The sequence below is a fragment of the Dasypus novemcinctus genome, chromosome 10 (assembly GCF_030445035.2).
Source record: "Dasypus novemcinctus isolate mDasNov1 chromosome 10, mDasNov1.1.hap2, whole genome shotgun sequence".
Lineage (NCBI taxonomy): Eukaryota > Metazoa > Chordata > Mammalia > Cingulata > Dasypodidae > Dasypus > Dasypus novemcinctus.
In genome coordinates this window covers 14,346,348-14,611,932 of record NC_080682.1, presented here as the reverse complement: position 1 = coordinate 14,611,932, position 265,585 = coordinate 14,346,348, and the positions used below count along the sequence as shown (strand labels likewise).

Below are 265,585 nucleotides of genomic sequence, written 5' to 3'. Positions count from 1 at the left end.
AACAGTGAACAAGAAAGACAAAGTTCATGCTCCCATAGAGCTTACATTCTATTGGAGGGCACACAGCCAGCCAGCCGAGTATCCAGAGAGTGGCAAGTGTTATAAATAAAACAAAATACAGAATTAGGGGATGCGAGGGAGGGCTCCCCTAGGCAGGATATTTGGGGAAGGAGGCACCTCTGAGGAGGTGATGTTTTGGCTAAGACCTGAATGAGGGAAAGGAATGAATCCTGAAACCAGGAATGAAGAAAAGGAATCTTCCCCAAAGACCTGCACCATCCAGCCCATGCCCAGCATCTGGCCCATGCCTATCTCACCTTCTCTCCAGCCTTTCAGTTTCTCAGTCTGACCCACTCTGGCCTATTCCAGCACTTTCTTCAATTTACTCCCTTCTTTCGCACCATACCTTCCAACATAAACTTCATCTCACCTTAAAATGTCACTTCATAGGTGGTACTTGAGTCCTGACTGAAGTTCATCTCCATAGCACCCTGTAAATTCCCCTCCAAGCCACACTGGATAATTACAATCATTTAATTATTTATAATTATCTGATGTCTGAATTTTCCTCTAGACTGTAAACTCAGCAGGAATCATAGTTGTCCTGGTTGTAGTTTCCAGAGTCTAACATGGTGCCTGACACATAATAGGAGCTTCATAAATGTTGATGGTTGAGTGTGTACCTCAAGTACTTGGATGTGGCAGGTAATAGAGTAGAACAGTTTAGGTGGGGCTTTGAACCAGAGATGGTTACACTTAACTGGGTTGGCAGTAGAACAGCATTTGATTACATTTGAACTACTGAGTGACCTGGAACCTTCAGAAGTTTCCTCTAGAAGACACTTAGTGGATGTTGGAAGGTGCAGTCTGGAGGGAGACCCAATCAGTCATTCACTTTTTGGACAGTAGACAGTACACTCTGCACTAAGCCTTGGGGTGCAACAGTGAACAAAATCTGAGATAACACTCCACTGCAGGGCTTTTGGCTGTGACAGCAGAACACAGGGAAACAGGAGTCCCTCCGAGGTTCTGAGTTTCAAAAGCCAGCACTTGGGATGAATTTATGCTTTAATAAATATGTATCAATAAAAATGATTTGTTAAGTAAATAGCAGTGGGAGGGGGGAAGCCAGCCTTTTGGGGAAGAGAGGATTCAGGGATTAAATTATTGATTTTGGTGTAAATGTGATTTGTAAGAGTTTGAGCTCTGCTCACTCCCCCCACCCAGCCCCACCTCACCCTCCCCACAAAGGAGACAGATTCTCTAGGCTGGGAAGGGAGATATTTAGAGAGGAAGAGAGAGCTGTGTAGCTGTTAGGGAGTGCCTGAGAAAGAACCCTGTCTCCTGCTCCCTCAGGCCAAGGCTGCTGTTGCTTGAGAAGCAAGGGAACACATTGGCCAATAACACAGAAGCACCCTGGGCTTCACTTCCCAGGTGGATTCAGAGGCAACCTGTGTGGACAAATGACAGAGGATTAGGCAGGACAATGGGATTCTCAGGAGTTGCCAAGTCAAACAACTGACATGGAAGATGAGATGAGCTTTCCTTCCTCCAGGTTGGCCCCTTTGTTAATTTTCCCTAAAGGGCACACAACCTGAAAATCAGGGGTGGGAAGAACTCTGAATTATCTGAGATTATTTCTACCACCCCAAGATAAAGACGAGTCGAAAAGAAATCAAGTTGTCACAGGAGGAAAATTACCTTTCTTACACAGGAAAGTCTGTGCAGGATCTGAGATTAATAGTCCTACAAATCAGAAATAATCTCAACAGCAAATGTAAAATCATCACTGTTACATAACTAAAGATGCTATCACAGCCTGTTCCAGAAGAGAGATTCCTGGCTGAGGCAGTAAGTGATAAGGACCTAAATGTAGATGGGTGAGTCTGAGAAAGAAACAACTGGACTAGGCGACAGATTGGAAGCCACACGTACGTGTAATCTGGCAAGAAGGCAGAATCAGAAGGCTGATTCAAGTAGGGAAAAAGCGAGTTTCGTTTTAGAACATTGAGTTTGAGGAACTGATTTTAACATCAGAGGATAGCTGTCTACAGCAGTAGGTGATGGCGGTAAAGGCATCTGGACAGCAACTTGGATGTTTTCAAAAGAAAATTCATTCTCTTCACTTCACTGAATCTTCACTGTGAAGTGGCACTTTGAGTACCTTATAGTAAGGTACTTCATAGTGAAATTGGAGAATCTGAGGCCTAAGGAAATCAAGCGATGCGCCCAGGCAATGAATTCCCTCACCCCACGTTTCCCTACACAATGTTGAAGGGGCCTGAATGTTGCTTGCCTTTCTACTTTAAAATTCTGAGCGAACAACAGCAGGGTTCAAGTGTGGACGTACTTTCTGATAGAGTGGATGTATTTTCTCTGTGTGTCTGTGCCTCTAATTGCCCCGCTCACACCTTTTTCCCTATGTGTCTTTAGAACGCGAAAAGTTTCTCTGAACATCAGGTGCCCGTGGGCGCCTCCTTGTTAGAACTACATTTCCCACGATGCCCCAGGAGACACTACGTATCCCGAGAACTACATTTCCCAAAACTCCGAGGGGCTGGGGAGGCAAATTGGCTTCGATCCCGATTTCAAAGATTCAGTTGACTTACTCTACAGCCCAGACATAGTCACTTCTTTCGCCTTTCCTGCCAGAGATTTCCGTTCCCAGCTCGAACTTCCGATCCCATTCTTCTCTTGCTGTGAACGCTTGGGGCGGGAAAAAAAAAAAAGTAATCAAGAAGGTAGGGCGCATGCGCTCAGGGCACGAGGCTTGGGAAGCGAAGGAGGCTGGCCTGGCTCTGGGGTCCTCCCGCCTTGCGCACGCGTAGGCTGTAAACCTACGCCCGGAGTTGAGGCGCGGATTTGGTGGCGCGTTTTAGCGAAGTCGCACGTGAAGGGCAGCGGTGGCCGGAGTCCGGTGAGTGCGAGCCGAGACCGCGGCCGGGGGGCATCACTTTGGGCGGGGAGGCAGCCAGCAATGCGAGTAAGACCAGGCCGGACCTTTTGAGGCCTGGTGAGGCCGAGTGGGGTGGGGTCCGACCTCGTGCGACCGGGGAAACAAACTCGGGACCCGGATCCTCGTTGCTGTGCAACCCGGGGCGTCGTTGCTATGCAACCCGGGGCGCGCGCGTTTCCGGGGAGAAGAGGATTCCGAGCGCTGCTCCCAGGTCCCGCGGTGGCGGGGCGGCTGCCATTAGACGAGGCGAGGCTAGCGCCCTGCTCCTCGCCGCCGACTGCCCGGCGGTCCGGCCTCCCGCGGCCTCGATCCGAGCCCCTCGGGGTCGGTACCCGGAGCCCCTGAGCTGCGCCGCTTCCCATGCCAAGGACGCCACCCCGCGAGGCTTGCCAGGGGACGCGCAGTTCGAAATAGCACATGCCACTGACACCCTGCCGCGGGAGGCTGCGCCCTGGGGAGGGCACGGCGCGGCTGGGAAGCTGCCTCTTTGCCTTTTGCCCTGCCCCCAAACAGTTGCTGGGCAGCAGCTGTCAGGGTGCGTAGCCCAAGTCGCGCCCGACCTGTCAGGGCGCTGGCTTAGTTCTCTGCAGTGGAAGCTTTTCCCCTTCAAGAAGTTTCCTTTCAGCGTAGCTGTGCTTTTTGGGTGGCCGCTGTAAATTTGGGTCATATTTGGGGGACCTGCCATGCCTTTAATATTAATTTAGTAAGCATTTGTTTGCCCTTCTGTGCCAGACGTGGGGGATTCCACGAGGTTAGATGTGAAGTCTGACGGGAGATGCTGAAAGTCTAAAGTGGGAGACAGGCATATATAAAACAGCTACAATGTGATGAGTGGTATATTGACAATTGGGGGTGGGTGTGGGAAAGTGGGCCACAACTCTTATTGGATGTTTATAAAGTTCTTGCAGAAACATCTTAACTCTTTGCAACAACCCTTTAACTGTGATGGAGGCCATTTTACATTTGAGGAGCCTGAAGCCCAAACAGGTTAAATAGCTGGCATAAAGGTGATGGCTTCCAGTGTGTGTCAGACCTCAGTCTGCAACAAACTAGAGTCCTTTGTACACTTTTTTTCCTGCACTGCTGATTATTTCTGGCATCAGTCTGGCCATGCACCGGTCCCTGGGGAGATTTCAAAACAAAAGGCTGACCCCTTCTCTGGGAGAGTCTGAGGCCTTGGGTGGGGCAGCCATCCTTTCACAGGCTCCACAGGCGGGTTCTGATGAGCCAACCGTAGAGAACTCCTGCTCTGGACGTAGAGGCAGCTATGAGCAGTGGATGGAAAATCAGGGCCGGCAGAGGGCAGTAAGGCAGCTGCCCCTCCTGCTCTGTAGTGATTCATAGCCTGAAAGGAAACTCACCCAAGGGAAGAGGGGGAAGGAACCTCGGCAGGGAGTGTGTGGACTGCCCCACCCTGCCCTCTTAGCAAACCACAGCTAAACATATAGTGTGTACTCACTACCATAGTAAGTCAAGTATTTCCCCCTGCCTAGCTGGGTTCTCTCGGCCCTGTCCAAGCCATAATGCTGCTGCCTGAGCAGAAGTGGCAGGTCCTACCCCCATCTTTTGCTGTCCTCTCATACCTGTTGGTACAAAAGCCTGACCTGAAGGCGCAGCATCTCCTGGTGTGTGGTCTCCTCTTGGGAGTCTGGATGTCCTCCCACTTTGACCTTGTTGATATTTGGCAGAACTTAAAGCTCCTTCTGGGCTGGGGCCATGTCTTATGAGGCTTGTCTTGTGCCTCGCCATCATAATACATGACTTTCAGGAAGGCTGCATGGGGTTATGGAACGAGCAAAAGGGCCAGATTTAGATCTTGTTCTGGAGTCAAGTCCCAGTTCTGCTGTGTGATCTTGGGCAAATCACTTGCCTTCTCCGAACCTCAGTTTTCTGAGTAAGGGGAAAGTAATAATCCTTTTTAAGAGTGTTGTTAAGAGTTAAATGAAATGGCATCTATCAAGCGCTTTGTGGAGGATAAAGCACCACACAAAAAAGATGATAATGCTTAGTTTTGTTGTGGTTGATCGCCTACTCTTTGTCTGAGGCCAGGCATTACAGAAGGTGAATAAGTTGAAGGCACGCTGCATCTTCTGAGAATTTGTGACTGCTTCAGCTCTTGACTGCCATGGCTTCTTTGGCTTTTACAAGTATTCAGGCCAAAACGGGGAGGTATCATGGTGGCAGGATAGATGTTTGTTGCCTGGAATTATCCTGGAAGAAATGAAAAGAATTTTGTTAGAGAAAACAATTTGAAGAAATAAACTAGCCAGTCAGCCGCTCAGGGTATCTCTAGAGGGGACATTGCAGGATTCTGTTCAGTGTGGATTTCAGATACACTTCAGGGGGCCAGCTGGCAGGGCGATGCCTACCTCACTGCAGAGGGTTTTTTTCAGGGTTTCTGGGCTAGGGGGCCAGCTGGCAGGGCAATGCCTACCTCACTGCAGAGGGTTTTTTTCAGGGTTTCTGGGCTCCCCTAAGCTGGGGCAGATGGCCGCTGGAAAGTTGAGGCTGGTACAGAACACAGCTGACTGCCCTGGGGCAGCAGCTCACAGTCACCCTGACCTTCTAGAGTAGAGGAGATGACATCTGATCCTGCCTGGTGGAGGTCCTTGGTATGGGATCCAACCAAGATAGCAACCCTGCTCTTTAAGTCCCTGACTGGTTCTGACCCAGATAGCTCAGGAACTGACCTGTGCTTTCCTCATCTCCGACCACTGGCAGGCAGGAGCGAGCCTTCTAGCTCTTGATTTGTGCCAAGAAGACTGGAAGGCTCCCCCAGCCGGAGGCCCTTCCACATGAATTGCGTGTTTTGCAGCCCTGTGTGATCCCACAGGCCTCAGGAATTGCTTAGAGTGGCTATTTCTGGGCCAGAGAGTGCCCCCGAATGTAGTATTTTTAGAACCCCCATTCTTGGACCCTCCTCCTTCCCACTAAGCAAGAGTAGGAAGGTGCTTCTCTTCCCTCTCCCTCCTAATAGCTCTGGATTTCTGGCCAGCTCCCTGGGTGCCATGGTAACTGCTGAAACTTCAAAAGCCTGGCTGCTCTTGCCTCAGGGGCATGGTTTATCCTGCAGTCTTCAGGCCTTAATCCTGGAAACTCCCTGGAGCTACAGGTTCATTTCTGAGCCGGGGAGAGAACCGGGGGTTTGCTGGTGCTGTTTGACATTTCTCAAGTCTGGCGGCAAATAGAAATAGGAAAATGCAAACATTTTTCCTGGCTGATCCTCTCCTGGGGGCTTAATGAGTTGGTGCTTGTTGGGTCTTAACTTGCCTGTAGCATCATGTTACAGACAGATCAGAGCAAAAGTGGTTAGGTGAATGTTTTCTCTAGTCATTCACCGAGACAACTGGTAGATGCCAAGTTTCTTTTAGTTCATGAATAATCTATTGTATAGCTTTCTAAATCACTCCTGAGACTTAAGATGGGGAGAATACAATGGAGTGGCTGTGTGCGAGGGTTTCCATGAGATGCACCTGGACTCAAATCCTGGTTTCCCCATCTACTACTTACTTATCTGACCTCGCTCTCCTCATCCATAAAAATAGGAGAGCATAGTATCTATCTGATAGGTTGTTGTGAGAATTAAATGAGATAAGTGGCACATAGCAAGACCTAGCTATTAATAAATGTTAGCCTTTTTTAAAATAATAACACTACCTTTCCTTAAAGGTTGTTCTCTACCCCTTTGTCTACATTGAGGGTGCGGGGTGGGCAGGGGGACCAAGAGTTACAGTCATTGTGTATCAGGGATTCTCAACGTTGCTGCTTTCCACATCTGTATATCTAGGCTACACCCTGACAGTGACATCAGAACCTCTTCTGGGCCTGGGCCACGGGCACCAGTGCTCTGAGCCACCACGGTGTGAAGCTCTGTATTACCTGGACTCCAGCAAGTTGGACGAAGAAGGCCTGGGTTCCAGTCCTGTCTGGCCACGTCTTTACCCCGTGACCTTGGGCAAATTGCTCAGCTTCTAGCTTCAGAGTGTTTCTTCTCCTTGGTTCAAGTGGGGATGATAAAGAAAGCCATGTGACAGTCCTTCTGAGCCACGGGCATGTGTATAGTTATTATTCTTGTTAGACCCCAGAATCAAGCACTTTTCTGTGCATCATTATATGGTGGTGATACTATTTTGTATACTATTTTTTTAGTTTTTTGGGGGGTTTTTGGTATCAACTTTATCTTAAGTAGAATATAAACTCCTTGGGGACAAATTCTTATAGTCTTAGAATTCTTCCATGCCCAGAGCACCTAATATGTAGAGATAGGCCTTCAGAGTTTTAGAACTGGCATAAACTTTCTCCTCCACCCCTAAGGCATTGAAAAATAATTGCTGGTTATTTAATACACACAGGTAAAGAATGTGAAAGAGGAACTCGTGAATCAGATGGTTGTGCCCAGCTTAAGATGGAACCCCAGTTCTTCCTTTCTCACCTAATAGCACTCTCTTTTGGCTTCAGCTTGGGTGCTTGCTAGGGAGGTACAGGAGGAGGAGGGTCTTGGGACAAACCACAGCTGGGAGAGTGGTTTTTATACCAGTCCCAGCTCTGCTCACCCTGTGTTTCTCTCCTGGTAGAATCAGCCATGGCAGGCTCAGGCAGCAGTTCGCCATGGGGCAAGCATCTGTTCAAAGCCATCCTCGTGGTTTTGGTGACTCTCGTCCTCATCCACTCGGCTTCGTCCCAGTCCCCTCGAGACTTTGCCCCACCTGGGCAGCAGAAGAGGGAACCCCCCACAGTCGATCTCCTGGCTCAGATAGGTCGATCTCTGCGAGAGACCCTGGATGCCTGGATCGGACCAGAGACCATGCACCTGGTTTCAGAGGTAAGGGAGGTAGTCACACTGTGATCACATGCACTAAGTCGAGATAAGGGAAGAGACGCGGTTAATGGCCACCCTGTCTGGGCTTCATGTCCTCTTTGGGTCACAATGCCTAATGCATAAAAGCCCACATTCCACCAAAAAAGCCAGACAGTTTCAGCCTTTTGCTCTCATTGATTCCTACCCTAGGACCTTTTTGCTCCACCCTCATCTTTCCCTGGCTCCTCCTGCCTCTTTTTTTTTTGCCAGAAAGGATGGGAAATGAGCCATGTTTATAAACTTCATGTCACTGGGTGACCATGAGCCTGTCTTTGGTCTAAATCTGACTTAAAGACTTAAATTGGCAAAATATCAAGACCTGCATTCATTCCTTCACCTGGAGAGGTGGGGTTGGCGCTGACCTAGGGGCTGTCTCTTCTACTCTATTCCAAGGATGGTGTTGCACACTTTGACAGGTTGTACTGAAGGGCTGAGACTCTCATTTGTAAAATCCATGATAGAGGACAGCTGATTGGCTCCTTTTTCATCACAGGTCCTAGTCCTGTACAGAGGTGATTCCCCATGCCTTCATGATTCCTGTGGGGGCGAGAAGGACTCCCATTTCATGTGGGGTCTGCTAAAGGGATTTCGTGACCCCCTGCTTCATTCCTACTTCCCGCATCTGTACACATACTACAACTACCAAAGTCTCCCAGCAAATTGGGCCCCAGATGCCCTGGTTTCCAGCTCAGGAAAGAGAAACGGCCTGCTCTGCATCCATGGGCATTGTCAAGTGGATGTGCAAGCCAGACCTAGGGCCCACAAACCTCCGACCTAGGCCCATCACCACTGGCTGCAAAGCACAGGCCTTCCCACTTCCTGGGCAGTGGTGATTGCACTTGAAGGAGAGGAGCCTTGTTAATTATGGACTCATCTCACCCATGCTCTCTCCACAGACCTTGTCTCAGGTGATGTGGGCCATCTCGTCAGCCATCTCAGTGGCTTGCTTTGCTCTGTCTGGAATCGCTGCACAACTTCTGAATGCCTTGGGACTCGATGGTAAGTGGCCAAGAACTGGTGAGGTCAGCGGAGCTCAGCCCATGACTTCCTGCTTATGGGGGTTTATCTTTGTCAGGGTCTGGACTTTTCCCAGGCTGCACGGCACTTCCCAGGTTTCCCCAGAGGAATGGCATGAGAACAGCGAATAACTACCGCCACGCAGCACGTGTCTACTTTGTGGCCGGCACTGGCTAAGCTAGAGGATCTCAGTTAGTTGTGAACCACAGCAAGACAACCCAGCAAGGCAGGTAGAATTATTCCCATTTAATAGATGAAATTGAGTAAAGGGATGTTATCTGCCCAAGGTCCCACAGCCAGCCAGAAACACAGCCAAGATTCAGACCCATGACTCGTGGACTCTGTGGGAAAGGATTATTCCTTTGCAAGGGGGTCTCTTCCTCCCTGCAGTTTTGGTTTTTGCCCCTCTCTGCCCTTACCACTTCTCCATGCTGGCTGACCCGTGACTCTCCCTTCTTCCAGGTGATCACCTCACCCAGGGCCTGAAGCTCAGCCCAAGCCAGGTCCAGACCTTCCTGCTGTGGGGAGCAGGGGCCCTGGTTGTCTACTGGCTGTTGTCACTGCTCCTCGGCTTGGTCTTGTCCTTGCTGGGGCGGATCCTGTGGGGCCTGAAGCTTGTCATCATCCTGGTGGGCTTTGTGGCCCTGGTGAGGTCGGTGCCCGACCCCTCCACCCGGGCCCTGCTACTCCTGGCCCTGCTGACCCTCTACGCTTTGCTGAGCCGGCTCACCGGCACCCGGGCCTCAGGGGCCCAGCTGGAGGCCAAGGTGCGGGGACTGGAGCGCCAGGTAGAGGAGCTGCGCTGGCGGCAGAAGCGGGCGGCCAAGGGGCCCCGGAGCGTGGAGGAGGAGTGAGAAGGATGCTTGGCTACGCCGCCTTCATCATACCAAAGAGCTGAGCTGCTTCTGGCTCACAGAGCCCTCCTTCTGGGCCCCTGCCTTTTTCTTGCCCTGTTTCTGAACCTTCAAAACCTTTGCCTCTGCACTTGACCCCTTTGGCTGAGAGAGAGGAAGGCTCTTCCCCTGATGCTCCCCAGGGGTTCTGTCTCCGGACGTTCTCTGTCTGGGCTTCGTTCTCACAGCCCTCTCTCTGCTCTCAGCCTGCCTTAGCCAGGGCAAGCTGGAGGGACCTCACCTCCAGCCTCTGCGTCTGCCCTCAGTGAACATTCTGCCATTGGTCTCCGGCGACACAACCAGCTCCCGCTGTGGCAGCCTTGCCTCCCCTCTTGATGCTCTTCTTTCCTGTCCTTCTGTAGCTCCCCTTTTGCCAAGGCCCCAGCTTGCTTCCTGTTTTTTTTCTTCCTGTCAACCCTGTACTCCAACCAAACCACGGTCCCTCAAGGCCTGCTCCTGTGCTTCATTGCCCAGCAGGGGGAGGGAGTGGCAGGACAAATGATGCCAGAGGAGAGGGGAGGGGGGGTGGGCGGAACAGGATCCCCTGTGGGGAAGTTCTAGTGTGGAGCTGGGGGTGAGGATGTTCTTTGAGTCTGCTACAAGTGCCTTAATCCGTGCCAGCAGGGGCCCCCCTGCCTGCCCACTCTTCTGCTGTGTGCAGGAAAGTGTACTGGGGCCTCTTTGTGTCAGGGAGAGACCAGTCCTTCTCAGAAGCTTGATTCACCTTTAACAAAAGCAAAAGAGGGCTGCTGCTTCATAGGACCCTGCAGTGACCAGCAGATCCCCTATGGGAATCTCAGAGACCCCGAAGGAGAAAGGGGGGCCGTCTCCCTGTCTGCACGGCTCCAGGCAGGTCCTCTACACCTCTCCTTCCTCTCACTACCACCGAGGAGCTGCTGATCAGTGCCCACCCCAGTGGACTAGAAGGAGCGCCAGCAGGCAGGCACCATAGTCCCTGTCCCCTCGCACACTGCCCGCCCGCCCAGGGCTGGGTGAGCCTACGCGCTGACCCCTTTACACCAGGACCCTGGCTCTTGGCGGTCAGGGTCCACTTCTTCCCTCAAGGCTCTGGAGTGGGTGTCCTCTGCCAAGCCTGGCACATGATATGAAGAATAAATGCCCAATTTTTACTTTTCAAGTTTGATGTAGAATCACAGCTGGAGCAATAGATATTTTTATCAGTGCTTGGTTGGTTTTAAATAAAGTGCACGCTATTTTATTATCTTGTTCCATATAAAATATATTTACTCAAAGTCTGGATTGCTTTGATTTCTCCCTGGACTGCTAAGCCCATTTCTGCAGTGCCTCCGGCCCTCTTGACTTCTCCCTGTAGGGGCAGTGTGAAGCTGGAAGAAGGGGAGGGAGGGACAGTACAGAAAAGCAAGGCTGGTACCAGTTACCCTGCCCTCCAGGAGCGTGGGAGTGAGGGAGGCACAAGCTTCCTGGAACTCACCAGCACTGTTGGAATAGGGGGTGCGGAAGGGGTGGGGGTGGGGAGGGAGCCCCAGTGTGCTGGAGTGTGACTCCTGCCTGCCATCCCTGCATCCCCACCACACTGAGGAGTTGGTGATTCAGTGCCCTCCAGGTCACACCAACGCTGCGCCCTGGTTCTCAGCCAGGCCGGTGGGTCTGATGGGTTGTTCTGTGGAGGGATGTGTTTTTTTTTTTTCCCTTTGTTCAGCTCCCAGGGGATACTAATGTGCTACCAGATTCCCTGCTCTGGGCATCTAACGCGCCTGACCTGCAAGTCCCGACCAGCAGGCCAGGACCTTGAGCCAGTTCTTACAGGCACAGAGACTGGCCCTCGCCCGGTGAGCCCCCACAGGCTTCTCTCTGGATGGGGCTGGGCATGGAACTCAGCCACCTGCCCCTGGAGCCCTTCCCCCACCAGGGTAGCCTAGGACTCTGTCAGGGCAGGCCCCGGGCGTTGTCACCTGGCCCTGTGGGGCCCTCCTCCGGCCCTTTTCCTCTTTCTGCCCTTTCAGCTCTGTACCCTTCTGTCCCTGCTCTCAGATTCAAGTGTGGGATGCCTTTACAGGTGAGCTGCTGGCCGAGTGGGGGTGAGGAGGAGGAATGGCTTTTCCGTCCTTGGCCTGGAGCTTCCAGAGAGGGAGCTGAATGCCCCGTGTACCTCTCGGCCGGAGCGGGACGGTCCTGTCGGTCAGTCCCCAGGGAAGTGGCCTCCTTTCCGACCTCAGGCCTGGGGGCGCGCTGGAGTTCAGGAGCGGCCGGGCACTAGGACCCGGCGGGGCGGAGGGGCTGCCCGTGTGCGGCGCGGCCTCCCTCCCTCCCTCCGCTCCCGCTCCATTGTCTGGGAACGGCGGCCGCGGGGACCCAGCCGGGCCGGGCCGGCGCGCAGCGGGCGCGGGAGATGCGGGGCCGGGCCGCGGCCACCTGAGCCGCCCGCCTCGTCCGCGCCCTGCGTCGGGAGGTTGTGCGTGCGGATGGCGGGACGCGCGGCGGCGGCCCCCGGGGGTCCCCGCGGCCCCTGGCTCTTGCTCCTGCTGGCTCTCGCCCTGGACGTCGGGAGAGGTCAGTGGCAGGGAGGGGCGGCGTGGGCCGGGGCCGGGAGGGAGTGATGTCCCGGAGACCGCAGCCGTCGGGTTCTCGGACTAAACCCCGAGCGGGTCGCCCCCAGCGTGGCCCGAGAGCTCGAGAGGTCCCACCGCCGGAATCCCGCCCGCCGCCGCGTGCGGCTCAGGCTGCGCTCCCCTCGCACCACCCGGCTACTCCTTCCTGACCCAGGACCAGCCCAGCCCGGGGGCTCTCTCCCCTCTCCCCCACCTTCCCCAGCTCCCCCTCCCGCCCTGCCGCCCCGGCCCTAGGCGGCCCCTGATGCGGGTGCCTCTTACTCTGCCCTCCTAGAGATACACTCGGGAGCCTTCTAGCCTCCTCTTTCCCCACCGTCCCGGGCCCCCTTGCCTGGGACCTGAGAGATACCTAGCCTCTTACTTCCTGCCCCCAGGAGCTCTCTGACCTTGGGGTCTCAGAGGATTGCCCATCTCTGCCTTCCTCAGCGCCCCACCCCCCCGGAGGTTTCCCCTACATTGAAGGAAGGGGCAGCCTCCCGAGGTGGGGGTCGGACTCCCCTGAGCCTGGACTGGGGAGGTGAGCTGTGGCTGCATGGATGATATCACAGCACAGGAGTGGAACTAAGAGAGGCAGCCACCCCCCACACACTCCCTCCCAGGAGAGCTGGGCCCAGTGTGATGGAAATCCCTGGGGACAGGACCACAGAGCATCTAATTAGGGAGGGAATGGAGTGGGAGGAGGGCCAGAGGCCAGGGGCCACTGCCCGCGGGCCGGAGTCACTCACCTGTTACTCTTGGGGCCTGGCTGGGGGCGGGGAGCGTCTCAGACGCGGGCTCCTCGGCTGGCCCGAGAAGAAGGTGAACCCATCAAGTCCTCGCCCCCCAGCCCAGCAGGGGGCCTGAGACTGGCTCTAGGGCTGCTTTCAGCCACCTGCTCCCCTCCCCGAGGGGCCCAGCGGGCGCCCTACTAACCCCTTACACCGAAGAGCAAAGCCTTGTCACATCCATTATGCGGCAGCAGTAACCCCTCCCTCAGACGGTACTCCAGCCTGCCCAGCCCTGCCCCGCCCTGCCCTGTCCACAGTGTCACCAAATGCTCCTCACCCTTTTCCCCGGGAGGGAACTGAGGTTCTGAGCTGTGAAATGACTGGCCTAAGCATCACCGAGGCAGAGCTAGGACTTCAACGCAGGTCTCTGAACTCCTAGGGTGTCCTCTCCAGGGAGGGCTGCCCCGGTTGGGGGATTACAGGAGGAGTAAGACAAGGACCCCCGGGGGAGAGACAGGAAGATAACTCAGAGGGAGCTCATGGAGAGGTGGACAAGCCATCAAGGAGGGCTTCCTTGAGAAGGAGGCAACATTCTTGGCCCAGGAGGAGGTGGGAGGTACTGCAGGGTAGAGAGAGAAGCAGCGGATGGAGAGGCAGGGGAGGCCAGTGGGTAGTGCCTCTTCCCGGCTCCACCCTTCTCCAGCTGTGGGACCCATCGGCCTCACTTTCCAGTTCCATACAATGTGGATAATATTAATAGCCAAGTTCACAGGGTTCTTAGGAAAACTACAAGAGTTCATGCATGCAAAGTGTTTACAATAGGAATCTGCATATAGTTCATGTTCAAAAAAGGTTGAGTATTATCATCAGGGCTAACTGATAGTGGGTATGAGCCAAATATGGCCTTGGCGCTCCTTGATCTTCCTGGTTGTTGAATATTTTGACGGTCTTCCCAGGTTCATAGTCTTCACCCCACCGCCAGGGCACCCACAGGCTTCACAGCGCCCTTCAGCATCCCCCCTCCACTCTTGAACTCCAAGACCCGGTGGGAGCGGGAGCAAACTTCAGAGGGAGGCTGATGAGAGGGGAGCCCAGCCAAGTCGGGCCCAGGCCCCGGGGGCAGAGGGAGGGTCTCTACTTCCACAGAGCTCATCTCGCCTTCTGGAGAGAGCCTTACTCCACAAATGCCAGCCTGGTATCAGAGACAAGTAGGTAGGGGGTCTGAGTTGGGGAGGAGGGACCCTGAGAAGGTTCTGTGGGAGGGGGGAAGGCTGGGGTGGAGGAAGGGGGAAGAAGGAACTGCTCAGAAGCTGTCATCGAGGTATCAAGGAGGAGGTCCTGGGCTCAGATTCAAATCCAGCCCTGTTACGTACTACATGCATGAGTACGTAATGCATGTACTCGGAGCCTCGGTTTCCTAATCTGTGAAATGGGGAGATTCCTCCACGCAGGCCAGGAGATGGGCATTTACAGCTCCTTTCTTCCTTCCCTGCTCACTTCTACTGTGCCCCGGGACAGAGCTCAGCTCAGCCCCTCCCAACTCTGGAGCTGTCCCCATCCCGACTCCTTCTCCCTCTTCAGTGGCCTGTGACCAGGACCCCCTGGACGCAGCCTACCTGCCGGCAGCCCTGGAGCTTCTGGATGCCCCTGAACATTTCCGTGTGCAGCAGGTGGGCCGCTACCCACCCGCCAACTCTTCTCTGGGCTCCCGATCGGAGACCTTTCTGCTCCTGCAGCCCTGGCCCAGGGCCCAGCCGCTGCTCCGTGCCTCCTTCCCACCCTTTGCCACTGAGCAGGTAAGGAGGGCCCACGGGCACATCTGAGGTCTGCTGCGTGTGGCTCAGGGGCCGGCCCTGCACTAGCCACACTCCCGTGGCCAGGGGGACCTGAGGCCCATCAAGGCTCTTGCCTGCCAGCACCCCCTCTTCCCAGATCCCACTTCTCCCCACCCCCTGCTTTGGTGAGCTTCTCCATTCTCCCCGCAGGTGGTCCCTCCCCGGGTCACTGAACTCCACCAACAGCCAGTGCCATGGGATGTGCGGGCCGTGTTGGTGGAAGCGGCCGTGACCCTGGCGGAGCCCCACGCCCGCGTCCTCTTCCACCTCAAGGGGCAAGATTGGCCACCAGGGCCCGGCAACCTGCCCTGTGCCCGGCTCTATGCCACGCACCCTGTGGGCACCGCTCACCAAGCCTGCCGCTTCCAGGTGAGTGGTGGGTCCCACCTAGGCCGACCCTGCTGCTGCTGCTGTGCCAGCCACAGGGTGGTCCTGGGGTGGAAAGGAGAGGGCTCGCCCTTCCCAGGAAGTTCGGGAGCAGGGACCCCCTGGCTCTAATCCTGCTCCAAGAGCTTTATTTAGGGCCCTCTAGGGAGTGTAGTCCATTTTATGTAATTTGGCCTGGGACAGTCTCTCCAAGCCTCCGTTTCTTCGTCTGTAAAATGGGTAGTAATTCCTGTGTCGTACAGGGTTGGAGTAAAGACTACATGGGATGATGCAAGAATAGCCCTTGGCACAGAGTAATCCCTCAGCAAATGCTGGCATTTTGTACTATTGCTTTAATCCCGGCCCTCTCGCTGTTCTGAGTTTGGCACAGGAGTCCACTGGAGAGAGTATTTGTGGACTTTGGGATTCTGAGAAGCCTGACGATTAGCAGGGCAGCCCAGGCCTGGCTAGGAGGAGGCATGGAGATTGGATCACTTTGGAATGAGACCATTCCCAGAGGTGGAATAGTGGCCTCTGCCATGCCCTGAGGCCTAGACCTGGTTTCAAGTCCAGCCACTTGGCAGGGTCACCCGGGACACGCCTCTGGCCTGTGCTGGGCCTGCACCTCATGGATCCCTCCAGCTTAGGGTGTCCAATCCTGGGCGCCAGGAGTCCCACCCTCCTGACTCCTCGTGCCGACCAAGGCCCTTGTGTCTTCGCAGCCGCCCTTGGGTGCCTGCGTGGTGGAGCTGGAGTTACCCTCGCACTGGTTCTCCCAGGGCTCCATGACGCGGGTGGAGCTGGCCTACACGCTGGAGCCCATGCCCGAGGGCCCTGGGGGCTGCGGCCCCAGTGGGGAGGAGGCCCCAGAGACTCAGGCCATCCCAGTGGGTGGTGTGGAGCTGCGGCCGGTGGCGCCCCCCCGGTACCAGGAGGTGCCCCTGGACGAGGCCGTGACTCTGCGGGTGCCCGATGGGCCTGTGCGACCCGGCCAGCTCTTCAGCGCTGCCCTCCTGCTCCGGCACAACTTCACAGCCGGCCTGCTGACGCTGCGGTGAGCCCCGGGCCCTGGGGCTGGGCGAGTGCGGCAGGCCCCCTGCTCCTCTCGGGGTCCTTGCTGGTTGTCTGGACCTCTGGCAAGCATGGGGCCACCAAACCTCTCCAGGCAAAGGGCTCTGGTTGCCCTGGCAGCAGCCAGGGCCTGGTGGGGGGCACAGCTCTGAATTTGGAGTTAGGAGGAGGGGGTCTCCACTCTCCCTGGCACCTGAGACTCCTTTGGCCAGTGGCTGGCATTGCCTACATTACAGGGTAGGTGCAAGGGCCCTGGGAAGGGAAGCTGGAACGTGCAGTGCCCAGAGAGGGCCTTGGTGCCAGTAGCATGCATGTGCATGGTCTCCCCCTGCCCGCTTGCCACCCTCGCCCTGGCCTTTGGACACAGCCCACCCCACCCCACCAGAAGGCTCTGGTCTTTGTGGCCCTCCGCAGGAGTTGCCCGGAGCAGCTCCCCACCCCAGCCCATTGACAAGGATTGGCAGGGTGTGACTTGCCTTTCCCACACGAGGGTTTGTGGGTGTCCCTTCCCCACGGGTCTTGCAGTTGCCCATCCCATCTCCCCATCTCTCACTCCCATTCACACTCACACACATACTCATTGAACTGGCCCCTTCTGGACACTTTTACAGTACACCAAGCCCTGGGTCTCCACTCTGGAGTGGGGAGGAGGGAGCTGGGTGGAAAGGGATTGGATTAGAGGGCCCCCCCCGCCCCCGGGCACACAGGCTGCCACAGAGGCCCCAAGTGCTGTGGGGTGGGGGAAACGCATCCTGCTGCAGAAAACCTGGACCATTTTCTAAAGAAAGTGAGATCTGGGTTGCTGGAGGCTCGGGAGAGGAGGGCAGAGGCCGAGCAAAGGTCCAGAGGCGTGAGCGGGCACTTTCGGGGCTGGGGGAAGAACTTTGGGTGGAGCCAAAGCTAAGAGGACACGGAGAAATGCCACAATGTCACAGCTGAAGATGGGGCTCGACCCAACCCTGGAAGTCGAGTGCCAGGCTAAGACTCAGTCTCGTGGGCAATGGGGGGGGGGTCTGTCAAAAGCAAACGAGCATCGAGTGGGAGGGCCGCGTGGCGTTGCCTGGGTTGAGGTGGGCGTCTTCTGGGAGCAGGTCAGAGGCTGGTGAGGAGTCTGTGGGCTCCGGCCCCTCCTCTGCCCCCTCGGACCCAGTTCCCAGTTCAGCACCCTCCTTGACAAACCTGGCCTGGGTCCTCTCCCCCAGGATCAAGGTGAAGAAGGGGCTGCATGTGACGGCCGCCCGCCCGGCCCAGCCCGCCCTCTGGACCGCCAAGCTGGACCGCTTCAAGGGCTCCAAGCACCACACCACCCTCATCACCTGCCACCGTGCTGGGCCCGGGGGGCTGGACAACAGGTGGGCCGTTCTCCCAGGGACAGGGGCCGGAGTGCTGGCCCCAGGGTGCTGGTGGACAGACTTCGGGGGTCTAAGGGAAGGGGGCTGCCATGCTGCCTCCATTTCCTCGTGGGAGCAGGCACAAGGCCAACTCAAGGAAGCAGCCCATGGCAGGGATATCATTCATTCATTCATTCATTCAGCCACCATTTCTATCCAGCTGCTGCCACATGGCAGGTACACAAGTGTCTGTGAGTCTTATCCCAGGTGATGCCAACCTATCCTGGCCACCCAGGTTCAGCCCTCACTCTCCTCCCCTCCTCCCACTGCCACTGCCTGGGCGACGCAAAAGGCCAGATTGCCCTGCAGATCTTAATGTTTATTCCTGTCTAGAGCAAGGCCCCTGGGTCAAGGTCATGAGCTTTGTCACCCTTGTTTAAATCCTGGTTCTGATGCTCTTGGGAATAATAATTCTGGGCAAGCCAGCCTACCCCCTGGAGCCTCTGTCTTCTCACTTGTGAGATGGACTTAATAATGCTTTCCTTAGGGTTTGTGAAGAGAAAACGAGGTGCTGTATATCAAGCGCCCAGGACACTTCCTACAGTGTAGGAGCCAAGGAAATGATGCGAGTTATTATTTAGGGGAGCCAGCAACTATTCTGGAAAGTGGGTAGGTGGTCACATGGATCTGGTAGAGGTCAAGAGTGGATAAGAGCTTCGGTTCTGAAGTCAGGAAGCTTGGCTTTAGAGCCCAGCTCTTTTACTCACTCACTGCGTGTCTGACCTTGGGCTATATAACCTCTGCGCCTTGGTTTCCTCATCTGTAAAATGGGGACAATCATAGTCCCTACCTCAGGACAGTGCCCGGCAGCTAGCAAGCACTCCGTTCTTCTCTTCTTGCCAGCAGCCCCCTTGAACTGTCTGAATTCCTATGGGTGGACTTTGCCGTGGAGAATGGCACTGGTGGGGCCACGGCGGTCACTCGCCCTGTCACCTGGCAGCTGGAGTACCCAGGCCAGGCCCCCGAGGCAGAGAAGGACAAAATGGTGTGGGAGATCCTGGTGTCGGAGCGAGACATAAGAGCCCTTGTGCCACTGGCCAAGGTAAGGGGGCTTCCCCCTGGGCTGGGGTCCCACTCCCAGCGATCTCATGAGCTCCGAGGCCAGGGGCTGAGCTCCTCCCGCACCCCCAGGCCGAGGAGCTAGTGAATACGGCGCCGCTGACTGGAGTGCCCCGGCATGTGCCCGTGCGCCTTGTCACCGTGGACAGCGGGGGGGCCCTGGTGGAGGTGACAGAGCACATCGGCTGCGAGTCGGCCAACCCACAGGTCCTGCAGGTGAGTGACCTGTGCTGACCCCGCGGGTGTCCACATTTGCATGTGCACGTGATACACACACAGCATCCTTCCCCGTTCAGCTGCTTCTCAAGACCAGAAGCCTCATGCGGGGATCCACAAGAGGAACTTCTTTTATTCCCACCACCTCTCTCCAGAATCCTGGGAGCTAAGTAACCCCAAGGGCCTTGAATTTAGTCACTCACATTTGCTATTACATTGGCAAATGAGCTGCCATGGGAGCATTCAGAGCACATACTTTGGGATCAGAAGGGTTTAGTTTGAAACCCAATTTCATCATTTACTGGCTGTGTGATTTAGGGCAAGTTTCGTAACCTCTCTGAGCCTCAGTTTCCTAAACTATAAAAGGAGGGGAGCTGGTGTAACTCAGTAGTTCAGCACCTGCTTCCCATGTACAAGGTCCCAGGTTCAATACCCGGTACCAGCTCAAAAAAAATATAAAAATAAAAATAAATAAGAGTTTGTCTTAGGGTTCTTTTAAGAATCAAAAGAGTCTAAGACAGTCTCAGATTTCAGGAGCTGAAACAATGGCCCTGGTTGCTGTTACATAATAGGGTATATAATCATAATTATTATTATGGAGACTTCTATTGATCGTGAGGTAAAAAAGGTCAGGGTACCTTTCTCATTTTGAAGTTCTGAGAGAGGAAGCGTGGCGCCTGCACTTACATAAACCCTGGCCACCTCAGTGGAGAAGGAGTCTTCCCGTACTTGCGGTGGCCCACTTGTGGTGGCCCTTTGCCCACCTGTGGTTCCCACCTGAGGGCTCTGGGGGCAGGGGACAAAGGGGGACAGTCCCTCTGCACCGCCCCTCAGTCTTTGCACGTGTCAGAGGCCAGCGCTGGGGAGCTGGATGTGTGGGTTCAGAGCACTCCACTGCCAGGGAGCAAGAGGGTTGCGTGAGCGTAGCCAGTTCCCCATCCCAGCCCCAGGTGAGCTCCAGGAATGGCCCGTTCCTCCAGAGGGGGGAGTGGATCCTGGGCACACGGTGAAATGGTCAACTCAGGACAGTGGCTAAGCCAACGAGGCCGGCAGGACATACCTCGCAGAGAAATACAGGACTGAGCTTCGGCCGGCCGGGCGCCTCCTCCTGCGCCTTGAGTCAGGACTGCCCTCTCTGCCCGCCCCCTGCCCTCTGCCTACCCCCAGGTGTCGGACACCTGCGATGCTGTGCTGGTGACCGGCAGGGAGAGCCGGGGCGCCCGGGGGGTGCGGGTGGACTTCTGGTGGCGCCGGCTGCGGGCCTCGCTGAGGCTGACAGTGTGGGTGCCGCTGCTGCCCCTGCGCATCGAGCTGACGGACGCCACGCTCGAGCAGATCCGCGGCTGGAGGGTCCCCGGTCCAACGGAAGGGTGAGTGCAGGCCTGGGGCAGCCGGCCGGCTTCCGCGACCTCGCTCTGGACTGCCTGGGGGCACGCGAGCTGGGTTCTGAAAAATTGCCTGAGTTGCTCGAGGTTCCTTCCTGCCCAGCCCCGCCCCGCCCCACCCAGCCTCTGGCCACTTTATTAGAAATTGCCAACCTCCCTGTCCCCCTTCCCTGCCTCAGTTCAACCTAGCACTTACCACCTCCCCATATTCAGTACGATGTATTGATTTGCCTGGAGTCTTGTCCGCTTCTCCCCTCCACACTTCTCTAAGAATCTTAGCCGCCTGAAGGCAGGGTTTTGTTTTTTTGTCTATTCTGTTCACAACGCCTGAGATAGGACCTGGCTCAATAAATACTGAAGAAACCCTGAGGGGATCGCCCCAGAATCCAGGCAGGGGTGGGGGGGGTGCGGAGGGGCCTGGAATCTAATCCCGAGGTCCCTCCCATGAGGGTTCCAACTAGGAGCCAGAGGAGGGCGAGAGCGTCTTGCTGGGTGGGCACGAGGCAGGGGGGTCCGCGTCTCCAGGTGGAGGGGCCTGACGCCCAGGTGTCCAGGTGCGTGGCTTCCGCCCAGGGCTTAGCGGAGGGGCGGGGTCTTCGCTGACGCCCCGCCCCCGGCGCCCCGCCCCGCCCCGCAGGGCGGCGGAGCCGGAGCCCGCGGGGGAGGAGGCCGAGCGGCGCGCCCGCGCCTGCCGCCTGCAGTACCAGCGCGCCGGCGTGCGCTTCCTCGCGCCCTTCGCGGCCCACCCGCTGGACGGCGGCCGGCGCCTCAGCCACCTGCTCGGCCCCGACTGGCTGCTGGACGTGTCGCACCTGGTGGCACCGCACGCCCGCGTGCAGGACCCGCGCGTGGCCTCGCTGGAGGGTGGCCGCGTCCTGGTGGGTCGGGAGCCCGGCGTCACCTCCATTGAGGTGAGCGAGTGGGAGCGGTGAGGGGACAACCCCGGAGCAGGAATGCCCCTAGCGCAGGGTACACCCCGGGAGGCGTGCAGTCCAGCTGCCGGCGGGAGGGGCATTGAGAACTGGGGGTGACCTCTAGGTGTGTGGGGCTGGGGCTTGGGGGTGGAGGGAACTGTCCCCCAACGTGTGGGATTGGGGTCCCAGTCCATATAGAGCATGTTGAGTGCAAAGGGCGGGCGCAGGAGAGTAGTCTGTGAGGTTGCTGGGAGCAGAAACCAGATTCTTTTTGCGGGGATTGGGGGGGGTAGGCCTGGGGTCTCACAGAGAAGGGCCATCTGTAAAGGGCCCCCCACCTCTAGCTCCCTCCCGCCCTCAGGTGCGTTCCCCGCTGTCTGACTCCATCCTGGGGGAGCAGGCGCTGGCCGTGACGGATGACAAGGTCTCAGTGACGGAGCTGCGGGTTCAGCCGGTCACGGGCATCTCCCTGGCCCTGAGCCGGGGCACTGCCCACCCCGGGGAGGTCACTGCCACGTGCTGGGCCCAGCCAGCCCTCCCCGCTCCAAAGCAGGTGACAGCTGAGGACCCCGGGGGATGAGGTCGCCATCTCTAAGGGGGGGCTGATGGTAGAGGAGCTCGGGAGGAAGAGGGCCCTGGTACCTCGGCCCCTCCCCCTAGGGTTTTCAGATTGAGGACTCACTTCCCTGGGAGGTAGTGAGCTCTCTGCAGCTGGAGGGGATCAAGCAGTGGCCGGCTGGAGTGTGGCAGTGGGAGGTGGACCTGCTGGCTCTGAGGACCTCCCAATGCCTCAGACCCCGGGGCTGAGTGGCAGCAGGTGATTGACGCCCGTCCCCTCTCTCCCTGTGTCTTGTCCATCGCCTGTGTCTCTGTTTCTCTCCCTGGTCTCTCCGTCTCTGTGGGAGTGGTCTCTGTGTGCATGCGTGCGTGCCCTCGCGTCTCTGCCTGTGTCCGTGTGCCCCGCAGGAGGTGGCCCTCTCCCTGTGGCTGTCCTTCTCTGACCACACGCTGGCCCCCACCGAGCTCTACGACCGCCGTGACCTGGGACTGTCCGTCTCGGCCGAGGAGCCTGGTGCGGTCCTGCCAGCCGAGGAGAGGGGTGCCCGGCTTGGGGTGGTGGTGAGTGGTGCGGGAGCCGAGGGGCTGCCCCTGTATGTGGCTCTGCACCCACCCGAGCCCTGCCGCCGGAGCCGCCACCGCGTGCCCCTGGCCTCTGGCGCTGCCTGGCTGGGGCTGCCCCCTGTCCCCACCCCAGTCCCTGCCCTCCCATCCAGCCCCGCCCGGAGCCCCCCAGCCACGGAGGCCAGCCTGGGTGGTGAACGGCGGGCGGTGGGCAGCGGGGGTGCGAGCGGCAAGTTTGAGCGGGCAGAGGAGACCGGGAAGGAGGAAGCCGAGGCCAGGCAGGAAGAGGAGGAGGAGGAGGAGGAAGAGGAGATGGTCCCTGCCCCTCGGCGGGTCACCAACCTCGAGCTGGGCATGTACGCCCTGCTGGGCATCTTCTGTCTGGCCATCCTCATCTTCCTGGTGAACGGCATGGTCTTCGTGCTGCGCTACCAGCGCAAGGAGCCCCCCGACAGCGCCGCCGACCCCGCCTCCCCCCAGCCTCACAACTGGGTCTGGCTGGGCACTGACCAGGAGGAACTGAGCCGCCAGCTGGACCGGCGGTCCCCTGGCCCGGCCCAGGGGGTGGGGGGCTGCCCCTGCGAGAGCGGGGGGAGGAGGAGGGGAGACCCCGGCCCCCGACCCGGCTGGGGGCACCTCCAGCAACTCGAGCACCCTAGCCCGTAAGGAAGCCGGGGGGGCGGCGGAAGCGCGTGGAGTTTGTGACCTTTGCGCCAGCGCCCCCCGCCCAGCTGCCTGAGGAGCCCGCCGGGGCCCCGGCCGTGCAGTCCATCCTGGTGGCGGGCGAGGAGGACATCCGCTGGGTGTGTGAGGACATGGGGCTGAAGGACCCCGAGGAGCTGCGCAACTACATGGAGAGGATCCGGGGCAGCTCCTGACCCCGCCCCAGCCTGCCTGGCGGGGGTCCTGGGCCAGCGGCCCAGGCAGCGGGGTCGAGGGTCCCGCCGAGCCTCCTGCCTGTGCCTCCAGCTCAGGCACAGGTGCTCATTGGCCCCAAGCCCCCTGTCCGGTCCCCTTACGAGGACACCCGCCCAGGCCCCCGCTTCCTGCCCTGTGTCCTGGACCATGGTCGTGAAGAGGGGCTTGCGCCCCCTATTTATGGGAATCTTTTCCTTCTGATGTTGGGTACAGAATAAAGTGCAAAGGAAGCCACTGCGGGGACTGCTGCTGTCTGTGTTAGGTGGAGGGAGGTGGGAGGTGAGGGGGCGACGGTCAGCCCCTGTCCCTGGTGGCAGAGCCCTGGGAGGCTGGACCCTGAGCCGCCCGCTCGTAGCGGCCAGCGATCCAGGCAAACAGGAGACCTGTGACCGCCTGAATGCCGGCCAGCAGGAAGAAGTAGAGGTCCATCCGGCAGTTGTTAATGTTCCCTGGGGAAAGGAGGGGTTGGCATCTGGGTCAGGCCAGGGCTCCCTGCCCCCTCGACCCACCTATCCTGCCCTGGGGCCAGTGGCTGAGGCAGTGTGGGAAGCGGGCGAGAGCTGCCCTGGTGTCTCGCAAGGTGCCTGCCTTTAGCTGGCTGTTCATTCAGGGTCTCCTGGATACACCGATCCTGGGGGAAAGGTGACCTCTCAGCCAGAAGGGCAGTTTCAGAGGCAGGAAGGAGCTTGGGAGGCCCACTGAGTCCAATGCTTCCGTTTAGACAGTTGGGGAAACTGAGGCCCAGGTTGTGGAGGCCCTGCCTAGCCCAGCAGCTCCTTCACTCTGCCGGGGGTCAGAGCACTTAAGGTCGCGCCTGATTTCCAAGCCTCCTTCCACCGTGCCCCCTCCAGGGAGGCCCCGCACTCACCGAAGTCCTCGGGGCAGTGCAGCCAGCCCCCAGGCAGGGACAGAAGGGCCACCAGGCTGGAGCCCAACAGCGAGCCCACCCCTGACAAGCCGAAGAAGATGCCCATGATGGCGCCCTGCATGGAGCGCGGAGCCTCTGAGTAGGCAAACTCCAGGCCTGCAGAGAGGGAGGGGGGACCCAGGGCTGGCGGAGGGGAGAGGCCGGTCCCACCCGCTGGCCCCCAGGTCCCTCCCCAGGTCCTCCATCCTGGCTCCTGCATGGCTCTTCCAGTGTACCAGTGACGCCCCTGTGTCTGTCCTGGCCGGGCACCTCCATTGGGGCACTGTGCCCTCCTGCCCTGCCTCCTGGTCTCCCAATAGTGACTACACCCCCAATCTGGGCCCATCGTCACCCTCTCGCTCTCCCTGACCCTCTCTGCCCGCTGTCAATGTCAGCACCAAATCAACCCAGGAACCTCTTCTAAATGTATGCCCTCTTCTCTGTCCCTCTGTCCCCACTGCCCCAGGCCGAACCCCCAGCCTGGTCATTTCCTGCCTGGCTCTTGCAAATGCCTCCTAAACTGCCCCATCTCCCATCCTCCTCCTCACAGCCAGGTGGACCCCTCTCCACATCTCTGATGGGCTCAGCCCACCCCAGCGTGGCCTCCGTGACTGCCCCCTCCCCACCAGGCCCCTCCTCCGGGTCTCTGTTTCTGCCTCCCTCCCTCCCTCCCCCCCCCCCACTGCTGGATTCCTCCTCCCCTGAAGCCCAGCTCACAAACCCCCACTTTACCCACGGGCTCCCACTGCATTCCTGTCGCAGGACTAGCTGGCCCACTAGGCCCAGTGACTTCCCGGGGTCAGTACTATCTTTAAGAGCCCCCGGAGCCTAGCCTGGGCTACTTTGTTGATCCAGAAGCCTGTCTCAGAGCTGGTGCCTGCAGCTCCAGCTCAAGGCTCTGGGGTGTGTGTGTGGGGGGGAGAGGCATAAACATGTCAGTGGCGGGTTCTGGGTGCTGAGCTAGAGAGATGAGCAGAGGGCAGGGAAGGGAGTGCCTCCTCCGTCCAGGGGCCTTGGACAGGGTCTCATGGAGAAGATGGCATTTGACGCATATTGAATGGGAGACAGGAATTGTCCTTCCATCTGGGCAGAGGGAACAGCAAGTGCAAAGACACCGAGGGCGGGGACCATGGCCTTGGGGGGAATAGGAGGAAAGTGGGGGTAGGAGCATCTTATTTTATGCCTCCAACTCTCTAGTGCCTATCGCATAGCTGGGCACATCCGGGAGCTAATAAATCCCTGCTGGACACAAGCAGCCCACTCAGGAAGCAGTGCCTTCCTCTATGTGAGGCCGTGGAGGCGGGGCCCCTGGGACTCCTGACTTTGAGACACCACTGGGCATGGCCCATGGCTGGTGTGAGAGCAGGGGAGGGGATCCAGAGTACCTGGAATGCTGGCAAATATCTCACTGATCCCGATAAGCAGGTACTGAGGGATCTGCCACGCGATGGACAGCGATGCCGCATAGTACTGGTCCAATCCAATTTGCTGGGTCACCGTCTCGTTTTGGTGTATGTAGTGTAAACGCTCCATCTCCAGGACACCTGGGAAAGGACCAGGGAGGGGCTACCCCAGGTCCTCCCTAGACATCTTAGCCCCCAGTAGAGCTTGGCACTTGGCGGGTGCTCATAAGTATTCAATAATTGACTGAACATCAGATAAGGAAAAGAACACTAGCCTGGGAGGATCAAGATTTGATTCCCAAATCTTCCCTTTTTGCCTTGGCTGCCAGGAATCTCAGAGCTAGGCTTCGTGCTCAACCATTGCAGTAGTGTTCCTAACCTGGCTTTCAAATCTGACTATTTTATCTCCCATCCTCTTGGGATATGGCTGTGTTTAAAGGAACAGGCTCTGGATGTCGAGTTAGGGGACTTGGGTTCCAATCCTGGCTCTACCACTAGCCAGCTGTGTGACCCTAGGCAAATGGCTGACCCTCTCTGAGATCCAGCACCCTTATCTGAGAAGCTGGAATAAAAATGCAGGTGGTATTATAAGGATGCAATAGGACAAAAGGCATTCAAACTCATAGCTGAAAAAAAATCTAGTTTGGTTTTCATCCTTTCAACACAATCTGAATTATGGGCCCCATTTTAAAGAGGACGCTCAAAGACGTGAAGTCACCTCAGAGTCATGAAGTCACCAGGCGAAAAGCGCCAGGTATGTGCAACAAAGTTAGAGCCTTCTTAACCCCAGCCCTTTTTAATAAGTGCCTTCAAATCCTTTTGAAATGGAAGAAGGAAGGGAATAGATAATAGTTTCTAAAAAGTCTTCTTTGCCATTGAGTGGCTGCATATCTTTGGAAAATGCATTCATTCGGCACATTTATTTAATGCCTGCAGGCTCTGGGGATAGAGCAGTAAATAAAAAAGATAAAAATCCTGCCTTCAAAGAGCTTACCTCCCAGTGGGGAAAGGCTTTTGTCCTCTCTGGGCATGGGCCTCCCTCCTCTGCCCACAGGAGGGGAGGCTGGGCTGGCGTAGGTTTCTTCAGCACTCCCCTCTGGAAGGCCAAGCCTGACCCCCACCGGCCTCAGCCTCAGCCCACAGGAGAGCTGGTCTCCCCCAACCCCACACCCAGACCAGACCACACCCCCACGCCCCTCCACGCCGGCCCACCCACCTGCCACAATGACGGAGGTAAAGCCAAAGAACATTCCCAGCGCCATCTTCTGCAGAGCCGAGGGCAGCAGCTTGCGCCGCACCAGGAAAGGGTCGATCAGGTGGTCTTTCAGGGGCACCAGGAGCAGCACCACCACCACGTTGGCCAGGAGCAGCCAGGCTTCCGGGATCTGGACAGGAGGGAGCCAAGAGAGGCAGGCTAGCAGGGCGCAGGGGGCTCTGGACTGAAGTCGGGAGACCTGGGCTCCGGTCTGTCCTTGGGTGACCCTGGCTCAGCCCCTTCCCCTCTCCAGGACCCAGACTCCTCAGCTGTGTCATTGAGGGGTGGGAGAGCCGGATGGCAAATAGGTTCCTCTTATATTCTCACGGCTACGGGCTGGTAATGGCTGTCTGGAACACTCATGGGCTCAGCAAGAAAGAACATCTTGATTGATTAGTGATGTCTGCCAGGGGCAAGGAAGCGGGGTATCAATGACATATGCCATTTATCTGTCAATTCTGAGGATCTTTGATTTCATGAGTCTCTAAAATGCCAAGGAACTGTTTGGAAAGGCCTGGTGAAAGGCAAAGATTTGGGAACCTGGGGATCCCAGGGAGGGGTAGAACGGGATAGATTGGAAGAGGGAATTGACTAGGCCGGATTTGAGGGCTGGGTGCAAATTGGGCAGTGAGGCCTGTTTCAGAGCAGTGGTGGAAGGGAAGGAAACTGGCCTGTGTTCTTTTGAACAGTGGGCCTCTTGGCCGATGCCTGGGCCCAGGGTCGGCCCCACTCCTGAATCCCGAGGATCCTGCAGCTGGAATCCAGCCTCCAGCGCGGCCTGAACTGGGGGCTGAACACACGCGTTGTCTCTCACCTTGTAGCTGCTGCCCTGGGTTCTGAGATCCACAGAGCTGTTGATAGGGCTGCCCGGGAAAATGTTCGGGATATGGAGGTGAAGACCCTGCAGGACGTATGTGGACTGCATCTGCCAGGAGAGACGGAGGTGAGGCTGGAACAGAGCTGGCACCTCACCTCCAGGGCCCAAAGGCTCCCGGCTCCAGGCTGTCATTCCACAGCAACAGCCAGGGGTGCTGGGCAGCTGGCCCCGCTCCCCAGCCTCAGCGGGGAAGCAACCACCCCCTCCCTGCTCCCCAGGAGCCAGGCTGGGCAAAGGAGCCTCCTCCCTTCTGCCCCCAGGCTGAATGCAGCTGCTGGGTCTGATTCATTTGGTGCCTCCAGGGCCTGGCACAGAGCAGACAGGGACAAGTGCTTGTTGCAATGAGGAAGCTAATGACTGTCCCCACGGGCAGTTCTCATCCGGCACTGAGGCCAAGCCGAGTCCCCCAGGCTGACAAGGGCAGAACCGCGCAGACTCTGGCTGTGGGCGCAGCTGGGGGAGCAGGCGCCATGAGGCCCCTGCTGGGCAGGCATTACCCCTTTCCTTGCTGGATCATGGGGGTGGAGAGGGGGGATCCAGGGGATCCACAGGAGGGGGCCGGGGCAGGGGAGGACGCATGCCCACTCCGAGTAGCAGCTCTTTGCCACCTGGCACGGCAGCTTGTCGACATCCCGATGACCCGCGTGGCTGAGGATCCACCACGGACACCTCACCGGCCCACCCCGGCCCATCAGTGGCGCGCTCGGCCACTGAGCCGCCGCCAAGGAGCAGGCTGGCCCTGTGTGACCCCTGTCTCTTGCAGTTCTGACAAGTGTTCCTATGAGACACAAGGACCTATGGCCTGGGGCCGGGGTGAGATCGGTCCTCAACCTCCTGAGACACACACAGACATACACACAAGCACACAAACATACACAGACATAAACATACAAATGCACATAAAGACACAGGAATACATGCATACACACAACACATATATACAAACACACAACCGTACAAAAAACATGCAAACACAAACACACACCAATACACTCCCATACACAAACACGAGGCAAGCACACACAAACACACACACCTCTAACCTTCCCCTTGGGAAGCGGTATGGGTCCAAACCGAGCAGGGCATCAGTATTGTCCAAGAGGTTGATTAAACCTGAGACCCCTGGGTCCTACCCCAGCAGTTTGGATTCGGTAGTCTGGGGTGGGTCTTGGGGATCTGTGTTTATTTCAAGCTCCACAGGTGTCTGCAAGGCACAGACACTCGGGGAGCCACTGTTGCAAAGTCCTCAACGCACTGAGCTTGCCCTTTCCCTCCGGGTGGGGCCTTTGGGCATTGGACCACCTACTCTGGGCTTCAGTTGCCAAGGAGAAGCTGAGTGCTGCAGCACCGGAGGAGCCCCTGGTCCAAGCCACCTGTTTGACCCAGCGAGACGGAGTGATTTACTCAAGGAGTCGAGGCTCAGGCCCATCTCCCGGGGTCCTTCAGCTATACCTCCCGCCTCTCCCTGCCAAGGGAGTTTAATTATCGGGCCCGGCTCCGCGCCAGGCCCCGCGCCAGCTGGTACTCAGCAGCGGGTCGCTTTGCTCCTCCCCTCTCTCGCTTCCCTGTGCCCCAGGCTTCCACGATGAGAGCTGAGACCAGTGAGGAGCATGGAGAGCCAGGTTCCCCCCGCCCCAGCAGGGCAGAGACGCTCACCTGGAAGTACACCATCCAGTAGGGGACCAGGGTCACCATGACGGGCAAGACCTTCACCAGCACCTGGAAGTTGGCGACGTCCTCTCGGGGGGAAGCCCCAGCCTGGGGAGACCTCTGGTCAGGCAGCAGGCGGGCGCCCTGAGGGTCCCTGCGGGGCCATGGAGGCTCTCGTCACCACCATTCTCACCTTCGCCGTGATCCCGATGCCACAGCCATCACCTCTGCAATCACCACCCTCATCTCCTCCGCGCCACTGTCCGCATCACCTTTGCCATCGGCACCACTGTCATCCATGCCAGCATTACAGCTGCCCCACTATCACAGTCACCCAGAGCCATCCAGGACGGTCATTGTCATTTTTTTTTCAATGTTGGCACCACCACGGCCAATATTATCACTTCGCTATCATCTTTGAAACAAGGGTGTCCAATTAAGACCCATTCCACCCTAGAGCTGTGGCTGTGGCAAGCACAACCTTGGGGCATTTTGTAGGCTCATGGCATCAAACTGCCATGGGAATCAGGAAGTCCCAGTACAAGCCTGCCTTGGAGAGAGGGACTGTCACAGATTCCATAGGCCAAACTTCCCCTGCCTGCTGCCACCAGGTCCATCCTGCTCAGAAGTCAACATTCTAACATCCCCCTACGTGGCCGCGAGCTGGGGAGTGGAGGTGGGGGTGGAGGGAACATTATCAGCCTGGCTGCTGCAGCCTTCACCCTTTGCCCTGAGAGGCTTCTGCTCCTTCTTTGCCTGAGGCCTTGCCTCATCCTCCGAGATGCCCGAAGGGCCGATCCCACTGTGCTCATCTCAAAGACGGCTGGCACCGTCTGCTCCCCATCCAGTGTGTGCTGCCCCTCCTCCACCAACAGGTTGGAGTTTAGCCCCTCCCCTTGATGGGCTGGCCTGGCGGCTGCTTTGAACCCACAAAACATGGCAGAAGTGATGCTCTGGGATGTCTGAAGCCAACCCCAAAGAGGACTGACAGCTTCCACTTTCTTCCCTTTGGAATATTCACTCTCGCAACCCAGACGCCAAGCTGTGAGAAGCTCAAGCGGCGTGGCAAAGCCACGTGAAGGAGAACCGAGATGCTCTAGTGGGCAGCCCCAGGCAAGCTCTCAGCCAACAGCCAATGTCAATGCCAGCCAGCTAGGTGAGCCATCTTGGATATCCCAGCCATTCAAGCCCCCAAACGACGGCAGCTCCAGGTGGCATCCCAGGGGGCAGAAGAATTGCCTGGATGAGCCCAGTCACCCACTGAATTGTGAGAGGGAATACAAAGTTTGTTTAAACTACAAAGTTCTGGGGCGGTCTGTTAGGTAGCACGCAATCATTAAAGCAACCAGCTCCCTGGAACCCGAGAGCTATCCTCACAAACCCTATGGCAATATCCGAGATTAGGGGCAAGATGTGTTCTTCACCTTTTCCATCTAGGTCCTGTTGACAGAGCTGTAGCTGCCTCCAAGGTGGAGCTGGCTCCATTGCTTAGCATACGGAGTCAATTAACTAGGAAGGAGAGGGGCAAAAGGAAGTCACCTTCCTGCCTTGGATGTCAGCTAATGCGGGAGGGAGCAAGTTTGCCTGATTTCTTAGACATTCTCATACTTAATATCAGGATAGTGTAGCTCTCTTCATGTTATATCCCAACAACCTTCACTGGTACCATCGTCTCCACCAGATCACCTCTCCTAACACTGTCATCACCATTACCAGTTTTATCTTCATTGTAGCCACCAACACCATCACCCCTGCCTTTATCTCCATCGGCAATGTCAAGATCATCACCATCCTACAGATGGGCCAGAGCCAATACCACCACCTCCACCTTGACCTTCCTCACCATCCTCAGTCACTGTGGGCAATGCCTGCCTGCTGGAGAGAGGGAAGGACAAAAGACCGTGGCTGGCTGCACCAGAGCCTCCCCCCAGCCTGGACCGTGCCTTACCTGGCAGAGCGTGGACACCAAAGCCGGGGGCAGTAGTTTCGGAATGCAAGCTTTAGCATGGAGGACACTTGGCTGCCCGTGGGGGGCTTGGTAATGAAAATGGGGGTGGCAAAGAGGAAGATGAAGAACGCCAGGCCCACACAGCCCACGGGGATGCTGTAGCCCACCAGGAAGCTGATGTTCTGTTGAATGAAGGCCACCACCAGCAGTGACAGCACGGCCCCCAGGTTGATGCTCCAGTAAAACCAGTTGAAGAAGCGGCGGGTGGCATCGCGGCCAAGAACCATCACCTGCCAGGCATGGGACAGAGTGAGGGCTAAGGAGGTCCAGGGCATCCTGTGGGTGATGGACTCTCTGTACCTGCACCCCCCCCTCTCCCAATGAGATGCTTCTTGATGTGTGGGCAGTCAGGCACTTTTCTGGTCTCTGATCACTAAATAGATGCTCAATAAATATTTGTGGAATGAATGAGTAAACCTTTCTCTTGGGAGACGCTTGTTAATGATCAGGACATTCTGGCACAGCTGTCTTTTCATCCCCATAATGCACACTGATTGCTTTTTCCTAGTCACCAAGTACTGTACCCAACAGATGTTTCTGATGTCACTTTGTTCATTTCTGGTTGATTTCTTCCTTTGTCTCTGTGCAACTTAGAGTGTGCATTACTTTTTAAGCAGAAACAAACCAAGGAAGATCTCAGTTCTGTTCTACATTATTTCGTATGATCTATGCCTGTTACCAAAAGCAGTTAGAAACTGGATTGTGAATTTCCTCTACAGGTTGGAGCTGTAAGCCAAATGTTCTAATATGGCCTCTCACTTCCCCCAACTTGCCCCCTCAGATCCATATGTCCAATTAAACAAGGTTGGCATCATCAGGGGAAGCAGAGGCTGTTCCAGACACAGCCCGAAGGGCAGGCTCTGGCCTGGTGAAAAAAAAAGCCATCCGCCCAACCCTCCCCCACCCACCCCCACCCCTCAGCAAGGGCAGACGGGTTGAAAATCTTTACCCCAGATTTGGATTGATCTGCAACAGCCGGGCCTCAGGGCCCAGGCCGCCTTCCCGTCTGCTGGCTCAGGTCAGCCCCACTGGCTGCTCTGACCTCTGCCACAGCCCCAGCCCCAGATTCCAACTCAGCAGGTCCGGGGCAGGGCCCAGGCATCTGCATTTTTACAAAGCATTGAAGACTGGGAGCTACTTCTCTAGATAAATGACTCTTTACATTGTGAAATCTTTCACCCTTTTAATAAACTCCACGATTTCAGAATCCATTGCTCTCCTTCTACCTAGAGATCCCTATTTTCACTAGCTAAGAAGATTCAGTCAAGCTTTACTTTCTGGAGCTGCACTGTGGAAAAGATAAGTATTCTGTTCCTTTTCCAAGCTTAAAATTATGACCCAAATAGATGCTTTTAAATCTGCATTCCCTTGAAGATTCTGAGATCTCCTCTTGGTTATGGGGAGGGAGGGACACATCCACCCTTGCTCTAGATAGTCAAGCAGAAAATTGCGTAAGTTCCATTATGAACAGCCAGGCACTTCCATTTATTAATTGGAAATAAATAAGTATGACAATTGTAACTCTAGGGGGAAATCAGGCAGCCCATTCAGGATATAAATGAGTTCTCCCAGAGTGAGCAGACACTTCGTCTAGAATGATGGATGGCCCTTTCTGAAATCAGCAAGTGTGTGAAGCACGCGGCATCTGGGTCTGTATGTCTGCCAGACAGTGCCACCCCTCCCACCCCACATCCCCCATCTGACGTCCCCTCTGAAGGTCTGCAGTGGCCCCTTCACTGCTCTGGTGTGCCCATTCTTGTTCCCTCCATCCACTCTCTACACTGTCACCATTTTACAGAACTCAAACCCAGGGATGTCCATTCCCACGCCAAACCATTTCAGTGTCTGCACTGTCCTGGGGATCAGGTCCAGACTCAAGGCAGCCTGCAAGCCTGGCTTCACCCCACTGCTGACCTTCACCCCAGGGTCCATGCTCAGTCAATGGGAGGACGCCCAGGAGCTTGTGTCCCAGTTGATGCTACTGGACACTGGTCCTGCCACCAGGAGGAGGGAGAGGCAGGGGCCACAGGGTGGCCAGGGCTCTCTGGAGGTCAATGGAGTCAAGAGCAAGTGCACCTGGGGTGGAGTGGGATGTCAACGCATTTAGCCAAGAAGAGAGATACCAATGGGCACAGGTGTTGGGGGGCTCCTGATCCGCATCTAGCCAGAAGCGGGCCAGGAATGGTCCAGGGGCAGCCAGTCCCCATCATCCAAGAAATCTCAAACGGCCTGGATGAGTGCCTCCTTGGCAAGGACACTGCCGGCTGTGCGGCTGTGCCATGTGCAGGATCCCGGAGGCCAGCTGGATGAACCAATTCTTTAAAAAAGGTCCACTTTATGATCGTAATCCAGGCGATTAATGAACATTGAAAAACAGAGATGATCGGGGGGGGGGGGGGCGGGGAGGAGCTCTGTTAGTCCAGTGGCCTGCTTATAGACCCATTAAAAAGTTTTCTTTTGTTTTTCTTTCAAAACTTTCCAGACAGTTTTAATTGTCCTTTGCCTGCCGTTCTGCGTCCTGATTTTGCTCATTAACACCATCCTTGGTTGTTTCAATATTGCTTAGCCCTTGCAGCAGGCTATAAGCTATTGTCCCAAATACAGCCCCGTCGTTCCCTCATTCAGCAACTATTTTATCAGGTTCTGTCCTAGGGTACACAGAGAAAGGCTCCCAGATGAAGATATTTGCCCACAGCCCCTCGCTAATGAGTGGCAGAGCTGGGAGGAGGTGGGGTTCTCCTTCCCCAGACCCCCCCAGATTCCTATCAGAGAGAAATGGGGCTCATGGTGGGGCTTGGAGCTGGGCCGCAGGTTACCCCACTTCTTGATTTGCTTCCTTCCTGATGTGGGACTAGTCGATCTCTGCCAGCCAAACCCCAGTTTCCTCGTCTGTAGGCTAGACGCCCTCATACTGCCTCCCTCAAGGGTAATTTAGGGGGTTACCCGAGTTCAGCCATTGAAAGCAGCAGAGCTCGAACGAGACCAACGAGGGCCCTGGGTGGGCTGCCGTCCCAGTTGTTCCCAGGGTCGGCACCCCCCGGCCTTCCAAATCAGGAAACTGGGCGCAGAGAGAGGAAGTGGCATGTCCGAGGCCTCCCAGGTCTCCTCCCCGCCGCCCTGGAGCGCCCTCCTCCGTCTGCCCGCGTGGGGCGGGCCCCCGTGCCACCCACCTGGTCGGCGCCGAAGGAGGTGAGGTTGGTCCTGATGGAGCTGGCGGCCAGGCCGAGCAGCAGCAGCGCGGCGTAGAGGGTGGGCGCGCAGTAGGGGCTGGGCGAGGCCAGCGGGCAGGGCGGCCGCGGGCAGGCGGGCGTCAGCGGCACCGTGGGCACCTCGCCGCAGAAGGAGCGGCGGCCGTCGGGGAAGGCGGTGGCGGGCAGCAGGCCCGAGGCGGCCAGGTAGAGCAGCAGGCTGAGCGCCACGGCGCGGTAGCGGCCCAGGTAGACGTCGGCCAGCCAGCCGCCCACGGGCGCCAGCAGGTAGGAGGCGCCCAGGAAGACGAGCGCGGCGCGCGACGCCTGCTGGCCGGCCCAGTGGAAATTGGCGCCGTTCAGGTAGAGCACGAGGTTGGCGGCCACGCCGAAGTAGGCCGCGCGCTCCAGCGCCTGCACCAGCAGCACCGCGGCGCCCGCCGCCCGCCGCCGCCGCCGCCGCCGCCCCGGGCCCGGCGGCCCGCGCGCCAGCAGCGGCCTGAGCTCCCCGCCCGGCATCCCGCCCGGCATCCCGGGCGCCCGCGCACGGGTCTCCCTTTCTCACCCTCCCCCCTTTTGCTCCCTCTTCTGGCCCCTCTTCGCCCCTCTCCCTTCCTTTCTCTCCCCCTCGGGGCCTCTGCTCACTCCCCAGATTCTGACTCCCCCTCCCTGATTCTCAATTCTCTCTCTGCTCCCCTAACCCCCCACGCTTTTTCTCTCCCTCTTCTCCCCTCTCCTTCCTCCACCCCACTCTCCCCTCCCCTCTTTCTCACTGTTGAGAAAGTCTCTCTCCACTCTCTGTGCCCCCCCCCCCTTTGGCTGATCTTTTGGCTCGTTCCCCTTTCTTAATTGATGTCCTGTGACACCTGGCTGGTCCTCTTGACCCTCTGCCCACCGCAGGGGCTCCCTCTACCACCCCCCCTTCTGTCTCCTCCCTGCCCCCCGGACTGTCTCCCTCCCAGTTCAGCCTCCGCCCCTCTCCCTGCTTCCTGAGAAACTTTGATGGCTGGTCGTTTCCCCTTTCACTGGCTCCTGTGGCCCGGCCAGACCACGGCAGGCACAGAGGAGTGTTTTGGAGAAATGAAAGTCTGGGTCACAAGACTCCTGCCCGCCCATCTTTCTAAAAACTCCCTTCCTCCTCTGGCAACGAACCCTGCCCCCACCAATGCATGCCTTCCCGGAGCCTGGAGGGATGGTTTCCATCTTTCACTTTCATTTCTCTCCCACATCCCACTTCTGCTGCGTGCTCTTCCAGTCAGAATGCCGCACTTTGGGCGCAGGAACAGAGGCCACCTGCATCCTTTGGTCCCACTTGCCCATTTCATAGATTCAGAGACTGAAGCAGGGAGAGAGGGTGGGGCACGGTGGTGACTGGACTCCAGAGTGACGGGGGTGGGGGGGGGATTTTTAAAATTGCAGTTCATGTTGTGCAAATGCAAATCCTGCTTTGAGGAAGGAAGTGGGGGCACCTAAGAGAAGCGTGTGGCGCCACAGAGGACCCACAAATGAGAAATGAGTTGAGATTGAGAGGGACACTGAGATTAAATCCCCACTGGGCCTCAGCACATCCCTCCTGGGAACTCTCTAAAGCGGGTGAAGAGCCAGCCCTCACCCTGCCCTCAAACTTCCCCAACCTTATCTAGGCCACGTCCACTCAAATCCAGTCACACAGGCCGTCTTTCTGTTCCCCTGACGTGCGTGCGAAGCGCCTTCCTGCCGCAGGACCTTTGTCTGTGCTGTTCTCTCTTGCTCCAAGTATTTGCATCTCGGTGTCTCTCCATTTAGTCTCAGCTCAAATTTCGCTCCTCATCGTCCTGAGTAGCTGCCTACCAGACTCTCAGCGTCATCTCTCAGTATATCATTTTAATCTCTTCAGAGCACCAAATACCTGTTCAGTTATGGATTTGTGGTCTCCCTCAGTTGAATAGGAGCTCCATCACGTCAAGGACTGTCTAGCTTTTCCCCGTTTTATCCCCCAGAACTGAATGAATGGAAGGGGGTGACCCATGGCAAGATTTGTAAGGATAACAGAGAGCTAAAGCGAAAAGAAACTGAGTCTTGCCAAAGTTGTAGATACCACCAAAACGAGCCTCTTGAATTTTCTCTTGAGGAAGAAGCCAAGCATTGGTGGGTAGGACAAGCACATGCAGGCGTAGGGCTGGGGCGTGGGGGTGTGATGAGAAAGCAGAGCTCCCCGCCACGGTTCTCTTTTCAGTGGCCTTAGCCAGGGGTGATGCGCTTTGGATGAGGCGGGCAGAGGAGCCAGAGCCCAGCGGGCAGAGCTGGAGGAGACACCCAGATCGCCACCAGAGTTGCCTCTCCCTGGAGGAAGCGCGGGAGCAGCAGCCGCCAGGATGGGTTGACAAAGGGCAGGTCATTTCAAAGTCAGCTCCTTCCTTTCCTGGTAGGGTCTTTAGGCTGGCAGATGTGACAACCCATCCCAGAGGGTTGAGCCTTGCAAATGAGAGGGCTAACCTGCCATCAGTTGTCTTTGGGGGGGTCATGGGTGATGGGACAGGCCCCTGAAAATGGTACAGGGCAAAAGTGTCATCAAAAGGGAAAGGAAAGCATCAAACGAAAAGAAGTGTAGCTTCTTCTATCTAGTGTCTGTTTTGGAGATGGGAGGTGGGGGCAGGAATTGTGTGGGTTGGCTGGGAAGTGCCAGGAACCTGCTTAGCTGGGGAGGGGGGAGGGCGACTTGTTTCTTGCAGATCAAGGAAGTGGCCTGAGATCCCAGGATAAGGGGCTGGAGAACAGAGCATTCCATCTGGAGTGGCCCAGTGTTGGACCCCAGGGTGTTAAGTTTGGTTTTTACTTTCGTTGTTTAATTATTTAGTTATCTTCCTTAAAAATCGGAAGTGTTCACAGGAAAATCCAGACCTCTGGTTTCTTGTGAAATTGCAGAGGGTCTGGCATCTCTGGGCCCACGTGGAGCCAAGTGGCCACCACCCCATGTGTGACGATGCCCTAGAGCGGCTCTTCGGATGTCTCAGTGGAAAGCAGGTGAAAATGAGCCTTTTAACTCACACATCCAGCTGCAGCCCCAGCTTACCATGAGAAACGTGAAGGGTGCATGGCCAGAAAGCGTTCCCAGAAGGATCAGCGGGGCGGGGGGCGGGGGTGGGGGGAGGAGGGCGGGGGGGGGGTGTTTGGGGATGTGGCTTCCTGAGTTTCCCAGTTCCTCCAGGCAGTTCCTTGCCAGTCCAGGGTGAGAGATGCCAAGTTGCAAGAAGCCCTATGGTAGGGCTTGCCCGGCCTCTTAGGCTCCCAACCCCACCTTCTGAAAACCCAGCAGGACTCCTTCATGTGGCTGAAATAAATGTCCTAGATCTAACCCCCAGGTATGATTTCTTAGTTATGTCCAGGGCCATCTTGCTGCATTGCTCACAGATATAGAGTCACAAGTAAGCCTCAGGTATGCACAGCCTCATTGCAGCCCTGCAAGGATGGCCAGGATGTGTTTTTGCAGTGGGCAAGGTGATCTCATCTCCCAGGCCTGCCCAAGGCCTGCTGAAATCTCTTCTTTCAGGACTTGACCCAGAAATCAACTTCTTCCAGGAAGTTCCCCGTGATTGTCCAAGGTTGGGTGACCCCTCGTAGTTCCCTACAATGACTCACTCACTTGCTTGCCTGTTTCTCCCAGTGGACCAGACCCTTTTTGAGGAGGGGGGTTGTGCCTTCATCCCTGTGTCCCAGACCTGGGGCTGCATCTGGTACAGAGTGGACACATCTCTCTGCAGGAATAAACTCTGGGGTTGGACCACCTGAGAAAAGGTCCTGTCTTGACCTCTTTGGTGCTGGTGATCTGGAACAGGTTCCTTAGCCCCAGTTTCCTTACTTCAAAAGTGGAAAATAGGAATGGTACCCACTGCCTTCGTTCTTTGGGCAGCTGTCACAAAGGCCCCCCAACTTGGTGGCCTGAAATAGCAGAAGTTCATTGTCTCAGTTCTGAAAACTACAAGTCTGGAGTCAAGTTGTTGGCAGGACCAGATACCCTCTGAAACTCATGGGGGAGAAACTTCCCTGCCTTTTCCAGCTTCCGGGGGGTTCCTGGGCCTGCAGCTGCAGCACTTCCTCCTCTGCCTCTGCGTTCGCATGGCCCACTTCTCTCTCTGTCTTGTCCCTTTCATCTCTTCTATAAAGACACGAGTCCTATGGGGGATAGGGCCATCCTACTCTAGTAGGACCTCATCTAAGCTAATTCCATCCAAAACAATCCTATTTCCAAGTTAAGGTCACATTCAGAGGTACCGGAGATTAGGGCATCAGCAAATCTTTTTTGGGGGACAGAATAAAACCCATAACACCTGCCTTATAGGCTTTTTTTAATTTTAAAGATTTATTTATTTATTTATCCTGCCCCACTGCTTTCACTCACTGTCTGCTCTCTGTGTCCATTCATACTGCACGTTCTTCTGTGTTTGCTTGTCTTCTCTTCTCATCTTCTCTTTAGGAGGCACTGGGAACTGATCCCAGGAACCTCTGACATGGGAGAGAAATAATCAATCGCCCGAGCCACCTCAGCTCCCTGGTTTGTAGTGTCTCTCACTGTCTCGCCTCTGCGTCCCTTTTTGGTGCATCATCCTATTGCACCAGCTCTCCATGCTGCGTGGGCCAGATTGCTTTTCACCAAGAGGCCCCGGGAATCAAACTCAGTACCTTCCATATGGTAGATGGGAGCCCAATCACTTAAGCCCCATCAGCTTCCCTATAGGCTTTGTGAGTATCAAGCTGAGATAACCCAGCACTGTGGCTGGCATATAGTAAGGGCTCAAGAAATGCCAGGGCCTTGATTAATGAATAAATAGACAAAATAAATACTTGTGGATTGCTTGTTATGTGCCAGGCACTATTCTAGGCGCTGAGGATACAACAGTGAATAAAAACACACAGACTGACTACAGTTGAGCTGACATTCTAGTGTTTGGGAAGGCCAGTAAATAAATAAACTAATATAATATAATATACCATATAATATGATGTATTACAACAGGATAGAACAGAATATGATGGAATGGAATATAATAATGTATTATAATACAATATAATGTAATGGACTATGACGTACTTTATGTTACATATAATAAAGGCTGTAAAGAAAGAGAAAGTTAAAGAGATGGAGAGAAGTGGATGTTTTTTAGATAGGATATAATGTAGTAATAATTTGTTACTATAAATCAGAATTTCTCAAGCTCAGCATTGTGGACATTTTGGGCTGGCTAGTTCGTGGCTGCGGATGGCTCTCTAGTGCATTGGAGGGTGTCTCCCACAAGGAGACTTACACCAATCAGGTAGAGAGAATGCCTTTTCCTGCAGATGTTTGCAGGAAACATCTGCTTGGTCACACAGGTGCTGGTGCCATGGGCAGCAGAAGGAGTGGACGCTTCTGAGAACCATTTCCTAAGGCCAAGCCCTAGGAGCCCGTCTTTTGGCCAACTCAGGGATGTGTCCTTGTATTGACTTTCTGCTTTTCTCATTTCACTCCTTCTTTTCCTCACTTCTGTTGCCTGGGATCACGTTTCCAACCAACCTCCCTGCAATGATTGTTAGTTCAGATTTGGTATTTGGCAGATTCCCCCACTCCCCTACCTGTCCAATGAACAAAGCAAGGCAATCACTTCAAGGGAACACCTGACAGTAATTGTTGCCAATGTCAGAATTTGAATTTTTAAGTGCAGTTTCAAATGTTAAAAGCTCATATCGATCGGTGCCTGTGAGCTTGACTACTTCCCAATTCTCAAGTTTTCTGATGAGGGCAGAGATGTTATCAATGGATATTATTTTTTTTTATATTGTATAATGAAATATGTCAACACTTGGAAGAACTGTACAAATCTTTGAACCAGTATTTTCCAAAATGACAGTGCATGTTGTTACAAAATCATGCATGGATAAAAGATCCGTTCAGGCGGCAGACTTGACCCAGTGGTTAGGGCGTCCATCTACCACATGGGAGGTCCACGGTTCAAACCCTGGGCCTCCTTGACCTGTGTGGAGCTGGCCCATGCTCAGTGCTGATGCGCGCAAGGAGTGCCGTGCCACACAAGGGTGTCCCCCATGTAGGGAAGCCCCACCCGCAAGGAGTGCGCCCCCTAAGGAGAGCTGCCCAGCGTGAAAGAAAGTGCAGCCTGCCCAGGAATGGTGCCGCACAGAGAGCTAACACAACAAGATGACGCAACAAAAGAAAGAGATTCCCGTGCCACTGACAACAACAGAAACGGACAAAGAAGACGCAGCAGATAGACACAGAGAGCAGACAACCAGGGTGGGGGGGGGGGATGGGGAGAGAAATAAATAAATCTTTAAAAAAAAAAAGATCCGTTCAAAATCCAAGATAGACCAATGGATTTTAGTTTAACTGAGTTTAAATGTTCATTGATAGGATTTCAATTCCACAGTGCAACTAACCTTTAGAAACTACCACATGTCAAGTTTGTCATATCAGAGAAGAATAGCCGTGATTATCTTAAAAGGCTGCTAATATACTCCTTCCTTTTCCAACCACAGATCTCTGTGAGGCCAGATGTAACTCATAAACTTCAACCAAAACAACATATGGCAGCAGACTGAAGAAGCAAATATGAAAATCTAGGTGCCTTCTATAAAGCCAGACATTAAAGAGATTTGCAAAAATATAAAAAAATGCACTCTTCTCACTAATTTTTTTTGGCTTGAAATGTATTTTCATAAAAAGTGTTATTTATGTTGACATGTAATGATTTATTATTATTATTTGTAAGTCAAACATATTTTCTAATTTTCCGTTTTAATTTCTGATATGGTAAATATCAATAGATATAACCCACACAAGTGAAAGTTCTTTAGGGTTCTCGATAATTTCTAAGGATATAAAAGGGTCCTTGAGACCAAATTTTGAGAACTGTTGCCCATTGTACCAAAAGAAGGGAGATAAATCCCACAATTTAGGTGGTTGCCATTTTGTGGGGAATTTTAGGGGTCCAAAGGTCATGGGCATACTGGGATACTGCCTCTAGGGTAAAGAACAAGCTTTCACAACTTGCCTCCCTGACCACTGAGAACAAGGGACAGTACTTGGTGGTCCTCTTTGGATTGTGGAGCATCTAGCAGCAGCGGGAATTCTGCTCTGACCCTTGTGACTTGGAGGCCCCAGCTCTGAGTGGGGCCCAGAGCAAGAGAGGCTCTGTAGCAAGTCCAGGTAATGGTGCAAGTTGCTGTGCCACCCTGGCTGTAAGATCTAGAAGGTCCAGTCATGCCAGAGTAACCAAAAAATGGAGAAGTCTCTGGAAAGCGCCAATGGAAGAGAAAGAATTGCAGCACAAACCTCTAGAGTTCTGAAGCAAAACCCTACCACCTGCAGCAGAGAACCACTTGCCATTTAAGTCTTCTCCTAGTCCGCTGCTGGTCCTGATAGGTCAGACTCATGCATGATGATGGTGCACGAGGTGACTAGGTGACCCAAAGTGTCCATTATGAACTGGGTGTTATCAGCTAGACTAGAAGATTCAGGGAGAAGGGCAGTCGCAATCCATTGTTCAAGAGCTTCAGGCTCAAGCAGACCTGAAGTCACAAGTAAGTTACCTGAACAGATGGCCCAGGCTCCCGGGACACCTACCTCTATTGCATCTGTGGTTCTCTTTTAGCTCATACCTCTAACCTTAAGCCTCATCCCCTATAGCTCCCTTTGATGAAGGAAAAACTTGGTTTGAGTCACAATAGGACAGGACAATATGTTGTAATAAATAGAAATGTGCAGATGCTGCATGACAGCCTAACTCAGAGGTGGCCCTAAGGGAAAATGATGATGGGAAGTCCTCCCAGGGGATATGTGATGATATTTAGTCATACACTCTAAATAGAAGGAAAAGTGGCTTAAGGAATGGATATACATGGACTCTTGGGCAGGGGCCTGGAAAAGGGCAAGATAGGAAACTCAGAGACAAGACTATTTGGGGTAGAGACATGTGGATGTGTCTAAGGGAGAGCACACAAAGCTTGCAGTTATTTATATCTTATGCTAAGGCCAGCAAGCAAGCCCTTGTCCCAGACTTTGATTTCAGGGGAGGCCAGGACTAAGACACTAACCTATTTAAATTTGTAACCCCTTCCTGGCAGTCCTAATCCCCCAACTCTGCTCTATTTTGACTCTCTGTATGATTTACTTCTTTCTTTTTTTTTAGCATTTATTTTTTATAGTATTTTTTGAAGATACACAGATCACAAAAAATGTTACAATAAAAAATATAAGAGGCTCCCACATACTCCACTCCCTACCCCACCCCCCACTCCTCCCACATCAACCTCTTTCATCATTGTGACACATTCATTGCATTTGGTAAATATGTTTTGGAGCACTGCTGCTCCACATGGATTAGAGTTTACATTGTAGTTTACACTCTCCCCCAGTCCATTCAGTTGGTTGTGGCAGGAGATATAATGTCCAGCATCTCCCTGCAATATCATTTAGTACAAACTCCAAATCCTGAAAATGCCCCCACATCACATCTCTTCTTCCCTCTCCCCTGCCCTCAGCAACTACCGTGGCCACTTTCTCCAGATCTATGCTACAATTTCTTCCATTACTAGTCACATAGTTCTATAGTAGAGTACTGGGAAGTCTACTCTAATCCATATTTTAGTCCTCTATCCTGTGGACCCTGGGATAGTGATGTACACTCCACCTCTATATCGAGAGGGGGCTTAGATTCCACATGGATGATGGATGCAATTCTCCTGCTTGCAATTGTAGGCACTCTCGATTCCCTGGTGTGGTGGTTGACTATCTTCACCTCCATGCTGACCTGGGTAAGTCCAACGACCTGGAGAGTAGGTGTTGCAACTCTGCTGAGGCTCAGGGCCCAGCTGGCATATGGCCAGTCCAGAGATAAGTCTCCTGGGGATTTACTTATTTCTTTTGTTTGTTCTGTGATTCTCCCACTAAAATATAAGCTCTATGAGAAAAGAAATATTTGCCTGCTCTAGTCAGTGCTATGTCCCCAGCACCTAGAACACATGAGAAAATTGGGTTAAATTGATGAATAAATGATCAGAAGTAATGTATGCACATTTAGGTGCTAAGTACCTAGACCCTGGTAGAAAATTCTGGGCCCCAGGAAAGACAAGGGCTGACTGTGGCTGGTTTGAGGACTGTGGTCATGACTGAGGAGATTCAGGACTCCGGAGATTGAGGAGTGAGCTGGGTTTGGGCTGGCAGCAGGGCTGGTACAACACTTAGTGTCCCATAGAGCCAGAGGCTTTCCTAGCAGAGATGCCAGGTTTCAGCCAAAACCTGTACGTTTAGATCCCTACTAAAGGCTGACTTGCCTGTGGTTAAGAGCTCAGGGCCTTCGGTCAGACAGACCTGGGTTCAGAACCTACCCCTACTTCTTAGGTGTGTGATCCTGAGCAAAGTACTTCACCTCTCCGACTTCAGTTTCCTTACTTGCAAAGCTGTGTGAATGACAGCACCTATTAAATTGGATTGTGCAAATTGATGGGGGCAAGTGTCCTGTAAACTGTTTGGCATAATAGGAAGCACTTACTAAATATCAGCCGGCATTGACTTTTCCCTCTGCCACATGGTAGGGGGTCAAGTTCTAGGTCCTCCCTTCTTTCTTATCAGAGTCAGTCTTCTCTTAATAACGGTGCTTGTTCCATTTTGCCAGACCAAAGTCAAGACAGAGAGATAGAGTCCAGATGAAAAATGCCTGGGATCGCCACAGGATGGAGAGCCGCTAGGTGTCCCAGGCAAAAGGAATACCAAAGGCCCTGGCTCCAAGAGCTACACATAAAAACAAGCTCATTGATTTGGGCACCCAGCTGGGTACATCTTCCAGCTTCCTGTTTTGGAACTCATGTCCGTGAAACATGCGCTGCTTGGGGTATATCCTGGTGATCCACGCCTTGGGCCTCTCACATTGTGCTGCCCTGCCTTTTCTTACCCTGTGCCCTCTGCCAGGAGCACCCCTTCCTGCCACTTTATACCCACCTCTACCTGCTGAAACCTACTCATCCTTCTGTGTGTCCTGTTTCTCCTATTTCCTTTCTTTTCTTTTCCTTTCCTGCCCTCTTTTTGCAGCACCCCCCTCCATTTTATTGCTCTCCTGGTTTAACGTGCATGTTTAACCTAACAGGGTCAAATGTTAGTCAATATTTTTCTCTTCTTGCACATAATAGACCCTTCTACCTCTGACCCCACCTTCCCAACTCATTTGTTATTGTTGTCTGGTTCTTTAGTTTTATCTTGTTGGGGTTTTTTTTTTTTTTTTTTTTTTCTTTCTTAACCCCATGTCTTAGTTTGCCATGGGTACTGTGACAAATATCACAGACCGGCTTAATTGTCTCATAGGTTTAGAGGCTAGGAGTCCCAAATCAAGGTGTCAGCAGGGTCATGCTTTCTCTGAAGACTCTAGTGGTCTGCTGGTGGCTTGCTGGCAATCCATTACTCAGGCTCTGCCTCTGTCACATGGCCATCTCTTTCCTCTTCTGTTCCTCCTACTGTGTCCAAATTTCCTCTGCCCACTGTGATTCAGTTTGGCCTCATCTTAACTAATAGGAACTTACAAATGAGTTCATTCACAGGCCTAGAGTTGAAGACTTGAACATGTCTTTGTACAATAATGTCTTTTTTCAATCCATAACATTATAATCCTTGTTTAATACAATTAATGTTGAATTTACCTCCATGTTTACATACTTATTTACTTACCATTCCTATTTGAATCTTAGACCTCTCTTCTGGGATCATTTTCCTTGTTCCTGAAGAACATCCTTTAACATTTCCTTAGATGAATGTTTGTTCATTGCAAATTCTCTTAATTTTTGTCTGTAACTGTACCTATTTCTACCCCATTACAGAAAGATATTCAAGGTTGAAAGTTTCAGCACCTTGAAGATGGTATTCCACTATCATCCAGCTTTAATTGTTGATACTGAGAAATTAGCTGTCTATCTACTTTGCAGTTCATCCATCTTCTCTCTAGGGATCAGCAGTTTTGCTACCCTGGATGCTTAGTACAGATAATCTTTTTATTTATCATGTTTGGGTTGGTGGAGCTTCCAGGTCCTGGAGGATTTTTCTCTTTTATCAATTCTGCAAAATTCTCAGCCATATCTCTTAGAACCTCCAACTTTCCCATTTCCTTCTAGAACTCTAATTAGACATATGCTAATCCTTCTTGTTCCATCCTCTATGTCTTTTTTTTTAAGATTTATTTCTTATTTATTTCTCTCCACCCCGCCCCCCCCAGTTGCCTCCTCTCTGTGTCCATTCGCTTGTGTTCTTCTGTGACCACTTCTATTCTTATCAGCAGCACCGGGAATTTCTGTTTCTATTTGTTGCATCATCTTGTTGTTGTGTCAGCTCTCTGTGTGTGGCACCATTCTTGGGCAGGCTGCACTTTCTTTCATGCTGTGCAGCTTTCCTTACAGGGAGCACTCCTTGCGCATGGGGCTCCCCTATGCAGGGGACACCCCTACGTGGCAGGGCACTCCTTGCACACATCAGCACTGCACATGGGCCAACTCCACATGGGTCAAGGAGGCCCAGGGTTTGAACTGCGGACCTCCCATGTGGTAGACGGACGCCCTAACCACTGGGCCAAGTCCGTTCTCCCTCTATGTCTCTTAACGTCTGTTTCATATTTCCCATCTCATTGTCACTCTGTGCCACATTCTGGCTAAGTTCTTCAGATCCATTGGCCAGCTCACTAATTCTCTCTTCATCTCTGCTAATATGCTGCTTAATATGTCCATTGATTCTTTAATTTTGAAGATTATGGTCTTCATTTATAGGAAAATATTTCTATATCATTTTAATAGTCCCTTGTGCCTTATCTATATTTTCAATTATCAACTTTTATTTTTTTAAAGATATGAAATATCCTTATTTTTTTTATCATGTATACCAAAATTCCAACATCTGCAGTTTTCAAAAATCAAAAACTGTCTACTGTTTTGTGCAATGCTCACTTGTATTGTCTTGTGACTTGTATTTCACAATTTTTTTTTTTTTTTTTGGGTTTGTGAGCTTGTATTCCTTGGAACTTTTCTGTGGAAATTCATTGAGGTCTGAGTTTAAATGAAGTTACTCCTATTGTATTATTTTTTGTTTCTGGTTGTATTGTTTTTGCCACACAGGTACTGTCAATTCCACCCCCAAACCCATGGGGTTTGAGGGTTGACTTGTGGTTAGGAGCATTCAAGGCTAACCTTTTTTTTTTTTACATTTTCACCCAGAGTCTATGCTGAACCCTGCAAATTCCATGTTAGAGGTTTTTTTTTGTTTTTTTTTAAAGATTTATTTATTAATTTTATTTCTCTCCCCTTCTCCTCTCCCCCGCAGTTGTCTGTTCTCTGTGTCTATCTGCTGCGTGTTCTTCGTCTGCTTCTGTTGTCAGTGGCACTGGAATCTGTGTTTCTTTTTGTTGCGTCATCTTGCTGTGTCAGCTCTCTGTGTGTGCAGAACCATTTCTGGGCAGGCTAAACTTCTTTCACACTGGGCGGCTCTCCTTACGGGGCACACTCCTTGCGCGTGGGGCTCCCCCACGCGGGGGACACCCCTGCGTGGCAGGGCACTGCTTGCGCGCATCAGCACTGTGCATGGGCCAGCTCCACACGGGTCAAGGAGGCCCAGGGTTTGAACCGCGGACCTCCCATGTGGTAGGCGGACGCCCTAACCGCTGGGCCAAGTCCGCTTCCCCACGTCAGAGGTTTTGATCTCTTATTTCACCTACTATAGTTTATATTGTATTTCAGTGGTCTTGATTTTAGGTAGAGGGTTTCTGATTTTGTTTCCAACTTTGTTCAGGCTCCACATTTTTTCTAGGCCCATTAAAATAAGTTCTTGGTGGCCAGAGATCATCAGATATTCAGGGAAACCTCTGGCTTCTGGTCTCAAGGATCTCTTTGGATTGGTGCTTTTTTGTCATTTTGACCTGATGATTTCCCTTAATTTCTTGCTTCCTCAACTATACATCTTCCTTCCTTCCTTCTTCCCTCTCTCCCTCTGCCCCCCCTCTTTCTTTCTTTCCTAGGAGGTACTGGAGTTTGAACACCGGACCTCATACATGAGAAGAAGACACTCAACCACTGAGCTACATCTGCTTTCCTCAACTATACATTTTTAAAGATGTTTTATAACATTTTATCCAGATTATTTTGTATTTTTTCAGGATATGCTGACTCTCATATTGCCAGAAGCAGAAATCTAGTCATCCTTCCCAACCTGGTTCAAATGTGCAGGAGAACTTCCGTTGTGTTTGCTTTCCCCTGGCCTGTGATTTTCCCTGGCCTGCTTGAGAACCACGGGAACCTCAGAGCAGAAATGTGTTTCCTCTCTTCGCCCTCTGCACACCAAAGACTCTGAATGGCAATTGAAAGGATTTGAATCCAGGAGCTGGGCCCGTCCACCAGCCTGTGCTGTCACGACCTTCCACAAGGGGGCAGCCTCCGCTGGTGCCAGCGCCGGGTTCCATTTCCTCCCGGTGGGCCGGGCAGGGTCCCCATGGTGGGGGGCCTGGCTTGCTGTGGCACCAAAACCTGCAACATAAAATGCCCCCTCGGGGCTGTCTCCTGGGCCACAGATGGGGAAATGAAGAAGACAGGCGAGGATGAGGTAAGGGACTCTCAGGGCAGGGCCAGGCTCCGTGACCCTGGGGTGAGGTCACAGCGGCCAGGAGGAGCCGGTCTCCTGCTTCTGGACTCAAACTCTTTAAGGGTTCTACTTGGACAACCAAGTTATCTGTTCATTCGTTCATTCTACAGACATTTATTAAGCACTCCCTGTATGCCCTACACTGGGGATAAAGTGGTGAATTACTCATACTTGGTCCCTGCCTCTTTTCCTCAGCGTCTACTTCAGCCAAACTGGACACCTCAGCCTCTCCCAGGCAGCCCTCACCTCGGTGGCGTGGCTCCTGCCCTTCCCCGTCCCGGGCTCCCCCCCACCCTCTCCGCCTGTTGAAATCCGGCCCAGCCTTCTGGGCCCAGCTGCCGTGCCTGACCTCCTGAACCTTCCCCTCTGACCTCCCGTGAAGAATGTCCAGCTTGGTACGCGGGGGTGGGAGGTGCTGGTCCCTTCTGTCCTCCTCAGGGGCGGCTCCTGCCTGGACCTTAGCTGCCTTCCCGTAGAAGGAGGTGGGGGACCCACCTTCTCCCAGGCCCTTCTGGTTTACTGTTGCGACCCCCGCAGTGTATTCGCAATTGAACAGGGTCTGTGCAGTCCCGAAGAGGGTGAGGTGAGGGGATGGAGAACGAAAGACACAGAAAAGCGGGGATCAGGTGGGCTGTGAGTAGCTGCAGGCGTGCAACAGCTACCACGTGCCCCCATCCTGATCACACAGGTTATTTTATACCCCAAGTACAAACAGTACATTCAGCAGGTCTCCCAGGAAGCCTTTGTTTCTACGTCACTACGAGTACACACATTCCTCTTTGTTTTTATCAGCCTTCTGATAACACAGTTTTCCTAGACTTCATTATCCGTAATCAACATAGCTTTGATCAAGACATAACTTTGCCCAGGGATGCCTCCTTCTTTATCTCCAGTCTCTCCAGGTGCCCTTTTTCTTTATCCACATTCTTTCTGTGCACCTTGGAGCCGGCTTTGCAGGGGAGTCTTGCTTTGCAGGGCTCCCCACAGTTTACTTTCTCTGAGGGAAGCCTGAGGCTCCCCGCTCTCCAAAGACTAGTAAAGCCCACAGCTGCCTTCCCAGCCACCATCGCGCCCAGCGTGGGACTTAATCTCAAGAGACCCGGATTCTGTGGAATGGGACAGACGGAGGGTGGCTCATTCATTCTCGCCACCGATATTTATCGAGCATCTTCTGTGTGCCAGGCCTTCCTCTTTGCACAGAAGCGAGGCGTGTCCTTGAGTTTCCCTTTCCTTTTGTTGTACCGTCACTCCTTGGGGAAGTCGCTCTGTCTTTCTCCCTTGGATTCAGCTCAGCTGGGGGTGCTCAATGCAGAGACGGGGTCTCTCCTCCCCCAGCCCCTACAACGCCAGCCTGGCTTCCTGGAGACCGAAACCACAAGCCGAGCACGGAGGCGTGAGAGACACTTGCAGGCTGGGGTGGGTGGCCCTCGTGCAAACAGAGAGGGGCGGAGAGAAAGAGGCGGGCAGGAACAGAGCAGGGCAGAGCCGCCGAGAGGGGCAGAAGGCGGCTGTGCCCACCGCCCGGCCCCGGGATGGCCTGCGCCGGCGGGCTCGCCTAGCGGTGGGGGATGGCACCAGACATGCGGCTGTCCTTGGCGCTTGTGGGCTTGCTGATGGCAGCCCTCCCAGGTAGTCCCCTTCCGTCCCCTCCTGCCACCCCCCACCGGCCCCTCATGCTTGAGGACCTGGGTCTTGCCTTCCTTGCTTTTCTTGTTTCCCGCCCTCTTCTTTCTGGAAACTTCTAGCTGTGCCTCGGTACCAGGGGCTCCCGCTGTGCCACCAGTGTCAGGGCTCTGAGCCGGGCTGGAGCTGTGGCCACCCTACAAGGCCCTACAAGGCCGCCTGGGCTGAGAGGTTTGGGCACTTGTGTTGTGCCTCACTGATGGGCCCCCAGGTCTGGAGAGGGTGGCGCCTCCCTCCAAATAGGCTCAGAAACTCCCCCACGCCCTGTTTCCCAGGAGCGAACGGTTCACCCTCCAGGCAGGTGGAACCCCTGGCAATCCTACTTTCACCCCCAAACCTGCGGCTCTGGGTCCACCGGGCTCGCATCCCTCATGGGAGAGCAGCCCCAGACTGAGGGAAGCCAGGGGCCGAGCAGGACAGCCCGTTGCTGGGGACTTCCGCCCAGCCTGTGAGGGAGTTTAGGGCACAAGTGAGCAGGAAGGCTCTTGAAGCACCACCACCCCCATCCTAAGGTGCTCCCGGGAGCCAAGGCACCCTTGTCGTCTGGGCAGGAGCTTCAGGAGGCCAGAGGTCAGGGGCCCTGGTGCTGAGCTCACCAGACCCTCCGTGGCCCCTCCTGAGGGCGAGGCCCACGCTGACCCCAGCCGGGCAGGGGCCCAGAGGCGCAAGGGAGCCTGTTGCAGTTGCTCTCACATTTGGGAGGTGGCGAGGCTGGTGTGGAAATAGGATTCTGGGCCAAGGTGGTCTGGGTCCACCCTGCAGTGGAGACTCGGAGCGCCTTCGGTTTGATGTGAAGGACAGCAGCCGGCCCCGACGAGGCAGGCGTGTGGCGAGGGTGGGGTGGGGGGTGGGGATGGGCATCCCAGCGGGCTGGGGGAACCTGGAGGACTAGGGGGCTATGGGGGGGCTGCTTCTCTCTGCAGGCATTTGCAGGCGCCTGCTACGAGCTTCCCAACCTCAAACCGTTTCAGGAAAAGTGATTTAGTTCCGGGAGCAAGAGAGTGTGCCCGGCGGGCCCTGGATGGGTCAGGGCCTCGCTTCACCTCTCTTGAGGTGTTGCCGGAGCAAGCATGCCTGCCTGGGGCTCAGCTTCCCTGAGCTGGGCTGTCAGGGCGGCTCCCTCCATCCCTATCCCCATCGCTGTCGCGCGCTCTCTTCTCCAGGAGCTGAGCTCAAGGTGAAGGCTGAGCCTGCCAGGCCTGCTGGCGGGCTGTTGGCACTGCCGGGCGGCCCCTCTGCCTGGCCCCGTCCAGGGCGTCCGGCCCAGCTCCTTCCACACCTCCACGCAGGAACGAGGGCCAAGGGCTGTGCCGGCCACAGGGCACGGGGCACCCTCTGTGCTAGGGCCGAGCGGCAGGCTGGCCCAGGAGGCTCGGAGCTGGTCTTGGTGTTGTCTGGGCGACAGGGCCCTGGGCAGAGCCCATGAAGGGTGAAATGAAGGGGCCTAGAGCAGTTTCTTAGCCCTGACAACCTTCACCCAAAGTTCCCAGCGTTATCTACCTAATGTTTGTTAAACTGCATTTGTATCTGACTCATTGTCTGTTACTAATACAAATTTAGTTTTGAAAGGAAACTTGATGTCACTGTTGTAAACCGGAAAACCCATATCATTTGCCATAAATCAGGTGTTAAAGGTGACCATAAAAATAAGTGGCAGTAGAAACAAATTTCTATTGTGGAAATGTCGAAGAAAGTAAAGGCGGTTGAGTCTGAAGGTTATGGGCTGGCCTTTCTGTTCAAAGGCGAGGAGGAAGGAGGTCCTCCAATATCCTGGCTCTCGACTGCCATTTTCATCTCGACTTTTTCAGAAGGATTGAAAGGTCTTTGACGAGGGAATAGTTTCCTCGCTATGCAATTTAATGGTATCAAATGCTGCTTCCCTGAACTGTCTCTAAATCAGGGGACCTTCATGTGTTCCACGAACCCCTTTGCCAGTCAGGTCAAATGAATACTAGTGTACTTTATTTATTGCACGCATTCATAAGTGGAGGAAATGCTAGATTCCAGTTAGAGGTCAGAGAAAGATAAGTTGGTTTTTTTTCAATTCCAGCTCATGGTCCCTGGCAATCTTTCCACGGAGGTTAAGAACCCCTGCTCTTGAGGTTCTTCTGCTGAGAATATGGCCTGGCAGGACGGGCAATCCAGGCGGAAGGAGATTGCGAGCTGGGGCTCATGGGGGAGGCAGGTGGAGCCTCCCGGTGCAGCTGGAGCCGCCGGAGCAGCCAGAGCTTCCAGGCTTGGCCTGTGGGCTGATGTGAGGGGCCCGAGCCGCCGTCCCCAGGCCAGCCTGAGCATGTCCTCCTCCATCCTGGTCCAACACACCCAAATCCCAGCACGACCTTTCCCTTGGAGGACCAGATCGACCCGGATCTGTTTGCAGGGCCTCTCCTTGGTGCCATCAGTGTGTTGGGCAGACCAGGTTGGGGAAAGGGCATTAGGGGCTCCCAGGAGAAAAAGAAAAGGAGCTGGGAGAATGCGGCCCATGAGGAAGATCAGGGTCCTCTCTTGGGCGCTGTGTGGGAAGCCTGGGTGGGGACACCTGGCGACGCCCTGGGGACCACGGACCCTCCTGGGTCCTAGCAGACCTGGAGTCGTAGCCCTGGGCTCCTGGGCAGGCCCCTTTTCTCGCGCTTCCCTTCCCAGTCCCAGCTCGGGGCTCTATCCTGGGCATCATGTCGCTATTTCTCTGCCCAGCCCAGGTCGTGGGCCAGCCTCTCGCAAGCCCTGCTTTGTGCTACTGAATGGCCAGGGCAGAGAGCAGGCCTTGGAGATCCAGGTGCTCCAATTCTCTGCTGGTGCTGCCCTGGAGGCCTGGGCCAGGACCGGTTTCTCTATCCACCCTCCAATTCTGTGCTTCAGTTTCCCCATCAGACAACTGGGGATGAAGGGGCAGAGAGACTGAACTAGAAGCCCTCAGTTAGGGAGTGTGGAGTAGGGTAGGGTCAAGAGACCCAGGATATGGCTCGGGGCCTGCCTCATTTGCTGTGGGGCTCTTTTTCCTCTCTGGACCTCAGCTTGCCCATCAGTAGAATGGGGCACTTTGGGCAGATAGTCCCCGAGGGCTCACCCAGGTCTGATACCCAACCTTTCTGGCCAGGGCAGTGCCAAGGTCAGTGACTTTAATTCCCTATGCGCGGGGATTAGTGACGTCCTCAAGGGCTGCTCTTGTGCACCAAAAAGGCTGATTGTGGTTGTTTAAAAATACATTATTCAGTTTCTTAAATTAGCAAATTAAAATATCTGGGTTTTCCTTCAGTTTATAAATACAATAAACAACCTCATTTTATTCATATGCCTAGTCATTTTGACAATGACTTTCAAGGGGACTTTAATTAATATTTGAGTGAATCAACTTAAACAGAGTAGGTTTCCTTAGATAATAAATACCACTTAGAAATGTAGCTAATTGAATGCCCTTAGATCTGGGTTGTCCCAGACAGTAGCCACTAGGAATGTGCATTTGAAATGGGTTAGTCCAATTGAGATGTGTCAGAAATGGAAATATACAATGGATTTTGAAAATTAGTACCAGGAAAATAATTTAAAATATTAATACATTTTTAAATGGATGGCATGTTGAAATGGTATTATTTTAAATATGTTGGGTTAGATCCATTTTATTATTGTAATTAATTTTACCTATTCCTTTTTACTTTTTAAAAAATGCTACTAGAAAATTTAACATGATACATGTAGTTCACCTTTTATTTATATTGGGTAGCACTGTCTTAGACCATCTAAAGTGTGTTTACCAATTTAATGAATTTGATTTTCTTTTAAATGTTTCAAAGATCTCTGAGAAACAAAACCTTCCTAAGGACTTCAAAGACAGTTTCTAGGTCCGAAAAACAAATTTGTAAACAAAGTGAATACTAAGTTTTCTTAAATATTCTAATAGTGTTTAGGGACATTGTCACATTCTCTTACAATTTCAACTTGAACTTTCAACTGAAGTCCATCATTTGATCACAGTCGGGTGAGACTCGCAGGTCAGATGTTTGTTAACTGCCTCAGTTACAGGACTTCCTACACCAGCGCAGGACTTGACGTGCCTGGCACCTCTCACAATATAGGAATGCTGTGAGTTTTTGTTTTATTTAATCACCTTCACCTTTAAGTTCTCATTTAACAGCCACGGACATGGAGAAAACAGTTGTAGCATCACAGGCGACACGGTGTTATCCCTGGCCTGTTGGAGTTTCATGTCTGTGGATTGAGTGATAGGTCAGTGAAGGTTTTGCACAACTCGTACTCTCCAATTGGGGTGGTCCCTCAGCCCACAACCTCTGGATCCAACTTATATAAACCCGAGGCTCTAGGTCTGCCCCTTCACCCAGGGGGTGACCACTTGATTGGATTAAATTCAACAACTGTGTTTTACTAGTCTATTCTGGTTTCTATTCACCCTCTTCCCGCTTGGCAAGGCTACAACTCTAGATCTGTAAGTAATGTATGGCAGGCTTCTGCATCTTTCTTCTGGCTTCGTCGGGCTCTCTGGTCACTGGCCAATAACAGGTGAGGACAGTTGAGTGTGGCCATTATAGGAATGGTGGTGTGGGCTATTGGAGCTGGGACATTTGGCCAAATGCAGACGATTCCAAAGGAATCTCTGTTCTAAAGAACGTGAGAAAGTGCTACCCAAGGCCTTGCTCGTTCGGTCAACATCTGTTGAGTTCCAACTCCTGGTCAGCTCGGCTGTGTGGTAGGAAAGCTCAGGAGTTAAACTGGGCCCCAGTTGTGGGGTTCCAAGGCTGAAGAATCAGCCTCCTCCTTGGTCAAGGGGAAATGAATGGGTTGCCCAAATGAGGTTTTGGGACAGGGGGTTGGAGGGTTTTGGGAGCAGCCTTGGAGGTAAAGGACAGGTACCAGGCATGCTGCCCGAACCACAGATGTGAAACCACCACCTTGAATGCCCATGCCAGGTGCTCAGCCCGTACCCAGCAAACCTGGTGAGGCCAGAATTCCTGGCCCATCTCCATCCCCAGTCAGCCCTCCTCCAAGCCCTTCATCCCATCCTCAGCAGTGAGCTAACCATTTTACTTAATATCCTTTCTTAATGGGTGCTTTCAGACTGCAAATACATTTATTTTTAGAAGAAACTTTATATGCCCCCCTGAAATGGAAAACCCTTGTAAATCGCCTTCACAATAATGGTGAAAATAAACATAATGGAAATGAAACAATGTTACTAAATTCTAGCCAGGCTCTGTTTTCCCTTTGCTCAAAAGGGAGGTTTGTAGGTGTCAGAGAGGCAATAACAACCAACCCCATGGGAGACTTTCTCCTCTAAATAATAAAAAAAAACGCTGAAAGGGAAATAAAGGAGCACAGCTTCCTCACCACATAATCTGGTGGTATTTAGTGCCCCCCTAAATCACTTTGCTTACCTTTGGGTCTGTGCCCCACACCTTGGGAAACATTGATTCAGAGGAAGGATGATGGGGGCAGGCAATCCGCCCCCATTACCAGGCAAAGCCTGGGGAAGCCACCCACTTGGCCACCCGGTCACCCTGGACAGGAGGCTCCCCCATCAGGCCATCCCTGGGTTCCCCAGGCAGCCCCTGGATTTCTCTGGTGAGCCTTGAAATTTGGGATGGCGCCACTTGTGTCCCCCAATGCAGCTCCAGGAACCTGAGCTCCTGCAACCTGGGGAGGGAAAAAGAGATTTATTGAGGGAATCTGGAGACCCGAGAGGGGGAGGTGGGGCTGGAATTCTGGAACCAGCTCTGGCTCTAACTTGCTGGATAATCTCGGGCACAGTCCTCTATTTTCCTGGCCCTAGTTTCCTCAGAGGAAAACGGGTCAAACTGAGGACCCAGCCCGAACACTCTTGTAGTCTATGTTCTTTGAAACTTTCCAGCTTGTCCCGTAGGCATCTGGGGGGGGAGGGGAAGGGAGGGGGATCCATCTGTGTAGAAACTAGCCCAGGATGAGCGTAACAGCGCAACCTGGTGTTTGGAAGGATGGGTCCTGGAGCCAGGCCGACTAGGGTTTGAATCCCGGCTCTGCAGGACCCCACGGGATACTTCTTAGCCTCTCTGTGCCTGCATCCTAGAGAGAACACCCTGTTCACCAAGGTGAGAAAATTAATTTAGATAATGCATCTGCAAATGCCTGTGCTTGGCAGTGCTCAAAAATGTGAGCTGATCAATGCTACACAGCAAAGTCAGATAATCGCTTGTGTGTGAACACAGGACTTAGCGGTTAATGTGGCGCTGTTTGCACGACGAGCTCGTTTACCCAGGCGACACCACCATTTTATAGATGAGGGAACTGAGGTTTAGCAAGATTGAGAGACTCGTCCAATGTCGGTAACTAGTAAGTGCCTGGCCCATCTCCTGTCTGCCCTTCTGGGTTCCATTGAAGTGCAAGGCCTCTCCCCACAATGCCACTTCCCTGGGCTTGCAGCCTCGTGATGCCATCCCTGGGGTCCTGGCTTCTTAGAACAGACGAGGTCAAGCAGGGCTGCCTCCCTCACCGCCAGCCGGCTTCCTGGGGTTTGCCCACAGTCGCCTTGCTTGCCAGGACCAGGCACCACTGTGACATTAGGGGTAGCATGAGCCCCGGCACAAGGTTCCATCACTTCACCTTTCTTCAGCCCCTGCCACGTGCCGGGCCCTGGGCTGACGCTGAGACAGGAGGTGTGAAGGTTTGCCCTTAAAAGCCTTCGCGTGCCGCGGCAAAGTGCACCAGACTGAGCCTGGGCTATGCCGGCCACACTAGAGCCCGCTTCCGTCGTGGGGGCTCACCATTGTCTCAGCAGCCGGTATGCTTGTCCCATCTCAGGCTGGTAACAACCTCGGGGCAATTACCCCTATTTTACAGTTGGGAAAATGAGACTCCAAAAAATGATGGTTTTTGTCCCTGGCTGGTGGCTGCTGAGGCTGAATGCAAACCTGCCGGTCTACAAAGCCCACCCAGGTGCACTGCCTCCAGAGAGCTGGGAGTCACAGGCAGGAGAGCCCCCGGGGAGAAAGGGTCAGCTTCCTAGAAAGAGGCACATCACTGTCTCCGAAGGGCTGGGCATTGAGGGAAAAAAAGGACAGCAGAAGCATTTCAGGCACAAAGTGAGTGTGTGCAAAAATGGGTGAACCCTGGCTCAGGCCTGCAGCCAGTTATCTATGCTGCACCAAGATTAATTTCCTGGTTTTGATTACGTACCGTCCTTATGTAATAGGACATTCCCTGGGGAGGCTAGATGATGGGGACAGGGGACTTCTCTGTAGTCTTTTTGCAACTTCTTGTGAGTCTATGGGTTCAGAATAAAGAGGTGGGGGGAAAACGGCCTTTCTGGCAGAAGCCTGGAGGTGGGACAGGCAAGGAGAGACCCCCGCGAGGGGGTATGAGTTGCTGCTGGCTGTCCAGCCCTGGGGGGTGGCCAGAGGCCACGTCAGGTGTGTAGGGCCATGATTCCCAAAGGAGCTAAGGTCCAGGCCCTTTCCTTTTTCCTGACTCTTCCAGACGTGTATGTTGTGAGGGTTTGTGAAAATGCCAAGCACAGCCCCTGGCCCGTAGATGACGCACCTGCAGAGAGTTCATTTACAGATGCTAGCTGGGCAATACCAAGGACAATGGCCTCCCACGGGGTGCTCTGTAAGTACAGACGCCCTTTTCCTCCTCCTCTCAGCACTATGACATATGACTCATTACCCCGTTTCACCAACAAAGCCACTAGGTCACCCAGAAAGTAGATACCACATCTTTAACTGAGCCTTTTTGCTCTACGTCCAGTGCTCTTTCCCAGCCCAGGAAAATGAGCTAAGGTTGGGCAGGCGACCCCGTACACCTCCAAGTTTCTGCAGGAAACATCTCCCATTCTCTGAGACTTTCTGCCTCACCCCTCGTCAGCTGGGCTGTCATGGAAACGGGGTGAAAAGAAACTTGATGGTGCTGGAAGGGTCAGAAGCATGGTGTGGAGTCTGAGCTGAGCCCCTTCCCGGCTGAGTGTTCACCCTGTGCCTCAGTTTCCCCACCCATCAAGCAGGGTCAAATGCCATCTTTAGAGCCTAGGATAGGGTGAGGCTCTGTGAGAAGTTGACTGTAAAGTACTTGGGGAAAGCAAAGGCTCTTTGGGAGGCTGGAAGAGCCCCATGGCCACACCTGCGGCTGGAGCCGAGGCATCAGCTCATGGGAACAGAAGAGGGAGAGCCTGGGTTTCCGCCCACCATTTTGCAGGCTCCCGCGCGGGGCTGCCTTCCGCTTGAAAATGGCGGCCGAGTGCGCTTGGGAGAGGCCAGGCTGGGCAGGAGGCCGGGCCGATGGGCAGCGGAGGAGGCTGCGGGCCGAGCCTCTGGTCGCTGGGAGGTGCCGGATGGGGGCCCCCTGATGGGAAAGCACTCCTCCTGCCTTCCCCTGTCTCTACCAGGAGCGAGCAGGGAGGGCAGCCACAGCATCGCCCAGAGTCCCATCCCTCTAGCTGCTTTTTTTTAAGTGGGGTGAGGGAAGGCTTTACCTGCACTTCAGGGTTTTGTTTTGTTTTTTCCATTAGGGTGTTCACCTCTTCCGGGAGGGGTGCCTGGGCTTGGGCAGGGGCCGGGGGTGGGGAAGCAGGGCTAGAAGCCTGCCCTGGGCTGGGAGAGGGCCCTGCACCTCTGTCCTCAGTGAGGCTTTTCCCTTCTTCCTTGGCTCCACTAAAGTAAAGGCCCTTACCAAATGAGCTCCTCAGAGAGAGGCGTTTGCACGGCCCACATGGGAGTCCAGTTAATTATCAGGGCTGAGCTGGGAGAAACCCCAGAGAGCAGCCATTCGCCAGCTCTCACGTTTCAGAGAGGGAAACGCAGGCACAGAGTGGGGCACGGTTTGCTCCTGGCCACAGAGCTCCAGGGAGAAGCCCAGTCTGTGGGCCCTGACGCTGGCTCTCCTACCCACGGGCATTGCCGAGCAGGGCGCGGCATGGACCCTGTGCGAGCTGCTGGCCAGGGGCATCCCCAGCTCCCCATCGCCAAGGCAGGATGGCAGGTGGGGGCTGTGGGGCCAGGTCCAAGGCTCTGGGAATGCAGGGGTCCCCAGGTCTCGGAGACGCTGGGCCGGCTGGGTGAGGGGAGCCACTGGCTTCCTGCTGCCTATTTCTGCCAGCCCCTTCTCAGCAGCATTCCTAGTCCTCAGGCTCAGCTTTCTTTCACTCTCAGTTTTGTTTCTTTTAACTTTTGATTTCAGCATAATTTTAGACTTACTGAGAAGTTGTAAGAATAGTACAAAGAGTTTCTAGATGCTCTTCATTCCGAGTCCCCAAATGTTAACATTTTACCAATTTGCTTTATCATTTCTACTCTCTATCTTTCTATCTCTCCATGACTTTTTTCTGAATCACTAAATATCGCAGACACAATGTTCCTTTCCTCCTAAATACTCGAGTCTGCTTTTTAAAAAAATAAGGACATTCTCTTGCATAACCACAGCATACTTATCAATATCAAGCAATTAATATTGATACAATGCTATTATGTCCTCTACAGACCTTATGCAGATTTTTCCAATTGTCCCAGTGATGTTCTTTAAAGCAAAAGAAAATTCAATTTCATGCACTGCATTTAGTTCTCGTGTTTCTTTAGTCTCCTTGAATCTGCGATACTTTCTCAGATTTTCTTTGTCTTCCACAACATGGACATTTTTGAAGAGTGCAGGCCAGTTATTCTGTCACATCTCTGAGCCTGGGCTTTTGTGATGGTTCCTTATGATTAGATTTAAGTCGTGCCATGTTCTTTTCAGCCTATCACCTCAGATGTTTGTCCCATCACTGGTAATGTTAACTTTGATCCCTTAGTAAGGTGATGTCTTCCATGTTCTCCACTCCTGCCCTTTACTCCTTTATCATTAATAAGCATCTTTTGGGGAGATTCTTTGAGAAAAATACTTGAGATTATGTACATATTTTGGTCCTCCTCAAACTTTTTCCTACTGGCTCTAACATCCTCTAATGATTCTTCCTGAATCAGTTATTGGGGAGATGGTGGCCTGGTGGTGATTTTCTAACGGCGTCGTTCCATCTATGTTTATGGCTGGTGACTCGGCTTTCTTTGCTGGTTTGGTGGGCGGGAGCCAGGCGACTCAGTGCGTTGAGGGCCGGGGCTGAGGAGAGGAGCCCAAGGTCCCTCTCAGGTTGAGCGTCTGATGGCAGCCATCTTGCCTCACCTCAGATTTGGAAGGTGGGCTCAGGAACACTCCACTACCAGGGCCAGTGGAATTTTTCCCCTTCATTTGTTGACACTTACTGTGTGTTGGGTTCTGATTTCAGGAGCTAATGCTGTAATGGGGGAAAATAGATAAACAAGTAAATCCATTTAAAAAATAGTGTTATTTCAGAGAGGAAAATGTGCAATGAGGGAAGTAAAGTGAAGTCAAGGGAGGGAGAGCTGCTGGGCTGGGGATCTCGATAAGGCCTCTGAGGGCATCTGAGCTGAGAATTCAATGACGAGATGAGTTGGGAATGCCGAGATCTAGGAGGAGGACAGTCCAGGCAGAGGGAATGGCAGGAGCAGAGGCCCTGAAGTACGAGGAGGTTCTCCTACTGGAGGAGCTCACAGAGGAGGGGAGCGTGGGGGAGGTGGAGCTGGAGAGTGTGGGGGAGCAGATCACAGCGGCACTTGGATTTCAACCAAGGGCCACCGGAAATCATCGGAGGGTGTTAAGCACAGATGAATGTGACCTGATTTGCCATTTAGACAATTATTTAACGAACATTTTAAAAAATCTGCTCCTCTTTTATACTTGAGTTTGCTTAAACTAGAAATCTTCTATCCTATCATATATGTATAAAACCATTATCATTTGCAGTAAATAGAGCACAGTCATATAAGTAAATAAACCACTGAAACCAAAAGGACCATTCAACAGCCCACCATCCCAGCTTAAGTTGGCTCTCCCTGTGTTAAAAGGGAGATTAGCAAATGTGAGGTGTTAAAAGCCAAGTAGCACCTCATGAGACTCTCTCCTTAAACGTAATTAGGGGGACTGGAGCATTGGAAAAAGAATAATTCACTGACTGAGTGCTTTAATGCTATTTAGTCTTGTATCTTAAATCTTTTCTGATCCTACGCCTGGTTTGGTGAAACAATTAGGTGGGTGGAGGCTGTGGGGACAGTGGTGGGGTGGTGGCTGGGTGCTGTAAGGGAAGGGAGAGCATGACCTACGATCAAAGGCAGTCAGAGGCGCCGGCAGTCAGACCCCCCACTGGCTCAACCCACCCATTTCACAATGGAGAAACTGAGGTCCTGAAAAGGGGCAGGGACTTACCCAAGGTCCAAATAAGAGGTGGTCTCAATTCTGTCAACTCTGGTTGTCACGCCTACCTGATTTCAGCTGAAAATTCAGATACAATGAAAACATTAGTCACCCTTATTGTAAAAATGTTGTAACAACCACATTAAAAGAAATGAAAAGAAAGAAAGAAATCTCACCCTGAATCCACACACAACACAGCCTTTCGTTCTAGAAGGAGGGAATTTTTAAGTCTCTGGAGTCTCCCAGGCATTTGGTTTCCTCAGCATGAAGGTGGGTGTACTGGCGGGTTTCATGTTGGTTTTGATCAATCTTTTTATTGGTCATGGTTGCTGTGAGAACGCGTACTCTGGAGTCTGAGAGACCGAGTTCAATTCCAGGCTCCATGACTTTGTCCGTGACCTTGGGTAAGTTCCTAAACCTCTCTGAGGTGTCAGTGCCTCAGCTCTTGAGCTCAAGGTAGACTCAAAATCTCTCCCTGAAGATATCTGTGGATAAGGTTCAGTCACCTTGTTCTGTGAGGGCTGTCTCAGTTCCAGCCACACCAACATGCTGTGAAACTCAGCCCCTTCCTGGTTTCCACACACAGGCACAAGAACCCACTCTATTAATAGACTACAGAGATCTGGAAGTGAAAGAAGAGCCCAGTCCACTGGGGTGGCCCTCCCTTTCCTTCTTCCTCTCAGAATGCCACAGAAGCCCTGAGTTACTTTCCCTCCACATGCAGGGAGCAGTTCAGCTCTTCCCAGCTCCTGCTCCTTGGAGGAGTCAGAGGTCAGAGGTCAAGTCCTCCCTAAAAGACCCCCAGGCATGGGAGGTGGAAGCCTGTCTGGGGAGACAGCTGTAGGCCACCTGGGGAGATGGAACAAACCTGTGAGTGAGTGAACATCTGGGCCCTGTTGTGAGGAGTCAGAATCTGGGTTACTCAAGTTCTCAAAGAGTTCAAGACCTGTCCAAAAGTCATAAAACCTTTCCTCTAGTCCCACACTCTCGTTGGAAGGCTGGGGAAACTAAGGGAGAGCCTGAGAAGGAGAGAGACAGAGACAGACAGACCAAGAGACTTAGCCGAGGCAGCAAATGCAGTTGCTTTGCCCATATTTGGTCCGGTGCACCAAGGGCTTGGGGGGTTCTGGGTTGTGAACCTCTGGGCCCAAGTGATTCTGGGTAATTTGAGGAGCCATCTCTGCTGCGGCAGCTAGAACAGGTTACACCGCTCGCGCACCAGGCCAACTGCTTAATTCAGGGGTGTTCTCAGCCTAAGGCGTCACCTAAGGGTTGATAATTTTGGGGGAGAATCCCCCCAAACCGTTCCCCATTAATAGAGACTGCCCTTGATTCCTGTCTTTACACACGGGGATCTCCATTTAGCGAATGAATGAGTGAATGAACAAATGAATAGGATTTCAAATGCCAGCCTTCCCCGATAGAGGAAAAACCATGCTTTTTAGGCCTTGTCTTCATACCACCTGACAGTGTGGTCTCTGCAAGTCCCTGCCCTTTGCTGAGGCTCAGTTTCCATCTCTGTAAAATAAGGATGTCGTATTGCCTTACTGTGAGTCCCATGCAAAGATAGCCTTAAGAGAAGACTTACGTAGTACATGATCCATTCCCAAGAATGCATACAACCTTTATATAGATTACAATGCACCACAAAATGAACCCCCATGAACCTACCACCCCACTAAAGAAGGAGAACTTTTTGGAACCTGTGGGTTCCATCTCTCTCCTCCCCCTGCCTTCCTCTCTCTCCACAGAGATAGCACCCATCCTGAATTTTGTATTTATCACAGCCTTTTTTTTTTTTAATCACACACATACAAACCTATTTACGAAAGACTATATCCAATTCATTGTTTTGTTTCAGTCATTTTTGGAACCTTACAAAAATGGTATTCCCTAATGTGAATGCTTCTGTGGTTTGCTTTTTTTTTCATGCAATATTAGGTTTCTAAGTATATCCTAGTTATCCTTGTAGCTGTGGCCCATTCATTTTCACTGCTGGGTAAAAATTCACTGTGTGATTATGCCATTCATTTAGCTTCTCGTTGAGGGTCATTTGGACCATTCCCAGGCTTTGCTATTGTCAACCCTGCTGTTCTGAACATTTCCATATCTGCTTCTTGGTGTCATGTGCAATAATTTCTCCAGGGCAATGCTTTCCAAATTCTGGGCCACAATCACTAGTGGGTCATGGAATCAGTTTACTGGTAGGCAACGAGCAATTACATAAAACTGAAACAGAACAGTCTAGAACAAAACTGAAAATATCAGAGTGCATCTTAAGTAGTGAATATAAGTATTGGATACATTTTTGTTGCAGCTGTGTGTGTGGACTAGGTCATTTGTTGCTGTGGGTTCAGACAAAACGTTAGAAAGCCCCAACACTGCCCAGGAGTGGGATTGCTGGGCCATGAGCTGGCTGTGTTTCCTTGAGTGACTGTGCCCACCTCATTCCCCCAGCGGTGTGTAGGGTTCCTGCTGCTCCCCATTCTCAGCAATTCACAGAGCACTTCTTAAGTGTGGCCGCGCTAACGGGTGTGAACGACACTCACTGCTGTCCCCCCCGCATTTCCCTGCTCAGCTGGGGGCTGGCCGCCTCTCCCTGTGTTTATCGTGGGTTTCCTCTTCTGTGAAGTGCCTGTTCCTGCCTTTTGCCCATTTTTCTATTGTTTGCCTTTTCCTTACTGATTTGTAAAAAGGCGCATTTCTGAAGAGGGTTTCCATTGGGGAAAGTATGAGACAGGAAGAGGAAGTTCGGGCAACATTTCTGGTCTCACATTTTGACTGAGAACGGATCCTCACAGCTACTCCTTCGGGAGAGAAGACTGGAAAGTACTTCAGGTCCACTTCTTACCAGGAGTGTCTGTGGATGGGTACATTCAGAATTTAGAACGTTTGGGATTTTAATGTGGTGTGTGTATTGCGTGCTATTGTCACGTCTCAGGAGGGGCCTGTTGGCACACTAATCGGCAAAAGAAGTATATACTTTCTCCCCTTAGAGAATAAGTGAAGACTGTGAATAGCCTCCTGTCAGTTCAGGTCAGGCGTTGCCACCAGGAGAGTTCAGGAAATTTGGGACCTCAGGGCCTTTAGGGTTGTTGTTAGGAATTGTGCACAAGGGTTAAAAGAATACTAACAGTCAGGCTCTGTGCTGCCCATTTTCTCTTTCAATCTCCCGACAGTCCCGGGAGGTTGGCATTAACTCCACTATTTATATCGACAAAATCAGAGGCTCAAGAGGCTAAGAAACCCAGGCACTGGAATTAGGAGGAAGAGATGAGTTTTAAACCCCCTTCAGTTGACGCCAAAGCCCGTGTGCTTTCACCTCCGCCGTGTTGCCCCCAACCTATGGGGAGCCAGCTTCTCTGTGCTCTAGGCCTCTGGAGCTGGAAAACAAAGTCAGCAGCCAAGAAACGTGACCAGGAGGGTGGGATGGAGCTGGGGCTGGAAAGGTTGTTGGTCAAAGGCGTGGGTATCTTCTTTCTGTCACTTTCTTACCCTGGAGAACTCCTGCCGGTTCTCTAAGACCCTTCCCAATTGTCCCCTGCTCTGGGGAGTCAAAGTTATCCCCTCCCATTTCTACTTTTCCCCAGAACACTTTGTCCTGACCCTGGGATATCCCTTATACCTCATCATAATCAACTACAAGCACTTCCAGGGCTTGGGACACAGAGCCTGGCCAAGAGGAAGGAAGGAAGGGAGGGACCTTCCTGGCCGAGGGGTTCAGGCCGGCAGGGATGGACTTTGGGCTGCCCCGGAAGCCTCCTAGACAGTAGGCATGATGGCCAGGCCTGTAGACTCCAGCTGAGTCCCGAAGTAGAACCCCGACTCTACCCATTCATGACTGCGGCCTTGGGCAAGTCATTTCCAGGTTTCATGGGGAAAATGGACTTTCTGGGGCCTTCTGGAGATTAATGCGAGAGCTGTGTATAGGAGGCAGGCAGCCCGTGGTAGGCATTATGATATCACCCACCTTCTGGGAAACCCAAGTCTATTTCCCTGAGTTTGAGCCCGTGGGTCCAGTTGGACCCCTGAGCCACACGGGTCTGTGTGCCGCAGCCCCCAGCTGTCAATGACACAAGGTGGTCCCTGAAGGTCAGCCTGAACATCCCCAACGCTTTCAGCTTTTGGGCCTGAATTAAAGAGAGGAGGTGGGTGGGGGTGGGAAGGGGGCCACCGGAGCACGGAGACGCACCTGGGTAGGCACTGGTCTCCACTGTCCCCAAGCAGCCGCTCTGGTCCTGGCCCCGCCTAAACTCTCGCCCGCTGGGGAAGGGCTGTGTTCCCCAGGAAGGACCCTGGTGAATTCCCGTGGCCCCTGGTTGTCTGACATCCCCTGGTATGTACCCCCTGGTACTTCTCAAGGAAGCAGGGGCCTTCAGACCACCGCAGAGAGGTCTCAGCGTCACCCTGGGGGGTGGGGACAGGGACGTGTTTCATTCCTTGCCCACACTCAAGCTTCATTCATCCAGAAACTGCTGCTCCAGCAGCTCTCAGAGCCTTCACGTCAGGGCCCGTCCCGAGAGCCAGTGGGTGGGGGCAGGCCCGGGTGGGGGCAGGCCCCGGGAGAATCCTGCCTCCGCCCCTGCTCCCACCTGACCCAAACCGGCCCCGGCATTGGGGCGGCGCTCTGGGAGCCGTGTTCTGGAATTCCACACACCGGCCTCCGTGCCCGTCCCCACCCCACCCCCCGCCCTCAATGCCCCTCTGTTTCTTCTCACTTGCCGAGGCTGCCTGATAAAGTGGAAAGAGTGAATCCGGGAACCAAACTTGGGTTTGAATTCTGGCGCTGTCAGCTCCTAGCTGTGTGTTCTTGGGCTCACAACTGAATTTCACCGAGCCTCGATTTCTTTGTCAGTAAAATGGGTTTCATAGCAGCACTTCCTGGTAGAGTCGTCAAGAGGCTTGGGTATGGCAACGCCCACAAAGCGCTCCTCACAGAGGACGCCCTCGGCAAATGTGGGCCTGCTCCAGTGAAAGGCTCCTCGACGTGCCAGGCGCCCCCTGAAGTTTGCCTCCCTGCAGGAACTTTCTGGACTCTCTCGCCACTCCACCCCCCTCGGAGGCCTCTCTCTCCTCTGGGTTCCGCCAGCACATCAGTGCTGCCTCTGGCTGCCTCTGTCTCGAGGGCTGGAGGCAGGTCCCTTGAGGCCCAGGCTTGAGTCCCCCCCTCGGCCATTCTCCTCAGAGCCCCGTCCAGCCCAGAAACGCTCATGGAGGTGAGGAGATTTCTAGAGGCCTCCCTTATTCAGGAAGCAACTAGGATTTCTTGAGCCTTTGCTGTGTGCCCCGAGGTGTTGATCAGGGGGACATGAAGGGGGCTCAGGAGTCCCCGTGTCTTGGTTCAAATCCCTGCTCCTTCTCTTATAAACTCTGTTGTCCTGGAAAGGCCTTTGGCCTCTGCCTCTTCCTCAGCCATCCCTAAAGTGGGAATAAAAACAGTACCTACCTCAGAGCACTGCCAAGAAGACACAGGATTTAAAACTACACCACCACCTCACCCCGCCCCCCAGCTTTCTTACCTGTGGAATCATTGGCAGGTGGCATCGATATGACACAGGCTATTTACAAAAGTTTTTCACTTAAGTTTTACTTTTAAAAAAGCCTTTGCTCTTATTTTTTTAATCACTAAAATGATCCACAGTCAAAATGTTATGTAATTTAGAAATCTATAGAAATCTATAGAAAATCAAAGCAAAGAAGAAAAAATTCACGATAAGCCTACCTCCAAAGATAACTCTTGCCACTACCCTGTTATAGAGTCTCCCAGGCATCATTTCAGAGAGAAATACTGCAAACACTCAGAAATATACTGAGTGTTTTAACAACCTCCCAGGTGCCTCCCCCAGATTTAAGAAATGTTAACGTTTTTGCCGTATTTGCTCAGACCTATTTTAATAAGAAAGAAACCCATGCGGATACTATTGGGGTATTTCCTTATCCTTCCCTCCCCAGAGACACTCACTCTTCAGAGTGTGGCATGTGATCCTTCTCTTCCATGTTTTTATACTTTTAGAGCATAAAAAGGTATCCATAAGCAATAGATGGCAGTGGTACATGTGCTCTGCATTTTAGATATGGTATCATACTGAACATATTCTACAACTTACTTTTCTCACTCAATACTTTGTGTTTTTGAGATAAAGTATATGTTTATAGAATGAATAATCCATTCTCTAAATATAATAGTCTTTTTAATTACTCCCTATTGGTGGACAATTAGATTATTTCTAATTTGCTTCTAATACAAACAGTGAGCACCCCTGTACATGTCTTTTTTTTTTTAAACACGAAACACAAGTTTTTATTGACAAAACTTAAAACCTAATAACAATAGCTGAGTATAATCTTTTGTAATACAGGTCTTATAATGAGAAGAATGGATACCCCATTTCACTTAAGCGAGCTTCTGAGTCAGTATTCTTTATCTTCATATACATGTCTTGATGGACACATACCAGAGAATTTTTTCTGGAATTTCTTTGTGGGGTTAAGGTATGAGCCTCTTCAACTTTGAGGTTATCACTGGCCGTGTTCTGTGTATTTACAAGGATGTGATCATCTTGTATATTTTGGTTAGCCATCTGCTTTCCCTGCCTGGTATACATATGTGCACACACACAACCACATGCCTCATTTGTGCTCACCGATTCAACAAGAACTTCTCAGGCAGTTACTGTGCGTCAGACCCTGGGTTTTTCCTGTGGTCTTACCTCAGTCCTGTGAGGTCTTCACACCCCTGAGGTGAGGGAGGCAAGTCAGCACACGAGGTGATTTGTCCAAGGTTACACCGTCGTAAGGGAGCTGGGCTTCAAACTCCGGCACGTTTGGTTCTAACCCAGCGCTCTTCCTGCCGCCCAAACCGTGGTAGCAGGTCTGCTCTCCCTCTCCCTGATTCAAAGGCCCTACCGAGTGGGAATTCTAGTGGAGGGGCTGGCAATTCCTTCTCCTCCACCCACTGGTGGGAATTCTCACAGGTGATCAGAAGAGGGAACCTGTGGAGGTCAGTGTCTCTGGCCTGCTGGGTTCTCTTGGAGCCAAACCCTTCCTGTCATCCTTGGGTTTTTTCACTGAGCTGCTCATGACTCCCCCACTCCCCCCACACACACAGTTGGTTGTGTCTCATCTTACCCTTTGGGAGGTGCAAAGAAGGTAGAATCTGGCAAGGGAGTTTGAGTAAGTTTTGGGGCCAGGACCACTCGAGCCTCCTCTCTCAGAGGCACTCCTGTTACCATGGCAACTGCATCCACTCTAACCTTTAGGATCACTTGGCGACCCTGTTTGTAGAGCCAGGGCAAGGGAGCAACCCAGTGGAGGTGTGAGGCAGCTCTGACAAGGTTCTTAAGAAAGATAGGGAGAGAGGAGGAAAGGATGGAGCTTTTGGGGAACTGGAATTGTTCCTTTGCAGCAAAGAGGGCCGAGGGGCTCATTTTATGCCTGGGATGGAATGTTATAGCCAGTGGGCAGCTGTCCTCCCATATCCACTCAGGACTGGCCATCAGAATTGGACAAGAGAAAGGAGGCCAAAGCCTTAGGATGGAGATACAATAGCAATACCTGCCACTTACCAAAGCTTAAGCATTCTGCAGACATTATTCATTCACCCCTCAAAGCCGTCTTATGTGGCCCGCGTTTTATGCCCAGGGCCAGGTTATATCCCAAGCCTAGCAGGACTTTGTGACTTTCCCAAGGTCACACAGCTAGTGACCACAGAGACAGGTCTGTCCTCAAAGTCCCTGCTTTAAAACAGCAGAAAGGAATTTCCTGAGTGTGAAAGTTGTTAAGCAGATGAACTGTACCTCTGCTCCCTACATCATCCACTGTACACTCATCTCCCTGATAAGTGTTGCAGTTTCCAGCACAAGGGGTGAGTTCCGCAAATGTTAAGGGAATTGAGTTCAGGCTGGCAATAGACTCATTTCATGATAATGTCACTCACATACCCTCACTTTCTTGAGCAAGAGAGAGATGGAGTTCCTGAAATTGAACATTTTCCAAAGCCTGCTGTGTTTCGTTGATCATATCTTTAAACTTCTTTACAATTGAGATTATAAATTGTTGTCCTCTACTTCCTCTTGAATTTGGCTGGGGGAGAAGGGATTAAAATCCGGACATGCATGGAGGATTGCCATGTTGGTGAAAATCCTCTGTTGTGTGACCTGATGACCGAAAATTGTACAAACAGTTGAACTTCTCTGACCTGAGTGACTGAAGACAGTTTACTTTGTGTCCCTGAGCCACCTTTAGGTTAAATGGGAAGGAGAGAGTTTCTTTTCTTTTCTTTTCAGTTGTTTTATTGATTGCTCATCATTGACGACATGATGGGAAGTTTTTAAAGAAAAACTCACCGTAGAACCAGCCCCTTCCTGCCTAGAGGCTGGGAGACGGTGGAATGAGCCTTCAAGGGCTCCTCCCCCTAAATTCAATGTTTCTAGCAAACATTGGTCCCTGCTTCCCCCCTGGCCTGTCTCTCCTTTGGCCTCAGAATGGAAAGGAGGGGGTTTTAGATGGTGCAGGAGCCAGTGTGCGGGGGAGATCGTGGCTGCACTGTGGGACCTCCACTCTCCCCCGTTGGGTGGGCTGTGGGACCAATGCCAGCCGGGGGCTCCTGTCCTGGGGAAAGACCTCATTTCTGCTCTTCCTGGGATGATCCTGGGACTTCGGTGTTGAGGAGGGTTATCATGTCTAAGCACAGGGCTGGACGAGCTTGTCAGAGTTGGAAGGAGCTGGGCCCGCCAAAGCAGGCTCAGACCAAGCATCGCGGGCTTTGGAACAAGGCAGGCTGGGTTCAAACCTTAGCTCTGCCGTTTTCTGGCTCAGTAATTTTAGACAAATTAATCAATGTCTCTGTGCCTCAGTTTCCCTGCTTGTGGGTTTGCTGTGGGGATGAGATGGGTTGGTTCATCTAAAGCATTAAAAAGGGGCCTGGTGGAGCACTGGACAGATGTCAGCTGTCATCACGGAGCTGTGCCAGGCAGCTGGTGGTGCTGCTTGGGGGCCTGCGGGTCTCCCCACCTTAGCTCCCAGCATTTCAGAATGGGCTTCCCCAGAGAGGTAACCGTTTGCGTCGCCACGGGGCTGGAAGTGAACACTAGGCACCCATCTGGTCACCCCCAAATGTCCACCTGCTGGCTGGGAATACCCCCGGGTGTTTCTGGACAGTTCCCTGAATAAGCACTGCTCCCTTTGAAGATCTGGGGCCTAAGCCAGAGCCTGGGGGGACACCAGCCAGGATTTACCCTTCCTCATCTTGCTCAGGACTCTGGGTGGTCTCCAGGCCAGCAGTGCCCATGCGTCTCCCAGGAGTGTCCCCCTGCTCAGCAGTGTACCACAGTGGCAGCCAGGCTGACTGGAGAGAGCACTGCACTGGGAGCCTGACTGTGTGTCTTGGGCCCCACTTCCTGGGACCTCAGATTTGGCATTGATTCAATAAGATCGTCGGCCTGGCCAGTAACAACCACTGCCTCTGTGTGGTTTCAACGCTGCACAAAACGCTCGCTCACAACAGACCTTCTGAGAGTTTAAGGATGAGAGACGGAAGCTCAGCCTGATCAAGTGACTGGTCCAAGGTCACGCAGTTAATAAGCGGCAGAGCCCGGCCTGGAGCTCAAGCCTGTAGATGCAAGACCAAGCTTCTTTCCCTCCACAGTGCTGTCTGCCAGAAGTACAACGGCAGCCACGTTTGTAGTATCACATTTTCTAGTGGCCGCATTTTAAAAAGTAAAATTAGACAGGTTAAGTTGATATAGCAATCTATTTTATTTGGCCCAATATATAAAAAGATGTTATCATTTCAACATGCTATCAATATAAAAGTTGTTAGTGATGTTACATTGTTTTCTTCTTACTAAGTCTTTGAAATGCGGCATGTACTGTACCCCTAAAGCCTATCTCTTAATTTAGAAACAAGCGTTTCATCAGAAATTCTTGAACTGTTTTTTGATTTCACAAAATGTAAAATTGAAAAAGTAGATTCGCATATCTAAGTTGTTCCAACATTCTTAAAAGTTTTCCAATAGTTGAACTGAGGATCGGTAACAGTGGTCGTGGCTGAGCTGTAGAACACCAACTATTCCCAGTTGAGGGTATAGGACAGATTTCCCATCACTATTGGCAGGATGTGGGAAACAGCGCACTGATGTGGCTAAAAGGGTGGCTTCTAGAGGTGGGGTAGCAGGTTCAAATCTCACCTCTAATACTGACCAGCTGGGTGACCTTGGATGCATTACCTAACCTCTCTGTGCCACAGTTTTCTCAATGACGGCATGGGGGTGATGATAGCGCTTACCTCACAGGGTTGCTATGAGGGTTCGAACAGCCAGCACATGTAGAGCACATTGATAACAGCTATCATCTCCAGGGCTGTTCACATACAGTAAGTGCTCAATATGTAATAGATGTTGTCATTCATTATGTATCTTATATATTTATACTGTACGAATATAGGACTACAGGGGTCCAGAAAGTCCATCAATTCCAACCTGTTGTTTTGCAAATGAAAAAACAAGTCCAGGGAGAGCAAAGGACTCACCCAAGGTCATTCAGCAACTTAACGAAGGCTGTTAAGTGGGACCCCCACCTCCTTATGCTCAGAGCGGCAACCCCTCCGCTGTGCCCCCCCAGCAGTGCCGGCATGTTCAGGAGAAGAAGCACCCTTGACCCACCAGCCCCCAGAACTCTTCATTTCTTCCCCAGGAGCAGGTATGACTTTGGGCTGAAATGGCCGCACCGTCTGCACAGCCCCTTCCACTGACTCCCATGAGCAGAGGCACTGGGTAGTCAAGGCTAAAACTGACCGTGCTGGCACCGCAAGCTAGCCACATGCCCTGCAGGAAAAGCCCTGCTGATTTATTTGGAGACCTCTGATTTTAATTTTTTTTTGGTAGAAAATTTGGAAGAAGACCAAGCAGAAAGAAAACAACAGAACTCGCCATCTGGGCATGTTTCCTTCTAGCGTTTTCATTTTTCCTACAAATGGTTTTCTGTAGTAGAGATTGGATTTCTTTTATTTATGTATTTTTAGCATCTCTTCTGGGCCCGGCACTGGGCCAGGTGCCAGGTTTATGAGGGTGAACAAAAGAGATACAGTCCTTGCCCAGCCATGCTGAGAGTCTTTTGAGAGTGGTTGTTTTTTAAAAGGCTCTTGACATCACTAAACAAGTCAAGCCCCACACAACTAGATAATTACACTGAGGCCGGTGCCATGAAGAGAAAGCCCAAGGTGTAACAAGAGGATATAATGGTGGTGGGGAGGGTCCCCGAAGATGTTCAAAACTAGGCAGCAGAGAGTGCGACGAGCATAAAATGTATTTATAATTTTGCATCCTGTATCTGTCTCTTAACTTCATATCATAAGTGTTTCCCCACATCATCAAACACTCTTTGTAAATATCTTTAATGGGCTGTACAGGAGAACCTCGCTTTATGCCACCAGTACACTCCAAGGCACTTCGCGTAAATTGAAAATCGTGCATAATGGCGAACCCCGTTATTTAATAACTATTTTTTAAATGAACATGCCTATCGTACTTTAAGAAATACATCTATTTTTTTTAAATTAGAGAACTTGTGAGCTTACAAAACAATCAAACATAATGGGCAGAATTCCCATACATCACCCCTCTAACACCACCTTGCCCTGTTGTGGAATATTTGTTACAGATGATGAAAGAACATCATCAAAATATTACTGCTAACTGTGGTTAGTAGCTTACACTTGATATATTTTTCCATGCGCCCCCTACTATTAACACCATATATTAGTACTGTACATTTGTTATCGCTCACGAGAGAATGCGCTCGTGTTTGTACTGTTAACCACAGCCCATTTTCCACCACGTGCTTCACTGTGTTACACAGTCCCATGCCTTGTACGCTCCATCCAAAGTGGACACAGTGGCTCTCAGCTTCATCACAGAGTTGTGCAGGCATTGCCTCAGTCAGTTTTTGAACGTTTTCCTTCTATCATACTTTTAAAAAACTAAATAAGGCAAATAAACACTCTAGTAACAAGTAAACAAAATTAATCATAGAAATACTTTCTAAAAATTTAAAATATTTTTGAACATTAAAAAAAAAAAGCTCTCTCTGCCTTTTATTTTTTCAGGTTGCCAGTCGCATGTACCTGAATTCACGTGTGTTGAATTCATGTACAATGAAGCCCTCCTGTACTTTCCTCACCATCACCCCAGTCCTTTTTGGACATTTCAGCTCTTTCCAGTTTTTTGCTTTTTTTATTTTTTCGCTGTTAGACGTGATGTGGCTGGAGGGTTGTTTTCTCCTGTAAGAGTGCCGCCCCTGGACATCGTGTGGTATTATGGATCATTTTTCTAGGAGAGGCTCCCAGAAGTGGCATTACTGGATCAAAAAGGCTTTAGTTTTTCAAGGCTGTTGACATTCGGACTTGCAAACTCTTTCCGTTGGTATATTTAAAACGTGCCCCTGGCCCCCTGATGTGCGAGACGCTCCCGCACCGGTTCTTTCCATACGCAGCTCCTGTTTCTAATGTCGTACTTCCTCCCCTCTGGACTCAGCTCTTCATCCATCATCTGCTCAGTAAGCATTTATTCTGCACCTGAGGTTTTCTCATCTCGTCTGACGGAGCGGAGGGGCAGCAGGTACCCTCCAGGGTTGCAGGGCTTTATTTTGATGCTTGCACAGGGTGTGCCCCTCCCCCGGCGGAAGGGCCTGAACACTTTTTCATGGCGCTTGCTCTGACACTAGACTGGCCAGCTGGGACCTCACCTGGGAAAGCACCTCCTCTGCCTTCAGTGTGTCTGCCTCTTTCCTCCCCCCATCCCTTCCAGAAACCTGGGGAGACAAAAGGAGAGGACCAGGTCCCATTTTCTCAGGGTCTGTGCAAGCAGCCCTTCAGTGCTATCTTTTGTTATTATTATTATTATGTTATCAACTATAGTTTGTGGTTTACATTAGGGTCCCTGTTTGTGTTGCACAGTCTTATAGTTTATTTTATTTTTAAAAGATACTTAGGTTACACAAATGTCACATAAAAAATATAGGGGGTTCCCATATGCCCTGCTCCCCACACCTCCCACATTTTCCCACATTAACGGCATCCGTCATCAGTGTGGTACATTCATTCATTGTAATTGATGAACACATTTTGGAACACTGCCACTAAACATGGATTATAGTTTACATTGTAATTTATACTCTCTCCCGCATAGTTCTGTAGGTTATGGCATGATATATAATGGCTTACATCTGTCGTTGCAATGTCATTCAGGACAATTCCCAAGTCCTGAAGATGCCCCCATATTACATCTGTTTTCCCTCTCCCTGCCCTCAGAACCTCCAGTGGTCACTGCCTCCACATCATTGATATAATTTCTTCCATTGCTAGAATCACAAGAACTCTATAGTAGAATACCAGTAAGTCTACTTTAGTCCACAGTTCATTCCCCAATCCCCTTCAAGACTTTCATTCTTTCAGTCCTCCCAAAGTCTCCTTCACTTCATCTTCCTTGGGAATCTTCCAGATACACTGTCAGAGGTCCTGTCCCCTCCTGGCAGGGCAGGGGGTCTGCTTGGGAATGGCCTGAAAAGACTGGCTCCTGCCTGGGCTGGAGAAAGCTCTCCCACCCGCACCCCGCCCACCGCTGCTTCCTCCCCATCTCCCCACCTCGGAAACCATTCCCCTCCTTTCCTTCCCCCTCTTGGTCCATAACTTTCCAGAATGTGGAGCCCACCGTGAGATGATTTTTAGATGCACGCCATTGAATTTCAGGTGGTAAATGGACTTAGTGTTAAATAGCACTGAGTCCCATGATGAGAAAAGAAACTTATTTTATTTTAATCATCAGTCCTTCTCATCCTGTCAAGGAGGTGGTGTGTCTTCTAACATCTCTAACAGGGCTTAATCTTTAGTATACGTATTTTTATAATTATCTTCTATTTTAGGCAAACTACAAAAAGGTCTTCTATGTTTTAGTATTTTCTTATTTTTCGCACTTTTATGTGTGTACTCTATTGTACATAAATGGAATTCTGCCACACATGACTTTTTTTAAGTGCAGCCTTTTAATCTTTGCCTTTGATTGCTCGCTGCCTCTCTCTCTTCTGCTCAAGTTGCACCCCGTGAAGCTGGCCCCGCTCTGCCCTTCCCCTTCCCCTGAAGCCCACCCCTTAATTGACCCGTTTTAATAACCCAGTTGTGTTGTTCCTTATCTTTTTCCATCTTCATATAAATATACTAACAGTTCACAGGAGGCAGTTTGTGGGATTTTTGGTGCTATTGTTTTACAAAAGTTGTGTCATATTGTATACTCTTCTCAGCATTTAGCTTTCCTCACTTGACACAGCATGGAAATCCCTCCAGCTGGCGCGGGCCCGTTTTGTTCTTTATAAAAGTTGCATGGGATGCCGCACTGTAGTTGGATCACAATTGATTCTGCCGGTCCCCACAGCTGGACATTCAATATTTTGCCTTCAAACAAGTCAGGATTGAACACCGTTCTGCTCCGGCATCTGAAGGCTGTGAAGCAAGTTCTCAGGGAAGGGCGAAGGTTCCTTTTTAAATAAATTTATTGCAGCAAAAAAGCGATCAGTTTAAAGACAAGTGTGGAGCCCAGGTGCTGCGGTGGCCGGGGCAAAGGTGGCTGTGATGTCTGGGGAGACCCATTCCGTGCCCCCTCCCGCTCCCAGGACCTCGGGTGGGAGGGTACTTCTGTTTTGTCCCCCCAGCACCTACCGCTGGGCTACAGGAGGAGTAAGTGCCCGTGGCAGAGAAAACGAAGCCCTGGAGGACATCTGCCATCAGTAAACTGCCTTGGGGAGAGCTGTCCTTGGGCACGGCAGCTCCCGCTCCCGGTCCCGTTCATTCAATCCGTCACAGACAGGGTGTGGGCCATCCTGGGGGACACAGGGCTAAGCCGGCCCCGGGCCCCTCCCTTCAGGGATTTCAGCCTAAGAGGAAGCAGGTGTGTCTATGCATAAGGAAGCGGATTCCCAGCCCCAGAGGGAATGCAGCCAGGCAGAGCGGAGGCAGACCCCGAGATGCAGGGTTCAGCTAGAGCCGCCCCCACAGACAGTCGCCCCCCACCACAATCACACACAGAAACACACTTACACACACAGCACACACATGTCCAACCACACTCACAACCATGCTCACACACATATAATCACACAGCCACACATATACAATCACACACCCCCACGTTCACATCACACACGTAAACACCATCACACCCACACACATACACACAGCCACACTCACACAATCATACAAACACAAAATCACACCCAGACACAGTCCCACACACAATCACATTCACTCACACACACTGCCATACTCCCGCAGAGTCACACGCAGGTATGCTCTCACTCAAACACAACCACACACAAATCACACTCAAACACAGTCCCACATGCACAAAATTGCACTCTCTCTCTCACACACACACACACACACAGGCGGCAGCCAGCATCCTGGACTCTCCCCCAGTGCACAAAGAAATATTGAAAGCCGCAGCAGCGCTCTGGGGCGGTTGCTGTGGGAACCAGGATTTTGAAATCCTAACTCGCAGGTGTCTGAAGTCTTGCTCTGAATATTACATTAGCCGCGGAGTTTGTGCTCTGAATTCTGTTGTTTCCACCTCGGGGGTCAGGCTGTGTAGCTGAGGGGGGTTAGTGAGGCTGGGCTCTGAGGGCCCCTGTGCTTCCTGCCTGGGTGATGGAGTACCCCAGACAGATGCTTGTAGGACGACTGTGCCTGCAGTGGTGTGTGTGTGTGTGCGTGCGCTCACATGCTCACACTCATCTGGGTGTGAGTCCAGGGGAGGCTATGAGGATGTGTCGCAGCCTGGCTGAATTCTTCAGCCTCTGTATCAGTCAGGCCAGGCTTGGCTAGGGTAACGAGCACGCCCCACACACTTCATGTTTGACCCAGTAAAGGCTTCTTGCTCACACAAAATCTGAGCTGGGCCAACATGCCCCTGCATCTTGCAGCTGTTGCATCCAGAGCACATGGCCTCTAACGCCTCAACGATAGGAAAGAAGGAGATGGAGGAGGCTCCCAGCCCCTCCTGGCCTGGCTCAGAAGCGGCGTGTGTCCTTCTGCCTAGATCTCAGTGGCCCCACGTAACGGCACGAGAGGCCAGGAATGTAGGGAAGCTCGTCTGTGAGCACACTGGTCCCTGCCACAGCCTTCCTTTGTGTTTCTGCAACCCAGAGCCTTCTGGCCAAGAGCAAAGCCAATCCCTTGAAGACAGTTTGTATCCTGGTTCTGCCACTTGCTAGCTGGGTGGTCAGGGTCCCAAGAAGAAAACAGGGGACACACTCAGTAGAGGAGCTTATTTAGGAAGGGGCTGTTTACAAAGGATAGCACAGCAATCGGGGGCTGGGAGCAGCTCATGCCACCCTGGACCCATGAAGACTAGGCCCGGGAGAATGCAGTCATGGAGAGGCAATCACCTTGAGAGGCCTGGCGACCTTCAGATGAGGAATACAGCTCACAGGGAGAGACCCAGGGGAGTAAACACCTCCACTTCACTCTCTTCCCTCCCTCCGACATCTGCTGGGGCTCCCCATTGTCTGAACCCAACAGATGCCAAAGAGCCCAGGAAGATATTTAGTCCAAACCGGTCAGCCTCCTGGGGCAGAGCAGACAGCGGCTTTGGAGTAACAGATGGATGCTACCTGGCGTGGGCAATCGATTCAATTCTTAGGGCCTCTGATTCCTAATCTGTAAAACAGGAATGCCAGCACCTACCTCATTTTGTTGTTAAAGACAAATGGAATAATTCACGCAAGACCTGGCATATCATAAGCTCTCGGCAAATGATCGTGTCTCAGTGTTGGAAAGCCCTTGGCAATCCGATGGTTCCCAACCCGCAGTGTGTCGATCATTCTAAAGTCCAATAGGAAATGCTCAAACAAATATCCAGACAAAATTGTTTATACTAATAACCATTTTTTAAAGCTTCTTCTGCATGTCAGGTATTTTACAGATATACTCTCCTTTTAGCCTTGTAATACCCTCCCAAGTATTATGGCCAAGACATTGGGAGTCTGGCTGAGGGAGGTAAAGTGGATTTGACTCCCAAATCCACAATCATTCCTCCCTGCTCCACTAGAAGGTTTGTAGGACGCTGCAACTCCAGAGTTTGAGGATTTTCCTTACCTTCAAGGGAGGCAAATGCATGAAAGGTCCAGGACCATGTCCTTCCAAAGGCCCCTTAGAGCCGTGCAGGCTCCAGAAAGCACCCCCTGCCCACACCGCCCAGGCCTGAGCTCACTTGTGCTCATGGTGACTGCTGGTTGATTGCAGGTCACTCATCTCCAGCCCCATCCGGCCAGCTCAATGCCAGCAGTGCAGCCAGCCAGCTCCCGGAGCCAGGTGAGGAGACAGTCCTTCTGGGGTCGCCTGGGTGATGGGAAAGGGACATTACTTCTGGGGTAGCAGGGAGCCTCCCTGACTTCAGACAAAGCTTCTTTTCTCTGGCATCAGTGTCTGAACTTCCACTGTTAGATGCCCTTTGAGGTCCTAGAATTACCATTTTCCTCGGCCACTGATAAAATGTCATACACGGGGGCAAGGTATACAGCAAGCACTTTAAAAGGGGATTTATTGAGAACAAGCTAGAGAACCCTGGGTGGGGTAGTAAGGTCTCCCCCAGGTGGGCTTTCCACGGACTAAATACCTACTTAAGGACCTATTCTGTACAAGGCTGTGCTAGGCAATGGGGTGTGATCCTGGGCAAAAATGGACAAGTGTCCCCAAAGACAGGGCTGCCGTCAGCAGAAGCAGCCTGTCTTCATCCCCAGTCACCAACCCCAGCTGTCTCCCCATGTCCGTCCTCCAGGGTTCCCCCTCACCTTGCCAGCTCCCACCATAGCACCCTCTCAGAGAAGCAGAGGGGTCTGGGAGGGGAAGCGTGGCACCCACTGTGCCAGCGCCTTTGAACTCAGAACTCTGCTCTTCTTTCATGCCAGGGTATCCCTGAAGGCAGAGGCAAGAGAGAGGGGTTTGTGAGGACTCCTGATTCTGTCACCCCCAACTTGACCGCTAGCGTCACCCCTGTGTCCCACCCTTTCTTGACTGTAAGGAGAACCAGAAGGGGCAGTTATTACAGGGGGGCTGGCAGATGAGTCAGCCCAGCCCCATTTTGCAGACGGGAAGGTTGAGAATCAGAGAGGGGGAGGGCACTGTCCGAGGTCAGGCAGCAGATCAGCAGGAGAGCCCCGGGCAGCTGCCCAGCCCCCTGGCCCCAGGGATGGGCAGAGAGTCCACTCCTCCAAGGCCTCAGTAGGCGTCTGGCATTCCAGGGCAGCGGCTGGGGGTCCGCCTGGTGAACGGGAGCAGCCGCTGCAGCGGGACGGTGGAGGTCCGGCTTCAGGCATCCTGGGAGCCCGCGTGCGGGGCGCTCTGGGGCAGCCGCGCCGCCGAGGCCGTGTGCCGCGCGCTGGGCTGCGGCGGGGTGGAGGCGGCCGCGCAGCCGTCCTCGCCGACCCCCGAGTGGCCCTGGCCCGCCGCGGGGAACGCCAGCAGGGAACCGAACGCCACGCGGCTCCCGGCGCCCGCCGTCTGGTGCAGCGGCCCGGAGTGGCGGTTCTGCGAGGTGCTGGACCACGCCTGCGGCGGCGACGGGAAGCCCGCGCAGGTCACCTGTGCAGGTAGGAGCCGGGCCCGTCTGTCCCGCCCCTCAGGCCTTCAGTCACTGCTCTGCGCTCTGGTCCCCAGCCCTGGCCAAAGCCTAGCTCTCAGGACCTCCAACCCAGCTCCCACTCCCAGGCACAAAGCCCGTGGCACTGCATCTTCCATTCGCTCAGATCTGGCCTCCAGCTCTGCCCACTTCGTGCCCAGTCCAAACTGGGTCCCTAGCGCCACTGACTGGTGCGGCCCACCACCCCTTCCCCACCTACTGCAATCTGCTGGGTCGCTCCCCTGCCCCAGCCCTGCTCTCGCAGCCCCGCCCACCAGGTCTCTAGTCCCTCTCACCAGCCTACTGGGTGCTCAGCTTCACTCCCCGGGGCCCTACTCCTGACCGGCTCCCCGCAGTCCTGCCCCCTGGCCTTAGCCCCGCCCACCGGACTAGTCCCTCCCACAGGTTAACGCCCACCAGGTCTCCAGCCCCGCCCCTGGATCCCCAGTCTTCCCCTGTCCCCCAGCTCTGCCCTCAGGTTCCACTCCTCCCCGGTCCACAGCCTCGCCTACAACTATCTTGCACAGTCCCCACCCCTACTCCCCCTTTTTCCTGCGTCCTCTGCCCCGCCACCCACAAACTCCTCCCCTGCGGTCCCCCACGCCCACCCCCAGAGAACCGCGCCCTGCGCTTGGTGGATGGTGGAAGCCGCTGCGCCGGCCGCGTGGAGATGCTGGAGCGCGGCGAGTGGGGCTCAGTGTGCGACGACGCGTGGGACCTGCAGGACGCCCACGTGGTGTGCAGGCAGCTGCGCTGCGGCTGGGCCGTGCAAGCCCTGCCCGGCTTGCACTTCGCCCCGGGTGGGGGGCCCATCCACCGGGACGCCGTGAACTGCTCCGGGGACGAGGCCTACCTGTGGGACTGCCCGGGGCGCCCCGGAGAGCACTACTGCGGCCACAAGGAGGACGCGGGCGTGGTGTGCTCAGGTCAGTGGGCTGCGTCGTCCAACCTGGGGTGGCCCGCAGGTGCCTACGGAGGACCTCCGGGGTGCAGCCTGGAGTTAAGGCTGGAGGGATGGTCCCGGGGCCTGGGAAGGTCACAGTGGCCGAGGGGAGATGAGACCCAGATAAAAATAATTCAAATACCCTAAGAAAGGCAGTCAGGTCCAGTTTAGAAGAGCAAGCTGTCCAGAGGGGAGGGATAAGCCCACCCACCTCCCGGAGGTGGTGACACCACGGGGGGGGCACTCTTCCTAGCGGGAGGTGGTCATGTGGTCAGAGCAGTACACTTGGTGGGGGTGGGGGGTGCGTGGGGGGCTAGAGGCAGGGCTGAGAGTCCATGGGGTTTCCAGCTCAGGAATCACTTGGGGTCTCATGAAAACATGGATTCTGATTCAGTAGATCTGGAATGGGACTCCAGAGTCTGCGTATCTAACAAGGCCCCAAGTGATGCTGACACTGCAGGCCCCTGGGCCACACTTGGCGTCGCAGGGATGGCAGGTGCCGCAGCAGGGTCAGAGCAGATGGGGCAGAGGAGAGGGAGGGGCAGGAAGGAGGATGCACGGGCTCTAGAGACCCACGACGTGTGTATCTGCATCCATGGGTCTGGGATGACGGGGGTTTTGGACCAAAGGATCCCCAGCTGACTCGGATCCCCCCCCTCTGTCCCTCCCCTGCAGAGCACCAGTCCTGGCGTCTGACGGGGGGCACTGACTCTTGCGAGGGGCAGGTGGAGGTCCACTACCAGGGAGTCTGGAACACGGTGTGTGACAGCGTGTGGTACGACCCCGAGGCCAAGGTGCTCTGCCGGGCCTTGGGCTGCGGGACCCCAACCGAAAAGCCCAAGGGGCTGCCTCACTCCCTGTCGGGCAGGATGTACTACTCATGCACGGGAGAGGAGCCTGCCCTCTCCCACTGCTCCTGGAGGTTCAACAATTCCAATCTCTGCAGCCAGTCGCTGGCGGCCAGAGTCCTCTGCTCAGGTATCTCCCCCATCCTCCCCTCCAGGGTTAGATTGGGATTTCCACTGGGGACCCTCTCCAAAGAAGCTGAACCCCAGTGACCATGGCTTGGATTCCAGTGGGAATGGCATATACTGGGTTAAGGGTCGCCATTGCCTTCACCATGCCCAGGCACCCCAGATGCTCAACTCAACCCTAGAATCATGAATCAACTATGTACTAAGGTTTTATGAAATGTGAAACAGTGGTCCCTGGTGACAGGACTGGCTTGGGAGATGAAACCAACTTGCCGCCCCAGGGCTGGCATTCATAGTGAAATAATACTAGGAGACTAATTCACTATCAGCTACCCCTGCCTGGAGCCCTCATCCTTGCCAGGTGTCGCCAAGCATCTGATTTATCTTATTTCAGCTAAGGCTCAGCCCCACTTGGAGATGGGTCCTACTCTATGTCACCGAATCTAAAATGGCATTGATTATAACTCACATCATTATTATTATTATTTTTAAATATTTATTTATTATTATTATTTTTAATTACATTAAAAAATATATATGAGGTCCCATTCAACCCCACCGCCCCCGCCCCCCACTCCCCCCACAGCAACACTCTCTCCCATCATCGTGATACATCCATTGCACCTGGTAAGTTCATCTCTGAGCATCACTGTACCCCATAGTCAATGGTCCACATCATAGCCCAGACTCTCTCACGTTCCATCCAGTGGGCCCTGGGGGGATCTACAGTGTCCCGTAATTGTCCGTGAAGCACTATCCAGGACAACTCCACGTCCCGAAAACGCCTCCACATCTCATCTCTTCCTCCCGTTCCCCACACCCAGCAGCCCCCATGGCTACCGTTCCAACACCCATTCCACATTTTCTCTGTGGACATTGGATTGGTTGTGTCCATTGCACACCTATGTCAAGTGAGGGCTTAGATTGCACATGGGTACTGGATGCACTCTTCCCGCTTCTAGTTGTAGACACTCTAGGCTCCATGTTGTGGTGGTTGACCTTCTTCAACTCCATGTTAGCTGAGTGGAGTAAGTCCAATAAGTCAAAGTGTAGGAGCTGAAGTCTGTTGAGGCTCTGGGCCTGGGTGTCATATTATCAGTCCAGAGATTCAAATCCCCTACATATATCTTAAACCCAGCACCAACTACAATTCCAATAAAGTAGCATGCAAGTCTTGTGAAAAGAGATCCCCTCTGAGTCCATTTCCATCACGCAGAAACACCAGCTCCAAAGAAGGGCCATCTGTCATGGCAGTGAACCCCTTCTGCCATGACCATAGAACCCGTGGGTCTCTTTATCCCTCAAAAGAACCAATACCTGGGGTTGTATCTACCTTATCTGTCTCTTAGACTCTTAGACTCTGTTCAGTTGTACATAGGGGTATTCCTTCTGACAACCTCCAGACTCTTTTTTAGAGACTCACAGCCTTATAATCTCATTTCTCCTTTCCATTTCCCCCTTACATTAGGTCAAACCGCTTCCTGAAGTCATGTTATTATATGTAGACAGGTATATTCTGCTGTTCCGCATTGAATCTTTAATTCAAGGTCATTCACATCATTATTTTGTGTGCCATGAAGAAAGAAAAAAAAAGTAACCTCTGGGCATGCCATCAGTTACAACCTTCATCCCGATTTCAGAGGGGTTTGAATGTGAAAAGAGTCAGAGTGTCAGACCTGGAGAAGCATGATATTAGGTCTCCATGCAGTTCAGGTGTTTGGCGATGAATTCCAGCCCTGCCATTTTCCAGCTGGGTGGCTTTGGGCAGTCCCCTTGACCTTCAGGGCTTCTGTGCCCTCAGCCCTCAATATGTGGATGCTGATACCAGGCACCTTGCAGAGTTGCTGGGAAATCAGATGAAAAACAAACAAACAAACAAGAGATTTGGTAAACTCCAGCCCTTAACCTAACAAATGGCAATTCTGATCGTGATAATGACGATAATGTCAGCTCCCCACCTCTTGAGGCTGAAGAACAAACAGGTGCCTGAAGGGGAGATGGATTTGTGGCCCACAGCAGGTGATGCAGAGGGGAGGGATAATTCTTCTATTAGCCCCTTCCTCTAGGCAGAGATCCTTCCCAGCATTTAATCCATGAGCTCTTCCTCATGGTGTGGGGGCGGGGTGGGGGCAAATTTCCTTGGCCATGTGTTCCAGATGGAAACTCTGCGCTCAGTTCCAGGTCACTTTTCAGTTTCTAACACAAAGCTTGGCACACAGAAGGTGTTCAGTAAATAGTTAAATGAACACGTGGTGTTCTCTGACAGGTTCCCGGCGTCTACACAACCTGTCCACTCCTGTAGTTCCCACAGATCTCCAGCCAGTCACTGTAGGTGAGTATTGTGGGGTGCACAGCCTCTCGGAGGAGAGGGCGTGGGCACATGCATGCATGCATATGTGCGTGCATACATGTATGTGTGCCTGTGTGTGCATGTGGGTGTGTGCCTATGTGCATACAAGTGGGTGTGCATGTGTGCGCGTACATGTGTGTGCATGCATGCCTGTGGGCCTGCACGTGTGTGTATGCATGTGTCTGATTGGGAGGGGCCTGCTGGTGTGTCCTCCCACCCCCCGCCTCCAGCTGTGGGCTTGTCTCCTTGGGGCTCTCCCGGTGCCCGGCATTCCTCCCACTCCCCTCCAGCACAGCAGCCCCCCAGCTCACTGCCTCCTGATCTGTGGACAGGGGTCCTCTCCACACTCTCCTGTAGGGGAGGAGGGGAGCTGAGCTGGAGAGAGAGCTGGAGCTGTTCCCACTTCTGGTGAATACCTCCTCAGGCTGGGAGTGATCCTGGCCCAGCCAGGTGATGGGGGCCTGGGATAGCAGCCATTGTGTTTAGACTGTTCCCGGCACTGTGCCCAGCCCTTTAGAGCCATTTCCCCCAACCCTTTAGTCCTCCCAGCAGCCCGATGGGGGAGGGTCACGATATCCCTTATACTGAAGCCGAGGCTCAGAGCAGGAATGGCAGCCAGCGAGTGCCAGGCTGGTCTGTGCAGCCAAGGCTCTGGACTGCAGATTCTGGATGACCGGCCAGCTTGATGGGCATTGGGGCAGCCTCCTGAGGTCCACACCTCAGCTCTGCCGCTTGCTAGCTGTAAGCTCTGCCCTCACCCCTGCCCTCCCCAAGCCCGTGACGGCCAGGAAGGAAGGCCCTGGCTACCGAAAGGAGGTCCAGCTCTCCTGGTTGCTCACTCGCCAGGGGTGGCTCCGAGTCACCTGCTCTGGAAAGCAGGTGGGACTCCTCTGCTGGGACCCCTCCTGCAGAGAATTAGGTGGTCCTGGCTGGGACCTGACCATATCTCGGTCACAGCAGGCATCTGCCCATACTGGAAGGGGCCTGTGGTCAGCCGCCCCACTAGACGGAGCCCCTCAAGGCCTGCAATGGTGCCGTCATATTCATAGCTTCAGGGCCTGGTACCTGCACACAATGGACACTCAATAATTGTCCGATAAATCAAGACTAAATATGGTTGAAAAGGGAGAGAGATCCCTGTGGGCTCGTGGCCAGGGGAAAGTTTCAGGCAGTAAATTCATTCCATCAATAATTCATTCATTCAATATGCATTTATTGAGTACCTACTATATACCAAGTGTCTAAAACCAGACGGGAAATTTTGAAAAAAGAAGGGGAGGAAGGTCAAAAGGGAGAGTGGATTAGCTCCAGAGGGGATGGAGAGACAAGTAGAGCAAGGAGAAGCCTAAGCCCATTCCTCTTCATCATTTTTTTTTTTCCAGAATCTTCTTTGACGGTGAAAACGGTGGACAAAGGATCTCAGGAACTGATGCTTTTCATCTTCTGTATCATTCTGGGAATTCTTCTCCTTGCCTCACTCATTTCCATGACCTGCCTCCTCTTGAAAGCTAAAGGAAAATACGGTAGGTGCTGAGTTCTGGGATGCAGGGGGCAGGCCTGGGCCAGGAAGGGCTGGAGGCAGGACCTCCCAGGCACCTGTGAACCCCGGCAGGAGTCCACCCACTCTGCGCCCTGGGGTGCCTCCTGATGGGGAGGATTTTCTCAGCAGGTCCAGCAGACAAGGCCTCACCCAATTGGGCCCCAAGGCAGGGTTTGGGGTGAGGAGGGAGGTCTTAGTGAAAACAGAACCAGGTAGACTGGGAGAGGGCAAAAATGACTTGTAGACTCTCTGCCTCCCCTCCTTCAGCCCCTGTTATGGTGAATCACCAGCACCAACCCACCACCACCCCAGCAGGGATCAATAGCTACCAAGAGGTCCCCATCACCATCCCCAAAGAAGAAGGTAGGATGGCACCCATCCTGGGGGTGGGGCGGGCAGGGAGGACAGGAAGGCTGCACCCCCTGCAGGCTCAGTACTGCTGAGGTCACAGCAGTACCCCAGCTGGAGATCAGACCTGCCCCTGGAGCAGGTCACCCCTCTCTCTGGGCAGGCAGATGACCTACCAGTTCAGTTGTCCTTGCACTTGAGCTTCTGGGTCAGTACCAGCCAGCAGGTTTTTGGATCTTGGTTCTCAGGGGACAGCTCCCCTCTGCTAATGCGCTCGCAGGTTCGTGATGTCATCGCCTCTTTCAATCGTCTACCTAGTCAGCCTCCCTGGCTCAGTCAGTTCCTGCCTCCCCCATCAAGATTTTTCCTGGAACATAATTTTATTCATATTTTCTGAGTGAAAAAATTAGTATCATGCTTTTTTAAAAAAAGGATATATGACTACGCACCTCTTGAAATCTTGCAAAAGGGTTTGAATATAGTCACATTTTACTATGCGTATGTGAAACCACTTTATTTGAAGAAGTTCAGGGACATAAAAACTAGTGCAAAACTCAGCCAAATACTATAAACGCTCTTTGCACACAGCGTCTGTATTTTTGAGAAGATAGTAAGAGCACAGCATCCGGCACAAGCCTGTGCACAGAGCAGCTGCTGGTTAAATAGCCTGGCAAAGGGGTCAAGGCTGCCTGCTTCCCTGAGCAGGGTAAATCCCTCTCTGTGCCTCAGTTGCCCGCCTGTCACGGGGGCTACTGAGGCACCTACCTCACAGAGTTATGAGGATTCAATGAAATAATATTTGCAAACCTCGCAACAGCACCTGGCATGTGGTGAATGCCATGCACGTCTTGGTTAAATGAATAAACACTGTTTAGTTCCTTATATTTGAATGGCGAATGGCCCGGAAGGCCCAGACTGGACAGTCCTGGCTGGACAGGGTGGGCCGCCTGGCGCTCTCCTGCCACCCTGCCTCCCTTCCCCGCCATCCACGGCCCCGGCCGCCTCTCCCAGTGCCTTGTCGCCCGCCGTTTTGCCATGCCCCCTCCCCGTTCTGTTCTCTCCCCAGTTCCAAAGCTGCCCGTCCAGGTCCCAGCCCTGGCCCCCGAGGCCTTGGACTCCAGCTCAGACTCGGACTATGAGCACTATGACTTTGGCGCCCAGCCCCCCGTGGCCTTGACCACCTTCTACAGTGAGTGCCTGGGCCCGGGCCCAGCTGCCCGGGGGGCCCTTCGGTAGGCCCCACCTGGTGACCCCACCATGACCTGGGCAGGGCACCCCCTTGTTACCTGCCAGATGGACAGGACGTTTCCAAGGCTGTGAGAACCAGCTCCGTGGCCTGAAGCCCCCTTCCGGGGTCCTCCCTGGCGCCTTCCCTCCATGCTTGCCTCCGGCTGGTCAGTAAGGCCCCGTGGTTGACCTGACCGCCGGGAGGGAGCGGCGAGCGGCGCAGTTCTGATGGCGTCTCACCCGCCTACACCCCTTCTGGGCCCTCGTGCCCTGCTTGACCCCCCACCCCACCCCGCCACTGTTACCACCCCTGCTCTCACACTGCACCCAGCTTTCCTGCTCTCCTCTGCCTGCTGCAGGCGAGGCAGGCCCAGGCAAGGCCGGGGGGGCTGGCCAGACCCGAGAACCCCGCACCTGTTGTGGAGTCACTCACCCGCTGGCCTGAAGTTCCAGCTCTGGAGCCCCACCCTTTGGAAGGTCAAGGGGAGCGTTTGGCCACGAGCGACAGAGACCCCTGCGTGACGGCGGCTGAGAAGGTGGCAGGGGCCCAGACGCCTGCTCCTTGCTGCCCTCCCTAACTTGTCACTTTTGCCCTCTTGGCCCAGAACGACCCGCCCTGGGTCCACAGGCTACCCACACGGAGGGAGAGGGAAGGCGGGTCCCAGGTACCAGGGCTTTCCACTCCTCTTCCCTCTGCCAGAACGTAAACACTGGCTGCAGAGGCGGCGACAGAAGGAGGGAGAGTGGACACTGGGGAGCAGCTGTTTGTCTCTGCCCCCTCTGCTGCCTCGGGGCCCCTGGGGGTGCGTTGCAGCTGATCCACGGCCCAGCATTTGGGAAGCACGGGGTGAGGTGCTCTTAGCACCTGAGAGCCTGAGGCCAGGACTGTAAGAGTCAAAAGACTCTGGGAGTCCAAAATTCTGTGCTATCAAGACTATCGGTGATACTGGAGGTTCAAAAGAACTGACTCCAAGGCCCCAGCAGCTCGCATTCTTAAGATCCTATGAACCCAGGCCTCTCTGACTCCCAAACTGAAGGTGCTGTGGAGCTTGTGGTGCACAGATCCCAGATCACCTGTCTTCCCATCTGGGGGCGCTCCTTGAAGGGGACCCCCTTCTGGCTCTGCCTGCCCAGGCCTGCCAAGATGTGAGGCGAGAACCCGGGACTCTTGATATTTGCCCACAGAGCAGGAGGGGCAGGTGCCCGCATGCTGGCTTCCGAGGAAGCACGAGTCCGGCTCAGTGTGAAAAGGCCAGGCCCCCCATGGTACCTCTGGGGTTGTCCTATCCCCACCCCCCATTCTGCCCCAGATACATCCTTCCAATGTCCGAGGAGACCCCGAGGAGCCCCCGAGGAGCCCCCAGGGACAAGGAGGTTGAGCCTTCAGCCCTGCCCACTGCCCTCTCTGCTTGCAGATTCCCAGAGGCACCGGGTCACAGAGCAGGAGGCCCAGCAGAGCAGGTTCCAGATGCCCCCCTTGGAGGAAGGTAAGTCAGGGTAGGGAGGGCATGGAGGGAGGTGATTAAATGCCACCACAGTATATGGATTTAGTAGCTCGGCCCACTTAGAGAAGCACCAGCAGCAACCTCCTTTGACAGGTACTTTAACAATTCCTATTGGTGGTAAGTTCTTTCTCAAGTCTAACTGAAAGTCCTCTTGCTGCATTGCTTTTCTGTCCTTGCCATTCTCTCTTTCCTAGCCCAGGACTTAAAGAGGTCCATGCCTCCGGGTCCCTCCCTCCTGCCAACCCCTTGACATTGCATTGCAGACCCTCCATCCCCGGGCCCTCAGCACCACCCAAGGAGCAACAGTGGATCCAGCACATCTTCTGGTGAGGACAACTGCAACAACCCCAGCAGCAGGCCTCCTCCATGGACCTCCCAGGAGTTTTCCTTGGAGAGCAGCACCTTCCCGGAGCCGCCTAACTTGGAGCTGGCTGGCCTCCAGGCAGCTGTTTCAGGTAAGCTGGGCCGATGAGGATTCTTGTACTTGTCCCAACCCCACCCTGCAGCCAACCTGGCTGGAGGAAACAGAAGGCTGGACGCCCCAGGAGTCCTTTGAGCAGGCCTAGTTCTGGATTTAGTCCCAGCTCTGCACCCACTTGCTTGGACGAGTCTCCTGCCTTCCCTGGGCCTGCACTTCCTTATTTGCCCAGCCAGGGACCTGGGTTCCCTGAGCCATGGGAGCCTCCACTCTGGCAGTCGAGCTGGCTGTCTCCGGCCAGAGGGTGAGTGGCTCTGGGGTTCCCAGCAGGGCCCTCGGCCGATGACAGCTCCAGCACTTCGTCCGGGGAGTGGTACCAGAACTTCCAGCCACCTCCCCCGCCCCCTTTGGAGGAGCAGTTCGAGTGTCCAGGTACCTGTGGCTGCGGAGGGTTCTGGGAGTGGATGGGTGGGCGGGGGCTCTGGATCGGTTGGATATATTAGTTCTAGGGATGGATGGGGAAAGGAAGAGAGGGAAAGGGATACATGTTTTTGTTTTGTTCTGTTTTAACAAAAAGAGAATATGAGTAGGTAGGGAAAGTGGATGTGGATAAGATGGGAACGGGCTGACTTGGAAGGAAGTGAGCTCCCCATTAATGGAGGCATTCAAGCAGAAACAGCCAGATATCCCCCTGGGAGAGTTTGTTATAGCAGAAGAGCTCCAGGATTCCATCGTCATCACATCCATTGTCATAGCATGGGGGTTTCAGCTGCGAACTAGACAGACAAGGCTCTGCCCCCGTGGCTGGCCTCCTAGAGAGAGGGATGGCAGCGAACGGGGTAATGAAATGGTTTCAGTCAGCATCATGGGGGGATGCAGGGGGAGACCAGACCCCGCTCGGCTCTGCCCCAGGAGACGGGTAAGTCACCGAGGCAACGGCTGTGCTTCCAGCTCACCTGAGCCTCCTGGCCCCACAGGGTCCCCAAGCCCCCAGGCCGACTTCAGCGACAGCGATGACTATGACGACATCGGAGCAGCCTAGACTGAGCCCCGTTGGCCCTGGTGACCCCTTTGGCCTTCTGCTCGACCCACTTCCCCTGCCCACCCCGTCCCCCCTACACTCTTCTCCCTGGGGCCAAGAGGCCTCCCCTGGGGAGAAGAAAGGAAACTTCACACCCTGGACCATTCATTCCCCACCCAACATGCCCTCTCCCTGCACCCAGCAGAGCCTGCTGGCACAGCCCTCCCCCAACTGCAACCAGCAGCCCCGCCCCCCCCGAGGCAGGGGACTGCCTCTGAGAGGTAGTGAGCTCTCCGTCTCAGAGATGAACAAGCAGAGGGTACTCCATCTCTCGGTGGGCTGCATAGAGGAGTTGGACTGGATGACTCCTGAGGCCCCTTCTGATGATCCTCCAGTGTCTGGAGCTCAGAGAGCTCAGGGCCCCGTCCTGTCCCAGGTCTGCCCAGGTGGCCCGTGTGCTAGGGACAGAGGTGGAACGCTGGCTGCTGCAGATCTTCCCTCAAGGCTAGCAGCTGCCCCTGGGCTGGGAGTCCAGCCCGGCCTGGGCCCCGCTGGCTGCCAGCGAGCAGGTGGTCAGCCCTGCTTCTAGAGACTCTCTGAGCCCACCGGGCGCAGCCCCGTTCTGCAGTGACTGTCCCTGGACAGCTGGCCCTTCTTCTGAATTTCCTGAGGTTTATAGGGATGGCCAGGCTTGGCCCCGGCTGGGCCCCAGGAGCCAGGATCTGGAGACCGTGTGGAGACAGGCGCGCGCAGGTGTCCGCACGGGGAGGGCCCAGAGGCTGCCCGGAGCCCCGAGTCCCATCATCTGCGGAGCTCGGCGGGAGGCTCATGATGAACACTGCGTCTGTGCGGTGGCGACCCAGAGCCGGCCGCCCTGGTGGGCGTCTCCAGGGAGAAGCCTGGGCGCTCGGACCAGGCTCTGGTGGCCTCTTCCCAGGGTCCTGAGATGAAAGCGAGTTGCTGAATGACACCGGAGTGTAGAGTGACGAGTCATTGAAATGTTGTAGTACCCAGGCTGCTGCACTCGTGTGCATGCGGGGTGTGGGGTGAGGCGACAATCGGCACCTCCATCTGCTGAGCTGAAAATTTAGGGTGGACTGGAAAACCTCCTGTGGTTCAGGGAGGGGCTACAGGGACCAGGAGAGCCGGGGCCTGGCCCCCTGGAGGTGATGGCCACGTGGACACGGGAGCCCTCTGCGGCCCCCTGCTCTGCTCCACGTGCAGCCCTGGCTCCAGGGGCGTGGCGCTGCGACCCTGAATGCGCTCCAACCTGCACCCCCGAACATTTCCAGAGCGGCGGGGCAGGAGGCTGCGGTGGGGTTCACCTCAGCTCCCTGGTGAAGGGACGGCTGCCCGCAGGGCAGTGAGGAGGAGTGGTGAGGAAGCTGGCAGCTCTGGGGGTTGGGGGACTCCTGCCGAGGAATTCCTTCCACGGCTGAGCTGCAGGGCAGGGCAGGTGGGAGGCTGAGCTGTGGGCTCCCCTCCCCGGAGGGCTGGGCGGGGCCTGTTTTCTGTTCACCTGTCCCAGAGGTGGAGAGAAAGCAGACGCTCTCCAGGGCAACTGCCACAGGATGTGGTTGCCGCTCTGCCAGGCACCCCCCTCCTCGGGTTCTCTGAGCCTGCCCTGGGGCAGGCGGGGGATTCCTAGGGGAGGAGCCACTGCTGGAGGACAGAGCCCCAGGGAGGTTTTTTTGGTCAGAAAGCCTTGGCTTCCAAATCCCTGCTCCCACCTGGCCCTGCTGTGTGGCCTTGGGCAAGCCACCTTCTGTCTCTGAGCCTCTGTAAAGTACTTAGGACAGAAGCAGATGCGTCGTAGGTGGTGCGAGGGTTAGAGGCTTGGCAGTGAGCGCCCCCTCTCCTTGGTCGAGTACTCAACAGAGATATGAGCTCGTGAAAGGAGAAAAGATTTCATGGTTCATGGGGTCTTATAGCATCGGCGCTGGAGGTGGCACAGAAAGGGCAGCTCTCATTTTACAGATGAGGACGCGGGACCAAGGACTTGTCCAAGGTCACCCAGAGCAGCTGAGTCACAATCTAGGCCCTGGGCTCAGACAGGGAGGCCGTGATACCCCCTGCCCTCTGAGTCCTCGGTCACTTCTCCAGCCTCCCCACTGCCCCTCTCCCCCAACCACACACACCAGTCCAGGAGAAATCGGGAAGCTCTGAGAGGTTCCCTCTGCCTGCTCCCAACCCCTGGTCAGCCTGGGGCCCCAGGGTCACTCATGGCAGGGGGCCTTCCTGAAGGCTTGTGTCCAGAAGGACAACCACAAGAACGCCTGCCAGGGCTGGCCTCTGGGGAGGGTGGTGGGGGCTGCTCCCTTGCAGGGCCCTTCCCCATTTCTCCGCCTCTAGGAGACTCAGCCCCGTTTCTTCCTGAGCCGACATGTGCCAGGACCGCCCCCCCAGTGAATGACACCCAGGCTTTGACTGGAAGGCAAGCTGAGCCTGGCAGGGAAGTCACAAACAAACCTCTAACAAGGTTTGAGTCACAAACCTCTAACAAGAGGTTTGCAAAGATTACCAGGTCATAAGACTGTGGCTCCATTCCGATCGACTGAGCAAGCTGACTACATGTGGAAGACAACGTATCTCCCTCCAAGAATGAGCCATATCACCATGAATATGGAGCAGATAAGGACCCTCATCCCTTCCTGGCCATCAAACCCTCCTGCCTTCCAAGAAAACCCTACCTCCTAGCCCACTGCCCCCAAGCTGTGCACAGGAAGAATTCACATTTACAGCCCTTTATTGACCCAAGGCTGTACTCGGGACCCTAACCCCCTCCCCATGAACTAACATTTCCCCGCCTATTGATGTACTGTATAAATGCACATCAGCACCTTCCACCAGTGGGCTGAAGTCTCTCTTCAGAGCCCCTCTGTTGGGAGAGCTTCTCAATAAATTTTCTGCCTGTGGTCATATCAGTTTGCACGTCCCAGTGAGCGCTGTTTTTCTCCAACACAAGCACAAGCCTACCCTTGACTCCCAGGAGACCCTGAGTTACCACCTGCCTCAAAGATCCGGGGAAGAAAAAGAAACGGACATAGCCACTGAAGCCCAATTTCAGAAATTCATTTGGAGGGGGGTCAGGGTACATCTGAGAATGGAGCACCACCACAGATCTGCAAGCAAAGCGTGAGAAAAATGCACAAGGTGCTTAGGGGGGCCCGAGAGCCCCTGACCCAGCCGGGGAGGTGATGTCTGAGCTGAGTCGTAAAGGATGAATAGGAGTTGGCCAAGGAAGCAGAGAGGCCGGGACACTCCAGGGTGATGGGATGTCTTGAGCAAAGGCAGCCAGACACTGCGTGACTTGTGAGGGCCTTTGGTCCTGCCGCTGGGGGGGAGGTGAGGCTGATGGCAGCCGATAATTGCACCAATGCTATTTCATTGGTGAGGGATCTGAGGCCCAGAGAGGATAAGCACAATGCCCAAAGCCAAACAGCTAAATAACAACTGCGCTGGGATTTAAGGCAGGCCATTCAACTGCAGAGTCTGCACGCTTAACCATGGCTCTTCCAGTGGAGATTTGTTCCTGGGCCGAGGAGCCACCCTGCTGGGCATAGCCAGAGTCCCAGCCTAGTTCTGGGATCTGGAGACACCAGGCTGCCTGTCCATCCGTCGGCCTGGGTACCTGAGGCACGCTGAGATGCTGGGCTCGGGAATATAAGGTCCCTCACTGAGGGCTCTCATGTGGGACAAAGCTCTGTGCTGGGCACGGGAGATGCAGAGAGGAAGGAAATGTGGCCCTGGCCCCTGGGGAAGTGGACACGGACTAGGAATTTGCACTTCATCGTCATGGGTGCAACAGCGCGGGTGGCGGTGACGACGGGCAGTAAACAGAGAACACCCAGTGGGAAGCAGCAAAGGCTGCTTGCGCAGAGCCTGCTACACAAGGGAGTCGGCCACCATTCTCTGTGCTTGGCAGAGCCTCAAAGGCAGGCAGAAGAGTGGGAAAGCGTAAGCGTGGACCAAAGGGAAGACTTCAGGTGAGCCCGATTGGAGGCTGCTGGCCTGGGCCGCTGGAGGGGGCAACCAGAAGTGGGGGAGCCTGTGGATTGGTTAAGAGTGCATCTTCAGCTTTCTCTGGTTGATGAAAAGTTGGAAGTGGGGGCAAAAGTTAGGGAAACTGCCAGTAGCCTAGCAAGTCCTAAGGTCTTTGGGGTTGATTGTTATAGAAATTATAGTTGGATTTCCTGGGGCATTCACTCTGGATCATGGCTGGCTTCCTGGACCAGTTATTGCAGGTCAAGGGTCAGAATTTCCTGGTCTATAACAGCTGACAGAGGGTCAGAGTGGTCCATTCATCTATTCAGTTTCTCATGATAATCACGATGCTGCTGCTGGCAATAGCATTTACTGAGCCAGGCCATGTGCCAAGTAGATGTGACTTCATCTAATCCTCACAAGAGTGCTCCAAGGAGGCATTAGCATTCCTAATTTATAAATAAGGAAATCCAGGCCCAGAGAGGTTAAGCGACCAGCCAGAGGTCACACAGCTTGGCAGGCAGCATTCAAATCCACCCAATGTGGAACCCTCATCCTGCAGGTGGGGCGCAGCGTGGGCCCACGTAACTCACGTGCTCCTCGGTGCATCACCTCAGCAGCAAAGAAAGAAAGAAAAAGAGCAACTGAAGCCACTGTTCCTGTCAGCGAGCAAAGGCCAGGAAGGGAGGAACTGGGGGCTGGTCCTCAGACGCTGAGAACACCCGCCTTCTGGTCACCTGCCTGCCCTGGACGTGATTTTAGTTATTTTTTGTATGTGGTGGGCCTGACTTCATCTGGTTGATCTAATGCTGGATAGACTCAAATCAGGAGTCTTCCTAAGGGAGCTTTCGTTTTCCTTCCTTCCCACCTCCCTCTCCTTCCTTCTTTCCTTCTTTCCCCCTTCCCTCCTTTCCTCCTTCCCTCCTTCCTTCCTTCTTTCCTTCCTTTCTGTCTTCTAAAATAGCAAATGCATCCACACTGTTCAAAACTCCAAACAATATACCAGTGCACAGACTGAAAACCTAGTTTCCCTCCACCCCACCCCTCCCTCTGACCAATAAACACTATTGTTTCTCTAATGCAAATATGAATACCTCTTGCTCCCGGCTCCCTTTCTCGTACTAAAAAAGGCATTTTATCCGCACTCCTTGGAACCTGGCTCCTTTTCCTTTCTCAAGGTATCCCAGAGAACTTTCCCAAGCCACTTTGAGAAATGACCACAGGCCAGTTCTGCCCCATGTAACTTCCACCTCGTGTCCCACTCCACCATATTGCTTCAGAGGGCTGTGAGGGCAGAGGGGAAGAAGCCACCGACATCGCCAGGGTCTGTTGGGGCAAGAGTGACAAAAGAGGGGACAACTGAGCTAGCCATTGAAGGGCGTGTAGGAGTTTGCTGGGCAGAGGGGAGCGTGAAGGCTGTTCCCAGTAGCAGCGTGTGCACATGTGTTGCACCTTGGCTGAACACTGGGTGGGGGTTATCGAGGTGACGTTTCAAGGGTCTGGTGACTTTCCCAGCATTTTTCGTTGTTCCAGAGGTCCTGAGGCAGGGATGTGACCCGATGAGTCAGATGCCGTAGAAAGATCCCTGCTGTGAGGCAGAAGCTGGCTGGAGCCTGGAGGGCCGTAGGCCAGTTGGGGAGCTGCAATAGAACTCTGGTGACTGGGAAGAGAAGAGGAGGGAATTGGAGAGGGGCTCGAGGACCTGGAGAGCGAGCACGTACAGGGGAGGTGATTCTCCAGCACAGCAGCCTCCAGTCACCATGATGAGACGATGTGACCTGAGTAACAATTCCCTGATGGGGGTGTGGTAACTGGTGATAATTCATTGATGCTCCCAACAGCCTGTCCGTCCAGGTACTCTTATTATCCTCTTCTTCCGACTGAAGAAACTGAGGCTCGGCAAGCTCTGGAGTTTTTCCCAGCTCATCGTGGTGTGTCTGGGATTTGCACCCAGAGCCTGGTCCCTTGCCTGGCGCTCCACATGGCGCCCTCAGGGCAGTCCACACCAAAGGCTGCCTTCTGGGCTGATTGAGATGGAAAGCCCGGCTGGAGTGACATTCTGTTCTTTGGGCCCTGGGGTATCTGTAGAGCCAGGAGGAAGCGAGGGCAGGACTAGCCCATGAGCTCCCCAGGGTTCCAAGGTCAGCCCCGGGGGCACAGGCTCCAGCCTCCCTTCCAGCAAGGCATCACCTCCGGGGTGCCTGGCCTTTTCCACTGGAAACCTCACCTCCGAGGCACCCCTGCCAAGCCCCACTCAGCTCCCCATCCCTTGCCAGCTCCCTGTCTGCGGGCTCCACTTCTGGCCCCCGCTAAGCCGCCCTCGACGGTTCTGGAGATGTGCAGAGGCGGCTGCAGCCCCGGTGGCCTCTCTTGGCCGTGGCCCCAGGACCAGGTCCTGGCTTCGAGCCTCCAAAGCGGGGAGGGGCAGGGAAGACCGTCAAGGTCGGGATGGGTTCAAAGGCGCCTCAGTGGAAAGTTCGTCTCCTACCACATCCTTCAGCTGTTTACCAGTTTCTCGGGCTTCTGGCATCCTGACATGAAAAGAGGCTCACCCCTCACCACCACCATCATCCTCACCGAGGAAGGACCGAAATAGCAACCGAGGAAGACAAAGAAGAGAGAGACAAAGGGGCAGGGTGGGGGGGTGGAGAATAATGACACACAGAGGAAAGAATGAGGCTGAGGGGGAGGGGACAGTGTCCCTGAGCAGACAGGGAGGGGCACGAGGCCACAGGCAGCCACCTTTGTCTGTCTGTCCTTCACTGCAGGCCAGGCTCTGCCAACCGCCCGGGGCAGTGAGGCAGTCCCAGTGGCCGCATGGAGAAGTCATGGCCTAGTTCAAGGTCACCCAGCCGGGACCGAGGACACCTGTGTCCCAGCCAGACAGGACACTCTGGGGCAGAGAGGAAAAAGGAAAGCCCCCGGGGCAGAGAGTGGCTGGGAAGTGAGGGGGCGTAGGCTGGAAGCTGGGGGAGGATGGGGTCTCGTCCCTTCTTGGGGGAGACTGCCCCACCCCATCCCCAGAGGCTAAAGGGGGGTCCCCTTCCCGCCACAACCCGGCGCCTCTTTCCCAGCCTCTCCCCAAATGCCACGGCTGTCTGAGGTGGGTTTCCCTTCTGAGCGACTTGTTCTCAAGCTCTGCCTCCCCCTGCCGGGGCCAGACCCCCACTTGCCTCCCCCTGCCCGCCCCCCGTGGCAGGGACAGATGATTCATGCCTGCGTGTTCACAAGCACGTGCTCCCATGCACCTTCTGGGTGCACCTCCTCTCCCTCCAGAAGGGACCGGCGTTCAGCCACTGGGTACGCCAGCGCCCTGTGCTACGGGCCTCGCCCGTCTCTCCACCTGGCATTGGGCCCACTGGAAGCTGCTCCCGTGAGGACGAGAAACTCAAATAACTGGGACCCATCACCCCCGTCTTTTCTGCATGGCAGGGACCCAGGGGCACTTTTTGTCCTATGACCACAAGGCTCACCCCCTTCTCTCACAAACCTGTGGCCTCTTTCGTGGCCGGTGCCCTGACTTCCCACGGTTTGTTCTGTGTTTCCTGCTCTTGCCCGCAGTTTTCCCACTTTCTTGGCGACCTGAAGAACCGGCGGGATGTCCCCACAAGAGATTTAGCCCCTGTCAGAGACACAGCACAGCCCAGACGACACAGGCCAGACGGGGCCCAGAGGGGAGGGGTCTGTGCCCCTCCGGGACCCCCTCCCGTTCTGCCCACTCTCACCCTCCAGCAAGAACACAACCTCCAGAGGGCCCCTCGGGGACTAGGGTCAGGCAAGGCCACCGGGCCGTCTGTCCCCCAGGCCACCCATCCAGGCCAGGTGAGAACTGGCACTGGGACAAAAGTATCGGGGACACTCCCCTAATGCAGGGGCTCCTCTAGCTGCGGGAGCCTCCAGAGGGTGGGGGTGAGGGCCGTCGTTATCTCAGGGCCCCCCTCTTCCTTCCAGTTCCAGGAAACTCTGCTCCTAGCCTGTCCACGGTCAAGGCTTCCTGCTGCTTTGGTCAGGCCTCTCCTCCATCCCTGCTTCACAGCCCGTTCTTTGGGTGGCTCAGAGGTCACCTTGGCACGTACCAGGCCCCCCACACAAAATCACACCTTCCTCCCAGCTCTCGCCAGCGCCCAGGAGAGGGTCCAGCGCCCCAACTCCCTCCCCCCTGAGGGCGAGATCCCTACCTGTAGACCGAGACAGCCTTTGCCTCAACTCGTTATCAATGACCCTTAACCCAGAGTCAGGGGCCTCACTCCCCGCCCCGGGACAGAACTGAGTTGATTTAAATCAGCACATCTGAAACCTCAGTCACCCATGGGCTGTCCTCATGGCTTTTGGTATATCTGTGGACCACTCGTTCTCTTACTTTATTTTTATTTGTTTATAAATTATTTTTAAAGAAGCTTTAGATTACATAAATACTACATGGTAAAAATAGGGGATTGCCATATACCACCCCCGCTCCCTTTCCCACACTTTTCCTCATTAACAACATCTTTCATTAAAGTGGAATATTTATTACAATGATGAATGCATATTGAAGCATTTCTACCAGCCATGGTCTATAATTTGCATTATGGTTTACACTTTGTACCACACAATTTTATAGGTTTTGACAAAATGTATATTGGCCTGTATCCATCATTGCAATGTCATGCAGAGCAAGTCCAATATCTGCAAAATGCCCAATATTACATCCATTCTTCCCTCTCCCTCCTCTCAGAAACTATGGTGACCACTGCCTTTATATCAATTTATAAGTTCTTCCACTACTATAATAATAATAAATCTACTTTAAGCCATAGTTGCATTCCCCCTTATGTTTGCTCATTCTACAGTCTTGAGGATTTTGGGGTGGTGATGCCTACTCTGCTTCCTATTAAGAGGGGGTTTAGTTCCATGGGGCAGATGTCTTGTTTGCAGTTGTAGATACCCTCTTTTTTTTGCAGGGGATGGGCTTTGTCCATCACCAATCTTTTGTTAGTTGTCCTTGGTGAGTCTGATGAATTGGAGGGTAGTTGTTGGCTGCAACTCTGTTGAGATTCAGGGCTCAACTGGCATATGAACAGCCAGAAGATTTAAGTCTCTGGACACATATTTAATGGATATAGTGCTAATTATAGGTTTAAAAAAAGGTGCGTAAGAGTCATGTATAGGAAAATTACAAATGAGTCTAACTCTGATACGTAGGGGAGATAGGTTATCATATATTCCAAGGTAGAGTCCACTGACAGGGCAGGTTGTCTGCCCTGCCTATAGTGTCTGCATGTCTCTAGAGCCCTCATGAGGCCCCCACCCGGGCTTGAGTCTCTGTGGCAGTCAGTGAGTTCCTCCTAAGATGCGCATAATAGTAACCTCTGGAATGACCTCCCAAATCACTTTTAAATCTCTTAACCATAAAACTCATTTGTATTTAATAGTTGCCCCTTTTGGTCAAGGTTTATTTCCAAATGCATCGCTTGTTGGTGTTTGATAATAATTCCTTGGTGCCAGGGAGGATCATCCTTGGGAGTCATGTCCCATATAGAGAGGAAGGTAGTGAGTTTATATGCTGTGTTTGTGACATAAAGAGGCTACATTAGAGCAAAAAGGAGGTTTTCAGGAGGTAGCAGTATATAATACTAGACTAAGTTTCAATTTCACAAGGACAAATTTCAGAACTACAAGCATCCATATCACTGGCCTGGCATATTGGTCTGTCTTCTTTCACTAGGTACTGCCCATGTACTCTAGAGTACACTATTAAGTATACCTATTAGCCACTCTATTAGAGAATGTAGCAGGACTCCCCAGGATGGTAAGTTAATATTGTGTTGGTCTCTACCACTGAGACAACACCTTGTGACCACTTGAATACATTCATATTCCACACAGGCATGCTCCAGATGCACCCCTGACCACAGATCCCCCCCACCGATACCCTGCACCAGTGATCCTCCCCTGACACAGTTGCAACTCTTCTGCAACCCAAAACCTCCCCCCCAAAAAAGCTAAAAACTAATTAAATAAAAATAATTTAAAAACAAAATAAAAATTTTAAAAGATATATATATAATTAAAATTTTTTTGCATTGTGTCTTTCATTCCCATAAGATGTATTATCTTTTATGTACAGTGATAATATCTTCTGTATATTCCCCCAGTGTCTTAGATTTTTTCACTTTGTTTTCAAAGAAGCTTTAGGTAACCAAAAAGTAACAAAGAAAATGTAGGGGATTCCCATATACCTCACCCTCTCCCCTTCTCATATTTCCCCTATTAATAATATCTTACATTAGTATGGTACATTTGTTATAATTGCCACAAACCATGGAAATGGTTTATATTATGGCTCACATTCTGTGTCATACACTTCGATAAACTCTAGCAAAATGCATAATGGCCTATATCTGCCATTGCAAGATCATGCAGAACAGTTCCAATGCCCTAAAAACGCTCCAAGCTCCATCCATTCTTCCCTGCCCCTCCCCTTGGAACTCATGGTAACCCTTAGGTTGCAATTTTTTTGAAGAATAAATTTTATACTTGCTTGCATTAATATTGAGGGCTTGACAAATTAGTCCATCTTCTTTTATTAGGTACTGCCTATGTTCTTGAGAGACACTTGCCCCTCTATTTGAGAACCTAGCAGCGCTCCCCAGGATGGGAGATGACACCCTATGACAAGATGAACACAGTCGATGCCACAGAAGCACGCGTGAGGTGCACCCCTTATCTCCTCACCCCGACGACCTGCATCAATAACCATCCCCTGCCGTATTTGCTGAAAGAGCATTCCCACTGCAGTTCTAACTACAGATTAACAGGTTCTCTTTAAAAGGACTTGCTTTTAAAATTAAATTTATTTTTAAGTTTTTATATTTAAATGGTTTACGAAATATCTGGCATGTACTTTTCAAACATGCCAGTGCCCCCAAATACCAAGAAAGACTCAAGAAAAGTTCCTGATCAAAGCTGCTAAGGAGACATGACAACTGAATGCAGGGCTGGATCTGGGGTTTTCTTTTGCCATAAAGGATGTTACTGGGACACTGTTAAATGAATGAGTCCTGCTGATTAGATAATAGTATCACTGGAATGTTCATTCCCCGATTTTGGTAAGGGTGCTGTGCTGATGTAAGGAAATGTCCTTGCTTTTAGGAAATACAGGCTGAAGTATTAAAGTATTTAGAGGTAATGGGGCAACCAACTTTCAAATGGTTCAGAACAAAGCATCCTTCTGTGTCTGTGTGTGTATAGAGTGAAGGGGGGGGGGGTGAGGGGCTGAAGGAGCAGGGAATAAAGCAAAGCAAGGAGAGTAAAATGTTAGCACTAGGGGAATCTAGACAAAACATATTCCAGAACTCAGCATTTTTGTTGTGGCTTTCATGTGAGTCTGAAATTATATTAAAATTTAAAACAAATATAAAGGAAACTTATTGCTGTGACAAATGGAAAACCTGTCTCACTTGTTGTCACCTGAAGGTGATTCTAAAATAAAGTCATGCTCTTACTCTCGCTATGGACATCTGTTGGCTAAGTCTGGGCCTGCCCCCGCCTGTTCTTGGGGGATATTTGGGAATGGGCAGGGCTGAGGGGGTGTTACAGACGCCAGGCACCAGCCCGAGACAGTCTCCTTTTTTTTTTTTTAAGATTTATTTATTTTTGTTTCCCTCCTCTTCCCCCCTGTTGTCTGCTCTGTGTCCATTTGCTGTGTGTTCTTCTGCGTCTGCTTGCATTGTCAGGCAGCACTGGGAAACTGTCTCTTTTTGTTGCGTCACCTTGCTGCATCAGCTCTCCGTGTGTGCGGTCCCACTCCCGGGTAGGCTGCACTTTTTTCCACGCGGGGCGGCTCTCCTTACGGGGCACACTCCTTGTGCGTGGGGCTCCCCTATGTGAGGGACACCCCTGCATGGCACGGCACTCCTTGCACATGGCAGCACTGCGCATGGGCCAGCTCATCACATGGGCCAGGAGGCCCCGGGTTTAGAACCCTGGACCCTCCATATGGTAGACGGGCGCTCTATCAGTTGAGCCACGTCCGCTTCCTGAGAGGTTCTCCTTGATGTCCTGAGGTCTGGCAGAGGCTGGGAAAGGATGTCCTCACGTGTGTCAGTGGGATTCAGAGCCCCGACCTGGAACCCCCGGGCATCTCCTGGGCAAAGGCAGGAAAGAAACAAATAAAAGTAGAGATATGCAGGGGGAAGCCGAGGCTGTGGTTTGAAATTCCTGGTGTCTAAACACAGAAGGCTGAGACTGGGCCCTAGAGAGCTACCCGCATCCCCCAGGTGACTGTCAGCTCGGGGTTGCTCAGTTCCTGAGAGCCTATCGGGCCCCCTCGGAGCCCTGGCACAGAGAGGACCGGGCACCTGACCTCGGGACACTGAGAGTCACGGGTGAGGCTGGGAGGAAAGCGTCCAGGGCAGAGTGGGCTCCTCGGAAACTCAGCATTCCCGGGTGGCTGGAGTTCAGAGGCCGAGGCCTTGGCTGGCAGGGGCGCCAGGAGCAGGTGCTCAGCTGGGGGAGAAAGGAGTCTACTGTCAGGGTGCAGGGGCTGAGGTGGCAGCGCCCACCCCAAAGCCTGCCACACCCAGGAAAGCCAGGCAGCCCGAGCCAGCGGCTCCCGCGCAGCCACCAGCTCTCCGTCCTCTGGTGGCAAAACAGGGTTTCTCCCCTTCTTTCTTAGGGGCTATCTCGTTTTTAAAATTAACTTCTCATTTTAGAATAGCTTAAGGAAAAAAATTATGAAGATAGTGCAGAGAGTGCCCCTGTGCCCGAGGTTCCCAAGACTAGCATCTCCTATTAGGGGGTACATTTACCACAATTAATGAACTGGCGGTGATACATCAGTATGAACTCAAATCCAACTTCATTCAGCTGGCCTTGGCTTTTCCCAAACATCCTTTTTCTGTTTCAGGACCCCATGTGACACTTCCTTGTCATGTCTGTTTCCTTAGGTTCCTCTTTGCCGGGACAAATTCTCAGACGTGTTCTGTTTTGATGATAATGCCACTTTGGAGGAGAGCTGGTCAGGTGTTTTTGTGAAATGTCCCCCAGTGGCAACATGCCTGATGCTTTTCTCCTGATTACACTGGTGTCAGGGATTTGGGGGAGGAAAGTGCCCTTCTCATCACATCCTGTGCGTCCACCTGATTGAAAGGACTCGTCACTGCGATGGACCCGATCACCTGGCCGTTCCTCAGGTCTGTCCACTGTCAGGTTCTTCTGCTCACCCTTTCTGTGCAGCACTCTTTGCAAGTCGAGGGGATTTATGTTCCGACTCCCCAAATGCCAAGGATCTACATAATTTATCTGGAATTCTGCTGCCTGGGAGATGTGTCTCTTCCTCTTTTAATGATTGTTCGTATCAGTATGGACTCAATGGGTATGTATTTGATATTGTGGGTTATAATCCAATGCTACTTATTTTGTTGCTCAAATTGTTCCATCATTTGGCCACCAAGAGCTCTTTCCATGGGTACCTGTGTCTCTGTCCCTTTGTCATAGCCTCATCAATGTGTTTTTGTTTTGTTTTATTTTAATACTTTCTTCCTTTCTGGCCCTACATCTTACGTATTTCCACCCTGGTCCTAGAATCAGCCATTTCTCCCAGGAGTCCTGGTTCCTTTTATTGGAGAATAATTCTAGAACCCAAGATTGGGGCACCAGGTGTGCCTGTCACTCCCAGGGTGGTTTTTCTAGGCCTTCTTGGCTGACGGAGCAAGGAAAGATATGTGTCTATCCTAATGCATGAATATAAAAAAAGTCTATAAATACCCCTACATGTAACCATCTGTATCTACATGAAACTAAACAGGAGTCCACACTGATGTCTGCAGTCCACTCCCACATGGTTCGTTCTAACCGTCTCCTCTTGTTTAACTGTCCCCTCCCACTCCAACAGAGAGAAACCTGGCTCCCAAACCTCCCCTCCATTCACTTAATTGTCCAGTTCCACATACCATTTTACCATTTTCTATTTTTCATATTTTCTCTGTCAAGAATCTAAGTTTCTCGAGGGCAGGGCCTGAGCCTTTCCTTCCTTTCTGTGAAATGTTTAGCAGAATGTCTTTACAAGGCGATATAAGTAATATTTTTCAGTGTCCACCGTGGTCATTTTCTTTGCTCATCTGTAGGGATACAAAGATGAGAAAGGCCTGGTGCAGACTCCCCAGGTGCCAATAAATATTTTTGGAGCGCTAAAGGGAGGATCTTGGCACCCCCTTGGGATGGCAGACTTGATGGACAGACCGGCAGGCTGTGGGCGCTGGGAGCCTTACCTGCTTTCTTCACTGCTGGAGCATGGTAGGTGCTCAGCAAAGGAAGCGAGAGGGAGGGACAGGAAGGAAAGAAGGAAGAAAGGAGGGGGGAAAAGAGGGAGGTGAGGAGGGATGGAGAAAGCAGCGGTCCCCCACTTTTTTTTCCTTTCTTTTTCTTTTTTCTTTTTTGGTCCTCCACTTTTGTCTTAGTGCCTTTCAAACCCCTTGCACTTTTGTTCCTCATACACAGACACCCCTAAAAGTTCCTTTTTGGCCAAATGTGAGTGAGCCCCATGAGCAGACAAATGAACACCGGAGCTACAATGGCCTGCCACCCATCTTTCTCGCAGTGTTGGCTTGTGCACTTAGGTTCATACTTTACAAAGTCGTACTCTTTAGAGAAGAATGGAAAATGAAAACATGAAAGGGGAAATTCCAGTGCAAGAAAGAGCAGGTCTCATTGATCCAAAATGGTTAAGGCAAAGTGGAAAGCCCCTGCCCTCTCATTTTGGGAGGCTCTCCGGAAAATCCGCGGAAGATCCTGAGGCTCCCTAGTCACCGTGGCACGCTTTCTCCCTACTGTAGGGAAGGCATGGAGTGAAGAGGCCCTGGCTGTTTTTTTTTTTTTAAGGAAGTACTGGAGTTTGAACCCGGGACCTCGTACATGGGAAGCAGGTGCTCAACCACCTAAACTATACCCGCTCCCCCTGACTGGTTTTTGAGTCAGGTATACCAGGTGTATGGGCCCTTCCAGAAATAGATTGCACAGCTCTTAGGCCATTCGAAAGGTCTTTGGCTAACTGTCCTCCTTGTTGGAGGAGGCCTGCTTGCTTCTTTCAGGTTTATGTTTCTATAACTAGGTTATGCAGCAACCTGAACATCCATGGTCCCAAAAGGTTTTGTTTTTTTTTTTTGTTTGTTTGTTTTAAAGATTTATTTTTTATTTATTTCTCTTCCCCCCCCAGTTGTCTGCTCTCTGTGTTCATTCGTTGTGTGTTCTGTGACCACTTCTACCCTTATCAGGAGCTTGGGAATCTGTGTTTCTTTTGGTTGCGTCATCTTGTTGTGTCAGCTCTTTGTGTGTGTGGCGCCATTCCTGGGCAGGCTGCACTTTCTTTCGCACTGGGCGGCTCTCCTTACGGGGCACACATCTTGCGCGTGGGGCTCCCCTATGCGGGGGACACCCTGTGTGGCATGGGCTCCTTGTGCACATCAGCACTGCGCATGGGCCAGCTCCACGCGGGTCAAGGAGACCCGGGGTTTGAACTGCGAACCTCCCATGTGGTAGACGGACGCCCTAACCACTGGGCCAAGTCTGCTTCCCCCAAAAGTTTTTTTTTTTTTAAAGTTCTAAATAGATGTCACCATCATGCCTCATTTCTGCCCCAATTTAAAACAGTATAAAGCTCAAGTCTGCCCTCCCAACCCCAACCCCTCCTAACCCCAACCAGACCTGCCCAGGTTTCCTGACAGTCCCAGACAGCCCTTCTTTGTTCTGAGCTTGTAGGAGCCCAGACCTGCCCAAGGAGGCTGGGAGACCCCCACCTGCAGGTGCAGAGACTCTGGGTAGAACAGGTTGTAATTAAACAAGGTAAAAGGTGAAACATAATTAGAAAGCAAGGGGCAGGGATCGTAATATATTCCAAAGGCAGAGATAAATGATTTTTTAAATTACCCAGCGTTTAGGATGAGTGCCGTTCCTCATTCCCTCATTTTTGGTTTTATTAGATTTGCAAATATTTATCGCACACCTCCTCGCTGGCTCCCCTCCTGCTAACTTGCTCTGCGTGTGTTGGGAATCCCCATGACAGCCCTGCGTGCTATTATCCCCTTTCTACGACCGAAAAATAGAAGCTTAAGGGACAACAAATGGCTAGAGACAGAACCTGGGTCTGAGCCCAAAGTCTGCGCTCCACCACGACGCCGGCTGCCACCAGGCGCTGCGGACACTGCTGGGGGACGGCCTCACGCAGCCATGCTATGCATGGAAGGAAGAGACAATGGACTGGATGCACACATCAGCACAAGGACAGCTACGAGGAGAACACCCACGCGAAGCCCTTTGCCCGGAAAGCAACGTGCGACAGCTTTATCGCGCCATCTCAGCTGCCGCCCCCTCCCCGGGGTCTCAATCAATGGGATCTAGGGCATCTCGGGTCTGAGAGGCTTCCTTGGGTGGGTGGAGGGTGGAGGGGCTGCCAGACAGGCCTTTGGCAGCATCTACATGGGCAAAATGAGGTTGCCAATGTACATTGGCCCAGGCAAGTCAAGCCCTGCCTTCACGAGGACCCTCGACCCGCCCCCCTAAGATCGGCACAGATGGCATGGCCACCCTGGAAGAGGTGGGGTGACGGGTTGAATTGTCTCCCCCTAAAAGACATGTTGAAGTCCTAATCGCCAGGACCTCAGAATGTGCGTTTATTTGGAAGTAGGGTCATGGCAGACAGAAGCTGAAACGGCCAGGGTGGGCCCTAAACCCAGCATGACCAGGCTCCTCCTGAGGAGAGGGAACAGGGACTCAGACAGAGGAGGAGAGACCACCGTGACGACCGAGGCAGGGACGCCGAGGATCGCCAGCAAGCTCTGCCAGACGCCCGGAGAGAGGCTCGGGGCAGATTGTTGCCCAAAGCCTTCCAAGGAAGCACGGCCCTGCCGATGCCGTGATTTCAGAACCAGGAGACCATACATTTCTGTAGTTCTCGGCCACCCAGTTGGTGGCACTTTGATACAGTGCCCAGGAGGCCAAGACAGGCGGTAAGAGTCACGCTATGCCTGCAAGGCCGGGGCCTTCACCCCACTTTGGAGACGAGGCTGCACTTGAGGGAGCAGAGCCACGGTGAGTTCTGGCCCCGCAGGCCAAAGTCAAGGCTGCCCTCTCTCTAAAGGTTGCCTGGGGACCCAGTCTGACCTCCAGGTGTGCTTTGTGGGGCCAACTCAGGGTTTTTTATTTTTTTAAATTTTTGAACCAAATAGGCAAGATTTGAAAGTCAGGAGAGGGTCACATAAAATTCCAGATTTCTGGTTTCTTTCCAAAAATTAGAAACTCGGGCAACCCTGGGCCTGGAATCTCAACCCTGGGCTAAAATCGGCTAGGACTAGAGCAAGGACAGGCCACCCTCTGAGATGGGGCAGGGCTATCTGTCACCCACGGGTGGATCCTGGTGGCACTTGGGTTTGCCACCCGTGCCCCACGAAAGCCAGAGTGAGATGCAGCTGGTGCCCTGGCCTGGGGGAGGAGGCAGGCGGAGGGAGGCCCTAAGCACCTCCGTCTGTTACGTTGCACCCCTGACTGGCTGAGATGGGGTGTGCAGCCCACTGATGTGGGTGGGGTTTGTGCAGCACCTTCCAGGGGGCCCGGAGCTCCAGGGTCTGCCCCGGGCCTGCCGTTGTCTGCCTCTAAGTCTCCTGGTGCCTCCATCCACCCCCTGAAAGCCCCACACCAGAGGCGAGATCTTCAGAGTCAAAGGCAGAGTTGCTGAAAAGCCGATGTGCCATCCCTGTCCTGCCGCCCCCGCCCGGCCGGGCACCAGGGTGGGGCTGGCTCCAGCAGAGGGCTGCTTCCGGTCTGCTCTGGGACCGGCCTTCTCTGCGGCTTCTGCAGGGCTGGGAAGTCTGTGGGCTTCTACTGGGCCAGGATCAGCCTCTAGCAACATTGGGTGGTGTTTGTCACTGGGTGTGCTGATTTGTACAGACCACTGTTCACCATATACATGGAAATGGAGGGTGCCGGGAAGAGTTCTTTGCCAAAAGCGTCACCGCCAACCCATGGCTGCCACCTGAAGTCCTGCTCTTGGCGCTTCATCCCTTTGGGTTAAGGTGTTGCCTCTTTGGCGGTCATTTTTAAAGGCAAGTACTCCTGGGAGGTATCAGTTATTAATATTTGAGTGTGACTTGCTCTCCCAGATGTCTTGAAATTTTTAGAGCTGGTAAAAGACTGAGGTTGCTTAGTCCAAACAGCACACTTTTTTCAGGTGAGAAGACTGAGCCACTAAAAGGTGAAATGATTCATCGACAGTTAGCAGCTATGCTGCGGCTCTCCTGAGTCCAAGTTTGAGGGCAATAGTCAGTAAAGTTTTTCTCTAAAGGGCCAGCTAGTCAGTACTTTAGGCTTTGCAGGCCATTGCATTTCTGTTGCAATGACTCAAGTCTGCTGTTGCAGCATGAAAGCAAAGATAAAATGCAAACAAGTGCAGCTAGGTTCCAATAGAGCTTTAATTACGGATGCTAAAATTTGAATTTTCACTTTTATGTGTCACCAAGTAATCTGTGTCCTATTTTTTTCAACCGTTTTAAAAGGTAAAAACACTTTTTAGCTTGCGGAGTCACATAACACCAGAACTCAGGCTGGATTTGCTCCGGGGATCACAGTTGGCTGATCTCTGGCCTTATGGAATGGTTTCCAGAAAGCTACGTTGTAAGCCCTGGCACATTTTTAAGTTGTTTTCTAAAACGTTTTGCTGAAAGTTGATGAAACAGGATGTGATTCATAGTCAATGTCACATTTTAAATATTCACATTTGCAAAGAAAACTGTTAAATCATCCTTTGAAATGAGCCCAGTGGAATCTGAACACTGAATAGAACTTTGATATCCATCATCACCCTTTTAAAAATAAATAAATAAGTTATTCTACGGTTAGTACTTTTACATCATTCCTTTTTTCCTTCAACTCCGGTTCCTCCGTTTCCACATTTTTTTTTCTAATTTATTTTCATGCTTTCAAGTCTTATGGATAATCACCCTATCATTCCTCTCTGGGGAAAAATGTAAACATATGAAAATGTTAAAATGTTATCATTTCCTGTGATCAGAAGACTCTGATAAATTCTTCCCTAGATGATGTAATCATTAAAATTATTATTAGCATGTACATCAAAATAATATCTATTACTAATTTTGATAATTATTAACCACAAACTCTCAATTTTGTTGAAAATGTATCTCTCTCTAAATGAAGTGTTTGGGGTTTCCCCCTCATTTAGTTAATTTATCTATGGATGGATCATTTTGTGCTAGAGCAAGACAGGATTTAGCTTCCTGTCCTTCACTATTGCAGATATGGAGATGGATCTTGAAGGAATTTTGTTATTCTGTGCCAATCAATTTTTTTCTTCAACTCTGTTCAAGTTGGATGCCCAAGAACACAAAGGAATCTGGCATAAAATTACTTTTTAATTTTAAAAATTTTGTTGCAAATAAAAATTTAGAAAGCATCCAAGTTGCAAAATGATGAGCTGCCCATCTTAGAGTCAACTCCTTCCTCAACACTAATGCCGATACTTTAAATTGTTGCTCTGTTGGTGCCCAGAAGTTTTTCTACCTGGTAGGGCCTGGGATGGGTTAGGTCATGTTTTTTTAGGGCAGTGGAAGAGGAGCAATTGTGAAAGGGGGACCAGAGACAGGCTGCTATGATGCCTGGCCTGGATCTCAGGCAGGTACATTTCAGGAGTACAGAAGGGAGAACCCTTGGGACTAGCCAGGCCTCTGTCCCGCAGGTAGATGAGCCCCAATCTGAGGGCCACCACCTTAGCCCAGAGGTGAGGAAAGGCGGAGGCTCTGCGCCCACATACCCTCCCAGGCACGGGCCTCGCTGGCCACTGCAGAGGCTCTTTCCCAAGGGAAGCAGAGTCCAGTGGGGCCTGAGACACCTCCTCCGCAGTGCCACGTCTGACCACAGATGCCACCCGGAGGATGCCACCCCACCCATCCAGGCGAAGCTCAGACAGCAGGTTCTACTAGTCAGCCGCCCTCCAGTGCCCTGCTGAGACCGCAGCTCCCTGGAAGGCCCACCCTCCTTGGCCTCCTCCTCTTTGCCAAGGGTCTGTTGGCCGACCCTCTGGGGGACCCCCATCAGAGACTCCCTGGCAGGACAGACCCAAGTCCTTCAAAGCTGAAGAAAATGCCATCTGTTCTGGAGGAGGAAGAGGCGGGACCCCAGCATTTTCGGCCTACAGGGAGGAATGAGATCAGGAGACTTTCCCAAGGCCCCAAAGCTGGCAGAGGCTGCCGCCCACTGGAAAGAGCCCTGTCGGATGCAAGCGCTGGGTCCCCGTGTGAGTGTCTGCCTAGATGACAGAGGCGGTTGGCCCCAGGTCCCTCAAGCTGCACAGAACAGTTACCTCAGCAGACCCTGGAAGCCTGTGGCAGGAGGCCCAAGAGAAGGTTCCGGGCGTGGGAAGTCAACGTCGAGCTGTACATGGTAAAAATGGAGGTTGAGACTTCCCTTCTCTTGAAATGGCAGTGCCCCTCCCGTTTGGGGATATAAACCTCCCTTGTGGTAGGTTCTGGAAATCCTGAAGCTCAGGCTTTCCTAGGCATGGCAGGGCTGAGGGAAAAGTAGGGCACCCCTAGTGACAGCCCGACCTGGGTTGGGGGCCTTGCCCCCCAAGGAACCTCAGCTCCAGCCCTGCTTTCCAGCCTGGTGGTCTTCCTTCAAGGAAATAAAGGGGTCAGGCGGAGGAGGAGTGGTGGCTGAAGCAGCTTGGCTGAAAAAAGTCGGTCATTATAGGAACGTAACCGTGCTATTTAAAGTTCAAGAAAAACAGAAGGTGGAAGGGAAACGCTGAAGACAAACAGCCTCTAAGCAACACCTAGAGACGGAGGCTGGGGGGAGGTGCCCAGGCTGCTGCGAGAGGGCCTAGAATTTCTGAGGTGCAGAATCTGGCCCTGCGTGGGAGCTGGGTGCTGATAATTGCGACAAACTAAACTCTCTCAAAAGGAGATTGGGCCATTCCCTGTGGTGGAACGCTCTGGGGAGAATGATGAAGAGCTGGGCTCACAGGCTTGGAGAGATGGCCTCCACATGTCACTGAGTTAAAAAGTGAACTCGAAGATCGCACTGATTGTAAGATCCCATTTATGAAAGTTACTGTAATACAGTACGTGCTCACGTGCCCACAAGGTCTCTGAGAAGCCAGGAAACAGAACCAGGGCGGGCTTCCCGAGGGTGCGACCCACACAACCGCACAGGACCCCATTCTCAGAAGGGCCCTGGACGCTCTGTGGCCGCCATCTTGAAATTCTTCATTTTTGAACGAGGGGCCCTGCGTCTTCATTTTACTCTGCGTCTTGGATATTATGAGGCTCGGCCTGCATAGATTAAACTCATTTTTTAAAAAATCACTTCTGCAGAGGTGTAATTTACATACAATAAAATGTGCCCACTTTAAGTGAACAGTGAGACATTAACTACTGTTATGTGTATATATGCCCCATAAGAATCACCATAAACGAGATCGCTCCCCGCCATGCCCTCATCCTGCAGTTGTAGCCACTCCCCACCCCACCACCCCTACCCCCAACCCAGGGAACCACTGATCGACTTTCTGTCATTATAGATGAGTTTTGTCATTTCCAGAATTGATAACAGTGGAATCGTACAGAATGCACTCTTTCGTTTCTGCCTTCTTCCCTCAGCATCACGTTCTGAGAATTGTGTTGTTTTGTTATAGGCAGTTTGTTCTTTTTCACTGCTAAGAAAAATGTCCCTTCGCCTGCCGATGGACATTTGGGTGGTTTCCACATTTTGGCTATCAAGAACAGCACAACTTTCATTTCTCTTGGAAAAATACCAAATGGAATCACCAGGCTGTAAGGTGGATGTGTGTTTTACGGTGTAAGAAACTGTTGAACTCTTTTCCAAAGCAGTTGTACCAGGTATATAGTCCCACCAGCTAAAAATTTTCAACCAACATATTGCATTTTTGAATACTATTGCTCATTATATTTTTCTTTAACTCCCAAGTGCAACAAACAAATTACAGTCTCCAAAAAGTCTAGAAACACAAGTAAAATAGCAAGTATTTATTGTACTTTTTGCTGAAAAAATGAAGGAACCCTTTGCTTTAAATTTAGAGGAGCCTCACCTGAAAAGGTGTCTGGAGGTTGAAGAAAAACATATTGAGCATAGTATTTGGACGAGTAGCTGCCATAATGCTTTAAAAGAAGTTTACCTATATTTCTTGAATTTGGGACTGTGCTGAATGTGGAAAAATGACTGGAAGAATTACCTTGACGTTTTTGGAATTTTATAATAATGGTTGTGACTTAACTTCCCAGCTGTAAAAGCTACTGTTACTTGTTGTTGAAAATTTATGAAATACAGAAAAGAATTAAAATACATTGCAATATATTTTCCAGCCAGAGTGTACTTAAAACTTTGACTATTTCCTTCCATGCGTTTTGCAAGATGTATGTGTGTTTAATTATATTATTTGTACTTTTCATTTTACATTCACTTTCTAAAATATCTCTTTATTTACAAAAGCAATACTTCCGCATGGCAAAAATTAGAAAACAAAACATCAACATCAGATTATAAAACAGGAATAAAAGACTCCTCCTCCCAGAAATTGACAATTTACTGTGCATCCTTCCAATTTTGTTTTCACATCTATTCAGTCCTTTAAGTATAAACATACATAAAAAATTGTGTCCTTTCTAATACATATAATTTTAAAATTCATGTATTTTACATACTACTCTTTTCATCTCATAATGTCATTAAATATTTTTAGAAAACAAGATTCTTAATGTCTACGTAATATTTCATTCTATAAATGCATCTTAATTTAATTTATTGAACATTTAATTGTTGAACTCTTAGGTTGAGTCCATTTGTGTATTTGTGTGTATAATAATGCTATGATAAGCAACCTTGTCGGTAAACGTTGGCTGCATCTCTGATTTATTGCTAAAGATAAAGTCCTAGAGCTGAAATGTCTAGATCAAATTACATACATTTTTAATAATTTTAAAATGATGATCAAATTGTCTCCAAAATGTTTTAACCAATTTACCCTTCCACTGGACAAAACTCATTTGAATTGTTCTAAAATTTTAGAGTGAAAAATTATTCCTTACTGTTAAAGTAGTTTGCATTCTAATGATTAGTAGTGAGGCTGGATTCTTAATATTATTATTGGCCATTTCTATCTTTTCTTTTGTAAATTGTTTCTATTTTCATCCATTTTCTTATCATAGTTTTTTTTTTATCTTTTTCTTACAGAAATACAAAAGTATTTAATATATTTGTGAATTCCCAGCACTTATAACAGTGCTTCAACCATCATAAGCATGCCATAAATGACAGATGAATAACACTAGGGATCTTAATCCTTTTTCCTATATGTTGCAAATATATTTTTAGTAATCACATAGCTTAAATTTTTGCTCATGATGCTTTTCAATTTACAGAATTGTAAAATCTATTTTTATTTTCTTTTTAGAGTGTCCTTCATTGTTTTATGGCTAGTAAAGTCTTTCCTTCACCCTTAAATCAGCTAAACCTTGGTCTATACTATCTTCAGTTCTATTTTATGAAACACTTAAATCTTAATATCTGGAAGGACAAAGAAAACCAAAAAACAAAACCCTTGCAGCTCCTATTTTTCAAAAATCTCTTGGTAATTCTTACCAGTTTATCCTTTAGGTGAAATTTATAATTACTTAAGCACCTTCCCTCCCAAAAGGAGAATTTTCTTTAATAACCTTTAAGTCACAAAATTTGTCTTTCTGTACAGGACTTCGGATGCGTCTGCACCAAACTTCCCCTCGTGTCCTTTGGATCTTTGTTGGATCTGAGCTGGAAGGGATTCAAGTCGTCATGAAGCCCCCAGCACCCAGAGCCCAGCACCAGTGCCCGATTTTCAGCCAGATAAGTCTTGGATAGCTCAAATATGGTTGAGTAACTTGCAGATATTTTAAAAAGACAGCTGCCAAGCCAATGAGATTGGGGTTAAATAGGCCCTCTGCCACACTTCAGGTTGGAATGTAAAATGACAGTGTTTGCAAAAGCAAATGAGAAGCATATACCAAGATCTTTCACAATGCCTATTTCTTTGACCAGGAGATCCCATATTCCCGAACTTCCAAGGAAATCGTGTGGACACACCTATCTGCACAAAGTTGTCTTTCCCCACCTGCATCATAAGGAAAAACTGAAAGTAGATGTCTAACATATAAGAAAACCATAAACTATATTCTGGTATATAAATCAGATAGACTTTCATGCAATTTTCAGAAGTAATTGTAAGTTCCAGCGAGATATGCAGTAAAAAAGCTGACCTCTGTCAAGATTGGTCTTTTTTCTTCCTAGTTTTGAAAAAAATAGTTCTCCAAGTTTTCTACTATGAACTTGTATTTCAAATCCATTTTAAGTGAGTAAATATTTTTGAAACGAATACAGCTTGTATTACAAAAAATCCTTGCTCATCATAAAGAAAAAAAGCAAAATATTGCACACAACTAAAGGAAGAAAGTAAAAGTCATCTAAAATCCCACCACCGGAGATGAGATAACTGCCTCTTATATTTTGCTGTAAACAAAAGATACACACACACACACGCACACACACACAGATATACATGCTGTTTTGCAACCTGCTTCTTCACTCATCAATATGTCACGGACATCCTTCCACATTGGTAAATGTCCATCTTCCTCATTCTTTTTTAATGGTCGCATGAAAAGACTTCCACACATATATCTTGTACAGATGCACCATTATTTATTTAACTAATCTCCTATTGATGCACAGCGAGTTTGTTTGCAATATTCCACTAAGTAATTAGCTTCATCAATAAGTAAACTGGATGGAGAGTCAGCCTCCTATCTAGTATCCTATCTTTTGATAATTCACTACCCTAGTCGGGACCTCAGTTTCCCCTTTTGTAAATGAGGGCAAGGGGTACACCGGTTGATCCCTGAGAGGCCTTTTAGCTGAAGCATTCTCTGATTTCTCGAGGTAGCAGTTTATTTTTTCAAGAATACGAGGTACTCAGTGTCATTTAAAATAAATGGCACAGCTAAGAATAGTGTCCTCTCTAAAATGCTCTAAAAGTCCTCAAATAACCAGTTTTAAAGGGTGCATATTTCCCGATCCAGGGGTGACTTGAAGGTGGCCAGCAAAGCCGTTTTGTGCTATAAGCATGTCAGAATGCAGCTTTTTCTTTCGCCAGGCCAGCATTCCTGGAAGAGGTGCAGGCTGTGTCGTTGTCTGCCTTGCACCCAGGCATCGGGTTCTTTTTTTACCGGCTGCTTTCAGAGTCCTGCCCTTTTCATTTACTTTCTTGTTTATCCTTCCTTGAACCTCAACCACCCACGTTATGGTGCTGGAGCGTGGTGTTTGCCTTGCAGCAAACCTCGTCACTAATTCCCTATTGATGCACAGTGACAACGTGTCATCCACAACCCCCCCCCCCATCCCATACTCCTTACAAAGGGCCTCTGCTTTTAGTGTTGTGTAGCAAGCACAAGAGTGGGCGTCCACCGGGCAGATTGGTTTTAACCCAACAACAGTGTTGGAAATTGAATCATGACCTGACCAATGGCATGTTCAGGTCCTGTGGGTGTGGACCCATTTGTAGAAAGGACCTTTGAAGATGTTATTTCTTAACCAGGGTGTGCCCAAACCAAATTGCCGGGGGGGGGGGTCTTCATCCAATATGGCTGAAGGCCAAGAAACTGGACAGGAAAATGGGAAGCTGTAAGATGCCAGAAGTCAGTAGCATCCGGAAGAGAAAGCAGAAGAGGCCGCCATATACATTGCCATGTGACAAAGAAGCCAAGGACCAGGGATCACCGGCAGCCAGCCCTGGAATGCCACGGTCCTTGAGGAGAAAGCACCACCTTGCCTTTACCTGGATTTTGGACTTCTAGCCTCAAAACCGTGAGCCAATAAATTCCTTTGGTTAAGTGAACCTATTGCATGGCATTTGTTTTAGTAGCTGGGTTAAAAAAAACAAAAAGCAACAATGAACATGAATTGAGTACGTACTATGTGCCAGGCACTGTGCTAAGCACATTTTGTGTACCACTTCCTCTCTGAGTTGTGGGCAGTCCCTGAGGGCAGTTAAGGAAAATCCTTATCGTAAGTCTCAGCTTTAAACAGGCTTTGAATCCTCCAGCCCTTAAGGCTGATGCATAAATCCCTGCTGCACCAATAATTAATTATAGCTAGCACTTTTCAAATCTTTCCACAAGCGTTAAGTTGCTTTGGCCACTGAAGAACTGCTTTCAGTGAATTGTGTTTTGGGGCAGACCTTCAGGCATTGAGGGATTTTGTAAAAACAAGCCCATGAAACTTGCTGATTATTGGTCCTTGAGATGATGAGAACATCCTTTGAGACATTGGAGAGGGCCCTCAGGCTGGGTTTGCCTCTTTGCTTTGACCACCAGGAAGCTCAGAAACAAACTGGTGCCTACCACCTAACAACTGTGCGGAATGGCATGATGCAGTGGGGGGACAGCCTTCCCACCAAATCCATCTTCTTTCCTTCCGCTGTTTCCCTATCACCCAGATTTTTCTCCTTATTTTTGCTCCTGTTCCCTTTGATGCACTGCTGTTTGCTGCCTCAAGTCCTTGGTGGGATGAAAGGGGAATAAATACAAGTTAAAAAATTGGAGATGGGACAAAGGACTGGTCTCCTGGCTCCCATGGCCCTTTCCCCACTTTGGGGATTGAGTCACCTAAGATGATTCCCTAATTATCTCAATGGGCTGATCCGAGTCACTCCTGATTCCTACTACCTTCACAGCAAAGTGGGTCACGGGCCCTTTCCATACCTTCTTGACCACTGCCCGTTTTATTCTTACCCATCGAAACAGACCTGTTCTCCTCCTTGCTCACCAGGTAAAGGCGACAAAGTCAGGGAGTTAAAATTACCCTTGGAAGTCTGTCTCCTGTGTGTCCTGTACGCTAGATTAGAGGTCTAATGGGTGCTAAAATGACACCAGAGAAAGACTCAATTTAAAGAAGGAAAAAAAAAAATTCCTCCACCCTCTACAAGGTCCCGCACCTCTCTTGTGCTGCTGTCAGCACAGGTTAAAAATCCCCCTTGGGTGCACATGTGCCCTGGACTACAGAAACATCACAAGCTCTTGTGCTTGCCGCCTCCCTACCTGCCCTGTCCTCCAGCCTCGGGGACACCCACCAGGCAGGGACACTGTCCCCTCCCCCGTGAAGTCTTCCCTGACCTGTCCAGGCCCTGGAGAGGGGGCTTGCTGTTCTCCACTCCCTTCCCACCTATTGCAAGCTCAGGTCAGCTCAGCTCAGCTCAGCTCAGCAGGTGATTGCTTCCCAAACCGCCTCCTCTAAATGGAATCCAGCCTGGTGGAGAAGCTAAATGCCTGCTCTGGAAACACACTCTTGGTTTCCAGCAAGAGCACAGAAAGCTACCTGGAGATAAATACCTGTTCTGGAAACATGCTCCTGGTTTCCAGCAAGGGCACAGAAAGCTACCTGCTCGACTGCACCTGCTCAGCTGCACACAATCCTTTCTTTTTAAAGAAATTTCAGCCAAAGCTGTTATCAAGACCTGGCCTTGAACAAAGGGTGATGGCTCATTCTCCACACTGCCATGTGTGTAAGGGGCTTGGATTGAGATTCGACCGCAATGCCAGGTCCAGCATCACAAGACAGCAGTGGTCTAAAGAAATGCCCCTAAGTGCAACGTGTGTTAAGAGACATGTTTATTTACTCCTCCCACTAACGTGGGCCTGTCCCTGTGACCTTGTAATAGTCACCTCCCAGTCCTTGGCCTCGACCTCTTACCCGGCCCAGTGGGGACACCAGTCGGGGTGCTTGCCTCCAGCACGTGCTTGTTTACTTCCCTGCTGTGTCTCAATTTCCTTGTCTCACCGGGTGGTGGTGACTCTAAGCGATCAGTGCCTGCACACCACAAGTGACTGCTAGGAGCTGTGTTCTACTAGTGAACCACTGTCATCGCCATCACCGTCAGATCCTCGTGGCGCTGTGGTGGGACCACCTCTGCAGGACCCAGCAGAGCGTGTGCTGCGCACAGATTGCTCAGCAAGTGCAGGTCCAAGGCCACGGGCCGGTGCGGCTTCCGGGCCCTCAAAGCCTCTCACATCTCTTTGTCACACGCTCTCACAGCACGGTCCCGCCAAGCCTATTTTCTTTGTACAAACCCCACAGTTTCACTCTTCTTTGCTTTTCTCGTTCTGTAAAGAGGCAATGCTTTGTGATGGCAAATCATCAGTTCAGTTTGGTTTTGTCTTCCTTTTTAAAATGAACTGACTGCTTCCCCCGCCCCCCCTTTGCTCCTCCAGGTTTGATAGGGCATAATGAAAGCTTGTCCACGGCAGGAATCCAAAGCAGAGAGAAGCGCCCGCAGCGCCCAAGACCATCTGTGCCCTTGGCCCGGGACCCTCTTCCTGCTCCTTGTGAGTCTGTGTCCCCGCAAGGCCTAGCTGGGGTCTGCCTTGTGTCACCTCATAGGACATTCCGGAGCTGCTCTATCACCCTCGACCTTGAGGTTTAGTGTTTTGTGCTTCTAAAAGTTGCAAAGCCTTCAATGATGTTTGCATTGTTTTACATGCAAAATTTTACGCTTGTAGTTCATTAGCAATAACCTCAATATTTGCAAAGTCATCTGCTAAGGGCTTGATGTGTGAATAGAAACTAATAAAATCAAGGAAGAGCAGCTGCTCATCTCATGGTCTTGAGATTCCATCATGATCAGCGAGTTGCACATGAGAGTCCTTGGAAGGGCTAATCTGGATTGATATATAAATTGTGGGGCTATTTTTATAGCTGATGCTTTTAATGGCTGCTTCACCGAGTGGCTCTCCTGTCCTTCCCCTCGTCACAGCTTGGGTGGCCCATTGGCTCTCTACTCAACAGATAAGGCTGCAGTGGACGCTTCAAATGTGTGGATCTATCTCCTTTAAATTGTGTCCTCAGAGTTGGTACATCTTCAAAAAGAAACATAATCCCACTTTCTCTGATTGAAAATGCCATACACATTTTTTTTTTTAAATGCACAGAAGAAAAATTAAATCTCCCATCAGCAACCTCTCCACCCCGACACATCCATGCTTCCATCTGGGGGTCATTTTTCCTAGTCTCCCGTCTCCTCCCTGCCCCTCGGCACAGACACGGCAGCACGGCAGCACCGAAGAGCAGCAGAGCCGAGCCCCAGGCCCCAGGGGTCTTCTGGCAGCTCCGTCTGGGGCCGGCATGACCTGGAGCAAATCCTTTCACCTTCCTCAGCCTCCCTTCCTTCTCTGATGGTTGAGAAGATTCTATAAGACAAGGCACAGCCAGGGCAGTTCCTAGAGCCTGGCGCACAGCAAGTACCCACTAAGCCCGGACCATGTGAATCTCTATATTCATTTTAGGAAATACACATTAGTGGCCAATAGTTTATCAGTTAAAATGATGGTATATTCATACACTATTCATCATTAGTATTTGCTAATTTTTTGGAATGCAGTTATAATGACATCCTAAAATAGAGGCTGTAGTGATGATTACACTGCCAACCCACGGCTGGTTGTTAATAAATTTTCCTCCCCAAAAATATTACTGAGTCCTGGCCTTCCATATGCGATCATTGAATCTCTCTGCTTCCACAACAGTAGTGTCACTTTACACTGTATCAATAGTGTAAATGATTACAAATCATTTTCTAGTGGCTGCCCGATGCTTACTCCATAGTATCTTTTTTCTTAATTAAAAAAAATTTTTTTTTTTATTTAATTGTCTTTTTTTAAAAAAGGTACATAGATCACAAAAAATATTACATTAAAAAATATAAGAGATTCCCATATACCCCCCACCCCCCTCATCCCACTCCTCCCACATCAACAACCTCTTTCATCATTGTGGCACATTCATTTCATTTGGTGAATACATTTTGGAGCACTGCTGCACCACATGGATTATAGTTTGCATTGTAGTTTACACTCTCTCCCAGTCCATTCAGGGGTTATGGCAGGATATATAATGTCCTGCAGGTAGGGAGAGGGAAGAAGAGGTGTGACATGAGGGCATTTTCCATGGTATCTTTTATTTTTAATGGAACCAACTGCCCTTTGAGTTGCTGTGAAGGCGCAGCTAGGATGGGCGAATCCTGGAGAATTCCCTGATCCAGCCCCTGTAAGGCCATTTCCCACCCCCACCCCACTTCGGCTTCAGTGACAGTTCAGTGACAAGTGGCTTCCTGCAATTTGGACATGTGATTTATAGCCACCAGCTAAAAGGAAGAAATGGCCTCTGGAGGAAATCACGGAAGAGGCATCTATTGTTCTCCTCCAGGCCCTGCAGGCCGGGCACTTTCCATTTTCTGGAGGCTGGAAAGGAATCCAGAAAAACAGAGCTTTTCACACCCCACAGGTCACACTGAGACACGCCTAGTGCTCCCCTTTTACTGCAGATGCCCCCAACGGGCTTGGCGGGAGGCAGGGCGGGGGTCCTCCCCCCATCCCACAGATGTGGACGCTGAGGTTCAGGAAGGTGAGGCCCCTGGACCAGAACCGCGGGCCGGTGACAAGTCGGTCCCTGACTGATGTCCCCCAGCCCCACATTGCCTGCCAGGAAAGCACCCTCCAGAGAGAAGCTTCGAGAAGGCGCTCAGAGCAGCCGGGGCCTGGAGGCCAGGGGTAAGCGGAGCCCCATCACACTCCTGCTCGGGACCAGGGACCCCACCTGAGGCTGGAGGGCCCGGCGCTCATGACCACCTGCCTCCTAGGTCGTCCCTGAGCAGCCCCAGGCAGGCCCCTGTCTGCAGTTCCCACTGAGCCCTGCCTCCTCGGGGGGCCCAGGTGAGCCCAGTCTTTGACACCCCCCCACACACATGGCCTCTGCCTTGACCCCATCTCCCATCTGTGGCCTGATCCCTGGACGGGTCCTGCCCTGGGGGCCAGAGACCAGGGGACACGACATGCCCGGGAAGGCAGACCCATCAGCACTGTACCCCCAACACTGTGGAAGGGAGATGGAGACCAGGAAATGCAGCCAGTGGGCCTAGGGCAATTTATTTTGGGCTCTAGATTCTCAGCACCTGGGAGCTTTTAAAATTAACATCAAAGAGCTATGACAGTTCAGTGCACTCCCAGCTCTACCTGAGGGAGCTGGGTCAAGTCCAAAATCACACATCTCTGTCCTCCTCCATCCCCCTGCAGGAAATTGGCGCCTGTCTCTTGGGAGAGAGTGAGCACTTCTCAACTTAAATTGATTTCCAGCCTGGAAGACCTTGGCAACTGGCTGTGGCTGTCACTCCTGGGGAAAGCTTCAGGAGTGCAAGGAGAAAGGGCTCTCAAAAGCAAATTAGAAAACAGCTGCCCAAGCTTGCAGGGGAAACTGGGGGCTTTAGAGAACCACGGAACGGGCTGACTGGGTTCGAGTCTGGCTGTGATACTTGGTGGCAGACTAACGAGCAAGAAAATTCAGCTATAATATGGGGACAGGAATAATCCCCAGATCTCAGTTTCTTCAGGTGTAAAATGGCAGAATGAGAGAACTTGGGCAAAAATGAGGAACCATCAAGAAAGTGAAACAGTCATTTAATCCATTCCTCAGTGTGGACACTAGAGGAAGGAAAACACACGCCCACACAAAAACTTGTACATAAATGGCTAGAGCAGCATTATTCAAAACAGCCAAAAAATAAAAAGGAAAAACAATCCAAATGTCCATCACCTGGTGACCAGATGAACAAAACTAGTATATCCATACGATGGAATGCTACCTGGCAATTAAAAAGTTGACGTCTTGCTCCAGGACACAGCATGGAGGAACCTCAAAAACATGATGCTACATGAGAGAAGCCAAGCCCCAAAGACCACGCACATTGCATGATTCCATTTACATGAAATGTCCAGAAAAGGCAAAACTTTAGAGGCAGAACGTCCATCGGTGGTTGCCCAAGTCCTGGGGCAGAAGTGGAGAGTGACTGCAAAGGCACACAAGCAGATCCCGTGAAATCATGGGAATGCGCTAAAATTGAAATGTGGCGATGGTTAAGCAACTTTGTAAATTTACTAGAAATCATTACATCATACACATAAAACAGGTAAATTCATGGTATATAATTAATGCCTCCGTAAAGCTGCTGAAAACACTAAGTACCTGGCAAGTAGTGTCTTTGTAAGGATCAATTGAGACACTGTGAAAGTGTTTTGTAAATTGCAACGCACTGTGGAGAAGCTGGTCCTGGTTATCTACCAGGGCGTAGCAGAGCCGGCGTAGCCACGATGCTTTACAGTCAAGGAAACGGAGGCTCAGAACGATGAAACACCTTGTCCCTGGTCACACAGCTGCAGAGGAAGATTCAGACCTGATCTATGGCTGCCGAAGCCCAAGCCCGGGCGTCCGAAGGAGGTGTGCTCAGTGAGGCCCCGGGAGGGAGGGAGGCACCTGGAGACTTGGAACCTGCGTATTTAAAAAGTGTCCCCAGGGAATTCTTTTCAACCTGATAACCACTGCCCCAAATAACAGCAGGAGAATGGAAATGCAGAGAGGAAACAAAACAGATGTTTGGGCAGATCATTAATTTGCTGAGTGAAAGGGTGATTTAAAAAAAATGGAACGCTTAGGCTTCCAGTGTGCACAGGAGATGCTGCACAGAGGCAGCCTTGCATGGGATGCTCACGGCCAGCTCGCGCGGGCAGGTCCCTGTCCCCACGTGAGGAGGAGGAGACTGAGGCCTGGGGAGGGGAGGTCATGGGGCTGGCAGCTGCCAGGGCTGGGGACAGGAAGCCAGCCACTACCCCCTTGGCTGCAAGTTCCCGGTCAGTGCTCCTAATGGCTCACAAAGTGCTTTTCTTAGCATGACCCCATTTGGTCACAGTAAGAGTCATCACAGTAGCAAATGGGTTTGCAAATTCTGATCAGGATGAGGGCTGAGCTCAGAGCACATGGAGGCCCAGACTGGCTGTTAACCTCTTTTAGGCTCCAAAATATCCAGATATCTGAACCCACCCCAGGAATCCTGACATAATTGGTCCAGGGTATACCTGGACTCAGGGTTTTTTTTTAAAGCTCTCCAATATTGTGAGCCTCTGGACCCTGAAGGAAAGCCAGACTGGACTTCAGGCTCTTTGACTGCAAAGCCCACAGCTTGGCCCTTTCCTAGATGATTTTTCCTGTATTTACTGGAAAACTCCCAAGACCCCATGCCCTGGGCAAGTTCACAGGTTTCAAGCCTTCCTTGCCCCAAGCCCCATCTGTGCCTCCACACTCAAAGCAGTTCCTGGGAAAACATACCTTAACTGGAGTCTCAGCCAACCTGGCAACTCTAGCAACTCAACCAAATCTAGCAACTCAACTGCAAACCCACCTCCTCAGTGAGACAAGTGCAGTCACAAAAATCTCCACCCGGTGCCAGTACACTCGAGCACATGCCCTAGAAGCTGGGAAGGATGCTATGTTTCACAGCTGGTCACTGATGGAACCAATACTTTTAGGACCTCTGGCTTTTCTCCTGGGCCCAAGGCTAACAACAGCCTGTCATCAAACCAGGGCTAATAACGGTGGTTATAATGGACTCATCTGCACACTGTCTGGAGCACGTCCATGCCTTCTCTCTTGAATCTGTACACCAAAGCTATGACGAAGCAGGTACTATTACCTCCGCTTTACAGATAAGAAACCAAGGCCCAGAGAAGTTATGCAACTCATGCTGCCAAGTGGCAGGGCCAGCATTTGAATCCAGGATGGACAAGTACAGGAGTCCGTGCTCTTCCCAACAGCCACCAGCACTACCTCCCACTAAGCTGCCGGTGGCTGTCCTTCTCAGTAGGAGCTGGAGGAGAGAGTTCCAGCCCAGGAGCCAGAACTGCTCAGCCAGCTGGAGTGCCTCAGAAGGTCGGGAAGGCTGCAAGTCCAAAACCCACAGGGGCCTTAGAGCTAGCACGACCTGTGCTTTATCCCCTAAGCGCAGTTGTGGGGGCTGCTAAAATGATCATGGGACAACTGGCATAAATAGGGACTAACCAGGGCAAGCAGCACACAGTCACCCAGCGTCACATTGATATTATCATACAACATCTTTAGGCCCTAGAAGTGGTCTGAATTTGGGCTCCTGGCTAAACTCTCTGGACCTCAATCTTCTCATTTTTAAAGTAAGGCTATTTACAAGGACCTACTAAAATAACTTATGTGACCACAGTTAATAAACTATAAAATATTATATGTAAATGAGGTTTGGAATTTTTTTTTAATTTATAATTTCACACAATACAAGACCCATGGAGTTATTCATGGTCTAACTTGATCTTGGACAGGTTACTTTGACACATAGGACCTCAGTATTCCCAGTGATACAATGAAGTGGCGTTGGAACACATTCAAGCTGCTTTGCTGATATGACAACTTTTGTTTGGTCTATGGAGAGTTTCGAAGTTTCTGAATTTGAATGCCACCACCCTGCCATACCCTGGTGGCTTATACCTGACCTCATTCACAGGGTATGGACAACTGCCTGGCCATTGTTGCCATCTGAGTTTGCAACCCGTGGGCTAAACACTTCCCAAAGCCCCTTCTAAACCTGACATTTCAGGAGTCTTCCCAGCTTGGGTCTCTAAAAACTGAAGATATATAGGTAGATGTGTTATAGCTAATATACTCCATTAAACCATTGGATAATTGGGTAAAGTTCAACATTAATAAAAATACAAGACTATCTCCCCACCTATGACACAAAAGCTTTAATTAAAGGGCCACCCAGGAAAAATAGAGTTAAGAAATCAAAGGGTCATCACACCCCAAGTGTGCATTTTGATTTTCCATGTTGAACCATTGCAACCTCCTCAGAATAACCTTGAACTCTGACATTCAAGGAGAGAGAGTAGGGGAGAGGAAAGAGCTTCTCCTTTCTGTGTGAGCCTCGAGTTCACCTTCCTTAAAACTGACAGGAATGTGTGCCTTGCTGGATGGAGATGCCTTCCTGAGGCCCTTATCATTTGCTTTAGTGCGTGTCGACTCATAGTAGCAAGAGTTAAAGTAGGCTCACGCTCCCTAAAGAGCAAATACTTGTCAGCACCTCTACCCTGCAGTCTTTCTTGCGTGTCACCTCTGGGAGAAGTAGCCTGGTGTCCACTGAGGCAGCCCTGAACTTGAAGTTTCAATGACTCGGGTCTGAGTCCTGCTGTGCCTTAGTGGCGATGGAAGTTTGAATGAGCCACTTTCTGATTGTGCACCTGTGAGAGGGGATAGCAATGACCTCCATCCTGCCCACCTCCCAGGTCATTGTCCAGTCCATTGAAGCCCTGTGTGGTGGTTTGAAGCTGTATGTTCCTCCCAAAAAACAGGTTCTTAAACTGAACCCATTCCTGTGAGTGTGAACCCATTTTAAGCAGGACCTCTGGATGAGGGTCCTTCAGTTAAGGTGTGGCCCACCACCTCAGTGTGGGTCTTAATCTTATTACTGGGGTCCTTTATAAGCAGAATGAAATTCAGTCAGAGGGAGAGAAAACAGAGGGAGTGGTAACAGGCGGAAACTGAACATCAGTGGAACCTGGAAGACAAGGGAGAGGCTGCGAGAGGCCTCCATGTGCCTTGGCACGTCCCAGGCTCAGGACCAAGGTTTGCGGGCAGCTGCCCCAGAAAGCCTCGTGCTTCCTGGAGAGAGCATCACCTTGATGAGACCTTCCTTGATTTGGACCTTTTTCCTACCCTCAAAACTGTGAACAAATAAATTCCCATTGTTTAACCTGACTCGTTTCATCGTATTTGTTTTAGCAGCCAAGAAAATGAAAACACCCTGCCTTGAGCTCTTGGAGTGGAAGGTATCCATGCTAGCTGTCACTCTCAGCCCCAAAAACTCCTCGGCAGGACCAAACCCTTCCCTCTTACTACTCCCTCTGCCATTGAAGCTAATTCAAGTGACTTTCATGTTTGACATTGTATTTTTTAGCAAAGACTAGCCATAGTTATTATTTATACCAGTTGGCTGGTCCCAAGAGTATGATTCTTATTTTGGATAATGGATAAATATTTTTCATAACAACTACAAACAAGATGAACAAATATGTCACAGTTGAACCTGATTGACAATACGAAGCCAAGGAAGAGGATGTGGCTCAACTGATAGAGTGTCCACCTACCATATGGAGGGTCCAGGGTTCGATACCCAGGGCCTCCTGACCTGTGTGGTGAGCTGGCCCATGCGCGGTGCTGCCATGCGCAAGGAGTGCCGTGCCCCATGCACAAGGAGTGCACCCCACAAGGAGAGCCTTCCCACGTGAAAAAAGCGCAACCCACCCAGGAGTGGTGCCACACACATGGAGAGCCGACACAGCAAGATGACACAACAAAAAAGAGACGCAATTTCCCGGTGCCGCCTGACAATGCAAGTGGATGCAGAAGAACACACAGCGAATGGACACAGAGAGCAGACACAGGGAGAGAGGGGGAGAGAAATAAATAAAAGAAATATTAAAAAAAAAAAATATATATATATATATATATGAAGCCAAGACTCTGACCTTTCTGCCACAGATAAGTGATTGGGGATGGATCCAGGTTTTGTTGGGCCTGAAGTTTATACGATATGGGGGCCCTCTCTTTAAAAAATTACATCCTAAAAATAAAATTAGATAACAGGCCTTGGAAGGATTTGTACAAGAGAAGGGCCCTGAAGCTTACCTTCTCTAGCCTTCCGTAAATCTGCCTCTGGCATGGTGATGGGGGCAGAGGAGCCAACAATAACCGCGGTTAGGCCACTTTGTCCTAGGACCTCTCTGCACATCATCGCTTTAATTCTTTCCCAGCAAACCTATATCATGAGTGCATTGTTAGAGATGAGGGATCCGGGGCTCAAAGAGGTTGACCGATTTGTCCAACCAAGTTGTCTAGGATGGGATCAGGTCCAGCTGACTCCAAATCCCATGGCCTCTCTGCCACATGCGTCTCTTAAACAAATGTCAGTAGACAGAGGGCCATTGGTAATGATGAATGGAACACAAATTTGGGGCAGGTTTTCGCATTCACCCCCCCTGCACCCCATCCGACTCCCACCAGAAATCCTGAACATCATAAACATTCAGCCAGAATCCCACACAAAAAAAGTCCCGGGTCATAACTGTATTAGAGTAATGGAAAATGAGAGAATGGAAAACCCCCCATCATTCCCAGCCAAGACTCGACAGTGCCCTCACAAAGCTGCACCTCGCTCCCACTGAGGCAGCATCCGGCAAGCGCCTAGCTGTACGACCAGCGAGAAACAGAACTTGGGCTGATCTGAATTTCTTACCCCCACTCGCTTGGTTCTCTAATGATGACAGGCAGCTCAGTTTCACAACAACCCCAAAACGTGCCGGAGTGGGCTGGGTGAGACTCTCGGGCCTCAGAGTCTGTCATTACATCTTGGTTGCGACCACAGAGGACTTTTTTTTTTCTTAAATACCAGCTCAAGGGCAGAAGAATTAGTCAGGGCTGAGCGGTTCAGGAATGCTACTGTATGGAGCCATAACATCGCTGTGAGGCCCACAGCTCAGAAACCACTCTTAGGTGGAGCAGAGAAAACTCCCAGGTGCTTTACCAGACACAGAAAGTGCCATCCTGTTTGGGACACAGTCATTTGGCACAGCAGTTTCTCAAACCATCATAATAGTGCCTCAGGATTTTGAAACTGAAAGATGCATCCAAAAATCTCACTGAAACACCATGACTCACCGCCACACATGCGCGCGCACTCGCTCACATCCTGGGGGGCTCAGCCCCTTTCATTCACACCCGAAGTGAAACTGAGCTGGTCAGTGTCTCACTTCACTTCCTGTTTCCTTGCTTCCGGCAGTGAATGGAGTGCTGGACGTTACGCCAAGCTGGCGTGGCCAAGTCCACTCTGCTGGGCTTCCAGAAGAAGCACATTCCTGGCCTGGAGGGTAGGAACCAGGCTTGACTAGAATGTGGTATCAGGCTTACAGGCCGCCATTTATTCACGGTCCATCCATTGAGTAAGCCTCTACGGAGGCCGCTTCCCTGCTGAGTCTTTGTTAGGAGTTGTCCATGGAAAGGATGGCCCAGATGTTTCTCTCCAGGTCCTCACAGCCCAGAGACATTTGAGAAGCCAAGAGACAATCATCCCTGAGATGGGATGTGCACAGGATGCCACAGGATCAAGGGGAGCAGGGACCATGTGCCCTCAGTAGTCTAGGAAGGTTCTCAGGAGATGAAGACCAAGACCAGAAGGATGATAATGACGATGATGATGATGGTAGCCAACACTTGGTTGGCACCAGCTGTCTGCTAGCCCTTTCTAGTCTTTCACATCCATTAACTCACGTAATCTCTCCAATCATGCTTTGAAGTAGGAACAATTATTATAGGGAACTAAGGCACCAAGATGTTCAGTACAAGGCTCAGAGTCACATAGCTGGCACAAACTCCACATGAGGACAGGTTAACCTGCACAGGGATCAGGATGTGTCATGAAGTCATAGAGATGAAGGCATGCGGCCGTTACTGAGAACTTCCAGTATCTTGTGAACACATAGCCTAGGGCCAAGGTCAAACGTGTGGTATCCAGCCCACAGAAATGCTTTGCTGGCACACACGGTGTTTTGTAAGCAATGTAAACTAACATTTGAAAATTGGGAGATTTTATATAAAAATCCAGATTTCCAGGGAAATCTGTGTAGGGAAAAATCAGGATTTGGGTACATGGAATCCATCTTCTTCTATGGCAACACTAAGAATTGGAATGGTTCTCTTTAGATGGGGTGTGGGCCCTTCCCCCAAGTTGTCCACAGTCCCCACCACTCCCCAATGCCTGCTCTGTCTAGCCTTTTAGTTCACTTACAATACCTGCTTGGGGCATTTATGTCATGGGCAGGACAGGGGTGCGGCACCATAGAGCTTGGTCTAAAGAGTTTTAAGGGGGGGGAGGCAGTGATGACATGACCAGATTTTTATTTTACAGACTTTACACTAGCAGCTGTGTGGAAGAGGGATTGGGTGGAGCATAAGACTGGAGATGGGAGACAGTGAGGGGACACGGTACTGTCCACACAGGGTCTGAATCAGGGGAGGCATGAACAGAAGTCCTGATCCTCAGCTGGACTTGTGTGTGGGGGTGGGGGGTGGGGGGAGGGAGTTTGCAGTTTTGCAGGGAGCTTCTTCTCAATTTTCTTCCTGGGACTCAAGATCTAAGCTGCACTTGGTAAACAGTTACCTTCTCCTTCAGAAGCCTGAGGTCTGCAGAGACCCTGCCAAAATAACTTACGAAAGCTAAAACTGAAAAATAAGGAAGATGCTCTTGGGAGTTAACTTTAAGGCATTTTGGCTTTTAGTAAGTTGATTCTGCTTCCGATTGGTTAAGCCAAATCAATTGCAGAAGCCCCCAAAATGGTGGGCAGGCCGATAGCGTGCTCAGTGTCCTCACTTCACGCCCTCTCCACCCCAAAGGCCACTTGAAGTTTGAAAATCTCCCACTTGGCGTGCTCTCATGAACCAGAACATGACCATGGAACTCTGTTAGAAAGGCTGGGGGTGGGCAGAGGAGGAACCCAAGGACATTCCCTACAACTGGAGCTTGCCCTGCAGTTGGACAGATGGGGCCAAGCCCTACCAATGAGCAAGGCAGAATTATGTCGCCGTTTTTACATATGTCGCTAGCATGCTAAATTCTAGATAAAGAGTAGAAAAGGAATTTGAGAACTGGGGAATCAACGAGTCTGTTTCGGTAGGCAGTGGAAGGATAACAGGCTTTGGGGTCACAGAGGATGATTTTGCTCATGATTAGCTGTGCAGCCTAGCAGATGTCACTTAACTTCTCTGTGCCTTTTTCCTCATCTTTAAAAAAGGAGAATAATTCTTCTCAGGGTGGGGGGAACTGAGAAGTTAGTGTTTGTGAGCGCACTGGGTGAAGTGTGAAGTGGGGGCCCCAGGGCGGTTGCTTGGCTGTTGAGCTCAGCCATGAGGGTCTCGTCCTCCATCTTCCCTTTTCTCCATTCCCAAAGTTCTCCAGCTCTGACCCTGTCCCAACACATCTTCCATGGGCTACAAAATTCATACGCAAGTGCTCTTCAGAAAGAGCCTCCCATTTCCTACTTTTAAAGGGACACCCCAAAGACTGACTCCCTATCAGAGCCATTTTAGGAGGCTTCGGGTGGCTCTCAAATTCCACTGAGTGAGCCTCCAGATCAAATCAAACCAAGGACCTGGATATCCATAAAAGCTGAAAAATTCAGCCCAACATGCAACGTTTGAGAGCACTTGGCTCTGGAGAGACCAGAGTTAAACAAGTTTCAATTCCCACACCAGACCTGATGGAGTGAAACACAGACTGTGCTGAAAAGGAATCTGAGCTGCATTTGAACGTGGCAGGGACGAACACCGCCCTTGGTAAGTGATGTCGGCCCTGATTGTCGCAGGAAAAGAGGGATCGTGTATTTGCTACCAGTGTAGACAAAACATCCAGACACGCTCCCTCTTTCCAGGTGCTCCAGCTGCCTGCACCCAGCCCTGGCGTGAAGGCAGGAGAGCCTTCACAGGAGCCCTTCTCCCCACGGAGGGCCTGTTTGCAACCCGCTCCCTTGAACCGTGTTCACGCCATCCTCCCCTCTCACTTGGTTTTCTATTGAAAGCACCCTGCCGCCTTTCATGTTTCCACTCAGAAAACAGCAACCACTGAGCAGAAAATAATCAAGACCCCATTCGCCTTGATGGATTCATTTCGATACAACTTCACTCAAGAGCTAGCCGCTTCCTGATTTCACATTTCACCATCAAAGACAAGTGCCGGGGCGAGCTGGGGGAGCGGCCTTATCGCCAACAGTCCCGACCGAACAGCTGCTTTGGGGACAATTCCGGGCTGGGTGGGGGCTTCGGGGCCCATCAGCTCACCCCAGCCGGCCGACGGAGGCGGGACATTCTAAATGCCCCCATTTACCCCATCCTTGTGTCCACGGCAGGCCCCACCCTCGGCGATGGTGAGCCAACCGTGGCAAGGCCAGACGTGGTGGAGGAAGGGAGCAAGGGCCCAGAGAGGGCAGCGATGTGCCGCAGGTCCTCCGCGAGGCCCTGGAACCGTCTCCTCCCTCCGGCCTGACCGCCTCACCTCTGCAGCGTGCATTGCCCGGCAGCTGGATGGAGGAAGGTGTCCACCCATTTCTCTAAGGGGGGGAGGGACACACCAGGGCCTCAAGAAATCCTGGAGCCAGGGGCCTGATGGAGAAGGGGGGCCACAGGCTCTCAACAGAGCAGGGACTGTGGACTCCGTGGTCCTCCCCAGAGATTGTCATCGGTGGCTACTTGGTCCCCGATAGAGCCTCCCTGCCTGACTGAGAGGCAGCCCGTGAGTGTGGCGACCACACGGTGAGTGGCTACAATCCAGGCCGTGGTCAGTGTCCAGGCAAGGAGAGAGCCACCAGGCACGCGTTCGTTCAACAGGCCCTGCGCCACGCTCTGTGGACACAGTGGGGAAAAAGACACCATCTGTCGCTGAGGATAAAATCATCAAGGCTAAACAAAATGCGGCAGTCACAGGATGAAATACGACCCAGCAATAAAAAAGGGTGGGCCACGGCTCCACACAAACACACGAAGTTTACAAGCAAAATGAGAAGTGAAAGAAGTCAGACACAAAAGAGAACACACTCTGTGACTCCTTTTATAGGACTCTCTAAAAGAGATGAAACTAGCAGCAAGTGATGGAAGGAGGAATCTCAGCCGGACTGAGCTCTTGGGGGGAAGGGGACCTATGGGTGGGAAGGGGCTGGAGGGGGCCTTCTGGGGAGACAGAATTCTTTATCTTGAGCTGGGGGCTGGTTCTGTGTGTGTGTGATAACCTCAGTAAAACTTTTGATCTTTAACCATGTCTGTCTACACATTTTCAAAGCTAACCCTATATATACTTGATCAAAAATTCAAAAGGTTCAGCCAAAGACAGTTTTGCCCAAGTCTGAATCAGTCCTGTGAAACATGAGGTTGGGGATCAGGCAAAACCATTTGTGATCCTGGTGGACGGCTTTCCCAATCAGCTTGGGAACAAGAACACGTGGTGGAAATGCAACTCCTGGGCTCAGCCAGACCCCTGTCCATGACCCACGCTGGAAACCAACCACAGAGTCCTCCTCTTTGCATTCTGAGCTGGAACAAAGGGGCAGTTGGGGGATCCCAACTGCAGAGGTCCCCAGCCAGGAGCTGGCAGAGGCTACGTGCCAGGGGCAGGGACACGCGAGTCTCAAGTCTCCGTCCGTAACAGACAGACAGATGCGCCTGGAGCCGGCGTGGAGGCCTCGGGCTTCAGGCTGCTCCAATGACCTAGTTTCCAAGAGCACTGGGGCTGGGGTTGGTGGCCTCAGCTGCTCTCTCCTCTGCTCAGCTGGGGGCGGAGGGAGCCCAAAATAGCAACCCCCTCCCCCGACCCACACATAGACCATAGACGAGACAACAGGTGATGATAAAGGAAGGCTGGAGAAGGCGGAGGGGAGAGGAAAGGCTGACGGGCAAAGGGGGTAGGCTGCGCGGTAGAAAGTTCTGGGGAAATGTAACTGCAGGGCAGAGTGTGGCCAGGTGGAGGCTCCCGGAGAGGGGTGTTAAAACGCCAGGCCCTGCTGCCAGCGCCCACCATCCCCCCGATCCCCAGCCTGGACCCTGCCCTTGCACCCCTGGTTCGAGTCCCCAGTGCCTGCTCAGTCGTGCCCTCTGGATGCCTGACAGCATAGCAAGTGTGACATGGCCGGAGGCAAACTCCTGCCCTTCCCCAGGCTCAGCACAGAGCTCCTCTGTCCTTCCCAGTGCCCCCAGCTCCTCTTCTTCTCACCACCCACATGCAACCCACCAGGAAATCCTGTTGGGTCCACTTTCCAAACAAAGCCAGCCTCTGAACATTGCCCCTGGCCTCCACAGCTTCCTTTCTGATCTGAGTTGCCATCACTTCTCCCCTGGATTATGGCAACAGCCCCCAGATGATCTCCGGCCTCCAGCCCTCGCTCCCTTCAGTGCATTCAAAGTGAGGCTGGAGACAAGGCCCTTGAGACCTCTCCAGCTTTGTGCTCTACTCACCCTCCCTGCTTGCTCTGCTCCCCCCACCGGCCTTCCTGAAATCAAAGCGGGCAGCTCCTGCCTCGGGGCCTTTGCACTGGCTGGACCCTCTGCCTGGCATGTCCTTCCCCCAGGTCTCCACATGGGCTCCCTCTCTCTCACCTTGGGGGAGCCCTGTTTAGAATTTCCAACCCTCCCCCAGCCCAGCATTCCAATTCCCCTCCTGCTTTATTCCCCTCCCTAGCACCACTTGCCACCTGGCACACAATAGATGCTGACTTCCTAATTGTTTTAAATGGTCTGTCTTCCAGGAAGCAGGAGGGTGGGGATGTCGCTCGTCTGCTTTGTCCATTGCTGTATTCCCAACCCCTAGAGCAGTGCCTGGCACAGGGCAGGCTGCAGCACTGCTGAACAAACGAATGGCTCTGGCCGCAGCTGTCTCCCTCTGGGCCACAGCCTCGGCATCGGAGCGCTTCCTCATCTTTCCGGACCCTCCCACGGAGCAGTGCATGTCCAGAAGTCCCCGTGTCTCTTCAGGAGGTGGGGACCAGGGGTCCCTCAGTCTCAGTGCCCCCCCCAAGCCTTGCTCAGCCTCTGAGACGCCCCTTGCCTTGGTCTCCCCTACATCGGCGCGGCCTTTTACAGTCTACAAAGAGCGCTGCCCCCGCGGCTCAGTTCCGCCTCCCAGAAGCCCCAAGCAAGGCTTCAGCAGCCTCTTGGCATAGGCAAGGAGGCCAAGGCCAAAGACGGGGCGGAGAAGGGATAGAACCCGTGTCCTGACGTCGGGCTTGGCCTGCGCTAGTTTGGCTCTGCCTCCGCTCCCTGCTTCCTCTGGGGCAGACGTGCAGGTGCACGTTGGGGCGGTGACCACGCTGGACATCGGACAGCCCAAACCAGCACTGCGGGGGAAAACGAGGCAGCCAGAAACCGGCAGGCAGGGCCTGCGGAGGAGGCGCAGAAAGGCTTGGGGGCTCGCCCGGGCCTGGCGAGACATCCAGCCCTTGTGTTTTGTAAGCCAACCTAAAGCAGGTTGGGATCAGAACTGGCCTTTTCAGTGCTCATCCCGGGACCCAGAAGCCCACACCCAGAGAATTGTTTCCATGTAGTCACTGAAAGAGTGCCCGCAGGAACTGTCCCCGGATGTGCTGGCAAGAGAACAAGGGGCACCCCGGAGTGTCCCATGTGGGGGAGTGGGGTTCGTTCCTAAGGGACGGCTTCCTTCAGAACAGCACGTGGGCCTCGATGCTCTCTGACCCAGACAGGAAAGGCGTCTAGGGGAAAAAAGCAAAACTAGGTATCCCATGAGCCCATTCTTGGTTCGATTTGGTTTTTAAAGTGTGTGCACACGTGTTTGCGTGGAAAAGTGTCTAGAAAATGTAGATCGAAAACATGAGCCATGTTCGTCTCTCATTACTGAGCCTGGAGGAAACGTTCTTTTCTATTCTTTCCTGTCATCTCTGAATAATATTATAATGAGCGTACATTGATGTTCTCAGCAAATAAGAAAAAGTGCATCCATGTCCTACTGTGTGTGTGCTTCCTGCTTGGGGTATTTATTTACTACGGTGTGCCCGTTTTAGAAAATCAAATTAAAGACTCCAGAGGCTTCCCGGGGCCCAGGCGAAGGGGCTCCTCTGCCCCGGAGAGCCGTCTCCCACAGTGGGGAGCTGGGGCACCCTGGCCCCCCGGCCAGGCATCGAGCCTCTGGGTGTGACAGGGAGAAACAGAAAAGAACCACTTCCTGCTGAGCTGGTGGGGTGGCAGCTCTGGGGGAGGAGAGACGCCCCCCGAGGTGAGAACCCGGAGCTCGCGAGCAAAGGCCCCGACGGCTGCTCCGGGGGCGTCCTGACCCGTGGGCGGCGTGGTCCTCGGCAGGGCCCGTGCTCGGCCAAGGCCAGTGGCCACCGGCAGGCCAGGCCAGCACGGGAGCTGGCTGGCTGGGCCCCGTGGGGACGCCCCGCCTCTCCCTGTTTCAGGGAATTGGGGTCTTTAGCAAGCGTCAGCACAAGGCAACAGGCAACGGAAACCCGGGCGGACCCCAGCCCCACGCCTGAGTCAGAGCCTCGGGGTGGGGTCCTGTCGCTCTCCAGGGAACAGTCCGGCAGATTCCCAGCAGCCTGGGGGACGCTCGTCACGCCCCCCAACGCCCCACAGGGAAGCCGCGGTGCCAGCAGAAACGGAATCACTGACTCTGCGTTCTGTCCATCCTCACACCCAGGGGACCTGGCACAGGCCAGGTGCTTAGCACCAGCTTCTCCTTTTTATGAAATATTAACATTATTTTCATACACAGGTGAATGTGGGGATTAGTTTCATAACTGTTACTTATTCACGCCAGAGATGGAAAATGGAATAATCTTATTTATCAGGTATTACTGGACAATGGCTTCCCAATTCATGGCCTGGCTCAAAGAGGAATTGTAATCACTCCAATCAAATTTTGAGTATAAGTCAAAGCTAAGTTGCTGTTATTGGCCTTTATCACTAAAAATATTTTTAACATTCATTTCTTTTAACTTGCATCTTTTATTTTATTTCTTCTTTTCTTTTTTAAAGAAGATTTAGGTTGTATAAATGTGCCACGGAAAATATGGGGGATTCCCATATACCACACCCCCTTCCCCTCCCTTACTTTCCCCCATTAACAACCTTAGCATGGCACGTTTGTTACAATTGATGACCACATATGGAAGCCTTTGCACTAACCATAGTGTATAGTTTACATTATGGTTTATACTCTGCCCTGCACAATTTTTTAGGTTATGCCAAAATGTGTAATGGCCTGTATCTGTCATTGCAATGCCATGCAGAACAATTCCAATGTCCCAGTAATGCCCCTTGTTACACCGATTCTTTCCTCTCCCTCCCCTCACAACCTCTGGTGGCCACTGTCTAAAGAAAGGGATGAAGGAATGAACAAGCCCTCCACCAGACCGCCCACACGGCTGCTCTGAAAGCCACACCTCTGTTCACGCAGGGGCATCTGTGTCTGGAAGAAAGAGGCCGTGTTGAGAAAGAGGAGAGGAAGGACCTGGACCTGGAGTGCAGGTGGGGCCCGCGCTACAGGATGGGGACCAGAGGACCCCACCCCATCGGGCTTCTGGGAAGAAAGGGGGCCTCACTCGGGGCAGCCCCCAAGGAGGGCAGTCACAGCAATGAGCAGAGCCTCTGTTTCCTGGCTGTAGACGGGACGGCCGGTCTACACAGAGGTGCAGGCTAATGAGGCCCCAAATCCCGTTCTCCATAAGTTTACCTGCCCACCGGAGCAGGCCACTTGTCAGGGGGCTCCCCTGCTCAGCCTGAGCAACCTGGAGGACCTCTGAGCTGGGCCTTTGCCTCGGGCAGAAGGGACGCTTTGGACCTCGGGTGGCTTTATGAGCCTGAGGCTGTTATGCTCACTCCTCCCTGACCTTCAGCCACCACAGTGGGACCGACCCCTGTCACCATTGCCACTGTCACCCCCAACACACGGCGGTCACACCAGGGCAGAGGGATGGATCTACAGAGCCATCAATATGTTGAGGTGGGAGGAGTGGGGGTTGTGGGGAGTGGGGTATATGGGAACCTCCTATATTTTTTAATGTAACATTTTGTGTGATCTATGTATCTTTACCAAAAAAAGATAATTAAAAAGAGATGTAAAAAATTGAAAAATAAAAAATCAAAGATGATTTTAAATAATTAAAAATAATTAGCTCATCCCATATGGAAGTATAAAATACAGTGGGAATGAAGATTTCTGTGTGATAAAACAGCAAAAGTACTAGCAGAAACTTTTTTTATAACCTCAACATGGAGATGATCTTTCTAAGCCTGACTGAAAAAATTAGAAGCCATAAAGAGAAAGAAAAAGAATTTGACTCTTTAAAATTTAAAACTTAAGAGTAGCGAAAGACACCATTATAAAAATGGTTGCAAATGACAGGCTGGGAGAAAATAATTGCAACACACATCGCAAAGAATGAATATCTGTTATACATAAAGAGCTTCTCTAAATGAATGGTGAAGGGACAGATGATGTGAAAGAAAAACAGGCAAAGAATATAGATAATTTACTTAAGAAGAAATACACATGTCCATAAAACATGCAAAAATTTTTTTAACCTCTTTGACAATTAAATAAAATTTTAAAACAATTAGATAATAGTTTATACCTATCCTGTTGATAAACGTTTAAAATATCGGTAACTTCCCAAATTGATGGGTAGGGATGCAATTGGCCCTTTTCTACCTTGACAGTAATAATGTCAATTGATTCAACTTTCCTGGAGAACCAGTTAGTCGTTATTTTTCAAAATTACAAATGCTCAAAAGCGCCCAACACCACCACACCTAGAAATCTATCTTTAAAAGATACTAAACACACATGCCAAAAGGCACTTGTGGAGATCCACTGCACTCTCCTGAAACATGAAGAATGCTTATGGCTAGAAAAGTTCGATAAATCACGGAACATGAATTTTATGGACACTGTGCAGACATGAAAAAGAATGATGGAGATCTGCATGAACTGACACAGTAAGTCCTTCATCATTCATCAGAAAGCAGGGGGAAGGGGGGAAGGGAAGTGGGGAGGGGGGAAGCAATTATATTGCAAAAAGTACTAGAGGATCCCCATTTTGTAAAGCAAACAAATAAATAAAGCTTCAGACCAAACTCTTAGTGGTGGTTCCCTCTGGAGAGTGGAGTTTGTGGAGAGTAACAGGGGATGAGGGAATGTTACTTTATAAAAAAAGGTGTTTGGGTCCGCTTTGAATGTGTTACAATGATACACATAGTTATGCATATACCAACACCCTGTGTCTGTGTCTGTCTGTGTGCGTGTGTGTTGCTTGCATAATTAACAACAAACCAGTGCATCCTTCCAGGCCCAGACAAAGCTGCTATCATTTTTATTTTAGGGACAGTCTCAGGTTCTAGATCACTTGCCCGAGGCATTCCAATCCCAGCCTGCCTGGCTGTAAAGCCAGGGGGACTGTTTCCTGCCACAGCCCACAAGCCCTCAGCGCAGCCTGACCAGGCGAGCTGCTGACTTGGGGGATGATGGCCGTGGGGGGGTTAGAAGTAGCACACCACCATGTGCGGCTTCTCCAAATGCTGTCTTTAATATTTGTCACGATCAAAGTCCTGTAGTCAATTGGGGAAGTATAGAATTTAACACAGTCGACATCGCATTTTAAGTCCCATTTTGTATTTTCCCTTGAAAACTTAACCTTGTTTCTTATGTCTCTAAAATCTGTTTGTAAACTGCAAACATTAAAACTTGCACATCTTTTAACACACCGGTAAGCCATACACCACTGAATTCCATCCTTCTTACTCACCCCCTACCCCTGCCTAAGCGCCAGGGCCCCCAGGGCCCCCTTGTAAGATGAAATATACTGAGTGCATATCTTACACCAGGCACGGAGATGACTAAGACATGCCGTAACTCATGCTGCGCAGCAAAATTAAAGGGCTGAAAGGAAAAAAATCACAGAAAGCCTTGAAAAAGGTCGATGAGAGTATTTATCAAACCTCTGTGTGGGGGAGGACTTTCTAATCTTGAAGCGATGGGAGAAACCACAAAAGACATACTAGAGCTGGCTATCTAAAATGTTGATACTCTGTAAACAATGTGAAAAAAAAAGCAAAGGTCAAATAACAACCTGGGGGAAATATTTGCAACCAATAGGCCGAAAGATTAATAACCATAATGTGGATAGAGCTCATACAAATCGATAGAAGTCCCACTGAGGTTCCAAGTCATCAGGGGGAAAGGCTTAGGCCTATGTTGTCTGACACGGTAGGCACTAGCCACATTAGGCTCTTTCAATTGAGATTTAAATTCCTTTAGATTTCAATTAAAAACCATAACTTAAATCTAAGATTAAATGAAATTATAAATTTTAAAAATTAAATAAAAAATTCTGTTCCTCAAACTAGCCACCCTTCAAGTGCTTGAAAGCTACATTTGGCTGGTGGCTATCCAATCGAGCAGTACAAACACAGACCATCTCTATCAAACCAGAAAGTTTGGGCAGCACCGTGTTAGACAATTCACAAAAGACCCGTCAATGACCAACGAACACATTTTAAATGAAACCAGCTTCATTAGGAATAAAAGGAACCCAAATTTAAAGCAAGGCAATCTTTTACACTCATGTAATTTGGAGTAAGCATGATGCTGCTGATGCAAGAGCAAGTAGCAACCATCTGGAAAATAATTTGGCAATAGAAACAAAGAGCGGTACAAACCCTTGGCCCAGCAATTCCACTCCTGGGAATATATTCTAAAGAAATAATAAGAAATTCAGAAACAGGTTTATGCAGAAAGTTATTGAACCCTGGGTTATTTGTAAAGTCCAAAGGAGCCACAGCCTGTGGCTCCCATCTCAGGAAAACAATTACAGGCATGAAGAAGCAGCCACTTAAAGGACCCATAAATCTTCATTAAAAACCATATCTGTCTGAGAGGGGCTAATGGCTCGGAAGAGGCCTTTGATATGAAATTAGGCAAAAATGCACCATTCTCAACAGAAGACTTAGTATAACATCAACTGTAAAGCTACAGAGCTCACTTATGCACAAAAACCTGTCAGATGTCAGAAATAAACATCAGCAGGTGATAAGATTCTGAATATTCTTTGCACTGTTCAGTAATTTCTGACTGTGAAAACATGGACATTTACTGCTTTTATGTAAAACTAGAAAAATGATGAAAGATTCTGAGGAGGAGACACACTATGGACCTCGGAGCAAGGTGGGCCAGGGCAGCCCTGCTGCTTCTGGGCTCTCGGCCCTCGGACGAGGCAATCTGTTTCCTCATCTGTACAATGAATAAACAGCTCCTGTCTCCCAAGGTTTTGAGAGAAGGAAGTGAGGTACCTGCTGCAAGAGCCGGGCAGAGTCCGCGCCCAGAAGGCAATGTGGCATGCCACCATTTTTATTAGCAGGACAAACCAAGGCCCAGAATCCTCTTCATAATAGGATCTCAACTGTGGAGATACAAGCTTTGTAAAATGCCCCAAAAGACAGTGAGGAATTATTCCAAGTTGTTAGTGGTCAAGGAGGGGGAACACGACTTTTTTTCCTTGGCTTAAAGAAGCAAGAAAATATCTTCCTGTGCTTTCCAATTTTCTCCAATGTGCACGCTACGTTTACAATAAAAAACAATGCTTCATACTCAAAAACGCTAACGCACGAAGAGTGAAACTAAAACAAAGACGTTTAACTGGTTCTTCTAAAGAGTCATTTACATCCAGGTTAGGGTCAGGTGGCAGACACATGAGAACCTTGGAGAGGGGCTGGGCGGTGGGATCTGGGGACAGGTCAAATTTTTTTCTATCTATTTTATGTATTTTCCAGTAGGTACAAGGGTAGTGAATTGGTATTATTTTTTCTAATCATAAGAAATGTCACTAAGAAGCCAGGCTCCCTGCCCTATGGTTTGCGAGGGAGGCTGAGTCAGGCAGAGGCAAGCATGAGGGGTGGTGGTGGGGGGGTGTTACTTCCAAGGACAGCACGGGGTTGTGGACGTCCCGAGGAGGGTCCCCTGCTGGCCTGCAGGCTGGGTGAAGCGACAAGGACACAGGGCCTCCCCTGGCTTCTCTTTGTGTCTCTCCCAGCCCCACCCCCCCATCCACCCACAGACCCAGGGCACAGAACAGTTGCAAACCCTGAGATGACTGGGGCAGGTAATCTGGACTGTGAAGCGGTAGTTTTGTATTTTCTAACCTTCCAAGAAAATAGTGATTTTTTTTCACAGTCAGAACCCATAGAAAAGGAGCTTGCATTCCACAATTTATGTAGCTGATCACAGGTCTATCTTCTGCTTTTTCCCCCTGAGAACCTGGGAGTGGGGAGTCGTCCAGCCTCCCACCCCCAGGAACCCCCAAAGCTGAACCTCGTCATTATAAACACTCCAAAATCCACGGGTCCCAGCCCCCCCCCCCCCCCCCCCCCCCCCCGCCATGGGAACAAAAAAGAGATGTTTAACATAAAAAAATCACCACCCAACCCCAAGGGCTGAGGGAATGAGGAGACAATGCAGTTTTGTGGGATCCGCAGGGGCGCAGGGGTCAGGCAATGGACCACGGCCTGGCTCTGTCCAACTCGGGGCCGTGGCCGTGACGGAAGGACAAGAACCTGCGGGCGTGCCAGGTCCTGGCAGCAAGAGATGACCTGGCCGCTGTGTGGAAGGTTCTAGGAATCATGGACTCCTCCAGGCCCCTTGTACGCTGTTGCGATGGCAACAGGGAAGGCCGGAAGGTTACAGGAAAATGGGAGGAAGGACCCAGGACCAGAAGCCAAATGCCCAGGCACCATCCCGGATGGCGGAGGCCCCAGGCCTTGGCCTCTGGGGCGTCGGTTTCCTTCTGCGCACCCAGGGTAGCTTTCACCTCTCAACATGAATAAAACAGCCCCCGCCAGCCAGCAGCAGGCCTGAGGCTTCCCGAGCAGGGGAACAGCTCGGCCTCCTCAGCACGGGACCTGGGGGACTCAGGCGGGCTAGCGAGCTCTGCGCGGTAAAGACGAAAGAGTGCAAGGACAAGGGCGCAGAGCCGCGGTTTCCCACGTGGGAAAGAGCTGCCTTCTCTGCAGCAACCCCCAGCAAACCAGCAAAGCACGAAACATGCTCCCCCAGTGGGCCGCCTCGTCCTGCACGGCGGCTCTAGAGATGTTTTAGGGGCGAAGGAGGCATTGAGACGCACACTAGAGGCATGGACCTGCTCCCTGGAAAAATGCACACTCACCGGGTGGGGGAGATTCCTGGAACCCTGAGAGACATCCCTGGATCCTGGGGCTGTCCCTGGATCCTGGGGACTCTGGAGGAAACAGGAACAAGTCAGGAGACTGGAGGCTCTCAAGGCTGGCCCAGGAAGGGAGGCTCCAGGGCTCAGCCACCTGCCCTGGTTGGCATCATTCTGGTGGCCCCTGGGATGCCTCGGCTCCTCTCCCAGGCCTCCTAAAACTCTGACCAGAACAAAGGGGGCTCCCTGGCTGGGTCCCAAGAGGCCCCTTTAGATGCGTTCACAACAGAGGCTCAGTGGCAGCACGACCAGAAAAGCTGCTCTCTGCCCCAGGTCCTTGGCGCCTCCAGGGAACCATTTCCCTGTGCTACCAGCTGTAGGTCTCTCAAGCTGAAGACCCCACCCAGGACTTCTGCTCCCTGAACCCCCTCCCCCACCAGCAGCATCGGCCTCGGCCCCAGCATGTTGCCTCCCTCCTGGGGGTTCCAGGCTCGAAAGCCTTCCCTTTGGGTGACGGCCGCCCCGTGCGCAATCCGCACTCACGTCTCAGATGGCCCCTCGCCACCATCAACCCTTTCCCAGGACTTGACCTAGGACTTCTCTGTACAGCCTGTGGCCACACTGACTGTACCTTCAGCAGACCTGGGGAGGAACGAGCTCTCGGGCTCAGCAAGTTGAGGGCTTTTAGCTTTTCTGTGCAACACCGTTGGCAGATTGGGGAAGTCGGACGGGAACTTAAAGAAAAGGGGATGGGGCAGGCTACACCTTAGTGCAGAGCAGGAACCAAGAAGGTGGGCTTCCTGGAGGAGGAAGCCTTGGGCCAGGGCCCGGGTGAGACTGAGAGTGGGAGCACGACCAGCCCCAGTTTCCCCTTTGCCCCTCTCCACTCCTCCCCACGCCCCACCCCAGCCGCACCCCTGGATGCATTGCCCCAGCACCAACCCAGGGCGTCCCCCACCCCGGGCCTGTCTGTTCACAGGCCTTGGCCGGTGATCAGACAAACCTTGCAGGTGCACGGAGGGTAGGCACGGAGAGAGAGACCCTGCTGGGCAGGACCCCAGCCCCCTGACACTCGGCCCAGGCAAGGGGCTTTCTTCCCTCCAGCAGCTCCCCCTGACTCGGGTCCGTAGGTGGGGTGTGGCTGACGTGCCACGGGGCACATGATCCTGGAAGGAGACACCACTTCATGGGCACAGTTTAGGGGATGTGCCTGGTTCCCGGTTCTTCTGGCAGGTGGATCGTATTTCTCATGGTCGCAAATACTAAGAGCTTCCCTTCTGGATCACCAGGCGGAGAGGGTGCGCCTTTCCCCCACGCCCTGCCTGCCCATGCCTGACCTGAGCAGCTGGCCTTAGAAGACTCTCCAGGGGATGGCGGAGGGCGCTGAGCTCACGCTTGGTGAGCCGTGCTCCGTGCCAGGCCCTGTTCTCAGAACCTCCCCACTTCACTTCGGTTCACTCTCAGGACGACACAGTGGGGCAGGCTTGGGAGAGTGATGGAGATTCAGCCGGGTAATGTCAATGCTTTCCAGCTGATAAAAACCAGAAGCCCATTGTAAGCCCTGCCCCACCGGGTGGCTGTCCCAGGACCCGTCCGTCCTGGGTCCTTTGCTGACCCTTGTCATCAGCCTCCCGCCTGGCCCCTGTGGCGGAAGGCGGGATGCAGGGGCTGGGGGCTCTTCCGGGGCCTGGTCCTTCTGGCCGTCTGTCCTGAGGAGAAAGCCCCCTGTCCTGGGGAAGGCCCCCTAATGTGGCCGGGCCTCCAGATCCCTGTGTTTTAGGCCCCAGGACATCACAGTAGGCCTCTCCTGGTGGACAGCGCCCAGTGTCGCTGGGGCAGACTCCTGGGCTGAGCGGCAGGAGCCCTGGGTCCCCGCTGGTTCCACTGCACACAGTCGTCCCCCCAGGAGTTGTTCAGAAGATCCCCCGCAGGCCCTTTAGCTGCCTGGGGATGTCAACCCCTCCCACCTGTCCCCGTGTTTGGGGGCCTGGAGAAAGATGCTTCTGGGAAAGGGCTGTAAGCAAGGGTGTTAGGAAAGCACTGGGATGGTCCAAACCGCTCACCGCCCAGAGCACCTCAAGGCCCCTCTGCAGTTAGGAAGCACCTCTTTCTGCGATTGTGCATTTGTATGCTACACACCCCTGCTTAGCCAAGCTCCTTGAGAGCTCCGGGATGCACGGCTACCTGTGGGTGGCCGCAGAGCTTTAAAAACTGTAGTCTCGGTACAATCCAATTGTCCATCATGGTTGATTGAGCAAATAGATTATGGGGCAGCCCTGCAATGGAGTACTATACGACAATGAAAAAGAATGACTATCGCTATACCCAGTAAAGGGAAAGGATGTCCCAAGCACAATGTTGAGTGAGAAAAGCAAAACACAAAACAGTACAAAAGGTGATGACATTTATATCAAGTTCAAGAACAGGCAGAACCAACCTCTGATGACAGAAGGTCAGGAGGGTGGTTATCCGAGGTGGGAGGTGGTGAGTGCCTGGAAGGGAGCACAGGAGGGGAGCTTCTGAGTGCTGCTCAGTTCTGTTTCCTGCTGGGTATACTGGTATCCTCAGTTTGTGAAGTTGTTGAAGCTGTGTGTTTATATGTGCACTTTTCTGTGTGTCTCATACAATATATGTATTTAGGAGGTCCTGGATTGAAGCCAGGACCTCTTACATGGGAAGCAGGCACTCAACCGCTTGAGCTCCATCCACTCCCTGTATCCTGTATTTAAATTTAAAATTCAGCATCTGGGCTCAAGTCCCAGCTCTAGCCCTAGTGTATTGTGTGGTCTCAGGCAAATTCAGTTTTCCTAGCCTCTACTCTCTCCTCTGTAAAATAGGGACCATACTAGTATCTGGTTCAAGTGGTCCCAAATATCAACTATTTATGTTCCACCTCCATGGTGTTGACATTATCCCAGTGCCAGCTGCATCACTACCACCTTCATTCTTTTCCCTTAGATCAACTGGCAAGTTTGATCACCTAAATAATTAATCTAAAAATGAAACTTCATATCACTCTCATAAATCACGAATTTGATGTGCTCACTATCTATTTCCTGCTATGTGAAATTAACGTAAATGAAACCAAGACATAACTGAAAATAAAAATATTCATCTCTAAGCTGCCTCAGATCATCTCACTTAAAAATGGTGGGCACAATCACTCAGGAAACTCAAGATAACGTAGTTACTTAGATCCCCTGTGCAGGCTCTTAGCAAATGGTCACCATTATCACCGTCAGCAGTATCACTATCGACATGATCACTGTCACCTTCATCATCGTCATTGTCATCATTATTGGCACCAATGCCATCACCTTCATCACCAGGATGTACAGAGCCAACAGGCACTTGCTTCCAGACCATCCCACAAGGTCATCTTAACACGGAGCCCATTCTGAAGTCCTTGGGCCTGCCGAGATGCACGACCAGGTAAGGGCTCGACACCTATGACAGACGGAGCTGGTCCCTCTCCAGGACCTCTGGGCATCTGCCTCTTCCCCCAGGCCAAGGCAGACCTACCCAAGCCAGTCCCTCATCTCGCAGAATTTCATTTGCTTATCTCTCAAACAGAGCCTGTGGCTTCAGCTCCTCAGCACTGCCCACCAATGAGCCCAGAGGGGGACACAAGACTGTTAGAGAAACAGAAGCTATCCTAGGAGACCCCAGCACACTCAGTAAATCATCAAAAATGCATCGAGCGGATACCTTAAAACTTCCCCCTTGTGTTATAAACCTGTTTGGGTGTGCCCCTCAGTCAACTGGCATGTAGATTTCCAGGAACAAAGTTGGGGTGGAAGTTACTAATTCAATGTTTAAGAGGAAATTTTCATCTCTAAGATGGTCACAACCTTTGATTCAAACAATTCTAAAAGGAAATAAGGATATGAAAAAGAGATGCTTGTGCAGAAAGTCATACATAGTTATTTTTAATAGCAAGCGAGAGAGGTAACCGCACACATGTCCAGCAGTAAAGGATTAAAACAAGCATCAGGACTGTTATATATTTGCTCTTATAGAGCCATTTAAGACTATGTTACATATGTCCTTGACACAGGAAGAAAGGATATATTTTAAGAGAAAAAGTAAGTGACAAAACCATATAGTAGTTACTTATTTTGAAAAAAAAGTGTAATTATTGTAATCATAAATAACAAAAAAAAATCTACCTTCATATGTTAGCAGTAGTAATACTGAATGGTAGAATTATGGGTGATTTTATTTTTTCTTTATACTTCACTGTATTTGCTGCTTTTCTTGATAAATTTTGAATCACTATTATTAAGGAAAATCATAAAACTGTTATATGCCATATTTAATGATAAAAATAAATATATGGGATTGTTTCTTGTATAATAGATTTTCTGCAGGTCCCTTTTATGCTATTTTTAAAATTTACATCATAATTATGTTCTTTGAAAAATTAAACAATACGGAAACATAAAATAAAAATGAAAGCCCTATACAACCTCGCTCTACCATCTCCCTGAATCCCATCATTTTTCTTATGAGTATTATGCAAAGCCTTCTTCTGTGAACACACAAACGTTTTCTCTAACTAGTCAACTCATTCTTTTTTAAATTTTATTTATGAGAAAAAGATCACAATATACAAATTGTTCTGTAAAACTAAATAGTTTCTTCACTAAATAACACGTCCTGGCCATCTTGCTGTGTCAGTCCATCTTGAGCTCCCTCCTTTGTCCACGCCGGGTGTAGCTGGGTTGTAATGTAGTTATTTACCCTTTGCCTCGTCTCGCCGTTTGTTCATGTCTCCTGATTGCTAACCTCTTCATGGGCATTGCCTGGCGAGCAGAGGAGAGCTCTCTAAAAGTAGTGTGTGGAGGCCTTAAAAACCAGTGTGGCTTTTCCACCTTGTCTTTAAGAGAGGCTGTGCTTTTCAGGCAAATGGTATATTCTTGAAATAAGATTCCAAGACTCAACTCCCAGACTGAGCCTGAGCTGAAAACCTTCCTGCCATCCATTCATTTATTTATTCAAGAACAGGTTTTGCATAACAGCAGGAGAATTTTGGGAAAGCTTCCCAGGAGAGCCAAAGGGCTTTAGCAGGCTCTAACAGGCTGGGTGGGTGTGGAACTCTGAAGCCCCCCAGGCTGACCACCCGTGACGTGCTACGTGCCCACCGAGCAGGGCCCTGCCCTGCCCGTTTTACAGGAGGGGGTCTGAGGCCAGCGCACCGAGGACACACAGCTGGGCCAGCGGCTCCCTAAACCCAGGTTTTCTACCATCCCACAGAGAATTGTAGACGGGTAGAGGCAGAGGCTGTGCTGGGGAAAGGGACACATGTGGTCAGGGGCCTGGGGTCAGGTCCAACCTCACCGTCAATCGTACACCTGGGGGACCCCTTCAGTTATTTCATCGGACAAGTGGCCTTGGTTAACAGCCCTCCTACTCCATGAGATAGGCCCCAGGCCTGACAATCCCATCTCACCCACGGAGCGTCCACAGGACCTCTGGCTGCGTGATGGGTGATTCACACCCAGCCACCCTGGGTGGAGAGGGGGGTCCTGAAGCAGGGAGGGAGGGGAGAGGAGGGAAAAGGGCCTTCCGTTCTCTCGAGGGGCACCTGTGGGTCTCCACAGGGTGAGGGGAGTGGGAGAGGGGCCTGGAGGAGGCCCGAGACGACCAGCCCTCACACTCAAGGGAGTCCTTCATGCTCATTATCACAGAAACTTCCAGAAGGCCAGTGATGCTGGGATTGCCTCCTACCCCCATTTTATAGAAGAAGATAATGAGTCCCAGAAAGGGAAAGCCCAAGACCACCCAGTCAGTTAGGAAGGGGCAGCTGGACCCTCTGCTCCCCACCCCAAAACTGATCACCGTAGAGACAACAGCTATGGTTCCTGTGGCGAGGCGGGACTCGCTCTTTACACCATTATTCTGCTTCATCTTCAGTCACTTTTTACAGATGAGTTTAGGTAACAGGCTTGAGTTTCACGAAGGGACTCGAGACTAGGGGTGTCTGATGACAAAAGGGCGCCAGGGTTCCAGAATGTTCTTGGGAGGGGTCGAGCGAGTGCCCCGGGGGGTGGGGGTGGCCTGACCTGTCCCTTGCACACCTGGCGAGCCTTCTAGACAGGCCCCCCTCCTGCCCGGGGCTCCGGAAAAGCGCCTGAGCCGAGACACCGGACAGAGCCAGCAAGGCCTTGAGCCCTCCACCGGCTCCCAAACCCGCCCCTGCCCTTGACATCCTCTCACGCAAGAGTCAAGCCCTCCAGGTGCTGCAACAGAGAAATCCCCCACCTCCATCCTGGAACCACGCAGCCCACCACCCTGTTCCTAGAACAAGAGAGAGAACCGGCCTCGGGGTCCTCCGACGCCCTCGTTTTACAGATGAGTAAACTGAGGCCCAGGGCCTGGCCTCGACTCGCCCAGGGTCACACGGCGATTCTGGGCAAGGCAGGACCCTCGGTGTGCGGGGGCCGCCCCCACCCCACCCCCACCCAGCCGGCGCCCTCCCCCACACCTCCACCTGCCCTTCCAGAGGCTCCAGACCTTCGGCGTCTTAGATCTCTTTCTCCCCTTCTACCCTCACCAAAGATTGGGTAGGAGAAAAGATGGGGAGGAGATACACTTCCACAGCTGGAGGTGGGGGACGGGGTCCAAACCCTGTTTCCCTGAGGGGCTTCCCCCACCCCCAGGCTGCCAAGTGGAGGTGTTCGAGGAGTCAGGTCACTGATTCGTTCAACAAACACGTATTGGCAGGGCTCTTCCTGTGTCTCTCAGAGCAGAGGCGCCACCAGGCCGACTCACAGACTTGGGGACCGTTCCCCAGATTCCTTGCTTCCTTCCTTCATACAACAAGCAAGAGGTCCTACTATGCCTCAGATTCATTTCTGAGCCCCCTTCCTCTCCTCCGCCCCCCTCCCCCAGCCCGCAGCCCCTCCCCTTCCCCCCAGCATCCGCAGGGGCCCCTTGTCCTGCCCCAGAGGCAAATCCTGGGAGCGCTGGGGAGTCCCAGAGCCCAGAGGGGCTGAGGCAGCACTGGACAGACAGACAGACACCCCACCCACCCCAGGGTTACCTGAAGCTGCCCGAGGCCTTGTAGACAGACGCCTCTCCCAAGCCCAGGTGGAGGAGGTACTGGCACCCGGCCGGCCCGGGGGCTCACTCCCTGCCTCCCCCACCCTCACCTGAGGGCCTCCACCCCTGGGCTGCATGGAAAACCCAGCCCCGGCTCAGCTGACTTCCTCTTGTGTCATGGAAAGTCCTGGTGATGAGGACAGGAAAGTCCCGCCAGGGATCTGGGGTCCAAGAGGGGGAAGTGGCCTGGATGCTGGTGTAACCAGAGGTGGGGTGGAGGGCAGCGGGGAGGGAAGAGGGTGGGGGGAGCCTAGAGCGCAGAGCCAGGAGGCCACCACCAGAGGCCGCGGACAGCCTTCTGTGTTCCAAAACAAAACCAGCGTAACAAAAAAAGCCAGAGTGCAAACCATACCCTTACCTGCCAGGAAGACTCACGGTCAAGTGTAAAACCCTTTTTGGGGGGGTTCATTTTCTTTGCTTTTGGCAGTCTGCTGAAGGAACAAGGGTTGCGGAGCGAGAGGGACATGGGTTCAAATCTCGGTTTGGGCCACATCCACTCCTGGGCCCAAGCACATTATTTTCTGAGCCTCGGTTTCTTCATCTGTGAAATGAAAAACCCCACCCACATGGCTGTGATGGTGGGGGAAGATTGAATGAGATGCTCCCCCTGCTGAGGTGCCCCCCCTGCTCTGGCAGGTGCCCAGTGAAATCCTTTCCCCTTCAGGCCTGCGATTATGTCCACTGATGTTGAAGGCCCACCTCACACGTGCATCCTGAGTGCCCAACAGAAGCTTTCGAAACAGCAAATCTTCAGGAGGAAAAGTCATTCGGAGGGCCCCGGGGGAGTAAGCAGGCCAGGGCCCAGGCCTGTCTTGTTTCTCCCTGTATCCCTGGTGCTCAGCTGGGAGCAAATTTTTGTTGAGTGAGTGAGTGAATGAATGAATGAATGAATGAATGAATGAATGAAAGGGCTGGGGTTTCCAGAGCCACAGGAGAAGGACAGAAGCGCAGGGGCCAGGCTGCCTCAGGGATCCTCCCGGTCCCCTGCAGTGCCTGGGCCGCAGAGGAGGTGGGTGTGGCCCCCAGTCCTGGCGCCTCTGGGGCTCCGTATTTCTTCACCTGCAGCCTGCATTCGCTCTGCCTGTGAGTTCCAGCACCCCCCAATCCTCCAGGCCTCCCCTTAGCAAAGACGGGGGAGCTGCGTGGCTGCAGCTGCGAGATCTGTTGGCCCTGGAGGGCCTCCAAGGAGACCCCAGAGTGTGCATAAGGAGGGGGCGCCCAAGAGGCGCTCAGAGCCCTGCCGCTGTCGTCATCCCTTGAACTGTGTTATGGCTGCCTGGGGTGGGCCAGATTGTAAGAGGCCCAAGGAGCCTGGTTCTGGGCTTTCCTCTGCCCCTTCCCCAAACCCAGAGGATGTGAGTGAGGGGCTGGGTCTGGTCCAGGCCCCGGGGAGGCTGGACCTACCCCTGACCCAGGCCCGCCCCCAATCTGCTTTGTAGAATCCTGCAGACCCTGCCTCTTGGTGAGCAGGCCAGAAGTGGCTTCCTGCTCCTCCAAGAGCAGCGACCACATGGAGATCACACACACATCAGCACTGAGAGCTCATGCGCACACACAGCACGGAGATCACACACACATCCACACGGAGATCACACACACAGCACAGAGATCACACACGCATCCATGTGGGGATCACACACACAGCACAGTGATCTCAAGCACACACTCGGCATGGGGATCACACACACACATCAGCACGGGGATCTCATGCACGTGAACCCACACTGATAGAAGCCCTGCATTCTTGAGAACCCATCCCTGGGGGTTCACCTCAGACTTCCAATCTGATCCCTCACAGGGGGAAAATGGCTGGTTTCGTTTTGATCTTTCCTCGCTGGGGCTGCAGCAAGCACTGATGTGTGCCCCCGCTCCCTCTCCCTGCCTCAGCCCAGTTCAGGGCTCTCTCCGCGGACCCCTGGCCTGCCTCGGGGACTCCTCCAGTGCCCCCAAGCTCCCCAGCCTGTCCTCAGCAGGTGCTGGGCCTCCTCCTCCTCATAACCAGCCCCCCCCCCGCCTTGCCCTGGGACCCCCAGCCCTGGTCCCTGCATGGAGAGGTCAGGGGGCGCTGCCCCAGCCCCGGGCACCGCGGGCAGGAAGCCGTCAGAAGCCGGGGCCGCCGCGCCAACTGGGGCAGGTGGCTTTGCCAGGAGGAAGTTGACAGTTCAGTTTCAAACCCGGGTGACGCAGGCCCACACTGCCTGCTCCCCGACACCCCCGCCTGTGCCTGCCTGCCCCAGCCCCCGCCCTCCCTGAGAGCGAGACACAGGGCCAGACGCCCTCACCCACCGGAGCTGCTGCGCCAAGGCCGGAGCAGGCCGCGCCCATGGGGACCCAGTCGCCGCCGCCGGCCGCCTGGTGCCTGCTGGGGATGCTGGGTGAGTACCCTTCGGGGCGTCGGCCAGGGCGCCCGGGCTCGGGGTGCAAGGCGGGGGATTCCAGCTCTCCCTCGGTCTGCTCCGGGGCTGCGTGTCTCCTCGTCGGAGTGCCATGGAAGGCTGTGGCCGCCAGAACCCTTTCCGCTCCCCCAAGCCCCAGCTTTTTTTTCCCTTTATAATATATTTTATTTTTAAAAAAACTGCTTGAGATTTACGGAAAATTTGAGAAGATAATACAGAGATTTCCCCCATATTCACATCCTGTTTCCCCTGTTATTTTTGAAGCCATTTTATTGAAACGTGTTCACAACCCTTGCAGTCCATCTGAAGTGCACATTCAAGGGCACCAGCTCTGTCTCCGCTCTGCTTGCCCCTCTCCCCACGGCTGCCCCACCCCGCTCCCCGCATGCTCCTGGGGCCTTGGTGCACCCATGCGGAGGTGTCACAGCAGGAGGGCATGGGGGTCCGCGTTGCATTTAGACTCCACCTAGAAATCAAGTCCTCCGGCCCCACGGGGCCCCCACGGAGGAGCCCGGTCTCCACCCGGGGACATGGCGTGTCCTGGGGCAGCCAGGCCTCTTGGCAGAGAGAGGGTTGAGGAGGGGTTGACCGGCTCTGGGGAGGCGGCTGTGCAGATGTCAGGGCAGGGCCTGGGTTGGTCCGAGGGGACCCAGGCAGCAGGCGGGTGTGACAGCATCGCTGTGCTGGCCCCACTCCAGGCTCTGGAGAAGGGGTCTCTGTGGAAATGTCCTGGGGCCTCCGGACAAACTGGCTGGAGACGAGTGGGGGCAGGGTGAGGGTGGAGCCACCTGTTTGTTAGGAGGAGATGGTGGGCACCGAGGGTCCTCCCGTCCCCGAGGCTTTGCGGACACTGCTGCTGGGACGGTCACCAACATCGGGCGGCAGGGGAGGCTGCGGGTGCCGTGGCCCGGGAGGCCCGGGCCCCCGAGCTCTCAGCCGGGCCGAACGTGACGTCGCCCAGGTCCCCGCGCTCCTCCTGGCCTCAAACTCCCCACGGGCTCCTACTGCTCAGGTGTGGTAGGTGTGGGGCTGCCAGGCAGGTGCTCAGCTCCAGGCAGGGAGCAGGCGGGAGCAGGAGGAGCAGGCAGCTTTCCCAGTTTGGAAGGGAGCCTCAGACCCGACGAGAGCAGCTGGGTGTGTGTGTGTCAGTGTGAGTGTGTGCTTCATGGATGGAGCGTGGCCCCCCCGATACGGGCTTACCTCCTGCACGCCTGTGACAATGGCACAGGTGCACACGTGTGCACATGGCTGTTCTGAGCTGCAAGAAGTGTGCAGGGGCCGGGGTTTTCAGAATCCTGTCAAGGACTGCCGTGGCCTCCTTGGACCACCCTTCAAAGACCCCTAAAAACCACCCCCCACCTCTGGCCTCAGACCTGCTCTGAGGGTCTCCCCTCTGCCATGGCCCAGAGTCAGGAAGACTCGGAGGCAGGTCTGGCCAGGCCGCCTTCTCTGTCCCCCAGTCCTCTCGCACAGGTGAGGCACTCATTCATTTCTTCATCTACAAATATCTGCTGAGCATCGACTGCCTGCCCTGCCCTTGGCAAAGCACTGGGGATACAGTCGTGAACAAGATGAGATCCCTGCCCAGCGGGTCTGACAGGCCAAGAGAGGAGATCCGTTGCAGAAAACAAGTAAACATGTACCTAAAATATTTACAGACACTGCAATATTGTGAGGAGTGCCACAAAAGAAACCACAAACGGCTGAGACGAAATAGCAGTGGACACCAGGAGGACAGCCCTGAGACTGGGCAGGCATGGAGGGCTGCTCGGAGGTGGAGACCCTCCTCCGAGACCTGGCTGAGAAAAGCAGGAAGAGTGTCCCTGGCAGAGGGAATGGCAAGGTGAAGGCAGTGAGGCAGGTCAGGCCAAGAAGAGCTGGGGTCTACGACAGGGGAGGGGAGAGGGCCTCCAGCAGTGAGCAGGCTGCCAGCCCTGCTGGCCCAGGCTGCAGAGGCTGAGGCCCAGGGGGGAACGGCAGGACCCGGGGGCAGAGGAGCTGGCCCCAGCCCATCTGGTCATTCTGTCTGGCCCCAGCGTTCAGAGGGGTTTCCGCCACCAGTCAGCCCCTGCAGAATTCTGGAGAGGGACTTCAACTCAGCCTGGCAAAACTGAGCGTCAACTTAGTGTGCACGTGCATGTGTATGTTGTGTGAGTGTGCTGCGTGTGCACATGCATGTGCACATGTAGCTATGGTCTCTGTGTGCACTGCCCTGTAAAAGGGGGTCTGGGTGATGCCGACTCAGCTGCGCACAAGTGATGAGATCTTGGGCTGGTCAGCGCGCCTCTTAGAGTCGCAGCCTTCTCATCTACAAAGTGGGGATAGCAGCAGCGCCCACCTCAGAGGGTGATTGCAAGATTAAATCTCATTCATTCATTCATCTATTCATCCATCTGGACAGCCATGATCTGCTGAGCACCTATCCTGACCCAGGCGCTAGTGCTGGGCACGCAGCAGTGATCAAATCCGCCCAAACCCCACCCTGGTGGATCTGACATACTGATCCGCGTGTGGTGGGGGGTAGACCAGTGACCCACTAAGCAAGCGATGACACGGGTGCTCCCGGCGATGAGTGGTGGGGAGATGAACGAGGCAGCATCGGGGACTGGGAGCACTGGGGGGTGCGCTGCATTGTGGCCTGGGGAGGGTTGGGGGAGCTCACGGGCAGTGGGATCTGAGCAAATCCTTGAGATGTGCGAGCCCGTCGTGGGGGCCTGGGGGAGAGTGACCCAGGCAGAGGGCCACCAGTACGCAGGTTGGCGGGGAGGGCGCAGGCAGGTCACGCGGCGTGGAGGCCAAGGGAAGGACATGGCTTTCCCGCTGGTGAACTGGAGCGCCACGGCAGGGGCCGAGCAGGGAGAAAGCGGGTCAAGGGCCTCGAGAAACGGTAGCTCTCAGTCCGCTGACCCTTAGCTTGAACCCCGAGGCCAAATGTGTGCAGAATGTTCCAGAGACTGGAAAGGTGATATTGTGTACGTAGTGTGTTCATGAAAGCCCCAGCGAGGTCGGGCAACACCCCCTAATCGTTGCACACGTTCTCATTTCTTCAGTGAAGCATAGGAGTGCACACACCAAGAGGGATCCTCCAGCCCGATGCTTCTGGAGAAACTTTAGGGGTTTGGATTTTGAATTGCACATAAGGGATTGTGACCCTGTACCACTTCCTCTACAGTGCTACCATCGCCATTTTCTTCATCACCGTTAGCTTGGGGGCTTGAATCCGCTCCCACGGGAATCTGAGGCCTCTTCTCCCAGGCGGGAGCGGCTGGGAGAGGTGTGGTGGGAACAGGATAGGAACTGGGTGTGTGGTGGGTGGAGGTAACCAGGGGCCCATGTGCAACCACAAACTCCAATGGAGGTGTCGGGAGTGCCCTCCTTCCTCTCCTTGGCCTCAGTTTCCCCCATATGTACTGCAGGGTGAGGAGGTTCTGGGATCTCCCCAGGTTAAACTTCCACGGGGCCCTGCCAGGCAATGGACAGGGGGTTTCAGTCCTGATTCTACCACCAGCTCGCTGTGTGGCCTTGGGCAAGTCACTCGGCCTCTCTGAATCGTAGCTTCCTCATTTGAAAAGGGGGTCAGGCAGAGTCCCCTCTTCACAGGTCTGCTGAATGGAAAGGATGCGCTCCTAGGTGGGAAAGAGCTCTGTGATATGTAAACTCTACCCGAAGAGGGGGCTTGTCCCTGTAACAGAGAAGACAATGCACGGAGTGAAACTCTAGCAAATTCAATTAGATGTGCTAGGCCACCAGGGAGAGAGAGAAATGGCTGTAAGGTGAGTGAGATTAGAATCTGCTGTCCTCGAGCAGCCCATTCCCAGCCTCTCTTACCTTAAGCCCAGTGCTTGGCTCATAAAAAGGCTCCTAGTGTTAAACCAATGCCTTCATCCCACGTTCCACCTAAAAAATAAAAATTAGGCCCTGTAGGATTTCTCTCCACACCGAGATCCTAATAGAGCATTAAGTTAGACGCGACGCGGCTCCGCTCGATGAACATCGTTTCAGAAAAGAGGGGTTTCTGACCTGCAGAGTCAGCCAGTGTAGATAGAGCAGGTGGGGAAGGAAAACCCAGAATCCTCCCCAAAGGGAGCCAGACGTACGGCTTTGACATAAATCGATGACGGCGGCCACGGGGACATTTGTGGACTGTTGGCGCTGAGGACCATTTATGGAAAACCAGAACATCTAACTCCCAAACCACGCCAACTCCATCGGCTCGCGGGCTCCCTTGTCTGTGCATCGGGTGTGGCGACAGCCTGGCTAAATTCTGGCTCTCTGAGTACTAACCGCTCCTTAAAACTCTGCCTCGAGAGCCTCTGCGCCTGCAAAGTGGACTCAAAGACAGGCCTGCAATAAAGCCCAAACACCACGTGCACGTTTCTGGCAAATGCGTCTGGTGCAAGTCCTGACCTGTGCGAACAGGAGGCTATTTATAACCTTGACACGTTCCTCTTCGTGTGAAGATCCGTGTTTGGCTGCAGAACCCTTCAGGTGTTTGAAGCTGGGGCAGAGAACGGTGCAGGGCGGCCGGGGGTGCGTCGGGGATGCTGCAAAGCAGGAGGCGCGGGCGGCTCGCTGTCTGAGTTCCGGGGAGACAGCCCCCGTGGGGCCAGAGCGCCCTGCTTTTCAAAAACAAAGTGAAAAGAAACCATTTTAAATAATAAAAAAAAAATGGCTCCAAACTTTTGAAAACAATGTGGAGCAACTGAAACTCAACCATGGCCAGATGCAGCCCCCCAGCGGGGCAGAAGTGGGAGATGGTGGAAGGGGGCACTGGGGGCGGTGAGGATAAAATTCATCTTCCCCTCACCAGGAGGCACCCACGGGCGGGCAGGGTGGAAAAGATTAAACCATTTGCGGAGGCGAGAGGCTGGGTCCTGGGGAGAGTGACGAAGCCTTACCCAGGCCAAGGCCTAAGGGCTCCTGGGGAGACTGAGAGGGTTTGCGGGGCAGAGGCGGGTAGCTTCTGAGAATCTTGGTCCCAGCCCGGTGTGTCAAGGAAAGGGAACGCCACGGTGCTTCCGCACTCGTGTTCCTCACAGTCCCGCAGGCTTGAGGCTTCTCTGCACACAACTTGGGGTCCCACGGCAGCAGAGCCTCAGGACCCCGGCTGCAGGGATTCTGGAAAGGTCAGGTGGGTGCAAACCAGAGTGGTGCAGGGGGTCAGAGATACCCCCCAGCACAGTCTACAGGTTTCAGGGGAAGGGGGGTGTTGGGTCTGGGTCTTGTAAGAGGTGGTTGAGAAAATGAAAATAAATGGTGCCCAATCAAAACCTGAACATACCCTTGGACAAGGCAGAGAAAGCTAACACCCAGGAAGCCTCCACATCAGCCCTGCCGCTCACAGACCGCTGCTGCCCTCCCTCTCCCGGCTGCTGAGATACATCATGAACTAAAGGTTAGAGACGGTAGATGTTTGAAGATGAGAGATCCGGTAATCTAACTTCCTTATTTCACAGATGAGGTACCTGAGCCCAGAGAGGCTGAGCGGCTTGCCAAAGTCACACAGCAAGTTCATGGTAAAACAACCAGGTTTTACTTCTTGAACAGAAATTCAAGTCCTTTCCCTTTGATCAAGATTGCACACCAGGAATGTGCAGGGACTGGTGAAACATGGGGCAGGTCTCTCTCTGTAGGGCAAGGTGGGAGCTCAGTCCAGCAGTCACAGCACAGGCTCTGGGGTCGGACAGCCTGGCCCCCCCACTTACCAGAGGTATGAGTTCGGGCAAGTCGTTTAACCTAATCCATAAAATGGGGATAACAATAATAGCACCTGCTTCAGAGAGCTGTGGCGAGCATTAAGAGAACAAAAATGTCTGGAAAAGAGTGAAAACTATCCAAATGTTGACTGCAGTGATGGAGGGAGGAAGAAGAGACAGAGGCTCTGGTATAGAAGCAGGGCCAGCTAGGCACCTGGTGGAGGTGGGAGCTGGAAGCAGACCCCTTTTATTTAACAGAGCATGAGCTCAGTTGGGAGCAGGTGTAGCTCAGTGCTTGCACTCCCGCTTTCCATGTGTGAGGTACTGGGTTCAACCCCTGGTACCTCCTAAAAAAAGAATTCCTTGGTTCTCCAGATCATTCAGTCTTTTCAGGGACATCCTCTGAGCCGGGCCTGGGCTGTCCCGTGTGGGATCCGGAAGGAGGGCAGACCCAGGCCCTGGCCCCGGATCCTCCATGGTCTGGCCGCTGGAGCCACTCAGGGTCAGGGTCAAGGTTGTGGTCATCCCTGCATCCCCCGAGCTCAGCCCTTGGAAGGAGGAATTGGGCGACAGAGAGCAGGGAGCACAGGCTTTGAGGTCAGACCTGTGGCTCGAGCCCAGGCCCTGGCACCTGCCGGCTGGGCGAGCTGGGCAGGGCACTGCCCTCCCCCGACTGCTATAGGGTGAACACCGCCGGCTCAAAGGTCCTGATGAGCTCTGTCAGAATCCACCCGAGGGCTGGAACACAGCAGCCGTCGCAAACCATGAGGGTCGGCTGTGGCACTTGGGAGAACGTGAATGTTCCTGGCAGGAAAGGGGCCTGGTGACCCCTGACGATCTGGTTCTCCGGGCTTCCCGCACAGGACACCTCCCATAGGGAAGGTCCTGGGCAGGCCCGCGGTGCTGCCCACACCTGCCCCAGGCCCTGTCTGCTCACAGCTCAGAGTCGCCAGCCCCGAGCACTGACAGAGTGCTGGGGAGCGCTGAGCTCAGCCCCTTGCTTCACCTTCTCCTTTCACCCTCACAACCTCACTGCAGAACTGGCCCCGTTGTACAGATTCCCAAGTTACTGAGGGAGAAACCGAGGCTCAGAGGGTTTGAGAAACTTGCTCCCCAGGTCATATAGGTAGGAAGTGGCAGTGCAGGACTCAGACCCTGACCCTGGAAATTTTTCTTTGCCCATAAAACCTGTCCTGCGTTGCATTGCATCAAAGGTGCTTCTCCCCAGAGGTGTTTCTCCCCATTGCTGCCCCAGCCATGCCGGCTTAGCCAAAGGAATGACTCTCTAAAGGGGGACTGCCCTGCTCGCAGGTGGGGAAATAGGACCAGAAAGGGGTGAGTCCAGAGGTCGAGGGTGAGATGTGAGGGGAGGTCGAAGGGCCTCCATCCTTCTCTCTTATGACACTAGCTGGGCACCTACACCGTGTCCTTCTGAGGTGGCTCCTGCCCACTCCAACATACCAATTGTTTGGATGATTGACAGCTGGCTGACCCCCTCAGTCCAGAACTCTGGCCACTATTCCCAGGTGGGACTTCCTGAGTGAGAATAATGAACCTTCTGCTTCCAATGTCCTTGGTTCCCTGGATGCCCTTGATGGGATCTGGCTGAGATTAGGAGCTATTGTCACCGAAGTGCTATTACAACTTCATTATAGGGCCCCTTGGGGCAGGGGTAGGGGGGCAGCCTGGTGGGGTCATGTCTCCCCTTAAAATTGTACCACCAATTTCAGAGCGCTTAGGCAGGAGCAGACTTTTAAAACCCATGTGTTTTGTAATCCGCTGCCACGATTTGTCAAGGGCGGTTCAATCACAGCTTTTTACAATATAAATTAGTCTCCCTCACTCAGGGTTCCGCGGGCTCCAGATTGAGGAGTGAGATCCGGGGGTCAGAGAGCTGGAAGTTAAAATGCCTGCTGCTCTGGTAAAGCCAGGTGGCCAGCACGGAGGGTGGGCTCTGGGACCAGACAAGCTTGCCCCCCCACCCTTTCTCCAGCCCAACTCAACCTCACCAGCCACGGAAGAGCTGACCTCAAGCCCTGCACGCGGCCCACTGGCCCCAGCTCCACTGTCAGATGGGGCTGGTGGGAGGCAGAGTCCCCCGAATGGCCTCATTCCTATTGGTGGCCCCAGGCAGGAGCCGAGCCAGAGGGTGGTGGTCCCTGCAAAGCCCTTTCTGCAGAGGCTGTGGTCTTGGCTCCGCTGCCATAGGCTGTGCTCCCTTGGGCAAGCCCCTCCATCTCTCTGAGCTTCAGTTGCCTGGCCTGGAAACTGGGAGCCATTACAGATAAATTGCTGTCGTTTCTATCCCAGCTTGGGAATATTAGAAAGTAGCAAACGTTGCCTTGGCTCCTTTCTCAGTTCTCGGGAACTGCGGGTTTCAATCTGTTTTCACTGAAAGCAACTCGCGGGACATTTTTGCATTGCGAGCCTGGGCACACAAAGTGATTCTTACCCTCCTAATGTGCATTGAGTTTCGACTTCTCAGCTCTATCCCATGTCAGATTTTAAAAAATCAGTGGTTGCTAGCCACTACATTGAGTCCAGACCCACCTAGGGCTTACAACACACAGCAGGAAAACCTGTGCTCCGCAACCCAGTGATGGGGAGGGGGAGGCAGCGGAGACCACTGCTGGAGCTGTGGGTAGGTGTGAGCCCGGGAGAAGTGAGAGGGAGGGAGGCTTCACTTCCTGACCGTCCTCTCTCCCTTGTGCAGCTACTTCCTGCCTCGGAGGGCCCAGCCACAAGGACTCAGGTAAGAAAGGGCCACGCGGAGGCAGGGTGGTGGTGGCGGCGGCGGTGAGTCCAGCGGGCTCTCGAGGGGACTCGGCCGCTTAGAAGCCGTCGCTCCTCCTGGGTGCAGGCGGGGGCCCCAGGTAGGCCATGAAACCCGTCACAAACGCTCTTCCCGGGATGATGACCATTAGAAACCGCCCACCCCACGCAGGACACATCCCAGCCCCTAAATGCACCCACACCGCCAAGTCCTGCTTCCTCTCCAGCCCTGCGAGAGGCCCCACGGCCAAGGCGGCACGCGGCCGGGGCTGCGGAGAGGCTGTGCCAGGTGGTACAGCGCGCTGAAGGCCCAGCGTCTCCCAAACAGGGCTCCAGGGAACACCTCGCACAGGGGGCAGGTGATGCCGCGTCACCCCCCCGGGGACCAACGGCGTGTGCCAGCCTGGGGCTCTGAGACATCTGGCAGTGAAGAAGCCCACTTTAAACTCAGCCGTTTCCACACTCATTTCACCACGGTTACCCTACACGGGGGGATGCCACTGCGGGGTCCCACGGAGCCACCTTGCAGTGGGAGAGGCTGCAGGCGCCTGGGTGGGCCTGGGTGGGCCTGGACACCTGCACGGCCATCTTAGCTTCACTCCCTCGCAAGTGGCTTGGCCTCCTTGAGCCCCCGTTTCCTCACCTGTGAAACAGGGGTCATATTTCTTGCCTGGTGAGGATGCAGTGGGTCAAGGTGGCGGGGGGAGGCCTGGAAAGGATTCTGCAAATGCTGGGTGCTGGGGTTACCCCGCTCTACCTCGAACCGTTCGAGTCCGTGGCAAGCTCCAGCCATGGAAGGAGCAGGCAGCCTGACTCGTGGTTCCCAACCGGGAAAAGTACCCGCTGCAGCATCGCTTGGAAGAGCCTTTTAAAAAACTTAATTTCTTGAATAGACAATACATTGGCTTGGCCCCAAAATGTAAAAAATATCAAAAGATCTAAATGAAGAGTCTCACTTCCTTCCCGGCCTTCCAGTCCCTTCCCCGCAATGACCCAGGTGGTCACTGTGTTCGTTAGCTTGTCGTCCACCCTCCCAGATGAGTCTCTTTATGCAAATTCAAACAAATATATATGTATTTTTTCCTTCATGAAGTTTTCTAAAATCACACAGGCCGTACACCTTCCTATGACCTAGCGATTCCACTCCTAGATATTAACCCAAGAGAAGTAGAAATGTGTGGGCACACAAAGATTTACCCAGCAATATTCATAGTAGTAGCCCAAAGTGGAAATCACACAAACGGCGGATAGATAATAAACTGCAGTATATCCGTACAATGAGATATTCTTCAGCAGTGGGAAGGAAGGAACTACTAAAATCTACAATGTGAACCTCAAATCATGATGAGCAAAAGAAGTCAGACTCCCCCCACCAAAAAAAGTATATACCCTCACTCTGTTTATATGACTTTCTAGAATAGTCGAGCCCAGTCTCGCTGTAGCTCAGCGGCTGCCTGGGCTGGGCTGGGCGATGGAAGCACCCACATCAGCTCACGGTGTTGGTTCGCTGAGCGTCAGCAACCCTGGACTGGCACCCTTAAAATGAGTGCGTTCCCCTGTGCGTAAACTGTGCCTCAGTATAATTGATTTTAAAAGGAACACAGAAACAAAACCAAAACAGGTGCCAGGCCAATTTTCAGACCTATTGACATGGACTCTCCAGGAGGGGGGCAGGCACAGGGATTCTCCTGGAGCCCCTTGACCAGTGCTCTGAGCTGCCCTACATTCTGGAGTGTGGAGCCCCACCCTCCCCAGTCCAGTCCCCAGGACCCCCTGGCCCTGGGAAGTCCCTGCAGTGGCCCAGAAGTCACACACATCACAAGGAGCAAGGCAGAGGGGAGTGGAAGTGGCCCAGGGAGCAGTGGGGGAGCCAGCTGGGCTGGGCATGAGGGTCCCGGTGGGGAGAGGGCAGCAGGGGCCCCGGGGGAGAGTCCTCCCCAGCCTGTCACCTCACCCCTGCCTCCTTAACCCCCAGAGGTCGAGGTGAAGCTGAGCGGCTCCAACTCACGGTGCCAGGGCCGGCTGGAGGTCAGACACAGGGGCCAGTGGAGCACCGTGTGCAGCCAGAGCTGGGACATGAAGCAAGAGGACCAGCAGCACCTCAGGCTTGCCACGACGTTCTGCAGGCAGCTGGGCTGCTGGGATGCCCTGCACTTCAAATTCAATTCTCACTTCAGAGAAGGCCAGAACCTGATCTTCTGCCACAGACCACTGGGGTCCTTCTCCAACTGCAGCAGAAGCAAGGCAGACCAGTGCCAGCCTCTGACCCTGATCTGCCTAGGTGGGTAAGAGCCAGGCCACGGGGGCCTGGGCTCCGGGGCCTGCCCCAGCTTACAACACCCCCCATGGACAGACATGCTGTGGGGCAATGGGAAGGGGAGGCCAGGGGGGCACTGACATCTGTCTGGAAGGATGGAAAAGGTCCAAGGACTTGGTTCTGCCAACTGCTAGCTTTCTCGTCCCTTCTTTTTTTTTTTTTTGGAAAGATTTATTTTTTTCTTTCTTTCTCTCCCTCCTCCCCACCCCTGCCCCAGTTGTCTGCTCTCTGTGTCCGTTCACTGTGTGTTCTTCTGTGTCTGCTTCTATTCTTGTCAGCTGCACCTATAATCTGTGTCTCTTTTTGTTGCATCATCTTGCTGTGTCAGCTCTCTGTGTGTGCTCTCTGGGAGCCCACTCCCAGGCAGGCTGCACTTTTTTCCACGCGGGGCGGCTCTCCTTACGGGGCACACTCCTTGTGCGGGGGGGTCCCCTACGTGGGGGACCCCCTGCGTGGCAGGGCACTCCTTGCGTGCACCAGCACTGCGTGTGGGCCAGCTCATCATGTGGGTCAGGAGGCCCTGGGTTTGAACCCTGGACCTCCCATGTGGTAGGCAGAGGCTCTATCCATTGAGCCAAATCCGCTTCCCTCTTGTCCCATCTGAATCTCCATGTTCCCATCTGTAAAATGGGGTGGATGCTGCCCCAAGAGGCATAGACACAGTGTGTGGTCAGGTGGGTCTACTATGGCAAGTGGTATTTAGCCCACTTTCTCAACATTGTCAGCTCCCCATAGGCCCCGACTCGTCCCCTCCCATCTCCTTCTTCCTCCCTGGGTCACTCCCCTGCCTCACCCGAGTATCTTATTTCAGAGCCCCCGACACCAACACCCCGGCCCACAAGTCCTCCAACCACGACCACTCCGGAGCCCACAGGTAAGAGAACCCTGAGGCCCCACGAGGGTAGGGCTGTCTGTCCTTAGCAAAAAAGGAACCACGACACCCCATTTATGTGTGGATGTGAGAACAATGAAAATTTTGATGCCATCGTGTGCTATGCAATATTTGGTACCTCTTTGAGATGGGGAGCTCACCACCTCCCAAGGCAGGTGGCTCAGTTACTGGTTTCTCTGTGCGTTGGGGCCAGACAGCCGGCAGTGGGGCAGGGTCCCGAGGAGGCCTCGGCGTCTGGAGCCCCACACTCAGGCCTGCTTTCTCCTCTCCGCCGTCAGCTCCTCCCCGGCTGCAGCTGGTGGCGGAGCCCAGCGGCGTGCACTGTGCCGGCGTGGTGGAGTTCTACAGCGGCGGCCTGGGCGGCGCCGTCAGCTACGCGGCCGCGGGAGAGGACGAGGCCCGGGACCTGGGGGACCTCCTCTGCGGAGCCCTCCAGTGTGGCTCCTTCCTGAAGCACCTGCCGCAGGCCGAGGCAGAGGGACCGCTGGACCCCGGGGTGCGATGGGAGCGCAGGCCCCTGCCGATTCGGTGGGAGATCCAGAATGCCAGCTGCACCTCCCTCGAGCACTGCTTCCGAAAAACCAAGCTCCAGGAGGACAGCCGCGCTCTCGCCCTCATCTGCTCGGGTGAGTGAGACCTGGCCAAGCCCCGGGGGCCCCTGCTGCCCCCAAGGTGGACCAGGGTCAGAGCAGCCGCCAGTGGGTCAGTCCACACACGTTTCCTGGAAAGCCCTGCGTGCAGGTCAGGGTCCTTGGCCTCTAAGAGCTGGAGAGCAGTGGGGGCCGGAGGCAGGTCACACAGAGCCTTGGGAATCTTGGCAAAGTAACCTTGAACAAGCCTGAAGGACCTAACTTAATTTTAATTTAACTAGCCACATGCGACTAGTGGCTTTCATACAGGAAGATCGCTGACGAAAGTGATCGCTGTGAGGCGCCTTGTGCAGTGGCCTAAGAGAAGCAGTGTGAACCCACCAGCTTTACGCGCTGTGTCTGTTTTTGACAAGGCCGAATAATGAGGTTATCCAGGCATATTTTTTTCCATTAAAAAAAATTTTTATTAGAGAAGTTGTGAGCTTATGAAACGATCAGGCACAACGAGCAGAATTTCCAGATGTTGCATGGGCTTCGAAGGGGAGGAGAAGCGTGGGCTTTGAAGTGGGTGTGGTGGGAATGGGGGTTTGTGCCGACAGCCAGGGCAGGTGGAGCACTTGGGGGGGAGCCTTGCAGAAGGGCAGTCTGTCAGGTGAGGTGGGAGAGGTGGGGAGACGTGGGAGGTCCCCACGGCCCCCCAAGGCCTGGCCTGGTGCCTGCGGTTCGGAGCCCAGCGTTCTTCTGGGGAAGGGACCTTGAGAAAGGAAGCAGAGAAGGTTCTGGGGGCGGGGTGCTCCCTGCGGAGGGCTCCAGGCCACGGGCAGGTGAGGAGACAGGCCTGGTGGAGGGGAGGTGGCTGCACCACCCCAAGGGGCAAAACCAGGACCCATGAGGGGAGGGAGTGCTGATCCAAATAAGGACGAGGAATCCCAGCACAGCCCGGCAGCCTGGGAAGGTGGTGGCACTTCCCTCACCACCAGGAGGATTCTAGCAGAGTCCAGATTATGACAAACGGTATTTCCTGAAAGCTTACTTGGTGCCAGGAGCTATTCCAGAGCATTCTTTAATTTAATGTTCACAATGGACTTAGAAAGTGGGTGCTATCATTACGTCCGTTTTACAGATGAGGAAACTGAGGCTCAGGGAGGTTTTAGTGTCTTGCCTAACAGCCTAGAGCACTAGCTGAGGTGTCAGCTCAGTTCCCCTCCAGCACTGTGGTCTAAGTCCTTCCTACTCAGGAGGTATCTTGTTAGAGACACGGGATCGGGAAACCCCACCCCAGACCTCCTGGATTGGATTCCGCATTTTAGCAAAGTCCCAGGGACTCCTGGGCACAAATCTAGGAAGTGCTGCCCTGGGCCACCAGCCCATCCTTCACACACAGGCTACTGCGTGTGAATTACTAACAAGTTGCCCCCTCTGGGCAGAAGCACCCCCCAGGATCTTTCGGCTTGATGTGGGCAGCAGGGGCTGGCTCCTCAGCTCTGTGCAGAGAACTATCTGTAAAACCATGCCCAGGGGGCTTGCCTTTGAAGTTGCTTTGCAACAGAAGATCTCCGGGGCTTTAAACAAGCCCTGTTGCTATGGAAACTGACCAAAGCTGGTGAGGTCACCAGCCCCTCTAAAAGGAGCAGGCGGCAGGCCTCAGCTAGGCTAGATGTCCTGGAACTGGGCCACAGGCCCCGCCCCTGCCCCCCCCCCCAAGTAGAAACAATTGCGATTCTCTGTTGGCACAGGCCCCATTGGCTGAAAGCCTGCCCCTCAGGCCCTGGGGCCTGGGAGCAGGATTCCTGGGTTCCGTCCCACCTGTGACTGCCAGCACTGGGAGCAGGAGTGTTTTCCCGCGTCTCAGTTTCCCAGTTCTGAAAAACACCCTGCTCTTTCCAAGGAGTGGCAAGGGAATGCAATGCTTCCACGAGGGCAGTGGTCCCAGCTGCAGCCTCCTGCTTACCTGCACCTGGCTCGGCCACCTTCTGCTGGTGGCCAGTGCACATGAGCCCCCCTGCCAGGTCCTTCACTGAAAGCGCCCAGCTGCTGCATGTCAGGGTGTCAGCTGACAGCTGCCCAGAGAGGAGGCCAGGCAGCAGGGAAGGAGAGAAAGGGCAGCCTGCTCAGGGGTCCCACGCGGTGCCGCGGTCTTGCCAGTGGCACAGGGCTCCCGCGGCCAGGCAATGCAGTCGGGGCCACCGAGGGAGCTACCTCCGAGCCCTCCTCCTCATCTCTAATTGCTTCTCCTCCCCAGATTTCCAGCCCAAGGTGCGGAGCCGCCTGGCGGGGGGCAGTAGCATGTGCGAGGGCACCGTGGAGGTGCGCCAGGGCAAGCAGTGGGGAGCCCTGTGCAGCAGCTCCTTGGCCAAGGGCATGGCTCCGTGGGAGGAGGTGTGCCAGGAGCAGCAGTGTGGCCACGTCCGCTCCTATCACATGCTGGATACCGGTGAGAAGGGGTTCTTGTGCGCCCAGGAGAAGCTGTCCCAGTGCTACGAGCTTCGGGAGAAACATGGCTTCTGCAAAAGGGTCTTTGTCACATGTGAGTTGGCCACAGCCCAAGAGGGAGGTTGGGATGGTGGTTCTGGATGTTCTCTCCAGGGCCGGGTCAGGGAGAGTGTTTCTGATGAGCAAGTTCCAAGAGCTAGACAGAGAGCCCTTCAGTCCTAGAAAAGGCTGGGGAGGCGACACATGTGGGGCAGGGAGAGCAAGAGCGCCCAAACTGCAAGGAGCACAAGCAATGGCTGAGAGACTGGGGCAGGCACCAGGCAGACACGAAATGGGAGGACTTGTACCAGCGGGAAGGAAACTAGAACACCGAGGGGTAGATGGTAAAGCTGTGCTCCAGTAAAGGTGAGACTGATGGTTAGGTAACAGTGAAAGAGAGAGGTGGATGGGTGGATGGATAGTTGGTTGGAACAACAGGGATAAGCAGATACAAAGATGACTGATTGGCTATTGGTATATGATGGCAAGATGAGCGCTTACAAGTAACTAACGGTAGAAAGTTAAATAGCTGATAAGAATGGCTAATGATAGCTGGATGATCAATTGTTAGAAGGTAAGTAGTGGATGAGTGAACAGGGAGCAGAGAATGCTAAGATGGATGGAGAGACAGGCAGAAGGACAGGTGCCTTCCACACTTGCTGGAGAATTACCAAGAGGAGCAGCTATGACAGGAAGAAACCACAGGGCTGGGACTGACCTCAGCCTCTCCTTCCGCAGGCCAGGACCACAAGCCCGCGGGCCTGGGGGCGGGCACTGTGATCAGCATCATCCTGTCCCTGGTGCTCCTGGCAGTGCTGCTGGTCCAGTGTGGCCCTCTCGCCTACAGGAAGCTGCTGAAGAAATGTAGGTGCAGGCGCCCCAAGCAGCTCTGCAGGGTGGGGGCGGGCGGCCCTCCCCCACACAGCCGGGCTAAGGGCACCTCTGCTTCACCACCTGGCCCCTCTCCTGTCCAAAGCAACAGAAGGTCAGGGCAAATCGTAAACACTTTCCCGATCGACCCACAGCTGGGCCCGGCCAAGACCCTCTCCAGGCCCGAGGGAGGGTGTGGCTGTGTTTTAGACTGCAGCAGGCCCAGGGTCTCGGGCACGGCCTCTGAGGTCGGGAAACACATGTCCCAGGTCTGGTAGCCACTTAGCAGCAGCATGTCACTGCTGGAGTCACTTCCTCTCCACTGGCCTGTTTCCTCCTCCACCAAATGGGAGATTGGACACCTTGTGAATGTAGAGTTGTCAGCTTTGCTTGCAGAATGCAGGAGAGAATTATTTGGAGACAAGGAAGTGAGATTTGAGGGGCTCAAACGTGGGCAGTGTTAGGTGGGTCCCCAGCGCCCTCCCAGGTCTTAATTCTGGTTCCAACTACCTGTGGCCATTTCTCCTGGAGAACCGGCCACCTCTGCACCCTCCTGCATGTGTCCCTTTGAGCTGGATGGCGCCAGGTCCCCTCCCGAGCAAGTCAGGAGGCTTCAGGGGGCAGAGGCCAGCAGTCCCGCTGGCTCCCGCCAGCAGCTGCACCTACCGCCTCCTCCCTCCCCGGCTGCCCCCCCTGATTCGCCTTTCCTGTCTGTCACCCAGTTCGCCAGAAGAAGCAGCGCCAGTGGATTGGCCCGACAGGAATGAACCAGAACAGTGAGTGTCTCCTGGAGGTGGTGTCCTGCCCCCACCCCGGGCCCAGGCGATCTCCCCAGGGCTCAGGAAGGAGACCACGGCAGCACGGCTGAGGCTCACTGCTGACCACAGCGTAGCCAGAGGCTGCTTGAGGCCTCTGATCTCCACCACGCTTGTCGACAGTGGTCAACACGTGTCCCCACGGCCAGGAGGGCTGAGGCTTCTTCATGGGGCAGGTGGTTAGGTGGTTTGGGGCTCTGTAGCCTCAGAGGCCCACAATGCGTCCTCTGTCCCTGCCTCACCTCTGGGGTTGACTTAACCAGAGACCCTGGCAGCCTTCACCTCCTTGGGCAGCAACCGCCAGGCCAGGGGCCAATAGAGGGGTACAGGTGGTTCTGAGGCGAGAGGGCCCCACAGTCAGACAGCTTTGGAAAATGAGTTCAGCCAAGTGAAACGTGGTGCTTTATTTCAGGACTTATCAGAACCTTAATAGGTACTTTTGCATTTGCGCAGCTCCTAGAGCAGGGATACTTTCAGAAGGCTTATCCAAACTAGTTTTACCATGGAATGTCTTTATCCTAGAACAACTTAAAAGGGCCACTTTTAGAATCCCACTCCTGGACTTCGTCCTCTCCTACTAGCCGTGGCCAGAGCTATGCCAATGGACGGAAACTTCTTTCCACATTCTTCCCTTTTATAATTCAAGGGCCACATCCTTCAAGAAGGCCCTGTGCTGTCCAGTAGTTCCTGCAGTATGGAGGCCATCAGCTCCTGGAGGGCAGGGGGTGTATCTGTGCTGTCACTTGGGTTCCAGTTCCCTGCTCAATAAATGTTTGATGACTACCTAAGACCCCACCCCAGCAGTCAGATTGCTGGCCAATTCAAAGTTGCTCTAAAAGTCTGCTGCTGACCACTGCTGGAGGCAGTTCTTGAGGAAGCGATGGCAGGGGGGATGGACTGAAGGAAGTGTGGGTACCTTTTTCCTCTCCCCCCTTATGTAGTGGAAACAGGAAGTCAAGTTCTGGGCAGCTGCTGGGGAAGGAGGAGGATAAAGCAGTGGGGCTGCTGACACTGTCTCCTGCCCCTGCTCAGTGTCTTTCCATCGCAACCACACGGTGACTGTCCGGTCCCAGGTGGAGAACCCCACGGCCTCCCATGTGGATAACGAGTACAGCCAGCCCCCCCGGAACTCCCACGTCTCGGCTTATCCGGGTAAGCGCCCAGCTGGCCCTCCTGGGAACGAAGGCAGAGCTGGAGCAGCCCAGCCAGAGGCAGGAGGGAAGGGAGGCCCCAGGGGAGCGCGGGCGGTGGACTGCTGGTCACAGCTCGTCCTGACAGAAGAATGCACTGGGAGGCCATTAGCCCTAATGGTCTGGCTTCTCTGTGGGGCTTTGAGGGGCCCCGAAGGTAAACGAAGCCCCTTGGATTCTTGTGCCTCGGGATGGGGGCCATTAAGTGTCCGACAGGAGCCCTGCTCCCTTTGCTGGCACTGACAATTAAGCCCCAGGGAGCCTGGAGCTCAGCATCGTTAGTGAACACTCGGCTGATCTGATCAAAGCAGAGAAGGGAGGGAAGAAAGATCTGGGGCCGTGGAGCCACCAGCTCATCCAGCCTGTCATCTTCTGACCTGCTGCGTGGGCCCTGGCAGGATGACACCGCTGAAGGTGGCCCCTTTTTCTTTCCCCAGCTCTGGAAGGGGCCCTGCAGCGTTCTTCTGCCCAGCCTGACAACTCCTCCGACAGCGACTACGACCTGCACGGGGCTCAGCGGCTGTGAGAGGTGACCCTGCCCCCGCCCCCACTCCCCGCCTACCAGGCTGGCCCGATGCACACCTGGGGACAAGCACCGGCCACTTGGCTCCTCACCTCATCCCTCTCCTGTCCACGAATGAACAGGGGACTCTGAGCACCTGGATTCTTGTATAGGGGGAAAGCGGGCAGCAGTGACGAAGGGCAGGGGAGACGACTTGGCAGCTGGAGTCGAGCAGACCACACCAAGAGTCCCTAAGCGCAGCCCACCCACCAGCACTGATCCAGAAGGGCAGCGGCTGCCCCCGAGATTGAATGCAGCACTTGGGACCTGTGCCCTACCTCCCACAGCGCCTCCTGGGTGTGGCGTTCCTCCTCTGATCCCGTTCCTTCTTATCCCCACAGAACTGGGAACCAGGCACTTAAGAGCCAGAGCCACTTGTCCTGAGAATGCCTGGCAGTCACCCCTTGGAGAGGACATCCTGGTTTCTACTCCCAGGCAGAACGTGGATGGAGATGACGGTGCCTGTCAAACATCTCCTACCGCCTACAGTTGCAGGCCAGCTCTTATGCCCTGTCCCCCCATGGAGCCTGGCCCCGGTGAAAACCCCCCAAAACAGCTTGGCTGGCTCCTCCAAGGGCGGACAATGTGAAAAGGTGGAGCCCAGAAAGCAGCAGCCTCCCCTGAGAGACACGTGGGTGCCCACAAGAACATCCCTCTGGCTAAACCTGGCAGCCCCCTGCCCCCGTCTGCTGGGAAGCAGCTCCCAAGCAGAAGCCACTCTCTCCACAGACTCTGAGCCCAATGAGAAGTGGAGAGGAAGCTCAAGCCTGGGTGGGATGGGAGCGTTTCTCTAGTGTATTCTTAATATGTTCTTTGTAAATAATGCCTTTTCTACTTCCTGAGAACTAGAGCACCCTGCCCCTCCGGTCCAGAGTCCAGCCCTGTGAAGCCCCCTGCCATGCCCACTGGAAGGGGGACCTCCTGGGGTAGCTGCAGCCCTCGTGGCCGGAGGCCTGCAGACCTGAGCACAGACAGCTCAGCACCTCGACAGCAGCCGCCCGGCCTTCCAGGGCAGCTTGACCCAGAGCCCCTCACACTTCCCTCCGTCTTGTGACTCCCCCTGCACCCCATCCCTGTATAAAAGACTGGGGACCACTGACTGCCAAGCCCGGAGGGCACCAGTGCCACCCTAGGGCCCTGGACAAACAGGGTACCTAGTAAATTCAAGCTGATTCGGTTTTGTTTGACAGGACAGTTGGAAGCCCAAAGGCCGTTTCAGCCAATCACAGTTAAACTTTCTGACCCACGAATCAGATATGGCCCTGTGGTTTCAATAATTTTCACAACTGAAATAGTTTCCTCTGCTACTCAGAGATCCTTGACAATAGCTAATTCTGTGGTGCCTCAGTTTCCCTAACTACAAGCAAGAGGAGAATATCTAATAAGGAACTTGGGGAGCAAAGAAAGAGGCTATGTGGGGATCGCAAAACCCTTCTCTGTCAGTCCCTGTAGAGAGAAAGGACGAGGGTGATATGTCTCAGGTTTGGGCTGCTTCTAAGTGACTTGGCTCTGCATCTGCTGGAAGCAACCTGCATCACTGGTCCAAGCCACAGAAGCCAACTCTGGAAGAGCTTTCGGGAGTTACCGAAGAACGCGGAGCTGGGGGTGGGGGTCCAGGGGAGCTGGGCATGCTCACAGAAGGTGGCGCGTGGTGATCCAGGCAGCTGGGAGTGGGGGGCCAGCCTGCCGGGGGGGAGTCTGGTCAGCATCTGCCCCCATCCCGGGAGCACCTCCAATCAACCAGCCACTGATAGAGGAGATGATTTCCTTTAAAAGATTATTTAAACCACAGCAACCTACCCAGGCTTCCACCCTCCCCTGCTCAGGACTCCAAGTCCTGCGACAGCCCAGGTGGCCGAGCCCAGGTCATGGATCTGCCCCGGCTGTGCTGGGAATCCGGAAACAGCGATGCCCCTTTACCTGGCTATACTTAGCAGGGATGAAAGGGATTCCTCCAAAGGGAACGGAGGTGCAGCTGGTAGTGTCTCCTACCAGAGCCTTTCTTCATCAAAGCCCTTTAATCTATAGCTTGGCCCCATACAGTGGCCTCAAAGCATCCATGCCTACTTAAAAAAACAAAAACAAAAAAACACCACTCAAAAAGAGTTAGGGAGAAGTTTCTTTAGAAAACTTTTTTCAAGTGGTGGTAGGCTTGGGTGATGCGTTCCCAGATGTTTGGCTCTACAACTCAAGAGGAGCTATCTGGTTCTGTGAGGCACGTTTGTCAACTTCCTGACCCATCCAAGAAGCAATTCAGACTCACACATGGCCCCCGTTACCCTGAGCCATGGACGAGCTCCTGCTGTGCCCATACATCCTGCAGGTCCCCGTCTCACCTTTGCACCTGGATTCCTGTGCTCACCATTCCTTGGGGTAATTCTCCTGATAGCCCCTGCCTCTGATTCCACCTGTGCCAGGTTTCTGAATGGGCCACCATGTGCCCTGGGCACTGAGCCAAGGCCCTCTTCCCTGGATCAGCTATAGCTGAGTTTCTGCCAAAGGCAACCATGAAACTGCCACTGCCCATTCACATCCTGAGTAATGACCCATTTTACCCAGGAATTCAGCCTGACTTTATGTCCAAGTCACCCGGCACAGAGCAGACACACAAGAACAGACCTCTTTGAACTGGTGGAGGGGGAGTGGTGGTGGTGGGATCCCATATTCCTCGGACACCAGGAGCCCTATGCTGTCACTGCTCACCCCACAAGGACCTCACTGACGGAATGACCCGCTCTAAGAAAAACAAGTCACAGGAACCACTCAGTGGGGTTCTGGTTCACAGAGAAATGAGGGCAGTTGGCACAGGAGCAAGAAGAGGCTTCAAAATCCTACCAGGCATTCTCAGAATTTAAAATGAAAGGATTTACAGTTTAAAAAAAAACCCAGAGTCCATTCAAGCTGTCAGGGATCCGGGAGAGTGTGGGTCTATCCGTTTTGGTGGATTTATGGGGCTTTTTGAAAATTTTGAATTACAAACACTTAAAAGAGAGATGTTATGCAAGAACCTCAATTTCCATCTCTGGGGAAAAATTCCACTGACTATGGTGGCCCCAGCTGCCCGTTTCTGCCCCGCAGCACCTGGCTAGAGCAGGGCAGGGATGGCCCCCTGGCAGGGCAGCGCTGGCCTGTTTGGGCCCTGCCTGGGCCCACTTCCCTGAACCAGGTCACGTGCCCGCCCACTGGAGGCATTTGAGTGCGTGACCCCGGATTCTAGTCCATTCTCCTCCTGTTCCAATCAAGGAAACTGAGACCCCCAAAGGGAAAGCTCACTCTGACCACCCAGCAACACGTCTAGCTTCTAAGTTGTCATTCTAGTTACCTGGAAATCCTGGGGGAAGCCCGGAGAGAAAGTGCATCCGACAGCTGGAAGCGTACTGCCATGGCCTCCCCAGGGGCCTTCTAAGCTGGGTATGGCTTCGAGGCTTTGAATTTGACACTTAGGGTCTGTGTGGCACTTTGCAGCAAGTCGCCCACTGCGGTGTGGCCAGAGAATGCTCCGGATCTCATGCGGCCGGAGTGGTGCGGGGAGGGGTGGGGGTAGCGTGCATGTGTCCCTGTCCCTGCTGCAGGCTAAGCTGTGTGAGGGCACGGAGGACCCGGAAGAGGGGAGAGCAGAGGGCAGCAGGGGGCGCAACTCGCTGAAGCACCATCTGCAGCAGCCCAAGGGTCCCTTCTTAGAAAGTGACGCTTCCCCTTTTTTAGCGTCTTCCTCCAAAGCTACGTTGTCTTCTACCTCTGCCCTGTGTCCTGCTTCCTTGGCCCTGGGCACTCAGAAAGGCAAGACGAGCGCTCAGGAGGCAGAGGAAGTGCAGGAAATGTTGGTGACGCTCAGAGCTGCGCGGCTGGATCCTCCAAGCATTTCTCAGGACTGACCTCCTGAAACCTGGCGACTTTGGACCTCCAAGTATCCCCAGGCATGGTGAAGCATCCCGCCAGCCTCCGGGGTCAGAGAGACCAGGTGTGAGTCCTGCTCTGCCTCTCCTGGCTGTGGCCTGGTCACTGCCTGTCCACCCTGCAATTTTGTCTCCTGGTTTAAAATCAAGGATAAAAGTGTTGCTGAGATTACTCGGTAAAACTTTGAAACCTTAATGGCCCCAATGTGCATTTAATATTAGCAGTTCTCAGCATCATCTGGAAGGCAGCCTGCTCTGGCCACCTTGCAGGGAGGGAAAGCTGAAGCGGGAGTGACTTGAGGGTCCATTAGAAACCTGGTCTCCTGACTCCCCCCAAAGCAGAGGACATCCCCTCCTGGCCTTGTGATACTAGCTGAGCAGCAGAGCGCATGCGGACCCCTAGGGAGGCAGGCTGGGTGATGGCAGAAGACTAGGTGGTTCCACAGGCAGCTCGACACCCAGTTTAGAAACACTCAGGACTGGCTGAGAAAGGTGACATTCCTCCATCATCCCAGCAGGTGGCAGGACCATGTCACTGCTCAAGCGAGGCCAAAGATCAACTGCACCCCTCCCCCAAGGGGCTCTTACAGCCTCACATGACACAAGCTCCCCCTGCCCAAAACAGGGCAGATGTGCAGGCTTCTGCATGAAAGGGCTAAGAAGGAAAACCAAAGAGTAGGCACGGAAAGGGAAATGGTAAAAGGGCCAGGCTCTGGGGTTGCAGCTCCCGAGACGAAATCCTGAGATGGCACTTCGTAGACATGAATCAAAGAGGACTGCTACCGAGCATTATCCTGAAGGCTATGGGGGGAAAATCAATGGCTCATGAGCAGCCACATCTCCACCTCCCAAACCCACCGGAGCCACAGCACTCCGTGGAACTCATCCAAGTTTATTACGGCAATTAATCATGCGAACATATGGGCAAGCATTCGCCCAGTTCAGACGCACTCCAGCCAGTAGTGTCCATTAGTGAGCTCCCGTTATAAATAACTTATGAGAAGCAAGCACAACTGGTAAGGGGCCACTAGGGCTCATCTGGCACCTTGGCGTGCATGCCCGCTGACGGCACGCAGGCCAGGGAGGGGCCAGGCACCCACAGGTCCAGTTGCCTCTTTGGCCCCCAGCACTCCCAGGCCCGGCAGGTGCTGGGTAAATGAGAGCGATTCAAGGCACATACCACTTCCTAACCCATAGCAGCTCCAGGGTCTGCCTTCGAGACCTGGTTCATGTCTGAAACAACCAAGGTAACGCTATTACTGAAGGGGCTTGATGGGGGTCACAGTCCCTGCCCTTTTGGAACCTACATTCCAAAGATGAGAGCAAAGAATTGGGCTCAAATATACATGGTGGTGTTCTAGAAAGCACCATTTGGGATGTGACTTTAGGGCTTTTGATGTCTGAGGAAGGGATGAGGGGCCAGGGGACTATATCCAGGGGTCCTGAGCAAGGGGAGGTGGGGACGGGACTGCTTGCTAATGAGATTCAAGGCACTAAGGAGGGGACAGCCGGGCTGGGCCTCGGAAAAAAGGCAACCAGAAGGGGAGGGCCCCAGAGAAGGGGGGCTGCGGAAGAGACTCAGCCCCCCATTCCTAAATGAGCCCCGGCGCCAGAGGGCAAAGCCTGGGGTTACCCCCACTCCCTAGCCTCCTCACTGCACCGGCACAGGGGACCAGCTTATCTGACTTCAGACTATTAGAGTTAAGTTATGGCTTTATATGACATAAAAAAATCACTGTTTTTGCCGAACTCTGTTCTCTCCCTCTAATCCGACCCTAGCTGGGGGTGTGGGCAGGCCATCCTTGAATGGATTACACAGACCAACAAGCAGCATCCTTTGGCATGGGGAGAGAGGGGGGCAAACAGAGCCAGAGACCCGGGGCTGCGGCATCGCTGGCAGAACTCTGCATTTGGGTCACACGTCGGTGAGTGCAGGCGGAAGTAGATATTCAGACACACGCACAAGCTCGCTCGGACACCCACGATGAGGTCCCGCACTCCCAGGCGGCTAGCACCAGAGTGGCCAGTCTCTGAGGGGAGGGCCTCCCCAGGAGGACCTTTGGCCGGAAGGCCAGGTGGTGACAGTCCACCGCAGCCAGCCTGGACACACGGCCCCGAGCCCAGCAGGACTCCCTTCCAAGGGCCCTGTGAACCAGCACACGTCAGCAGGGAATGCCGCTCCAGCTCTGACGTGAGGGGACCGAAGGACGTGGTCCAGATATAAGCGGGGATGGGTGCGGGGCCATGACGGGTCTAATACCCAGGCCAGGTAGGCCCCTGAGGTGGTGGAAAGCCGTAGGGAGGGCCAGGCCTGGGGGGGTAGGGGGGCTGTGGGCGGCCTGAGGGCTGGGGCTGACCTGGGAAGCTGGGGAGCTGGGACTGGGTTGGGTAGGGAGGTTTCCCTCCTGTTGAGAGGTAGGGGGGCTGCTGAGGATAACTAGAACTGGGGGCCGGACTCCCAGCCAAGGGGTACCCAGGGCCAGGGGCGGAGCTGCCCATCTGGGCCCCAGTGGTGCTCGGTCGGGGTGGCGTGCTCCTGTGTGGGGACCAGGGGTAGCCTGCAGCAGGCCTGGCTCCGGGCTGAGCCAGCGGGTAAGTGGGGCCCAAAGGCACACTGTAGGGAAAGGGCGGCTGGGACATCACGGGGAAAGGGGCCGGCTGGAGTGCCCCTTGGGCAGTGGGGCCCACAGGCAGGCCAGGGGATGGGCTGTAGGGCAGAGGGTAAGGAGGTGCAGCTACTGATGGCAGTGGTGGCGGCTCTTCGGCGGCAGGGGGTGTCGCCCGGGGGGCTGGGCGAGGCGGGGGTGGCGGGCGGGCTGGAGGGGCGTCGCCGGCCAGCACCTGGGAAGCCACGGGCTTCCTCACCACCTCCTGGAGTTTCTCCACGCGCACCCGGCGCAGGTGGGACAGCATCCTCATGGAGGAAAAGTTCTCCAGGAACGTTTCCAAGGGCACCTCGCCCTCCAGGAACTTCTCGGCCATGGCCTGCAAGACAGGAGGTCGGGTGACAACAGGGGTCTGCCCAGATGGAGCCCTCCTGCCTCTCCTGGGGCCAGAACCAGGCCCAGCCTCCCACCCTGGCCCGCCTCCTGCTGCTCCCTGCCCTTCTCTGTCCCCCATTCCGGGAACTCTTCCTGCCAACCCTCATCACTGCCTGCCATGCTGACGTGTGCTGACCTGTTTATTCTGTCCCTCTCAGCTCCTGAGGGTGGGGACTGTGTCTCTCTGGTGACCACTGTACCCCATACCTGGCACCGGGCCAGGTCCAGTGGCCACTGCACCCGTGTGTGGAGTAACTGGATGAATGGTGGCCGCTTGGTTGCTAGTGCGCGTGCGCCCATGGCCTGCTAGGCCCTGAAAGCTTCTTCCACCCAGGCATGGGGAAGCAGAGAGCCAGTCTGCTTACGGGGCCTGAAGAGACACCCGGGAGGAAGAAGAGAGACCAGGCGCCTGGGAGGTCAAAGGGGGCTGGGGGGCCTGGCTTCAGGCCCTCAGGAGATCTCGCTACACTGCCCCTGCCCTGGGCCTGCAGGGGCCCTGGACCTTGCCCTCAGCTGCCCATTGTCACTCGTGACAGCTGGAGACTGGCTTTGTATAATGTGCATCCAAAAGAGCCTCCGCTGGGCCAGAGGTGTCACTCATCTCTGCCATGACCTGCTGAAGGCCCGCCTGTGCTCTGCACCACCTGGTGCTAATTACCAGGGCTCCTGCTGCGGTGCCTGAGCCCCGACTCCAGGAGGAAGGGGTGCCGACGCTCCAACTCACCTCAGACTCTTCTTCTATCTTCAAGCCTTCGAACTGCAAAAGGTCTAATAAAGTCCGTGGCTGCAGTGCTGAAGAAAATTTCTCTAGAAGGGAGGACAGGAAAGTTGACGTTTCAAAAGTGCCTCCCTGGAGCCACAAGCCCAGCACTGGGGTCTACGGCGGACTCCCTCGGGTAGGCCTGGTGGACCCTCCCAGTAGGTCACCTTCCCGAGCAGAGAATCCAGAGCCTGGCTCACTGGCCGGGAAGCAGAGAGGACCAGGGTTTCAGCCCAACCTACCCAGTCCCAGTCTCGCTCTGCACAGCAGGGGAAAGGCACTCGGCCTGCCTCAGCGTCCCCGTCAAGACCAGGCCAGGCCCTGCCACCTTCACCCCAGGACGCAGAGAACCCAAGCAAGCCCCGACAGTGTGGACACCGAGCTGTCTAAGTTACATCCTCAGTGAAGGATGCTGGTTAAGAGTGTAGGCCCTGGGGAGTGGAGGTGGCTCGAGCAGTGAGCGTCTGCTTCCCACATGGGAGGTCCCAGGTCACCAGGGCCTCCTAAAAACAAACAAGCAAACAAACTAAAAAGCCAACTCAGGGGAGCCAGTGTGGCTCAGTGGTTGAGCAATGGCTTCCCACATACAAGGCCCTGGGTTCAATTCCTAGCCCCAGTAACTCAAAAAAAAAAAAAAAAGTGCAGGAGCTCTCTGGATTCAAACCCCTACTCCACCTCTTTCTAGCTATGTAACCTTGAGCGAGTTCTTGACTCTCTCTGAGCTTCTTTCTCATCTGTAAAATGAGAACAACAAGAGCACCTACCCTTACTGGCTGTTGGGAGAAAAAGCAGATAAAGGATTTAGCACAGGGCTCAGAATAACGGCAAGCTCCTCTAAGTGCCAGCCCTTTCCTGGCCTGGGGCCCTGAGCTCCAGAGAAGCACCTCCGAGCATGCTCCTGGGATCTGGCTGTGCCTACCCAGCTTTGCCTTCTGCTCCTGACACCGTTCCACCAGCTTCCGGAGCTCCTGGTACTTGTCTGAGAGGTTGGAGCGGCTGATCTCCAGGGGCGTCTGGAACTCTAGGTTCCGCTCGGCCAGGCTCCGGTTCGTGGCCAGTGCCATCTCCCGTTCCAGCTGCAGGTCCTGGATCTAAAAGAGCAGGACACCCAGCCATGAGGATCATCACCACCACTGCTCACCTGCTGGTGGATTGGATCAGGGGCTTCTGGGATGGAGGGCTCACCTCAGGGACCTTCCTCAGCCCTCAGTTATGGTCAGATGAACCTGGGGCCCAACTGACAAAGCACTCTGACCCAGCCCACGAGGTGGACACCCCTGCACATGGGACTCTGGCACTGGACATTGATAACCTGCCACTGCCTACATGGTGAGCAAGTGTCAGGTCCCACCGAAGGAGCAGGGCCCAGGGAGGGTGGGCCGATCTGAGAAAGCCACAGCTTTCTCGGAGGGAAGCCTCCCCAAGTCCCAACCACTTATCCCCAAGCTTCAGTCAAGAGGCCTACAGAGAGGGACAGGCAGGACATGCAGTGAGGCCCCAAAATAAAGCTACTCTGAGGGTGAGGGAGCTGTGGCCCTGGTTCTGGAGAGGCTGGCCCCTGCCCCCTGGCCACATGGGGCCCTGCAGAGGGGCTGCATAGATGGGGGGAGAGGGTGGCCACCAAGAGTGAGCCAGGGTTGTCACACCCATAGGGCAACAGAGGACCCTCCCCACACATAGGAAGTGGCAACCAAGGCCCCGGATGTGCTCCCCTCAAAACACTTCCCCGAGCTGATGGCATTTTGTCCCCACAGCCAGGTTTATGTCACTGCCAGCTGGTGAGGCAGCAGCCCCTGACCGTAATGGGACCCAAAGGCTGGCCATTTGCCAGGGAAGACAGACCTGCCATCTCAAGGCAACAGGGACAAGATGCCACAGTGCCATGGTGGCATCTTGGAAGAGGGCTCAGCCCTGCTCCAGGGCTCAGGGTCCAGCTTGGCAAGGCCAGCTCCCAGCTCATCCGCCAGCTCAGCGCATGTCGGCACCAAGGCGGCCTGGCTCAGCCCCCGAGAGATGCAGGAAGCCCATGGGGAGGCCTGGAATATGGGGTGTCCAGGGCCGGTCTGCCCTCATGCTGAGGGTCGGCCACAGGGCTCGAGCTCAGCGCTCTAGGGCAGGCCTGTGCCCCAGACTGGGAAGAGGGCACACAGGCAGGGCCACGGGGCTTGGGGACATGTGGCCCAGCCAAGGTGCCTCGGGTCTGCCCAGGCCAGAGCCTGTGCCGGCACCTCATGGCAAGCCGGCCCCACAGCTGGGCCTCCTGGGCTGCTTCCACAAACACCCTCTCTGGCCACCTGGTAATCACCGTCTTAGGGAAGTCAGCGCTGCTGATTTTCAGTCTTGTCTTTATAAACCATGGAAGGTTCTCTTCACTCAGCTGCCCCTTGAGGGGCCCCACAGATCCTCTGGGTCCCCATATACAACTACCACCTTTTCAATGAGTCTTAGTCAATATATCTATGCTGAACCATTTCCCCTAAGCCTTGTCCTACCCATTTCTGTCCCTCTCCAATCTCCTCAAAATCTTTATGTGGTTCTCCTCCATTAGGGTTTCACTCTGAAGCCCTTTACCAGCCATTTTTGAGAGTTCAGTGCAACCAGGTCCAGCCCCCACCCAAAGGGCTCACCCAGGCAGCCTCGGCGCCCCTGTCCATCCTCTTCTATTTGGAGAAAGAGCCACTACTAACTCTTCTCCAAAAATCACATCCCAAACTAAGTTAGCTCCTATCTCTTCTCACAGTCCCACAGTGACTCAGTTGATGGTAGAAAAGCTCATCAAAAGTCATTGCCCTGGGGGAGCAGATGTAGCTTGTTGGCTGAGTGCCTACCTCCCACATACGAGGTCCCTGGTTCAATCCCCAGTATCTCCTAAACATAAAAAATAAAATTAGAAAGTCACTGCCCTACTTCATTTCTCTTTGAACCACGTAAGCATTTTTCCCTCAGAGAATTCAAATCGCTTTGTAAGGCATGGCTGCACACCACAAAATTCAAGTGGCCTTTCTCTCATGAGGAATGTTGTTCCTGTTTCCGTTTCCTGTGATTCTGCGCCTCGTCAGATTGTCTCAGCCTGCTTGGCTTGGAAGTCACCTCCTAACAATGAGGTAAAGGCCTGCTTCCAGGGCCTTCTGGGTGCCTCAGAGGCAGGCCTGGGAATCCCCATAATCACTGCGCTCTAGGGAGAGTCAAGAACCACATGGTGCTCACCACATGATGAGGAATGGAAGACGGAGGGATGAAGAGTCCGACAGGCCTGGCCTGTGCCGGCTACACCCCGGGCAGAGCTCAGCGCCTCGTGGCTGGTCGGCGTGGGGCTTCGCCAGGCTTTGCTTCAAGTCCTCACTCACAGAGCACGGCTGAGTGTGGTGATGCGGGCAGGACTCACTGCGTCGAGGCCCCATCGCTAGCTCTCCTGGGGCTCCTCAACCCAGTGCTCGGTCACCGCCAACCCCAGCATAGGTGGCCCGTTTGAGGGGAGGGGTGGGCAGGGGGCAGCAAGGGCATGGGCCAGGACAGGAACAAGGGGCATTCCTCTTACAGGAAGGGGGACTGCGGAGAAGCTGCAGGGAGAAACTTTGTTTTCTGGGTTTTTGTTTTTAATATATTACAAATTCACGGACGAGACACACCATACCTGCTTATTTGGGAAAACACAAACACATTCCAAATGGTGATCAATGCAACACAAACAGCGGACCCTATTGTAAATGATGGGCTCTAGCTGACAGTACACACAGGGTGGATAGTATAATTATAAAAATGTTCTTTCATGAACTGTAACAAACAGAACACACTGATGCAAGATTATTTGTGATAGGGCAGTAGACGGGAACTTTGTATTTTATGTATTTTATGCACAACTTTTCTGTAAACCTACAACTTCTCTACAAAAAAAAATTACTGAAAATAATAATTTAAAAAATTTTAAATGCTAATGAAATGAGCTCAGGTTATCTGTGCAAGCATCTTGCACATGAGGTACAGCAGGGGTCGCTTCCAGAGCACTGGACAGGCTGCAGCCCCTCAAGGGGTGACTGTGGGTATTTCCAGCTGAGTGGTCACAGCCTGGCCCTCCTACCTGGCAGGGGAGTCACCAAGTCAAAGGACACAGGCAGCGCGGGGGAAGACCTTTTTAAGTATAAAGCTCTGTACACAGAGAAAGGAGACTTTTTCTGTCATGAGGACTCCAGGACCAGCAGATGAGAGGATGAGGTACCACGTCCTGACAGGAAAAGGAGAGGAGCCTGTGTCTCAGCCCCAAAATTGCTCCAGAAGTCTTAGAATCACCAGGAGATACAGGGTCAGACAAGGCCCTTGAGGAAAGGCGAGTACAAAACAGTACCAGAGCTTCCAGAAACTGCCTCCAGATTCAAGCTGGAAGAGCAGGGCAAGACTCCCCAGAGCATCTGGAGCCCTGGAAGGTTCCAGGTGCCCAAATCCATGTGAGGGCCCAGACTTTCTGGCATTCGTTAGAACTGGCCTGAAAGCTCAGGGGCTTCTCTGGCTGTGTCCAAATCAGGGTGAAGGCCACAGAAAGGGGGAAATGAATTTGCCCAAAACTCCCAACAAGCCAGTGTCCTTAAAAAGGGCCTGTCAGTCCCTTCAGCCAGCCTTCCCTGGTTGCCCTGCTGGCCGCCCCCTACCTCGGGGGACTCCAGGGCCAGCCGGTCAATCGTTTCCGGGTCATTCTGCATCTCCTCCAGCTCCTGCAAGGTCTTGTCTTTCAGCGTCTCCATCCTTCCCTGGGAACAGAGAAAGACACCGATGTGAGGCAGGGGCAGCTTGCCGGGAAGTGACCTTGGGCCCAAGTCCAGTGTCTGCTCTTCTTAAGAGAGGCTCAGGGAGGGGGAGGATCTCATCGGGCGCATTCCTGCCGCTTAGCCCATCCCCTCCCCAGAGACCGAGGAGCCTTTCCTCCTACCCAAACCCTGAATGGCGGGATATATGAAAGCACTCGGCTGCCAGAGGAGCAAATCCACAGTGCCTCGCGGTCGTGGGTGAAGCTCCCCAAGGAACAGACTAGAAAAGGCAGAAGGAAAGAGCCAGGCAGCCAGGAATGAAGAAGAAATTTGGCCCAAGGCCACCTGCCAGCACGGAGGCCACCAGGCCATCTGTAGGTGTCTATTTCTGTCTGGACCAAAGGACTTTGCTGCCTTCAACCTCCTAGACTCCATGGGGTCACTGCTGGCTATGTTTAGTGAGCTAACCACCTCAGGTTTCTCTGCAATGGCAGCCCCTCCACTTGCCACCAAAGCAGTCTGTCACCAGCGACCTCATCAGGGCAGAAAAAAAAAAAATTACAGCGGCCCCTAAAGCAATCAGGAGGAAAGGCAAGTGACTGACCCCAACAGAACGTCGGCTCTGGCAGAAGAACTGGTCTCTTCTGTCCTCTCCTGATCACTCTGCCGGAGGGACATCAAGCATCTGTGTAACGGACGGGCCCCTTGAGGGACCAAAGCACAAACAGCCTGCACCCGCTTCCTTTCTGCTGACAGGATCTCCGCTTTTACCTACTTTTTATCTTATCTGGTTTCTACTTTCCAGTTTTTATCTTTGCTAGATCGGCACCTCACATCTTTAGCGCTGTTTTTTTTCTGGGTACAAAGGTTATGTTGGTTTTCAAAAGATTCTGACACTGAGTGATCTAAAGCCCCGTCCCCCCTCCCATGCCAGTGCACGGCTAGCATGAGCCCATGAGAAGGCATCTGGGGTCAAGGGCTCTGGCAAGAGCTGTGTGAGCAGACAGAAGCAGCCTTCTCTAGGTCTCGGTTTACCCATCTGTCATAGGAAGGGAATGGCATCTCCTAGGGTCACTGAAAATATGAAAGGAGAAGCTGACCGAGAGCGGCCGCCTGCTCCCATGTGCTCAGACAGCCTAGGTTTCCCCTCCTGTCTCCATGGCGGTATTAACGGCGGCCCCCATCATGCTCAAGAGTCCTGGCTTAGAAAACAACTTACGTGGCCACCCCACGGATAAAACGTATCCAAACCATCACCGTCTGTTCGATCTCCTCTGGGTGGAATAGAGCCCCAACCTCTAAGGCAGGGATTCTTAAGCGTTGGCACACCCCTGAATCCTAGGGAAGCACGCTGGACGTGCAGGTGCACTGGCCCCGTCCACAGAGCTCTGCCTCAGTGGGTCAGGCAGGCCTGGAAATCCAGGCCATGCTGGACATGTGGCTGTGGCTGGTCCGGGGCCTAGTTCTAAGAGGACAGCTCTGTGCTCTTGGGGGGGCAATGCAGGCCGCGGTCACTGAGCACCTGCCATGGTGCGTGGCCTCTCCTTATCCTGCACAGCGGACTACAAACATGCTGGGACAAAGCAGAACTCAGCGGAGGGGGGGGGGGGGCAGGATGTAAGAGGGTAGGGCAATGAGCAAGACTTTGTGGTTTTTAGGTCCTAACAGGCACACTGCTATTCAACTGGAGCGAGTCTGCCACGAGCAGCAAAGCAGGATGAGTGAGTACCAGGTGAGGGTCCCTCGAACTGGGCAGGGCCATGGGCTCCAGTGTAGCTGGGGGTCTTCCACAAGTTCCTGAACTTCTCAGGGCCTCAGGCTCTCACCGGTAAAACAGGAGTAACCACAGCTCCCCTCCCAGGCCAGGGCAAGGAGTCGAGGAGAAAACGTCTGAGGCTGCCCAGAGTGAGGCTGGGCAAATGCTGGCGTTGTTACAAAGGCCTCCGGCGGGGCCCAGCCGAAAAGAGCAGCAGCGGCTCCGGCCAGGGAAGGACCCGCCACGGCGCAGGCGTCTGGTCCTGCAGCTGGGGATGCCCGTGACAGGTGCTCCTGGGCTGAGGATGGAAGCCGCTGCGGTGGGCCGCTGGCTAACCACACCCGGGCAGCACGGTGCCATCTGCAATCGCACCGAGCAGGCTCAGGACTCGCTCTCACTCGTGGGGAGGTCCCATCCCCTGAGGTATCTGGAAAGCTCAGAGCAGAGCCACGAGTTCCCAGGACAGGTGCCAACCATCAACCCCAGAAGGGGCCACACAAGACATGTGACGAGAATCACATTTAAGGCACTGAAGCCTCATGCAGCAGGGCTCAAACGTTTTGGTCTCAGGGCCCTTTTTTACACCTAACCATTACTGAGGACCTTAAGCACTTTGGTTTATGGGGATTATACCTATTCCTTTTAAACCATATTAGAAACAAAGCATGAGAAAATTTTAAAACACAAGAAAATGCAAAAGCATCCATTCTGTTAGCAAGCAGAGGATGGCAGCATCTGGGTCATGGTGCCTCTGGAAACTATACTATAGACTCATGAGAGGGACAAAAAAGAAACAATGCCCCAGGGAGCCCCAGGGCTCCCCAGTCCACACTTTGGGAACCATGGCCTAGAGGGTTGGTGCACGGACTCTGGAGGCAGCCCAACTGGGTTTGAATCCCGGCTCTGCTACTACCTGGCTGTTATTTAGCCTCTTTGAGCCTCAGTTTCCTCGTCTGTAAAATAGGGCAATGCTTGGAATGTTGTCAGCATGATGTATCTGCTGTAATAATGACCCTCACAGCCACCTTAGTGGGAGTGTCACCGCTACCCCAACCTCACCAGGCAGCCAGAAGAGTGGAAGGGTTCACAGCTGGGAAGGAGAAGTCCAGGGGTTTCCCACTGTGTGCATCAGAATCCCTCAGAGTCCTTGTTTAAATGCCAGAGTCCTAAGCCCTGCTCCAGACCTAGAGCTTCAGGATTTCCAGGGTACTTAACTTAATTTTCATGTTAATCAAGCTACCCAGGTAAACTGGCACATACTGTCTTACTTCCTCCTTCCTCTGACACTCTGAGGGGACTCGAGGGAGAGCAGGAAAAGCAAGCCCCGGAGAGGAAAGAGCTGGCAGCCAGTCCAGGGCAGAGGCAGGAACCCCCTCCCCCCCCCCTTTGTCATTCCTCCCGGGCGGGCCCAGCTCCCAGGTGCACTTCCCTTCTGGTGCTGACAGCTCAGCTCTGTGGGCACAGTGGGCCAGGGGATGCCAAAGTACACTAAATGGGGGGCCTTTCCCCCCTGGGACCTTAATCTCTGGACTTGCCTCAGGAACAGCAGCACTGCCGGGTGAGACTGAGTGGGAGTCGGCCCCTACATCAAGACCAGGGGGCAGGCCCCTGGGCCACTGCTCACCAGAAGCCAGCTCTAGCTCTGGCCACTGTGTGTGTGTGTGGGGCGGGGGGGGGGGGGGGGTAGCTCTGGCCACTGTGTGTGTGTGTCGGCCCCTACATCAAGACCAGGGGGCAGGACCCTGGGCCACTGCTCGCCAGAAGCCAGCTCTAGCTCTGGCCAGTGTCTGTGTGTGTGTGTGTGTGTGTGTGTGTGTGTGTGTGTGTGTGTGTGTGTGTGTGTGTGTGTGTGTGTGTGTGTGTCAGAAGCCAGCTCTAGCTCTGGCCACTGTGTGTGTGTGTGTGTGTCACAGGAAGACACTGCTGCTACGATGGCAGGTGTAGGTGGGCACAGGCCCCATGGCCCAGAGGGCTCCAGGAGCTTATCCTGAGCAGAAGGCAATGACATGGAACTGTCCTAAGGGCAACCAAAAGGTGATTTGCTGATGGGCTTGTCTGCACCAGATGCTTCTAAAACATTTGATCTGATCAGAGGAAAAATTATCAAAATGAAATCTTTGTAAAACATTGTGATGATTAAATTCATGTGTCAAGGTGGCTAGGTTATGGTCCAGCTGTGTGGTCAAGTAAGACCTGCCTGTTTGTTACTTTGGGGGTATTCTGTAGATTTAGATCATTAGTGAGCTGACTGCATCTATGGCTGATTAATCCACAATCAACAAAGGAGACAGCCTTCAGGAATGAAAGAAGCCTCATCTAATCAGCTGAAGGCCTTACAGGGAGAACTGCTGATTTCAGCAGTTAGAAAAAGAATTTTCCTTATTTCAGCCAGTCAGCTTCTCTGGGGGAATTTAACAAAACTTTCATCAGAGTTGCTAGCTTGGGGCCTGCCCCTAGAGAATTCAGACATGCCCATCCCCACTGATGCATGAGCCAATTCCTATAACAAATCTCTTAATATTTACATACTAAGACTAAATACAAACTAACTAATACAAACATTCAAGTATTTGGGAATAGTCTGAATTGCTTTCTCATTGGGCCTGACAAATGGCTATTTATTTCTACCTCTGTGGGGGGGGGGTAGCGTGTATATATCTATCCTGCGTGAACTTGCAGTGAACTTCCAAGCCAGTGAACGTGGGCATTTCATGGATGAGTCTATGAAAGTGAATACAGTGAGGAAAAGCCAGTGAGGAAAAGCCATCTTCCCAACCACCCCCCACCCCCGGCTTGGAAGTCCCAGGTCACACATAGGGAACTTGATGTTGCTAAAACCCGCGTGATTCTGCTGCTTTCACAGGAGCGGGAACAGGAGCAGCACCAAACTACCAATTAAAGTTTGGTAATATGTGACTGCAGGAATTTAGCAACAAAAGCTAAAGAAAGAATAATGGCAAATAAATGGACAAGCAAGCTCATTCCCCAGATAATGCTGGAGTGCACTGAAGTGTGCAGCCTGCTGGACTTATTAAACATGCGTCCTCAGACCCCGTCCTGCCTCACCATCATTTAGCAGGCAATCTTCCCCTGGACTAGAAAGCTCCACATCTGGTTCTCTTTGAGGGTCTTGACCTCCCTGTGGCAAAAGTCCCTGTAATATGGACCTGGTGATCTGAATTATCACATGCTTTGTAGACAGGGAGAATTCACTCCAAAACTGGCAATGAATTCAACCTACACCTCTCAGACCATCCCGTCCCTGCCATCAGGCCCCCAGGACATCAGCTCTCTGGCTGGGGAACAGGATCAAGTCCCTGAGCAAAAGGGCCCCTTCTGGCAGTCCTGAGGCCAGGGTTCCAGATGTTAGAGGGTCACAAGTACTAGAAGATTCCATGTAACAGGGGACGTCAACCTCTGAATGTCCAGACTGCATCCTACACCCTCCTCCCCAAGTAAGAAGGGCCTCTCACTCACTCCTGCTGGGAGTGAAGCACTATCCTCAGAAGCACAGGAAAGAAAGAACAAGCCCCTTTTTGCCAAAGTCTCCACAACCACCATCCTGCCCCCGGGGACCCTCCATGCCAGGAAGCCACAGGTACCACTCCAGTTCCCAGCGGTTAGTCCTGGGGGCCCTAGCTATCAAACTTATAGGAAACTCCCGGGCCCCTCAACTATGGGTTCCAGAAGACCCAAAAACCATACCAACTGGTCAAGGGCTGTTTTTCCAGAAGGGTCTTCTGGCCTTCAGCTCCCCAGGCGGCAGGCCCTGCCTATAAACACACCACCAGCCACTCATCACGTACACATCACGCACCAGTGCTCAGCGCCAACCTCAGGACCCGGTCACAGGCAGAAATAGACTCAGGAGCGCCCTACCACCACCCTCAGGCCAGGCCCCACCCCACCAGAGGAGCGAGGAGCCACTATTCAGAAAACAGGAACCTTCACGTAAAAGCGCATGTATCAGGCTCTCTAGAAACACTGGAAGATCTAGCAACACCGGGCCCCACTGCCATGTGGCCCCAGCTGGCCAGAGTGGGCAGCCAGGGCCTCTGACCCAAGGCACAAGGGATCTCCCCCCAGAGGGCACATCTGAGTCACCACCTCCTGGAATATACAAACTGGAATGGAGGATCTTGGAAATAAACAGGAAGAGGCTGGGGACGGAGGGGAACGGGCCCACCAGCCCCCATGGCGCTGAGAACACCCCCCAGCTCCCTGAGGCCTTTTTCACTAACCTTTCTTGAACCAAAAGAGCAGAAGATGAGCAGGAGGGGTTCTCCTAGCTTCTCTCTCTGCCACCCCTTGAGTGGGAAAGAGGACCACCACCAAACTCAGAAGAAAAACAGCTTGGTCCTCGAGTCACAGTGCTTCTCTCCTGCCCCGATTCCCTTTCACTGCAGAGATGTCAAAATCGGCCGTTCGCAACATTTCACATGCCTCGAGAACTTCAGGTATGAAACACCTTCGTTTCACAGAAAGGCTAAACCCCATTTGAATGGACTCATGGCCAGTCTGAGTTCTTCTGCTGTCCTCAAGACTCCTGGAAAGAGGCCTCTTGGGACACATCAGGTTTTCAGTTGAAATGTCACGAGCCCCAGCATGATGTGGGCTGCGCACTCCTGGTCGATCCCAACCGCAGCCTGATGCTCCTGCACCCAGAGGCCTCGGAGACTCCTGACCCCTCCTGCTGCTTGCAAGGCGCTGCCGGCTCTTACAAAAGCCAGAAGGGGCCTGCTCAGGACCCGCTCCCGACTGTGCCAAATAGCTGAATGCTAAGCGTTCTCTTTTTCAGGACCTCAATTTTCCTTAACAGTAAAATGGGCCAACAATCCCTGATGGTCACATGGCTCCTTTCTTCTAAGATCAAAGCCCTTTGCAAACTCCTCAACTCTGGTAATTTATACATCACCCTAGAAAAGTGAGGTGAGCACAAGGTGTAATTAACTCTACTTCAGAGAAGAAACCAAGCCCAGAAAGAGATAGGAAGGCAACAGCTGGCCTGAGATCTTAGAAGCTTGTTGGGGGGTCAAACTGTCAGAGGTCCAAGTCCTTTCCCTCCTCCAGTGTTTTGGTTTCACAAAAGCCCATTGCAGGGATGTGATGAGGATCAGAGTTTAGTTACAGGGTCATCCATAATCCAGCAATTACAGACCCATGCAAGCAACCAATTCCTCCTTGGTCCCACCGGCTTCATGCAGGTGGCACTCATCACTGTCCTCAGAAACCATCTCCAGCCTGGGCAGGCAAATGCTATCCTATGCAATTTATCACAGCATCTCCCACTCATAGAAGTACCAGTACCTTTCTTTCAGATGACACAAAGACCTCACCTTCTTCTAGGAGCCACCCAGTAAGACTGGAAGCAGCCAGCACTTCTCTGGGTATGTAATTTGGAAAAGGACAGAATTTTGCCCATGGCCCACAAATCTGCCACCTGAGAACACTGGCAGAGTTGAGGCTCCCAGTCGTCCTACGTGGTAGACAAATCCAGATTGGCGCTTCTTAAAGTCACCATAGCCACCAAGGACATCACAAAGCAGAGAACTGGGAGATTACAAGGAGCTGTTCGGGGACCCAGAATCCACAGGTTTTCTTTACCAGAGCATCTGACAAGTCCAAATGCCTCAGCCCCTCAGCCCCAGGGCCGTGATTCAGCCCCCATTCACTTACAAAGCACCCAGGAGGCTTCTGGGCATTTCTCTTGTGGTACCTGGAGTTTGCTGTTTGGACAGAAAGGGGAAGGAGACAGGAGTTTGAAGATGAGAAGAGATAAGTCCCTCGAAGGTGTGAAGAAAGTTTTATTCATCTGTCTTCCCAGCCGCCAGCACTGAACACTGTTTGTGGAAGACAGGATGGCGGGTGGGAGGGAGAGAACAAGCCCTCCAGCTGGTGGGCAAACTGTGAGAGACCTGGGGGTGAGAACAGGGCCTTTTCCCATGTATCCACACCTGCATTTATTTATTTCATGGAGTAATTACCATGTGACAAGAACGGTACAAGGCCTCAAATAAAGGAAGGAAGGATTAACAAGCAGAGAGCGGGAAACGGACTTTGGCCCAGTGGTTAGGGCGTCCGTCTACCATATGGGAGGTCCGCGGTTCAAACCCCGGGCCTCCTTGACCCGTGTGGAGCTGGTCATGCGCAGTGCTGATGCGCGCAAGGAGTGCCCTGCCATGCAGGGGTGTCCCCCGCGTGGGGGAGCCCCACGCGCAAGGAGTGCGCCCGTGAGGAGAGCCGCCCAGCGTGAAAAGAGAGTGCAGCCTGCCCAGGAGTGGCGCCGCCCACACTTCCTGTGCCGCTGATGACAACAGAAGCGGACAAAGAAACAAGACGCAGCAAATGGACACCAAGAACAGACAACCAGGGGAGGGGGGGAAATTAAATAAATAAATAAATCTTTAAAAAAAAAACAAAAAAACAAGCAGAGAGGGATGTAAATATTTACTGTAAATATATACCCAGCTAGTACCATGAGTCAGACACAGCCGTATATTGTAAAAACTGATCCTAAGTCTCAAGGAACTCAGTTTGGTTTAAAAACGACAATACAAAAATATCTCACAATTCTTTGTAAATGCACCCTGAGAAGGGTCTTAACAGGAGGGGTGTGTGCTTAGGGTGGGGAGAGTTAAGGAGCAGGAAGGGCTTCAGGGAAGGGCTGCTCCAGCCAAGCCTGGGGGCCGAGGCTTGGAGGCTCCGGCGGCAGCACAGCACTCAGGTACAGCAGGAACACAAGCTCTTTTTGGGGCGATGGCATCCACTCAGAGCTAATCAGACCATCTCCAGATTCCTCTGGTGGGGAAGAGATGACAAAGGCAATGTATGAGCTGATTTACCTGTTCCCTCCACCAAAGGAAAGAAGACCTGTCGCTTGGTTCCCTCACAAACAACCAAGAATGAAAAAGCCTTTTTCTTTTAGTTTTGCTTCCCCTGAGCCTTCATCTCCACCAGCGATCAAAAAGCCAGTGGCGGGGAGCATGTCCTGCTGGAAGCCCCCACCCCCACCCCGCTGACCCAGCCCCAGCCACTGCCTGCAGGAAAGAGGGTATACTGATGTGACATTTGCCCATTTTGAAATGTCCATAGCCAATTCAAAGTTGTTTTTTAAAACAACAACCCACAGGGGTTTATAACAGACTTGTGTTACAACTGTAGGCACCCTCCAGGCGAGGCACAGGTCAGGGACGACTGATTCCACAGAAAAGGGGCACAGGGTTGGGAGAGGTGACAAAGACATTTCACAAGAGTCTGGGGACCTCACCTTCTCTGCTAAGCACTGAGTATGGGTGTGTCTGCAGGCAGAGGCAGCAAACTGGGAGGCTGGAGCAGCACCAAGCACACCCCAACCTCCCCGGCACCGGCAGTCTACCTGCCCAGGGTGTGGGGAAAAGGAAGCTTCCTGCCTGCGCCCTGGTTGCTTTTATTCTTGGTCTCAAATTCTTTCCTTTCCTTTATATCTTGAATCAATCGGTCCCACAAGCCCTGAACACGATCTGGGGGAAGATAGTGAGGCCGATTACCCGCCCAGGGTGGATTTAGGCCAAAGACAGTGACATCTCTCGCCACTCCCCAGCAGGGGAGGCTGGGAAGAGCTCAAACTAAGGGCAGCCTTCCAGATCTCTGCATCATCATCACCCATAAGCCATGTACCAATGGTTCTTGCTCAATGAGGAACTCTTTGCTGTAAGTGTTTAGCTCAAAAACACAGCTTACACTGACACCAGAAATCCTCTCCAAGGAGAGACACAGAAAGGAAAGAGGGAAGGGAAATTTTCTCAAGAGCAAGGGCAATGGGATAACAAGATCAGAATAAGACAGGTAGGTCCCCCCAGATCTCACGATACCCCTCACCACCTGCCTCTGTCTGAAGAGTTCACACTCACTGCGCCCCCACCCCCCTTTCTAGGATGCTAACATCCGTGAAAGTGCTTTGCAATTGCCTGAGCCCTGAGCAAGTACTGAATTATTCTGCCTCTTGGGGTAATCTGATGATTAGAAGGTGATGCCTAAAACCCCTAGGGTTCAACACTGAGTCAAGCAAAATCACTGCTCTTATGGAATCGTAAAATGGAACTGTGAGCATGAGCAGGGTGGGTTCCAGCTTCAGCCCATTCCAATCTGGAAGCCCCTTGTAAGCACTGGCTCCAACCACTTCCCCTCCTCACATTACCAGCCAACACTAACTTGCCAACCACTTCAAGCTTTAAATCACACTTCAAAGAGAACTCTAAAATCCCTCAGTTTCTTATAAATTTCCCATATCCACCTATAGTAGCCTAAGAAGTTGTTACCATAGCAACACGGAAAGCTCAATCTGTGGGAACCCACCCCATCCCACCCTTCATGTCGAGAACACCTGCTGTTACCTTAGAAACCATCCTAATCCTGCTGCTTGATGAGGAAATATTTGTAGACCTGATCTAGTTTTCTGTTCCCAGAATGCCTCTAGCTGTGCACCCAAGTACAGACTTCCCACAGAAGGTAATAAAAATAATCACATTCTTCTTGCCTGGCCTAAAAGCACCACCGAGTTGACCTTCCCCACAATTTGGAGTGTGAGCCACAGAAGTGAAACTTCTTTATTCTTTAGTTTTCTTTTTCGCTAAGGAATTGCTGGGTTCAGGGTTGGAGATTCCTCACGCACCGCCCCTCTCCATGCTAAATAGTTTTGACAGCAGGAAAGGTAGTGGAAAGAATTTAAGGCTTTGAAGTCAAATATCACAAGGCTTAAGTCCCAGCTTGACCTTTTTACTAACTACATGACCATGTGCCAAGTGCTTGACCTTTATCATTGTTTCTCATGAAATGGAGCGAATATCACCACCAACATGGGCTGTGATCAGGATTTAATGAGAAACAGGCCAGCCCCCAGAGCTGCTAAAAAACCCACCCAACAGCAGGCCTGGCCCTTAGCAAGCAACATTCACACACCCCCTCACAACTAATTCTTGTAAAATGCTCCCTGACAAGCACCTAACTAGGGGCGGGGTTGTAGAACAGTCAAATTCTGAGCAGAGCAGGTCCCAGAGGGTGTGGCTTCTAAAACAGGCTCTGCAGCAATCGGGTCCTCGAATGCAAGCTTGTATGGGCATCAGTGGGGAGCACGCAACCGCTTGGATAAGGAATTAGGAAGGAAGTGACCATCTTCACATACACACATAACACCTAACACCCCTCAGGTGCAAAGCTCCATCTGACCCCCCTTTTCCTGGAGGCTGGACCCCAAGTGAGAGAACCCAGGAATGGATAAGTGGAGCCCATTTCCTGTGGCATGCCTGCCCAATGAGGGGGACACAGAGGAGCACGGGGACGTGAGGGAAGTGATTCACTTCTCTACTCCATGGGACAAACTTCCCTGCTGGCTCAGGTGCCCAGCACGGGGCAGGGGCCTGACTACGAGCCCCCAGCAGGGCCACGGACTTGCTTTCCTTTGATGACATGGCCCACCCCTTCACTTGGGCCTCCCAAACCTGATGACCCTCATCTCGCCTGCCTTCAAACCCTTCATCTCCAGAGGACCTCCCTCTTCACTTTCTTCTACCTTCCAAACCCACTGCCCTGCCCGGGCCTCCACTGTCCTGGGGGACCCCCGCTTCTGCTCTCATTTTGGTTCCCATCCTCCAGGCCATCTCTGATGTGTCTCCACCCAGTTTTGCCCAAGCATTTGCTCCAAAGTCTCTTAAATGCATCCATCCACCCCCACCCCAACCCCAAACTCCAAACGGGCCCACCCACCTCCCTCACCACCACCCTGCCAGGCACCATGGATTAATTTTCCTTAAAACACTGCTTCCCACTCGTCTGCCCCAACCGGGCCTCCCCCTGCAGCCAGGCTGGTCTGGGCAGGGCACCTTTCCTGGGCTTTCCCTACTTGCCTGGCTCACCCTACCCCTAGTGTACCTTTAAACTTTTTCAACTTCTTTCTTTAAGTAGGGAACTTTTTATTTTCCCAAACAAAACCTCACCCCAGATTCCAGTGCAGAGGTCAGATCATGGAGGACCAGCTCTGGGCAGAAAGGTAGGGGGAGAGCCCTACCCCTCAAGCTCTGTCTCCCCTTGACTTCAAGGGAACCCCTAAGGCACCTTCCCAGAACACACTTGCTCTAGCCCTTTACCTCTAGCCCTAGCCTCACAAACCCCTGCCCGAGTCCCTTCCTCCTCCACCCCCCTTCAGCAGGGATATCGTAGCAGCAGGGCGAAGAGTGCCAGCTCTGCAGTCAGGCTGGAGGGGTCACTCCAGGACTTGCCACCTGCTCAGTGTTCTCTGAGCCTCACTGGCCCATCTGTAAAATAGGGCTGAGGACAGTAACCCTAGCTGATGCCTAAAGAGTGCTCGCCATGCTCTGGGCCCTGTTCTAGGAGCTGTATACGCAGTCGCTCACTGACCCTCACCACAGGCCTCACACAGTGTGCGTGTGTGTGTGTGTGTATGTGTATATATATCCTTTGATCTTCCTCATTTTACAGACGAGAAAATGGGACAAAGAGACGTTTTGGGCCTACTCACAGTTTCTTGGCAAGGACATTTCAACACAGGCGGTCTGGCTTTGGGGTCTGTATCCTTCACCAGGGCACCCCACTGCCTCTCAATCATGCCCCCATGAGGACAAAGCATGTCCAAGAAAAGTACAATGTCCAGCTCTGGGAACAAACTTAGTAAGCAGCCATTATTTCTGATATCATTTCAACCAGACACCTAAAAATCAGGGCCTTTTATGTTCGGAACCCAGCACAGTGAATACCAGTACCACAAATACGACCCTTTACTCGTCCTTGGCCAGTCTTTGGCCAGGCACACAGGGCTCTGCAGTCCCCAGAGGCTGGTGGGGCCAGGGATACCATGAGCAGCGCCTTCCTCTGCCCTCAGCTTCTGAGAAGTATGAGAATCTCTGCAGGGGAAGCCCAATGATTAAAGGCTCAGAAACTGTAAGGCACTTCCCGGTTGAGGAGTTTGTGCGGGTTATTTAATCTCTCCATACCTCTCCCCAAGACGGGGATTTTGTGTGAGGATGAAAAGAATTAGGTCCTGTGAAGCCTATCGCGCAGCCCTCAAGCAGAGCTCCATAAAGTGGCTTTCTTTTATCATGACTTTTATCACTATGGCTGAGCTCACACATTCAGCCCATTCTTACCTCTGCAGCTCAAGCACTTCTCATGTGGACTCTGAAGACAGAGAGAATTTAAGACACCTCCAGGGACAGCATCAATCAACAAAGCGACATAGGTCTGATGGCTAGATGTAACGCAGATCAATAGCATTCAGCTTCAATCAATATGGTGGTCAAGAAAGAGGTTATTTAATAAGTTCTTGAAATTTCCTGGCAGCAAAACACAGACCTGCCACTTGGTTAAGCCTCTTCCTTCTTTGTCCCATGGCTCCGCTTTGAAAACATAAATCCTAAACTATATCACACCAAAGTTTTCTTTGTTTCTTCTTTCTCTCAACTATTCGGATGACTTGAGGAGGATTTCCATCTGCAGCCATCAGTCCTCCCCGACCACTACATGCTTTCTTATCTGCATGGACCAAGCTGATTCCACCATCCCTTATGGAAGGATCAGGATTAAGGTCAAGGCAAAATCTCACTTGGGCCAAATATACAGGAATCTATATGGGGGTCAAGCAAGGATAGTCTGTTCAAAATCCAAAATGATGAGACTTGCTTTCTCCCTGATTTTTGGCCAACCTAGGCCGGTGTAAGGTGGGAACCCTTGTGCACTGCTGGTAGGAACGCAAAATGGTGCAGTAGCCATAGAAAACAGTTTGTAAGTTTCTCAAAAGGTTAAACATATAGTTACCACCAGCAATTTCATTTTTACGCATATTCCCCAGAGAATTAAATGCGGGGACTTAAACAGATACCTGTACATCAGTGTTCAAAGCGGCATTACTCACAATAGCCCAAAGGTGGAAACAACTCAATGTCCATCGACAGGAATGGATAAATAGAATGCAGTGAAATTTTCAGTCATAAAAAAGAACGAGGTTTTGATACATGCTACAACATGGATGAACCTTATAAACATTATGCTAAGTGAAAAAGTCAGACAGCAAAGGACAAATATTTTATGATTCCACTTACATGAAATATCTAGAATAAGAAAATTTATAGAGCCAGAAAGTAGATCAGAGGTTACCAGTGGTTGGGGGGTGGGAGGTGGGGGGTAGATGGGGAGTTATTGCTTCATGGGTAAAGAGTTTCTGTTTTGGGTGATTAAAAGTTTTAGTAATGGAAGGTGGTTATGGTAGCACAACATTGTAAAAATGATTAAGATCACTGGACTGTATAGTTGAAACAATTAAAATGGGAAATTTTATGTCTATATACATACATAAACATATATACACATAAAACCACAATTTAAAAAACAACATTAAGTATAAACTGATAAAACTACAAGAAGAAAAGGGCAAGTCCACAATTACAGTCAGATGTTTCTACATCCTTCTCTCAATTATCGCTAGAACAAGCATATAGACAACTAGTAAGGTCACAGAAGAGTTAAACGATACTACCAACCACCTTGACTTAATCGACTTTTGTAGCAAACTCCACCCAACAGAACACATATTCTTCTCAAGTGCTCACAGAACATTAACCAAGATAGACCATACCCTGAGCCATAACACAAGTCTCAGTAAATTTAAGATAATTCAAGTTACGCAAAGTATATCCTCTGCTTGAAAAAAATTAAATTGGATAAAAGGAGATTTTGCCTCTTTCACTACTTGTACTCTTACGGAGGACAGACCAGATAAATTGGCAGGGGTACTAAAAGTACTTATAGATCTTCAATGCTAGGCTTACCCAGCCTGGGGTATAGGTAGAAAGTTCATGCTTTTGAGACTCTCCCTCTTTTCTCCTTTCTCTTTGGGTCCACTGAAGACCTCAGGGTCCCCACTTGTGAGCCCCAGCTCTACCAAAACAAACCTGCAGGTGTTTGCCTAGACTGTCACATAAACTAGTGAAAACAGAAGAAAAGAGAAATGAAGTGGGAGAGCACCTACTAAGTAAGCACACCTTTAAAGCTCAAAGAACTTCAGAGACTGTTGCCATCACAGAGGCCTATCACGGTGCATCCAGCCAGGAAGAAACTGGAATCTTTTGGTAACTCCAGATCCTGTGAGGAAACGGCCAGCAGAATTTCCACACTGGTCTTCACTGACCTGATTACGTCAGTCTGGAAAAACCCTACTACCACTGGCCAACAGTGTCCAGGGATGATTGACATGGCTAGCTGCACCAATGCTCATGCAACAGCAGATGAAGAAATTTCAAAAAATAAGCAATAAAGAAACAAGAATCCTTCGAAAAAATCTCACTTCCAAACTACTAGCTGCCTAGCAAATCTAGGAACTCCTTAATGCAGTGATTCCCCAGGTTGCTTCACAGGGAGAATCACTCTACATACTTGTTCAAAATAGATCCCTGGGTCGCCCTTCAAAGGCGCAGAACCACTTCCAGTGGCCGGGGTGTGTATTACTGACACAGAAGAGTCTTAAGGTCCAGCAAATTTAGAAAACCTCTTGAAGGAATCTGGGAGGTAATATCCGGGAAGCACCTTGGCTTTGAAATGACACAGATGAGTAAAAATCTCTACTCAACCATTTACTGGCTCTGGCCAGAGCCAAGTTATCCTAAGACTTCACCTGTAAAATGGGACCCCACCACCCACCTTGACCTGTCTGAGAATTCTGTATGTTCACAAAGACCCTGGAACAGTGCCCAACACACGACAGCCAAGTAATAAATTGAAGCTACTGCTACCTGCAAAATGGCTACCAGAAGCCACCCAGATACAGAAGTCTAAGATGAAAATTTGCTACCTCATGGAAACTGCAAAAGCACAGAGTCAGGTTTTCAAGACAATCTAGGGAAAAAGCTGTTATGGGCACCATGACCATCAAGAACAAAGATTCTCATTTTAATGCCCAACATTTCACCCGAAGAGTCCTTACTCTCACCCAGAAACACAGAGTTCAGGCCTGTGCAGGGTGGCAGCTTTGGACAACAGCCAAAGAAAAGAATCTTTCCTTCCCAAGTCCTTCTGTCTTGGTCTGATAGTCACAAAACAGAGTCTGGAGGCAGCATCCTGGGTGCACCAGCAGATCACGGGCACTAATGGAGAAGGGGCAGTGAGCCACTGAAGGGTGTCAAAACTGGGACACAGCAAAAGGAAGGGAAGTGAATCTGTGAACAGTTTCAAGAGCTGAAAGTTAACATTCCTAGGGGGAGTGAGACCAGACAAGGTGTAGCTGAGAAAACACTGGGCTCAGGTGCTTGAAACCAGGGAGGGGACTGGGCAGCCGGGGGTTGGGGGTCAATTCCATCAGTTACTCACTGCACAGCCCCAGGTAGCTCCTTCCACCATCCTAAAAATGGGAAAACCACCATCTCACAGGCACTCACAGGGCATATATACAGCACTCCGTTTGAACTCAGCGGGGCCAAGGGTAAGGACTGGCGGTTGACGCTGGATGGTGCAAGTCTGGGTCTAGAATAAGGATCAAGACAAAGTTCCATTCCCTCACTGCCCTGGGGAAAGGGCACAGACCAAAGACCAAAGTCCTTCCGACCCCAGCTCTGCCACCGGCCTCCCGGGGGCCCTCTGTCATAAGAGATCCCACTCTCAGGCATTTTCCCACCTGCACAATGGGCGAAGTGGCTCCAACATCCCCAGAATTGTCACTAGCAAGAGGCTCAAATATGGGGTGACCGGCTGCAGAGGGGTGGGGGGCGGGGCGCGGGCGGCGCCCGGTTCCCTCCCCTCCCAAAGGGGCAGGGGCGCCTGCCGCTCGACGTGTGTCACGCGCCCCTCGCGCCCAATCACCGGCCTCGGTCGGGGTGAGGCAGGCAGGTGCGGGCGCGGCGGGAGCTACTGACAGCGCCACCCCTCCCCCACCCCTCGGCCCTGGCCTTGGCCTCGGCCCCGCCCCGCTGCAGCGAGGCCAGGAACCTCCCCAACCGCCGCTCACCTTCGGGGCCGCCGCCGCCACGGCGAAGCCACAGCCGGTGCCCGCACTTCCGGGGTTCGCGGGGCCCGCCCCCACCCGCCGGATATGACGCCCCCCTAACGTCCGGGAGCGGGGGCTCCCGCCCTAGTCACGGTCCCACGTTGGGCGCCCAGCCCCGGGAGCCTCTGGGTTCCTGCGACCCAGTGTCTCTCTCTCTCTCTCTCTCTCTCTCTCTCTCTCTCTGTCACACACCCACACCCACACTCGCGGGCACTCGGTACCACTCCCCTCGGGAACGCCCTCGAGCCCCCTCCGCGCGCGCTAGACGCCCGGCCCCGCCCCCGCAGGCCCGTGGCTCCGCCCCGCAAGCCCGTGGCCTCGCCCCCGCTAGCCCATGGCTCCGCCCCCTGCGAGCCCATGGCCCCGCCCCCGCAAGCCCATGGCCCCGCCCATGGGGGGGGAGCAAGCCCTTCCGGCGAGTGCGCCTGCGCCAACCTTCTACCATTCCTTGTCCTTTAGCGGGGCTTGATTTTCGGGAGCCCCAAAAGGGAACCTGAGGGGGAAAGAGTGGAGCCCCAGCACGAAGGGGAGGCCCCAGGTGGGCAGAGCTCAGCCTGCGGAATCCCCACGCCAAACAAACATTTCCGTGACACGGCTTGGCCCCAGGACTGGAGGGACCCCCAGATCTAAGTGTCCCCTGGCAAATGTGGTGCCCGACAGCCTGGAACTGACAGGTGTGCGGTCAGAACAACTCTGCGCAGTTTCTTCAAACGTAACCTGCTTCCCAAGGCCCTAGATTACACTGGTAATCCATTCTGCCTGAGTGGTGCCCTATAAATTACAGACAGCCTGTCCACTCCCACTTACTGAGAATTGAAAGGTTGGGCCCTGAGCCGAGCGCTCTCTTCCCTGGGCTGAACAAAATCAGGTCTCAGGGGATTTCCATCCCTGCCAGCAGTGTCCATAATTGTCCTGGAGACTCGGGAGGAGAGCTTCTTAGAACAAGGAGATGGTGCGTCCCCAGTTCAATACCTTCTCAGATATGACTTGTCATTAGCCACAGAAACCCAACTCAAACAAGGTTCTGGAAAAGGGAATTATTGGGTCAAACAGCAGGAAGGTCCAGGAGTGGCACTGGCACTGAGGACAGCGTGTGGTAGGCCTCACCCACCTTAATTTTTCTGTTACTTCGCTTTGTGTCATATCCTTCTCCTTTCAGCCAAATCACTCAAAATTTCTGTTTCAAGTTCTAGAGGGAATGAATCTGACTGGCAGAGACAATCATCATTGTCCTGTTGGGTTGAGCTTCCTCCTCTTTGTCCAAGATGAACTGCTCTTGGATCAGGTGGTCACCCCTCAGAGCACAGCGTTTAGAAGGGGATGGCGAGCGAGGCAAGATCAGCGACTGACCCTCTGAGACACACGAGGCTCTTTTGACTGATGCCACGTTGTTTGTTTTGCAAACATGTCACTTTGAACCTAATGTCAGAATGATTCCCATTGCCAGGAGCTGCTGGAAAACAGACTGAAACTGTTCTGAGAGTAGAGCAAATGACCTTAGCTTTTTATCATAAGCCCTTGTGTTCTATGTGATGTTTAACCCTTTGCATCTCTTACATTAGTGGAAAAGTTAGGAAATGCAACCGGTGGACTAGCTTGAGTTTATATTCAACAATCCTTTCACTGGTAGAATGTTGCAGTTTTGTGCACATTATACACGTTGCAACACTGACATTCTGAAGGTCTCTTGAATGCAAACCATAGCCACACCCATTAATAGGGACTGTCTCCCACCCACAGCCTGTCAGGTCCTTGCACCTCTTTGAAGCCCTGGAATCCGAAAGCAAAGCTCCAATGTATGAGCAGGTGTTATCATCAGCTGCTTAGGAGATCAGGAGATCTATCCAAACCACAGATGACTCATGAGCCCCAAGTGCATTTTCCATCCCTAGGCTCGCTCTTGAGTTTCAGACCGTTGTATAAATTGCCAGCTGGAATACTCCACTTAGGTGTCCCACAGGCACCTCCTGCTCAAGCACTCACTATCGCCCATCACAATGTGCTCCTCTTTTTAGTATCCTTATCTTGGTGATAACCCAGTTGCCCAAGCCGGAAGCTCAGGTGCACCCTTAACATCACCCTTACTTACTTCTATGTCCAGTCATTCGTGGCATCCTGTTCATCCTACATCCTAAACATCTTTACCATCTCTCACATCTCCCTCTCCCCAATAACACTGCCCCACAGCAGGCTGCCTTCTTCATGCTTGCCTGATTATACCAGCCTCCTTCTTAATCTTTAAAAAATAAACATGTCATATGGCCTCTTTGGCTTAAAACCCTTCCATGTCTCCCTTTGCCTTCAGAATGAAGTCCACATCCATGGCATGATGTGGCAGAAACTGCCAGGGGTCCCCAATATGTGTTCTCCCTTCTTCCATAGTACTGAAACTGTTGGGTTTTAGCTAGGCATGGAGCCTTCTAGAATATAGGCCAGGTATGCCAGCCACTCTTGAATGTAGGTGTGGCCCTGTGACTGAATGTCAATAATGAGGTATAAAGAAAACTATTATGTTTTTTTTCCATGAACATGCAAATTTGTTTGATAATGTAAACAATTTACATTTCATCTTATGATACTCTTGGATAAAGTGACACTTATTTGAAGAAAGAGTGTGTGAATGTGCAGATGGACAGTGCTGTGAAAACAATTCAAGTGTCCCTTTCCCTTCTCCTAAGGCAACATTTGGCCTATCAATGCATTCTTGCCCCTTTCTGGAGTAGCGGACATTTTTCCCAGTTGCTTCCAACCCAGCTGCATTGGTTATATACCAGTGTCTTCAGCTGCCTATTTCAGAGCCTTTCAACTCCAGGTTAAGATTTTCATTTCTCAGTGAGGAGAAGGGAGGTGGTACTGGAAATAATTTCCATGAGGACCTTAGTTTCCTCCCTATTATGTTGTTAAACAACAACAACAACAACAAAATAATGAGGTATAAGTGGGAGGGTGTGTGCAACTTCGGAGACCTGTGGTTAAAGGGAGAGGGTGTGCCCTTCTCCCTCCTTTTCTCCATTTCTGCTGGGTAGGATGTGGACATGATGGCTGGAACTAGAGCAGTGATCTTGAACTGTGAGGCAACCACACATAGCACCACGACCAAAGAGAAGCAGCCTGCTTCCCTGTCTTAGTTTGCCAGGGCTGCTATGACAAATACCACACAATGGGCTGGCTTGAACAACAGTAATTTATTGTGTCACAGTTTTGGAGGCTAGATGTCCAAAATCAAGGTCTCAATCGGCCATGCTTTCTCCCTGAGCCTGGAGGGTTCTGGGGCTGGGTCACTGTGATCCTTGGGGTTCCTCGGCTTGCATCTCTGCCTTCACCAGGTGGCATTCGGTCTCCTTGGGCTCCTTCATTGGCTTTCTCTGACTTCTGGCTTCTATTGACTGTGTCCAAATTTCCTCTGGGGTCTTAGAAAGAACATAATCATATGGATTAAGGCCTCCACTGATTCAGTCTGGCCTCATCTAAAGAGGACCTTCAGAGATCCTATTCACAAATGAATCCATCATCTACAGGAGGTCAAAACATTTTCAAAGGACCGCCTTACAAATGGGTTTGCCCTGCACAGGACTGGGAACTAGGACTTGAACAGGTGTTTATGGAGGTCATGATTCAATCCCCAATAGTTCCTGACACACGGAGTGCCATGACACTTCTAGCTGCCAGACTCACACGTGATCCAAAAGCAAACGGCCTTGTGTAAGTCTCTGTTGTTCGGGGTTTTCTATCACTCATGCCCTTTGGGTCTTAGACTCCACTTCTTTTGGGAAGCCCTTCCTATACCCCCAAGACGGGGTAAGTGTCCCCCCCTCGCCTGTCCTTCAGACTCCGCACACTTCTCCCTGACGTTCACTACCCTTTTCTGTAAATGCCCATTCACTCCCCTTAGATAGTAACTTCTCTAAGGACCCTGTTTTAGACATTTTACCCAGAGGCTAGAAAACTCCTAAAAGCTAAAGCAAAGACAATGACTCCACTAAGGGGGTTGAGGGGAAATGACAAACTGCCCCCCACTCTCCACATGTCTTGGGTCATTGCCGCGGCATCTCATGGGGACACTGGGTCTGAATAACCTGAAATAGAAAATTAGGGAACATAGGAGGGAGGGAGAGAAAGTTGCAGAGAAGTCAGTTCTTCTGGGGCATTGGAAAGGAGCTCCCTTCCTTTCTCTGTTTCTTTTTCTTTCCCACTTGTAGCAGTTTTCAGCTTCCTTGGACTCTGGCTCCATCTCTTCTAGCCCTAGTCACTTTCACTTGAATCTGTGTCCTCACATACCAGGTAACAGTTAGATCTCTTTTCATTCAAAGCTAGAGTGACCCTGACACAGGGGAAAAAATATTTAGGCATAAATAGTCCCAGCGAGAGGCTGTCCATTCATTCTGCCAGCATTCCCTAAATACCTCACTGCTAAGTGCTGTGGATACAAAGATGAACAGACACCATCTCAAGGCTCAGGTAAGTCACGTGCTGGGGTGCACTTTGGGGGGAACAAGGAGATGGCCTTCTCCCAAGATACCACAGTCCTTCACATGGCCTCAGCCAGGTACAAACATGTTAAAGCAGATGCATTCATTGGATTTCCCCTCTACCCCCTTCTAAAAAGGGTGCGTTTTGTTTTGCTTGTTTAGCTGCTCAGCACCAGCGCTTGTTAACTCCATTGAATGGCTAGAAAAGTAATGCGAAGGGAAGTGAAGAAGTCTGCACAGGTGGGTTAGGTTTGAGTTGACAGAGACATTTGAGAAGCCGAAATTTGGGAACCAAGTTGGGAAAGCAGTTTTCAAGGAAGTTTTGCTACGTGGTGTGTATACGCTCCTGCCATCTTCAGGAGATGTTCAGTGAAGATCAACTTTGTCTTTCTACCCCCCACACACCCTGGAGCTGGAAGTAATTTCTTTCTGTAACCAAAGACTAGTTTCTCCCACCCATTTTCTCCTCCTGTCTCTCACACTGGGAACCGCACTTCAGCCTGCACTACCCAGAAAAGGTGTTGTTCTACAGATGCAGGGAACAGGGTAGCTGCTTACAAAAGTGTCCATTCTCCCTTTATCCTAAAAAACAAAGTATCTTTCTTTAAGGATAGAAATGTGTCCAGTCAACAAAAATTTCCCAGCCTTCCTTGCAGCTAGGGGGCTTCATGATAAAAGCAGAAGTATTGAGGAGGAGTTCTTGGAAGGCTGCTTAGAAGGAGCTCATCAGAGACCTGAAGCCTTTTTGCCTTCCTCCACCTTCTTCTTAACTGCTGTCTGGATTGCAGATGTGATGGCTGGGACTCCTGCAGTTATATTGGACCACGAGGTAACCTTGGAAATGGAAGTTATTCAAGTTCTAGAAGCCTATCTGCAAATTTAAGTGGGAGGGGAAAAAAATCAAGATTTACCTTGTTTAAGCTTTTGTTATTTTAGGTTATCTATAATGTATTCCCAAACTTAAACCTGATACTACTCTATCTTTAATATGGTGCCATTTTATAATAATTATTATTTTGTTTGTAAATAAACTTGTTAATTTACCAATTTCTTTTTTATAACACTTTTTTAATTAAAGTTAATAGATTACATAGAACTTTACATTAAAAAAACATGAAATGTTCCCATATAACCCACCCCCACCCCTCACCCCCATCATTTTTGTAAATTGTATTTTTTTGAAGATACAAACATCACAAAAAAGGTTACATTATAAAAAACATAAGAGGTTCCCGTATATCCCCCATCCCCCCACCTCACTCCTCCCACACCAACAACCTCCCCCATCATTGTGGCACACTCATCACACTCGGCAAACACATTTTGGAGCACTGCTGCACCATGTGGATAATAGTTTACCCTGTAGTTCACACTCTCCCCCAGTACATTCAGTGGATTATGGCAGGATATATAATGTCCAGCATCTGACCTGCAATATCATTTAGGACAACTCCAAAGTCCCAAAAATGCCCAGTCATCACATCTCTTCTTCCCACTCTCTGCCCTTAGCAACTACTGTGGCCACTTTCTCCCCATCAGTGATACAATTTCTTCTATTAGTAGTCATAAACGTTTTATATTAGAATATCAGTAAATCCATTCTAATCCATATTTTATTCTTCCATTCTGTGGGCCCTGGGATGATGATGTCCACTCCACCTCTATATTGAGAGGGGGCTTAGATTCTACATGGATGATGGATGCAGTTCTCCTGTTTGCAGTTGTAGGCACTCTCAATTCCCTGGTGTGGTGATTGACCATCTTCACCTCCCTGTTAGCTGACCTGGGTAAGTCCAATGAACCAGAGAGTAGGAGTTGCAAATCTGCTGAGGCTCAGGGCCCAGCTGGCACATGGATAGTCCTGAGATTCAAGTCTCCTGAGTATACATCAATGCCAGCACCAACCAAAAGTTCAATAAAAGTGACAGAAGAGGCATGTGTAGAAAGGTCACATCCTGAGTCCAACTCCATCACACTCAGGGACACAAATCCCAAAGTAGGGCCCACTGACATGGTACTGAGCTCCAGAGCTATCTGCCATGGCCATATCCCTGTGGGTCTCCATAGCCCTCAGGAGAACCAGTACCTGGGGTTGTATCCACTTTGGCTGTTTGTGGGGTCCTCCTGAGGAGTGCATAAGCATGACCCCTCTGCTGACCTCCTGACTCTTTTTTGAAGACTCTTAGCCATATAAACTCATTTGTCTTTGCCATTGCTCCTTTTATGCAAGGTCAAAAAGCAGTTTTTAACACATGATGCTACATGTGGTCTGAGTTGACCCTTTTATTCAAGGTCTTTTTCTATTTATATCACCAGTTGGTGCTTGGTAGTAATCCCTCGGTGCCAGGGAGGCTCATCCCCAGGAGTCATGTCCCATGCTGGAGGGAATGTAATGCATTTACACGCTGAGTTCGGCTTAGAGAGTGGCCACATTTAAGCAACATGGAGGCTCTCAGGGGGTAACTCTTAGGCACCCTGCAGCTCTAGGCCCAGTTCATATTTCAGACACACAGACTCATAAGCATAGTCATCAGTATCAAGGGCTCATTTTTGGAAAATCCTTCTTTTTTTGTTGGTATTTGCCGTTGCACTTGGGTTACCAATTTCTTTTTATTATTTTATCTAATTGTGATCAAAGCCACATGTATCCATAATTTTGCATACATGCAAACTGTGTATAGCTTTTGTTTTTTTGCTTGGTCCTCCCTGCCCCTCTCCTCTTCCCACATAAGCACCACCCCCCTCCACAATACTTAGTAGCAGCCTAATGTATATCCTACCATATCCTCTCATCCAAAATCTGTGCATACTGGCTGAAGGTGACTGACAGGCAAGGTGAGGAGAACTGAAGGTGTATAGAGACACACGTGGCGACAAAGGGCAGAGGTCAATACGGCTCTTCATGAATATTCTGTGGCAGGGTCACACTTGCCCTCCCCTGTGCCCCAAGGCCTGACCTGGCCATGGAATTGACCCTGGCCAGTGAACTGTGAGTGGACAGGATATGTGCTATATGCACATGTTAGCCTTTAAGAACTAGAGCCCACCTGGCCACTTGCCTCCTTCCCCACAACATCCAGACAGGCTCTCCATTGTCCTGTATCCCATGTGACCAGAGGAGCAGAGATCCCTGCCAACCCTGGGGGCCCGGGGCTGAGCCCTAAACTTCAGTTGTGTTGACCCACTGAGATTTGGGGGCTGTATGTTTTCACAGTATAGCCCTGCTCACTGTCACTGAAACAGGAGGGTGTAGCAGAGACTGTGGACTGTCTCTTTCTTCCTTTAGTAATCAAATCCCAACTTTTACTGCACTCTATGGCCAGCCAGCTAAAGGTTGCCTTTTCCAACATCCCTTTCACCTACCAGTGCCCATGAGACTTCCTTACAATCAAAGAGATATGAGTGGAAATAATATTTGCAACTCCTGGGTTATACCCTTTAAGGAAAGGGGCATGTCCTGTTTCCCCTTCTTGTTTTCCTGCTAGCTGGAATGCAGATGTAATGACAGGAGCAGGAGCAGCCATAACATACCAAGCTGTAACAAGAATACCACATGTTGAGGAAGGGACCTTATCACAGTGGGGGGGGCGGGGGAGGGAATTACACGAGCCCTGCGTGACATACTGGAACTGTTACATGAGAGCAAAATGAAATGGTATTTTTTTAAAACCTCTGTTATTTGGGCTTATTTACAGTAATTGAGCCTATAACCTAATACAGGGGCTTTTCTGGGTTTTAGGCTAGTTATTTATTTTTTTTATAGACATTGAATTTTTTTAAAGATTTTATTTATTTTATTTATTTCTCTCCCCTTACCTCCTTCCCCAATTGTCTGCTTTCTGTGTCCACTTGGTATGTGTTCTTCTCTGTCCACTTCTGTTGTTATCAGCGGCACGGGAATCTGTGTTTCTTTCCGTTGCGTCATCCCATTGTGTCAGCTCTCCGTGTGTGTGGCACCATTCCTGGGCAGGCGCACTTTCTTTCACGCTGGGCGGCTCTCCTTACGGGGCGCACTCCTTGCACGTCGGGCTCCCCTATGCGGGGGACACCCCTGCGTGGCACGGCACTCCTTGCGTGCATCAGCACTGCGCATGGGCCAGCTCCACATGGGTCAAGGAGGCCCGGGGTTTGAACCATGCCCCTCCCATGTGGTAGGTGGACGCTCTAACCACTGGGCAAAATCTGCTTTCTTTAGCCTAGTTTTGATAACTAGAGTTATGGCAGATGGGGACCACATCTTCTTACCTGGACTTATGTGCAAGTCAAGGGCGATCCCTTCCCTTGGGGACATATGGCCTGGCAGGGGGTCAGAAATTCAAGCAGCGGGAAAGCCACATGGCAGAGATGGCTTCTGTGTGCTCTAAGGAACCCAGGGCAGGGAACCTAACCCCGAAGAAGGTGACTGTCCTAGGTCAGGCTCCCCACGGAAGTAGCCATGGGGACAAAGTTTCACGTGCCAGCGAGTTATCCCAGAGGTGCTCCCGGGACGGGGCAGAGGACACAGGATGGGGCAGCGGACACAGCCATGGAAGGGAGCAAGTTCCTGCAGGTCCTGTGGTGGGAAAACCCCAGAGGATAAATCATGCCTCAAAATTGCCCCAACCCCAGGCAAGGGAGCGGACTCCCATACTCCCACAAACTCCCGGCTGTCATCAGTTATGGGGCGCCCTGTGCCAAAGGCAGTGGGAGGCGCTGTTAGAAGCCAAAGCTCACCAAAGCTGGGCCACGGTGTCACCTCGGATGATTTCAGGGTGTCCCCCACCACCTCTACGCTCTCCAGCACTGTGCCAGGAATGCGGCCGTGGCTTGGTGGAGGGGCAAAAACCCCCAAACGCAGGGGGAAAGACCTTCCCGGCGACGCAGAGAAAGATGTCCAGCTGGAGCAGGAATGCCTTTCAACCTGTGCTGCCCACAGCATTCACTCCCCGCCCCGGGCCCCACCACCCAGCCCCCACACACAGCTGTTTTAGATCAAGGGCCAGCCTCTTCCCAGGTGCCCCCAAGCAGGCCTCTGACCCTGACCCGCTGGAGGCGGCAGCTTGATTGCTGCTCGGGCCTGGAAGCTCACTTGCACACAGGCCAAGTGCATTCCACAGCTGCACAGCCCCATTGCTGGCTGAGATAACATGGCTAGTGAGAGCTGACCCAGGACCTGAACTTGGGACTCTCTAATCCCTGAGTCCCAATAAATCATCTTGACTCAGCATGACTTGGGCAAGTCCCTTTCCCTTTCTGGGCCTGATTTTCCACCTGTGAAGCCAAGGACTGAACCAGAGGGTCCCTAGAGAGGTTACTTTAGCAGCAGCACCAGGAATTCTTTAACCCCTAAGTCCCAGCCAAGCCCCCGCCCCATATGGTGGGTATAACAGATATGAATTTGAGTCCATGATACATGATTTATTTTATATAATACCTCACCATGAGTCTTAGGACTTTACAGACATTAAATCATTAGGTGCTATTATTATTTCCATTTAAAGATGAGGAAAGTAAGGCACAGAGAGAATAAGTAACTCACCCAAGGTCACACAGCTAGTAAGTGGCCAAGCTGGGATTTAGAAGCCGGGCTTCAGCATTGGGTTCTGAGCTATGCTTGCTCTCACATTGCCTTTCTTTCTTTAATGCAAGTACAATCTTCACTTTACCCTCCTCCCTCAGAGGTGCCAGCCTCGGGGCTCCTTTGCTGGCAATCGGCCCCAGGAACCCACCTGCCTCGTCCCCGGTGGCCTGAATGGGAGGGGAGCCCGCCTCAGCTGTGCACGGGAGCTGGGTGCCTCCCTCCGCCAGAGGTGGCTTGGTCCCTCTTTGCCTAACTTACTTCTCTACCCACCTCCCCACCTGTAGCAACTCTCCTTTCCCTTCCCTTTGTAAACTAGGGCTCAGGGGGAATTTTCTTCAGAGATAGTCCCAGAACTATTATCCCTCACCCTGCAAGAAGACACTTGTCTTCTCTAGCCCTGAAAACAGGGAAGAAATTAACATTTCAAAGTAGTATTCTCAGACCTGTGCAAGGAGCTTGACAAAGAGTGCAAATAATGCAGAAGCTGTTATCAAAGGAACTCAGCCTGCCTTCCTGTCATTCTAACCTTGGTTCTACTTGGAAGAGTCACCCTAGAATAAGTCTATCCCTTTTTCTTTATGAAAAACTTTTAGGTATTTTAGGTTGACCTCTATGCTCCACCAAAGCCTTGATTCTCCAGTTGAAACTACTACTGCTTCCTTCTCTTAGTTATGTTTTATGTGCTTCCCTCATCAGATCTTAAAGCCTCATGTTTTACCCTCACTATGTTTTTCTCCTCCATTCTCCACAGTCTAAGACCCTTCTCACCCACTCAAAGTTCCCCTTTGCCCACAGGATAAATTCCAAGCTCCCGAATATGTGGGTTGGCCCTTGCTCTCCTTTCCTACATTATCCTGTGTATCATTAGCATTGTTCTCCAGATTTTTCTAGTCCTCATTCCAAGCTCATGTTGGGTTACCCTTCCACACTCTCTTGAAATTCAGTGTGACCATGTGACTTGTTTGGGCCAATGTGAGTAGATAGAAGAGTATGTGAGTAGATAGAAGAGGCTTGTGTCACTTTCTGCAGATGCTTTGATAGCCTGTTCATGATTTGGCATATGTCCATCTCCCTGCCATGGCAACCAGTGACATCTCAGATGGCAAAGACTCCATTGGTCTGCATCCCTGCGTGAAGATGTCCTAAATCAGAGTTCCAGATGACCTGTGATGGACAAATAAGGACAGCATGAGAGAAACCTTTTTGTTTTTTAAAATTGGATATTACTTGTTATTGCAGCACACTCTTCCCATCCTGACTGATAGTTTGCCACTTAGGGCTATGACTCCTGCGATTTAAACTTGCCTGGAAATTAAAAATCTCTTGGATCTAGGATGCTGTCAATGCTGCCCTCTGTAAACTGAAGTCCCCTCCCTGTGCCTACTGGCACAGTCTTTCCATCCATCGAGACTCAGCTCAGCTGCCACCTCCACTGTGAAAACTTCCTACCCTTCCACCCAAGGCAGCATCAGGCAGCCCCTTCCCGTGATGCCTGGGGCAGGCCTCTGTTACAGTCCTGTATCCTGGACTACGGGGCCACCGCTAGCCCTTTCTGAGCCTCTGTGAGATTCAGAAAATGCTGTCTCCCACCCCTCCACCCCTGCCCCAGGTGGATGCTGCTCCCCAGAGGCCTGGCTTGGTTATGGGCTGTGGCCTAGACTTCCTCCCCGCTGAATCCTTGTGCCTGTGGATTGCGCCTGTGTTGGGGGCACACTCTGCCCATGTCTGCCACAGCCCAGTCCACCAGGCTCTTCTCAGCACAGTGGGCATTTTACGGATTTGGCTTAGCTCATCCTCAGGAAGTGTTAGTTAAAAGAATGGTTTCTAGTAGATCAGACCCTCCCCCTCCTCAGTTATCCCCTCCACCTTCCATCCCCTACCCTCCTCTCTCCCCTCTGTGTCCTTTCCTGCTCTCCTAAGAAGCAGCAGAGAGATCACGAGCATGGAATTGAGACAGACCTGGGTTCCAATTCTGGCCCCACCACTTACTGAGTGTACGTCCTCAAGGGAGATACTTAATTCCTCCGAGCCTCGGTCTTTTCATCTGTGCACTGGGGGCTGTGCCAGCCTCATAGGGCTCTCCTGCAAAGCGCATGGGAAAATGCACTCCACCAGCGCGGTCAGGGGAGAAGGAGCCAGGTGCGTCAAGAGCTGGGAGAAGAAACTCCCAGGCCGGGGAGCAGCAAGGGCGAAGGCCCAAATAAGGTGCTTTCCCACCTCTGGTTTTCCTTCCACACTGGGACACCATCATTCACCAGGGGACAGCTAAGCCACGGGTCACCTGCTTTGACTACATCAAGCCTTAAGCAAGTTGTCAGGTACCAGCCAATGGTCGTGGCCTGCCTTAGAGAGGCAGCCCCGGGAGGGGGGCTGGGAGCACCCTGGGGCAGGAAGATCAGGGTGTCCTTTGCGCTGGGCCCAGGGCCATGTAGATCAGCTGCTTATCACCAGGGGCACCCGGGGCCCAGGGGGTGTTGCTGCCACTACCCTTGACTCTGACCCTTTCGGTTAGATCGGCCTCCTGGGTGGAGCCTCCAGCACACCATCCGGCCAGGAGGAAAGTAAAAGTTCTTGTCTAATCTTCACCAGCACGTCCTGGGGCCCCCGGAAGTGGCTGCGCCCTTGGCAGAGCCAGGTTCCTCCATCCCTTCTCGCCAGGGAGCTGCCAGCATCAGCTCTAGCACCTGCCCACAAGGCCTGGGGTCAGAGCCAAACCTGTAATCTTTGGGGGCCCAGGTAATGCCCAGGCTTTCCTGGGGGATCTGCCTTGGCCTGCTCTTTTCTTCCATCCATATCAAAATAGCAGTGTCCCCACATAGCAGGAGCAGTTTCATCCCCAGTCAGGGGATGAAACTTGCAAAGTTCCAAGGCCTTTTCTCCCTTTATCCCTCCCTTCTTCCCTCCTTCCCTCCCTTTTCCCTTCTTCCCTTCTTTCCTTCCTTGAGGTCCTGGGGATTGAGCCTATGACCTTGTACATGGGAAGCAGGTGTTAACCACTTGAGCTGCATCTGCTCCCCCCAAGGTCTTTTCTTGAGCATCAAAGAGGCACCAAGTCCCTTAAATTCAGACTCATTTGAGCCTCTTGATTCAACAAAGTATTCCCTGAAGAACAAATAAGACATTGGTTTTAAATTGCCAAAGGCTGACCAGAAAACCCTCGTGACTCTAAGTAACATTTGCCACATCAACTCGCGAGGGTTGGTGTTGTATGAACGTGGAGGGGAAGTCGTGGGGCTGCCAGGTTGGCACCAGGCGGGTGCTAACGAGTACCACTGCCTCCTGGAGCCACTGCAGCTGGGGCAGCCCCCCTCATGCCTGGCACCTGGCAGAGCCAGCTCTCAATATTGCTCTCCTGCTGCTACGAGATGGCAGGTCTGGCAATAGACGCAGAGCTGGACCTGAGGAAGAAGGGGAAAGAACATCGGCTCTGGCACCTAAAGACCTCGGAGAGTTGCCCTTGGAAGTTGGTAGCAGGAAATGCAATAGAGCATTCTCTGATCTTTCTCTTTTTGGAGCTCTCAGAGCCTCTGGCCCAGTTGAAAGAGCATTGCCTGAGAATCCCAAGCCCTGGATTCCAGCAGGTCACTAACGCACCTTGAGGCCTTTTGGTAAGTTATACACCCCAGGCCTCAGGTTCTTCATCTCTAGGATGAGGAAGATGAACTTGTTCAGGAATAGCAATCGATCCAGACTGAGGGCCGACACAGATTAGGGGCCTGTATTGGTCAGGATTAGGAGATCCATCACGTAGTCAGGATGTTGTGCTTGACTGGCGAAACCTGCCCTGAACTTGTATGTAAATACCACATTTTGTTTCTCCATTCATTTGTCGATGGACACTTAGGTTACTTCCATCTTTGGTGAATGTGAAAATTCTATATTGAGCTTTTTGAGGAACTGCCAAAGTGTATTCCACAGCAGCAGAACCATTTTACATCCCCTCAACCGTGAATGAGTCTCTCTCTCTGTATCCTTTCCAACCCTTCTTATTTTCCATTTTTTGAATAGTAGCCATTCTAGTCAGAGTGAGATGGTATATCATTGTGGTTTTGATTTGCAGTTCCCTGATGGCTAATGTGTTAAGCATCTTTTCATGTGCTTGCTGACCATTTGTATATCTTTTCTGGAGAAATGTCTATTCAAGTCTTTTGCCTATTTTTAAAGAATGCCTTTGAACAGTTTATTCATTCAAATCAGGAATCAAAATACAGAATGTTCATATGTGTTATATTTGGTTGTTGTCTGTTAAGACTTTTAATAGATAATTGTTGCCTCTTTTATGCCATTCTTTGTTAAAAAGCGAGTGTGTGAGAGGGGGGCCTTTGGCCTTTAGGATGTCCCATATATTGAATTCAGATTATTGCTTCCTTTTTGGCATGTTTTCTGAACACCGGTAGTTAGATCTAGACCTGAGTTCAAATCCTGAATTGGAATATTTCCTAGGTAGTGCCATATATGTCTTATTGCATCACTTCAAGAGGCACGCATTTTCTGGTTGTCCCACCTTTAAATGCTAAGGTTGATCAGTGGGTCCCGGTGTTGTCAGCCTCATCCACCCATTAAGAAGTTCCCCTTCCACCTATCCTCTTATGGTTGGAACATCCACGATGACCTTTGCCTTGATCAATTGTTTCATTAGGAGTTGCAAAGCCATGGCTTCTACCATTTGACAATTCCTTCTGCATTGAATTGCTGGAATTCTTCAATAAAGAACTTTCCCTCATCAACTCCTTGTGTTCATCTGAAATAGTGTTCATTCAGAACAAATGCGATAAGTATTGATGATTATTTCCCTCTGTCTCTCAATTATCATGATAATGAGTCGGGGCCTTAGCTATCTCCAATGGCGACAAATTGAATTATTTCTATATTGAACTCACAGAAATTTAGATATTTTATTTGTTTCAATCAATTTGATGTGATGTGATGTGATGCTCCAGTTGTCCCACCTTTGTCCAGTGGGAGCCTCCAGATCGACTCCTGAGCCCTGTGGCAGCCCCCAGTGTCACTGACCACTCCCAACTTCCTGGCTCTTAGGACATTCAAGGTCACCTGGTTCATTCCTTGGCCCAGCCCTGACATCAGCCTGGATCTGCTTAGTGGGAAACGGTCCTTAGAGGCCACGAGCTACACCTCAGGGGATTCACTGTTGTTAGGTTTTCATTACCTCTGTGGTTTTCAGTGGAGAGAGCCAGGAAATAAGTATTCTCTGAAAGGAAAATAATTCATAAGTACAAATTTATGCCTCCAATTCAATGTTAAGATTACAGGTTAGTTAACTTTTTAGACTTTGGACACATATCTCTTTTTCTTACACTGAAAGTCTTGCTTTGTAACAACATTAATGTAATAACTTATTTGTTTTAACTTAAAACATATATCTAGGAGTTTCAAAATAACAGTAGCAACATTACCAACAATAAGATTACTTAAATGCAGTTTCAAAATTTGTTGCTTTTGTTTTTCTTGTGTCCTTAGAAAATATCCCACTGTGAACATTAGGCCGAATTTCTGCATTTAAAAAAACATTTGAAGTAATTTTTTTGCTTTACAAGGCTCTGGAACTAACTTGGGTACAGCAAGATCATTTGTTTCTGTTTCCTTTTGATTTCAAGAGGCTTGCATTTGATTTAATTTTGTTTTTTCTTGGTAATTTTATAAAACATTTAAATGTTGCAAAGTCAGACTAGAAAGCAAGGAGGTCTTATTTCCAACCCTGCCTTTCCCCCATAAGTAACAATTTTTATTAGTTTTTAAAAATTCTTCATCTATTTCTTATTGAAATCATGTGTGCATGTGTATACATCTTACACAAAAGAAGATAAACTATAAACACTGTCCTGTCCTTTCCTTCTTTTTTTCCTTTCTTTTTTTCCTTTTTTAACAAAGCAATATACTCTGGAGAACTCACCCATTACGTTCTTTTTCCATCTGCATTATACTCCATTGTGTGGACTCTTTAGAGCTTATTCAACAGTCCCCCACTAGTGGTCATTATAGCACTGTTTCTAATCTTCTTTTATTACAAATAATGTTTCATTGAATAGCTTGCACATACCTCTTTTTGCATTTTGGACACAATCTTTTTATCTTTGAAATAGACTCCAAAAAGTGGAATGGCTGAGTTAAAGGGCAAATGCTTATATAATTTCTCAGGATTTTGTCAAATCCCCTCCATAAGGGTTGAACCACCCAAACTGATTTTTTTTTTTATTTTTAAAGGAACTTTATATTACATAAATGTTACATCAAAATCATAGAGAATTCTCATATACCTCACCCCCTCCCCATTCCATGTCTTCATTAGTGTGGCACATTGGTTACAATTGATGACCATATATTGAAGCATTGCTACTAATCATGGTCTATAGTCCACATTATAGTTTACACTTTGCACCACACAATTTTATAGGTTTTAAAAAAATGTATAATGGCCTGAATTCATCATTGCAATGTCATGCAGAACAATTCCAATGTTCCCAAAATGCCCCTTGTTACACCAATTCTTCCCTCTCTATCCCCTCAGAAAGTGTGGTGACCACTGCCCTTGCATCAATGTTACAAGTTCTTTCATTACTAGAATAATAATAAGTCTACTTTAGTCCATAGTTGTATTCCCCCCTTATGTTTGTTCATTCCTCAGTCTTGAAGATTTGGGGATGGTGATGCCCACTCTGCTGCACAGTGAGAGGGGACTTAGATCCCATGGGGCAGATAAGTGGAACTGTCTTGCTTGCAGTTGTAGATACTGTTATTTGGAATGGCATTGCCCATCATCATCCTTTTGTTAGTTGTCCTGGGCGAGTCTGATGAACTGAAGAGTAGGTGTTGGCTGCAACTCTGCTGAGATTCAGGGCTTAACTGGCATATGAACAGCTGGAAGATTTAAGTCTCTGGGACACATACTTAATGGGTATAGTCCTAATTATAGGATCAAATAAAAAGGGCATAAGAACCGTGTGTAGGAAAATTATAAATGAGTCTAACTCTGATACATTGGAGAGATAGGTTATCATATATTCCAAGCTAAGATCCACTGAGAGGGTGCCAAATTCCTGGGATTGACTGCCTTATCTATAGTGTCTAGATGTCTCTAGAGCCTTCAGAAGTCCAATGCTTGAAGTATTGTTTACTGTGGCAGTCAGTGAGATTCTCCTACTTGTAACCTCTGGAATGGCTTCCCAACTCACTTTTAAATTTCTTAGTCATAAAAACTCATTTATATTTAATTTTTCCCCATTTTGGTCAAGGTCTTTTTCCAAATGCAGCACTAGTTGCTGTTCGGTAATAATCCTTCAGTGCCATGGAGGCTCTTGCCCAGGAGTCATGTCCCATGCTGGGGAGGGGAAGGTAATCAGTTTATATGCTGAGTTTGGCTTAGAGAGAGCCACATTAGAACAAGGAGCCTTTCAGGAGGTAACTCTTAGGTAATATATAACAGTAGGCTAAATTTCAATTTTACAAGAACAAGGTCCAGAAGTACAAGCATCAATATCAAGGGCCTGGCATATTTTATTGTTCTGTTCTCCTTTATCCATGTACAGGAGGTTCTTGCCACTCTATTAGAGAATGTAGCAGGACTCCCCAGGATGGGAATTCAATATTCTTTTGGTTATTGTGTGGGTCTCATGATCACTTGAACACATTCGTATTCCATAGAGGCATGCCCCAGGTGCACTCCTCCCCACACATCCCCCCACCACTGACATCCCACACCAGTGATATTATCCTGCCACAGTTGCAAATGTTTTGCACACCAAAACCTTTCCCAAAACAAAGTCACTGAGATAACACCCTATGACAATATGAACATCTTCACAGTCCATAGAAGCATGCCCCAGGTGTGTCCAAACCACATATTCCCCTACCCTCAATGCCCTGCACCAGTAACCCTCCCCTGCCATATTTGCCAAAAGAACATTTCCACCATTATAGATTTAACCACAGACCTACAAATCCTCAGAGTTCACCTGTTCCTTCTCCTAGCCCTCCCTCTTGTTCCATGGATAGTCCAACCCAACCCCCCACACTCTATTCACCCTCACATTCTAGCACCTTTGACCCCACTCACATCCCTGCACCACTATCACCTCCATCACCCCCGTCTACTGCCAAAACCATCCCTTCCACCTTCTCATAGGTTTTGCCCATATAAAACATCAGCTCACCACCCTCTATTTCCTTTCTGTCTCCTGATAGCCTATCTTCCAGACTCTAACTCTGTGAATCTGTTCAATATGCTTAGGTCATATCAGTGAGGTCATGTAATATTTGTCCTTCAGTGACTGGCGTACTTCACTCAACATAAGTTCTTCAATATTTATCCATGTTATCCTGTGTGTTAATACTGCATTCCTTCTTACAGCTGAGCAATATCCTACTCTACATACATACCACAATTTCCTTATTCATTCATCTGTTGATGGACACTTGGATTGCTTCCAACTTTTGGAAATAGTGAATAATGCCACTACGAATGTTGGTGTGCATATATCTATTTATGTCCCAGCTTTCAATTCTTCAGAGTATATACACAGTAGTGGGCTTGCTGGGTCCTATGGCAGTTCTATAGTTAGCTTCCTGAGGAAACGTCAAACCGTCCTCCACAATGGCTGCACCATTCTACATTCCCACCAGCAGTGAATAAGGGTTTCCTTTCCTCCACATTCTCTCCAACACTTGTAGTCCTCTGTTTTTTTTAATAGACACCAATCTAAGGGGTGTAAGATGATATCTCATTGTAGTTTTGATTTGCATTTCACTAATAGCTAGTGATGTTGAGCATATTTTCATGTGCTGTTTAGCCATTTGTATTTCCTTTTTGGAAAACTGTCTATTCAAATCTTTTGCCCATTTTAAAAATGGGTTGCTTGTCTTTTTTTTTATTTAAGAGATGTAAGATTTCTTCGTATATGCTGGATGTTAGGCCCTTAGCAGATAAATGGCGCCCAAATGTTTTCTCCCATTGAGTAGGCTGCCTTTTTGCTTTCTTGACAAACTCCTTTGAAGGGCAAAAATTTTTAATTTTGAGGTGGCCCCATTTATCTGTTTTTTCTTCTATTGTTTGTGCTTTGGGTGTAAAGTTTATGAAACCATTTCCTACTGCAAGATCCCATAGATGTGTCCCTACATTATCTTCTAGGAACTTTATGGTCTTTATATTTAGATCTTTGATTCACCTTAAGTTAATTTTTGTATAGGGCATGAGATGGTGATTCTCTCTCATTCTTTTGGTTATGGATATTCAGTTCTCTAAGCACCATTTTTTGAAGAGGCCATTCTTTCCCAGTTGAGTGTGCTTGGTGGCCTTGCCGAATATCAGTTGACTGGATATGAGAGGATCTATATCAGAACTCTCAGTTTGGTTTCAATGGTCAGTATGTCTATCCTTGTGCCAATACCATGCAGTTCAAACTGATTATTAACACTATACAAAATAGAGAAGTAAGATGCAGAATCTCCACCCACCCCCCACCCCCCCATGCCTGGAGCCAGGGCAGCCTCCCAGTTACTCTGCCCTAGGAATGGGTCTGCACTGGATCTCACACAGCAACACCAGGGCTTTGGGAGTCTTGGAAAGTGGCAAAATACTCCATTTTCTTTACTTTGGCTAGAGTAATACCAGTTTAATGAGGTAGCCCTGCCCGTGGGGGATGGTGGGTCATTTTTGATTGATAAGGCACTTAAAATTAATCATACCACTCTTAAGTTTAGTTTGGCAAAATATTTCAAGGCATGGATACCCTTGGGTAAGTAATAGCAGGTGCTCATGAAAGTGATTGTTCAGTTTGATGCTTTGTCTGAACTTGGGGGCTCTTTCTTTACAGATGGAAAGAAAATGAATGTGGCTATGATGTGTTCAGTCTCTTATCCCCTGGCCAACAACTACTGAACACTCTCAACCCTGTCTACTCCCAACTCTTGGCCATAAGTAAAATCCCATGCAGCCAGAAAGCTGAATCCAGACCACAGTTGCTTTAGGATTGTCCCGTACTTGTTTTGTGGAAAATAATTAATTATTGCTAACTTTTAAAAATCAGCAGATTTCACATAAATAGGCAGACTTCTGACTTCTCTTGAAAGCTTGGCACACGTGGCCTCACAGGCCAGCATTCAAGCATGGGACCAACTGGCCAGAGCTGCACAGGGCTGCCCCCTTGTGGTGGGATATTGGTGCCCAAGCCTACGTTGCCAACCCAGCCCTTCATTCCTTTCCTTGGCCTCAAGGGTCTTCAAGTGTGAGTAACCTGCCCTAGACTGCAAGTTCAATGAATGCTTTGACTTTGACTTCCCGACACCTGGCACAGTCACCAGCACAAAGTGGGTCCTCAACAAATGTTTGTTCAATGAATAAAATATCTTTTGAACGCATGCATCAAAATTCTTCCAATAGACTGAATATCGTTAAGATGTCAATTCCACCCATATTGATTTACAGATTTAATGCAGTCCCGATAAAAATTCCAACAGCCTTTTTTAAAAAATGGAAAAGCTATTTATCAAATATATTTGGAAAGGTAAAGGATCCCGAATAGCTGGAAACATCTTAAAAAAGAAGAATGAAGTTGGAGGACTCTCACTTCCTGACTTTAAATCATATTACCTAGCTACAGTGGTAAAAACATCATAGAACTGGCATAAAGATAGATATATAGACCAATGGAACCAAATTGAGAGTTCAGAAATAGATGCACACTGCTATGGTCAAGTGATTTTTGACAAGATTGTAAAGCCACCCAGCTGGGTCTAGTCAACAAATGGTGCTTAGAGACTTGGATAGCCATATGTAAAAGAAAGAAAGAGGATCCCTCTCTCACATCTTATAGAAAAATTAACTCAAAATAGATCAAGGCCCTAATATAAAAGCTACTACCATAAAACTCCTTGAAGAAAATGTAGGGAAACATCTTCAAGATCTGGTGGTTTTCTTAAAACTAATACCCAAAGCACAAGCAACTAAAGAAAATTGGATTAATGGGGCCTCCTCAAAATTAAACACTTCTGTGCTTCAAAGGACTTTGTCAAAAAAGTAAAAAGGCAGCCTACTCAGCGGGAGAAAATATTTGGAAACCACATATCTGATAAGGGTTTGATTTCCATATTATATAAAGAGATCATACAATTCAACTATAAAAAGGTAAGCAATCCAATTTAAAAATGGGCAAAAGAGTTAAGTAGGCATTTTTCCAAAGAGGAAATACAAATGGCCCGAAAACACATGAAGAAATGTTCAATATCACTAGCTATTAGTGAAATGCAAATCAAAACTACAATGAGATATCATTTCACACCTTATAGAACGGTCATTGTTTTAAAAAAATGAACAACAACAGAAAACTACAAGTGCTGGAGAGGATGTGAAGAAATAGGAACATTCCCTCACCGTTGGGATTATAGAATGGTGCAGCCTCTGTGGAAGACAGTTTGGCAGTTCCTCGGGAAGTTAATATAGAACTGCTGTATGATCCAGCAATCCCTCTACTAGGAATATATTCAGAATATCTGAAAATAAGGATGTCGACTGACGTGTGAACACGGATGTTCATAGTGGCATCATTCGTAATTGCCAAAAGATGGAAACAACCCCAGTGTCCATCAACTGATGAAAGTATAAACAAAATGTGGTATGTACATATGATGGAATACTATGCCACTGTAAGAAGAAATGAAATTGGGACACATGACAACTGGATGAAACTTGAGGACATTGTGTTGAGTGAAACAAGCCAGACACAAAAAGGATGAAAACTGTGTGGTCTCACTAATATGAACTAAATATAAAGAGTTAAACTCTAAAGTATAGATTATTAGGAGATAGGATATGAATCCTCAGAAGGGCTGCTGATGCTTAATGTATGTAGACTTTTTAATTAGGTTAATTATAAAGATGCGGAAATGGATAAAGCAACACATTATAGTGAGTATAACTAACAATGCTGATTTATAATTGAGATTGTGACTGAAAGGAGAAATCTAGGGATATAAATGCCAATTTAAAGAAATCTAGGAAATGATCTAGAGACTGTAATGTAGTGAACTCAGTGGTGGGTGAGGATTGTGGTTAATAGTACAAATACAAGAATGTTCTTCTAGAATTGGAACAAATGTATGTTGCTATTACAAGGTGTTAAGAATATGGTGATATATAGGAAAATACAATTAATGTGGCTTATGGACTATAGTTAACAACAATATGGTAATGTTCTTGCATCATTGTCAAAGTGGGTACTATATCCATGCTAAGGGTCAATAATAGGGGCTTGGGATTTTTTCTAATGGAATAAGGAAACATTCTAAAATCGATTGAGGCAATGACAGCATAACTCTGATGAAACTTAGAGCCACCAAGTATACACTTTGGATGGAGCACACAAGGTATGGGACTGTATAACACAGTGAACCATGTGGTGGAAGATGGACTGTGGTTAACAGGACAAATATGAGAGTATTCTCTCATGAACGATAACAAATATACAATACTAATACTTGGTGTTAATAATAGTGTGGTTTATGGAAAAATGCACCAAATGTAAACTATGGAGCATAGTTTGCAGTGATATTTTGATGATGTTTTTCCATAATTTGTAACAAAAGTTCCACAACAATGCCAGGTGTTGGCGATGGGGTGATGTGGGGAATTCTTCACCCTGTGCACAATTTTTTATAAGCTCACAATTTTGCTAATAAAAATAAGAACAAAAAACCTCTTCCAAGGTTAAAACTGTGCAGTTGTACCCAGCCATAGCTTAGACTTCAGAAGGCAATGGGCAACATGAGCGCCCTAATTCACTAGAAAGGCTGTGGGCAGCCCCCAGCATCAACACTCTGCAATTTGACCTCTCTCTCCCAGCGAGCTCCTCTCTAAAGGAAGATAGCAACACATGTTTCACAGGACCTGTGGGAAGACTGAGTGTGATCATGAATGCAAAGCATTATATTAGTCAGTGTTTCCCAGAGAAAAGGAACCAACACGACATACATACATTTAAGAGACTTAGTGTAAGAGATTGATTCATGTGATCATAGGGGCTGGCATTCCGAAGGTCAGGCCAGGTTTAAAACCTCCTTTAAGGTAACATGGAAGGACGTAAGGCAAAAGCCCCTAGAGAAACTGGATGGCTGGGAATTCCAGCAAGAGTCAATGTTGAAGTTTGAGTCAGAAATTCTTCCTCTGACCTCTGAAATCCTCTTTTTATATGAAATTGATTGGATGAGGAGGCTACCCCCACTGCTGAGGGCAATCTCCTTTGTTGGTTACAGATGCAATCAACTGATTGTAGATGCATATCCCATCCACCAAATACCCTTCTGTAAGAAGCAGGTCAGTTCTTCACCAAACGACTGGGCACCATAAACAGGCCAAGTCAAGATGTGAAACTGACCACTTCAAGCAAGCTGCCCCACCCTTATTTTTAATCAAATTATTAGCACTGCTTTTTATCTCCAAGATAGTGATACTGTCTCCCACTCTTTTTTAGACCATGTGGGTTTTTTTTCCCCAGCCATACCCAAAGAAAGAGCTTATAATAGAAATCTCTGAATTTTGAGAGTTTTGTAGGTCCTCTTCTCAAGACTTCTTGGAGAAGTGTCCTAACAGGATGACCCAGAAGTGCCTTTGGAACCCCTGAGGAACTCCTGGGACATAAGCGAGCCCCCTAGGGCTCCCGCCAAGCCCTGGGTGTATCAGGCGGTGGGACCCAGGAAGTTAGGGACCTTGGGAACAGGGACCCCATCCCATGAGAAGGTGCTCTCACCTTGATGGTGGGTCTCAGGTGATGGGACCAGAAGTGACCAGGTGACAGATGAACATCCATTTCTGGGCCAACAATATGTACCTGCGAACCACAGTGCTAGGTTTGAGGGATTCTGTTCTTTCTGAGCTAAGAGAACCTCATTGATGGGTGAACCAGGTCTGAGCAAATAACAACAAAGCAACTGCAAAGCAAGTTGGACATCCTAGATCGAGGGAGCTCAACTTCTACAGGCCCAAGACTCACACCGATAAAACACTACTGAGCCTGTAACTTGTCAAGGTGGTAATAAACTCACATTCTGCTTGTGGTGACTGAGAGCAAGAGGCCTTGTCTCTTGAATGAGATTTATACTCAGGCCAGAGAGACAGGCAAAGAGACAATAGATCTCAAATGAGAGGGACACAGTATTGATACTACACACTTTGACTTTGAAGGAAGGAAAGAGCACATAAGCCCGGGGTGACCTAGGAGGGCTGCTTGGAGGAGGAGGGACTTGAGTTGTGCATGAAAAAGGAGAAACGATGTGGAGAACTGCAGGCAAGACTGTAGGGATTTTCAATCGAAGACACTGGCTTGAACAGAGGTGAAGTAGCTAGGGAGTGAGCTCAGAGACATAGGGCCATACCAGTGATGGCAGGCACCCTGGGGAGCAGGGTGGGTGGACCTGTTCTAACTGCCCTTCCACCTGGCAGCTGGCCCACGTGGGCACCGTCAGCATCGGCACACTGCCTCAGTAGTTCAACGTCCTCCTTGACACCGGCTCCACCGATTTGGGGGTGCCTCAGTCTCCTGCTGCAGCCCTGCCTGCTGGGAGTGCCTGGCCCCTGCCCACCTCCCCGGCCTTCCTCAGGAAGACCCTCCTGCCCACAAATCAGGCCTGGTGGACTTTGCTCCAGTGTTTGGCCTGAGCCTCGGGGAGCTCAGCAGGGTCTTGGAATATGACAATTTTGATGTTGTCCTGGGGACGAGTTTCCCCAGCCTGGCCCCAGTGGGATCACATGGGGGGGGTCTCCCATGACCTGTGGGCACAAGCCCTCCTTTCTGAGACCCTCTTCGCCTTCTTCCTGGGCAGGTGTGGCTGGGCTAGACAAGCCCTTTCTCCAACTCAGCAGTAAGAAGTTTCTGGTTTCAAGAAAAATTGTTGATGAACTATCTAGAAGTTTCCTTGGAGATCGTTGAGTCCAGGGATCTGGACTCATAACTATGGTCTGCAGGCCAAATCTGTCCCATCAACTGAGCTGGTGAAAAAAAAAGGCTCATGGGAACGCAGTAACGACAGTTTACTTACACACTGTCTGTGGCTGTTCTGTGCCTCAGTGGCAGAGTGGAGAATTTGCAATAGAGCTAATGCAGATGTACAGCTAAAATGGTGTCAACCTGGCCTTTACAGCAAACATCTGCTGAGCTCCGTGGGAGGCTCAGGAGAAACCGAGGCTCAGGGAGTCCTCGCTGAAGTTTATGGACAAGTCCAGGGGAGGAGGGATTCTGAGAGAGCTCTACTAGCCAAACGGGGTTGTGAGAGGGGGCCCGACTCTGCTGGATCACCTGGGACTGCGGGAGGCAGTCCCCAGTTCACAGGACCTTCCTTTTGAAACAGTCCTGGGCAGATTGGGAAGAGGTGGTCACCAGGGAGAAGAGGCCCAGCAGTGGAGTGAAGTCTGCTTTATGCATGAAATCTGAAAGCAAATCATACAAAAGACTTGTTCCCCTCCCGCCCCCCCCCCCCCGAAAATGGAAGACTGTCCTTCCATCTGGGACATCAGGAACCTGGGAATCTGGGAGTGGCCCGAGAACTTGGGGACACTAGTTGAACAGATCCGCATGATGCCATCAGGCAAAGCACAAGATGTCCTTTTACGCTTCCTTAACCTGTCTCCTTCCCCTTGGGGGAGCTCACGCATTACCTGGGAGGGGGGCTCACCTTCCCTCCTAGCCTCTCCCAGAGAACCTCAATTTCCCCTTGCCCCATAGAACTAGGGGGTTCCAGGGAGACCATCACTTCCAAAGCAGTCTTGTTGCCCCATAGGTGGTCACACTGGATGCTGGTCTCCAGCTGTCCCTCATTCATTATTCATTCATTCATTCAAGCACACCTTGAGCACCTGCTGTGTGCTAGGTACAGGAGGGGGACAAAGAGGATACGACCTGCTCTTTTTTTTTTTTTTAAGATTTATTTATTTATTTATTTATTTCTCTCCCCTTGCCCTCCTCCCCCACCCCGGTTGTCTGTTCTCTGTGTCTATTTGCTGCATCTTCTTTGTCCGCTTCTGTTGTTGTCAGCGGCACGGGGATCTGCGTTTTTTTTTGTTGCGTCATCTTGTTGTGTCAGCTCTCTGTTGTGTGCGGTGCCATTCTGGGCAGGCTGCACTTTCTTTCGCGCTGGGCAGCTCTCCTTATGGGCGCACTCCTTGCCGCATGGTGCTCCCCTATGCGGGGGACACCCCTGCGTGGCATGGTACTCCTTGAGTGCATCAGCACTAGCGTGAGGGCCAGCTCCACATGGGTCAAGGAGGCCTGGGGTTTGAACTGTGGACCTCCCATGTGGTAGAAGGATGCCCTAACCACTGGGCCAACTCCGCCGCCACAACCTGCTCTTAGTAATCCCCCCTCATCTGTAGGGGTAGATGTACATGAAACAAGGAGTCACACAAATAATTAACCACCATGTGGATATGTGGCTATAAACAAGTACAGGTATAATGACAGACACAAAGAGAGAAACCTGATCTAGTCTGGGAGGAAAGTTCCCTGGAAAAGTGATGATTAGGCTGAGACCTGGAGGGTAAGCAGAAATTTGACAGACAAAGAGTGTGCTGAGGTTGTAGGCTGGGAGACCAGCATTGTGCCAAGGCTCCGAGGCATGAGGCAGCTTGGAGAACATAAAGGCCATCAAGGTCATTGTGTCTAGAGCAAAAGGAAACAAAGGGAGAGGGGCATGAGCAGAAGGGCTGTTCAGAAGGCAACAGCGGGGAGGAGCGGCCGAGGGGCAGGGGAGTGACCCTGGTGCCTGCTCTGTCCCCTGCCTCTAGCATTTCCATGAAGGGGGTGTGATTGCTTGTGAGGCCCACATAACTCTGCCCTCAACATCCAGGAGGCCACTGGAGCAGAGCTTAACCATAGTGAGGCAAAGGGTCTTTCCAGAGGGTCACTTGGGGGTCTCCACACAGGAGGATCCTCTGGCAAGCAAGTTCCCACCCCTCCCTCTCCTTCTCTGACAGTAACGCCTTCGACTGTGGAACCATCAGCACCCTGCCCGATGTCGTCTTCACCATCAATGGCTCCCACTACCAGTGCCAGCCAGTGCCTACGTCTGGCAGGTGAGGGGCAGAACAAGGGGCTGGTCCTCCAGTCTAGGACTTGCAGAATGTTGGATCTCAGCTGTGAGCTGGAGGCCCCTGGTGGCCAAGTCATGCCATTGCAGACTCTGCCAAGAGCCCACCCAGCTGTGCTGGGACATCCATCATCCTTAGATAAATACTGAGCCATCACCCATGCCAGGGCCAGTGAAGATGTAAGTTGGAAGAGGAACCCTAAGGTCAGTTCCTGTTCAACTAGGAAGCTCAGATAAGTGAACATGGAAAGTAGCTACAGCATTACTGAAATGTGCCCAAGGAATAATGGAAGGTACCGTTGGCTGGAGGTAGTCTCCCATGTGTTTTCCAACTGAAATTATTAAAAGTAGCTGTTCCCATCTCAAAATTGTTCTGGACTGAAGGATAAACTATATGGTTGCTCTCCTCTGGGCCTTAGGTAACTTTACCATGCTAAGCCTTAGTTTCCTCCTCTGTGAAGTGGAGTAGCAGCCCCTCCTTGGGTAGATGCCCAGCGACCACAGAGTACCTGGCATGTGCTTGATGCTCTATAAAGGCCAGTTACCCATGAGAGCCGATGGGTTAAAAGAAAGCTAGGAAGGAGGGAGGGCATTTAAACTATTTCAATCTTAAATGAAAGGGGCTGCTGCCCCCACCTCATGAAGGCACAGAGGAGGCCGACTTGGACCCGTGCGGGTCTGTACTGGGCTCTGTGCAGGAAGCTGTGCGATGCAGAGGCCAGGGGCAGACGAGTCAGAAGGGCAGGATAGCATGAGGCCTGCAGGCACAGGGGGCTCCAGGGCCCAGGGGAGCACCAGGAAAGTCAGCTGAGCAGCCTGGACTCACCGAGGAGGGGAGCCTGGGCCCAGGACGGCTGCTGGGAGGAGGCTGCTGGAGCACAGGCTGAAAGGACGAGTGGAGTGCAGGGGAGAAGGAGAGCATTCGCTGCCCAGAGAGCAGCCTGAACAAGGAGGAAAGAAACAGCCCCTGGACAGGTGGGAGAGCTACAAGCAGTTTCTCGGTCCTGGGGGCAGGGAGGGGAGAAGACAACCCACTTGAGCAGCTGCTGCAGAGAGGCACTTGGCACATAGGAAAGGACGGAAATAAGCCTCCCTTGGCACATAGGAAAGGAAGGAAATAAACCTGGGGAGCATGTTTCTGAGAAGCTGCTGGGTCTGGGTATTGAATGGGGGAGTGAGGAGGCAGGTGAGGGCTGAGGCTGACTGGTGATTGCCTCTGTTTTCATCAGAGACAAGGGAGAAGCTATTTCAGCAACTTCAGTGGGGTCAACATCTTGTCCGGAGAGGAAATGATGATACTGGGAGATGTCTTCCTGAGGCTGTATTTCTCCATTTATGATCTTGGGGAAAACAATGGATCAGCCTGGCCCCTGCGGTGTAAATCCTAGGCCTCTCCAAATGTGCACATATGTGTGTGTGTGCATGCACACACACACACTCCAATTTGGAGTCACCCTCGGGATCCTTCTTGAACAGTTTGGTGCTCTGCTAAACCTGATTCTCAGTGGAGATTAAAGTTCTTTTTTTTTTTTTCTTTTTCTTTTTTTTGCAGTGGTGCAACACTAATGTTTGCTTCTCTTTGGGAGGAGAAATGCATCAAATTGTCAGGAATCTAGAATCTGGAGGCGAGAGCACAAAGTGAGAGAGACCCCACTCTGATCAGCTGAAATGGAAAGAGCATTCATTGGAAGGATACTGGGGTTATTGTAGAAACCAGGGCAGAACTCAGTGACTGGAACTAAGAAATCAAAGCCATCAGCTCACTCTTTCTCTCATCCTCCCCTTATCTCAGCTTTGATTCTCTCAACCTGAAAGCTTTCTTTTCTCGACCCTGTACACATGGTGAAGTACTTTGCCTTTGCCTAACCCAGGGATTTCTATCCTTGAGTCTTCTAAATAGAAAGGAAAGTAGCTCAGAGAACATCTAGGGCCAGGGATGACTGTGATCGGTCCACCTGCGCTCAGATTTCCAGCCCCAGACCAGCCCTGGTGGCAGGTGCATGGGGCACCATGGTTGGCTGTAATTGGTCAGGTGGTTGTACCTAAGATTAAAAGATGATGTCAGTTTCCTCCAAAAGCATGTGGCTGGAGCTGGTAAGGAGTAGCTGCCAAGAGAAGTGCCAGGGGGTGTTCTGGATAGATGGAAGTGTTGGTGACCCCTCCCACCGACATCTGCCACTCTCGTCATTCAAAGGGATGGTGAAGAAGAATAAAAATAGATGCTTTTCATCCCATCTTCAAAGAACCGTTGACAGTGGAGGTCTCTGCTGAAGGTGAGCCTTCAGACTGGTAGGGTGCCACGCTGGCTGCCCACATCAGGCAGGCCAAGGACCCAGCCACCAGCTCTCTGCCACGTGCACCTGCAATGTCCTCTCCAGCTCAGTTTCCAAAGTGACAGGCCCATGCAGATGCCTGAGCCATCCCCCTCTCTCAAATGCCCAGAAGGCCATTCCCATGCCCTCAAAGACTGTCTTGGGGAGACTCTCATATAATGGGGGACACAGGGAGGATAAAGCCATCATTCTTCTAGAACATGCCAGGGATTCCCCTGAGCTTCTTTCTCCTGGGGTTTTAACCATGAAACTATTTTGTCTGTGGTGCCATGGTTTGGGCAATTTCGGCAGCATCAGTTCTTCCCACACAGAGATCCCAGGCAGAGGCCCAGGATGGGGGAGGCACGAGTCAGAAGCAGAGAGAGGAAGACACAGGAACGGATAAAGAAGGTGGACAGCAGCACCTGTCTCAAGGCACATCAGTGCCCTTGACTCAGGTGAGATGGTCATCATCTCTTCCTTTAGTGCCTATTTACTGAGCACCTAATATGAGCTGGGTTCTGCAGGGAACCCCTGGGATATAGGCTAGGAACTCACTACTGAGTCACGGAGACAGATAAAGAGAAAAGTATAACAGTCATGGAAAAGGCCAGGACCCTGGAAGTAACCCATTTGCTGGTGAAAGGCCAGAGGAAGGGTCTTCAGGGAGCCAGGGAAAGGCTTCAAGAGGGGGCGATGTTCAAACTGAATCCTGAAAGCTAAGGAGGAAAGTTCCAGTCCTAAAGGAGGAGGAAGGGCACTGCAGCCTCTGAAGCAGTATGTGCAAACACAGGGTCACAAAAGGACGATGGGGCTTCATGGTCCCTCAGGCTAGGAAGAAGCCTGAAGGACCACCTGGTCTAATGTCCTGCCTCCTTCAGGGCCATACCAGAGCTGCGAGCCTGTGCCCAATGTGAAGTTCCCAGGGGCCATCCTGGCCTTGGATCTGTCCCCACACCCCATGTCTCTGACCTATAGAATGTCTTATCCATGAAAGTCTCCAAATTCTACCACCAAGCAAGTCTGCCTGGGAACGTGCCTCCTGGGGTTTTGCCAAAGATGACAGCCTCCCGTGGTCACCCCTGCTGGGTTTAATAGAGACTCCCAAAAACTCATGTCCTCCCAGAGCCTGTGACTATGACCCTGTTTGGAAATAGGGTCTTTGCAGCTGTCATCACATAAGGTAAGATGAGCTCATGGCTTTTGGTGGCTTGCTCGCGGCCAGAGACATTGCTTTTTTTTCCGGGTCCGGAGCCGTTCTGGATGCTTTAGGCTGCTAGATGTCTGACCTCCGCATAACTGAGGCGTTCCTGTGTGTGGACTATCCGTGTTTTCCAGCACTTTGATGCAAGAGACCACTGCCTACATGGCCAGAAAATGCCCTGGTTTGCATCGACCTCACAGGATCTAGCAAGGCCAGTCTTTTGTCAGAGCTCTGCAGCGAAGCTCTGAGAATGTTATATGTGCTGCAGATTTTGGTATAAAGGCAGTGCCACTCCAGAATGCCACCTTGAATGTAAAAGAACTTGGAGAAGCTGATAACATCCAGAAGTACTGGTGCCACTCCTACCGAGCATCTCAAGGGGTAATGTGTGTCTTAGACAATGCCTCTTCAGAAGAGGATTTAGAAACTGCTAGAAATGAACTGCACTCAGCTCTTCAGCACCTACAGTTATGCACTTTACCCTTTTAAATATTGGCCAATCATCAGGACAAGCCAGCTGCTCGCTCAGTACAAGAGGTCACAAAATATTTTGAGCTTGAAACACTTGCATGTGGGAAACGCTGGGTTCTGCAGCCCTGTGTCTGGATAAAGTGGATGCACTGAAAGTCAGCTTGTCTCAGATGATAAGCTTCTTAGAAGACAAATACCACGAAGCTGTAAGAATGTGAAATCTGGCAAAGTTGACGGATTCCCAAAAGGCCCTGAACCCCCTCATGCTGGTTTCTCATTTTAATTATATTTGGTAACATAAAGGCTTCGGTATGTCTTTTTCTCTAGCTATTTCAGATTCTCACCTCTCCATTCAAGTGAATATTCTGTAATATCATGGGCATTTACATCAAGTACATACTACTGAGGAGAATTTATTCCCTGTTTACCACTAATTCTCTTCACCGTATGCCCCTTCCTTCTGCTCTTCTAAGCATCTCTCACATATTCTCTTCTAAAATGAATGGAATTCATGGCTCACAGAAATCAAATCCCTTATGAAGGACTCAAAAAGCCTCATAGAACCTTGACGAATTTTCCCGGAGTTAGGGGTAGAGTGTTCTATGGATGGGATTCTACATGATATGTAAATTATTTTCAAATCTCTTGGGGTTTTTATTTTATTGCTTTTATTAATTTGTTTATTTATTTATTTGTATACTGACCTTATAAACTATGAGGGAAAAATGAGAAAAATGAGGAAATTAATTACTTTATCAGGAAGAAATATCCTATTATACTATCTCTGAAGAACTTATAGACACATGAGGTTTCCTTGATTACAGCTAACATCTTACTCCCATCTTTTAGGAGCTAAAATTTCTTTAGATTTAGAGAGGGGATAGAGGAAATTTAGGCACAATGCAATTATCATTAATTAATATTTGATCAAGGCCTCAAATATTTTTTAATGGAAAGACTACCCTGCATAAAGTCAAACTAAAAATCTTTAGTTTTGAAAAAGAGATAATAATTTTTAAAATAGTAGATAAAAATTTAAAAACAGCTGAATGAAATATAGTGTTAAATTGGCAAAGGTTTGGGTTGGTATGGATTATGCCAACGATATCAAAGACTGAAACTTCTGTATATTCACTAATTAAGTGCTAACGTAGCTTAATGGGGCCTGTTAATGTCTCCATCAATTAAAGAATTAAAGGTCTGTCAGTACTTCCATTATAAACCTCTATTTTCAGGGGTTTCAATGTGCCCTTAAAAATGTGCTGGGGGGGGGCGCTGCAGAGAATAGTTTTAGAACACAGATTCGGTGTCTGAAACTAATTTTGAATTCATTTAATTTAAATGATAAAATTATGTGAGGGAAGCAGATATGGCTCAACTGATAGAGCATCCACCTACCATATAGGAGGTCCAGGGTTCAAACCCAGGGCCTCCTGGCCTGTGTGGTGAACTGGCCCATGTGCAGTGCTGCTGCACACAAGGAGTGCCATGCCACGCAGAGGTGTCCCCCACATAGGGGAGCCCTATGCACAAGGAATGCGTCCTGCAAGGAGAGCCGCTGCCACTGAAAAAAGCCCAGCCTGCCCAGGAGCAGTGCCACACACATGGAGAGCTGACTCAACAAGATGATGCAACAAAAGAGACACAGATTCCCGGTGCCTCTGAAAATGCAGGCAGACACAGAAGAACACACAGCAAATGGATACAAGATAGAGGACAAAGCGGGGGGGGGGGGGGGGGGGGGGGAGAAATAAAATAAATCTTAAAAAAAAAAAGGAATTATATTGAGATAATCGTGCAGTTTTAATAAAGTTTGGGCCTTTGACCTTTCTTGAATCAGGAATAATCTACGAATATTGAGTTTTGTTCATTAACTACATTTTAGCACATTTCATAGACTTTTGACCATTAAAATACCAACTGGCCAAATGATAGAAAACTGCTCTCCACACCTGAGCAGTTAAAAGATGTTTGTAATTTTTAGGGAATATAGACTGATATCCAAATACTGCTATGTTACAGGATGATGTAATACCCCATTATTCTCTATATGTCAGGTCCTTAATGTAGTTCAAATACAGTTTTTGTGGTTTTATCTTGTGGGTGGATTTTAATGAAATCATTACCTTTGAAACATTAAGCAATTCTTTACACTTTTGAAAATGGAATGGATCAAAGCAATTCAGAGCAATTCATATACAATTTTGATTACACCCTCCTTGAATATTTTTTAAAACTGTGTAATCCGAGAGCAGCACAAAACATTTATTCTGATGACCAGTTATACAATTCCTGCTTTTATTTTCCCCTATTGTGCTCATCACCCATGGGAGAAAAAAAGAGATGAGGTCATACTGGATTGGAGTGGGGAGTGGCTTTAAATCCAAAATGACTGGTGTCCTTAGAAGAAGAGTAAAATCTGGACACAGACACCCAGGGAGAGACGGCCATGTGAGGATGGAGGCAGCAACTGGAGTGATGTGTCTAAAAGCAGAGGACACCAAGGATTGCCAGCAACCCCCTGAAGCTGGAGGAGGCAAGGAAGGATCCTGCCCTAGAGCCTTCAGAGGGAGCACAGCTCTGCTGACACCTTGCATTTGGACGTCTGGCCTCCAAAATTGTGCGAGGAGACGTTTCTGCTGGTTTAATCTGTGCAGTGAATGGAAATTCATTATGGCAGCCCTAGGACAATAAGGTGCCATCCCCCTTAAAGAATCCCCCAAACCCAGCAAGTCCACTTCCACCTGGGCAGATTATGTGGGCTTGATCCCTTTGGGATAGTATAGGATTGTGATCCCATAAAAGAAAGGATTTAGGTTCCTAGACTGCTGAAGCAAATGCCATGAAATGGGTTGGGTTAAGCAGTGGGAATTTATTTGCTCATAGTTTTGAGGTTTTGAAAAAGTTTCAACACAAGGCATCATCAAGGTAATGCTTTCTCCCTGAAGACTGGGGAGCTCTGGCACGTCCTGCTTGCGATCCTTGGTCCTTAGTTTTTCACATGGCAAGGCACATGATGATGTCTCCTAATATTTCCCTTCTCTTCCAGTTCCATTGACATTCAGCCTCTGGCTGCTGCGCCTGTGACTTTCTCTACCTCTGTCTGCCTTTCATTTGCTTGTAAAGGGTTCAGTGTCAGGAGTAAGGTTCATCTTGATTGAGGTGGACCACCCCTTCACTGAAGTGACCTCATCCAAAGGTCCTTCTTACAGTGGAATCACACCACAGTGATGGATGAGCTTCAAGAACTAAATTGTATGCACCCCAAGAGTTTTTCTGGGGTACATAAAACTCAAAGCACCACAGAGAGGCTTATGACAGTTGGATGCAGAGCTTCTGAAGGTGAAGAAAAGATGATAACAAAATTGGTAGCATCTTTAAGCAAACAGTAAATGTCATTAAAGGGGCTTAATCAGGAACCCCTGAGGATCCAGTAGTGGAACCACGAGCAACACCTCCCTTGGTCAGAAACCTCCATCAGTGGAGGAGGAACAGTGTCAGTTGATTCATTGAGGACTTTCCTGGGCATCCTCTTTTCTCCCTGGGACTCCCACCAGGCAGGTGACACTTCTCACTTTGTCCAGATGATGGGAGTCTCCTGGGAGCTGCCAGACTCCAGCATGCAGTGTGGCATCAGGCACATAGTAGGACCTCCACAAATGCATGTTGCATCAAGGGATGAATGAACCAATGGTGCTGTCTCCATGACAGTGGCTGCCTGCAGGTCACATGTGACATCAATGTGAGTGACCTATGTTATACCAACCCTGAAGGGTCAGAGTTTGCTCCCAAATGTCCTCAGGTCGGGCTCGAGCTGGTGTTTGTGAATGAGCCAAACTCTTCTGGATGCTCTATATTTGTCATCTGTGCCACCAGCATGGGGGCAAATTTGGATCTTCAAAACAAAAATCCCCCTCCCTCAATTGTATCTTTTACCAATTGCAAACCAAAGACATTTATACCATCCAGTGAGTCAGAACGTGGAGAAAAAACCTGCTCTTACAGTTCATTAGAGAGTGAAAATTGCTAGTCTTTCTGGTGAGAATTTCTTTTTAAAGAATGGCCAACCTCTGTTCCAGCCATTTTGCACTAAGGTTTATGCTAAGGAAAGAATGAGAGGTGCCTGCAAACGTGGACATGCAGGGAGGTCACCCTCAGAATCTCTTACAAAAAGGGAGATCTAAACTATCGCAATATCCATTAAACATAGAAAAGTAGAAATTACAAAAGGGGATGACCCCAGGTTTGCCAAACACACAGAAGTCAGTGTGGCCAGCGGCACTGCGAGTTCTGGGTTTGAATCCCAGCTCTGACCTTATGTAACTTCATCTCTGGGCTTCAGTTCCCTATTCTGTATATTTGGGATAAGAATGGTCTCTTCTAGTCAAGCAGAAGGTCAGGAGTGAGAAGGGGGATTGACTATTAGTGGGTATAGAGGGCTTCTTTGAGAGGAGTTGAAAATGTTCTAAATATAGATTTAGTGATGGTTGCACAACTCCATGAAGATGTGTTTTTTAAAGATTTATTTGTTTCTCCCTGCCTTCCTCATTTGTCTACTCTCTGTATCCATTTGCTGTATGTTCTTCTGTGTCTGTTTGCATCTCATTAGGCGGCTCCAGGAACCAATCCTGGGACCTTCTGGAGTGGGAGAGAGGCGATCATTCTCTTGTGCCACTTCAGCTCCCTGATTTACCATGTCCCTTATTATCTGTCCTCTGTGTCTCTTTTTGTTGAGTCATCTTGCTGCACCAGCTCTCCACGTGGACCAGCACTCCTGTGCAGGGCAGCACTCTGCATGGGCCAACATTCTGTGTGGGCCACATGGGTCAGCTTGCCAGGGTATCAAACCCTGGACCTCCTATATGGTAGATGGGAGCCCAATTGTTGAGCCACATCTGCTTCCCCATGAATATTTTAAAAATACTGAACAATATGCCTCACATGGGGTAAATTTTATGATGGGTAAAATATATCTCAATAAAGCTGCTAAATGAATTGTAAAATAATAAGAAAGACTAGCCTCTACTGTCTAGAGCTAACATGAGGATTTAATTATTCCACTTAAGTCTTTAGAGCAGGGCTGTCCCACAGCAGGTTGACTGTTACTATTAGCCGCATATACCAGAAAGACCAAAAAGGTTAACTGGCTATATCCAGTCTATTTTCACACACTTTTCTTTATCTTTGCACTGACTGATTTCAAATCACAAGGGAAAATCAAACATTATTTTAGAAGAGAGAGAGAGAGAGACACCGCAGGGAGAAGGGACCACATCTTGGCTGGGGTTGCCTGCACTCATTGCTTAAGCAAATTGTTTCCATAGATAAGCTAGATAAGCCATCCCCACACTGACCACAGTGAGAGGCTTAAACCTTGTAGCCATATTTCATCCACACACCCACGCAACTTTGCTCACTTTTTAAAAAATGCTTTTTTTTCCCCTAATGGTCAAAAACTAATATTTAGAATTAGCCAGCTGGACTCAGTTTCAATGATTCCAATTTTGTTGGCAACATCCAAAGCATCCTAGTCAGAAGTTCTTGAACGTATGCCTTCTTCTCTCCATCAGGCCCAATCAGGGTATTGACGCTGGCCACGTCAATGTCATAGAGTTTCTGTACAGCCTGTTTGATCTGCTGTTCGTTGCCCTTGACATCCACAATTAGCACAAGTGTGTTGTTGTCTTCAGGTCTCTTCATGACTGACTCAGTATTCAGGGCAACTTGGAGTGAGCAGAGTGGTGCAGCTTGTTTCTCCTGGGGCTGCTATTCTGAGGATACTTGGACTATCTTCTGTGTCAGCCAGAAGGTGGGTGACATGCAGACCTTCTTCCTTTGTAGCTGTGGACACCTTCCCAAGAATTGCCTTCTTGGGACGAAGATTTAGCTCAACAGATAGAGTATCCGCCTAACACATGGGAGGTCCAGGGTTCAAACCAAGGGTCTCCTGACCAGTGTGGTGAGCTGGCCCATGCACAGAGCTGATATGTGCAATGAGTGCTGTGCCACGCAGGGGTGGCCCCCATATAGGGGAACTCCACACACAAGGAGTGCACCCTATAAGGAAAGCTACCCCACACGAAAAAAGAAGTGCAGCTTGCCCAGGAGTGGTGCTGCACACATGGAGAGCTGATGCAGCAAGATGATACAACAAAGAGACACAGATTCCCGGTGCCACTGACAAGAATACAAGTGGACACAGAACACACAGTGAATGGACACAGAGAGCAGACAACTGGGGGGAAGGGAGAGACATAATAAAGAATAAATCTTAAAAAAAAAAGAACTGCCTTCTTGGCTTTCAAAGCCTTTGCGCTGGCTTTGGTTGTGGGTGGAGCAGGGGCTTCCTTTTTCACTTTCAGCTTCAACTTTGTGATGTATTATCCACTCAAATCAAGAAGCAAGATATAGAGAATGTCCACATGTGTTGCATTTGCTTGTTGTCTCTTATTTTAGATAACAGTCTCCCCTTTCAGGCCATTTATTTGTTCGAAAGTGTGTGTGGATGGGTGGGGTCTTTCGTTCTTTAGAATGTCCCACATATTAGATTCAGATGATTGCTTCCTTGCTCTCTTTCCTGTCTATATCCCAAACACTGAAAGTTAGATCTAGATGACAGTTCAAGTCTTATCATTGGAATATTTCATAGGTAGTGACATATATTTCTTATTGCATCACTTCAGGAGGCACACAATTTCTGGTTGTCCTACTTTTACAGATGCTGTGGCAGTGTGAAGTTCTTTTATGAATCTCAAAAAGGAAAAGATTATGTTCTTGAACTAACCTGTACCTGTGGCTCTGGGGCCCCTTCGATTGAACTATGTCAATGAGGTGTGACTCAGGTTGAGCCTCCACCCTTCGGCTGGGTCTGATATAAACAGAGACACAAAGACAGAGAGACAGAGAAAGGAAGACACCATTTTGACCCAGCCATGTGATAAAGAGGACTGGAGGGTAGCTAGCAGCTGAAGTTGAAGCATAAAGCCCCCAAGAGGCTGGGCCTGTGGAGCATTTCAAAGCTGAAGAGATGAGTCATATGCCTGATAGCTCACAGTTGAATTCTGGAAGAAAGCAGAGCAGCCAAGACTGAGAGAGGAGGCTGGAAAGAGACAAGTTCTATGCCTGGTCATCCACAATTGGGTTCCAGGAGAAGGTGAGCCTGGAGGGTAAGACAGGGACCTTGGCAGAGATTGGCTGCCATCTTGTTTTGCCATGTGGTAAGACCCTAGGATCACCAGTAGATGACTTTGGTGAGAAATCATCTCTGCTGTGGCCTTGATTTGTACATTTCATGGCCTTAGAACTGTAGGCTTTTATCCTAAAAAAATTTCCATTATGAAAGCCAACACATTCTGGTACTTTGCATCAGCAGCACTGTGTCAAACTAAAACAGATGCTAAGATTGATCAGTGGGTCCTGGTGTTGTCACCATCATTGATCCATTATGAAGTTCCCCTTCCATTTTCCTCTTGTGGTTTGAGCATCCATTGATGACCTTTGCCTAGATCCATTGTTTCATCACGATTTGGAAAGCAGTGGCTTCGACCATTTAACCATTCCTTCTGTATTTGATCACTGTTCTTTGATAATGAAGAATTTTCTCTCATCAATTATTTGTATACCTAAAATAGAGTTCTTAAAGAAAAAATACGATAAATATTGATGATTATTTCCCTCTGACTCTCAATTATCACAGTAATGAGTCTGGGTCCTAGCAATCTCCAATTGTGACAAATTCAATTTTTATTATATTGAACTCATGGAATTTTATATATTTTATGTTTCAATCCATTTTGTGATGCTCCAGTTATCCTATCTTTGCCCATTGGGAGCCTCTTCATATTGATTCCTGAGCTTTGTGGCAGCCCCCATGTCACTGACCACTCCCAACTTTCTGGCTCTTCAGGGCATCCCAGGATCCCCTGTACAGTCCTTGGCACAGCCCTGGAATCAGTCTGGATCTGCTTAGTGGGAAATGGTCCTTAGAAGCCATGAGCTACACTTCAGGGGATTCACTGTTGTTAGGTTGTCATTCCCTTTGTGGTTTTCAGTGAACAGAGTCAGGAAATATGTATTTTTTAAAAGGAAAATAATTCATTAGTACAAACTTATACTTTTTTACTTACCCTTTTAGACTTTGGAGTTACTCTCTTTTCTCTTATACTGAAAGTCTTGCTTCATAACAACATTAACATAATTACTTATTTGTTTTAAATTAAAACATACATTTAATAGTTTAAAAAGAACAGTAGCAGCTTGACCAACAATAACATTACTGAATGCAGTTCCAAATTTTATTGCTTTTGCTTTTGTTGTGTCCTTAGAAAATGTCCATTGTAAACGTTAGATGAAATTTTTGCAATTTATAGCCACTGGAAGTAATTTTTTGCTCTACATGTGGATTACTAACTTGATAACAATCAGGACCATTTGTTTCTGCTTGCTTTCAATTTTGAAAGACTAGTTTTTTATTTAATTTTCCTGCTTTTTTGGTAATTATATAAAACCTTTCAAGGTTGAAAAGTCAAACTATGAAACAAGAAATTCTTACTTGCCAACCATGCCTCTTACCAATAAGCAAACATTTTTATTAGTTTTCTACTCATCCTTCTATTTCTTTTTGAAATCAGATGCATATATACACAACTTAATAAAAAAATAAAAAAACTATAAACACTGTCCTGTCCTTTCCTTCTTTTCTCCTTTCTTATTTTTTTAACAAAACAGTATACTCTGGAGAACTCGCCTATTACTTTCCTTTTTTCCATCTGCATTACACTTCATTTTGTGGACACATTAGAGCTTATTCAACCGTCCCCTACTGATAGATATTTTAGTGATGTTTCTAATCTTCTGTTATTACATATAATATTGCAATGAATAGCTTGCACACACCTCTTTTTGCATTTTGTAGAACGGCTAAGTTAGAGGGAATATGCGCAAGTCATTTCGTTTTAATTGAATAATTTCCATTATTGTTGAATACCTTCCAAAAAGGTTGAACCACCAAAACCGATTTTTAACAATATACAAAAAAGAGGACTGAGGTGCAGAGTTTCCACCCCATCCACCACCCATGCCTGGAGCCAGGGCAGCTTCCCTGTTGGTTTTCCCCAGGGATGGGTCTGCCCTGCATCTCACACAGCAACATCAGGGCTTTGGGAGTCACAGAAGGAAGGTTAACAGGCCATTTCTTTGCTTTGGCTGGAATAATACAAGTTTAACAAGGTAGCCCTGCCCTCTGGGGTGGTGGCGGGATCGTTTTTTGTCTTTAATTGTGTCGGAATTCAAGGAACATAGCATTGGAGTAGGGTAGGCGGGCACAGCACAGCACTTTACAAAACAGGAGAGAAAGGGCAGAAGCTCTCTGTGGGCACTGTTTTAGGGATTCACAGACTCAGAGAGTGCTGCAAGCATCATCCAAGAGGGACTGGGGATAGAGAAACAAAGAGGCTGACAGGAAAACCTTGAGTTATTTGTGCTAGAGGCTGGGAACAGGGCCGACCCCAACACTCAGGCAAACAACCTCAGTAAAACCCACAACTGAATTGGCCAATTGAGAGGGGAGTGGGCATATTCCTCCCTGGGGAGGAGGGTGCGACAGGAGTGTTTTTCTTCCAGGAGTTTAATCAGCAAGGCCCACCTTTGACTGAGGGCACAGAAAAGCCAACCAGTGAAACTTGAGAGACCCACCTTGGTGGAAAGGTTTGCTGAAGAGCTCCATCTACTGGCCGGCCTGGGAAGTGAAGGAAGACAAAGCTTGTCACACCCTTGTCCCTATTCTCAACCTCCAGAGGCTCTTGGTCTGCAATCCCATTAATGGGTCCCTGTCCCTGTTTTGATAACTTAAGCAGGGCAATCTTAAAGTTTTAGAAATAATTGAACCAAAATTTAAAGAAGAGCTGTGAAACAAAACCATTAGGGAAGAGAGAGAATTTTATCAACAGAGTAAAATCACCTACACAATCAGATGCCTAGAGATCAACAAGAGATAACAAGCGATACTATGAAACAGGAAGATATGGCCTCGCTGTTTTAGTTGGCTTCATCTATCAGTCTCAGCTGGTCTGTTTTCTTCCCAAGTTCAGCTCAAGCTATCATGCATATGGCTCATCTCTTCTTGGGCCTCAGCTCTTGAGCCTCAGAGGTGGAGGGATGGGGTGATTGGGAGGGATGGGGAGGGCCGGAGAGGCTTCTCTCCTTGCAGCTCAGATGTTGGTGCAAAGAGATCCTGCATTTGTCTCATATTGCAGGATCAAATATGGCAGCTTCCATTTCCTATGCCTGTGTGTATCTCTCTCTGTGTCTCTGTTTATATCAGACCCAGCCTGAGGGGGGAGAACTAAACCAGCTCATACCTCAATGGCATAGCTCAATCAAAAGCCCTAAATAGATCTTATCAATTAGTCTAATGTCTAATCAATTAGACAATGTCTAATTAATCAATGTCTAATCAATTAGACTCTTAATGGAATTTAATGCAGTCAAAGGGTATCACACTCACAGGAATAGATTAGTCTAAAAATTTTTTGGTGGTTCATAAAATAATTTAAAACTACCACACCAGCCAAAGGGACAAGCCAAGAACCCTGATGAGACATGGATTTAAGACAACTAATCAATGATATAAACATAAATCTCCTAAATCAATTCAAGGAGTTGAAGGAAAATATGACTAAAGACATAAAGGATATTAAAAAGATACTGGGTGAGTATAAAGAAAAATTTGAATGCCTACAAAGAAAAGTAACAGCGTTTATGGGAATGAAAGACACAATGGATGAGACTAAAAATACATTAAAGCAGGGGTTCTTAACAAGGGGTCCATGAGCTTGAATTTGAAATTCAAAAAAATATTCTTATAGGGATGTGTAGATGCACGTGTGATATATTTATTAAATAATGCATAGCATAGTGTGGACTTAGTAAGGGGACCATGGCTTTCACCTGACTGGCAAAGGGGTCCTTGGAGTAAAAATGATAAGAACCCCTGTATTAGAGAGAGTGGCTCAGTTGGCTGAGCACCAGCTTCCCATAAATGATGTCCTAGGTTCAGTCCCTGGTACCTCCTATAAAAACATGTTAGAGGGGAATGGGTGAGCTCAGTAGTCTGAGTGCCTGCTTCCCTTGTACAAAGCCCCAGTTTCAATTCCTGGTACCTACTTTAAAAAATACATTAAATTCTATAACAGCAGGCTTGAATTGGCAGAGGACAGAATTGGTGAATTAGAAGACAGAACATGTGAACTTGAAAAGACAGAAGGAAAGAATGGAAAAAAATTGAACAAGATCTCAGGGAATTAAGTGATAGTGTGAAATGCACAGACATACATGTTATAGGTATCCCAGAAGGACAAGAGAACAGAAAAGGGGCAGAATAAACATTTGAGGAAATAATGACTGAAAAATTTCCAACCCTAATGAAAGACATAAAAATCAATATCCAAAAAGGACAACATACCCCAATCAGAATAAATCTGAATAGACCTGCTCTGAGAAACCTACTACTCAGAAAATTAAATGCCAAAGATAAAAAGAAAATTTTGAAAACAGCAAGAGAAAAGCAATGCGTCACTTACAAGGGAGCCTCAATAAAACTAAGTGCCAATCTCTCATCAGAAACCATAGAGGTAAGAGACAGTAGTATGAGAAAAACTGCCAACCAAGAATTCTTTATCTGGTAAAACTGTCCTTCAAAAATCAGGGTAGGTTTAAAGTCTTCACAGACAAAAATTATCCTGAGAGTTTGTCACCAAGAGACCAGATTTACAAGAGATGCCAAAAGGATGACTGCAGCCTGAAAGCAAAAGAAAAGGGTATGAAGCTTGTAAAATAGTATAGGAATAAAGATTGTAAGTAAGGGTAACTAAAAGGGTAAAAAGACAGACAAGAGCAAGCTCTAACAATGGAAAGCCAAGGGATAAAATGGATGAAGTAAGTAATGCCTTTACAGTAATAATATATTTTTTTTCCAAGCCAAACTGTATCCAGCTTTTATTAAAGATACTTTTCATAAACAATCATGGCATTTCAGGCAGGACGTGGGCAGACAATCGTTAATGGTATACAACAACTTTCAAACTCCCTTCTTCAATGGACTACCAAAATCAGAAAGCCACTATAAAACCCAATGAAGTCTTCATTTGATGCTCTGAACAGGGGAAGTTTAGAGTGAGGGTTGACATTTCACATTTAGCATGTTGTTTAACAACTTTTCACGAGCCGACCCTGACTTTCAGGAAATGAAATGAAAACAGCAGAATTATCCACAATCTAAAAAAGGAATTGCTACTTTTTTTGAGAGATGCCATATCCATAGCATCACTGGAAAGTCCAGATTGCCTGACATCCTGGTAACCAATTTTTTTTGGGTCAGGCCCCAACAGGTCTCTGGGTTAAGGGAGTCAAGTGTATGCTGAAGGCAGAGAGAAAGAATAGGTCATGAGGACATAAAAACAAATTTTAGTTTTTCCACACTGCAAGGCATCTGTGCCAAGTTGAATAATGTTTATCAACGTCAGGGATTCCCTTCTGGAAGTAAAGAGGAAGTCTCTCAAAAAACTAAGGGGAAAGGTGTTTTCTCCCATATTAATCCAGCTTCAGAGATATTCTATTAGTGACATTTGCCCCTTCCCCCAAAAACAATGAAGTGTTCTGTGTGCTAACAACATAGCTTAAAAAAAAAAAGTAAAACAAAATTCTGCATTTTTATAAAACTTGATAAAAAATAGTATTTCAAACTGTACAGTCACCAGAAGTACACAGTTATCAAAAATGCACACACTTCACTTGGCATCTCCAGCACCTTCTGCTTTCTGTGCCTGGTCTGTTTTGGCATCTCCATTTTCTGCAGGGTTATTCCCATCCTTGCCAGCATCAGCTTTCCCTTTTTTCCCTTTGGGTACCTTCTCTCCTTTCTTTGCAGGGGCCTTTTTAGGCTTGGGTTCTGGCTTTGGAGGAGCAGGTTTAGCAGATAACCTTGCCGATCTTCTCTGTGGTTCGTCCTTTACCTTGGCTTTATCTCCTTTAACGTCCCCTTCAGCCTTTCTCTTGGGCATGGTGGAGGCGGCGGGATGTGGGCGCTGGATGCGGGGATACAGCGGCACACGGGCTTTGGTCGGTCCGGGGGTCGTCCTCGCCTCTTCTTCACCTACAGTAATAATATTGAATATTAATGGATTGAACTCCCCAACCAAAAGACATAGACTGATGGATGGATTAAAAAACAAAACAAAACATGAGGAATCTATATGCTGTCTACAAGAGACTCATCTTAGACACAAGGACACAATCAGGTTGCAAGTGATAGGTTGGAAAAAGATTTCATGCAAATAGCAACCAAAAAAGATCTAGAACAGTGATACTAATATTGGACAAACTAGATTTTAAATTCAAAACTGTTATAAGAGATGAAGAAGGTCATTATATATTAACATGACAATTTACCAAGAAGAAATAGCAATAATAAATATTTATGCACCTAACTTAGGAGCCCCAAATTATATGAGGCACACACTGACAAAACTGAAGGGAGAAAAGGATGTCTCTGTAATAATAGTTAGAGACTGTAATATACCACTCTCAGCATTGGCTAGAACATCTAGGAGAGGATAAGTAAGAAAACAAAGAACTTGAATAATATGATAAATAACCTAGACCTAACAGACATTTATAGGACATTATACACTGAACCAGCAGGATAGACATTATTCTCAAGCACTCATGGATCTTTTTCCAGGACAGACCCTAAGGTGGGTCATAGGTCAGGCCTCGATAAATTTTTAAAAAGATTGAAATTATACAAAGCCCTTTCTCTGATCCTAATGGAATGAAGCTGGAAATTAATAACAAGTGGAAAAAGGGTAAATTCACAAACATATAGGGGCTAAACACACCCTTAAATAATTAGTGGGTCAAAGAAGAAATTTCAAGAGAAAGCAGCAAATATCTTGAGAGGAATGAAAATGAGAGCACAACATAGCATAACCTATGGGATATAATGAAGGCAGTGCTGAGATGTCAGAGTCGCGGACCCGAAGGGTATCGGGAATGAAAGACAAAGAGAGATTGGGATCAGGGGATCTGAGAGCATTGAAGCCTCAAGCTCATCAGACACGTTTATTAATCTCAGGGGCTTCTTTATATACCCCAAGCAATCATGAGAACCAGCAACTATTCTAGTTAGCTATTCCCATTACCTCAACCTGTTTAACATAATGGATCAAAATCTATGATTTTAACTCAAAGTACAGAATTTCAATGTTCTATTATATTGTCAAGAAAGCATACCCATGAATCTTGTTGCCCAAGTTGCCCTGTTCTACCTAGTCCTCGTTCCACCTGAATGTACACATCTCCTTGCTAGATTTATGGCCTGCACGGTGGTCAAGGAAGAAACTTGCTTCCATGGAAACAACATGCCTTTGTTTCCCACACTGAGAGGGAAATTTATAGCCCTCAATGCTGACAAAAAAAAGAAGAGGGAGGGAGTGGATGTGGCTCAAGAGATAAGGCCTCTGCCTACCATACGGGAGGACCCGGCTTCAATTCCTGCAACCTCCTGGTGAAAAAGAAGAGAAAGCATGCAGGCTTGGCAAGCCAGTGTCCATATGGAGAGCCAGGTTCCTGTGCAGCAAGCCGATGCCTGCAAAGGGAGCCAGTGCCCATGCAAGTGATACAGCAAGATGATGATGCAATGAAAGAGAGATGAAAGGGAGGGTCAAGGTGAAGCACAGCAGAGACCAGGAACTGAAGTGGCACAATTGGCAGGGAACCTCTTTCCTCATCTCCACATTTGAGCCCCAGGATTGAATCCCAGTGAATCCTGGAGAAAAGAAGAGAAGATAAAAAGAGAAATGGATGCAGAAGATCACACAGCAAATGGACACAGAGAGAAAAACAGCAGGGTGGGGGAGGGGAAGAAAAATAAATAAATAAAACAAGAGTGCAAAGACCAAGAGATTTCTGGTGACCCTCCAGTCTTTTTGCGTGATGTCACCTCCGCTGCCTCTACCACCTCTTCTTCTCTGCTGAGGCCCTGACCAGGTTCTGTTATGCTGACTGACAACCCACAGCCCCAGTGTCATGATTTGTGACAGTGAGACAGGTTATGACCTAAATTTATTTTGTATACCTAATCGTTATGCTGAAGATTTGAAAAGGGTATTTATTCCTCATGGACTAATTATGGACAGAACTGAATGGCTTGCTTGAGACGTGATGAAGGAGATGGGAGGCCATGACATTGTAGGCCTCTGTGTGCTCAAGGGTTGCTATAAATTCTTTGTGGACTTACTGGGTTACATCAGATCTCTGAACAGAAACAGTGATAGATCCATTCCTGTGACTGTAGATTTTATCAAACTAAAGAGCTACTGCAATGACTGGTTAACAGAGGACATAAAAGTAATTGGTGTAGATGATTTTCTTAACTTTAACCAGTAAGAATGTCTTGATTGTTGAAGTTATAATAACACTGGCCAAAAAAAATGCAAACCTTGCTTTTCCTGGTCAAGAAGAACAATCCAAAGATGGTGAAGGTTGCATGCTTACTGGTGAAAAGGACCCCTTGAAGTTTTGGATATAGACCAGACTTTGTTTGATTTGAAATTCCAGATAGTTTTCTGTAGGATATGCCTTTGACTATAATAAATACTTCTGGGATTTGAATCATGTTTTTCCTTTAGAGAAACTAGAAAAGTAAAATACAAAGCCTATGTTCAAGTTGAGTGGAGAGTTTGGAACTATTTCAAGTCCCATTGACATCACCAGTGAAATTATTAAATGTCCTAGTTCTCTAATCATCTGCTTAGTAGAGCTTGTGCATGGACCTTCTATGAATTTGATCTGTTTTGTATATTAGAAATGTACATTTGCTGCAGTGTGAACTCTTTATTTGCACTAGGAACCTATAGACTATCAGTTCCTTTTGGATGGATTGTTGTTTCACTTGTGAATGGAAAATCTCTTAAAACACACCACTATTTAATGAGAATATTGAAAACGTATCTTCAAGAAGCATTTGAGGGAAACGGACTTGGCCCAGTGGTTAGGGCATCCATCTACCACATGGGAGGTACCCGGTTCAAACCCCGGGCCTCTTTGACCCATGTGGAACTGGCCCATGCACAGTGCTGATGCGCGCAAGGAGTGCCGCCCCACGCAGGGGTGTCGCCCGCGTAGGGGAGCCCCACATGCAAGGAGAGCACCCATAAGGAGAGCCGCCCAGCAAGAAAGAAAGTGCAGCCTGCCCAGGAATGGCGCCGCCCACACTTCCCGTGCTGCTGACGACAACAGAAGAGTACAAGGAAACAAGATGCAGCAAATAGACCCAGAGAACAGACAACCGGGGGGGGGGGGGGGGGAATTAAATAAATAAATAAATCTTTAAAAAAAAAAGAAGCATTTGAAGAAAAGATATATTAGTTTTTTAACTAGTATTTTAATTTATGCATATTCATAAATTAATATACATAAATGTTGTTAATTATACACCATTTGTTTAAAAACGTAAGACGCAGTCAGTTTTGTATAATTACAGAGATTGTATCCAGAACCATATGTCCTAGAGTTACTTTAGTAGTGTTTCAATAGTAATAAGTGAATTTTGGCACTTGTTCAGGTTATTTCTGTTTAATTTGGTTAATCTCTGTCAACAATTCCTTTTAAATATAAGTAAATAAATCCCAAAAACTTTTAAAATTTTTAAAGAAAAAGAAAAAAGAGCTAAAATCAAAGACTTAACTGCACACCTGGGGGAATTAGAAAAAGAACAGCAAAATAATCCCAGAGCAAGCACAAGGAAAGAATAAAGTGGGGAAAGCAGAGAGAGAATCAACAAAACCAAAAATTGGTTTTTCAAGAATATTAAAAAAATCTACAAACCCTTCCATAGACAAATAAAAAAAGAGAGATGCAAGTAAAATCAGAAACGAGGGGGGAGCATTACCATAGACCCCTAGAAATAAAAGAGATCATAAGAGGATACTATGAAAAACTGTAAGCCAACAAACTAGACAACAAAGTGAAATGGATAAATTCTAGAAATACACAAACAACTCACACTGACCCTAAAGAAATGAAAGACCTCAACAAACCAATCACAAGGAATAGGATTGAAGCAGTTATCAAAAACCTTACATAAATGAAAAGCCCAAGACTAGATGACATCAAAGGTGAATTCTACCAATAGTCAAAGAAGATCTAATATCAAACTTTCTCCCTCTTGCAAAAATTTGAACAGGATAGAACACTACCAAACTCATTCTGTGACACCAGCATTACCCTAATACCAAAGCCAAATAAAGATACTACAAAAAAAGGGAATTACAGGCCAATTTCTCTAATGAATATATATGCAAAAATCCTCAACAAAATACTTGCTAACTGAATCCAAAAGCAAATTAAAATAACTATACACCATGATCAAATGGGTTTTATCCTGTGTATGTAAGGGTGGTTCAACACTAGAAAATCAATCAGTATAATAATTAACATTAATAAATTGAAGATGAAAAATTGGTGAAGAATTGGTGCAAAATAGGCATTTGACAAATGCAGCATTTTTCTTGATTAAAAACCCTCTGAAAGACAGGAATGGAAGGAATCTTTCTCAACATGATAAAATGCATATATGAAAAACCCACAGCTAGGATTGTATTCAACAGTGAAAGACTGAAAGCTTTCCTGCTGCACTTGGGAAAAAGGCAAGGATGCCCAATGTCTCCACAGCTATTCAATATTGTACCAGAAGTTCTAACTAGAGCAATTAGGCAAGAAAGACATAAAAGGCACCCAAATAGGAAAGGAAGTAGTAAAACATTAGCTATTTGCTGATGATATGATTTTGTATACCCAGAAAATCCTGAAAAACCCACACAACTAAGCTACTAGAACTAATAGAACAACTTCAGTAAAGTGGCAGGATACAAAATTAATACACAAAAAATCAGTAGCCTACAAATGAATAACCTGAGTAGGAAGTCAGAAAAAAGTTCCATTTACAATAGTGACTAAAAGAATCAAATATTTAGAAATAAACTTAACCAATGGCATAAAGAATTCAGAAAACCACACACCCAACCAAAAAAAAAAAAAATCACAGAAGATCTAAATAAATGAAAGGACATTCTGTGTTCATGGATTTGATGGCTAAATATCATTAAGATGTCCATTCTACCCAAACTGATTTACAAATTCAAGGCTATCCCAATAAAATTTCCAGTAGCCTATTTTTTTTTCAAAAATGGAAAAACCAATTATCAAATTTATCTGGAAGGATAAGGGGCCCCAAATAGCCAGAAACAGCTTAAACAAAAGAAGAACAATGTTGGAGGCCTCTCATATTCCAACTTCAGAACATACTACTTGGGTACAGTGGTAAAAACAGCATGGTATTGGCATAAAGAAAGAAAGACTGACCAATGGAACTGAATTGAGAATTCAGAAAGAGACCCTCACTTCTATGGTCAAGTGATGTTTGACAAAGCTGTCAAGCCAACCATGTTGGGTTAGAAGAGTCCATTCAACAAGTGGTGCTTTGTTGGGAAAACTGAATATCTATTCCTAAAAGAAAGAGGACCCTTAACTCACACTTATACAAAAATTAACTCAAAATGGATCAATGACTTAAATATAGAGCTAGAACCATAAAAGTTCTACAAGAAAATGTAGGAAAACATCTTTAAGATCTTGTGGTAGGTGGTGGTTTCTTAAACCTTATACCCAAAGCACAAACAATGAAAAGGAAAATTAGATAAATGGGACCTTTTCAAATTAAACACTTTGTGCTTCAAATGACTTTGTTAAGAAGATGAAAAGGCAGCCTATTCAATGGGTGAAAATATTTGGAAACCACATATCTAATAAGGGATTGATATCCATTTTATATAAAGTGATCACACAATCAACAATAAAAAGGCAAACAATCCAATTTAAAAATGGGCAAAAGACTTGAATAGGGGGAAGCGGACTTGGCCCAATGGATAGGGCATCCGCCTACCACATGGGAGGTCCGTGGTTCAAACCCCGGACCTCCTTGACCCATGTGGAACTGGCCCATGAGCAGTGCTGATGCGCACAAGGAGTGCCATGCCACACAGGGGTGTCCCCCGCGTAGGGGAGCCCCACATGCAAGGAGTATGCCCCATAAGGAGAGCTTCCCAGTGCAAAATAAAGTGCAGCCTGCCCAGGAATGGGTGCCGCACACATGGAGAGCTGACACAGCAAGATGACCCAACAAAAAGAAACACAGATTCCTGGTGCTGCTGAAAAGAATGCAAGTGGATACAGAAAAACACACAGAGAATGGACAAAGAGAGCAGACAACTGTGGGGGGTGGGTGGGATGGGTAAGATAAGTAAATAAATATTTTAAAAAAAGACTTGAATAGGCAATTTTCCAAAGAAGAAATACAAATGTTCAAAAAGCACATGGAAAGATGTTCAATATCACTAGCTATTAGGGAAATGTAGATCAAAACTACAATGAAATTTCATTTTACACCTTACAGAATAGCCATTATTTAAACAAACAAACATAAAACTACAAGTGCTGGAGAGAATGTGGAGAAATAGGAACATTCCTTCAGTTTTTTTGGGGGAATGTAAAATGGTGCAGCCTCTGTGAAGGATAGTTTGGCAGTTCCTCAGGAAGCTAAATATAAAACTTCCCTATGCTCTGGCAATTCTGCTACTAGGAATACATTCAGAAGAATCGAAAGTAACGTCATGAGCAAATATTTTCACACCGATGTTCATAATAGCATTATTTACAATTGCTACAAGATTGAAACAACCTAGGTGCCCATCAACCAATGAATGGATAAATAAAATGTGGAATGTACTTGTGATGGAATACTATTCAGCTGTAAGAAAAAATGAACTTAGGATGCATATGACAACAAGGATGAACTTTAAGGATGGTATGTCAAATAATATAATATTTTTTTCTGAGTTCCTCCTCAGATTGCTCATTAGTAGTATATAGAAATGCTATTGATTTTTGCATATTAACGTTGTATCCTACCACATTACTGAAGTGGTCTATAAGTTCTAATAGTTTTGTTGTGGATTTGGGGAAATTTTCTAAGTATAGGATCATATCATCAGCAAATAATGAAAGTTTTACTTCTTCCTCTTTCATTTGGGTATATTTTATTTCTTTTTCTTGCCTAATTGCTATAGCTAGAACTTCTAATACAATATTGAATAATAGTGCAGAGAGTGGGAATCCTTGTCTTGTTCCTTATCTCAGTGGAAAAGCTTTCAGTCTTTCACCGTTAAGTACAATGTTAGCTGTGGGTTTTTCATATATGCACTTTAGCATATTGAGAAAGCTTCATTTTATTCCTATTTTTCAGAGAATTTTTATCTGGAAAGGATGTTGTATTTGGTCAAATGCCTTTTCTGCCTCAATTGAAATGATCATGTGATTTTTCTTCAAATTATTAATGTGGTGCATTATGCTGTTTGATTTTCTTATGTTGAGCCCTTGCATACCTGGTAAATGATTGTAATGTGTAATTTTTTAAGGATATACCAGAGATTAGGCCCAGAACCTTGTACATGGGGAGCAGGTGCTCAACATCTTGAGCTACATCCACTCCCAGATGTATAATTGAACAGAGCCTCAAGGAACAGAATGACAATATGAAACACACAAACATATGCATTATAGGTGTCCTAGAAAGAGAAAAGAATGGAAAAAGGTATAAATAATAGTTAAGAAAATATGACTGAAAATTTTCCAACCCTTATGAAAGAAACAAATATCAATATTCAGGAAGGACAACGTATCCCAAACAGGTAAATCCTAATAGACCTACTCCAAGACATCTACTATTCAGATTATCCAAGGCCAAATTAAAGAGGATTTTCAGAGTAGCAAGAGAAAAGCCATGTGTTGCTTACAAGAGAGACTTAATGAGGTTAAGTGCTGATCTCTCTTCAGAAACTATGGAGGGGAGAAGGCAGTGGTGTGATATATTTAAGGTACTGAAAAAGAAAAACTGCCAGCCAATAATTCTTTTTTTTTCCTTTTTTAAAATTTTTTAATTACATTCAGAAAATATGAGGTGCCCATATAATCCCCTCCCCCCTCCCCCTACTCCTCCCCCCCATAAGCAACAATCTCCTCCATCATCATGACACATTCATTGCATTTGGTGAATACATCTCTGAGCACTGCTGCACCTCACAATCAATGGTCCACATCATAGCCCACACTCTCCCACGTTCCATCCAGTGGGCCATGGGAGGACATACAATGTCCGGCAATTGTCCCTGCAGCACCACCCAGGACAACTCCAAGTCCCCAAATGCCTCCACATCTCATCTCTTCCTCCCATTCCCCACACCCAGCAGCCACCATTGCCACTTTCTCCACACCAATGCCACAATTTCTTCGATTACTAATCACAATAGTTCATGAATAGAATATCAGTAAGTCCACTATAATCCATATTCTATTCCTCCATCCTGTGGACCTTGGATTGGTTGTGTCCACTCCCCATCTATATCAAGAGGGGGCTTAGATTCCACATGGATGCTGGATGCAATCCTCCTGCTTTCAGTTGTAGGCACTCTTGGCTCCAAGGTGTGGTGATTGACCTTCTTCAACTCTATGTTAGCTGAGTGGGGTAAGTCCAATAAACCAGAGTGTAGGAGCTGAAGTCTGTTGAGGCTCAGGGTCTGGCTATCATGTGGTCAGTCCAGAGATTCAAATCCTCTGGGTATGTATTAAATCCCAGCACCAACTACAGTTCTGGTAAACGTAACAGGAGAGGCTCGTGAAAAAAGATCATATCTGAGTCCAGCTCCATCACACAGAAACACAAACTCCCAAGAAGGGCCAATGACATGGCACTGAACTCCATCTGCCATGACCATAGAACCTGTGGGTCTCTGTAGCCCTCAGAAGAACCAATACCCAGGGTTGTATTTACTTTGTCTGTCTCTGGGACTCTGCTGAGGTGTGAATAAGGGCAACCCCTCTGATAACCTCCTGGCTCTTTTTCAGAGACTCATAGTCATATAAACTCATTTGTCCTTTCCATTTCCCCCCTTGATTCAGGTCAAAAAGCATTTTTAACTCCTGGTATTATATGTAGACTGAGTTATTCTGCTGGTCCAAATTGACCCTTGTATTCAAGGTCATTTTCTAGTTACATCATCAGCTGGTACTTGGTAGTAATCCCTCGACACCAAGGAGGCTCATCCCTGGGAGTCATGTTCCATGCTGGGGGGAAGGCAATGCATTCACATTCTGAGTTTGGCTTCAAGACTGGCCACATTTGAGCAACACGGAGGCTCTCAGGAGGTAGCTCTTAGGCACGCTGCAGCTCTAGGCCTTGTTCTTATTTCAGGTGCACAGGCTCACAAGCATAGTCATTAGTATCAAGGGCTCATTGTTGGACCTTCATTCTTTTTTGGTCTTTGCTGTTGCACTTGGGGGATTGTTGCTGTTCCTTTAGGGACTGTGAGAGAGCTCCCCTGGCTAGGAACTCAGCACTCCCTCAGTTTTTGTTTTAAATTATATCCACTATGAAAATATCCAAACAATTTTATGTACACTGGGTATATGCCCTATGGAACTCCCTGCCAACCATGTGTCCCCTGTCAATAACATCCCACACCAGTATTCCTCCGCTGCCATTGTTGAACCTCTCTGTGATCCAAAACTTCCTGAAAAGTGAAGCCCAATATATTGCCAGGTTCCCTTATTAGTAAAATGGAATATAGCAATAAGTTTAGAGGTTAGATATAGAATACATATTAAATTGGAAAAATTAAGATACAAATAAATTGGGATATCAAAAAATTTAAAAGTGCAAAAGCTTTGTTTTTGATGTTTTGCCTTCCATCACTGCAATAAGTGTTGCCCTGTATGCAACTTGGCAAGGAAACTACTTCCGTTTTTTCCTCAGTGTCTACGTCTTTTTTCTTTTCTTTTTTCTAATTATTAAGCTTATTTTGACAAGCGTTTTATTTCATAGTAATTCATATATAAATATACAGTACTCCCACATATCCAACATAAAACCCTTTTCCCTTCCACAGCAATAATCTTTTTACATATTCATATTATATTTACTGAAACTGATGTACAGATATTGAGACAATTGCTTTCAAACAAGGTAACATTTGTGTTTACATTGTGGTTTATATTTTAGACTATACAATTTTCTAAATTTTTAGTTGTCTTATGTTTTACATTATGATTTACATTTTAGTCTATCAGCCCCTATATATTTTTGGTGTAATTTTACATGTCTTATATCCATCCTTGCGTACTCTTGTGAAACACTTCTATTGCCCACACAATTACATTGGTTCCATATATTCAATACCTCTTTCCCCCTCATCTTAGGGCCCACAGTGACTGTCAATCTTCATTGCTTGAAGGGCCATGTTCAGAGATACTTGCAACAATACTGTGGGCTTGACATGCTCAACTGCTCTAATGCCCTGGGAGACACCATTTCTCTTGAAAGATACAGTTCCCTCTATTTGAGGGCATCAGTCCTCCCCAGGATGTAGGTATACCTTCACGCTCATTATATGGGTCTCTATCCAATGATATAACGCACTGTGGCAAAATGAGCATTCATATATTCTGTAGGAGCCTGTCCTGCGTCAGATTATCCCCTTTAAGCATCTTAAACAGGTAACTTTCCTTATTATATTTTTGAAAAGGTTTTCCCAGCATTATACTCTCAACCAAACAGCTGACAATCTCCTATGTTCATATGTTGCCCCACCCTCCCCCCAATTTTTTGGGCAATATTACCCATCCTCCCATCCCTAACCCCCCTCAAGCCCACAAAGCCCCACCAAAGGTAACCCTATGCCCCCATTTTATCCCTTCCTTGTACAAATACTTACCTCCAGCTTATCATAGATTTCACCCATGTAAGCGTCAGCTTACATGCTTCCTCTACCCCCTGATTTCCTGTAAACCTATCATCCAGTCTCTAGCTCTCTGAGGCAGCTTGGTTTACTTATTTCATATCATTGAGGTCATGTAGTATTTGTCCTTCAATGCCTGGGTTGCGTCACTCAACATAAGATAAGATTCTCAAGATTCATCCATGTTATCATGTGTGTTTCTGGTGTATTTGTTCTTAAAGCCGAGTAGTATTCCATTGTACGTATATACCACATTTTATTGATCCACTCATCTGTTGATGGGCATTTGGGTTGATTCCAACTTTTGGCAATAGTGAACAATGCTGCTATGAACATTGGTGTGCATATATCAGTTTGTGTCCTTGTTTTCAGTTCTACTGGGTATACCCAGCAGTGGAATTGCTGGGTCATATGGCAAATCTATGGTTAGTTGTTTGAGAAACCGCCAAACTGTCCTCCAGAATGGTTGGATCCTTCTGCATTCCCACCAGCAGTGGATGAGTGCTCTCATTCCTCCACATCCTCTCCAGCATTTGTGGTCTTCAGTTTTTTTCATAGCTGCCAATCTTATGGGAGTAAGATGGTATCTCATTGTAGTTTTGATTTGCATTTCCCTGATAGCTAGAGATTTGGAGCATTTTTTCATGTGCTTTTTAGTCATTTGTATTTCTTCCTTGGAGAAGTGTCTGTTTAAATCTTTTTCCCATTTTTTAAATGGGTTGTTTATCTTTTTATTTTCAAGAAAGGAGTTCTTTATATATGCAAGTTATAAGTCTCCTATCTGATATAAGGTTACCAAATATTTTCTCCCATTGTGTAGGCTGTCTTTTCACTTTCTTGACAAACTCCTTTGAGGTGCAGAAGGCTTTAATTTTGAGGAGGTCCCATTTATCTTTTTGTTCTTTTGCTGCTTGTGCTTTTGGTGTGAAGTTCATGAAGCCATTTCCTATTACAAGGTCTTGTTATTGCTTCCCTACACTGCTTTCCAAAGTTTTTATGGTCTTGGCTCTTTATTTAGGTCTTTGGTCCATCTTGAGTTGATTTTTGTATAGGTGTTAGATGGAAATCCTCTTTCATTCTTTTTTTTTTTCCAAATTCTACTCAATTTATTCATTTTTTAAAAGATATTACATTAAAAAAATATGAGGTCCCCATTCACCCCCACCGCCCTCACCCCACCACTCCCCCCACAGTAATACTCTCCCCCATCATCATGTCACATCCATTGCATCTGGTGAGTACATCTCCAGGCATCGCTGCACCCCATGTCCCTTGTTCCACACCATAGCCCACACTTTCCCACGTTCCATTCAGTGGACCAGGGAGGACACACAACATCCGGCAATTGTTCCTGGGGCACCACCCAGGACAACTCCAAGTCCCGAGAATGCCTCCACATCTCTTCTCTTCCTCCCATTGCCCGCACCCAGCAGCCACCATGGCCACTTTTTCCACATCAATGCCACATTTCTTGATTATTAACCACAATAGTTCATGAATAGAATATCATTAAGTCCACTCTGATCCTTAATGTATTCCTCCTTCCTGTGGACCTTGGCTTGGTTGTGTCCATTCCACATCTATGTCAAAAGAGGGTTTAGATTCCACATGGATATTGGATGCAATCCTCCTGCTTTCAGTTGTAGGCACTCTAGGCTCCATGGTGTGGTGGTTGACATTCTTCAACTCCATGTTAGCTGGGTGGAGTAAGTCCAATAAATTAGAGTGTAGGAGCTGAAGTATGTTGAGGCTCAGGGCCTGGCTATCATATTGTCAGTCCAGAGATTCAAATCCCCTAGATATATCTTAAGCCCCAGCACCAAGGACAATTCCAGTAAAGTAGCATGAAAGTCTTGTGAAAAGAGATCCCATCTGAGTCCAGTTCCATCACGCAGAAACACCAGCTCCAAAGAAGGGCCAACTGACATGGCAGTGAACCCCATCTGCCATGACCATAGAACCTGTGGGTCTCTTTAGCCCTCAAAAGGACCAATACCTGGGGTTGTATATACTTTATCTGTCTCTGAGACTCTGCTCAGGTATGCATAAGGGCAATCCTTCTGACAACCTCCAGACTCTTTTTTAGAGATTCATAGCCATATAAACTCATTTCTCCTTTCCATTTCCCCCTTACATTAGGTCAAACAGTATTTTAAACTCCTGTTATTATATGTAGACAGGGATATTCTGCTGGTCCAAGTTGAACCTTTAATTCAAGGTCATTTTCTAGTTGCATCATCAGCTGGTACTTGGTAGTGATCCCTCCGTGCCAGGGAGACTCATCCCCGGGTATCATGTCCCACGCTGGTATGGTTAGTTTTTTGAGAAACCACCAAACTGTCCTCCAGAATGGTTGGATCCTTCTGTATTCCCAACAGCAGTGGATGAGTGTTCCCATTTCTTCACGTCCTCTCCCGCATTTGTATTCTTCTGTTTTTTTCATAGCTGCCAATCTTATGGAAGTAAGACGGTATCTCATTGTAGTTTTGATTTGCATTTCCCTGATAGCTAGAGATTTGGAGCATTTTTTCATGTGCTTTTTAGCCATTTGTTTTCTTCTTCAGAGAAGTGTCTGTTTAAATCCTTTTCCCATTTTTTAAATGGGTTGTTTATCTTTTTATTTTCAAGATATAGGAGTTCTTTATATATGCTAGTTATAAGTCTCTTATCAGATATATGGTTGCCAAATATTTTCTCCCATTGTGTAGGTTCCCTTTTTACTTTCTTGACAAACTCCTTTGAGGTGCAGAAGGCTTTAATTTTGAGGAAGTCCCATTTATCAATTTGTTCTTTTGCTGCTCGTGCTTTTGGTGTGATATTCATGAAGTCATTTCCTATTACAAGGTCTTGTAGATGTTTCCCTACACTGTTTTCCAAGGTCTTTATGGTCGTGGCTCTTATATTTAGGTCTTTAATTCATCTTGAGTTGATCTTTGTATAAGGTGTGAGATGGTAATCCTTTTTCATTCTTCTACATATGAATATCCAGTTCTCCAGGCACCATTTGTTGAATAGGCCATTCTCTCTCAGTTGAGAGGGTTTGGTGCTTTATCGAATATTATATGACTATATATATGAGGATCTATATCAGAACTCTCAATTCGATTCCATTGGTCTGTGTGTCTCTCCTTATGCCAATACCATGCTGTTTTCACTACTGTAGATTTGTAATATGTTTTGAAGTCAGGTAGTGTGATTCCTTCAATTTCATTTTTCTTTTTCAGTATGTCTTTGGCTATTCAGGGCCACTTTCCATTCCAAATAAATTTCATAGTTAGTTTTTCTAGTTCCTTAAAGAATGCTGTGTTGATTTTTATTGGGATTGCATCGAATGTGTAGATCAGTTTTGGTAGGATAGACATCTTAATATTTAGTCTTCCTATCCATGAACAGGGAATATTCTTCCATTTTTTAGGTCTTCTTTGATTTCCTTGAACAGTCTTGTGTAGTGCTCTTTGTATAAGTTTTTTACATCTTTAGTTAAATTTATTCCTAGGTATTTGATTTTTTTTATTGACTATTGTAAATGGTATTTGTTTCTTGATTTCCTCCTGAGCTTGCTCATTACTGGTGTACAGAAATGCTACTGATTTTTGCACATCGATCTTATAACCTGTGACTTCACTAAACTTATTTATGAGTTCTAGAAGCTTTGTTGTAGACCAATCAGCGTTGTCTATGTATAGTATCATGTCATCTGCAAATAATGAAATTTTGACTTCTTCCTTTCCAATTTGAATGCTTTTTATATCTGGTTCTTGCCTCACTGCCCGAGCAAGTACTTCTAAGACAATGTTAAAAAGAAGGGGTGAGAGTGGGCATCCTTGTCTTGTTCCTGATCTTAGAGGGAAGGATTTTAGGATTTCACCATTGTAAACGATGTTGGCTGTGGGTTTTTCATATATACTCTTTATCATGTTCAAAAAATTTCCTTGTATTCCAATCTTTTGCAGTGTTTTTATCAAGAAAGGGTGCTGTATTTTGTCAAATGTTTTTTCTGCATCTATGGATATAATCATGTGATTTTTTTCCTTCAATCTGTTTATACGGTGTATTACATTGATTGATTTTCTTATGTTGAACCATCCTTGCATACCTGGAATGAATCCCACTTGGTCATTGTGTATAATTCACTTAATGTGTTGTTGAAAACGGTTAGCAAGTATTTTGTTGAGGATTTTTGCATCTAGGTTCATTAGAGGAATTGGCCTGTAATTTTCCTTTCTTGTGGTGTCTTTGTTTGGCTTTGGCACTAGGGTAATGTTGGCATTATAGAATGAGTTAGGTAATGTTCCTTCTGTTTCGATTTTTTGAAAGAGTTTCAGCGGGATTGGTGTTAGTTCTTTCTGGAATGTTTTGTAGAATTCACCTGTGAAGCCGTCTGGCCTTGGGCTCTTCTTAGTTGGGAGGTTTTTAATGACTGATTCTATCTCTTTACTTGTGATAGGTTTGTTGAGATCATCAGTTTCTTCTTTCCTCAGTAAAGGCTGCTTCTGTGTTTCTAGGAATTTGTCCATTTCCTCTGAATTGTCATTTTTGTTGGAATATAGTTTTTCAAAGTATCCTCTTGTGATAGTCTTTATTTCTGTTTATTTCTATTTATTTATTTCTGTTTATTTCTATTTATCTCTTTCTCATTTCTTATTTTGTGTATTTGCATCTTCTCTCTTTTTTTCTTTGTTAGTCTAGCTAAGGGTTTGTCAATTTTATTGATCTTCTCAAAGAACCAGCTCTTGGTTTTGTTTATCTTTTCAAGTGCTTTCTTATTTTCTATTTCATTTAGTTTTGCTCTTTTCTTGGCTCTTTCCTTCTTTCTTCTTCCTTTGTTGTTTCTTTTTACTAATTCCTCCAAATGTGCTGTTAGTTCTTCAATTTTTGCTCTTTCTTCTTTTTTGATGTATGAATTTATGGCTATAAATTTCCCTCTCAGTACTGCTTTTGCTGCATCCCATTAATTTTGGTATGTTGTGTTATCATTATCATTTGTTTCAAGGTAGTTATCGATTTCTTTTGAGATTTGCTCTTTGACCCACTGTTTTTCTAAGAGTGTGCTGTGTAATTTCCATATCTTGGTGTGAAATCTGGGCCTCCGGCCCTTGCAGATTTCCAGCTTCACTCCACTATGGTCAGAGATACTATTTTGTGTGATTTTGATCTTTCTGAATTCATTAAGCCTTTCTTTGTGGCCTAGCATATGGTCTATCTTGGAGAATGATCCATGTGCACTTGAGAAAAATGTATATCCTGCTCTATTTGGTTGTAACAATCTGTATATGTCTATTAGATCCATCTTCTCTAATATACTGTTCAAATAGTTTGTTTCTTTATTGATTCTCTTTTGAGATGTTCTGTCCAAAGTTTATAGTGGTGTATTAAAATCTCCCACTATAATTGTAGAGGCATCTATTTTTTAAGTTAGTTTTTCCAGTGTTTGCCTCATGTATTTGGAGGCACCCTTGTTAGGAGCATAAATATTAATGATTGTTTGTTTTTCTTGAGAGATTGTTCCTTTCACTAATATGTAGTATCCTTCTTTGTCTCTCACAATTGTTTCACATTTAAAGTCTATTTTGTCTGATATTAATATAGCTACTCCTGCTTTTTTTTTTTTTTTGTTATTGTTTGCTTGTAAGATTGTTTTCCAACCATTCACTTTCAACCTCCATGAGTCCCTGGGTCTAAGATGAGTTTCTTGTAGACAGCATATAGATGGGTCATATTTCCTTATTCAATGTCCTAGTCTGAATCTTTTGATAGGTGAGTTTGATCCATTGACATTCAGTGTTATTACTTTCAAGGAATTATTTATGTTAGCCATATTTTGATTGGACTTGTGTTTGTCATATTTTGTTTGTTTTTTTCCTTCTCTTTTTGTCTTTTTTGTTGCTCTTACAGTCTCCTCCAACTCTGCCTCTCCTGTTTTTTCCTTTCTTCCTGCAGAACTCCCTTTAGTATTTCTTGAAGGGGTGGGTTCTTGTTGGCATAATCTTTCAATTTCTGTTTATCTGCGAATATTTTGAACTCTCCATCATTTTTGAATGCTAGTTTAGCTGGGTAGAGTATTCTTGGTTTGAAATTTTTTTCTTTTAGTATCTTGACTATATCATACCACTGCCTTCTTGCTCCATGGTTTCAGATGAGAAATCAGCACTTAATCTTATGGAGCCTCCCCTGTATGTGATGGTTTTCTTTTCTCTTGCTGCTTATAGAATTTTCTCTTTGTCTTTAGCATTGGATATTTTCACAAGTATATGTCTTGGGGTGGGCCTGTTGGGATTTATGATATTTGGGGTGTGTTGTGCTTCCTGGACATATACATCCATCTCTGTCAGTAGATTTGGGAAGTTTTCAGCCATTATTTCCTGCAACACCCCTTCTGTCCCCTTTCCCTTTTCTTCTCCTTCTGGGATGCCTATAATATATATGTTTGTATGTTTTGTATTGTCATTCAGGTACCTAAATCCTAGCTGGATTTTTTCTATCTTTTTATCGATCAGTTCTACTATCTGTTTGATTTCAGATGTACTGTCTTCCATGTTGCTAATTCTCTCCTCTGCCTCTTCTAATCTGCTGCTATTTGCTGAGAGTGTATTTTTGATTTCTTGAACTTTGGTGTTCATTCCCATCATATCTGTTATCTTTTTGCGTATGTCTGCAATTTCCTCTCCAATTGTTTTCTTCAGGTTGTTAATCTCTTCCTTTACTTCATTAAGTTGGTCTCTAATATATGTTTTGAGATTTTTAATTACTTTTCTGGTGTTCTGCTCCCCTTCCTGGTTTTTTGTTTGTTCATTGGATTCAGCCATGTTTTCCTCATTATTTGTTTGGTTTGTAGTTTTTCGTTGATGTCTGGTCATCATTTTATCTTGACAGGTTTAATCAGTTCCTTAGCTTCTTTTTCTAGTCTTGGGGATTAATTAGTTGTTGTTCTTGAATAAGTGTTATGTCTTCTCTTTGTCACTTTGTTCTTCTTACTCTAATTTCTTGTTGCTGGCTAAGTTCACTTTGAAAGAAAATATTAGGGCCAGGGAAATGAAAATGTGTAAGAAAAGGAGAGGTGTAAAGTAGTACTGGTAATAAATGTTAACAGAGCAACAATGTGAGATCTTGGAGAATGGATATTAGACTCATGTATGTTGTGTAGAGTTATATCAGTAAGTAGAGTACCTATAATGAGATAGTCAACTGAATATGAGGAGGAATATAATATGAATTAAAAAGCCAGTGTTTTCATGAGAGAGGGAAAGAGAAAAGAAAGACAATAATATTAAGGGTGGATAAAAGAGAGAAAACAGAGCAAAGGTATTAGAAATTAAAAGTTAGAAAATTTGGGGCCAAAGAAAGGGAGGTGCAATGTAAGAGAGAGAGTAGGTGATGGAGGATAGCAAGATGTGGGGGAAAGGGGATAGTGTAGGTGGCCAAAATCAATTCATGGAAATGAGGAAATGGAGGATGAGGAAACACAGCAAATGTGAAGCGCTCCCTGCAGCACCTATTATATAAATAAAATAAAATAAAATAAAATAAAATAAAATAAAATAAAATAAAATAAAATGAAGAAAAAGAGAGAAAAGAAAAAATGAGAAGAAGAAATAAAGGGGGTGGGCAAAGAGAAGGGAGGGAGACAAGCAAGAAAAAGAAAAGAAGAAAAAAAACCTAAATTAATGAAAAAGGACCTTGGGGGTTACAATGGGAGAAAAGATCAGGAGATAATGCAATATTAGCAACCAAGACAATAAAAAAAAGAAAAAAGAGAAACAAAAATACCCACAAATGCTGAGGGCTAGGAAAATCAAGGACCTCAGATGTTCCTCAGTGCGTGGTGGATTCAGGGATGGGAATTCTGTGATATTGCAGACTCAAGAGGTGTGAGACCCTGGAGTGTGGGCCACCAGAGTTTAGGGGACACAGACCTGGAAACCACACATCTAGTTAACAGGGAGCCTGGGAGCACCGCAGTGCAACACAGCCTTCAGGGATGCCGGCAGCTGGGTGCCTGCCTTAGGGGGAGGGGTCACACCTGCAAACTCTGACCTCCATGTCAGAAACCCAAAATTCCACCTCTCACAAGAATCTCTTCTGTCACTGTCTCACCAAATTGACTTCCAGACACCTCCCGCCCTGCAAGCCCCCAAAATAGCCTTCTGGGGGCGCCGCTGCACTACAACCAGTTCAGGGACCACAACAGATGGGCCGCCAGCCATAGGGGTAGGGGCTCCAGCCAGAAGCTCTAACCTCTGTGTCAGATACCCAAAATTCCACCTCTTGCAAAAATCTCCTCTGTCACTTTCTTACCAAATCGATTTCCAGACACCTCCCACCCTGCAAGCCCCCAAAACAGCCTGCTGGGGGCGCTGCTGCACTACAACCAGTTCAGGGACCACCACAGATGGGCTGCCAGCTCTAGGGGGAGGGGCTCTAGCCAGGAGCTCTGACCTCCATGTCAGAAACCTAAAATTCCACCTCTCGCAAGAATCTCCTCCGTCACTGTCTCACCAAATCGACTACCAGACACCTCCCACCCTGCAAGCCCCCGAAGCAGCCTGCTCAGGGCTTGGGAACTCCTCAGCACTGCAAAGCTCCAGGAATCACCGCCGTCAGGCTGCCAGCCCCAGGGGGAATGGTCCCATGTGCAGCCCCAGGGGGAAGGGTCTCCATGAAAGAGACCCAAAATTCTACTTCTTACAAGAATCTCCTCTGTCACTGTCCCACTAAATCAATGTCCAGACACCTCCTGCCCTGCAAACACCTGAAACAGACTGGTCCAGCAGGGCTCCAACCTTACTCAGCCACTTCTTTGCAAGAGAGATTATAAGGTACACTCACTCAGACGCCATCTTGCCCCACCCTCCCAATAATTCTTTATCTGGCAAATCTGTACTTCAGAAATGAAGATGAGTTTAAAGTCTTTACAGACAAACAAAAACTGAGAGAGTATATCACCAAAAGAAAAGACTAAATTTACAAGAGATATTGAAAGGTGTGTTACAACCTGATAGGAAAAGACAAGGGAGAAAACCCTGAAGAATAATGTAGAAATGAAGAATATACGTAAGGGAAATTGAAAGGGTTAAAAGACAAATAGTAAGATATGACAACAGGAAGCCACAGCATAAAATGAATGAAGTAATGTCTTTACAGTAGTAACACTGAGTGTTATTGGATTGAAATTCCCCAATTAAAAGGCATAGAATGATAGAATGGATTAAAAAAACAAACATGAGCCATGTATTTGTTGTCTATAAAAGACTCAACTTAGATGAAGGGACACAATCAGGCTGAAAGTGAAAAGTTGGAAAAAGATATTCCACACTAAGAGCCACAAAAAGAGTGGGTGTAGCAATGCTAATATCAGATAAAATAGATTTTAAATGCAAAATTGTTATAAGAGATGAAGCAGGTTACCATATATTAATAAAAGGGGAAATTCACCAAGAAGAAATAACAATAATAAATATGTACCTAACATAAATGCTCCAACATACATAGGAATACTCCGGCAAAACTGAAGGGAGAAATAAATGTCTCTGCAATAACAGTTGGAGACTTTAACACTTCACTCTCAGCATTAGATAGACACTCTGGCCAGAGGATAAATAAGGAAACTGAGAGCTTAAATAATATGATAAAAGAACTAGATCAAATAGACATTTATAGAGACCTATACCCCAAAACATCAGGATATACATTCTTCTCCATTGTTTATGGATCTTTCTCCAGGATAGAACATATGCTGGGACATAAATTAGACCTCCACAAATTAAAAAATGCTGCAATTATACAACACAATTCCTCTGGTCATAATGGAGTTAGGTTGGAAAGTTGTAAGAAGCAGAGAAAGGGAAAAAATCCAGAAATTTATGGACATTAAACGATATGCTCTTAAGTAATCAGAGGGTTAAAGAAGATATTACAAGAGGAATCAGAAAATACCTCATGACAAATGAAAATGAGAACACAACATGCCAAAACTTATGGGATACAGTAAAGACAGTGGTGGAAGGGAAATTCATATCCTCAAAGCATGTGTTAAAAAAAGAAGAGCTAAAAATCAAAGTCTTACTGCACACCTGGAGGAACTGGAAAAAAAAAACAGCAAGCAGAAATTAAGAGATAAATATTAGAGCAGAAATAAATGAAATGGAGAAAAAATAGATAAAATTGAAGAACTAAAAGTTGGGACATTGCCTCTGACCCCGTAGAAATGAAAGAGATCATAAGGGAATATTATGAACAACTCTGAACCAAAAAACTAGACAATGTTGATGAAATGGACAAATTTCTGAAAACACATGAACAAATCACACCTACCCCAGAAGAAATAGAAGACCTCAATAAACCAATCAAAAGTAAAGATATTGAGATAGTCATTAAAGACCTCCCTAAAGGTAATGCATTTATATGCTGAGTTTGGCTTAGAGAGTGGCCACATTTGAGCAACATGGAGGCTCTCAGGAGCTAAGTCTTAGGCACCCTATAACACTAGGCTAAGTTGGCAATTTCAAGAGCAAAAGGCTTATAAACATACTTGTCCATATCAAGGGCCCATCAATGGACCATCCTTCTTCACTAGTCATTGTCCCTGTACTTGGGGGATTGTTGCTGTTCCATTAGAGAATGTGGCAGAGCTGCCCAGGATGGGAATTCAATATTCTTTCAGTTGTTCTGTGCATCTCTACCCACTGTGGCAATCCCCATGAACATATTTATAGACCTTATATGTATGCCCAGGTGAACTTCCTCAGCATATAAATGCCTTACTTCCACCCAGCATGGGACATGATTCCTGGGGATGAGCATCCCTGGCACCAAGGGATTACTACCAAGCACCAACTGTTGATGCAACTGGAAAAAGGCCTTCAATAAAAGGGGGAAATGGTAAAGACAAAAGAGTTTATATGGCTGAGACTTCAAAGTGAGTTGGGAGGACATCAGAGAAGTAGCACTTATTCACGTCTCAGCAGGATCTCATAGACAGCCAAAGTAGATACTACTCCAAATAGTGGGGCTCCAGAGGGCTCTGAAGACACCAGGTCCTATGATCATGGCAGATAGCTTTGGAGTTTGGTGCCTTGCCAGTGGGCCCTACTTTGGAGTTTGTGCTCCCAAGTGTGACAGAGTTGGACTTGGATGTGACTTCTCTACACATGCCTCTTCTGTCCCTTTTATCTGAACCTATATTTGGTGCTGGAGTTGGTAGGTGTATGTCCAAGAGACTTGAATCTTTGGGCTGTCCATGTGCCAGCTGGGCCCTGAACCTCAGTGGAGTTGCAACACCTACTCTCCAGTTCATTGGACTCACACAGGACAACTAACAAGGAGGTGAGGATGGACAACCACTACACCGAGAAACTGAAAGTCTGCAAGTACAAGCAAGAGAGTTCCTTCCACCAGCCATATGGGATCGAAGTCCCCTCTCAATTGGAGATGGAGTGGGCATCACTACCAAAGAATCCTCAGGAATAGGGAATAAAATATGGACTAAAGTAGACTTACTGGTATTCTACTATAGACATTGTGATTCTAGCAATGGAAGAACTTATATCATTGATGTGAAGACAGTAGCCACTGGGGGTGCTGAAGTCAGAGAAAGGGAAAAAGAGGTGTAATATGGGGACATTTTCAGGACTTAGAGTTGTCCTGAATGACATTGCAATGACAGATACTGGCCATTATATATCCTCCCATAACTTAAAGAATTGAGTGGAAGAGAGTGTAAACTACAATGTAAACTATAATCCATGCTTAGTGACAATGCTCCAATATGTGTTCACCAATTGCAACAAATGTACCACACTAATGAGGGACGTTGTTAATGTGGGGGAAGGTGGGAGGTATGGGGAGTGGGACATATGGGAATCCTTTATGCTTTTTTATGTAACATTTTATATAATCTA

The 265,585-nt window shown here is 50.4% G+C and overlaps 7 protein-coding genes, 2 long non-coding RNA genes and 2 pseudogenes across 18 annotated transcripts; 6 read left to right on the top strand and 5 right to left on the bottom strand.

Moving 5' to 3' along the window:
- The first annotated feature begins 2,617 nt into the window (after window positions 1-2,617).
- On the top strand, window positions 2,618-10,977 carry TMEM109 (transmembrane protein 109). Its single transcript, XM_058305379.2, has 4 exons — window positions 2,618-2,917; window positions 7,531-7,778; window positions 8,711-8,813; window positions 9,294-10,977. The coding sequence occupies exons 2-4, from the start codon at window positions 7,539-7,541 to the stop codon at window positions 9,683-9,685; spliced, it is 735 nt and encodes a 244-aa protein (XP_058161362.1). The 5' UTR covers window positions 2,618-2,917; window positions 7,531-7,538; the 3' UTR covers window positions 9,686-10,977.
- Window positions 10,978-12,091: 1,114 nt separating this feature from the next.
- On the top strand, window positions 12,092-23,534 carry TMEM132A (transmembrane protein 132A). The gene is given in 13 exon segments (XM_058305378.1): window positions 12,092-12,256; window positions 14,604-14,818; window positions 15,008-15,226; window positions 15,946-16,277; window positions 17,497-17,646; window positions 18,532-18,727; window positions 18,817-18,960; window positions 20,128-20,330; window positions 20,983-21,256; window positions 21,621-21,812; window positions 22,226-22,971; window positions 22,973-23,054; window positions 23,056-23,534. Coding segments are annotated over 13 exon segments (3,045 nt in total). The 5' UTR covers window positions 12,092-12,168; the 3' UTR covers window positions 23,260-23,534.
- Window positions 23,451-35,736, bottom strand: SLC15A3 (solute carrier family 15 member 3). The gene is made up of 8 exons (XM_058306189.2): window positions 34,570-35,736; window positions 31,340-31,629; window positions 29,398-29,545; window positions 27,679-27,789; window positions 26,826-26,994; window positions 25,592-25,750; window positions 24,168-24,323; window positions 23,451-23,748 (listed from the first exon to the last, which is right to left on the bottom strand). Exons 1-8 carry the CDS (start codon window positions 35,116-35,118, stop codon window positions 23,594-23,596), a joined length of 1,737 nt encoding a protein of 578 aa, XP_058162172.1. The 5' UTR covers window positions 35,119-35,736; the 3' UTR covers window positions 23,451-23,593.
- Window positions 35,737-49,672: 13,936 nt separating this feature from the next.
- On the top strand, window positions 49,673-93,035 carry CD6 (CD6 molecule). Of its 4 annotated transcripts, none has more exons than XM_012522764.3 (13): window positions 49,673-49,849; window positions 78,411-78,479; window positions 79,409-79,756; window positions 80,400-80,711; window positions 81,404-81,706; window positions 83,969-84,034; window positions 85,435-85,575; window positions 85,860-85,955; window positions 87,007-87,129; window positions 88,583-88,654; window positions 88,936-89,127; window positions 89,421-89,522; window positions 90,068-93,035. In XM_012522764.3, the coding sequence occupies exons 1-13, from the start codon at window positions 49,789-49,791 to the stop codon at window positions 90,130-90,132; spliced, it is 1,950 nt and encodes a 649-aa protein (XP_012378218.1). In that variant the 5' UTR covers window positions 49,673-49,788; the 3' UTR covers window positions 90,133-93,035. The 4 variants fall into 4 exon arrangements, with proteins under 4 accessions (XP_012378218.1, XP_023442976.1, XP_012378275.1 ...); XM_023587208.2 differs by having other exon boundaries at window positions 89,418-89,522; XM_012522821.3 differs by lacking the exon at window positions 85,860-85,955.
- LOC105745550 (uncharacterized) lies at window positions 54,968-61,694 on the bottom strand. The gene is made up of 3 exons (XR_001118241.4): window positions 61,300-61,694; window positions 61,136-61,201; window positions 54,968-60,146 (listed from the first exon to the last, which is right to left on the bottom strand). It is a non-coding gene; the product is annotated as an uncharacterized lncRNA (long non-coding RNA).
- Window positions 85,245-148,961, bottom strand: LOC105745546 (uncharacterized). The gene is made up of 3 exons (XR_001118237.4): window positions 148,837-148,961; window positions 86,117-86,307; window positions 85,245-85,560 (listed from the first exon to the last, which is right to left on the bottom strand). It is a non-coding gene; the product is annotated as an uncharacterized lncRNA (long non-coding RNA).
- A 2,122-nt stretch (window positions 148,962-151,083) lies between these two features.
- On the top strand, window positions 151,084-170,290 carry CD5 (CD5 molecule). Of its 2 annotated transcripts, XM_004446473.3 has the most exons (11): window positions 151,084-151,270; window positions 159,701-159,739; window positions 161,735-162,040; window positions 162,888-162,950; window positions 163,247-163,594; window positions 165,801-166,085; window positions 166,769-166,894; window positions 167,623-167,676; window positions 168,748-168,867; window positions 169,343-169,434; window positions 169,809-170,290. In XM_004446473.3, the coding sequence occupies exons 1-10, from the start codon at window positions 151,219-151,221 to the stop codon at window positions 169,429-169,431; spliced, it is 1,482 nt and encodes a 493-aa protein (XP_004446530.1). In that variant the 5' UTR covers window positions 151,084-151,218; the 3' UTR covers window positions 169,432-169,434; window positions 169,809-170,290. The 2 variants fall into 2 exon arrangements, with proteins under 2 accessions (XP_004446530.1, XP_004446529.1); XM_004446472.3 differs by having other exon boundaries at window positions 169,343-170,290.
- On the bottom strand, window positions 168,095-198,987 carry VPS37C (VPS37C subunit of ESCRT-I). Of its 6 annotated transcripts, none has more exons than XM_071217994.1 (6): window positions 198,643-198,864; window positions 198,009-198,161; window positions 181,808-181,906; window positions 178,084-178,255; window positions 177,129-177,211; window positions 168,095-176,348 (listed from the first exon to the last, which is right to left on the bottom strand). In XM_071217994.1, exons 2-6 carry the CDS (start codon window positions 198,036-198,038, stop codon window positions 175,617-175,619), a joined length of 1,116 nt encoding a protein of 371 aa, XP_071074095.1. In that variant the 5' UTR covers window positions 198,039-198,161; window positions 198,643-198,864; the 3' UTR covers window positions 168,095-175,616. The 6 variants fall into 6 exon arrangements, with proteins under 6 accessions (XP_071074095.1, XP_004446535.1, XP_004446531.2 ...); XM_004446478.5 differs by having other exon boundaries at window positions 198,077-198,161; window positions 198,643-198,863; XM_004446474.4 differs by lacking the exon at window positions 198,643-198,864 and adding an exon at window positions 198,313-198,477 and having other exon boundaries at window positions 198,077-198,161.
- A 30,400-nt stretch (window positions 198,988-229,387) lies between these two features.
- LOC101445481 (ADP-ribosylation factor-like protein 15 pseudogene) lies at window positions 229,388-230,000 on the top strand (annotated as a pseudogene).
- Window positions 230,001-242,567: 12,567 nt separating this feature from the next.
- On the bottom strand, window positions 242,568-242,840 carry LOC139439899 (non-histone chromosomal protein HMG-17). Its single transcript, XM_071218318.1, has one exon. The coding sequence runs from the start codon at window positions 242,838-242,840 to the stop codon at window positions 242,568-242,570; it is 273 nt and encodes a 90-aa protein (XP_071074419.1).
- Window positions 242,841-244,848: 2,008 nt separating this feature from the next.
- On the top strand, window positions 244,849-245,544 carry LOC101415423 (hypoxanthine-guanine phosphoribosyltransferase pseudogene; annotated as a pseudogene).
- Window positions 245,545-265,585: the final 20,041 nt, after the last annotated feature.

What these genes read in the sequence shown, in the direction of transcription:
- TMEM109 (XM_058305379.2), top strand. Translation starts at nt 7,539, where the DNA reads ATGGCAGGCTCAGGCAGCAGTTCGCCATGGGGCAAGCATCTGTTCAAA. An exon ending in CCATGCACCTGGTTTCAGAG is followed by an intron (nt 7,779 to 8,710) that starts GTAAGGGAGGTA and finishes CTCTCTCCACAG; the next exon opens with ACCTTGTCTCAGGTGATGTG. An exon ending in GAATGCCTTGGGACTCGATG is followed by an intron (nt 8,814 to 9,293) that starts GTAAGTGGCCAA and finishes CCCTTCTTCCAG; the next exon opens with GTGATCACCTCACCCAGGGC.
- SLC15A3 (XM_058306189.2), bottom strand. Translation starts at nt 35,118, where the DNA reads ATGCCGGGCGGGATGCCGGGCGGGGAGCTCAGGCCGCTGCTGGCGCGC. An exon ending in ACTGGATGGTGTACTTCCAG is followed by an intron (nt 27,790 to 29,397) that starts GTGAGCGTCTCT and finishes CTCTCCTGGCAG; the next exon opens with ATGCAGTCCACATACGTCCT. An exon ending in TACCTCCGTCATTGTGGCAG is followed by an intron (nt 25,751 to 26,825) that starts GTGGGTGGGCCG and finishes GTCCTTTCCCAG; the next exon opens with GTGTCCTGGAGATGGAGCGT.
- CD6 (XM_023587208.2), top strand. Translation starts at nt 49,789, where the DNA reads ATGGCACCAGACATGCGGCTGTCCTTGGCGCTTGTGGGCTTGCTGATG. An exon ending in CGCGGGCGTGGTGTGCTCAG is followed by an intron (nt 80,712 to 81,403) that starts GTCAGTGGGCTG and finishes CCTCCCCTGCAG; the next exon opens with AGCACCAGTCCTGGCGTCTG. An exon ending in GGCCTTGACCACCTTCTACA is followed by an intron (nt 87,130 to 88,582) that starts GTGAGTGCCTGG and finishes CTCTGCTTGCAG; the next exon opens with ATTCCCAGAGGCACCGGGTC.
- CD5 (XM_004446473.3), top strand. Translation starts at nt 151,219, where the DNA reads ATGGGGACCCAGTCGCCGCCGCCGGCCGCCTGGTGCCTGCTGGGGATG. An exon ending in CAGGAAGCTGCTGAAGAAAT is followed by an intron (nt 166,895 to 167,622) that starts GTAGGTGCAGGC and finishes TCTGTCACCCAG; the next exon opens with TTCGCCAGAAGAAGCAGCGC. An exon ending in GACAGGAATGAACCAGAACA is followed by an intron (nt 167,677 to 168,747) that starts GTGAGTGTCTCC and finishes GCCCCTGCTCAG; the next exon opens with TGTCTTTCCATCGCAACCAC.
- VPS37C (XM_004446474.4), bottom strand. Translation starts at nt 198,341, where the DNA reads ATGTTGGAGCCACTTCGCCCATTGTGCAG. An exon ending in TGGCCCTGGAGTCCCCCGAG is followed by an intron (nt 178,256 to 181,807) that starts GTAGGGGGCGGC and finishes CTGCTCTTTTAG; the next exon opens with ATCCAGGACCTGCAGCTGGA. An exon ending in AGATAGAAGAAGAGTCTGAG is followed by an intron (nt 176,349 to 177,128) that starts GTGAGTTGGAGC and finishes CCTGTCTTGCAG; the next exon opens with GCCATGGCCGAGAAGTTCCT.
- LOC139439899 (XM_071218318.1), bottom strand. Translation starts at nt 242,840, where the DNA reads ATGCCCAAGAGAAAGGCTGAAGGGGACGTTAAAGGAGATAAAGCCAAG.